General features: G+C 37.8%; 2 protein-coding genes across 6 annotated transcripts in view; both read right to left on the bottom strand.

Annotated features, from left to right (window-relative positions):
* Nucleotides 1-6,895: 6,895 nt before the first annotated feature.
* LOC120523929 (protein Atg16l2-like) lies at nt 6,896-209,187 on the bottom strand. Of its 3 annotated transcripts, XM_039745640.1 has the most exons (19): nt 208,994-209,187; nt 192,215-192,302; nt 182,886-182,976; nt 164,232-164,305; nt 156,386-156,637; nt 155,768-155,833; nt 147,945-148,031; nt 130,812-130,865; nt 129,401-129,524; nt 121,901-122,006; nt 109,373-109,443; nt 109,137-109,208; nt 98,102-98,222; nt 89,579-89,684; nt 73,383-73,532; nt 66,197-66,244; nt 29,455-29,556; nt 21,040-21,085; nt 6,896-7,917 (listed from the first exon to the last, which is right to left on the bottom strand). In XM_039745640.1, exons 1-19 carry the CDS (start codon nt 209,136-209,138, stop codon nt 7,915-7,917), a joined length of 1,806 nt encoding a protein of 601 aa, XP_039601574.1. In that variant the 5' UTR covers nt 209,139-209,187; the 3' UTR covers nt 6,896-7,914. The 3 variants fall into 3 exon arrangements, with proteins under 3 accessions (XP_039601574.1, XP_039601573.1, XP_039601575.1); XM_039745639.1 differs by lacking the exon at nt 6,896-7,917 and having other exon boundaries at nt 20,611-21,085; XM_039745641.1 differs by lacking the exons at nt 6,896-7,917; nt 192,215-192,302; nt 208,994-209,187 and adding an exon at nt 176,653-176,859 and having other exon boundaries at nt 20,611-21,085; nt 182,886-182,931.
* A 35,875-nt stretch (nt 209,188-245,062) lies between these two features.
* LOC120523931 (cGMP-dependent 3',5'-cyclic phosphodiesterase) overlaps nt 245,063-288,358 on the bottom strand; it is a 798,989-nt gene continuing 755,693 nt past the window's right edge. For all 3 annotated transcript variants that reach the window (XM_039745642.1, XM_039745643.1, XM_039745645.1), the window contains 8 exons: nt 282,896-282,983; nt 278,774-278,821; nt 276,559-276,633; nt 276,347-276,446; nt 268,534-268,646; nt 262,917-262,955; nt 261,863-261,969; nt 245,063-248,656 (listed from right to left, as the gene is read on the bottom strand). In XM_039745642.1, coding sequence (XP_039601576.1) covers nt 248,425-248,656; nt 261,863-261,969; nt 262,917-262,955; nt 268,534-268,646; nt 276,347-276,446; nt 276,559-276,633; nt 278,774-278,821; nt 282,896-282,983 — 802 coding nt within the window. In that variant the 3' untranslated portion in view covers nt 245,063-248,424. The remainder of the gene's footprint in view (nt 248,657-261,862; nt 261,970-262,916; nt 262,956-268,533; nt 268,647-276,346; nt 276,447-276,558; nt 276,634-278,773; nt 278,822-282,895; nt 282,984-288,358) is intronic.

Genomic DNA, 288,358 nt, shown 5'->3' on the forward strand with positions numbered 1-288,358 from the left:
TTAACACTTGTCAAGATGAATATCCTTCCTAAGCTTCTGTTTATATACTCAGCAAAAAAAGAAACGTCCTCTGACTTTCAACTGTTTTTACTTTCAGTAAACTTAATGTGTAAATATTTGTATGAATACTAAAAGAGTCAACACCATAAGACATAAACTAAAAATGTTTCACAATGTGTCCCTGAATGAAGGGAGGCTCAAAATCAAAAGTACCAGTCAGTATCTGGTGTGGCCACCAGCTGCTTGAAGTACTGCAGTGCATCTCCTCCTCATGGACTGGACCAGATTTGTCAGTTCTTGCTGTGAGATGTTACCCCACTCTTCCACCAAGGCACCTGCAAGTTCCTGGACATTTCTGGGGGGAATGGCCCTAGCCCTCACCCTGCGATCCAACAGGTCCCAGACGTGCTCAATTCCTTCGACGATAAACACAAATCTCTCCATCACCCCTGGTGAGACAAAACCGTGACTCATCAGTAAAGAGCACTTTTTGCCACTCCTGTCTGGTCCAGCGAAGGTGGGTTTGTGCCCTTAGGCGGCGTTGTTGCTGGTGATGTCTGGTAAGGACCTGCCTTACAACAGGCCTACAAGCCCTCAGTCCAGCCTCTCTCAGCCTGTTGCGGACAGTCTGAGCACTGATGGAGGGATTGTGTGTTCCTGGTGTGACTCGGGCAGTTGTTGTGGCCATCCTGTACCTGTCACGCAGGTGTGATATTCGGATGTACCGATCCTGTGCAGGTGTTGTTACACGTGGTCTTCCACTGCGAGTATGATCAGCTGTCCTTTCTGTCTCCCTGTAGCGCTGTCTTAGTCGTCTCACAGTGCGGACATGGCAATTTATTGCCCTAGCCACATCAGCAGTCCTCATGCCTCCCTGCAGCATGCCTAATGCACGTTCACGCAGATGAGCAGGGACCCTGGGCATCTTTCTTTGGGTGTTTTTCACAGTCGGTAGACAAGTCTCTTTAATGTCCTGCGTTTTTAGAACTGTGACCTTAAATGCCTACTTTCTGTAAGCTGTTAAGGTCTTAACGACCATTCCACAGGTGCATGTTAATTAATTGATTATGGTTAATTGAACATGCATGGAAAACATTGTTTAAACCCTTTACAATGAAGATCTATAAAGTTATTTGGATTTTTGAAACATTATTGTTGAAATACACAGTCCTGAAAAAGGGACGTTTCTTTTTTTGCTGAGTATATTTCAAAACATCCTCATATACATTAACAAATAACTTTTTAAGAAATTAGATTAAATATAGCCTCATTTATTTGGAATTGAAAACACCCACGCAAAGGGTGACCCAAAATGACATAAAGCAGTAGGTGGTATGGCTCTACCTAACTTTGAATTTTATTACTTGGCAGAAAATGTATACGCTATAAAAACCTGGGCATTGATACAATTAGATGAACACACACGTTTGGTCCACAATATAAATAAAATATACCTCTTTATAAATGTACCTCTTTATATCCTTTGCTTTGTATCCCAGTAAATACAAGTTATTTTCAATCAAAATCCAAATCATATTATGTGATATCATCTACTGTTAAATTCTGCTCAATACTTGTAAAATTTTTATTTTTATACTGTATTAGGGATTTGTTCTGTTTTGTATTTTGTATCATATTGACCCCCTTCTTTTTGACACCCACTGCACGACCAACCTACCTGGAAATGGGTCTCACTTTGAACTGCCTTTCCCAAGGTTTCTTCCATTTCCTAAAAGGGTTTTTTGGGAGTTTTTCCTTGTCTTATTAGAGAGTCTAGGCTGGGGGGCTGCCAAGAGGCAGGGCCTGTTAAAGCCCATTGCGGCACTTCTTGTGTGATCTTGGGCTATACAAAAATAAATTGTATTATATTGTATCGTAATATAGTAACAACCCAATTATCCTTCATTCACATATAGAAACTTTTACCTGTGGCAGCTCTACATGATCACCGTTTTCCATCCTCTCATACTTACACAGTTTTTAATGGTCTTGAGGACTCAGTCACTATAAGAACTTTGATAATCTGATAAACAAGAGGAGACCTTTCAGTCCATCAAGCCTTTGTTTAGCTAATAAGTAATTTGTTCCGACATCTCATCCAGATTTTTCTTAAAAGATTGTCAAAGTTTCTGCTTCAATTAAATATCTCAGTATTTTGTTCCAGAAGCTTTGTGTAAAGAAGTGCTTCATGGCTTCAGTCTTAAATGCAGTTTCCCTTAATTTCCACTGAGTTTCTGGAGCACATACTGTAATTCACCTTTAAGCTGAAAGAATGCTGCTGGATCTACTTAATCAGTGCTTTGAAGATTTTTAAATACATGGATTAGGTTCCCATACAGTCTCCTCTGCTCGAGACTAAACAGGTTTCATTCTCTGAGTCTGCCACAGTAGGACATCTCTTTAAATCCTGGGATGCACTTGGTTGCTCTCCTCTGCACAGTTTCAAGTGCTGCTTTGTCTTTCTTATCCTGTGGTGACAAGAAATGCATATAATAGTTCAAAAGCAGTCTTACTAGTGCATTAAATAGTTTGAGTGTTACGTCCTTTGAATTAAATTGAACAGTTTTTTTTTATGATATGTTCTAACATAAATGTCTGTGTGTGTGTGTGTGTGAGGTGATTTAGGTCATGTAACGGCCACAACATCACAGACATTTCATGACTGACATTGTGGGCTTGGGGCATTATGTGACTGACCTCATAGGTATTGTAGGCTGCAATTACACTCTCTTGGTTTATGTGTCTGTCTGGAAGCTGTGTCTCCATCATTCTAACAGATGGTGCCTCACAGACATTTGCATTGCTTTTAGGAATCCCTTCCTAAATTATACATAACAGAGACATACTGTATGCACTGCATGGTGCATTGCAAATGTTAATGTTGAGGTTGAAGTTAATTACTTAGATTTCAACCCATCTAGCACAGCTAGTGAAAATACTAAAGCTTCTAAGTTTAACTTTATTAGGGCAAATTTTAAGATGATAAGTTCAACTCTAAAGGTTATAAACCTAAGATAAGCTTTTAAATATGGAGAGTTGAGGAGCAGCGGGGTGGGTTTAGAGGCATATTACAGGCATTATAAGTTTATAATCGAGTCAGAAGCAGGATTAAGCATTTCATATTTTGGATGGAGTTGTATTTCTGTTTCTGTTTAGAATTTCTGGTTATTTTTTGATCCCTTGCTTTTTCCTTAAGTATTTGGATTCAGGGGTGTTTCCTGGGACTTGATTTGCTATGGATTGCCTTCTTATTGGTACCCTTTTACCTGTTTTTATTCTTTAGTCAACCTCTTACTTGTGGGACTTTTTCATATATTTTTGAAGGCTTCAATATCTTTTGGACCTGGGAAGCCTGGGGCAGGCCAGAGGAGCTGGGATTAAGCCCCACTAAGGTGAGGCATTTTCCAGGAGGGCAAAGGAGGCCTGGTCAGTGAAGCATTTAGTAAAGCCGTTTGGAGGCCTAACCCACCTTATTCGCCATGTGAGTGTCTCCAAATCACAACAGTTTCCTTTCCTTATTTCAATGTTATCTTTTCAGAGATAATACTAATATATTATAATATAATGTAATGTAATGCAATAATATGTTGTTTAGTTATAAACATTATAATAAAAACAGACAACCAACACCATCCCCCCTCAAACAAACATATGAACTTCTAGCTTGGATAATAGAGAGCTTCTAGTGTCAATCACAGGGTTGTCGGTGGGAGTAAGATGTGGTCAGACTTACTCAGAGGGTACCACAGGTTTACATTTAAAGCCTTAGAATAGTACAGGTCCAGTCTGTGGTGTTCACTCATCTACCTGGGCAGTAATGTGAATTCAATCTGTATGTCATTGTCTGGACCACACATTTAGTTTTAAATGCACTGTGCTCCCATTTTCACTATTGTTGTCTAACTGTACAAAAATCTCCAGTCCCCCTTGTGCTTTTTCTACTCATTCTAATGAAACACATCCATCACTAACAAAGTGTCAAAAATAAGTGGTTTAAGTCAGGCAATAAAAAAATGTCACAATATTTGAACTTGCTGTAACTCACCATGAGATGTAACAGTTCATAAAACATATAAAGGCAATTCAACATTTTTCATCCATTTGGAGTCAGGCCAGGTCAGAATCCTTTCCACCTTATTATTATCCTACCTCCAGATCTTCACCTCTTACATCCTCGGATGAGCTTGTAACTTTTATCCTCACTCCAGACCTTCGCCCTTTCGGCCTTTTTATCTCCGGACGAGCTGCTCCTCCAATAAGGTATAACAGTACTCTTTAGGCAGTGGTGATTACAGTGCTATCAGGTGGATAAGGGCATATTTAATATATCCCACTTCATGCAGAGTCTCTTACATTCTCAGAAGTTATATATGTAGGCAGCCATCAGGTCCTTAACACTCAGCTTGTGACATCTTTCAGCTTGTCTCCAACAGACAGTTGAGATAAGTCAGCGCACGGTGTGCACTGACAACAATATCTCTTCAGTTTATTTTAAAAATTAACTCAAAAATTTATAGTAACAATTCAGAAGCTAAATCTTAACATTAATAGTAATTCTTTGTCACATTTAGTATTCTTGACTTTTGCATCATCTTTGCAGCACCTGGACACTATAAATAAGTTCATCAGCCTCTCTAAATGCAGTGTGGCTTTAACACTAGAATTACCAGAGCCTACGAAAAAACTTGCAAATCCGGCCCACCTTAAATCGCTTCTTAAAATCGTTCACAGCTCTCCACCAGCATCTTTTGTCATCTAAATGTGCTGATAAAAATCAGGCTGCAAGCAGCCAGCTATTCCATCCTTCCACTGACTTAGAACGTGCACAAACTTCTCCCAGCTCATACCTTGATTGATTTTCTGGGAGTGAAGTGGAGTTTTAGAGTGGAAATAATAGATCATTGTTTGGAACACACGCATTTCATGTCTGTTCCGTTTCTACAGGAATCTATGTAAACACATTGTTAAAACAGAAACATTTTTTATAGTCTATTAGTAGATGACAAAATGTAGGCATAAACTATATAATGTATGAAGTCTGAAGTCCAAATAGCAAATAAATATTTTCACAGAAGTTGCAAATCTAACACAACAATTGCACTTTTATTCAAAAATATAAGTGTAGAAACAAAAAGCCGCCTTAACATGCGACATTGACAGCCGTTTATTATGACTGCCTCCGTGGCGCAATAGAATCAGTAGCCGACTGTGAATCAGTAAGTCCCGAGTTTGATCCTGCCCCACTCCTTTTTGAGAAGTAAACTGCTCTTAGTCTTACTATTTTAGAGTAAAAACATACATTTGATTTCAGTCTGTAACAGCCTTTGTAATTTATACTTGTAAAGGTTAGCTTTGGTTTTTTTCTTTTTTAGTCAGCTTTATTATCTCAGCCATGTTCACGAGCCCAAACACACCCCACCCCCGCATCTGACACTGCTGTTTTCACATAGACGTGCTGTAACAGAGGTAAACTCAAAACTCCCTTCTACATCAGAGCAAGAATGCACATACCATTGCTTGCATACTAAAGTGTCAGCAGGCACTTTTCGTGGCATTACACATGTATTTTTTGAGCATGCCCTCTGCACACTACTTGTGACTTTAGGCTTTAGGAAGTAAGTACATAATTAAAGGTAAATCGTGTCATAAAATGATTTCTTCAAAACGTTGAATGTTATTAATGCTCTCAAACTGGCTGAAACTTCCACTCTCCATAGCAGAGACCCTGTTGCCTAGGGTGTGGCAGTAGCAAAGGCTGAAGTGATCTTTTCTGAAGGGTAACCTGGTACTGGACTGGAAGAGATGAAGACTTGTCTGTATTGGAGTTAGACAAGGGTGACATTAGTTTAAACTTTGCTAAGGAATAGAAGTGCACAAGCAAGAGGGAGACTATTTCTAAAGGCCAAAAATTTGTCTTGATAAAGACAGGAGTTGACTGATCACCAGCTGCCCAGCAGCCATAAACATCATGCTAGCACTGATGACAATGTTTATGAAAACCTTAAAGAGAAAACTGCAGTACTACTTGCAAACAGAAGGTTTAACCAAGGTGAAGAATGAGAAAATCTGCTGAGGAAAGAAAGAAAAGCACACTGAACATCCTATTGGAGAAAGCTGACCAAGAAAGGAACACAGCATCACCTACACCCAACCATAAATACAAGTATTTGTATTCTGAGAGCTATTAATTGTAACTACTGTAAGTATTTAGAATAAAACCAGTTAATGTATTATGGTATTGGTATAACAATTAACAAAGTAATAACCTTTGTAATGGGTATGTTTTCACCTGTTATATGCTACTCTCCATGAGTGGATGGAGGTAAACCAGTGCAGACTAGCCATGAACAAATCAATTACACTTTCACAGTATAGGCACTAGACATTTTAAAACTAACTAAGAACTTTTCCCTCTTGATCACATGAACTGAAAGATCAGAGTTCATAAGTTATGTGTCTTATTCTATAGAACAAAAAAAGTTCAAGTAAACTAGCATAATTTTATGTTTTGTGTTGTATGTTGTTTTCCTTCATCTCTATATGTATGTGCATATACAGTATATTTATGTATATACTTGTTTGGTTTATTGCAGCAAGCTTCGCTAGGTCATTTGTTGAAATAATCATATACCTCCTTATCCGATCTACAACAAAGTCAAACTTTTTTAATGCAGGCATTTACCGATTTATGAATTATGCTAATAAATTATATTGTTCTGTGAAAGATGAAACAAACCTCCCTAGGTGGACAGAAGTTAAGATCTTCCACATACTTGTGATGATGCAGGTTCTGCTCCATGCTTCCATCTCTCTTTCGGGGAGCCTCTTGAACCCGACGCCGTCTGTAATGTAACCGGATGAGCTGGACAATGAGGACACCAAATTGAAGCAAGGGGAAGGTGAAAAGTGCTTTTATTACAAAATCAAAAACAAAACAAAACAGTCTCCAACTAAGGTGCAGTGCATCAGAGTTCCATAAATAATCCATAAAAAAGGTAAAAAATCACAAATGTTTAAAACAAGGCTAAAATGAGATTTAAACCTGCAGCAGTCATTGGGGCCACTCCAGCCAAGCACATCTTCTTCCCAATCTCTCCAGCTCACCCAAGGCTTGCTCAGTAGAAGAGATTTCAGCCGCCGAGGTCCTCACACTACCAACCCCTGTCTTGGCCGCCTCCGCCGGTGTCTGCCAGACTGCTCGGGTCGGTTGTCCACCCATTTTCCTTCTCGTACACGCAGTCGTCCCTTGGATCCCTAGGATGGACTCCTCCATGATTAAACCCTTTCTTCCACATCAGTGGACGCAATATGTGCCTTGAGCGCTAAACCTTCGCTCCACATGGAACCCTTGACTGCATTGACCTCTCTCATCAGCTTGTTGGCTCTTCCGCTCACTCTCACTGCCCCAATGCCTTCATCTCACTTTCGAAGCCTTTATTTCTTTCATTTATGTCTTTTGTCCTCCTTCTGCACTCGTGCTCCTATTATTTATAATGGAGATGTGGCACAGTTGTGGTGATTAGCAGCTCCCGGCATCAATTATGGACATGAGATCCCACACTGTGCACTTCAGTGAGGAAACGCCCAAGCCTGTATCGTGCCTGGGAAGCACTCTGGCCACACTAACATGCCCCCTCTTTAAGCTGGGAGTACGGAAATTATTTATTTAAAAACTGGCCTTTCCTTCTGAGCCGCGGACCTGCTATATCACAATTAAGTAAGCGTCCCTGGGTGGGTGTGTTGCTTTTTTTAATTACTTACTGGCATTGCCATAGGCAACTCTGATAATTAACTAACTACCATCAATCAGTCAATTCTTCTTCTCATATCTCACATATTTATTACACTTGTATGCTCTGAGGATGAGATGACACTGTTTCGTTTTACGCAGGTATTGCATGACTCCTGATATGATCACTAAGGGGATTAAAAAAAAGACAAAAACAATGACCAAAGCAAAAGTTATTCAACCGATCTAACATGCAATGCTGAGCTGGTGAGTAAAATCACTCAATCTAAGTGCAAATGAGAAAAGACCAAATATGTTTAATTAACTGTGGCAGCAGAATGAACAAACTTGGCCTAATCTCATTAACATTCCACTAGTCAGTACCGTTGCCTCACACATCCAGCATGCTCTGCTCAAATATTATGTCTGATCATTGTCTGTGTGGGGTTTGCATGTTCTTCCTATATCTGCAATGGTTTTCCCACCACACTCACTAAGATGTGTAGTTTAGGTTAACTTATATTCAATACTGCCGCTGTATGTGTATGTAAGTATAGTAATTTATGTATACAATAGGTCCTGTCTTGTGCCAAAGTTGCAAAAATAAGTCAATAGTTCTCCATTGAATTAATCAAGCTTGAGAATGTTATGCTGTATATAAATAATGTTATTAAATGATTTTCAAAGCATTAAACAAGATAATAATTCAATTTTATTTAAGTTTATAAAATACCAAAATTAGTATAACACTACACATACAAATGTGCCTTTAGTGTGAAAAAAAATGTAACATAAAAAATAAAAGTGCTAGTGCATGTAGTAACAAAAGATACAGAAGCAGAAAATAAATACAGCAGCAAGATGAAAACATATAAAAATAAAAAATGAAAAGAAAAGGCATACATAATTTAAAACTGTAAACTTGCATAAGATTATTAAAAATGTCAATTGCACAATGAGGCATATAAAAAGAAATTATGCATTAATGCCGCATAATCACAGCAGCAAGAATTGCAAAACAAAAATCCCTTTTTCTGTTTGTTTTTCACAAAATTACAGATATCTGAAAATATTCAAAAGATGAATTTTTTCATAAAATTAGGCACTTTCCACTTCCAACCTTGAATGATCATTTGTGTGTCAATCATCAGAGCCCTAATCCTACATGAGTCCTAAATTGTACATATGTGTCATCAAATTGGGGGATAGAAGATGATGTGCTAGAATTTAGCATAACTGCAACACAATACTTTCACATACACAACCTGGACGTATGCTGTAACATAATCTGCTTAAGTCACTCTAAAAATAGCAACTTATTCATTTACCAGTTATTTTTCTAACAAAGCTTAAAATAATAATAAAAGGTCCTAGTCAGCACTTGTGTCATGATTAACATTAGTGTAGTGGTTATGGGTTTGGACTTCAAATCATGAGGCCTGTGGGTTCAAATCGTACTACTGATGCGGTGTGACCATGAGCAAGTCATTTCACTTGCCTGTGCTCCAACTGGAAAAACAAAAAGAAACTTAATCACTTGTATCTCAAATATTGTAAGCTGCCTTAGATAATGTCAGCCAAATAAATAAATAATGTACAATATTATATTTATTTATTATGCACTTCGTAACAAGAAAATACTTTGATTAACAAGCAGAGTTTCAATGTGCATTAAAACTGGCATGGGAGATACATTTAATCAGACTAGGTTTGCAGGTATGTTATTTGCATGGCTGCCAAAAAAACAACATGCATCTAGTTTACCATAGCAAAGCAGTCAGATTGTTATGACACTGCTTTGAAGATGTGCTGGAATTGTTTAATTGTATGAACAACTGAGTGACCCATTGGTCTCGAGAGTCCTAGTGGTCAACCCAACAAATCTTGGCACAATTTGGGTGATTCCAGGATGATACCAGTAATAATGGTTACAGGAACAAACATTAGGCACAATCCAAAAGACCCACAGGAAGAACATCACAAGGTGGAAAACTAGATTGATCATTATTAGCTCATATCTGTGGGTCCCTCCATGGATAACTAAGCAACAGGTCAGTAATCTTTAAAAGAAGAACTCTATTCAGATTGTCTGTTATGATATTCGCGATTGAAAGTTCACCACTTTTATCTGCATTGGCTATGTTGTGGGACTGCACTGGTCTTACATTACTAATTATTGGCAATGAGCTCTGCTTATTTTCTTATTAATCATAGCTGAAAAAATTCAACAAAGAGAGAATGCAGGTGATATTCTTGAGTGGCCAAAAACAGTGGAGGTTTTGTTAGTGGTGTGAGGGCCACGTCCTTTGATGGCCAATTTCACTGTTACTTGTTAGGGAAGTTTGATTGTACAGGTGTTCGTAGGGTCTGCCACAGAAGGATTGATTCCCTCAAGAATACCTATGTGACACTGTCACCATTTCCAGGCCAGCCACATTAATAAACCTGTCACTTATATAGTGTGTTTAGCACATTCTGCAACACATGGGGGAGCATCTTAATGATATAGTGCAAAACAGGTCACCATTTGGCACCAAATAAGATTCTATGCTGTAAGGCATAGCTGTTTGCATTGTGAAATAAATGATGATTTTACCTAACACTGACAATACCATTGTTCTGCAACAATACATTTTTTGCATAAACAGTATATTTTACATATCTTATTCTGATAATTAAAAAATGTGTGATTTAAATAAAAAACATTTAACTTATAAACATTACTGAGAAAAATACAGAAACTGTATAGAATAAACTCCAATGAAAAACAATTTAACTACTTTTACAATTATAATTTTCATATGTGACCATCAGGTTCAAAGTAAAATGCATTTGTGTTGTCTACACCAAAGCATACAGCAGGACATTTTAACATAACCATGTCACTGGGCAAAATCCCATCACCACCTCCTCGCGGTGCTGGCTGGTAACAACGACCCTTTGGGAAATTGGCTAACGGTAAGGGTGTTCGACGTCAGGTGGAGCGACACATCGGTCGATTCATTTCTTGGTTGCATCAAATGGCAATACCGTCTCAAAATTTGGTAGATTATGCTAAGGCGTCCCCCGGAGGCAACGCGCGGCGCCCTTGCCCTCGCGTCGTGAGAAGTGGACAAGGGCTACCTGCCCATGGACGAGGCAGGCAAAAGAAGCGAGTCCAACAACAACAACCACTAAGATTGGGTACCCTCAACATCGGCACGATGACAGGACAAAGCCGAGAATTAGCTGACACCCTCAAGACCCGCCGCATCGACATCGCGTGCATCCTAGAAACCAAATGGGCTGGTGCAAAGGCAAGGGATATAGGCGATGGATTCAAGCTATTCTACAACGGCAACAAGCCCCAAATTGGTGTGGGAATAGTGGTCAGCCAGAAAGCACGGGACAATGTGGTCGAAGTGACTCGAATATCGGATCGGCTCATGTCACTCAAGATCGACACGGATGACATCACCATGCGAGTGATCTCCTGCTACGCCCCCAAGACCAACTGCTTGGAATCAGATAAGGAAGATTTCTGTGAAAGTCTCAATGCCCACCTTGGAGCACTTGGACCCAAAGAATATATTGTCATTGGCGGCAATCTCAATGGTCACGTTGGGCGAGATAGGAATGGCTATGAAAGGTTTCATGGCGGGCAAGGTTACGGAAGCCACAACAAGGACGGGGAACGTGCCCTGGATTGTGCGGAAACGCATGATCTTGCAGTGGCCAACACTTTCTTCAAGAAGAAGCTATCACACCTCGTCACATACTCTAGCGGCGGAAGAGAAACGCAAATCGATTACTTTCTCACCCGAAGGCAACACCTGAAACTGGTAACCGATGTCAAAGTAATCCCGTCGATCAATATCTGCTACTCGTCATGGACCTCAAGCTAGACCTCGGCCAACGCCGACAAGTGAGAACCACCAACGAGGAAAAGATCAAATGGTGGAGGATGGCCGAAGGCAGAAGGGACCTCACCAAAGCACTCAGATCGATCGACCTCAACAACGACAGCAACCAGTTAGTCGAGACCAGATGGAATAAGATAGCCAACCAAATCCGAGAAGCAGCAACCAACGTCCTAGGGAAGACCAAGCCAGGAAAGCGCTTTATCGACAAGCAAATATGGTGGTAGAACACAGAAGTCCAAAGCGCTGTGAAAGAAAAGAGGTCAGCGCTAAAGAAGTTGCGCCAGTCTAGAGAAGACGAGGACTACCAATGGTACAAGAGCCTAAAGGCGAAAGCGAAGAAGGCGGTGTCAGTGGCGAAGACTGCGCACTATGACCAGCTCTACCACGACTTGGACGAGCCTGGAGGAGCGAACAAGATATACCACCTGGCCAACAGCCGACACCGTTCAACGCAGGACATCGGCCAAGTGAAACATATCAAAGACGTCAATCAACAGGTCCTGCGCGATCTACCAGCTATCCTCGAACGCTGGAGTGACTTCTCCCAGATCAGTAATGAAGAATTTCCCCACCCGCCAATCCACAGCGCCGCCCCTGTCTATGGCCCAGTCCTGCTGATCACGACTGCTGAGATCAAGGATGCTGTGAAGAAAATGAAGAATGGAAAAGCGCTTGGCCCCAACGACATTCCCGTCGAAGCCTGGAAACTCCTCGGCCAGCAAGGAGCCGCTGCTCTTAGCACCCTATTCAATAACATCATCAGAGAGGGCAGGATATCAGCGGTCTGGACAACCAGCGTCACCGTCCCCATTTGGAAAGCCAAGGGCAATGTCACTGATTGTGCCAACTACCGACCAATCCGCTTCCTATGCCACACTATGAAAATATTCGAAAGGATCCTAGACGCCCGCCTGCGACGGATCGTCACGATCACCCCTAACCAGTGTGGGTTTGTTAAGGGATGTGGAACCACTGACGCCATACACGCCGCAAGACTGCTGGTGGAGAAACACCGAGAGAAAAATCAAATGGTCCACATGGCATTCCTGGACTTGGAGAAGGCATTCGATAGAGTGCCACACAAACTTATCTGGCATGCCCTGCGATCTCACAGAGCCCCGGAAGCTTACGTCGACTGGGTCAAATTGCTCTACATAAACGTCACCAGTGTAGTCAGATGTCCCGTGGGAATCTCACCGCCCTTCGCCATCAACATGGGAGCACACCAAGGCTCGGCCCTCTCGCCCCTTCTGTTCATCCTTTGTATGGACACAGCGACCGCCGATCTCCAAACTCCCCAACCATGGTCTCTTTTATATGCCGATGACGTATTCCTGGCGAACCAATCTAGAAGTGAGCTGCAAAAACACACGCAGCAATGGAAGACACGCCTGACTGACCATGGCATGAGACTCAACATCAAGAAGACTAAATACATGGAAGCTGGCCTCCAAACTGAAGGCACTATCAGCATCGACGGAGAAGACCTAAAAAAGACCCATGAATTCAAGTATTTGGGATCGACGATCAGTAACGACGGAGACATCCTTCCCGATGTGCGAGCTCGAATCAACGCCACGTGGGCGAAGTGGCACCAAGTAACAGGCGTGCTGTGTAGTCCGCCCAGTCGCCCTGTATGGATCGGAGTGTTGGCCAGCCACCGCCAAGCACGAGCAGGCCCTACACACGATGGAAATGCGAATGCTGAGGTGGTGCCTAGGCCTCACGTGCTGGGACCAAGTCATGAATGAAGACGTCAGAAAGCGCCTTGGCATCGCACCAATCAAAGAGAAAATACGCGAGGCACGGCTACGGTGGTATGGATACGTCATGCGCGCAGACGACAACTCGGTAGCAAAAACGGCTATGAGGCTTGATCCTGGTGGTCAGCAGAGAAGAAGAGGTGGATGGACAGAATAAAGGAAAACATGAAGATCATCAATGCCGCCCCAGAAGATGCCCTCAATCGTGCCAAACGGAGACGGATTTGCAGGAAAGCGGACCCTGCCATGCGGGATAAACGCCAGGATGAAGAAGAAGAAGAAGATGTCACTAATACTGACTATGACACTAACAGATTGATATGTTATTATTATTACAATGAACCCTGTATTTGGCTGACACTTTTATCTAAGGCCACTTACAGTATAAGATAAGGACACTAAGTATTTACCCCATTTTTTGACACGCATTGCACTTGAATTCTTCCATTATTTTTTCCTACAAGTTTTTTGGGAGATTTTTCTTATCTTCTTCGAAAGTCAATGTTGGGGAGCTGTCAAAAAACAGGGCCTGTTAAAGCCCATTGTGACATTCCTTGTGTGAATCTGGGCTATATAAGAAATAAATTGGTGTTGGTAATGTTGTTGTGCAATTGTTTACAAACACATATAACACAGTCAGGTTAAGTGACTTGCATAAGGTTAAAACAATGAGCCAGAGGTGTGACATTAACCAGAACCCTTATAATTCAGGCCATTGTCCCACAGCTAGGTATCTGCCCTTTTTGTCTAATGTCTTCACAGCTTTGCTAAACATCTTATAGGCTAACACTCTAGTTGTGGCTGTTAGACTGATTCCCAAGTGATTTCTGAAGTATTGTTAAAGATTCCATAATACTAATACCTAGCTAGGCATAGTTTTAATCATACTGTACTTTACTAAACACCTTCTATATATAAATACTTTATGATTCCTTTAAATATTTAGGAAGGATGTGTACCCTGAAGTGTTAAATGCCTTCCATATACAACTCAAGAAGTGTTTTAGCTCTTTTCTCACTTTTTAAATGTAAACATTTGGTTCAGTGCCAGTTTTAACCCTCTTAGCTGCAACTGTCACTAAGTAACATAATTTCCATTTTGCACAGCATATAACTTTAATTGTTTTCTCAAAGTATTAACTAAGGGTTTCAGATTCCTATTGAACTTTTGTTTTTCAAAATAAAAACATTTTCTAACACAGTAGTTTAACATTTAAGTAAAAAGTTAAAGATACATACGGTATAAGATGTAAATTAAAGCATAAACATTTACAAATGGGCGATAAATATGTACAATATCTATTTAACTCCTGTTCATCTTCAAGTGAAAACTGAAAATTGTCCCAGGTTACATATATCTGAGACACTCTACACCATTCAGAATTAATTTACTACTGTATTTTTGTGGATATTCCAGTAAGTTTCCTGGTAAACTCCCTACCAGTCAAATAAAAACAGAGAATCTGTAGAATCTGTAAAATACAATCCTAAGCATTACCATTTTTTTAAATTTGGATGCAACTCACATCCTTTGTCCTTTCAAGCTTTCTGAGAGAACTGTTCTCCAAAATTCATAATTTAAACAGTTATACTTCCATGGCTATGGTTTCACCCACTCCTTACTTTTTTTGTTCCAAATGCATGCAAAGTTATTATGTACTAATCCAATTTTTATTAATACAGTCTTGGATGTGTTTAGCATTTTCTTGATGACCGCCAAAAAAAGTTCACTAAGCAATCAACATTTTCTTTATATAAATTCTACATACCTTTTCTATTAACTTTTTTGAAGATGAATTACTGTAGAAGTTAACAAGTGTTCAGTGAGCACAATAAAAGTAAAGCAATTTTTCTTTTCCAAGAAACAGTAACAAAAGCAACATGCCAAGGTGGGCTATCTAGGCCTCCCTCTTCCCATCACCTTCCTTCAAACCTTCTTGAGCATCACCTAGTCATTCCCATGCCAGCTAAAATAAATAATCTGCTTAGTGTGTGCTGGGTTTGTCCTGGGTCTTCTGTCAGTGGGCTATGCCTTAAACACATTATGCAGGAGTAGTCAAAGGGGTATCTTGCCTACACACTCAAACCACATCAAATAGCTCCTCTTAATCCAGAGAAACGGTGCTTCTCGTCCAAGGCATACCATATACAAGCTTCCGAGCTTAGTGAGCAACCTATCAAAACGTTTTCCAAAAGTTTGGAAAATCATTGCAGCATACCATCATTTTGAATAGAAGGGACCTGATGATACAGAATGTCATGCATTCTTCATTTATATGATCAGCAGTGGGCATAGCAGGCATAAATAACATGGCTACAGCCATGAAAAGACAGGTTATCTTGATTAAAAAAAACACACACACAAAATGGCAGCATGAGAATAACTAGCAATTTTACATAATACAGGTCCAAAAACAATCTTAGGAAGCCAATAACTCAGCTTTATAACAGACATATGTTGTGATGAGTGGAAAACCTGGGGAATAACAAGGGTCCTTGACCCTTTACTAAACCAAGGATTGGTGTTATTGCCAGAGCTCTCTGGTGGGACAGCCTAAGGACATATGTCAGTTGTTAGTGACTCTTGCTATAACCACTGAAAGCTGTTTTAAGGCCACTGTCCATAAGTGGCTGAAGAGCTTAGTGTCAGAAGGGGAACTGAAATGGCCAACAGGTAGTGTGGTCAGAGACTGAGATTCAAGAGTATGTGTGTAGTGAAGTGGTGAAGTAGGAGGGCAAAGCATTTCAGAAGTCTTGCTCTAATTTAGGTAATCTCTAGAAATCTTTACTTGTACACTGACAAGTCACTGGTGAAGCTATCTGGTTTAAAGGAAATACTTTAATCTGTTAAGGTAAGAAGACTTTTTTCTAGTCTGATGTCTTATCAAGCTGAACAGAAGAACAGTGCATGCTGGGTATGCAGGGACATGAAGCAGGACTTTAAAGTTTTATTTTAAATATTTTACCATTTTCTTTCTTAGCTGGGAATCCCAGAGAACTAACCATGAGCTTTCTGATAACAATGTCTGAAGTATGCTCTGTGCTGCGATAAACTGCAAAAGATAATGTCAACATGCTCTGGTACCAGTCTGTGTTTGCTCCTCTGTTTGTGAAGTCCTCTATTACTGATAAAACTGGACTGAAATAAAGGTTTGGAGATAAATACAGTCTCAGACAGCAAGCAGCCTGCCAAATGAGGCCCTCGGGTTTAGTTAAAACAAAGGGTACAATATAATCAGTAAGAAAGGTAAGAAGAGGATACAGGTAACAGATACAGTATATACGTAGCTGCTCTTGACATTCTTCCTATAACCATTCATTTCTTTGAAAGCTGTGATGATGTGTTAACACTTATCTGACTCCCTGACAGTGGACTTGACTGTTTCTCGTCTTAATGTAAATTGAGCTGTTCAAGATACTTTATTATTATCTGCTAATCATTTGTTCTTTTTTTTGCTGCAACTCAAGCAGACTGTAACAGTTTAATAGGAAGGTAAAGCCAGAGATGCACTTATTTTTGTGTATGAGCTAATTCTTATAAGTAAATATTCCTATACACACGTGTGGTGAATGGGAGTAACCAAAAATAAAGAAGTGCAAACCCTGCATTACAAGTATTCTGGAGATGAGTTTTCTTTTCTAGTCAGGATGTAACTGATAAAAACACAGAATATTTAGGACTATGATAGAAACCTAACCCAGTCATCTATTTTATAAGCATAAAATAGTGCTTTAGTCATAAGAACTAAACAACTGAAAACAAAATATGCACCAACTACATTTTTATAATTTTTAGTATGCAGATAGTCAACTATTTATGCATTTTGCAGCTTCACTTTAAAGAATCCCTGTTTCAGCTCCATAAGAGGAAACCGTCTTACCCTGGCCATTTTAGATTGACAGATATGTTAACAAAGTTTCCAATTTTAGTTTTCAAATTAACATGTTATTAACAAACATTTTTCTGAGTTTTATTCCAGTAACAATTTACCAGATGCTTTAAGGGTGTACTATAGTGCATTTATTAGATACTTATTGCTCTGTAACATAAACAAAGCCTTTTGTTACATAGCAGTAATTGACTATTAGAAGCAGTATGGACAGCCTCTGTTTTAAAGAGTTTGTCATTTCTTCTTTGAAAGTCTTCAAAAAGTTACTTTTAAAAGCATTTTTAAACAGCAGTAAATAACTAATAGATGCACCTAGGAAAACCCTGTTCAAAAGTGTTACCTTACTTCTGACCTTATCTTTCTTTAATATTGATAATAAGTACCTTGTTTAAACACTAGAATTACCAAAGCCTACGAAAAAACTCGTATTCTGGGCCTACCTTAAATCCCTCCACACCTCTCCGTCAGCATCTTTTGTCTTGTAAATGTGTTGATCAAGACAAGCAGCAAGCAGCCTGTTATCCCATCCCCCACCACTGCAGAAAGGGCAAAAAGTTCTCCTAGCTCAAGCCTTGATTACCTGGTAAGTACCTAGAGTTGTATAGGGTAAATAATATATTGTTATTTGGAATACAGTAATCCCTCCTCGATCGCGGGGGTTGCGTTCCAGAACCCCCCGCGATAGGTGAAAATCCGCGAAGTAGAAACCATATGTTTGTATGATTATTTTTATATATTTTAAGCTCTTAGAAACTCTCCCACACTGTTTATAAATATTCTCCGCACAGTTATACAGTAAACCCTTGTTTATCGCGGTTAATCCGCTCCAGACAGATAAATGAATTTCCACGAAGTAGGATTCTTTATTTATAAATCTAATATTTTCGCAGTTAGACCATAGAAAACCTGTTTACGACCTTCTAAATACGTTTTTTAACATTATTAGAGCCCTCTAGACATGAAATAACACCCTTTAGTCAAAAGTTTAAACTGTGCTCCATGACAAGACAGAGATGACAGTTCTTTCTCACAATTAAAAGAATGCAAACATATCTTCCTCTTCAAAGTGCGTAAGGAGCGGAGAATGTCAGAGAGAGAGTAAAGTAAACAATGAAAAATCAATAGGGCTGTTGCGCTTTTAAGTATGCAAGCACCATGATAAAGCAGCGGCAATGAAGGGATCAATGCGAAGGTAGCCTTTCAGCATTTTTTACAGGAGCGTCCCTATCTTCTAAGCAAACAGCCTCTGTGCAAAAGCCCTCTGCTCACATCTCCTCCGTCAAGCGCAGAGAACGTCAGAGAGAGAGAGAGAGAGAGCGAGATTAAAGCAAACAATCAAAAAATCAATAAGTGAGCTTTTGGACGCACCTCGATAAAGCGGCATTTCTTAGAGGAGCGTCCGTATTCACTAGGCAAAAAGCTTCTGTGCAAACAACACCTCAGCACACACCCTCCCCGTCAGGCGCAGAGAATGTCAGAGAGGGTGAGATAGAGGCAGAGACAAGCAAACAATCGAGCACCGCGCAGGAGGCATATCTTATAGCATTGAGGAGTTTTAGTTAATATGTAATACGTGCTCTGATTGGGTAGCTTCTAAGCCATCCGCCAATAGCGTCCCTTGTATGAAATCAACTGGGCAAACAAACTGAGGAAGCATGTACCATAAATTAAAAGACCCATTGTCCGCAGAAATCCGCGAATCAGCGAAAAATCCGCAATATACATTTACATATGCTTACATATAAAATCCGCGATAGAGCAAAACCGCGAAAGTCAAAGCGCGATACAGCAAGGGATCACTGTACATGTATTTCATGTGTGTTCCATGTCTACAACAGTTTATGTAAACATATCATTAAAACAGAAACATTTTTCATGTTTTAGTAATAAATGACAAATTGTAGACATGAAGTGTATAATATGTGAAGGCTGAAGTCCAAATATCAAATAAACACTTTCATAAAAGGTACAAATATAATACAACAGCTTCCATGGTGCAGTGGTAAGAACTGCTGATTTGTAATGAAGATACTGGTTGCCTCACAAATTTATCATTTTGAGTAGTGAGCTGCTCTTATTGTTAATGTTAATAGCCAGTGTAAATTTATAGTACTTGTAAAAGTTAGCGCTTTTTTTTCACTTTTATTCTCTCAATTACGATCATGATATAACCCCCCACCACCCCAGATCTGACGCTGTTAGTTTTTATTTGAAACTGGGAATAACTATGGATGTGAGTGGTGTTTTGAGAAAATGGAACTGGAACTTCTCTGATCTGGAGGGATAAAAGCTGACACACAAACGCTGGTGAATCATGCTTTCTTGGTATCTCATTGACACTTAAATTTTTTTTATTCAGTTTTATTGAGTGTTCATGTTCACGCTGAATTAGTATGCACCTTATGGTCATTGAAGTCAAAGCTGCACTGACAAAAAAACAGAGACATAGGTATATATGATATTTGGAATAATTCATTTTATGACCTGTATGGTACATTTCGGAAAACACTGTGGCACTGATGCAACATTATTCATATTCATTCACATACCTTTTTGCGGATGTAATCAGTGACGGCATTTTGTTTTTCCCGATATTGCCCATTCTCCACATTTTGCTGCATGGTGGTGTTTCTTTTGTTCTCCAGTACATGCAGAGGAAAGAGTAGAACAGAGAGGTCAGTTCCACGCTATATGCAATCATCAAATTCAAATGCTGGAAAAAGAAAAAGAGGACGCAACATCGATAAGCTTCTGTTCCAAGACTGTTGCTTCCCCCAGGAAAGCAAACTCAGAGTCAGGTGCCCCTTCAATGTAATAGGAACCACAGCATAGAGAGAGCTGTGTACATTGCAACAGGTACACATGTTGTAAATGTAGGAAGGATGGTCCTTGGGTGTGTGGGAACTGTTAACATTTGAATTTGATGATTGCATATAGTGCAGATCTGACCTCTCTGTACTATTCTTTCCTGTGCCTGTCCTGGAGTATAAAACAAACACCACCACGCACCAAAATGTTTTAACAGACACAAATCAAATGTATGTTTTCATTGTATAATATTAACAATATGAGCAGCTCACTACTCAAAACAGTAAATTTGAGAGGCAACCAGTATTGAACCAGTGACCTTTTGATTACATGTCAGCAGCTTTTACCGCTGCACCACAGAAGCTGTCGCGTTATACTTGAACCTTTTGTGAAAGTGTTTATTTGATATTTGGACTTCAGCCTTCACACATTACACAGTTCATGTCTACATTTTGTCATTTATTACTAAAACATGAAAAACGTTTCTGCTTTAGCAATGAGTTTACATAGATTGTTATAGACATGGAACACACATGAAATGTATGTATTCCAAATGATGATATACTGTATTATTTACCCTCAACAAGTCCAGGCAATTCACTCCAACATAAACACTGAGCAATTAGAATCTTCTTTGTGAATGTAGTTTCGGTGGTTTTGGGGGTTTTTGGGCTGCTTGTGTTGATCGACACTTTTATAAGATAAAAGACACTAACGGAGAGGTGTGAATGGATTTAAGGTGGGCACTATATTAGGAGTTTTTTTGTAGGCTTTGGTAATTCTAATGTTAATAATTAGAACAACAGATATTTTTGTGGTAGCTGGAGTCACGATGTGGACTATAGTTCTTTCCTCTAGTGAATCTCTAAAGTAATCTGTGAAGATGTAGTATTACAATGCTTCTTATGCGCTCCAAAGAACAGCTCTCTTGCTCCTGTCTACACTTACGACATGCTCACCGGACACAGACCAGGCCACTGCATTCACAGAAGAACTGGAGAGAAACAGAAAGAAATTATTTATATTATACAACTTCACATTAATTTATATAATAATACAGTTCAAATTCAAAAATACTTCTTTAATTTTTTAAATTCTAAACAAATCCATTAAAAAACAATGCATCTTTACACAGATGTTACAGATGAAAACCTGTTGTGACAATCTAAATATGTACCAGTCCTACATATCCCAGCTGTCCCAGCAGTGTTGCTCTATAGGGACAGTTTGGGATGATGCAGGGGCTGCTTGGAAGAAGATCAAACCAGCAAGATGCCAAGCGAATTGCAATCATTCATCTGTCTGATAATGCGCTGTTTCACACATTTGGATTACCATTTATTATTGTGGATTATTGTTCGTGTCTGGATGTATGGTTTGTCTTATTCCTACCTGTTTGTGTGAGTTTGTACAGATTAGACACATTTTCATCTAAGATAGGTGCAGCAACCTTTATCTGAGGGAGTTCTCCCAATCACCTCAACACACACTGCATAATGAAACCAGTAGGAGAAACTTTACATTACTTACAGTGAACCATTCACAAGATTTTCCAATCGCCATCCATCATTACCTTTTGCTGCTACATTTGGACTATGTTATGGATTCTGTTGTTAATGTTTATGATTAGGTGTTTATTGTTGTTGAGTCGTGTTATTGTTTGTTATAACCGTAGGGGGTAGGGAGGGTTAGCTGTTTATTTGTTACTAGCAAAATACCCGCGCTTCGCAGCGGAGAAGTAGTGTGTTATGAAAAAGAAAAGGAAACATTTTAAAAATAACGTAACATGATTGTCAATGTAATTGTTTTGTCACTGTTATGAGTGTTGCTGTCATATATATATATATATATATATACACACACACACACACACACACATATAAACATATATACATACATATATATATACATATACATATCTACATATACACATATCTACACATATCTATATATATACATATATACATCTACATATATATACATATATACACATATCAACATATATATACACATACATATACACACATACATACACACACACATATACATATATACATATACACATACATACATACAGATCTACATATATATGGTCAGGGATGCCAGGGGCAACGACCCGGCCGGGACGCCGTGAGGGACCGGAAGAGGGTCAAAGCCCACCCTGGATCACGTGGGGGCCGCCTTCCTAGTTGCTCTGGGGGCCACGGGTACAGGGCATGGAAGCTCCACCCTGTAGGGGCACGTGGTCACCGCCAGGAGGCGCCCTAATGCCTTGGGGACCTGTTACCCCAGCACTTCCAGGAAGTGCTGGGGGGAAGATTGAGGATGGCACCCGGAGAGCTGCCGGGAGGACAGCCGGCACTTCCGCCACCCTGGGGCGTGGCCAAGGGAGGAATGCCGGGAACACCTGGGGCTCATCCGGGAACTGGATAAAAGGGGACGTCACCATTCATTCAGGGCTGGAGTCGGGTGGAGGCAGGACAAGGCAGGAGAAGAGGGAGTGGAGGCGGCCCGAAGAGAAGGCATTGAGTGGCCAGGACTTGGTGGGGTTGTGTGAGCACTTTTTGAACATTGTAAATAGTATAAACGTGTGGTGGTGTTTAACAACATGTCCACCTGTCTGTGTCCGGGCCGCGTCCACAATATATATACACATACATACATATATATATACACATACATACATACACACATACATACATACACACATATATATATATCTACATATATATATACTGTATATAGCAAAATCCCCGCACTTTGCAGCGACGAAGTACTGCTTTTAAATTTTTATTAAGAAGAAAAGAAAACCTACCAGCTCATATAAGATGCTCCACTAGTTTTTTGTTAAGCAGCCTTTACACAGCTTCTCCGCTGTTTTATAAACGAACGACATATAAGGCCATCCTTTTTTCTTGCTTCGCCAAGGAAGCTGCCTTTTTATTTAAACCACGGGTTCTCCGCTGTTTTATTGTTCGTTTATTACGATTGTTATAGTTCTCTTTATATAGCACGTTGTCAGTTCAGCACTCTGGTTGTAATATGACAAAGCTGCGCAAGCTCACTCTTGAGAATGCAACGTATAGTTGTCCAGGAGAAAAACAATCTTGCCTGAAATCAATGGCAACCTTTTGTAGGGTCTGTCCCTGAGACTTATTACTTGTCATCGCGAAGCAGAGCCTTACTGGAAATTGGAGGCATATGAATTGAAATAGGAGATCAGAGGGTATAATGGGGATGCGAGGAATACATTGAGTGTGGAGAAACTCTAGAGACAGCGTGTGTATTAACTTGTGGATTTTTCTGTGAGTATTTGGTGGCAGCGTAACGAAGTTGCTTCCGCAAGACTGCATTAGCTGTGGAGCTCAGTTCGGAGCATATTCATTTCCCACCTTGTCAATTGTGTAATGCGTTTTTTGAGCAGGTTTGATGCATGGAAGTGATCACTCGTACTGCGTTCAGTCAGTTCAAGTGAGCTGCTCTCTTGTGTGATGTTGAGATGTCCACGGCTTTATTTAATGTTAGCTAAGACCCGGCACTTAAAAGTTTCTCGCTACAGCAATTTTAACTCCGTTACAAAGTAATCCAAAGTCTCGTTTATACCTCGTGTCTTCTCATTAAACTTGTATCTCGCGAATAAAGTATTCGACGAAGGCATGACAAACGGCAGCGGGAGCGTGTCCATAAACTTAATTTAAACTTACGGTTTACACCGTGCTTTGTTTCTGCAGTAGCTGCACTTTTGAATAAGCTTGTATGTGTTTTTCTTCAGCGCTCTTTGGGAGCTCTTCCTTCTTTTCTACGTACTGCGTTCACAGTCAGTTCACGTGCTTACGTGAGAGGCGTAATGATGTGACACGTAACTCCGCCCTCCACGGCCATCGAGCTGAAGTCCATTACAGTATATGGAGAAAAATAGGTTCCAGTTATGACCATTACGCATAGAATTTCGAAATGAAACCTGCCCAACTTTTGTAAGTAAGCTGTAAGGAATGAGCCTGCCAAATTTCAGCCTTATCCCGTGGCGAAGCAAGGAAAGGAATGTAGAGACCGGAGCGACGGACGGCCTTATATAGGCAGGCAGCCAACAACGTGGGAGACGTTGGGATGGGGGACCCAACGCCGGCCTCACACTGTGACCGAGCTGCAGGCTATGGACGTATATATGTACGTAAGTATGATTCAGTTAGTGTTGGGAACCCGCGTACCAAATTTCTTGAAGATGGGCCCATAAGTAACAAAGACCGTTGAAAAGTTCAATAAGGCGGCCGACAGTGGCATCATACCACCGAAATAAGTACGTACATTGGTTTTGGTTAGCGCAGGGAAGCTGCCTACCAAATTTCGTGAAGATGGGGCAATAAATAAGAAAGTTCAACATGGCGAACGTTGTCAACCGTTATGACCATTACGCGTAGAATTTTGAAATGAAACCTGCTTAACTTTTGTAAGTAAGCTGTAAGGAATGAGCATGCCAAATTTCAGCCTTCTACCTACACGGGAAGTTGGAGAATTAGTGACGGTGGAAAGTTCAATATGGCGTCATACCATCGAAATAAGTACGTACATCGGTTTCGGTTAGTGCAGGGAAGCCGCCTACCAAATTTCGTGAAGATGGGGCCGTAAATAAGAAAGTTCAACATGCCGGATGTTTTCGACCGTTATCGACCGTTATGACCATTACGTGTAGAATTTCGAAATGAAACCTGCTTAACTTTTGTAAGTAAGCTGTAAGGAATAAGCCTGCCAAATTTCAGCCTTCTACCTACACGGGAAGTTGGAGAATTAGTGATGAGTGAGTGAGTGAGTGAGTCAGTGAGGGCTTTGCCTTTTATTAGTATAGATTTTTATTTCTATTTAATTTAATCTATTACACTATTATTTATCATGTTTAACTGTGTCTCTGTGAGTAAGTGTGTGCATTCCTGTGGACCCATCGGAAAAATAATAAATCACCGTCCTTTTGACAGTATGAATCTTGGTGTCACTGTGACCGCTACAAATAAACAGATTTAGTTCCTTGCTGAAAAATAAAAAGGGTCTTAGATAAGGAACAATTTGTCTGTAACATCACACCCCCCCCCCATTAGGACTTAGAAGAAACTTTGTATTTCTGACCTACTTTCTATTTTTCAGTGTGGAAATAACCCTTAGATATTTTTCATTTTGCTGATGTATGGTGACGAGGCCTTTCACTAACCCCACTTAACAAAAATTAGTTTTAAAAAAGTATTAAATCATCAAGATAATATATGTGCAAAACATGTGTAAAAATGCTTACGTGTGTTGATCGGCGAAATTTACCAAAGCACTTTTCACAGCAGCAAATATGCTGTAGTTGCTGCTAAATTTGCCCGGCAAAATATTTTCACGTAAATTCTGTAAGATCCTCACTAAGCTGCTTTGGGTATGCGTGATGTCACAACTCAGTCAGTATTCTAGCCTTTCACCATGCATGTGTTTAAAAAAAAAAGAGCATTAGCTAACCATAAGAGTTATATCATGAGTACTGCCACCAGATACAGTATATAACACTGATCCCCGTGCCATGGCCACATGGCTAACTTGCATATATGCTTAGCCATGTGCTACAGTTACTATCCAAAATAAGCTTTAAAGGAATCCTTTCCATACCACAAGAAAGAAAACATATGCAACCCTGTTGAATAATAATTATAATAAGATTAATAATAATAATAATAATAATAAAAGAGGAATTACTGTTTACAAGGTCATTCTACCTTCTTTATGGAAGTAAATAGTGCAAAGCATCTGCACAGAGATTGGAAACAAAACAGACATTCCCCGCTGTGCTCAGAGTCGCAGCTTCACAATGGAATGAATTAGTCTTATGCTGCTACTTTGTGTCATGGCTAATGTCTGCCCCAAGACTGAAACTCTGTGAGTGCAATGATATATACGGTATCTATACACACACACATACAATATAGATATATATATATATATATATATCTTATTATATATATATATATATATCTTTTAACTTATTGCTAGTTTATGGCCATCTATTTTATTTTGTTTGTTATTATCACTCTGTCTGCTGCCTCAGAGCTCTAGCACTATCAAATCTTTGGCCACAATAATCAGTCCAGCATAGTTTGAAGATCATTCTGTAGACACCAGGGACAATTAAAACACAATTGCACCATAATTAGCCACTCAAAACTAGATCCCTTCCTCATTACCTTTAATGCAGTTCCTGTAATTTAGCGAAGTTCCTGAACATTTCTAAGATTTCGCTAAACTCACGACAAGCCAAACTCCACAGGATTAGCTAATCACTAATGCTTACCTTTCTATAGATTTAGTGATGAATGAATCCCGCTAAGTTTGCTTCATTGTGAGTTAGGTGAAATCATTGAAATGTTTTCCAACTTTGCCTAACTTCATAAAATTCATTAAAGCAACGGTGAAGCAGGAACTGAAGTAGTTTTGAGTGAATTATAATGGTGCCATGATCTTTTAAGTGTCCCTGGATGCTTGGAAAATGTCTGTCAACTATGCTGGAGTGATTATTGCGGCTACAAATATGATCTGTGCTGATGGGGAGCAGTGATAATCACTGCGCCACTGTGCCTTAATCAGCAAAAGACCCAGACGGAATGAATACCACAGACAAACTACAACAAATGGCTTTAAAATAGGAATAAGCACATAAAACAAATATCGCTGTGCTCACAGAGTTCAACCTTGAAGCAGTCATTGGCTGCGCCACAAAGTGGCCGCTTAGGACTGGCTTATCCTATTGTTTGAAGCTGCAGCTGCATGTACTGCTGGAATGCCTTTTTGTTTCTCATGTATCTATGAGGATATTTCACACTTTTTTCTTCCATTAAGAACAAGGAAACACCTTGTAAATAGCAACAAATCTTTCGTTATTTTATTTCACATATTGTGTTTTCTGACAAGGACAGGGGAGGGCTCCTTAAGGCTTGTTTTGCGTAGGTGCTGTGGCACATGACTAATTATGCATGCAAATTAGCCATGCAGCTATCCACAGGGTTCAATGTTGTATATCTGGTGCATTCTCATTATTGCCAGCTAATGTACTGTACCTGAAAAATGAAAATACTACACGTTTTTGTTTTTTTTTAATGCATACAAGTTGTAAATCTGGTTGACATTCTCAAGGGGTTGTAACATCATGCTGATAACCAGCAACAATCTTATAGTATGCATGCGTGAAAATTCTGGCCATTTCTGCTACAGCTCTGTGATGTCACACTGGCCTCACAAAGCATTATGGGGCTCGGAAAAAAATGTGTGTTTGCCTTCCACAGGGCAAATTTCCAGGAAACATTTCAGTGATCATGGTCACCAGCAAAAACAGCATATTTGAATTGAATTTAGCTTTATTAAGTTTGACTTCTTTGCATGGAATGTTAGTTGCTTTTTTCTCTCACTGTTTATAAAACAATTCTCCCAATTTGTGGAGGAGTAGCTTCATTCTACATCTTTCAAATATATCTTAAGTTTCACTAACTAGCACAATCTACCTGTGATATAATACATACCATGTTTAAATATGACCAATACAATATTTATTGAAGGCTTTGGAAAATGACTTTGAACAACTTCCAATTTTTGACAGTTAGACACACAAGCCATTTCTTAACTTTAACTTTTAACCTAGTAATATTAATGCTTTGCTTAGTTTGATTTACAAAGACTCATTTCAGTTTTTAGAATGTTGATTTAATGTGATGAAGAAAAAACTTTACTTAAAATATAAATGATTTATGGTAAATTTAAAGTGGTATGTCACTAAAAGAATTTAATTTATAAATTTAAAAAAAATTCTGTTTTGGCAGTAGTAAAGCCTTACGAAACAGCTGAACTACGTATAAACAATTTCTCTGCTAAATGTACACGATCGGTCTGTCTGTTATGTAAGAGTAAGAGCAGGCAGGGAAAGATCAGGACAGATGTTTATCATTCTTTCTGAAATCTGCCTGTTGCAATGAAAAACCCTTCCTGAACGAATGGGTTCATTTCTACAGTACAATCCCAAATTTGAATACTGACCAGTTAATCCAAAGTGTTCACATTAACAAAGCAAAACAAAGATCTAATAACAAATATCTTTATTAACAAAGAACATTTTTAAAACACATGAAGATCACTAATGATAGTATTTAGGCGGAGTGGTGGCTTTGAGGCTAGGGATCTGCACAGGCAATCGGAAGGTTGCCGGTTCGAATCCCGTAAATGCCAATAGGGACTCTGCTCTTTTGGGCCCTTGAGCAAGGCCCTTAACTTGCAATTTCTGAGCGCTTTAAGTAGTGAGAAAAGCGCCATATAAATGCAAAGAATTATTATTATATGATTTGAATCCTTTATCTGAGTGCAGTACTTGAGGAAAACAGTGCGTGCCTTCAATTAAACAGGTAATAGTATTATGGGGTCAATAGTGTCATGTGTACCAAATACAGTGAAATTCTACTTAGTTGTACTAATAGGACCCTAGAATTCCTTGCCCGTCATAAACTGAATTTCAATATTTATATTTGATACTGCCTGAGGTGCCCTTTTTAGGATATGTTTGGAAATCACATGTCAGAAAATGGACTTCAGCCATTATTCCTCAGAAAATTAAAACTAGTCTATGCTGTACATATATATTTCTATATACAGTATTACTTGCAATATTAAAATAGATTTTTTGTTATATTTACTCATAAAATCCCAGTACAGTGATCAATCAAAGACCAAATCCTAGTAGTTGGCTTATATATACGCATAGATATAAATGGGCGGCACTGTGGACAACATGTGCAGCTTCTGTCTTAATTCAGCACCGGTCACTGTTTTTATGGATCTGGCAGATTCTTTCCATGTCCACCTGGATTTTCTCCAAATGCTTCAATTTTTCTTTTACATCTTGATGATTAAGCAAGTTTAATACGTGTGGATGTGTAGGTACTGCAAAAGACTGACATCGTATACATTGTGTTTTCCTACTTTGAACCCAAACCTGCTAGGATAGCCTCCGTCTTCTCATGTCCCTGATTTGTATTTAATGTATCACTATGAATGGACATTAATAAAAGTTAAGGCGATGATCTGCAAGTCTGTTTACTGACTTGTGTGGACAGTGTGCATATTCTGTCAAAGGTTAGAGTTGCTGTTTTCCTTCCATAGTACAAAGTTATTTATGCATATGTATCATAGGCATATGTATACACATGCCTATGATGTCTTACTGGCAGGACAAGATCTTTTTTTACTGAGACTCTTGCTAGGATAGATAAGGTTTCATTGTTAGAAAGCTCAAAATCAGCACGTTTAGAAACAAATAAGGTTTTCCAGTGCTACATTCATGGTTCATGGTTTAGATCATACCTGTGCTGTTGCAATAAACATGTTTCCAATTGTTCTTTGGTCACATTCCATATGTAAAGAGCACCATCTGAAGAGCCTGCAACTGCATAATCACCATCCGGGCTGAAAATACAAGATTGTAAAGAATTAACAGATAGCCCTCTCATTAGTATCATTTTTGTTTTGCTTTTGGCTACTTTCTCTTATTAAATTTTAATAGGTTGACTAGAAATCTAAAATCCTCAAACTAGAGCATGCAATGAGCAAAGGGTATACTCATCTGCCATCAATTACTGATGTTCACATTTGCTTTTGTCAGCCAAATGTGTCCATGTGTGGCTTGTCTGCTCCGGTTATTTTACTATTTCTTCTTCATTCTCTATATGTGCATGTGAAGTTGATTGGTGATTCTAAATTCACACCACATTCAAAAGCCATGTGTTTATGACTAGATGATGTAATGGACTGCTGCAGTAAGTACTTAGAATTATTTTAATAAATGCCTGTAGGCAAAACACTTTTAGAAAAAACATTCAGACTTATTTACCAATGAAAGATAAAAAAAAAACACAAGACTGTATAAGTGTCTTGTTTAAATGAGTTAATTTACCGTTAAATAATATACAAGACTGTCATGATTATAAGATTTTTTTATTTGTAAAGTTTGACTTGGTCAATAACTTTTTATCGTTAATATTTTGTGTGTTCGCTCATGACCATATTATTTACAATCACTATACCCACACATAGTCATATGTTACATCATTACTATTAGCCTATATGAGATGGTAGCAAGGTACTTTTTGTTTTTTGCAATCAAATTTTTATTCAACATATTCAGCTGATACATAGCAGAACGTGATAAACATTTTTTATCAACAGAAAAAACCTCCAAAATTACCAGGTCATGAGAAGTAGTGAACATTAGTTAAAGAAATCAAACAGCAGTTCAACAGTACTGTTGGACAGCAGTACAACAGCGTGCCAGCAAATGGAGCAGAATGGCGACCTACTTTCAGTGGATTCTATGCAAATCAAAAATCCCACGTACAGCTATAGTAATTTTTTTCAGGAGATGCAAATCTTATTGTAGCTCTCTTTTTGACTTGGGCTTGATTAGCACTTTGGGCTTTGTTATCTACAATGTTGTTGTACTTTTTGGCTTCAGAACCTTGCTAGTTAACTAACAACACTCGTCTTACTCTTTCGCTCTACTCTTGTCCCTATTTCTTATTTTCCTGACTGCTATTCCTCTTTGGCAGAGAAATACATTTTACATACTGTACATTTACATTTTGTTATGACTGATGCCTTTAACCACGAAGACTTAAATTTATGATACAATTGGGTTTTTGGTTTTCCAATTGGTGCACAGGCTGGTCAAGTGATTTGTTCAGGGTCACACAATGTCAGTAGTGGGAATTGAGCCCACAATCTCAGGGATTTGAAGTCCAAAGCCAAAACCACTACGTAATAAAATTACCTGTTATTAAAATGCTCTACAACTTCTCCTAACAAGGATTAAGGAAATCCAAAGAAAAATGCAGGTAACAAAAGATAATTAAAATCAAAGTATCAAAATGCTAGAGTATGATTAAATCTGTTAATATTTCTATAACAGTTGTAGCAAGCAAAGGTATTTTTAATGTTAAAATGCTTGTGAGGCAACATTGACCAAAGAGATGTGGTTAGAAGGAGTGTAGTCATCCTGAGGAACTTTGTAATGTGTGTGTGTGTGTGTAACAGGGAGAGAGAGAGAGATGATCAAGCACTGAAAGAGGAGAACCTGTAAGACTAACTCGTCTTATATCTATTGACCTCGGTACATGGTTGTCAGCAAGCTTTGGCAAGGATCATGGCTTAGATCATCTCAAAGTGCTGGGAAAAGTAAGGGCAGTTTGAGCTGCATCTGAATAATGGTGTGATGTGCAGCTGGCAGCATAAATGTGAAGGAAGAGGATGCTACAGGAAAAAAAAGATCATTGGACTTGGAAGGAACAATGGAAGCTGTGGAAATCTGGTAATGTGGCAGCAGTGTTAGAGGGCAGCTGAGAAGGAGACTGCCTTCAGTACACCTCACATAATGGAGCGAGGGAGAGAGATCATGTTCATAATGTGTTAAACTACCAGCACTAATGATGATACAACATCAGCTAAACAATTCTATACAAATCACACAAAATGAACTCTATTATCATATTATCATTCAGTATAAACAGCAAAGGACAATATTAAAAGGTACCTCAAAATCAACATCAAATATTCAACACAAAAAGCAGAAACTATGTAAGTTCAGGATGTTGATGACAAATACTCCAAAACAGTGAGATGCTTAAGTTCATGAATCTTTTAATTTCCCTCACAAAATGTCAACCAAACCTTCAAGGCTTAATGCGGAGCTAAAACGTTCAGGCTTTACATGCACATACATAAGCAACGGTATGCTTCGAAGACTGAAGGGCCCAAGGGCATGCCTGAGCAACCCATGAACATTCTAATGGCACCAGCCACAAAGAAGATTTCATATACCCCCAAAACAAATATTTCTTCACATAAGAATTTGCATTGAGCATATAATAGAAACTTGGAAAATATAATTATAAAGAATATTGTTATATACATTTTAACAATATGTTAAATTATTGAGATGGGTTTACCACTTATTTCATTTTTGCATAACAGCAATATCTGCTGGGAGATGGAGGAAAGTGCCCCACATTTCCTGAATGCACTGATGTCACTGGTAGTGATTCAACACATCCACTTTTTAGTAGTAGTAGTTGCATTGTCATCTGTAGCAATGACATTTTTACTTGCATATTTGACCATGTAACATTCACCACTTTCCAGCACCAAGAAAACATTTTATATACAGTATATAAAACAATACATTCACACACAGGGTGAGCATAAGGTTTTCATACTCTGTCTGCCCTGTACTGTTCCATATCTTTTCCACATATTTTAACTATCTGTCATTACATTTATCACAAAAAACAGCTATATATGTGTCACTACCTTCTAATTCTTCTAAGTGTTCATTCGTTTTATTCAGGTACTGTAGATTTATAGAGTCATGCTAATTTCAAATCAGAGATGATCAAAAAAATATAATAGAGAAAAGATTGTAATAAATGTCATCAGCAGAATTCAGTTTGTGCTTTAGCAGAGGCTGGTGTATTTCATCTTCACGTGCATTGAAAAAGATCCAAAATACAAAGCTTAATACAGGCAGAAAATACAAAGTGTAATTTCAGACAGTAAACAAAGAAAGGAAAGCACAGCAAATAAGTCAAAATTAGTTCTTCACAATCATTGCATATATTAATTCACTACATTAAATGTTATTCTGTTGTGAAGCATTTTATTATAAAATTTTAAAATACTTTGTCTGTTCTTGCAGATTACAATAGAGCTTAAGGTAACCCTCGGCACAGGCATGGAAAAATGAATTATTTTATCACAGATTGTTGGATCTATTTTCATTGAGGTAAGAATACATTTCCTGTTTGCTCATCTGCTCATTTTCACCATCGTAGGTGTAGTTTAGTCACAGATAATGAATTCTGATGCTGCTTAGAGCAATTTTATCCTTCAAGAAAATGGTTTGAAAATGTACATATCCATAATGTGAACATACATTTATAAAACAAAGCATTTACAGTTTTATTGATTTCCTTAGATTTATATCTTGAAGTGCTAAGGTTGGATGTGAAAACTTGAATCAAAGACCTACTGATTGTGGACTGTTGTGTTTGTAGCACTCATTTTTCAATGGAAGACAACTTGTCGCTAATCAGGAAAAAAAGTGTTCCTGATTGTCCGTTACTGAAGCCAACCGCAGTTACAAACTTATTTCACGTAGGTCACTTAACTGCAGCTGGAACTGAAGAATAATAGAAGAATAATAAAAATGGCAAAGGCATTTACTAGCAAATTAAATACTGTAGAGATGAGTAGCTGTTATGTAATAGCAAGGTAGAACAATCGTTACTGATGCTGCTTCACAGATCTAGTGTGATGAGTTTAAATCATGTGCCTTATTGCTGTCCAAATACAAGTAAACTTACTCAAATGAAAGTGCCCATTTGGTCCTTCAGGTTTAGATTGTTTCTTCCAGTTTAATTTTGGAAAGTGGAAAAATGTCTCCAGACAGAACTCTGTGATTGATGATAGTCAAAAAGTTTGTCCTTATCTGTTGCACATATTGCAGACTCAAGTAAAAAAGTAGGCTCAGTCCCCTGATAAGTTATCCAGTGGTTGAAGCAGTCTTTATCTGTGGGTATAACTTCATATTTTACACAGGTACACCACCAATCGCCAATTGTCTGCTACATCATCTTAGCTTGGAGTTGCATAATTTGCTATTTTTGTCTCTCAATGTCTGCTCTCCTCTCTGTTCTTTGCTCTTTGATCTGTTGGATCTCCTCATCAGTATATTCTGGCTTGCTGAAATCTGGTACAGCAATAACGGTAAATGTATCCTTGTCTTCACAGTTGGACATTTTTCCAATTTAAAACGATAGATTACACTGCACAACAAAGTTTTTGCTTCTTGAACACTGTTGGGCGTTTCTTATAGATTTTTGGGTGCTGATCACGAATATAACATCAAAATTTACCCATCACGTACTGTTTCAGTTTTGTCATGATTTTTTCTTATATTTGTATCCAAACATTTTTGCTCCTGTGACATATCAACAACGGTTTGTGCAGCCTGGGCATGTCCAGGCATGAAATCAGGCCAGGTTGGAAGCTGTTCTGTGGAAGTTGACATCCTGGGCAGGACTGAAAGAGCTTGACGCTGTCTCAGCATGCTGTAAAGGTGGCTTGCATACACCAATCCTGCTCATTTTGTTTGTGTGTCAGTGGGTATGTACAGTATCAGTATAGTAAATTGTAGTATCTGTAGCAATATAACAGTAAGTAAGCTTGATGCTATAGATGTTTTGGTGTCGGGCGATATATCTCGTCAATGTCGTAACAGCCGTGATACATTCTGGTATAACTGTGGCGAATATACACTTGTGCCTCAGAGATGTTGGAAGACTGCTCTTGTGAAGAAAGCTTATCATCTGTATTTTGGCTGCAAAATTGGTGATCAAGACAAGGAATGGGCGCTTCACATTTGCTGTGCGACATGTGCTGTCAGTCTGACAGCCTGGCACAGAGGCACTCGAAAGACGATGCCTTCGCTGTTCCGATGATATTGTATGGCGAGAACAGAAATACCATGTGACGGACTGTTGCTTCTATTTGACTATTGTGTCTAGTTTCTCTGCCAAATACAAGAAGTCAATTGAATATCCTAATCTGCCTTTAGCAATGAGACCCGTGCCACATGACGACAGTCTTCCAATTCCGAAATCACCTAGGATTGGACCTTAGACGAACCAGATGAAGAAACTGCAATGCAGGGTATTGAGAGTGCCATTGACCCGGATTTTGAACCGTGCTCATCAGGCGATCCACATCTGATAACACAGTCCGAATTGAACAATTTGGTCAGAGATTTGGGTCTGTCAAAAGCAAAAGCCGAACTGCTGGGTTCGAGACTGCAGGAATGGTGTTTGCTGTCACCAGGTACAAAAATTACTGTGTTTCGAGGCCGACATCATGATATGACCAAATTTTTTGCACAAGTCGACAGTCTCTGTTTCTGTTGTAACATTGAAGAATTGTTCTCAGCTTTGGGTTGTGATCACAAACTGGAAGAGTGGCGTCTCTTAATTGATTCGTCAATGTTAAGCCTAAAAGCTGTTCTGTTACACAATGGCAACGTTTATCCTTCAGTAGATAGATAGATAGATAGATAGATAGATAGATAGATAGATAGATACACATGTTGGCTATGCAGCACACATAAAAGAATCGTATGAGAATATGGAACTGTTCCTGAAGCATATCCAGTACAACAGGTACAACTGGGATATCTGTGGAGATCTTAAGTCGTTGCTTTGTTACTAGGACTGCAGCTCGGCTATGCAAAGTATTGTTGTTTCATCTGTGATTGGGACAGCCGTGCCAAACAGTCGCACTATTCTCGACAGAACTGGCCACTCCGTAAAAAGATAGTTCCAGGACTGAAAAATTTGGCACATGAACCGCTTGTCGACCCGGCAAATTTATTTTTGCCTCCTCTTCACATAAAACTGGGACTCATGAAGAATTTCGTGAAAGCACTGAACAAGGAAGGCAAAGGTTTTCGTTATTTAAGACAGATGTTCCCAAGAATAACTGACGGCAAGATCAAAGAGGGCATTTTTATTGGCCCCCAGATCAGACATGTTATGAGTAACAAGTGGTTTAAAGATCTGTTAGTTGGGCCGGAAAAAATTGCCTGGAAAATCTTCAAAGTCGTTGTTGACAATTTTCTGGGCAATTACAGAGCCCCAAACTACATTCAGCTGGTAGATAAACTTCTCAAAGCATACAAGACAATGAAGTGCAACATGTCACTCAAGATTAATTTCCTTCACTCACACTTGAACTTCTTTCCCACAAATCTCAATGCTGTCAGTGCTGAACACGGTGAAAAGTTTCACCAGGACATTGCTATGATGGAGAAACAATACCAGGGCAACTGGAATCCGTCAGTGCTTGCTGACTACTGTTGGACACTGCAATGTGATGCACCAGACATTGAATACAAAAGAAAATCAGAATCAAAACACTTTTAATTCTGTTGAATTTAATAGCTTATGCAAAACATAAACATGACTAAATACATTATTGTCAGTAAACATGCAAATGTCTATTTCTCAGAGTTGCTACGTGATGCAGTAAAACCAAAACTATATTTATGCATAACCAGTAGGTACTTGTCAGAATCAGCAAAAACTTTTCAGGAAGCAAGATGTTTCAAAAAAATTGTTGTGCAGTGTTATTTGTCTAAATCCAAAAAGAAAACGTAATTAAAAATTGTGGATTGTCAAAGTGAAACTATTTTTTGTGCTATTCACAACATGACCTAGAAGAAACTATGATACTAAGGGATGAAAGGTTATCGGAGAAATAGAGAGAAATTTGCCAAGATCAGGTGAAGGGCGGGTTTACTTTTAAAATGGCTGACTCTCACTAATAGTTTGTTTATTTTTTTAATTGTTTTTTAAAGGGACATAGATACATTTCTTTATAATATTTGTGCAATGTCAAGACACAGAGTAATATCTGATAACATACTTGCAAATTTTTGTATTTGGTCATTTTAAGTCTTTTTTCGTGTATGGATCTGGGTTATCTTAAATCTTATTGTATGCTACAAGTACGAAGGTATTTTTAAAATTAATTAAAAAAAAACACTTTTGAACACGTGACAAATTATTCAAATTTAACCACTTTTCAAATTTTTGCTCGTCAAAATAATACATCTAGGACACACCATGTGGTCCAAAATTGTACCATAGATTGTCAAGAGTTTGGTTTGTTCAAGAACATTTATCTTTATTTTCCAACCTTCATTAGGCCATGTGCCAGAGATAACTGCTCTGCTGAAATGGATCTTTTAAGCTTCAATTATTCAGTAGATTAAAAATTCCTTGCAACATTTTCCAGTACTTTGCTCTACCCATTTAGCTATCAGATCTAATGAGCTGCTTAGTCTCAGCTGATGAGAAAAGTTCCCACAGCATTATCTTACTACCAGTTGTGGTTTTCCTCTCAAGTCTCTTTCTAGTTCAGAGGGTGAATTTTGATAAATTTTCTTTTGTACGCATTGTCAGGGGAGTGTGATACAATTTCAGTTCCACAAAGGGTGAGCAGCACATTTATATCATGTTGTGATTTTGCACTTTTGTCCTAATCTATCAATTTTAGTCATTTTTAGCTGACTTCCCTAGACTTCAGTTTTATACTTTTCATCGAGACTCACTATGTATGCAATAATTATTCACCAACCTCAGTAATATTGCACATACCATATATGCTTTTTATGTGGCAGCACAGTTAGTGAAGCCGTAGTACACCTTGTCTGCAACCCTACCTTCTTTGATTGTACTAAATGGAAAGACAAGAGGGGAGGGGCAAGTCAAGATTTCTTAAAAATGTGGTTTGAAGGGAAAGAAAATTAGAAGGAAGAAAAGGAGGCTGAAAACCAGCTGAAGGAGAAATGTTTAAAGAGGCAGAAGGTGTTATCAATGTTTTTGCCTGCTTTCAATCCAGTTTATATTTAGCCTGCTTTATTTTTACTCCTTTCAACCATTTTCATACTATAATTTATTTCTCACTTGTATTATTATTGATTTCAGATAAGAAAGAAAAAATACAGATATATGTTGCATTGGAAGTTTTATGGTGGCAGACATGCTAATTAATATATAATATTCAACAACTAGCAAAATACCCGCGCTTCGCAGCGGAGAAGTAGTGTGTTAAAGAAGCAATGAAAAAGAAAAGGAAACATTTTGAAAATAACGTAACATGATTGTCAATGTAATTGTTTTGTCACTGTTGTGAGTGATGAGTGTTGTTGTCATATATATATATATATATATTTAAACACACATACATAAACATATATATATATATATACATATCTATACATATACACATATATATATACACATATATATATATACATACATACACACACACATATATAAACATATATATACATATACATACATATCTACATATATACACACACAGCTATTTCGTATCAGTGCAATACGCTGCTTGTTAAAACGGATAACTCCCGCTCTTACGTGCAAGTCTGTGTGGATATTATGAACTATCGTATTTGTTCAAGTTCTATTTAAATTTTAAATAGAAGGAATTTTTATTTAGTCGACAGAAATATCTTTGGTAGGAATGGTAAAAACAGACAGGAATATTATTCGTGAATAAATCAACTCAAACCTTAAACAACTTATAATATTTTGCTCTCCATAAAAATTTATCCTGTCTAAATTATACAAGTTAGAAATAAAGTAAACGTTAAAAGAACAAACATTCACATTTCTTTACTCTTATGTAATTTTATATAAAAATAAACTTAGATTTTAAATATCCCAAAAGATTTTGCTCTCCATAAAAATATATCCTGTCAAAATGATACAAATTCAAATATGAACATGCTGCATAACAAAACCTAGAAATATAAATAAAATGTGTTCTTTCAGCAATAACAAATCAAATCATTCAGTTGTCTTTGCTCATATGTCATTTTAGAGCTGGACGCCTGGCATCTTTTTGGCCACAGGTTCGCTTTATGTTTGGTGTGAGGTTCTGTGTTGTGGAGATTCTCAGGATGGATTGCAGGTGCTCATCAGTGAGGCGACTCCTGTGTGCTGTTTTGTTAGTCTTTATCACTGAGAAGAGCTTCTCACACAGATATGTGCTACCAAACATGCACAAGGTTCGAGCCGCATGTAGACGGACTTTTTGTTCTTCAAAGTCACCAAAGCGCCGTGCAAACTCAGTGCGCCAGTTTATCAGCAAAGTGCGATTTGGGAACACCGTAGTGACGACTTGGTTTAACATTACTTGGCAACAGGGAAAGTGAGGCAAGGTGCACTGGTGCATTTGTGTCTCCCATAAAAGCAGCTTCACTTGAAATCACTTTGTGATTGTGCACGGGTTAAAACGTCCGCTGAAGTGTCAGATTCTTATTTAATTATGCTGCTTTCTGTATCTTCTGCATTGCATTCAGGTTAACCTGATGTTTTGTCTCATAGTGCCGCCTTAGATTAAATTCTGTAATTACAGCCACATTAGCTCCAACAAATGAGACACACGGGTTCAGTCAACATATACTCAGCCTCCCATCGGTTTTTTAACGGCTCTATTTTCAGAATCAACTTTTCTCTTCAGCATCGTGTGAGCTAGCTTCGCAATAACTTGATTAACTCGGTAAGTGTTGGCAAGGCAGCTGAAGCGCTGCATTATGGGATCTGTAGTTTATTGTGTTACCAGCGCTTCATATACCCGGCTTTAATAACAATAATACAGTATATAAAATGATCTCGCGGCGGATATAATTACACGCGGGCGGATGTGGCCCGGCCCTTGAGTTTGACACATATGGACTAAATAGAACTTGAAAAGATATATTTTTTCAAATGTGATCGCAATTCAGATAGAGTTGACGCGCACTACAGCCTGCATGCCTCAATAAGTCATCCTTCCCTCGCTCTTACTTTTTTACCGTCATCTAATGAATACACTGAGTATGGCTTTACCAAAACAATCATTGATGGCTAATAAAGTATCCATTATTCGAGTATGTAGATCGGGTTATATATATATACATATATATATATATATATACCCGCGATCGCAGCGAGAAGTAGTGTGTTAAAAAGCTAGAAAAGAAAAGGGAACATTTTAAAAATAACGTAACATGACTGTCAATATACAGTATTTGTTTTGTGAGTGTTACTGAGTGTTGCTGTCATCAAGGATTTGATTATCATTATTTCTTTCAATCAGGTTCGTATTTGTAGGATGTGTTGTGTTCAAGTTACATTCCGTGTTTGTCAATCGCTGTAAAGATGACAGGTTTCATTCATCGATTCGCTTCTTACTGCATCAATAAACAGCTCGCCTTCTTCTTTATCTGAGACCTGACACACTGCATGCACGGTTTTTTACACTGTCTTCCTTTAGCGGACATTGACTTTTTCCAACGTGTGCTTTGTTTTGGATTTATGAATATGCTTGTATGTATCAGACGCTTCATATTTTTGCTGCCTTTTCAATTGTGTAATTCGGTTTTGTTCAGCCTTTGGAACTGTTGCTTTTATCTGTGCACTGCGCCAGTTCACGTGAGCCGCTCGTGTACATGCATCGAAGTTTCCCAGCTGTGCTGGTGCCATCTCGCTATGTCCATGGCTGTATTTAATGTTACCTTAGTCCTGGCACTTAAAACTTTCTCTCGCAGTTTCGCTGAGTTTGTACCAAACACCACCCTGACCATCTCATCTTCCTCTGCATAAGCACAGTCCTTAACCCGTGAATATTTAGTGGAGTTTGCTATTGATTGCCGCTGACGGACGGCCTTATATGGGCAGGCACTAAATTACAAACGCCAGCGCAGCCTGTCTATGAACTTAATTTAAAGTGTAGGTTTACATCGTGCTTTGTTTCAAGTAGCAGAACTCATGAATATGGTTGTATATGTCACTCGCTCGCTTCTTATTGTTTCGCTGCCTTCTCAATTATATAATGCATGTTTTCTTCAGCGCTTTTTTTAGGTCTTCCTGGTTTTCTATGGACTGCGTGATTACGGGGAGGCGTGATGATGTCACACGAAACTCCGCCCCACGGCGTTGAAGCTCATCTCCATTACAGTAAATGGAGAAAAACTGCTTCCAGTTATGACCATTACGCGTAGAATTTCGATATAAAACCTGCCCAACTTTTGTAAGTAAGCTGTAAGGAATAAGCCTGCCAAATTTCAGCCTTCCACCCACACGGGAAGTTGGAGAATTAGTGATGAGTCAGTGAGTGAGTCAGCGAGTGAGTCAGTGAGTGAGTGAGGGCTTTGCCTTTTATTAGTATAGATGTAATACATGCTCTGATTGGGTAGCTTCTAAACCATCCGCCAATAGCGTCCCTTGTATGAAATCAACAGGGCAAACAAACTGAGGAAGCGTGTAGCATAAATTAAAAGACCCATTGTCCGCAGAAATCAGCGAACCAGCAAAAAATCCGTGATATATATTTAGATGTGTTTACATTTAAAATCCGCGATAGAGTGAAGCCACGAAAGTCGAAGCGCGATATAGCGAGGGATTACTGTATACAATATTTTGTTGGTCTAAACAAGAAGAAATATTAGGAAAAACATTTGTCTTCCAATAAGTGTGAACTCCATCCAAAAGGGAAACAATTACAAAATTTCTTAGACATTCTTCTTTCCCTAGAGGAGTTAATATACAACTACTGATAAGATCTAAGTGTCATTCACAACAAATGTCAAGGGAGGTGGATGCAAAAACATCCATTGACTTTCTTTAACTCTTATTATTGTTTAGATGAATGCAAAGGCCTCCTTGGACCCCTTAGTTTGGTTGTTCTTATGGTAACAGCTGGGCCCTTGCTTCTCTAAGGTCAATTGCATTAAGAGATACACAGCAGTGACTTACTGTTTTTATGTTCAAAGAAATTCTGACTGGCAAGGTCACCCACTAAGCTGAATAAGTAAAATTTAGTACATGAATGAGAAGTAAGTTAGAATACCATAACATTCAAAAAAAATAACCAGAAAACAGAGTTAATTTAAAAACAGAAAGAAAGCACTTCTATTAAAATAAAAAATATTCTGTTAATGATCTCTACTAGAGATAAAGTTACAAGTAATGAAAAACCCATGAAAAGGTAGAAATTACAATATTATCATTCCATATGAATAGAATTTACTTTAGGGATAACAACCATGAGCTATATAAAGTGCAGGATATGGTTTGATGTTGAGCCCTTGTATTAATGTACTTGAGTAGGTCATGTCTACTTTTTTATTTTGTTAGAATCTGTTAGTACAAATTACTGCAAACACGTTTACAGAAAGGATTGGCAATTTATTAAAATTCAAAAACTGAATGTTTCATTTATATAAGCATTCAGACCCTTAATCTGTATTTGTAGAAGTCTATTTGGCAGCAACTGCAGCTTTCAGTTTTCTTTTGGTAAGTCTATACTAGATTTGCACAACTGGGTTTGGGCAGTTTATCACATTCTTTATTGCATCTCCATAGCTTTGTTAGACAGAATGGAAAGTGTCTGCAAAATGCCATCTTCAGGTCTCTCCACAGATGTTCTATGGAGTTAAATCTGGGCTTTGGTGGGTTAATCAGGGACAGTCTAAGACTTCTCCTGTAGCCACTCCTGCATTTTCTTGGTTGTATGTTTCAGGTCATTGTCATGCTGAAAAGTGAAGTGTTGCCCCATTTTAAAGTCACACACACATTCTGGAGCATGTTTTCTTTCCAAGGACCACTCTGTATTTGGCTGTATTCATCCTTCCCTGTCCCTGCCACCATCATGCTTCATCATAAGAATGATATTAGGCAGGTGATGGGAAGGAGCTCTGTACAAACCATATAGTGTATGATTTTTTTCTTCTGTACTAAGTACATACATGTTGTGAAGTCAACCCTGACACAGACAGACACAGGAGGCCCAGGTGCAAACACACTCTTTATTTTTTTCTTTTTTCTCTTGTAGGAAACACCTTCTTCCATTTCTCACAAGCTCAACACAGTTCCAAAGCACAGATAAGCACAACACAATTGTTCTTCTCTCTCTTTCTCTTCCTTCCTCCATTCCTCCAGGCAAGCTTCATCTCCCTCCTCCCAACTCTGGCTCCTGGAGTAGTGTCTGCTGGCTCCTTTTATAAGGCACCCGGAATGCTCCAGGTGATTGATCACCTACTTTCAGGTGGGGTGAAGGAACTGCCCATATGGGCTCAGCAGCGGCTGCAGCACCCACTGGTGGTGCCCCAAGATCCCAACAGGGCTATATCCAACTCCAATGGAGCCCTATGGGAGTCTGAGGCACTGCTGCAACCCAAGGGGGCTGCCACCTAGCACTCCGGGGGAGGTAATGCTAGTAAAGATAACTAATGCAACAAATCTTTTCATGTTTCATTAAAATCTAGCGCAAATTATAAAAGGAACTGCTGAAAATAAAGCATTAATGACCACAGAAAACAAAATAAAATGTTTTGAAAAATAAATTCCATCCACTTAGAAAGCTGACAATTTTAAAATAAAGTGAGCCAATCGGTATATACTGTACTTTATGGCATTGTATAATTTGATGGAATACATATCAAAAAAACACATATGTAATAATACTGAAATAATGACAGCTACAAGATATACAATATGTTTTATTTATTATTATTTTTGTTCTTAAATGCATGATGTATGTAATCTCCTTTGTAGTCATTATGATTTTGGCAGCTAGACAAAAGAATAAAAATTATATTGACCAAGGCTGCATTAAACTGTGTCTTTAAAAAATTAGACGGATTATCCATCCATTATCCAACCCGCTATATCCTAACTACAGGGTCACAGGGGTCTGGTGGAGCCAATCCCAGCCAACACAGGACGTAAGGCAGGAAACAAACCCTGGGCAGGGCACCAGCCCACCACAGTAGAAGGATTATGTTACATTAAAATCATGAAGAAAAGATTTTGGACCTGGGAAAAATTGTATGGCTATGCACCAGTTGAAAAGCTTCAATCTAGTGAAGTTTGTTTTTAAATGAAGCATGGGCAAACACTACATTTACAGCAGACATTGGTACATTAGTGAGATGTGTACTGGTCTGTCATAATGTGATACACAGGTGTGTGCCCAAGGGAGAAAAACACATTGCAACAAGGCAGTACAAACCATTAAAGCAGTAAATCCATCACAGTTTCTACAGACAAACACTAAACCTAATCTTTTAAGCTGTACTGAAAGGAAAATAATATTTGGGACAGAAAGCAGAAAACATTTGGCCACATTCAAGAAACAAATGGATGAGAAAATGAGGTAACTTATATATTAGTTAACTAAATACTGTGACTGTACTGTATACATTTATAGGGTCATTATTGTCATCTTTATAGAGTACAGTACTATCCTTACTTTCATGTGCTAATCAACATTCAACATGTTGTCAAGAAGACAATATTGTTTACTCTCATTTGGGTTTAAATCTGTGAGAGAGATTATATAAATGAAGAGGCCATGATATTGTCTCAAAGACCTTAAAAAAAATTATTTGCAATTGTGTCTATGAAAGTGCATTCTCAAGAAGCTGCATTTTTTACTTAATCAGTTCTAAAAAAATATTTTAATAAAGACTTGAATCTGGGTGTTATGCTCAAAAAGAAAATAGATTTGAACCTTTGAATGTAACAATACACTTGCAAGAAGTTCCTCACTCCTCCAATAACACACCAGTACTAATATTTAATTTTCGGCTTACCAAATATGTCATACCAAATATATTAAATATGTAATCTTTTCTTAATGAAAAATGTTTTTGTGTATTACACACTATTTACAGTTTACGATCCTGTACTAAAAACTAGCTGAATTCAAATAAAAGGTTTCACCTGGGTCTTTGTAGATTTATTTTAAAATTTATAATATGTAGCCCTACATCTCAAACTACATTTGCCATTGCAAGCAAATATTGTAGCAGTTTTCCTTACCACAATACATGTACTGTATTATATTTATTTGCTCTTATTTTGCCATACAGAATCCCAGGTGTTTCCATTTATTTACGTCTCAGGGGCATTTACCAATTCCCTGATTTCATGTAATCAACACACTTAACTAGTTTTCCAGACTTTTCCTATGGGACACCACATTTGACATTTCAGAGCAATAGAATTAATCCCATTATAGATTTTGTCTTTGGTTTAAGCCAATTTAATTACTCAAAGACTGCCTGAAATGATAACAGTGTATGGCTTAATAAATACACAATTTATGAATGTAATAGTAAGGAGAACAGTATTCATGCTTCTCTATCATACAAATGCAAAAATTTATAACATAAAGTCTGTCCTTTCTAATGACAATGTGACTTTCATTTTCCATCCATAATTTGGCATTTATTATTTTAATTGCAAGACAGCAGTAAGTATGTTAATTAGTCTACAACTGTCAATGTCATTTAGATCCATTTACATTTCTTTGTGCACTTGTTATAGATACATGCTTTGTCACCTTATGGGCTAAACTCAGGTATGCAACACCACTCCAGGACAAGAAGGAGTGCTGTCGCAAACAGTATTGTCTCTTCCCTCCACAGCTCTGAGAAGATGCCCAAAGAGAACTGACCCCACCCTCACTGGCCAGGGAAGACCATTCACTTCTGGACAGAACTGTATAAATGTTGGATGGAGGGCGTCAGTTTTGGACCTGAGCATACCGCAGGATGGGACTCTAAAGCCAGAACTGCTCTTCAGACCTACTTCAGTTAAAAAAGAGTAAACTGCCTGAGACGACTTGCTCATGGCTGTTTTGATTGCATGACTGCATTTTTTTTATGCTTGATTTACTTGGTGACTCATTTGGCACTCCAACCATTAATGTGGACTCCTCTAGTCATTTGATGCTAACGGTTTAATAGAAATAAATCAAAAAATAAAATAATTTCAACATTGCATGCCGAAAAGATATTCATTTAAAACACTCTCTCTCTGCACACAAAATACTTTTTTTTTATTTACAGTGGTTGTAAAGGATCTCCAGGCTGCTATAAAAGCAGACAGTAAATTTTTTATGCAAAAAGTATTTTCAGATGTTCTGTGTATCTTACTTATTTTTATCATGTGTTTGACAATCTTGAGAGGTGAAAAACAAGTCAACCTTAAGGAAACAATTTGTCTGATCTGGGATATTACAGTTTTTCTTAGATGTGCACATGTTAAAAGTGATGTCATAAAAATAAAGAGCAAAACCTCAACCCAAAGTAGTAAAAAGAGACATTTCCAAAACTGTAAGCACATTTCCTTTGTTTATATTTATACACAAACTTCCATGTCTATTAACATAATCAACATTTTTAACACAATGTTCTTCCTTAGACAAATTTGTAATGGGGAAATCATTTCAGTTCAGACAAATAGCAGAATCACTGCCATTAAAAAAAAAGGTAAGCAGGTTCTGATAATTGAACACAATGATCAGTGATCACAGGTCAAACACTAATTAGTTCAATGATTGTTACGGATCCATCCATCCATGATCCAACTCGCTATATCCTAACACAGGGTCACAGGGGTCTGCTGGAGCCAATCTATTATTATAAATAAAAGGACCTTCAAGTGAACAATTTTGGCAGAGTATAACAGGTAAAAATGTCAGAGAACATCGCTGCACTATGAAGAGAAAGAAGAGGTAGTAAGCATGAGAAAAGGGCAAAGTAGAAGAAGAAGGTATAATTTATCTGAACAAATTCAGATACTAAAATATCACATAATAAACCACAGTGTGACCCTGAAGGATGCTTAAAAAAGAGTTTATCCAAACCTCAGTTGTTTCACATTTGCATACATCATTAGAACTGGATAAGTGAAACATTTCCTACTGTAAAGAAGTATGGCAGTTTACAAGAGTGCTTACCATCCATTACTAAATACTGACAATGCATTGCAATAATACACTTTAGAAAGACTGTAGATACTGTACTGTACTGTGGAAATGTGATGCACTGTAAAAACTGTAGTAAGCCATGCAAGCTCTAAAATATCGTATATATCAGTGTGTGTTCTTTATTTTTACCAGTATTTACATAATTGTCACATATGCGCATCTGAGGTTTACCTTCTAGGTTCACCCAAGGTAAACAATAAAGGGATGTGAGGGGGCACTGTTGCTACTGCTATCATATCTTTTTATTCCCAAAACTCCAAGAAGATGCCTGATGAGGGCAACTGACTCCACCCCTTCCAGTTAAGAGGACTATAAATTTGATAACACTCCCAGAAGTTGAAGTCTCATTTGAACGTAGGCTCAGACCAGGACAGAGCTCTGCCCTAAGCCTGACCTATTTAGGCATCAAGTTCTATTTCTGTTATAGCAGGCACCTTTATTAAACAGAGCAAAGTTGAAGGAACATCATTGGTCATTGTGTTGAGGTAGGAGTCTTGTTGTCAGTGTTGAGAAAATATAACTCTCTGTAAATCTACTTGACACCCAGAAGTCCTCCATTGCCTTGCTACCAGAAGGGTCTACAAATCCGAACATTATTTCGTGATTCTATACTGATCTGATTCCTCTAGATAATGGAGAAGATGATAGACCAGGCAGTCTTGTATATATTATAATTTGGGGTAATGTAGCTTTCCATTGAGCTGTGCAAATGTAGAACTGGCTTGACCAAAACCACCATTTTATATCTGTACTTCTCACTCCATATCATCCCTTCTTAAACTCAACAAAAGCCTTTTTTGTTTGGGTGAGGATGGAGAGTTTATGATCACAAACTCGATGATTGTAACTTTCTGCTAGTTGGCAAAGGACAACATTTACTGGAAATTTTGATGAAATGTTCTGACCACTGGATGGAAATAATACATTAAGTAACATTACTACTAAGAAATTTAAGAACTCTTGATGAGTTATATAATATCTGTTATATTTATCCTACACACTGGCCTACAAGCAAAAAGAGAGAAAAGTGTCTTTAATGTATTCAACTTGTGTATATGGTTAAAATGAGTTACATCCATTGCTAGACAGTGTGTGCAATTTTGCAACAAAATGTTTTTTGGTAAGGATGTGCATCTATTACTGCTCAACTGAATAAGCTGGTGCTAACTGACTGACAGGTTCTAGGTTCACAGCCACTCTCTCCATGTGTGGATATGAAAGGAAGAGGTGCAGGACCATGACCGATTTCTCATCAGTGCTATTATAGCTTAGGGCTGAATGTACTGTAGTTGTGGTACAGAAAGCTGATGTGGTCTGTAAGAATAATATGAATTTAAACTAAATTGGTATGTTAACAACTAAAGAAGTATACAATTTCTAAAGATTCTAGTGCAGTAAATTTTTAAATCATGGCACATTTTAGTGACACCAGGAGTATAGTCTAAGAGGCCAGTTAAGGTACAGATGGAGCCACGTCAAATAGCCGCGGCCGTGTGAATGGCGTGCGAATGGCGTACGGCTGCGCTATGCACGCCATGATCCCCCCCTCCCTCTACTGACAGAAGGCGTGTCAAGATTTCACAGTAAACATGCCCATTCATGCCCTATTTATTCATTTACCTGGTTCCACCACTAGATGGCGCTTTGTTCTCAAGAACACGTTAACACACGACAGCAATTTAGCTGCGCTGAGTTGCAATCACGTGATTTTAACATTAAATTTTATTATTATAATTATAACATTATATTATATTATTATATAGGAGCTTCCCTGTCTGCCTATCATATAGTGCCTTTCCTTCCTACCTATCTATATATCTATCCCCTTAGCTGTTTTTTATATATCTATTATACAGTGCCTTCCCTGTTTATTTATATATCTAGTGCCTTCTCTGCCTGTCTGTCTGTCTGATTGCATATAGCGCTGAACTTACTGCTCTGTACTATTCTGTCCTCTGCATATCCTGGGGTACAAAAGAAACAGCACTATACAGCAACATGTGCGAACTGGCAAGATCGGGGAAAAAACACGTGGTCACTGATTACAAACCGCAAGATGAATGAAAGAGACAATATATGTAAAAACATCATCACACTAATGCAATATTATATGAAAACGAACAGTGTCAGATCAGGTTTGAATATGCGCCCGATCTGACGCTGTTCGTTTTCAAATAATATTGCATGTACTGTGCGCTGAAACTGCTGCACTGAATAAGCTGACTTTCTGTAACAGCGTCAGCGTGTATTCAAACCCGATCTGACGCTGTTCGTTTTCAAATAATATTGCATGTACTTAACTATTTTAGAATAAAAACATACATTTGATTTCAGTCAGTCTGTAAGAGCCAGTGTAAATGCATGATAATTGTAAAGGTTAGCTTTTCTTTTTTAATTCAGTTCCTCAGTTCCATTCTCTCAGGCGCGTTCACGATCCCCCATCTGACAATGCTGTCTTCACATAAAGACGCACTATAACTCAAATGTGATTTATTTGGAGACGCGCTATAGCTCGAATGTGATTTATTTGGAGACGCACTATACTCGAATGTTATTTAAACAGGGAAGAAAGTACAATGTCAGGTGCTCATTCAGTGTAATAGGAACCATAGCACAGAGAGATGTGTACACTGCAACAAGTACACATGTCCTGAATGTAGGAAGCGTGTGTGGGAATTGTTAATATTTGAATGTGATGATTTTATATAGCACGGATCGGAAATCAGCAGTTCTTAGCATTGCACCACGCAAGCTGTCGTATCAACCGCCTACTGTAACTTGCTTTATTTTTTATTCACTTATAGTCTAGAATAAAAGTGCACTTGTTTTTTATTCTTGTACACCAACATATGTTCCTGTGTTTGAGCGACATGGGCATGCTCAAAAAAATAGACGTGTAATGCCATGAAAAGTGCACGCAGGCACTTCAGTTCGCAAGCATTGGTACGAGAATGCAGTCACAAGTACGCTGCAGAGCTACAGCGCATCTTTATATGAAAACAGCATTCTCAGATGGGGGGTAGGGAAGGATCCTGAACACGACTGAGAGAATGAAAAGTGAATAAAAAAAAAACCTATCCTTTACTAGTATCATAAATTACACTGGCTGTTACACACTGAAATCAAATGCATGTTTTTATTCTAAAATAGTAAGAATAAGAGCAGTTTACTTCTCAAAACTGAATCGTGTGAGATTGAACTCATGACCTTTTGAATACTAGTCAGCGGCTGATACCATTACGCTACCGTGCTAGCTGTAGTAAGTTTGTGTCAATGTGGCATGCTAAGGCGGTTATATTTTTGAATAAAAGCATACTTGTTATATTTGTACCTTTTGTGAAAGTGTTTGATATTTCGACTTCAGGCTTCATACATTATATAGTTTATGCTTACATTTTGTCACTTACTACTACAATATGAAAAAAGTTTCTGTTTTAAAAATGTGTTTACACGGATTACTGTAGAAACGGAACACATGTGAAATGTGTGTATTCCAAATAACGATCTATTATTTCCACTCTAAAACTCCACTTCACTCCCACACTGCAGTTAGCTGAAGCAGTCAATGTTCGATCTGGCGGGATTATACAGCATTGCAACCATCTTTTTAGAAAGCGCATGGGGCGTTTATGGGGCGGGGCATTGTTAACTGCGTCATCGCGGGGATCACATTCCGTGCACGGATCGTGCATGGTCCTGTCATGGACCTGTCATGCTCTAGGCGGCTGTTTGACGTGGCTTCCACTGTACCATCTGAGTGGACGGCTATTAAAAATTTTTCACTTAGATGAAGGACTTTCATTAGAGACTAATCCAGATGGAAACATTGGGAAGTGCGTTGTTTATAAATAAGCAACAGGTCCGGTCACACTATAAACATTCACCTCTTACTCAGGATGTGTGAACATGTATAGTTAACTCCATAGGTGCAATACAAGTTATGTTTCATGAGTTTTGGAAAAATTCACACTCAAGGTTTCACAATGAATCTGTTAATATATTTATTTTTTCATATAGTTCTTTATCTTTGAGCAAAAAAAATCCAATCCATGACAGGCAACAGGTGCCATTACAAGGCATGTTGTTGGCTTAACAGGCTTTTAAATATTGGTGAAAAAGTATGTTAACTTATACAAAAGTAGTCATGATAAAATTCAACTGTAGAATACAATTTAGAAAGTACAAAGGGCAACACCATGTCTCTTATCATTTTTTAAATAAATAAAAAAGCACAAAAACAATAAGGCTTTGAAATCAGAGCAATGTTTTTTAAACTGTATTATGATCTCAACTCCCTCCGTGCCATTGACCTGCAAATATAACATGGTAGTGCAGCAGGAAAAAGTTTAAAAGCTGTGGTTCACTAAAAATGAGAAAAAAGTCTACTTATATACTTAATGAAATGCATTAAGCACGTAATATGTATTGAATCAGTAACCCAATTCATATATACAGTGTTTCCAAAAAAAAGAAAATTTCATAAATGAAGGAATGTGTAAACAAAGCTAGGTCAGGGATTTCAGAGAACTCAATCTAGCAGTTTAATAGGTTAAGATTGGTGCAATTCTTGGTGCATTACATATGCGTAAACAAAGCCTGAAAATTATCAGTTTAAGGACACAAAGTGTTATGGTGTCTTCATTACTCGACACACTGACATTCATGCAAATAAATTAAACATAAAAGACTTGGGCGATGATGAACTACTGTCTTGTTTGAAGGTTTAGCTGAAATTTTATTCTTTTAGGCTAGCTAAAATGTAGTCAGATATGTCTTCAGTATCCTTGTTGCCTTCATTTGATTCTGCTGTTTTTTAGATTTTGCTTAATAGTGTTGTTTATATGTTAAGTATGTCTTTGTGGTTTGAGTTCATTACATAAAATAAGTAAAAGGATTCGAAAACATCCAGCACTCAACCATTGTGGCTTGCCAATGTTTTTTGTTTTAAACAAACAAACAGAAAAAACCAACAACATCACAATCAGTGATCACTTACTCAGGAATTATAGCTGTGTGAAAAGGGTTTGTGTAGTGAAGCTTCAGTGTCTCCAGCACATCTCAAACTAGAGTTACTGCAATGTCCAGAACACAGAGCAGGAGTTAACCTGGTGTCCCTGTGGTCAATATTTGTGGTTAATTCTACAAAAAAATCCATGTTACGGTCAATTCGCTATTGCTTCTTCTACACTGAAAGAATGCATTTTTAATACTGTACTGCCAAAAAGGCAAAAAGGGAGTAGTATGCAAAATTAGAGTGGGTGTGAGGAAACATGAAATCAGGGACAAGCAACAGGTCAGAGTATAAAGTGAAAAAAATAAAAAATAACAACACTAAACAACAAATCTGAATTGAAAAACAAAAGTCTAGGACAAGGAAACAATTCAAACATCCTAATATCAAATCTTTATGGAAACACCTTTAACCTTTCTCTTTGACATGAGTAAGAAACAAAGAGGTAGAGATTTCTAGTGAACTATAATTCAGTCCACTTAACAGATGACAGTAGCTGTAGGCTAAAGTGATACCATAAATCATGTGACCCCTGTTTCTTATGACTGACAATGTGCATAGTGACTGTATAAACAATATGGCTGTGTCCATGAAAGGAGTAAAACATAAAGAACACCAAATTGCCTAATTTCTCTCTTTATATGTATATACAGTATATATACAGGCAGTCCCTGGGTTACGTACGGGACTGTAGGTTTGCACTTAAGTTGAATTTGTATGCAAGTCAGACCAGGTACATTATTATAATAAATGCTATTGTGGACTGTGCTAATCCAATGAATGATGGAGTTTCACCTCTCTCTGACTTTTTTATTATTTCTACTTTATTTTCAATGGTGATGGTTTTTCTCTCCTTTACTGTATTACCAGCACTTGCTTCAGATTTGTGTTTCAGAGACATTCTTGAAGGATGAAGACAAAAGGTTAAAGATGAGCTCTTCTGCACAGCACTGCACATCTATCACAGCAGGTAGGAATCCCTTGTCAGCACGTCTGGTGTACTGACAAGAGACAACTTACTGCTATGTATGTAACAGTACAAACAGGCTTGCTATTGAGATTGAATGGGAGTAGAGAGGGGCGGTTCACCACCCACCCACTACACAGTCACCTCCACTACAGTATGCAGCCTGCAGCGTGTGTCCGCCCACCGAGAACGAGGACGGTGCAGCCAAAGACGCTTAGTGAATCACCCACCACCGCCCCCATTCAACAGGCAGCCACCCGAAGCACACTACAATGCTACCCCCCGCCGCCCCATTCACCCTCAATGGCCTCCATTCAGCAACAACCGGGTCACTGCTTGCAGCATTACCAGCCGCCCACCGAAAACGGGCAGCCGTGTGTAGCGGGCGGGCATTGAAACGCCCCCCACCGCTCCATCCAGCCTGCATCTAGTCAGGAGCAGTAGCTACAGTGGCGTAGTGGGCGGACAGCAAACCGCCCCATTAAGCCTCCATCCTGCACACGAGCGATAGCTGTGGCCCCGGTGACTAAGGACCACGGGTCACCGCTCGCTTGCTGCCGGGAGCCGCCCGAGGGACACTACACTGTGCGAGCAGCGAAATCGCCCCCCTCCAGCCACTGCTTGCAGCGTCCCCAGGCCAAAGATGACGGAGGGGCAGTTAATGCGGCTCATGCGTCACAGCTGTGGCCTCGTTCATAAGTTGTAGATCGGATGTCCGTAAACTGGGGACTACCTGTATATATAGTGGTTGGGCAGTGGAAGGATAAATTGGAAACAGTAGAAATGTTGGGAAACCAACCGGGTGATCCCTTTTAATTGTTGCGAGACGAAACAAGCAAAATAAATAAAATTAATGAAAACAGCGTCAATGCACTATCCCAATCAGTGATCATTCTTATAAGGTATTTTTCGAGAGTCACGTGCACTGTTGTGCGGCTTGTTCTGGTCTCCTGGCAAAAGAAGTCTTTTCTCTTTGCTGGAGCTTCTTTTATATTTTTTATGCCCTTACCAGGCGGCTTCTCTGAGCAGTCTATAGGAGAAAGTCATCGGTAGCCACCCCCTTCGTATCGGCGGGTTGTGTACTTTTCACAGGCCCTTAGAGGAGACCCATGCATGACAATATATACACATACATACATACATACATACATACATAAACATTAATACATACATTTCTGTCTCAGGGGTTCTCAAACTCAGTCCTGGGGGACCCCTGTGGCTGCAGGTTTTTGTTCCAACCAGATTCCTAATCAGTGACAACACCTGACAGCACTGATCTCATCTCATTAGCTGGTATTATTTATCTTTTATTCTACATTCATAAAAGCATAGCAGCATGATTTTTACATTTATAAGAAACTTAGAAATATATGTTTTTGCTATGGTTTTAAATGCTTAACTCTCTTTTTATTATATTTCACCCTTTCTCTGTGCAGTTTGCTCCCTTCATTGAATCTTAATAATGACAATTAAAAAGAAGCACAGCAGAAACCCAAGCAAACAACACTCAATCGTGAAAGGCTGCAACTACTTTAGCGTCAGCCCCACAAAGTAGTAAATAACGGATTAATTAAACAATTAGAACACCTAGAAAAGTAGAATGACAATCAAGATGAAAATACTGTTAAAAAGAAAAAAAATACCTAAAACTGCTTAGTACATTTTAATACTTTTGGTTTTTTTTACCAAACTTAGTTTTCTAATTTGTATATTGTTCCCAAAACAGGGAACCTGGGAAACAACAGTTCACTTAATTAGCCCAGGAGTCCAATTAAAAACAGAGGCTGGTTGGAACAAAAACCTGCAGCCACAGGGGTCCCCCAGGACCGAGTTTGAGAACCCCAGTGTTAGAGCATCATGCAAAGAACATGCACCTATTTCCATAAAAGTTTAAAGTTATTTCTGATATACTCTAACTTAGAATATAGGCTTATAAAATGTAACATTTTATATACATATAAAAAAACAGTTATTGGAAACCTGGCCAAAAGATATAATTTTTGCTGGACCTTTATGCAAATTGATATTGACATGATTTTTATTTTGAAAGAATGAAAAATTAAAATATTACAAAAGAATATTGGAAGTCTTTATTTAACTGCCTGTTTATAATGTATATAAACTACATAATTAAAACTCTAATACTTCATTCAAGCTCTCTTTTCTAATATCATAAAATCACTGTATTACAGTGCCTATAAAATATATTCACCCTTTTGGAAATTTTCATATTTTCTTATTATACAACTTGTGAGTCATAATGGATTGAATTTTTTATTTGACACTGATCAACAAAAAAAGACTAATGTTAAAGGCAAAACAGTCAAAGTGAAAACATATCTCTTCAAAGTGATCTAAATTAATTGCAAATATATAATACAAAGTAATTTAATGAATAAGTATTAACTCTGTTCAATATGACACACCTACAGTATATTATCACTGGCGCAGCCAGTTGCTTTTAGAAGTCACAGATTTGAGCCAATGGACATCAGCTGTCTGCAGCCAACAGATTTCAATTGACTATAGCATAAATGCAGCTCATCAAGAAAGTCCAATATGTGGTGAGTCAGTACTGTGACCAAGCCTACATAATTAAAACAAAAGAACACTCCAAGCAACTCTGTCAAAAACATGTCAGGGGATGAATATATTAAATTGTCCGAGTCACTGAATACCCTTTGAAATCCAGTTAAATCAAATAAATTAAAAAATGGAAAGAGATGGCACAACGGTAAATTTGTCTCAAGCAGCTTGCCCAAAAATGGAGTGATCATGCCAGAACATGACTAGTGAGGTGTGCTATCATGAAACCTGTGATAACTGTAAAAAAGTGGATGTGATAGGATGGACTGTGCATACAACAAACATTTCCTGCCTGATTAGTTAGAGCTTTTATTAGAGAGTGGCAAAAAGAAAGCCAATTATTTAAAAAAAAAAAAGAAACTCACATGACAACTTGGCTAGACACAGAGGAGTTTCTACCGTTAACTGGAGGAAGTTTCCATTGTCTGTTATTGACATAAGTCGGACACTGCACATTATCTAAAACACAGCATCATACTGTGGAAATGCTTCTCTGCAGCAGGCCATGAAAAGAGTTTGAGGGTAGAGAGTGTGCAGAAAGAATGCAGAAAAAATAAGGGGAATTCTTGGAGGAAAATTTAATACAGTCTGCAAAAAATCTGCACCTTGGTATTTTCCAGCAAGACAACAAACAACCTCAAGCATAAAGCCAAAATTTCACAGGAATGGTTTAAAAAGAACAGAGTTAATATCCTGGAGTGGCAGTCAATCCAATTGAGAATTTGTGGCTGGACTTGAAAAAGAATGTTGATTCTTGATCTTCAAGTAACCTGACAGACTCAGAATTGCTGTGTATATTAATAAAATGTGAAAACTTTCTATAAGCATTGTATAAGTTGTTAGAAACAAGACATAAAAAACAATTAAATACATTTTTCAAGCAAGTCAGAGCAGGAATAATTACAGTAGGTATTAAGATTTCTGTAAAGCATTACTGACAGTCGCATCAATAAAATAAATAAATGGTGTGGCCACTTGTTACATCTGTCTTTCCCATGTTATAGACTGCTCAATCAGTGTCAGCATCATATGAGCAGAAAACACTTTTCACATAAGTAGTCAGGTAAAAACAGATTATATGAATGTAAAATTCAGTGGAACTAAAGATATAATATATGTAAGCTTAAATATCAGATAGTAACAAATGTCTAGAGCATATTAAAATGAGAATCTCATTGGTGTATCGAGGAATATGATGCTTCCCATAACACCTACAGACATTGGCTGTTCCATGGTCATCCACTGAACATTGATGAAATGTGTTACACAAATTGTGCAAAGTAACAGATGAATTACAGTTAGTCAACTATACAGATGAATACAAAAGGAAAACTGTATCTCTAGTATATAAGCTATACTATATAAGGAGGTAACTCAGCCAGGCTCCACTCCTATCTACAGAATGGAAAAGATGCAGTTTAAGTGGGATAACACAGGGACTAGAGGACTGAATGTGCATTAGTCTAAGTCTGTGCAGCTTCATAATGATGGGAAAAAAACAATATGGTGAGTCTGTAGATCCTTCCTGCTGGGTGTCAGAAGTGCAGGATGGGTGTGCGTGCTTTGAAGCACACTGGGTACATACCTTGACAAAAGTTCAGAAATTGCCAATTAGGTATACTACACTATGACAGTTGTGTACATATTTGCAAAAGGCATTTCATGCCACAAACTGAGAAAGCGCAGAAAACATTCCTGGAAAAAGACATTAAATGAAGGCTAATGCAGTGCTTTCTCCTGTCCACAAATCTCTATATAATTATTTTCCAGTGAAGAAAATGAAAAGGAATATGTGATCTGAAGTAAAAAATATTGTATTTAACATTGGCAAGCGTCCATGTGCTGCACTTTCTACTATTCCATAAATCTGTGCCTTAAAGAATCCAAAACAAAGAAGTGACCAACTAACTACTAGGCATGTGAACAGTATGTAATAAAGTGGCCATGTGTTGTTTGTTTCAAAGGCAAAAAATAGTTTTGTGGGTTCTGCTAAAGTACACTGTGGTGTAGTAAATGTTTCTACAGTAGCACATAATGAAAGCAGGGAAGGATGGGTAGATATTTTATTGGTGTTATCCCTAATGCATTTTGTACATTATTTATGTGAACTTCACTATATGTCCACAAAATCTGGGTAGGGTTATGAAGATTTCTGTGCACCAGCCACCAAATGTGTATTTTCACTCAGCAGTGGTCTAGGTAAATTATATTTGAATTATTTTTTGCAATTCTGTGAAATCAGTTTTTTTTTAACTAGATTTAGACTTTGAAACCACTGAAATGTAAAAAATATTCTTAAGGCAAATAATCATAGCACAGTACATTGCTGTTGATATGTCTGTGATAAATGATGTCAGATTCAAATAAGGTACCCTCTCTTACATATTTTCTTGTCATTTTTTGCTGTGTCACCTAGTTATTGTTTATACATATACAGAAAGACAGAATAAGCACACACTCTGCCACATAAAATTATTAGAATGAATGATGGAAAAGCAATGCAATTTGTAATTATCACAAGCCTAGGCTCCTGATACACATTGTTACAGGTAAAATGCAACACTGCAATATAGAAGTAATGTGATAAAATATAAAACACAAAATTGAAGATTTGATTTCAGCAACTTCACTGTATGATCCTGAATGATTCCCTCTGCCTTTAATGTATAAATTAAAAAAAATATATGAAAACAATTTTTTCCTAAGCATTTTCAACATGGAATTAAGCTTACCTTTTTGTTTGTGTATACAGTATCTTGCCAATTTAGCCTTTCTCAAACACCTAAGAATACTTATCCTTTGGCATTTGTAGTTATTGCTTTAATTGAGGTAGTGGATGAGTGAAAAAGACTCAGCTTACACTTGTCTATAGAAAACATTTTATCTGGTGAAAATAAATCATTCTGTCAGGCAGAGTAATGTACAATGTGGTAGCTGAGGTGCTGGACTTCAAAAACCATGAGGTTTCCAGTTTCATTCACACCAATGACTTATGGTGTGATCCTAAATATGTCACTTAAACTTCTTGAACTCCAATTCTAAAAATACAGTGGTGTGAAAAACTATTTGCCCCCTTCCTGATTTCTTATTCTTTTGCATGTTTGTCACACAAAATGTTTCTGATCATCAAACACATTTAACCATTAGTCAAATATAACACAAGTAAACACAAAATGCAGTTTTTAAATTATGATTTTTATTATTTAGGGAGAAAAAAAATCCAAACCTACATGACCCTGTGTGAAAAAGTAATTGCCCCCTGAACCTGATAACTGGTTGGGCCACCCTTAGCAGCAATAACTGCAATCAAGCGTTTGTGATAACTTGCAATGAGTCTTTTACAGCGCTCTGGAGGAATTTTGGCCCACTCATCTTTGCAGAATTGTTGTAATTCAGCTTTATTTGAGGGTTTTCTAGCATGAACCGCCTGTTTAAGGTCATGCCATAGCATCTCAATTGGATTCAGGTCAGGACTTTGACTAGGCCACTCCAAAGTCTTCATTTTGTTTTTCTTCAGCCATTCAGAGGTGGATTTGCTGGTGTGTTTTGGGTCATTGTCCTGTTGCAGCACCCAAGATCGCTTCAGCTTGAGTTGACGAACAGATGGCCGGACATTCTCCTTCAGGATTTTTTGGTAGACAGTAGAATTCATGGTTCTATCTATCACAGGAAGCCTTCCAAGTCCTGAAGCAGCAAAACAACCCCAGACCATCACACTACCACCACCATATTTTACTGTTGGTATGATGTTCTTTTTCTGAAATGCTGTGTTCCTTTTACGCCAGATGTAACGGGACATTTGCCTTCCAAAAAGTTCAACTTTTGTCTCATCAGTCCACAGGGTATTTTCCCAAAAGTCTTGGCAATCATTGAGATGTTTCTTAGCAAAATTGAGACAAGCCCTAATGTTCTTTTAGCTTAACAGTGGTTTGCATCTTGGAAATCTGCCATGCAGATTCTCTTTCTTATGGTGGAGTCGTGAACACTGACCTTAATTGAGGCAAGTGAGGCCTGCAGTTCTTTAGACGTTGTCCTGGGGTCTTTTGTGACCTCTCGGATGAGTCGCCTCTGCGCCTTGGGGTAATTTCCGTCGGCCGGCCACTCCTGGGAAGGTTCACCACTGTTCCATGTTTTTGCCATTTGTGAATAATGGCTCACACTGTGGTTCACTGGAGTCCCAAAGCTTTAAAAATGGCTTTATAACCTTTACCAGACTGATAGATCTCAATTACTTCTGTTCTCATTTGTTCCTGAATTTCTTTGGATCTTGGCATGATGTCTAGCTTTTGAGGTGCTTTTGGTCTACTTCTCTGTGTCAGGCAGCTCCTATTTAAGTGATTTCTTGATTGAAACAGGTGTGGCAGTAATCAGGCCTGGGGGTGGCTATGGAAATTGAACTCAGGTGTGATACACCACAGTTAGGTTATTTTTTAACAAGGGGCAATTACTTTTTCACACAGGGCCATGTAGGTTTGGATTTTTTTTCTCCCTAAATAATAAAAACCATCATTTAAAAACTGCATTTTGTGCTTACTTGTGTTATATTTGACTAATGGTTAAATGTGTTTGATGATCAGAAACATTTTGTGTGACAAACATGCAAAAGAATAAGAAATCAGGAAGGGGGCAAATAGTTTTTCACACCACTGTATATGTAAAAAATGTATTGTTTCTTCAAATTGTTGCCTTGGAAAAAGTTGCTGGCCAAATATAAAATAATAATAGTAATAACTGTAAACTATGAAATCTCAGATTTTACTTTGGCAACTTCTGGTTGGTCTTTAGGTATTTCCTCTACTTGAGATATAATTTTTAATGCTAATCATAATTCATTAATAAATGTGCTTGATAAAATTAACACATTTTTAAATAAAAACAAACTTCTTACTTTTCAGGAAAAACTAAACAAAATATATGTATTTACATCCTTCAAAATAAAATTCTTGTAAACAGTAGAGTGTGTTTACTATGAAAGGAATTACAGCAAAAATGGTTGTAATTTTTGTATTTCTAGTTTCTTCTTGAAGATATAGCTATCACATCGTCTTCTCAGTGTCCTGGATGCCACTTATTAGGCAACTGCCCTGACAATTTTGTATGGCTACTGTTAGAATAACTGAAAGAAGAAACAGTGCACACAGGCCCTGCTTACAAGTAGCCTTATGTTTTTAATACTACTTCTTCTTCAATAGTGAGCCTGATATGGCCGTGCAATATGTAACAGAGAGAATGGAAAAGGCAGGTGCCATCTCCGGGCATGGAAACCACTCGGTAAGTGACAGTTCTTTGATCGATGGTGATCACCTCGATTAGACATGTTAATGGGGGTACGGTTGGAATGATAAAGGAAATGGGTACCTGAACAATGTAAAGTAAGTCTAAAGTACTTACACAATAACTACTGTATAATCGTGATAAATGAACAATAAAACAGCGGAGAAACCGTGGATTAAATAAAAAGGCTGTAGTTATCAGCAGGGAGACGTGAATACCGTGGCGAAGCAAGGAAGGGAATGTAGAGACTGGAGCGACAGACGGCCTTATATAGGCAAGCAGCCAACAACGTGGGAGGCGTTGGGATGGGGGACCCAACGCCGCCTCACACGGCGACCGAGCTGCAGGCTATGGATGTATATATGTACGTAAGTAGGATTCAGTTAGCCTTGGGAACCCGCGTACCAAATTTCTTGAAGATGGGCCCATAAGTAACAAAGACCGTTGAAAAGTTCAATATGGCAGCCGACAGTGGCATCATACCACCGAAATAAGTACCAAAATTCAGCCTTCTACCTACACGGGAAGTTGGAGAATTAGTGACGTTGGAAAGTTCAATATGGCGGCCAACAGTGGCGTCATACCATCAAAATAAGTACATACACCGGTTTCGGTTAGCGCAGGGAAGCCGCCTACCAAATTTCGTGAAGATGGGGCCATAAATAAGAAAGTTCAACATAGCAGACGTTGTCGACCGTTATCGACCGTTACGTGTAGAATTTCGAATTGAAACCTGCTTAACTTTTGTAAGTGAGCTCTAAGGAATAAGCCTGCCAAATTTCTGCCTTCTACCTACCCGGGAAGTTGGAGAATTAGTGATGTTTGGAAAATTCAATATGGCGGCCGACAGTGGCGTCATACCACCGAATTAAGTACTTACATCGGTTTTGGTTAGCGCAGGGAAGCCACCTACCAAATTTCGTGAAGATGGGGTCAGCCTTTTCCCTACACGGGAAGTTGGAAAATTAGTGACGTTGGAAAGTTCAATATGGCGGCCGACAGTGGCGTCATACTATCGAAATAAGTACATACATCGGTTTCGGTTAGTGCAGGGAATCCGCCTACCAAATTTTGTGAAGATGGGGCCATAAATAAGAAAGTTCAACATGGCGAACGTTGTCGACCGTTATGACCGTTACATGCAGAATTTCGAAATGAAACCTGCTTAACTTTTGTAAGTGAGCTATAAGGAATAAACCTGCCAAATTTCAGCCTTCTACCTACACGGGAAGTTGGAGAATTAGTAATGAGTCAGTGAGTGAGTCAGTCAGTCAGTCAGTCAGTGAGGGCTTTGCCTTTTATTAGTATAGATTGACAAACTGTAGACATGACGTGTATAGTGTGTGAAGCCTGAATTCCAAATATCAAAGAAACACTTTCACAAAAGGTACAAATATAACAGAACAAATGCGCTTCCATTCAAAAATATAACTGCAGAAAAACAACCCGCGTTAGGGTGCGACATTGACACGCAGTTGCTACGACAGCTTCGGTGGTGCAACGGTATCAACTGTTGACTGGTAATCAAAGCTTCACGTATTCGATCCTGGACAAGTACGTTTTGAGAAGTGAGCTGCTTGTATTCTTACTATTTTAGAATAAAAACATACATTTGATTCCAGTCTGTAACAGCCGGTGTAATAATTTATGATACTTGTAAAGGTTAGCTTTGTTTTTTTTATTCTGTTTTATTCTCTCAGCCGCGTTCACGATCCCAACTCCTCCCCTCATTTGATACTGCTGTTTTCACATAGATGCGCTATAACAGAGGTAAACTCAAATCATGACGACGGGTCTACAACGGATCAAAAATGCTCTTTCTTTTTTTTCTCCGTGCTGGTTTGACATCGTGCACCTAAAAAACGTGAGCCTATTCAGTGCAGCAGGAACACTCAATGAAACTGAATTAAAAAAAATAAAGTGACGGTGAGATACGAAGAAGGCAGATTCACCAGCGTTTGTGTATCAGCTTTTATCCCTCCAGATCAGAGAATGTCCAGTTTGATCTGGATCTTACATACAAAGGACGGTGCATGTGCCCAAAACATTAACATTTATGTTATTTACATAAAAGCCAGATTGAATGTTATTTACCCATTTACCTTTATTTATTTACTTACTTTCTACAGTCACAAGTAGAGTGCAGAGCTTCCCATGTACATATACAAACTACATAGATGGCAAAAGTGCATTTTTGATCCGATGTAGAACCGTCGTCATGATTTGAGTTTACCTCTGTTATAGCGCATCTATGTGAAAACAGCAGTGTCAAATGCGGGGGGGAGTTGGAAATGTAAACGCGGCTGAGAGAATAAAAATGAATAAAAAAAAACAAAGCTAATCTTTACAAGTATCATAAATTACACCGGCTGTTACAGACTGGAATCAAATGTATGTTTTATTCTAAAATAGTAAGAAGACGAGCAGCTCACTTCTCAAAACGTACTTGTCTGGGATCGAACTTGTGAAGCTTTGATTACCAGTCAATAGTTGATACCGTTGCGCCACTGAAGCTGTTGTAGCAACTGCGTGTCAATGTCGCACCCTAACACGGGTTGTTTTTCTGCAGTTATATTTTTTAATGGAAGCGCATTTGTTCTATTTGTACCTTTTGTGAAAGTGTTTCTTTGATATTTGGAATTCAGGCTTCACACACTTATACACTTCATGTCTACATTTTGTCAATTATTACTAAAACATGAAAAATGTTTCTGTTTTAACGATGTGTTTACTGTGCATAGATCGTTATAGACACAGAACACACATGAAATGCAAGTGTTCCAAATAACGATATAGAATTTATAAAGGGTGTCATTTTGCTTGACTTCTCACTCTATACAACTCTAAGCAACTGACACGCAGGTAAACAGACTTGATCTGAGAAAACTGTGCGGGTGGGGGATGTGATAGCAGGCTGCTTGCTGCTTATTAACACATTTAAAGGTCAAAAGACGCTGACGGAGAGGTGCAAAGCGTTTTAAGGTGGGACGGATCTACGAGTTTTTCGTAGCCTCTGGTAATTCTAGTGTTAATTGTATGCATTCCTTTAAGAAAGCTAGACATATTTTCAGTTCAGAAATAATAGCAATAAATAAAGTAATGCTGAAAACTTGCTCATTCAGCTTCCATCACAGAACATAGCAATGTTCTAGTAATGATTCAAGAGTGATTAAAAAGGAACAAGCTCTTGTACTATCTAAGCAAACTCTGCACATACCTCTTGTGGTTTGATAAGCATAGGATTAAATTAACATTAATTCATTATTATAACAAACAACAACATCAATTCCCCCAATACACTCCAGAATTACTAAAAAGAAGGAAAACTTCTGACTTGACTAAAGACAAAAAAACAGTCACAGTGAGCCATTACAAAGGCAGATTGTCATTGGTATAAAGGAGCACCAGTACCATTTCTTGACACTCTCCTGTTAAATAAATTGTTGGCTGAAAGTATTTAATCTTAGTGTTTCAGAGAGATGATGTACATCATTGTTCATTGGCCATCAGTTTTGTCTTCCTTCTCTCATCCACTTCTACCTCTAGTGGGGTGTGAGTGCATCCTATTACTGAGTCTGCCTTTTTAGTTAGTTTGTTGATTCCATGGGCCCTTCTAGAAGTGATGTTACCAGACCAGCACAACAAAGTACACAGAATCACAGTGGACATCACATAGTAGTAGAATATGTAAAGGGTGTCACTACCTATATTAAAGGAGCACTGTCTCCTAAGAAATAAAGGAGCCTGCTATATCCTTGTCTTTTGCTCTTTACACCTGTGTTAGCAGACCCATCTAGCATGTCACTGTTGTGCATCATCTCCACATCCACTCCCTAAATACTGACTGGGTGCAGAGGCTCTTTGGTGTGACATTAAGTGAATAACTAGTTCTTTGGTTTTACTTATATCAAGTTACAAATTTCTGCATCAAGAAACAAATTTCTCCACCTAACTCCTATACTCTGTCTTACACTATTTGTCAATATACCCCATTACTTTAGACTCATCATAGAAATCTTGCACGTGAGCTGACCTGGTGTTATATTCATAGTATGGAGTATACTAGATCAAGAGAAAAGGATACAGGATTGTTCCTTGCGGTGCTCCAGAGATGTTCAAACCGATATCAGGGACTCAATGATTGATGTTTGGATTAAAATGTTCTCATTATTATCTCATTTTATATATATAGAAAAGCTCTTTAAAATAGCATAATGTGTCAGTGGTAGAGATATCACTATAAATTTCAAAAGCCAACAGATAAAAAGAGCTGTACAGTATTTCACTTAAACACAAAATGACTGGTCAAGGTAGATTCTGCAATTAGAGAAAAGTTATGTAGTACTCATTAACAGTGCACTACTACATCTGCTATAAAGACTCAAAAGAAAAAAAAAGCTCTTTATAGAAACTTTAATGACAAAAAACGTGAAGCAGTTCCTCCTGTTTGTTGATTCACTCATTGTCCAGGGATGTTGAGTAGGTGGCTATGAAGGAAAAATTATTAAATTGAACTTGGAAAACATACACTTAAGCATTGCCTGTAATTCTTCTGATTTTACAGTACATCGTAAAGAGGTACTTTACTGAAACGAGAAGGCTTTTGTTAAGAAATCAGTGTGATAGTAAACATATTGATTGGTCACTTGATTTCATACACTTGCTTTCCACTTGCCCTTGGAACAGAACCAATATGTGAAGACATGGGCAAAACAAGTGCTGCACAGGTATGTACTTAATTCATATCTACTCTGAACACTTTGGTAAACATCATCCTAGAAATGCTTAATTGGACCAAAATGATGATGACTAGGGAGAGTACCTCCAAGTTGGAAAACCACTGCAGGACTTTCCTGACCTTTTGACATAGTGAATAAACCTGATGAAAAGAGGAGTACACATCTGTTATGAAGAAATGCACCTTAACAATGTTCATATATCTAGTTACTGTACAAGAGTATTGTTACAGTTTCCTTCCTTTTACACCATTATACTGCTTTCATGTTAACACTTGACAGAAAAATGGACTACTGGCATTTTTATCAATAGATCTTCCCATTACTGTACTGAGAATTCATAGGAACTCTGAATCAACAAACCAAGCATTGTTTTGAAAGTCCTCTGTTGTTCCAAGTTTTCCATCTCATGATATAAATCATCTGAACAGGGTGTATGACAAGTTGTTTGTTTTCATAAGCTTCTTTTGCCACCATTGTGTTACTCAGGTGTTAGCTAGTTAACAGTTACTAGCCTTTAATTTGGCAAAAATAAAAGTGTCCACCAATGGTAGTCCGTTTCATCAGAGATGATTTTTTTTATATAGAGACAATGGGTGACATTGGGTACTTTATGTAAAAAACTCATTACAGTTGCTGTTATTAATACACCCTTGAAAGAATGTGTACCGCTCCTACAATATAACATTTAATTTCATCTAAGTTCTTAGTTTTAGCCATTCTTGTTCTTGTCTCCCTAAATAATTTAATTTGCATGTTCCATGAATATGATGCATATGAACCTAATTTGTAAGTTAGTTATGCTGAATGGAGGTGTACCCATTAAAGACGACACCTAGTGTAACTTATAGCATTAGATGCAGTTTTTTTTTTAATTACACAGGTAAGTAACATTTAATGTGTGTGCTTAGGTGATAAAGTTATTAACCTTTACTAACACAAAGTTGAGGATATTTTTACTAGAGGAGAAAACAACTAGGAAAAAGAGGTTTGACAAATATGGTACTAAAACTTTTTTTACATACAAAAGTACAACCCAGATTTCTGATATTTAAAAATGTTTAATTATACTGTACATACCTAAATATTGCCTTTGTTGAATCAGAGCCACACTTGAATCCATCAGCCCTTTTGATAAAAAAAAGAAATACAAATTTTTCAAATACTTAATAGTGCTTTTATATATTACTTCCTACATCTTGCACAACTGAGTTTACAATGGAATTTAACATATATACAAAAAGCAATGAACATACAGTATTCTAAATAAGGTATAAACAGAATAAATGAGAAACAGTTTATTATATGCAATGGCAGCTATTTTCCCAGCAATATAAATATTAAATTGTCACCTGAAGAGTTTATCGTTAAACATTCTACAAAATAATACAAAAAAGGACACTATCACTAAAGATCTCTTTAAGCTGGTAAAATAAACAATATTCTTTTTAGATCTTATTCACTAAGATAACTCTTAAATACTTGCTCATTCATTGTAAGCTACCTCTGCATATACTTCATTTTGGCATATTTGGTTTACTCTGTTGTCTCTTTACATTCACAGTGTTCCTTTTAAAAAACTAGCTTTCAACACTAAACTCATTTTGATTCTAATTAGCCTTGTTTATTACTTTTATTTCAGCTCCACTCAATAAACACAATAATTAGACTTATTTCAAGACAGCCATAAGTAATAGATGATATTTTCACTTAGGAAGCTTCACAGTATAGACTCAACTAGAAGGACGCAAGCAATTTTGACCTGAAAATGTACAGCTTGAGACAGCAATGATAATATAAATAATATGAAATATAAAAGTACATATGTAAATTAATGTACATTTTAAAAAATGTTGCATATTTATGCTCTGTTTTGTAAATTATTTATAAAATGACCATAAAAACATAAATATATGAGTATCAAGGACAGGCTTTCTAAACAGAATTTGTTTGAGCTTTTTGCTGAAAATGACTAAAATAAACTAGAACGTGCACTTTGTGTGGAGAAGTATCCTAAAAAACAGTAATATGAAAGATGCTGGTTTTCGTATTCTTATAAATTAGATTTTTTATTCAGAATTTTTTTTTTTCTTTTGACTCAAGTAGTCTTTTATTGTATAAATAGTCAGATTTGCTACTTCAATAATTTGAAATGGAAAGTCTAGTAGTAATTATTTATACTTTTATTTGCTTTAGAAAAATGAAGCTTTTCTTTTGCCCAAACTACAAGCTAGGGAGTTTTTGGAGAGCTAGAAGAGATGACCCTGTTTGAACTGAGTGCCTAAAAATTTAACATCGGATACATCTATCCTTTTTAAAGTATAAACTTATAACTCAATTCTTATAAAGCAGTCAGCAATCATTTTTCAACAAATACAAATGGTAAGGTTCTCATCATTATACGCAGTAGCAAATGAAAGATGCAGTTTTTCCCAATATGGAGTTTTGACATTTGAACACTGGTTTAAAGTAACCAAGTCTGTTCAGATGGTATGGGCGTCTGACTTTGATGAACACAATGAAATTATAGAATTGAATAGTACACTTTAATCAATTGAATTTTTATTGATGCTATTTAATCTGTGTGGTTAAATTTCACTTTTTAAAGGAGTTCAGCATTTTTCAAGTCAAATTAAATTTTTCTCTTGATATATAGTAACGTGCCACATGAAGTTATGTTCTGATGTGAACATTTTTTCAAAGATTAAATATATATATTTATCAAGACTGTTCTTGTGGTTTAATATGGTGTCCAAAAAGCATCAGTTCAACCGGGAAAAAAAAAACCTTAAAAACTATTTGTACATTTTTTAGCTAAGAATGTTATCAATTATTAATTTGTGGCTTGAGAATACACACAGTGTAAAATGGCATATGTATGCCGTTTTTGAAAAAAATAAATAAAGAAAAAGATATAGTGTGAGATTCAGCTGTTTTAAAAATACACCAGCTCTATGCTTCACCTAACTACATATCTCTCTCTGTGGCAACATTTCACGCCCAGAGGTACAATGGGGCATCACCCATCCCATGGGGCTTCGCACCCCATAAAAATATAATGTAAAACTTTATATAGCACTCTGTGACTGTGACACCTATAATGCTAAAGCTGGCATGACATTTTATAATAAAAAATTCCATTCATGTGCAAAAATATGACACACCCTTCAACATAGATTAATGTATGTGGCAAGAGAAGGGATGGTGGAAGTGAGCATGTTTGTGAACTGAATTAAAGAAAAAAGGTCACTCATACACTGTATACATGTGGTAAACTTAATAAAGATCAAGGCATTTGCCAAGGATGCCCATTTTTCGCTTATCTCATTTTGGTAATTATGCAAATTTTCCTGTTACAAATGAAATAGTAAAATTATGGGCCTATCTATTGCAGATAGAACTACCTTTATCAATCAGTTAGCAGCTGTTTTCAAAAGACAGGTTCTAAATTTTAAATCTGAGTAATTACATTTTAGTGGCCTCTGGTCTGTGTTTAGCATTACCAAATGCAATCTTTTTCCTATTAAACATGTATGGAATTAACAACTTCAAACAGATGTTAAGAACAAAGGTAATTATACTGGTATCATGATGGATATGACAGATGGATAAATATGATATGGAATTTGAACATTTTTATATTTAAATTCTTTGAGTATCAGATCATACTTTGCTAATCTAAATGCTTAGAGTTTTCTGCAACTAACTTCACCTATAAAATAAAATGGATACAATCATTTTCAAAGAATTCCTCCTCCCAATTATGTCTTTAATTATGTTGGAATTTTTTTGCCCAGATGTAATTATGATACTAAAACTGTCATCTTTTCATAAGCAAATGTTTTTCTGCTGGTCTTTGCTGTACAAACATACTCAATGGAACAATTAAGAATACAAATTTTAAAACTAAATAATAAGTTGGCTTGGCAGAGGTGTGTTATAATTTTGTTGTATAATAATGATGAGCATTTAAAAATCATGAGGTGGTATCTATCATACATAAGACTGAATATAAGTTCTGGTAAATGGAAAATTAGCTTAGCAGTACAATGTTTATGCTGTAATAACAATGGAGAAACATGATGGCACCTATCTTGGGAATGTCACTATATGTCAATTATTTTGATTAATTTAATAAAAGTTGGAGTATATCTTATTTATATTTGAAAATTGAAGCTTGTAGTGCTTGCTTGATATTATGGTTAGAAAATATGTTCATACCAGCAAATTACAAATCAAAATGTGTTCTCTTAGTCTTTAATTTATACATTAGTTACTGCCTTTATTATATGTTGCTTGTATCCTAAAGTACTGTTCATACTATATATTGATTATATTAATTAAGAAATATTTATTTAAAAACACTCTTTGCACATTTGCTGCACAGACCATACAAATAAGGGTATAATAGATACAATCCAATGTCACTTGCTAGAATGGGAATGGATAAATATATGCTGTTATTTGGAGTAGGCAAATGTATGCATTTTAGAAACAGAGAATATTAGGAATACTGGTTTACACCTATGTAGCTACCTAATGGAGCAGTTTGCCTTAACTTACTGATCTTGAACTATTATTACACTTATCTGAAGAACTGATTGAAAACAGCCTGCCCTATCAAGCAAGTGAGTTTTAAACTGACAACCAGAAAAGGCAGTCATAGTATAGCCCAGTACTTGTGAAATGGATCAATGAGCAACCTGTGCAGTTTTAAAAGGGAAATGTAACACTTCTATCATTATCAAACACAAAATAAAGAGAAACAGATGTAGATTAACAACAGATTACAACATGAACAATCTCTATCTCACCCCTTTCTCTGATGCAATCTCCCACAGTTTCCATCTTTTATATCCCTTCCTTTCTGATGCAATCTTCCACAATTTCCCATATATATCAATTTTGATCCGAATCTGCATGGTTACATCTAGCTATGATGCAGACTGACACGCCCAGACAAGTACTTGCCATTCGCACCTTCCACTGGCCAGACAAAACGAAACTTCAGACCGCATTTAGGCTGCAGGCCTAGAGTAAATATATTTTTTCCCATCATGGAGTCTATGATTTGTGAAACGGAGAAATGCTTCTTGAAATGCAGCTGCTAAATAATGATGGGTATACAAGTACTAAATCCATCAAGGAGTCACCTCCTAAAACAGAAAACTGTGTAACCATGCTCTATTGCATGGTTTAGCTCTATTTCTTAATCTACCTTTTCAATTTATTTTTATTGTGAGTCAACATGATAAAAATGCATAATGTTCAGTGACTGGCATTGTAGACTTAGAATAAAAATAATAAGCAAAATTATAGTCAGGATTATAAAGAATGCCACTGGCTTTAACTCTTTCAGGGTGGATGTTAACTTTTGTCAAAAGGAGGGGTTGACAGTGGTAATCAACTGTAAACGGTGACAAAACCTGCTGTTATGTTTTAGTTTCTTTGCTAGAAGATTTTCTGCACTCATGTGAGTAGTGAGGAGCAAGCAATGGAAAAAATAGCATTGACATTTGGCAAGAGATCAAAGCAAAGGTGTAAAGCAAAATACTCTGTGGATGATGTTTTACATATTATCGCTGAAATGGAATTGTTGGATTCTGATTTTGATAAAGTGATCAAAAACAAATGTGAGGCACATACATCAGCTGATATGTCCCCAGCTGACTGTGGTGCTGAACAGATTCGTGCAGCTGGCATTCCTATGGCACCATTCATCTGGGAGGACTAGCCACTTACAATGAGAACAGGTACAAACCAGATTGTAATGTCTGCAACCGTTGCTGTCACTCCTGCCCCCCTGCCACACGAAGACAGACAGGCAGTCAGCCTGCCATGAATTCCTGTTGAACTGGTGACCACAACATGCAGCAGCAGACATTTTATGTAGATTTCTGTGTGAAACCATTGCTTTCTTTGTTTGTATTTTTGTACAAAAAATATTTAGTCCTCAAAGAGTTAACCTGTCAGTAGTTTTTAAGGCTAAACAAACCAGAAATGGAGAAAAAAATACAAACCTGTTCATTAAGAGCTGATGTGGATATTATGGGATTAGTAATGACCTGAAGGTGGTCTAGGAATTTGATATAAAATGCAGTGTAACCAGTTCAGATTTATTGTTATATCTAGAAAGTACAACAAAACTCTTGCTTCTGTGGACTATGTACGACATAACAATACAGAATCTACAGTCGAAAAGTAGCCATTGACACATCCCCAACCCCACCGGTTTCGTGGTTCATGATTTCAGAGAGGCAAAACTATTTATCTAATGGCACTACAATGTTTAACACACAACTTGGAGTATTTCGCACACAGTGTGTACCAAATTCCATGTGGAGAACAGAGAAACGAGCATGGAATGAAGCGAGCAAGCAATGCATGAAGAGCACAAAGCTGGAAGGTGACATGCTTAAGGCAGACCCAACAATATAAATTATAAATTATATTAGTATATAAAAAAATTAAAATAAATAGCTAGTTTTCTTTCCCTAATGCTGATCTGCATCCATGATTATACCATGATGAAGTCGGGAGGAACATACAAAGTGGAATATGAATGTATATGAAAGACAGTTTAAGGGAAAAATAAAAAATAATCTGAGTAAACCTCTGATGTTAAATCACTGCATATGATTGTGTTGGCATTGTATATAAAAATATAGTCACAATGGTTTGACAGCAGATGACAACTTAAATGATTTCACAGCATACTGACGGCTTTTCTGCTATATTAGATACTGGAAACACTTTTGTACCCAGAATCATTTGTTACAAGCCATGACAGAATAAAACTGTGACAAAAACGAACCAAAGGCACAACAGTAGGAAACTATGCAGCCTTAAGCTATGACAAGGCTACAGCCAATTGGTGATTGGTGGTGTACCTGTGGAAAATTTTAAAACTTTACCCATGACAGCTACTGTGAGTAGACAAGAAAAATACTACCAATAATTTGTGATAAAATGTATCACTTGCAGATGCCTTTTTGTCACAAACATGTCTTACCAAAGTGGAAGGCATGTTTTATTAAGTCAAAATCTTTGCTGCTTCAAAGTGAACATTTTATGGCTTTAGTTTTCACATTTGGACTTGTGCCCCTTGGAAACCAATTAAAACTTTGGGAACATGTATGATATTTTTTAAAAATCTATAAAAAAAACACTTTACTTTAGAACACAATTTCATGTGGCAAATGAATATATATTTTGATTGTGAAGAAATAACTTCACAAATATCAAACTTCTACTTTAACTCACTGCCCCGAGAAGGTGAAAACAACGGAATAGTTTCCATATAAAGGATGCAAACAAGTGAATTGAAATAAGAACCAGGATTTGAGCAGATAGTGCCTGTTAGATTAATCTTCAATATGGGAAGCTAATTCATAATGTACAGTACATCTGCACTCAAAAGTGTATTATTTTGTGATGGACATATGCAGCAGTTAAAATATAAAGCTAAAAAAAGCAAACAATTAAGAAGAATAAGCAAAGTGATGGTCATGATTTTAAAGCCTGCCATTGGCTTTAATCAGTCAGTTGCTTTTAAGGCTACATGTTCAATGCTGCAGATGGAATTAATGTTTAAAAAAAACAGAAGTGGAGAAAAATAAAACATATTCATTAACATATGATGAGGGCATTATGGAATAATTCTAAATTTAAAATCAGAAAAGTTGGATTTGATATTTAAATGCTTGTACTGGAAACCCTACAAAAATTGTTATGGTGTTATTGGTATTCAGTTTAGAGACATACATTTTTTCCTCTGGGTGTATCATTTATTTGATATTTTTTTGTCTATAGTCATATAACATTTTAATACTGTACTGCACACATACAATATTATGTGTGGGGGGAAACAGATAATACAAACATATGATAACCAAGTCCTAAACAATAGGTGTTCACAAGAGACATACCCTGATCATATTAAAAGAAAACTAATCATCAGTATTATTTGCTTTAGCATGTTAAAGCAATACTTTGTTTCTCTGCATTAAGTCCTTCACTATTTATATTGTATAACACAATGGCTGATTTAATCAGCAGAAAGCCTTTACACAATGGCAAAAGATATCAATTTCCAGGTGATACAATTAAGTAAGGCTTTTATAAAGCTTTGACTGGAAACATAACTTACCCTTAAGTTATATAATTATCAGCACAAAAAGAGTACATCAACTTCAACAACTAAGCAAAGCAAACAGAATATTATACAGAAAGTATAAATATTAAAAAAAAAATGGAGAACACATACTGAAGGACTTTCCTGATATTGTTCATTCTGAGGTCAATTATCTGAAGGCTGTCATCACGAGAACAGCTGAGAAGATGCATATGATCAAGACTTAGATCTAATGATGTTACTCTTCCTAGAACAGAAATCTCTTTCATACAGCTTGCTGCCCTGAGAATGTACAAAGGAAAAAAAGAATAAAAGAATTTTTATAAAGGCCCAACAATCACCAGAAAAAGTGACCAGAATTGTAAAAATCTCAAAACGCTTTACATTTTGTATCATTTATTTTATTTCTGCACATTTTTTCATCTCTTTGTACAAAATGAAGATACTTCTGTCTATCCGCCCATTGTCTGAAGCAGCTCGACCTTATCCCGAAGGAATTGGGCATAACATGGAAACCAATTTAGTAAAGGATTACTTTATTCACTTGCACTTGTAAAATTGACAATGTTGAACTGCTTTTGAAAGTGATTTATCTCGAAAGCATTTTTCAATTAAAAATGTCTTTATTTTGAGTATTTTAAACACAAAATAATTACATTTTCCTAAAATAGTTTAAAATCCTGAAATATAAAAATAAAATAAAATTAGAATTTAAACAATTATTATGTTTTTAATAAGAAGAAATAAATATCCTAAAAGGAAAACACATAGTATACTATACATTGGAATACCTTTTAATAATTTTATTTTACGGTTTGTCAGAATGGGGATGAGTAGCGGATTCATCAGGCAAGACCACAATGAGACATCAATGTTTACAACAGGATTATAACAGAAAATAATTTACAACAATATGGCTCTATGTGTCAGACAATGCTGCACACATATTTATTAATGATTATAACAAAACTTACATTGTCAAGAAAGACTATCTTCTAAAGATTCTTATTTTTTGTTGACACCCAATGGCAGTACACAATAATAAACTCTTTATGTCAACAATTTTGTTATTTTGTAATGCTTTTTAAAACACTTAATCCTAGCTGGAACTTCATACCACTATGTTAAATATCTTCCCTGCTAATTACCAAACAAGCTATAATCTAACATGTAATTTTCACTCTGTTGCTAGTTAGTTGCCAATAAAAAAGCACACATAATGTATAGATCTGACTGTAATTTGGCTGTGACAAGGATTGTCTGTATGCACATGAAGACTGAAGTAGAGACCTGTGTTCCTGCAAAAACCTACTTAATTTTATTAATGTTGGTATAAAGTTAGTGGAGAAATAAGGAAATATATAAGGAATAAGAAGTGATGCCAAAAGAAGTTGATAATTTAGAAACCATGTCTCAGTTAAATCCAATGTCTTGATTTTACTCTCAAGATTTTACAGATTTTAGTCTCTGTTCTCAATACAGTGTGCTAAGTAACCCAAGAACTTATTAGACTTCTTCATTAATTCTGTACATCATGTGGCACTGATTAATAAAGAATCTACTAAATTTCCTCAGTTTTCTTCATAAAGTAAACTTTCATCTGTTAAGTATTTGCCCAACTTTGAATTTTTTATCTACTTACATGGATTTCTTTTAAATAAATGTTTAAAATTCAATCTTTAAAGGGTTTTTTATATATATATATATAATGGCTGTCAAATGAAATGTCACTGTTTGAATATAGTTCAACTTATTTTAAATGAGTCTTAGCTAAAGCTGACATTTGACAGTAAAAGTACGGTTGTAAATTTATCCACACTAATTTTGGCAACAACTTACTCCATATACACTGTCCAAAGCTGCAGCATTTTGCAGATATTCTTGCATTACATTTTCATGATTAGCCATTTTGTAATTTTGAATGGTTAGCCTGCTATCTTTTGTAAGAGACACCCAGCAGTCCAGCCCAGCCAGGACACCCAAGAAGTGGAAGGATGGAGGATTGCAGCTTTTTTAGGACATTGCTTCCCCCAGAACGCTAGATGGCAGCTTCCCTGGATTCCCACAGGACACTATGGGACTTGGAGTTCTGTATCTCAGCCCCGTTTTGTATCATGGGAGCTGCCAAGGGGGTGCAATAGAAGAACCATGGGACATTAGGTGTCCACCTGACCCAGAAGTGCTGACAGATCACGTGGGTGGAAAAACAGAGGCACTTCTGGACAATATAAAAGGATCAGACCGACTTCACAGGAATGAGCCAGAGTAGGGTGGATGGTGGACAAAGTTTGTTGACAGGAATGGAGGAAAAAGAAAGGGAGAGAGTAAGAAATAATCCATTGTGTGCTTTTTGCCTGTTTACTTGAGGCTGTGGTGGTGGAGAGCATTGTATAGAGTTTCATTAAATAAATAAGCTCTTGGTGCTTTTAACTCGTCCTCAGTGTCTGTGTGTTGGGTTTGAGGAGCGATAGTGCCTTCTATTGATCTATACATAAAAAATCATTTTGTTCACACTAAGGAAATAATTTTGGTGATTTAGAAATTCCTCCCACTCACCGTATTTTACTGTAATCTGCAAACATAACCAGTTTGCTAGTAATGTTCTATCTTGATCATTTATGTAAATTTGAAAGAGCAGTGATCTTAGCACTTGTGCTACTTGTAGTATAACCTCGTTCATAAAATGTGCTTCACACCATAATTTGTTGCCCTTTTCATTTAATGGTTCTTTTAGTTTGATGGCCAGCCTTTAACAGTATAACTTATAAAAACCTTTTTGTAAACTAAAATGTTCAGCTACCAGGTCCTTATAAAAAAATAAGCACAATCACTTTTTTAATATAATTTGGACACCATTCGCTAGATTATCGTGGTTACGAATTTCCCTATAATGCGACGTTATCTCTCTTTCTCTTTTTAATCTCAAAAGTTAATTTAATTCTTCATTGATGTTCCTTGTTGTTATTTGAAGAGATACAACTTTTCCACAGAGAATGACTTTAAAAAATGAAGAAATGAAAGCATTAGATTTTTTTCCATTTCTGCTCAACTTTTGTCTTGATATATAAGATTTAAGCCCAGTTTGTTTCATTAAGATTTTACTATATCTGCTCAAAATTTGTCCTGGCATAATTAAATTTAAAAGTTTCCATTTTTTATAGACCTGCTTAGCCTCAGCATTATGAAACTTATTATACTGTAATTGTTCTTTGTTCGGCTGCTCTCGTTAGGGGTTGCCACAGCGGATCATCTTCTTCCATATCTTTCTGTCCTCTGCATCTTGTTCTGTTATACCTATCACCTGCATGTCCTCTCTCACCACATCCATAAACCTTCGCTAAGGCCTTCCTCTTTTCCTCTTCCCTGGCAGCTCTATTCTTAGCATCCTCTTAGCATCCCAATATACCCAGCATCTCTCCTCTGCACATGTCCAAACTTATGCAATCTCGCCTCTCTGACTTTGTCTCCCAACCGTCCAACTTGAGCTGACTCTCCAATGCACTCATTTCTAATCCTATCCATCCCATCACACCCAATGCAAATCTTAGTATCTTTAACTCTGCCACCTCCAGCCCTGTCTCCGGCTTTCTGGTCAGTGCCACCATCTCCAAACAATATAACATAGCTGGTCTCACTACCGTCCTGTAGACCTTCCCTTTCCCTCTTGCTGATACCCGTCTGAAACAAACTACTCCTGATACTCTTCTCCACCCATTCCACCCTGCCTGCACTCTCTATTTCACCTCTCTTCCACAATCCCCATTACTCTGTACTGTTGATCCCAAATATTTAAAGTCATCCACCTTATCCAACTCTACTCCCTGCATCCTCACTATTCCACTGACCTCCCTCTCATTTACACACATGTATCCTGTCTTGTTCCTACTGACCTTCAATCCTCTCCTCCCTAGAGCATATTTCCACCTCTCCAGGGTCTCCTCAACCTGCTCCCTACTATCACTACAGATCACAATGTCATCAGCAAACATCATAGTCCACGGGGACTCCTGTCTAATCTCGTATGCCAACCTGTCCATCACCACTGCAAATAAGAAAGGGCTCAGTGCCGATCACTGATGTAATCCAACCTCCAACTTGAATGCATCCATCACTCCTACCGCAAACCTCACCACTGTCACACTTCCCTTGTACATATCCTGTACAACTCTTACATACTTCTCTGCCACTCCCGACTTCCTCATACAATACCACAGCTCCTCTCGAGGCACCCGGTCATATGCTTTCTCCAGGTCCACAAAGACACACTGCAATTCCTTCTGGCTCCATCAACATACTCAGAGCAAACATCGCATCTGTGGTGCTCTTTCTTGGCATGAAATCATACTGCTGCTCACTAATCATCACCTTACTTCTTAACCTAGCTTCCACTACTCTTTCCCATAACTTCATGCTGTGGCTCATTAATTTTATTCCCCTGTAGTTACTGCAGTCCTGCATATCCCCCCTTATTCTTAAATATTGGTACCAGTACACTTCTTCTCCATTCCTCAGGCATCCTCTCACTTTCCAAGATTCTATTAAACAATCTGGTTAAAAACTCCACTGCCATTTCTCCTAAACATCTCCATGCTTCCATAGGTATGTCATCTGGGCCAACACCTTTTCCATTTTTCATCCTCTTTAAAGCTGTCCTTACTTCCTCCTTGCTAATCCGTTGCACTTCCTGATTCACTATCTCGACATCATCCAAACTCTTCTCTCTCTTGTTCTCTTCATTCATCAGCCTCTCAAAGTACTCTTTCCATCTGCTCAACACATTCTCCTCACTTGTGAGTATGTTTCCATCTTTATCCTTTATCACCCTAACCTGCTGCACATCTTTCCCAGCTCGGTCCATAGCCAATCGGTACAGGTCCATTTTTTCCTCCTTAGTGTCCAACCTCTCATACAACTCATCATACACCTTTTCTTTAGCCTTCGCCACCTCTCTCTGCACCTTATCACTCTTGTCTACTTTCTGCATCTCTCTGACTATCACACTTCTTCTTTGCTGTGCTCTTCCTCTGTATACTCTCCTGTATTTCCTCATTCCACCGCCAGGTTTCCTTTTCCTCCTTCCCCTTTCCAGATGTCACGCCAAGCACCCTTCTTGCTGTCACCCTTACTACATCTGCTGTAGTTTCCCAGCTGTCTGGTGATTCTTCACTGCCATCCAGTGCCTGTCTCACCTCCTCCCTAAACTCAACCTTGCAGTCTTCCTTTTTCAACTTCTACCATTTGATCCCTGGCTTTGCCCTCACTCTCTTCCTCTTCTTGATCTCCAACATCATCCTACAGACCACCATCCTATGCTGCTTAACTACAATTTCCCCTGCCACAACTATCCTCTGACCTTCTTCATTCCTCTCCTTGACACCATACCTACCCATCACCTCCTTGTCTCCACTGTTCCCTTCACCTACATGCCCACTGAAATCCGCTCCAATCACCACTTTCTGTCCCTTAGGTACACTGTTCATCACTTCATCCAACTCACTCCAAAAGTCTTCTTTCTCACCCATTGCACACCCAATTTGCGGTGCATATGCACTAACAACATTCATCATCACACCGCCAATTTCCAGCTTCATAATCACTACTCTGCCTGACACTTTTTTATACTTATTATACTGTGATTACTAAAACTAAATGGTTCAATTACCCTCACACTCTGTATTCTGTCTTGATTATTAGAAACTATTGTACCCACACACACATGCTTTCCCTATCACTCATTTTTTTAAATTAATTTTTTTAAAATTAAATGGTTAAAGCACATAAAAAATTACATCTATTGACTTATGCTACTAGGGTCTACTATTTTCACATTTAGGGAAAAGTAAGTTTCCCATTATTACAACATCTCAATGTTAGTAGTTTTGATATTATTATAAAGTTATATAAAGTTGTTAGGGAGTCAAAACCACGCATCCAGTATCATGCCCCTACATTGCAGCCTTTTTATTTTAACACAAATGTCCTCACTAAGATTTTGCTTATCTCCCAAATGAAGTAGACTCATGGTCAAATTCTACCTAAACTTAAATATCCACTACAGCTACCTTATAGATAGATCTTGCTTAAAAATGAATATTATTATAAACTTGTTCCCTTTCCTTTACATTGCCCTATATATAAGTCCGGCTCATTTTCTTCATCTTTAATACAAATATCATTATGATTGCTAATTTTACTCTGTTACTAATTCAAATTTTTGCTATCCCTTGCTACTTACTAACTTCGGAGTTCTTTTTTATGTTCCATTTGCTATTATTGTCTGATACATTTGTTTGATCAATTTTGTACTAAATTAAAAAAAAAACTCTAATGCATTAATATAATTTGTAATAACATTACTATTATGAAACAACATTAACAGTACTTTTAAATTGTTAATGTTTTGCAGTAAAAGTATTTTGGCTTTAAACCCTGATGACTCAAATATAAACATGTTACATACTTCAATAAGGTCTGATGCATTATATTATTTACTAGCAAAATACCCGCGCTTCGCAGCGGAGAAGTAGTGTGTTAAAGAAGCAATGAAAAGAAAAGGAAACATTTTGAAAATAACGTAACCTGATTGTCAATGTAATTGTTTTGTCACTGTTGTGAGTGATGAGTGTTGTTGTCATATATATATATATTTACACACACACACATAAACATATATATATATATACATATACACATATATACATACATATATATCTACATATATACACACACATATATACACACATATACATACACACACATATATACACACAAATACATATATATATATATATATATATATATATATATATATATATATATACATATATACACACACACATATATAAACATATATATACATATACATACATATCTACATATATACACACACAGCTATTTCAGATCAGTGCAATACGCTGTTTGTTAAAACGGTTGACTCCGCTCTTACGTGCAATAACAAATCAAATCATTCAGTTGTCTTTGCTCATATGTCATTTTAGAGCTGGACGCCTGGCTTCTTTTTGGCCACAGGTTCGTTTCTGTTTGCTGTGAGGTTCTGTGTTGTGGAGATTCTCAGGATGGATTGCAGGTGCTCATCAGTGAGGCAACTCCTGTGTGCTGTTTTGTTAGTCTTTATCACTGAGAAGAGCTTCTCACACAGATATGTGCTACCAAACATGCACAAGGTTCGAGCCGCATGTAGACGGACTTTTTGTTCATCAAAGTCACCAAAGCGTGCAAACTCAGTGCGCAGTGCGCAGTTTATCAGCAAAGTGCGATTTGGGAACACCGTAGTGACGACTTGGTTTAACAGTACTTGGCAACAGGGAAAGTGGGGCAAGGTGAACTGGTGCATTTGTGTCTCCCATAAAAGCAGCTTCACTTGAAATCACTTTGTGATTGTGCACGGGTTAAAACGTCCGCTGAAGTGTCAGATTCTTATTTAATTATGCTGTTTTCTGTATCTTCTGAATTGCATTCAGGTTACCCTGATGCAAGGCAGCTGAAGCGCTGCATTATGGGATCTGTAGTTTATTGTGTTACCAGCGCTTCATATACCCGGCTTTAATAACAATAATACAGTATATAAAATGATCTCGGGCGGATATAATTACACGCGGGCGGATGTGGCCCACGCCCTTGAGTTTGACACATATGGACTAAATAGAACTTGAAAAGATATGTTTTTCAAATGTGATCGCGCAATTCAGATAGAGTTGACGCAAGACTACAGCCTGCATGCCTCAATGAGTCATCCTCCCTCGCTCTTACTTTTTACCGCTCATCTAATGAATACACTGAGTATGGCTTTACCAAAACAATCATTGATGGCGAATAAAGTATCCATTATTCGAGTATGTAGAGCGGGATATATATATATATACATATATATATATACCCGCGTCGCAGCGGAGAAGTAGTGTGTTAAAAAAGGTAGAAAAAGAAAAGGGAACATTTTAAAAATAACGTAACATGACTGTCAATATACAGTATTTGTTTTGTGAGTGTTACTGAGTGTTGCTGTCATCAAGGATTTGATTATCATTATTTCTTTCAATCAGGTTCATATTTGTAGGATGTGTTGTGTTCAAGTTACATTCCGTGTTTGTCAATCGTTGTAAAGATGACAGGTTTCATTCATCGATTCGTTTCTTACTGCATCAATAAACAGCTCGTCTTCTTCTTTATCTGAGACCTGACACACTGCATGCACGGGTTTTTTTTACACTGTCTTCCTTTAGCGGGACATTGACTTTTTCCACCGTGTGCTTTGTTTCCGCAGTAGCTGGATTTATGAATATGCTTATCAGGCGCTTCATATTTTTGCTGCCTTTTCAATTGTGTAATTCGGTTTTGTTCAGCTCTTTGGAACTGTTGCCTTTTATCTGTGCACTGCGTCAGTTCACGTGAGCCACTCGGTGTACATGCATCGAAGGTTCCCAGCTGTGCTGGTGCCATCTCGTGCTATGTCCGTGGCTGTATTTAATGTTACCTTAGTCCTGGCACTTAAAACTTTCTCTCGCAGTTTCGCTGAGTTTGTGTCAAACACCACCCTGACCATCTCATCTTCCTCTCCATAAGCACAGTCCTTCACCCGTGAATATTTACCCGTGGCAGTTTGCTATTGGATTGCCGCTGACGAACGGCCTTATATGGGCAGGCACTAAATTACAAACGCCAGCGGCAGCCTGTCTATGAACTTAATTTAAAGTGTAGGTTTACATGTGCTTTGTTTCAAGTAGCAGAACTCATGAATATGGTTGTATATGTCACTCGCTCGCTTCTTATTGTTTCGCTGCCTTCTCAATTATATAATGCATGTTTTCTTCAGCGCTTTTTGAGGTCTTCCTGGTTTTCTATGTACTGCGTGATTACGTGGGAGGCGTGATGATGTCACACGAAACTCCGCCCCCACAGCGTTGAAGCTCATCTCCATTACAGTAAATGGAGAAAAACTGCTTCCAGTTATGACCATTACGCGTAGAATTTCGATATAAAACCTGCCCAACTTTTGTAAGGAAGCTGTAAGGAATGAACCTGCCAAATTTCAGCCTTCCACCCACACGGGAAGTTGGAGAATTAGTGATGAGTCAGTGAGTGAGTCAGTGAGTCAGTGAGTGAGTGAGTGAGTGAGTGAGTGAGTGAGTGAGTGAGGGCTTTGCCTTTTATTAGTATAGATAATATCATATAAGTTTTGATTTTGTACTTCATTTGGTAAATGAGCATTTGAAACACAAAAGTATAAGCATCCTTTATCCAATGATAGATAATGAAAAGTATTGTATTTTTTAAAAGCTGTTCTGCATATGAGAATATATAGACAGAGGAGATAATTGATTAATAGGACTGTAAACATGCATTTGGAAAACAAGGAGGAAAAATATTTGGTGACATATCCATTAGCTAAAATCCCCAGTGAAAATATAGTGGTTGGGAATAAAGAACTAAGTAATATCTTCAGAGAAAGAAGATGGAAAAATGCAGGCATTTTCATTGATTTAAAATCATGAAAGTGGCACAGTGGTTAGTGAAATGTCCAGTCATTTGTTTGTGAGATGAAACTGAAGTATGCTTGATGCAGCAAGGCAAAGATCCAAAACGCAAAAGCAAGTTGACAACAGAATGGCTTGAAAATAAGCTTCAAATGCAAAGTGGGCTCAGATTCTTCCACAGCAATGAAGGAAGTGATTACTTTTTCATGTAGTGCCAATCTGTGTTAGACAACTTTGTTTATTAATAATAATAATACATTTTATTTATATAGCGCCTTTCCCATTCTCAAGGCACTTACAGAATATAAGAAAGAACGGCAGGGTATACAGTATATAGCATTGTACAAACCAAATAAATAAATAAAGAAGATTAAGACAGTAAATTCAGAGAAAGCATAACAGACAACATAATTGATGGTCCAGCACACACACATACTGGTTACATGAGCATCTTGACAGAGAGGTAAACTGAGAAAAGGGTAATAAAGTCAGATAGAGCTAAAAGCCTTCCTGAACAGATGAGTTTTGAGTTGTTTTTTAAAAGAATTCAAGGAATCAGCTGATCTAATTAATTTCGGTAGGTCATTCCAGAATCTGGGCGCTATACAACTGAAGGCCCGCTGTCACCCATGGAGTGTAGATTAGTGTGGGGCACAACAAGATTGCCAGACCTTAGCGGGTGGGCAGGCACATAGTGATGGAGGAGGTCACTGATGTAGTTTGGGCGCGAGGTTATTTAAGGCTTTGTAGGTGACTAGGAGGATTTTATATTCGATTCTGTAAGAAACATGGAGCCAGTAAAGACGGAGCAGGATGGGTGTGATGTGCTCGCTGCACCTGGTTCGAGTGAGGATTCTTGCAGCTGAGTTTTGAATAAGCTGGAGCTGTGATATAAGATTAGAAGGGCACCTCCAGCAGTGAGTAACAATAATTGATGCGGGATGTGATAAAAGCATGGACAAGTTTCTAAGCATTAGAAAAGGAAAGGAAGGAGCGATACTTGATATGTTACGGAGGTGAAAGTAAGAAAGTTTCTTAATGTGATTTATGTGTGCGGACTAAGAAAGGGAGGAATCAAAAATGACACCAAGATTCTTTGCAGTAGAGGCAGGTCTGATGAGATCACCGCCAAGATGGACTGGGAAGGAGCTCATTTTATTAAGTTGCATTTTAGTCCCAATTTGCAGGAGTTCAGTTTTGTTGCAATTTAATTTTAAAGAGTTCTGCTCCATCCAGGTTTTAATTTCACTAAGGCAGGTTGTGAGCTGAGAAAGCTCTGATGAAGTTCCACTTTTAACATTGAAGTAGAGTTGAGTATCATCTGCATAAAAATGATAGCCCAGTCCATAGCTATGAATAATATGGCCAAGGGGAAGCATATAAATACAGAAGAGAAGAGGGCCGAGGACAGAGCCCTGAGGAACTCCTTGTGTGACTGGTGCCGAGCTGGATCTGCTGTTGCCAAGACTAACAAACTCTTGCCTATCAGTCAGATAGGACTTGAACCACTGGAGGGCAGTGCCAGAGATACCCAGCATGTTCTCCATTCTGGACAGTAGAATGTCATGTCTGACAGTGTCAAATGCTGCACTGAGGTCTAACAGAATTAATATGCTGGTTTGTCCAGAGTCTGCTGCCATAAGCAAATCATTGGTTACCGTAGCAGAGCAGTTTCACAGCTGTGCTGCCCTGAAACCAGACTGAAAGGGTTCCATCAAGTTATTAGTGGTTAAGTAATTGGTGAGCTGGGGGGCTACAACACGCTCAAGAGCTTTTGACAGGAAAGGTAAGTGGGAAATAGGCGGAAATTGTTAAGATTGTCAGCATCAAGACCAGACTTTTTTAACATTGGGGTTACAGAAGCGATTTTAAAAGTGAGTGGCACAGAGCCAGTGTCAAGGGATGAGTTTATTATTGTTGTAACAGTCGGGATTATGGCATGAAGGCAGGATTTAAGTAGTGTGCTGGGGATGGGGTCCAGTACACAAGTAGTTGGCCTCATCTTACAAAGCAGGTTATAAAAAACGCTGATGTGACTGGTGAGAACTTAGAGAAGGAGCTGGATGGAGTGGGAAAACAGGGAGAGATATAAACAGATGATGTATTTATGTTAGTTGAATTATTTAGATCTTTAATTTTGTTACGGAAAAAGTGGAGGAATTCCTCACAGGCTTCAGTAGAAGAGGTAGTTGGGCCAGATGCGGGTTTGAGTTTATTAACTACAGAAAACAAAACCCTTGGGTTATTGTGACCACTTTCTATTATTCTGCCATAGTGGATGTTCTTAGCAGCAGTTAGTGCTTCTCTGTAAGCTCTTTGGTGGTCAGAGAAAGCCTGAATGTGCACGGTGAGGCCAGACTTACGTGACATTCTCTCAAGGCGTCGGCCAGCTGCTTTCATACATCACAATTTTGAATTATACCAAGGAGCTGAACGCTTAAAGGAAACCTCCTTATGTTTTAAAGGAGCTGTTTTATCTAATGCTGAATGAAGGGCTGAGTTATAGTGGTCAACAAGACTATCTAGTGTTGACGGAATAGGTGCAGACAGTAAAAGATCAGAAATGGATCCAGAAAGGATAGAGGGACAGATATTTTTAAGGTTTCTGTAAGAAATTTTTCATTTACAGGTAAGAGGAGGGAAAGGCAGTGAGACAGTGAAAAATACTGCTTTATGGTCAGAGAGTCCCAAATCAGTGCTGTAAATGTTGGCAACAGATAGTCCAGAAGTGCAGATCAGATCTAGTATATGACCACCAGAGTGGGTGGGAAAATCAACATGTTGTGTCAAGTCAAAACAGTCCAGTAAGGATAGGAATTCATTTCTCAGTTTAGATGTAGTAGTGTCAATATGGATGTTGAAATCACCAAGAAGAAGAGATTAGGTGGGTTAAAAGTTCAATCAAATCAGATAAGAAGGATGCATTGTATTTTGGGGGACGATAAAGAACAATGAGTGAGACAGGACCTGATTCCTTTATTAGTTTAAGAGCCAGGCACTCAAAAGACAGTGGACAGTCAATTGGGATTTGTTTGATATTTAAGTCTGCTCTGATAATTACTGCTAGCCCACCTCCTTGTCTAGAGCTGCGAGGTTCTGTATGGAAAGTGAAACCAGGTGGAGTCGCCTCCGTGAGAGACGTAAATTAATTTGGTTTTTGCCAAGTCTCCGTTAAACACAGTATATTAAGTTTGGTGTCAGTGATGAGTTCTGACAGCACCAATGCTTTGCCATTAAGAGATCTCGAGTTAAACAGTGCAATATTAGTTAATGAGGCTTCTTTTTGCACAGAGCCGTGATCAGGGTTTATTTGTACATAATGTAAATTTGGCACACTGACACTTCTATTTCGAGGGCCATGAGAAGGACGGCTTATTCCTGAGCAAATGCTGCCGGTGGTCTTTTCATTCGTAGCCTGGTGGTGGCAGCAACCTGACCCGCGATGTACATATTTCGGGCACTGCAAAATACTGGCGTCTTTTAGGATATTCCAGTCGGACCATTTGCTCTGGACAAACTGTTTAATAAGAAGGAGTTTGTCATGAGAGTATTTTAGCATGATACTGGGCAATACTTATCTGAAAAACAGTGGAGAGGCAGCATAGCGGAACCAGTAGGACAGGCGGGTGTGGTAGCATAGATGAGCGGTGATAGCAAAGCAGCAGAAAGCATAGCAGGAGGAGGTAGCAGGATTTGGAGGTTCCAATACACAGCCACAAACAGTAACGCTTGGTAGTTTCAGGCGTGATCGCCCCGGAGCCATAAGCCAGGTTAGTATGAACATCAGATCAGTTCAATATTAAGCCAAATCCATGCAATTCAAGTTAGCTGTATCCAGGAACTATACGTATAATAAAAGAAATAAAAAAGTGTAAGAAAGTGTAGAATTAAGGCAAATTTTGCGAAAAGCGTTGTTAACAGGTAGGAACAGCAGCAAAAGGTGTGCGCCAGCGTCCCTTCACCTGCCATGCATTTATGTAAAAAATTACATAAATAAAAAAGGTGTTATTTGGTCATTCAGATGCCTTTTATACTATTAAATCTTGGTTGATGAACTGAAAACATTCAGAGTCATATTTACTGAAAAAGGAATTTAGGAAAGAGGCAAATTTTTTTTTTACGTGGCTACAGATGTCATGTGTGTTATTATGCTTATCATATTTAACATAAGTACCACAAACTTAGCATTTTATGTTTAGCAATGAATCCTAATAATTTAGCAGCCCATCTAACTTTGTGTCTTTTTGTTTATTCACTGATGCCACTGCAAATACAGAACATATTACATCATTAGTGTGGTCAGCATTGCATTTCAAATCAGCACGATGAGCGGAGCCACATGAATGTCCAAAATGAAAGATTTGAAACTCTTGTACATTTTATTTTGTAATGAACATGGTATATAGAGCAGTTCATTTCATCACATATGTAGACTACTCATGGGTACAGAGAACGACAAATGGTTTAATACTTGATTTTTACAGTTAAGGCTGGTACTCCCTGTGTGGACATAAATGTTTTCCTTGGGGTACAGTACTCCTTTTTCCTCGTACATCTCAAAGATTTACAGATTAGGTTAACTGCCAATTTTATCTCAGTCCTATGTGAGTCAGTGTGAGTATGTCTGTCCTGTTATACACTGGTGTCCCATCTAAAGCAGGCTGCTGCCTTGTACCCAGTGCTGTCAGGACAGGAAATGGATACCTCTAATTTTGAAATGGATAAGAGGGTGAGAAAGTGGAATAATGGACAACCATGGCTATGCATGTTACATTCATATGGTGAATGCAAACTCTCTGTATCTATAAGGGAGTAAAACACTTTCATAGTGCTGCGCATACTAAACTATTCAGGTATAAAATAAAGTTATATTGTACATTTCACAATTGTATATTATCTGTTCTTCAAAAACACACGGATAAAACTGCATTGTTTTCTAGATTTGAAGCCAAAAATCAGTATTTAAATAAAAATAAATTGCTTAATTTATAGACTAGCTGTCCTATCCAAGTATGATGGGATGAAACTGAAGTAATCAACATAGACCTCATGCTTTTTATATCATATATAGGTTGCCCATTTGGTCTAATAATACATACCCATTCCCTTTACCTCATGGTGGCCTTTTCCTCTTTGGATAGACCTGTTCATTTTTGCCACTTCATCTCGGTACAGCTTGTCAAACTTACTACTCTCATATTTGAAATGGTTGACTGGAGCAATGTGTTGGCATTCACTACTACATAGGCTTGGTTTAGCAACTCTAGACTAATCGTGTCAAGGCTTTGATTTCCCAAAGCACGTGTTGATTGTTATTTTTAACTCATCAATTGCTCAATTGCAGATAATGTCAGAAAAGAGAATAGGCCAATTACCTATAGGCTGATAAGACCAATTATATTATATTTAGACCCTTATTTGACATTTTTTTCTTTTCTGATTTTTCTGTTTTTAAAATTTTCTTTCTAACCCTAGTGACCAGACTGAGACAGACACACAAACATTCATCCATTTATTAAGGTGGATAATCTTTATATTTATTTATTTTGTTTTCTTACATCAATTTAACAGTATTAACACAATAAGATGGTTATTTTGAGCTGAATTTCATGACTCCTACAAAACTGATAAATAGGGAGGGCAATGACACACTCTACTGGCCAAAAGTCAAAATGCAGAAAGGTATGGAAAATGAAAATACACAGTTTCGACTTGGAAAGAAAATTGAAAGATTACATTATGCAAAATTTTTGCTTTTTTTTTAATTAATTGCAAAGTAAGACCTTTTTCAGTAATATATATATATATATATATATATATATATATATATATTTTTTTTTTCTCTTTATTAATTTTATTGCAATCCATACAAATCAATCAAGTTTTTACAAAAAGAAAAATTGAGTTAAGAACAGATCGATCCACACCCACTGACTTAAAAGAGGAGAGTTTGGGTTCTTCCAGTTTTTCAGAATAAGTCTGCGTGCCAAAAGTGTAGTGAATGCAATCACAATTTGTTTGTTTTTCTCCACTTTAAACCCCTCTGGAAGAACCCCAAACACAGCTGTTAATGGGTTAGGAGGGATTGTGAGACCAAGGATGTCTGAAAGGTAATTAAAAATTTGTCCAGAATAATGTTAATTTGGTGCAGGCCCAGAACATGTGACCTAGTGAGGCTGGGGCTTGGTTGCAACGTTTGCAGGTTGGATCATGCCCTGGAAACATTTTGGAGAGTTTTAGTCGAGACAGATGTGCTCGATATATAATTTTGAGTTGTATAATTGTATGCTTTGCGCATATGGAGCTTGAGTGAATTCTCTGCATTGCTGCTTTCCACTCCTTTTCTGATATATTAATTGAGAGATCTTTTTCCCAGTGTCCTCTTGGATCTTTGAAAGGGAGGGATTGCAAAATGATTTTATATATTTTAGAGATGGTGTCTAAATCCTTGAGATTGACCAATATTTTTTCCAGCATGGATGATGGATATATTTCTAATGTTTTATCTTGCAATGTGAAGGAATGAAGTATCTGTATCTTAATGTGTGTGCATTACAGTAATTATTAACTTATAAACTTATAAAGTCGGTATTTGTATTTTACCTGTGAATGTGTTACATCAATCCAAGCCTGCAAAATAAACTAAACTGAAAAAGTATGATCCTTTAAATCTTTCCTGAATTGACCTACTTTTTTATCAATCATATGCAACTGACATGTTTGGACAATCACTTACAAATATACTTCAATACATTTTACATAAATTTGCTTTATCATTCAGTGTCAAGTTTTTAAAAAGCATGCTTTTAAGCACTTGAAAGTCAAAATCATGCTTACCTACTGTCCCAAAATCTGATTTTCTGGTCGTAATGTCCACTGATGATGAAATACTCTGCACATACTACTTCACTACAGGAAGAATTCACATCAGTGGTATGTATGCCTGATGGGATAAATCATCATAAGAAGGTATTTTACCTTTTTGTTTTTACTTATTAAAAGATTTTGTTTTTTGTATATACATGAGAACATATTTAAAGAAATAAATAAAATTCAATTTAGATCCTGTAATAGTATTTTCATTAACAGGACACCATTTTATAAATATTTTCAAATGTATTCATTACATAAAGAATGTATACATAATAAATGTTTATAAAGAAAACCGAAGTATTAAAAAATAAATTAACATTCTCAAAAGACCACCAAAGACTTTTAAACTGTTGCAATGAAGTTTCTTAAGAGAAACTGATTTAATTATGTGTATGGATGATAAAAGTACATTCTAAAACAGAATGGATCCCATCTACGCTTTGCTTCTGTCTTGAGTCTAATCCTTCTGGGACAGGCTATGGCTCCTTGTGACTCATAGCAGGAATAACTTGGATTGGAACATTTATGAATAGATGGATACATTAAAGGAACATTTTGTAGTTAAAATGTTTATTGTTTAAGGAAAAGAAGACTCTTACATAATAATAAAGAAAACTAGAAACTGAAAGTGTACACAGAATTTCAATAGGCACCACCATTAACAATTAACAATTTTGATAACTTGTTTAAATTCAGTGTCATAGCTGGTTTATTTTTAAAAATGAAAAAAACAAAACTCACTTCAACAGTAAAATTCGTAGGAAAATTTGGAGAAGAAATAAATATAACTTTTTAAAATTATTTTAAATTTGAATTCTATTCCGAACAAGGGTTGGAAACTATTAAAGCCAATGTGGATTATAGACGGCCATGATTTTCCCAGCTACTTCAAGCTAAGCTTCATTTATATTGGCCATGAAGTATGGGAACAAGCCCTCCAGAAAAGAAATTCCCTTTTCCTACGATGGCGATCATGGTAGTACTTCGGGAAAATTGGTTAATTGGTTTATATAAATTCTTATCTTGTACATAGTTTGTGAATTTCCCCTTGGGATTAATAAAGTATCTATCTATCTATCTATCCATCTAGTTTCAGTAAAGAAAATTAAATGAATAAATAGTTTTTAATTACTGATGTGAATTCCTGTTGTTGTGATTATTTATTTGGTTTTTCTTTTTCATACTTGGGTAAATTTAGCTGCCAATTACTATGACTTTTGATATTCTTATAAACTTACTAGCACTATTGTCAGTACTGTTTATAAGATACTCCCAGCATCAAACTCGTAACATCCTTAATATTGTTTATCTTCTGCTAAAGTTAGACCCATATTTAAATGGTTTATTCAGTATATTCCAGTTTTAAATTTTACATGTCTTTTCCAAATAACAAAACTCCAGTTATATTGCTGTTTTTACAGGTCAACCAGTATAAGCAGCTATACATTCCACATTCATTAACATTACTATCTAATTTATTATTTTAACTGTGAAACCTGACCTGTCTAAAACCCCCTGCTACCTACTTTGTAGTTGTACATACTTTAATTAAAATACATAATACCCCAATGCCACACCAGTTCAAATAAGTATTTTCTGGGTTATTAATTTCAGTTTATGTAGCAGGTGCCCCAAAGATCCTTTTAACACCAATATTTTAGTGAAGGCTTTACAAATCTTCAGAAACTTGCCTTAATTAGTGTTTGGTACAGATAGACTTACTAGAAAACCACTTTGTCAGGTTTAACCCTTGAACTTATTAAGTTTCCTACTTTAATCAGTTTTACAAAACCATCAATCTACTTTTAACAATGTAATTTTTTCTAATGTGAATAATGAAAAATGGATACATTTCACCTATGGCTATGAGCTTATCAGCATGGAGATCCCCTACATGTACTCCAGATAAACAATACCTAGTACATAGTGCTAGTTGCTGAGGTTCTTAAGTTCACCCATCAGCTCCATAGCTATCAATGTTTCTGTCCTGGTCTACAACTGGTTGTGCAGTATCTCCAGACTTGATGCATTTTCACAATACGGTATACTGGTACTGCACAGTGACTCAAATATCATTACCTCTCTGGACTGAACTCTTGTCTTGGAGTGCACAATATATTCCTAAGGGACAGGCTTGTGTTACTTCTTGGTGGGTTTACTGTAGTTCTCTTTTTAATGGTCTTGCTAGATAAAATATTATGAACTTGCTATTGGTGACCTGAAAAAATGCTATGATCATATGACCATTAAGAATACTAATTTAACTTCAAAATTCAACTACTGATTTATAAAGCTTATAAATAAGATTCCAAAATTATTATCTATGTGTCTTAAGTCATATAACAGTGTCATCAATTGAGACCTACTGGCACTGGACTGGACAGAACAAAACTAATATAAGACACCATCTGTCTAGACATTCAGATCAAAACTGAAGATCCACCTGTTTTCTCATGCCTTTTAATTGCAGTCCTTTCACTTACAAATTGTAATAGATCCTGAAATTCATTAAGATTATACTGCACCGATATGATACTAAATTGGTCTACAAGCATTGAAAGTTCTACTCATAATTTATCAGTTTATCATCTTCCATTACTTTCTACCTCTATTTGTAATTTAAACTGAATTTGTGTTTAAATTGTATACCTACTTTCAAAACATGCTGTTTAAAATGTGTCTGGTATACTACCAAGTCATCCTGCTGTCCCATTATGGTGCCTGTTAATTGTTTCTTTATTTGTTAACTATTTTTTTTTTCATTTTGTGTATAGATGTTCCCTTATTGCAATGTCATTATATACAACAAAAGCCATGTGACTAATATGGAAGTATAGGCCAGTAATATCCTATTCAAGTTCAGCAACATTAATATAAATGTACTGCATAAACTATACTGGTCTTGTGGCCTGGAACCCTGGCAGATTTTATTTTTTTTCAGCCATCTGGAGTTTTTTTTTTTTTTTGTTTTTTCTGTCCTCCTTGGCCATCGGACTTTTATTCTATGTTAATTAGTGTTCCCTTATTTTAGTTCTTATTTATTTTGTCTTTTTTCTCTTTCTTCATCATGTCAAGCACTTTGAGCTACATTATTTGTATGAAAATGTGCTATATAAATAAATGTTGTTGTTGTATTAGAAATACAACTGAAATGTAGCTAAGAAAAAGCCATATAAAAATAATGGGGTTCATAGCAGTGTTTTAAATGTTCCACAGTATTAGCCTGATGAATTTCTGTAGGTAAAGTATTAAAGATAACAGCAAAAGGCTGCCTCACCACTTCCTTTAAGCTGGGATCTTGGAATTATAAGCAGACCTCCATTCAAAGATCTAAAGTTATGACTTTAGGCATTGTAAAATATAGGACGGAGCAAGATTATTTAAGACTTTATAAACCTTTAGTAGTATTTTAAAATAAATTCAGAATGACACATGTAACCAGTGTAATGATGCTTAAACTGGTGAGATGTGTTCAAATTTTCTTTTTCTAGTTAAGATTCTGGCTGCTGAATTTTGTGCTAATTGCAACTGATTTACAGTATGTCTCTATTAGTAATCTAGTCAACTAAAAACAAAACTGTGAATTAACTATTCAGCATCTTGCAGAGTTATAAGAGGTCTAACTTTGTTATATTCCTTACGTGAGAAAAATGCAGTCTTCATAATCTGGTTAATATGCAATTTAAAATTTAGGTTAGAGTTTTTAAACCTAAGGAATCAAGTTTATTTCTAATGTCACTGCTATATCCATGTTTGCCAATCACTTGTTTATTCCTTATTTAATTTCAGAAAGTTACTACTCATCCATTCTAAAATACTGCTATGGCACTGGATGACCAGAGAGCCAAGACCATTAGCTGCTATTGTTAAATAAAGCTGTGTTATGGACCAATCTTATCCGAAAAAGTTTTGACAGAATCAAATGTGGTTATCTGTTTACTGTACAAGGCAAATTTGTGTTTGGATGAAATTAATACATTTGACAAGGAGTTTTTGTTCATATAATGCAATATACGTTCTAACTATTTGCATAAGAATGCAAAAAAGGCAGGTTTGCCTATTATCATCAGTTCTGTTTTGAACTCAACTCTGTAAAGATGATAGATGATTTTAGCTCTCTCTTTACAGACACATTTTTAAGTATAGGGGTTGGCTACCCCAAACCTTTTTCTGTGTTCTTCTCTTTTATAAAAATTACCAAAAAAAAAAAAAAGCAATATGAAATTACGGTACTGCGACAGTAACATACAGGGTGGTCCAGATCTAATTATGCAGATCCAGATCGTCTGGATGACTTTGATTTATGCGGGGACAATTCCAGTTTGGCATGAAGACGATTTTTCATGTCATCAGTTCGCACACTTCTCGATGGTCTGGGATTTTTTGGGTAATTTTCTATGTAATAAACTTAATAATTTATAGCATAATCAAAATTGCATAATTAGATCTGGACCACCCTATACAGAGCCTTTACATCCACTGCTGCAGCAACAACACAGATTTCCTCTTTTTTTCTTGATATGCCTTACTGTTGACTCATTAAAGGAATGTTCTACCCAAAAATTATACTTTTAAAAAATATTTCTTACCTTATGTAGTTTGTAATGTTGGGAGTGAAAAAAAAAATCTTGTGTTTTTGTGGAGAATATTGAAACCTAACAGCTCCCAGCAGTGGCTAATTATAGACAACAGCAAATGATATGAAAAACATACATGGATGATAGAAAAAAAATCTCACATAACTTGTGTTGCATATCTGTAAGTCTGAAATCTTTTCATATGGTTAAAACGAGCAAAATATATGCATTTTAAAATATTATTAACAGTTACTCCCTAGAAAGGCAGCATTAATAGTAAATCAGAAAGAAGTCATCAAATGCTATGCATTTGACTTAAATATTTTCCTGTCCCCCTATTTTATGTGGGCAGGAGTCTGGTCTTTAATTCAAACACACAGCATTTTGGGAATGACATCTTTCCAGTCTACTACTTGCAAAACTGAAAAAATAATTTATATTTAATTATTGATAAAAAACCCACAAATAGGCAGATCCATAAATTGTAAAATCATGAATTGCAAAGGCAGAGTGTATTTCATAGCTTTCTAAACTGAATCACTTTTTGCTGATAGTCTTTGAAAAATGTAAATATCTAGGGAATACTGTTACAAAAAAAAGGAAACATCCATTTACATGTAATTTCGCAACATGAAGAAAGCATAAAAAATGTTACCTGATTGTAATCTCTTCTTCATCTAACTTTAGCTGGGAGAAATAATATTATTAAAATAAATATGGTTCCTATTGTCTTTTTTTAAAAGCCTCCCTATACATATTAACAAATCCTTTTCAAAACATTACATACAACAGCACCTTTCACATTTCTGGAGTACAAAAAGCCCACATATTCAAAAGGCAGCTCTGGAGATATACAAAGGAGAGGGTGTATATAAATATATCTATATTAATAAAAGGCAAAGCCCTCACTGTCTCACTCATCACTAATTCTCCAACTTCCCGTGTAGGTAGAAGGCTGAAATTTGGCAGGCTCATTCCTTACAGCTTACTTACAAAAGTTAAGCAGGTTTCATTTCGACAACGTCCGCCACGTTAAACTTTCTTATTTATGGCCCCATCTTCACGAAATTTGGTAGGCGGCTTCCCTGCGCCAACCGAAACCGATGTACATACTTATTTCGGTGGTACAATGCCACTGTCGGCCGCCATATTGAATTTTCCAACGAAAATGACGTGCCATGGTTGAGGGAGAGAGCTATCCTGACACCAAGAAATGACATGACTACGACTATAAACCACATTTTACTTCAAGAACTACCTTCACAACCGAAAACATATCAGTCTGTGGATTCAGTTGTATAAGTGGAAGATGCAGTGCACTATCTGGTATCTGGTATCTCCACACTCTGAATCCTCCAGGCACTCCTGAGCATAATCTAATTTTGAAGGTTGGGGCACCAATAATGTGTCAGAGGTGGCTAGGGAGGCAGCCCGGCTGGGACGCCCAGGAGGACCGGAGGAGGGCTTGTGCTTTCCCCAGACCATCTGGGGGTGACCGCTCTGGTTCCTTTGGGGGCCACGGGTACAGAGCTTTGAAGCTCCACCCTGTAGGGGCCCGTGGTCGCCACCAAGGGGCGCCCCCATGCCTTTGGATCCCTGGACCTCAGCACTTCCGCCACACCAGGAAGTGCTGGGAGGAAGAAGAGCAGGGACACCTGGAGTGCTTCCGGGGTTGCGGCCGGCACTTCCGCCACACGGGGGTGTGTCCAAGGAAGATTGCCGGAACCTACCTGGAGCACATCTGGGTGAGGATAAAAGGGGCCGCCTCCCTTAATTCAGGGTGAGAGTCGGGAGTGGAGTGGACTGAGCTGGAGGGGAGAGAAGGAGGCGGTCTGAAGAAGGCATTGTGTGGCCAGGACTTTGGGGACTTTCAGGGTGTTTGTGGTGCACTTTGTGACTTGGTAGTGTAAATAAACGTGTTTGTGGGTGAAATGAATGTGTCCGCCTGTCTGTGTCTGGGCCAGCCTCCACAAATGTTACTGAGAGACTTACAGCCACCGAAACTTTGTAACGGCACGAGACTTCAGGTCACGTGTCTGCAAAAGAACCTAATTGAGGCAACTATTTTTACTGGCAGTGGCTCAGGGGAGAGAGTTTTTATTCCTCGCATCCCCATTATACCCTCTGATCTCCCATTTCAATTCAAACGCCTCCAATTTCCAGTAAGGCTCTGCTTCGCAATGACAATTAATAAGTCTCAGGGACAGACCCTACAAAAGGTTGGCATTGATTTGAGGCAAGATTGCATTTCACATGGCCAACTGTATGTTGCATGCTCAAGAGTAAGCTCAGCGCACAGCTTGGTCATATTACAACCGGAGGGCCGAACTGACAACGTGGTATACAAAGAGATCCTTAACAAATAATTATTGGTATATTTTCCCTCAGTTTAAAAATGTTTACTTTTCTTCTTAATAAAAATTTTAAGGCAGTTCTTTGCCGTTGCGAAGTGCAGGTATTTTGCTAGTGTACAATAAAAGTATGTAAGGAAAGAAGTAAACAGAACCGTACCCACATGATAGTTTAATTTCACAAAGACATTTATCGTGTGGTGATTGGTTATATGGAGAAAGAAAAAGGAAAGATAGGAACTGAGGGTTTAGTATGTCAGATAGAGACAGCATGCATGCAATAAAGAAAGCCTGCTCAGAAGAACATCCATTGAATTCTGCATTCGTGTTTCTGACCACCACATCACAAACTCAACATTTACACAATATTTCAGTTAAACCTGTGCGATACCCATTCCTATATCCAGGTTCTGAAGCCTTGTTACACCTGCTATAAAGTTCTCTACACTGAACGTAGACCTGGGGACCCTTTAATGCAAGGGAACAGCACTACAGCCACACCACCATGCCCCCCGCCACCCATGTTTAATATATGCATTTCATCGTGAAAAAGATATCTAGTATTTATCTTAGTATTTTGAATTTTCATAGAGTAGAATACCATGAAGTTAATGTGTGGCGATCGCTGCTTGTGCATCCTCAGTGCAAGAGGAAGTCAGTTTAAGATGCGCGTACAGATTAACAACTGGGTCAGGGAACACTTAATATAAAGCATTTAATGTGCTAAATTAACTTATGACGGGGTTTGAGAAAATCTAGTAAATTAAACATTTATTTTAAGATGAAGTTTAGTTTGCGACATTCTACTGACAAAATAAACTACTAGAATAAAGTGGAAATGTAGACTTAAATCTCAACATAAATGGCGAGAATAAAGTGGAAATCTCGAGAATAAAGTCAACATGTCGACTTTAATCTCAACATTAATGTCGAGAATAAAATGGAAATGTTGAGAATAAAGTGAACATGTCGACTTTAATCTCGACATTTAGATTTTTTATTTCTTCACTGTGTCCGTATATTTTTTTTTCCACCGTGGCCGTAATACGCTTCCGTACTTATCTAAAAGTAGAAACAAATGGAAATTTCGCTGTGGGGTATAGTCCATTGCTTTATTCAGAATTGGACAAGAATTCATTAATGCTATTCCACAATAAACATGGCCTTTAGCATAATGGGCAAAAAGATTAACCAAATTAAAACTTTAGAAAAATCCACAGAAAATTTCTATTAATTTGACTCTTAATACCTAGAAACATTTCTATGCATTACAGTCAAATTAAAAATAGTGGTAACACTAACAGAGTAAAATTTAAAAAAATCAAAAAATAAAACACAATCATTTCACCAGCATACTAATAAGGATTGCATAAATATGTAAACATCCCGAACACGTCTAATGTTTGGCTATTGTGAAATCCTTAAAAAAGATGCTAAAAATCATGTTAAATGTTAGATATAAGACAGCACTACAAACAACTATTATGACATCATTAAATTGGCCGTATAAATCACATGTAGTGGATAATAAAAAAACACAGGTTAAAAATTAACCTTACAGGCTGTTCTCTGCAAGTCCCAGATTTTCACAGTTCGATCTACACTACCAGTTACCACATGGTGATGACTGGATTTAAACTTCGCAGATGTAACTTTGCGAGAATGGCCGGTCAGGGTACACTGTGGAAAGAGAAGGAGAAAGACATTTAGAACTGTTAATTTCTTGAATTTGTTATTAAATCCTAAACCCATGCACCCTAAAGAAAACTGACCAAAAAAAAAAAATATGACTGTTTTCTCCTGTTTTATAAATAACGTTGAGTACCTTCGTCCAGACCTGAGAGGAACATGCTCTTCAGGTGGCTGAGATCTCTGAGACCTGGAGAAGTCGTCTATAAAAAGTAGCCCTCTGTGCAAAGGAGGTGGGGCACTCAGATACAACACTTAGATAGAATATCAGTTGTTTCTTCTGGCTGGTATAGCTGATCAGATTATTGCCTTATACCTAGTGCTACTACAATGATCACCTGCCCCTTGTGACTCAACACTGGTTGGAGAAAATGTACTCTTCAGCAAATCTGAATGTATATTTGTAAGTTTTGTTCAATAAGTGTTCATTTGATTGTATGTTACACATGTGTGTAACCTCTCCCTACCTGTCACCAAACCGTTGCTCCAAAGGCAGAAGGCAACATCTTTGTGAGAAAAGGCAATACTTCTGTGAAATAATGCAGTAATTATTTGGAGTGGTGGGAATAAAATAAGTACTACATTCTGTTGTTATTTTAGAAAGTAATCTAACTAAATAATGCATGTTACTTTTAACATGCTACCAACACTGCTAAGAACACACTTACCTGAATTTATATATATATAAAGACTAAAAGTCCAAACTCTGTGGATATTTTCTTGAAGACATCATTGATTATAATCTTCAGGAGGCTTACTGTCATGTTGTGATATTTTATAGGTTTTGCTTTTTTGTATTGTTTTCTTTCTTGTTTCTAAAATGTTATGTTTTAGTCTCTTTTTTAGTTGCTTAATTTGGAAATGGGCATATGTAATATTTTTGTGTGTACACACTGTTTATACATAAAGCCCCAGATGATGCAGCTCAGAAAAAAAAAATTAAAAAAGGAGAAAGTGTCAGTGTTCAGAATTGCATTATTTTTATTGTTGCTTTGTGAGATTTCTTTCTTTTTTTGTACTTTTAGATTTGGATATTCTGGCTTCAACCTCTGTTTTGTCTTTCAGGTAATGTTTCTGTTTTTGTGATTATTGGATTTGTTTGCTTTTATTTGTTCATTTTTTTCCCCTTTTTGTTCTCTCTTTTTTAAATCTTAATTTAATATTAAAGTACTAGGTTGTTGTACCATGTTAGCCATTATGAATGTAGAGAAAAGCCAAGCAAAATGACACCTTTTATTGGCCAACTAAAAAGATTACAATATGCAAGCTTTCGAGGCAACTCAGGCCCCTTCTTCTTGCCTGAAGAAGGTGCCTGAGTTGCCTCGAAAGCTTGTGTATTGTAATCTTTTTAATATTAAATTAATTTTGTGTTTGTGTCTGTGTTTTTCCTAGTTTTCCTCTCTTCCTTGTGTGATAATTGTGGATAATTTAGTTGTTTAGCTCGATTTTTTTTTAATCATATTGATTTTATTTGATGAAAACAACATTCCATTCAATCAAGTCAAACATAATAAGCCATAATTCAACCCCCGCCCGAGAGAAAGAGAGGGCAGCCTGCAACAAGAGCAAATATTTAAAAACAAAAAAAGAAAGGAAACTGTCCTTTTCTCTGGTAAATATTTGCTTATTCTAATATTTTATTTATTAGATCCTGCAATATTCTAAAAAAGTTTTGAACAGACCCTCTAAGTGAGAATTACATTTTTCTCCAATTTTGAATAGTACGGAACATCAGTTACACACTGACGTATAATAAGTAGGCTGGGATTGTTCCAGTTGAGCAAGATAAATCTGCATGGTAGTAGTGTGGTATAAGCAATTGCAATAAATTTGTCCTTCTCCAATTTATGCCCATCTGGGAGTACACCAAACATGGTTGTTAATGGGTTGGGAGTGATTGTGACACCAAGGCTGTCCGATTGGCATTCCAAGATTTTTTTGACAATGTTAATTTGGTACACGCCCAAAACATGTACCCTAGCGAGGCTTGTGCTAAATTGCAACATTCACATGTTGAATTTTGCCTTGGATAAAGTTTGGACAATGTTAAAAACAATAAAAGATTTTAAGTTGAATGATTGAATGCTTTGCAGATATGGAGCTGGAGTGTATTCTATGCATGGCTGCCATACACTTATTTTCAGAGAGGTTAAGTGAAAGATCCTTTCCCCAATGTACCCTAGGATCTTTGAATAGAAAAGACTTTAAAATGTTTTTGTAAATTGTTTATATGCTGTCTGAGTCTTCAAGAAGGATTAGTATTGCCTATGGAATAGAAATGGGTGGGAGGTGAGGAAAGTTGGGCAGGTTCCTTTAAATTTAAAGCATAATTATTCATAAGATGAAAACACATTATCTATATACAAATCTCTAAGTGTTTTAATTATGGACGTTTTCCAAACATTGAATACTGTGTAGGCTTGAGAAGGTAGAAAAAGGTGATTATCATGTAAAAGTGCAATAGATAAGAGTTCCTCTGTCTTAAAGCGCATATTCCTTCCATATTCTGAGTGACTAATCTACGTTTGAGGTTCCAGGAGTTGTATAGGATAAATAATACAGTATATTGTTATTTGGAATGCATGTATTTCATGTGTGTTCCGTGTCTACAAAGATCTGGGTAAGTGTAGGATGAAAGGAAATGTGAGACATGAAATGCTGAACACATACCTAAAGCAAAAACTTTTTCCATGTTATACCAATAATGACGTGAAGTGTATAATGTGTGAAGACTTTAGTCCAAATATCAAACAAACATGTCAGCTTTTATTCAAGAACATAACCAAAAGAAAAAAAAAAACACTATGCCACATCTTGCCTGTACTCAGATTTATGGGGTATGATACTGAAAATACAGACAGAGGGGAGTACAGGCAAGATCGAAAAAAAAAATGTCCAAATGACAACTCATGTTCAAATGGCATAGCGTTTTCAAATAATAATTTGAATGTGTGAGAGAGGCAGAGACAGATTCAGTCTCATTCCAATGGTTGCTGGAATATAAAATAAATATTTTCACAAAGGTATAATGAAAAAAAAATTTGAAAAATGTAATTGACAACAACATACTAAGAAGACATGATTTACCAACTTTTGTGTGTCTGGTTATACCCCTTCAGCGATATCTTTTACAGGTTGCAAAACTTTACACTGGCTGTTACAGACTGAAAGGCTTCTTCTTTTTGGGTACACAGTATACACCATCAGCATGGCACTGCCAGATCTAAACACTAGCATGGTGAATTGATTGTGTACTAAAGTGACTTTAGCTGCAGGTGGAAGTCCCATTTTACTTCAGGTGCCAAGCTATGTCATGGTGCAGCAGTCTATTAGCCAGGGAAAGTGCTGTGAAGAAGCTTTATGACCACAGATTTGAAACGTCTTTGCCTTGGGTTTTAACTCAAAACACAGTTCTCATCAAAACGTCAGATATCCGAAACCATCGCAAATCTGTTGTTTTTTACGTTCTGCATGGGTTTCTTTGTTGCAAATGCCGTATGGTAGTCTGATAGTGGTCACAGGACATTATATCTTTGATTCCCAGTAAAACAAATAGTTCTGAACAGACGTCAACCACAGCACCAACTGTGGTCATCGCTGCTCTTGTGAAAAGAATGGAGATAAATGGCATCAACTCAGAGAGGGAGAGGCAAGTTTGTTGTACCATGTGAACGTCACTGACAGAATAAAACTGAATAATAAAAAAACAAGCGCTAAGTTTTACAAGTAGCCAAAATTTACACCGGGGGTTACAAGCTCAAATCAAATGTATGTTTTATTATATTATAGTAATAATAATAGCAGCAGCTCAAAACTCGGTGTGCCGAGACTCAAACCCGGTACCTTTGGGTTATAAAGCAGCAAATCTTACTTCTGCACCATTTAAGAACACGTATCAACTTCTTGTCAACTGGCACTTGAGCTTGGCTTTTTAACTCATTGACCGCAATATGTAAATCAAATGATTTTTTTCTTTGGTCATATTCTTGAATAAAAGCTCATGTCTTTATTTGGACTAAAGTCTTCACACATTATACACTTCACATCATTATTAATATAACATGGCAAAAATTTCTGCTTTAGGTATGTGATCAGCATTTATTGCCTCACATTTCATTTCATCCTACACTTACCCAGATCTTTGTAGACACGGAACACACATTGAATGCATGTATTCCAAATAACAATATAATAAATATTCACCCTATAAAACCCCAGGCACCTCACACTCGGATAAGGAGCCTTGGCATGAGTTAGAACTTTTTGCCCGAGCTGAGCGCCGTCAAGGGGGGGATGGGATAGCAGGCTGCTTGCTGCTTATGCTGATCGACACATTTACAAAACAAAAGACACTGATGGAGAGGTGCAAAGGGATTTAAGTTGGGCCGGGATTACGAGTTTTTTCGTTGGCTTCGGCAGTTCTAGTGTTAAAGAACAAAGTGTTAATGTATAATGGAATGTTCTGAAACAGAAATAGAAGCTAGGGATGAATGTTCATCTTCACAGTAATAATTCTCCCTGCTAATGTGAGATGGAGGGTAGACCACCTGGTCACATCCTGTTTATTTTATTCCAAGCAGATGGCAATATTTTATTAAAACAGATCTTTATATTTATTTGTGATGTTTACCCCTAGGTATTTGAACTTATTTGCTAATATAAATGGGAAGGTGACTAAAGTAAAATTGTGTGCTACAGAGTTCACTGGATAAAGCACACTTTTATTCAAATTAATTTTGAGTCCAGATATGTTTTGAAATTCTGCTGGTATGGGAATTTGTGGGTCTGATGTATACAGTACCATATTACCTGCATATAATGATATTTTCTGTTCAAGTACTTCACTGGTAATCACCTATATCTCTGATACATTTCAAAAAGGAATGGCCAATGACTCAGTAGTAATTGCAAAGAGCAAAGGTTGATAGGGGACATCCTTGTTGAGTACCACATTCTATTTTGTTCTTAATACAAATTGAGGCTTCAAGACTGGAATATAGACGTTTGACCCATGCACATATATTTGGACCAAACCCAAATTTGTGCAATGTGGTGAATAGATAGTCCCACTCAACAATGTCAAATGCTTTTTTCTGTGTCCAGAGATAATAAGATATTAACAATAAGATATTCTATAAACATTGCTAATGGTAGTGAAGCTAACTTATTTGAATATATTTTTATATCCAGATCCATTATGCCTTTGTTACCGACCTCAGGCCTAGGGGAACCTAGGCCAGGTACAATTGCTACAGGGTGTAGCCACAGCGATATGGTGAAAACAATAAAAGAAACAGGCGGCAGTCCCGAGTCTCGGACTATACTTCTGTTTTTTTATTCTCCTTTACCCAGAAATATATATTGTAAATGCTTCAATCTATGCATAGATCAACATGACAATCAGTGAAACAATGGTGCAAGCCTCAGCATAACAGTGTAAACACATTTACTTTGGTTCAACAATAGTATTGTGGCCAGCTGTCAAAAAGTACTTGATTAGAAACCATTCATCCATCCATTATCCAACCCGCTATATCCGAACTACAGGGTCATGGGGGTCTGCTGGAGCCAATCCCAGCCAACACAGGGCACAAGGCAGGAAACAAACCCTGGGCAGGATGCAGGGCATGCACACACACACACCCACCAAGCACACACTAGAGACTATTTAGAATCGCCAGTGCACCTAACCTGCATGTCTTTGGAATAGGAGGAAACCGGAGTAGCCGGAGGAAACCCACACAGACACGGGGAGAACGTGCATACTCCACGCAGGGAGGACCTGGGAAGTGAACCCAGGTCTCCTAACTGCGAGGCAGCAGCGCTACCCACTGCGCCACTGTGCCGCCCAGATTAGAAACCAGAACTTGTTACAGACAGTTCTGTATCCCCACATTGTGTGTAGATGAGATACTAAATCAAAGCAGTCTGATTATTCAAAGCAGGTGACTCTTTAGCAACACATGTAAATATTTATGTCCTGTAGATAGCATTCAATAATAACCTGTAGCAGAATTTTCCTGGAATTTTTGTCTTTTCTTTAAAACACTGAATTCAAGCCCATTACATCTTCTTGGTTTACAATTTATTTTTGTGGGAAAAATATGAAATAACCTGTCTTATTAAAAACACCATTCCCAGAGTATTCTTTCAGAAACCTTTGAGAATGCATTTGTCTCTAAAAACAATAAATTTGGCAGCTATGAGATGAGTGTGTAGGACATAGTGATTTAAGCTATATGATCAGAGGGCCATTATCAGAGATAACAATAGCATTGTACTTCAATAATTTAATAGTGGACAATAAATTATTGTCAATAAAGAAATACTCAGATCTTGAGTAACTGTTACGTACTGGTGAGAAGAAGGAATAATCTGTTGAGTTTGGGTTTAAAAATCTGCTTGAGTCTGACAAGTTATGATATACAGTAGACCCCTGCAAAGTCATGGTTCTGTTCGTGGCCTCAGTCATTCGTGGATTTTTCCTTAGAACCTATCTAATATTTGTTAGAGGTCGAAGCTCATCTCAAGCTAAGGGAAGAACGGCAGAGTATGTAACTCTTTACGTTGTCACCTCTCAGCCTAACACACCTACACTGAAAGAAATGGAAACATCACCTGCTGCACAACAGGACGTCATGCTGAGGAGTCCTTCACGCATTTCGCAAGACCCCTCCTCTAAAGAGTAGCCCATTCACAAACTCTCTATGAACCTGTGCTGGAATTATTGAGATAATTGGATGGAAAGCAGTTGGTTTCCAAATAGTGGCAGTAAATGGAGTAGTAAGTATAGCCCTGCCTCCACTTATTGAATGCAACGTGATTTTGAACAATCGCTCAGAAATACCAACACCAGAGGCAGTACTTCACCATCCTCGCTTGAAGTCTGTGACAGCCCATATCCTAGAATTGGACACTAATGCCCACATTCTACCGTTGCTTGGAACAGACATCCTCAGAGTGCACAAAGTCAGGCAGCAAATTAATGGCCCTCACAATGCACCCTTTGATCAAAGACTTGAGTTAGGTTGGGCTCTTGTACGTGAAGTTTGCCTTAGAAATGCACACAATCCAAATGTTTGTACTTTTACGACATACGTGCTGGAAAATGGGTGACCTTCACTTTTCACACCTTTTTACAGCTACCTTTGCTTGAGAGAGAGGGTGACTTATGGCGGGGAGCCAACACCATTGGCCTCTTTGACCAAGTCTGCACATAATGATGTGCGGAGGACGTAGGACCCCCTTTTATCTCTTGTTTCGGTCATGTACGAAGTGTATTTTTTAAGATATATAACCAGTAGGTCTGGTTAATTGTGGTATGTAGCAATCTGAACCTCTGTCTACACACTTCTGTTTGTCTTGATCCAACTGTGGAAATCGCTCACCTTGTAAGTGTCTTTTAAAGCTTCATTGTATAATGTACACTGTCTGCTATGTATTGCTTTGTAAATCATTCTTTATTGTCTTTGATTGTACACATGTAAATGCCTGTATGTTTCTTTTGTATATATTTCAGTTTACAACGAGGTATGTCCAGTGAAAAGCCTTCAAGAAAGCTCACCTCTTGTCATTTTTATGTGGATGTGCCGAGTTGTTTAAGCTCTCTGCGGCCAAATTGCACGGACAGCACAGAGTGAGGCAGAAAACATCCTGCACCATTTAAAGCTTCTGGCTATGAAAACGCACTTGTATGAATTACAGTATATACAGTATTTTAAATTCTAGCCCTGCGGGAGACATAGCAGTACAGTATACAGGTTTACCTTTACTTCCTTTTTTTAGGTAATGTATTAAGCTGACTTTGAAATTAAATTAAAGTGGTTTGGGGGCATATTTATGGTTTAAACTATAAAAATAGGCATTTTTTTAACACATCCAAAATTCACAGTTTTTCACAATTCTCAGGTGCTCTAGGAATGTAACCCCTGTGAATTTTGGGGGTGTACTGTAAAAACTGTGATTATTTTTGGAGTGTACGATGTTATCGCCACTATAGCTGAAGACCTATTCATGTCTGGATTTAAAACACAATTAAAGACTCTGGCCATTATAATTTTATATGAGTGTTTACATTAGGAAAAGACACCAATACATTTAGGAAGAAATCTGTATCATTCATATTAAGTGCATAGAAATTTATCAAAATTACTTTAGATTGAAATAAATTATCCATCACCATGACATATTGCTCTTCAGGATCAGATACTACGTCTGATACTACAAATGAGATTGTTTTGTGTATTATGAATTATACACCTATAGTTTTCTTTCTATAACTGGAGTGAAAGATTTGACCAGTCCAATCTCTTTGCAACAGAAATTTGTCCTTACTTATTAAATGAGTCTCCTATAAAAATACTATCTTGGTATTCAGGCCTGAGAAAATATCTTTTTCTCTTTAGATTGTGATTATGATGTTTGACATTCCAGCTCACAAAGTTCACTGTTTGGTTAGAGAGACACTACTTCTGAACTTTTGAGGACATTTTGTAAACTTAAGTAAAAGTAGTACATTGTTTCATATAGTAGTTTTCATCTTGAATTCATGTTGTTGCCGAGCAGTGTAGGTATGGAGCCTATTATTATGTTGTCACTTATAGATATCTGGGTAGAAAGGATAGATAAGAAGTCTCTTCCTTCCCCAGCCCTCCCCCCATTATGCCTCCCCAAGTTAGGCTAGACAATTTACAAAGTCCCAGTTCTCTGACATGCAAAACATGCAAGAGACAGAGCACAACCAAACCAAACCAAAACAAACCCTCAGCAGTGGTATAGATTAAAATTGAGATATCTTTTGAAAGTACAGTCCAGATGAAATAAACCTAGGTTATGATGTTAAGTAGTGCCCTTGGAAATTGAGATAACTTAGGATAGTGTAGTCCTGATGCAATAAAACTAGGGTATAATGTTAAACAGTTCCCCTAGGTGGAAAAAAGTCTAATAACATTGTAAATAAATAGTTACTTAGTGGTTACCAAAATATACAGTTAATCAATAAAAAGTTTAACATTGTAAATAAAAGAAACAAAATCAAAAAAGTGTCTGAAAAGGAAATAGAATGTACTTGCCAACCCGCGGCGTGCCATATGCCGCATAATCAGGCTGGTTTTTTAATTATTTTTAAGCACAGGGAGGAAATTAACATTTGAAAAATCGGTAATGTAATAAATCAGCAAGAAAAGCAACATTGTAACAATGCACGGAACAAACCAACACACAATCGTCCGTGACTGAAAACTGGCAAACCGCCTTCACGCCTTCTCCTGCCAGATGGAGGGATGGGGGTGCACGGCACTTAGTCACGGAGTGTGGAACGGGAGGAGAAAAGGACGTCCATTCAGCTCCCTCCGTTATGCTAGTCTGCTGATTTCTTGTTCAGTATGCACTGCCCGCTCATGTGCCCACCTCCAACTCGTCACTTGAGTCGTTGGCTGCTTTTCTATATATAATCCACCAAGACAACCGACCACGGTAGTAGCGAGGTGGGAGGGGGGTGTGTACAAAGGGTAGGGACGAAAACAGTGGGAGCGTATGAGTCACATTTAGTGGGAATTCCACGGTTTGCAGCCCGAATGGGGTTTAACGGTTTACCCACGCCTAGACACACGCTCAATCTCATGCATAATTATTTATTGAATGCTAAACACTTCTGGAAAGACACGGTTGTCTAAAACGGGTTGGTGTGAGAATACAACAGTAAGTGAATGAAAAGATGGAACTCTGGAGAGCATATAATTGTCTGTGAGTGAAGAAGACGCATGTTTGTTGCGGATGCGAATTGCTGTATGTAGCGTGTAAAACAGTTTGCTATGGTGCACAAGGTCATGCGTCGTAACCGAAAAGTTGGTTTTTAAAGACTGCTTACTTCATTGTGTTTTAACCTCAGTTGTAAAGGATTGTTTTAAGGATTCCATGGGATACCCCTCACAAACCGTTTCACACGCTGCATATGGCGACTCACCTCCGCAGAAACATGCCTCTATGAACAGTCAAGGTGGCTCGGAAGTACATGAGGCCTCCACGACAGACGAATATAAATGACGCTGTTCTTTTATGTCGTCGCGTCCGAATTCATGGGTGTGGCTCTGCGAGTTGTCATCATATCCAATGGTCTCGGAGTTGGTGAGCGTGGCTCCTCCTTGCGTGCGCCATAGGTGTCTTACTTGTTGGCAGCTTAGTGAATCCACGCCCCTTCCGGCATGTTTTCCATGGGTTTCTTGCCTTTCCATGGGTGTCTTGCCTTAATTAATTTGAATTATATATATAGATAGTTACAGGAAATGTCGCATTTCAAATACACAAAGTTGCAAGCAGAATCGTCCTTGCATTATCTGGACATGACATGACTCATGATCATGTGTTAAATGATGCCAGGGTCAGTCTTTTTAGCTCTTTTTCTGCTTCTGCTTTTCAAATAGAAGCTTCTCTTTCTGTCTTAGAATTGACATCAAATTTTCTTTAACCTGTAGATTGCTGAAACGGACAATCAGGCTTCCTATAATTATATCATTTCATCTTACATTTTGTTCATCAAATTTTATGGCTCTGAGAAAAAAAGAGTTTTTCTTGCACCATCCACTACTGCTTATCTAAATATATAGCATTTCTCTGAAGTTATAAAATATTAGCTGGAAGACTGAACTTTCTGACATCTATTGTAGCCTTTACATAAAAATAATTGCAGTGTTGAGTTTACTGTGTAATTGTAATTAAGTTAAGTGACTCTGGGTTCAAATCTGTAATGGCATGGTTTAGACGGACAACCTCCTCTTACGCTGCAGCTAGTGCTGCAGAAACACTTTTTTTACAGGGATTCAGAACTTTCTGGTGATTTATGTTTACTGTATTAAAAAAGATCTTTGTATTTTCATTAATCCAAAACTGAATGAATACATTTCTTACTTTTGGTGTGTTATCATCTAAACTCCAGTAGATTGCAGAATGGTCATAAGAGGCAGCCAACAACTTGGTTCCCTTAAAAAAAAAAAAAAAGTTAAAAACAAAAAACAGGGAATATTATTATTTAAATACTCCAAAGCATTACTCTTAAGTAAATAAAACATAGCCTAAAGATGGTTCCTAATAAAAACAGTAGCACAACCATGGTACAAAATAATAGAAAATGTTTGTTTACTTACAGAGTTGTCAAACTCAATACTTGTTATTCCCTCATTGCTTCCCTCTAGTGTTCCCTTGCCTTGTAGCCTTCCTGAAAATAATGCAAAATATATAAACTATAAAACTAAAAATGAAGAAGTATGTGCTAGTAAAACAGACCAATGGCTACATAAATTAAGGGTAATATGACCTATAATTATCATGCTGTTTAAGTGAAGCTACCATACAAAAAATAGATAAATTGTACTTAAGTACTAGAAAATGAGGTTTAAGAAAACTGATGAATGACTGCATGTTTGTCACCATCTGGAGGTGAAACACAGAATCACATTCTCAGGAATAAACATGAACACTTACTTGAGATATGATAGGTCAGACATGGCTTTGGACAGCTGACTTTTTATCCTTCTATAAACACTGAAGTACCTACATGGGTGGGTTGTTGTATTAAGTCAATTAGGACAGATGATTTCAGTGTACAGCAAAGAACAACTGCAGGGTTACATGGAAAAAGCAAGTATTGTACAAATTGGTGGAAAAATAATCCTAAAAATATTAACACGTATTACAACCAGGGTTTTTTTGCTTTGGCTTATATTTATTTTCTATTTTCTTTTTATTTTTATTGAATTTGCTCTATTATTTTTCATGCTTTTACTTATTACTGTGATGTTTATTTTTTGTTTATCATATATTGTGTCTATAAACTGGTGTCCATTCCATGTGTTTGGTGTTCGCTGTGATCAACAGAAGGGGCCACCATAATGTCACTGATGCTGGGTCCTCCATCTAGCTACTTTCATCTATCAGAATAGAACTGTAACAGTGGTTCATTTAATGCTATAGAAGATAGTTGCGAGCATTGTTTTTCTAATTATTTCTGGTTTTCAGGATTTCTTCTTGTTTGTTCCTTGGATCTGCTATTGGATTAGAGTTTGCTGTCAGTTGCCTTTTCATCCTTTTTGCTTATCACTGCAGTTTTGTGAATTTCTATTCTATTTTTAATATAATAAATTTTGTGCAACAAGTGAAACTTGTTCTTATAAGCCGGAGTCTAATAGTATCTCACTCTCTTGTGAAGCGTTTTGCAGATGTATTTGGGACTTTCTTTAGTTTCTTAACTTTAAAACCAGCTCCTGTTTTTGGGGCCTGCTTAGATTGAAGCTTACTGGTGGTATATGGACCTGGCTTGCTTGAGATAGCCTCTTTTGGACAAGACTGTGGGATTTTTGGCTTGCTTTACAAGTCTTCTGAAGGCCTCATATCCCATTCATCATGTATCTGACTCTATGTTACAACTGGATGAACCACTAAAAAAATTGAATGAGGGATGACCCAGTAACAATGAGGTCAGGATGATCCCACCTCTAGGGGGTTCCACCCACAGAAAACATACAATGGATGACAAAAAAAATTAAATGTTAAACAACAAATAAACAAAACTCACAGTAATAACATAAAAACATAAAAAAAACTTGAAAGATGACAAAAACAAACCAAAGAAAAAACCCTGGCTGTAATACAACACTTGGTAGTCGGCTTCTAAGAATGAAATTGAAGAATTGCTTCTGCTTCATTCTCTTTTACTCTTTATTGCAAGTTTATACAGAAACTTGTAATTTTCATGATATAAAGTTACATTAATATAGTTTATTTTTCCTTATACTTAATGTACATAGTTTATTTTTCCTTATATTTATACAACTAGCAAAATACCCGCACTTCGCAGCAGAGAAGTAGTGTGTTAAAGAAGTAATGAAAAAGAAAAAGAAACATTTTAATAATAACGTAACATTAATGACAATGTAATTGTTTTGTCATTGTCATGAGTGTTGCTGGCATATCTATACTAATAAAAGGCAAAGCCCTCACTCACTCACTTACTCACTCATCACTAATTCTCCAACTTCCCATGTAGGTAGAAGGCTGAAATTAGGCAGGCTTATTCCTTACAGCTTACTTACAAAAGTTAAGCAGGTTTCATTTCGAAATTCTACATGCAACGGTCATAATGGTCAACAACGTCCGCCATGTTGAACTTTCTTATTTATGGCCCCATCTTCACGAAATTTGGTAGGCGGCTTCCCTGTGCTAACCAAAACCGATGTACGTACTTATTTCAGTGGTATGATGCCACTGTCGGCCACCATATTGAAGTTTCCAATGTCACTAATTCTCCAACTTCCCGTGTAGGTAAAAGGCTGAAATTTGGCAGGCTCATTCCTTACAGCTTATTTACAAAAGTTAAGCAGGTTTCATTTCAAAATTCTATGCGTAACGGTCATTACGGTCGACAACGTTCGCCATGTTGAACTTTCTTATTTATGGCCCCATCTTCACGAAATTTGTTAGGCGGCTTCCCTGCGCTAACCGAAACCAATGTACGTACTTATTTCAGTGGTATGATGCCACTGTCGGCCGCCATATTGAACTTTTCAACGGTCTTTGTTACTTATGGGCCCATCTTCAAGAAATTTGGTACGCGGGTTCCCAACACTAACTGAATCCTACTTACGTACATATATACATCCATAGCCTGCAGCTCGGTCACCATGTGAGGGGCGTTGGGTCCCCCATCCCAACGCCTCCCACATTGTTGGCTGCCTGCCTATATAAGGCCGTCCGTCGCTCCAGTCTCTACATTCCCTTCCTTTGCTTCGCCACGGGATTCATGTCTCCCTACTGATAACTACCGCCTTTTTATTTAATCCACGGCTTATCCGCTGTTTTATTGTTCATTTATTACGATTATAGTTATTGTGTAGGTATTTTAGACTTAGTTTACATTGTTCAGGTACCCATTTCCTTTATTATTCCAACTGTACCCCCATTAACATGTCTATCGAGGTGATCACCATCGATTAAAGAACTGCCACTTACCGAGTGGTTTCCATGCCCGGAGATGGCACCTTCCTTTTCCATTCTCTGTTACATATTACACGGCCATATCAGGCTGACTCTTGATATCCGGAGGAACATTGTGTTTTATGTATTGAATGACTGGGACAGGTTCAAGGTGTGGACCGATGACGGTACAGGAGATAATTATACTACACAGGAGCACTATAAGAGTGAAATGCTTAAGCCCTTCACCTATGGATCTGCATGTGAGTTGATGGCTGCCGCTGAATTGTTCAGTTGTCCCTTTCAAGTGTACCGAAATGGCCAAATATTTTACACCTTTCAACAACCGCCTATGCCTCTTAAACATCTTAGATTCACAGGTGACGATTTCAGTAGTGGGCATTTTGATGTTTATGAATGTTTAAACTCTCAAAAGCTGGATGTGAAGTTATCAATGAAACCAGTTGTATACTTACAAAACTTGACAGATGCCGAATGTCTCTTCAACACAAATCCTACAAATACTGTCGTAATTGAAACAAACCATGAAACTCAAACCGATTATAACAGCAGCAATCCAAGCTGTGAGATTTGAAACAAGATCACTGTTCACATGGCCAACTGTACGTTGCATGCTCAAGAGTAAGCTCAGCGCACAGCTTATTCATATTACAACCGGAGGGCCAAACTCACAATGTGGTATACAAAGAGATCTTTAACAAAGAATTATTGGTATATTTTCCCTCAGTTTAAAAAGGTTTAATTTTCTTCTTAATAAAAATTGTAAGGCAGTACTTTGCCGCTGCGAAGCGCGGGTATTTTGCTAGTATATATATATATTATATATATATTCACACACACACACGCATATAAACATATATATATATATATATATACATATACACACATATATATACAGGATATATACATAGACATATATTTGCATATATATACATATACATATATATATACGTATACATATATAGCAAAATACCCGCGCTTTGCAGTGGAGAAGTAGTGTGTTAAAGAAGTAATGAAAAAGAAAAGGAAACATTTTGAAAATAACGTAACATGATTGTCAATGTAATTGTTTTGCTGTCATATATATATATCATAAAGTCTGAGTCTGAGACATCATAAAGATTTGGGGCAGCCACCCGTATAATTGAATTGGCTGGAAAAAGTACTTTTAAATAGCATGATGTGTTTATTTCGGAGTCCAGAACGGAACTGCCTGTACTGAGGCAAGATGGCAGTTTTAAAGGGCCGGAAGGGAAATGACGCCATCTATGCCGGATATGGGAGTGGTGTCCTTGTGCCCCGGAAGTGACGTCATGCTTGGGGCCGGCAACAGGTGGGATTTCCCGGAAAAGGTCTGCAAGGGACTGAGGGAGATAGTCAGTACACTCCACCAGCCCCTGGCCTGACGTAGAATTACTAGTGTTTAGGCCCTTCAGCTGGTTCCCATGCGCACGTGTGTGACAAGGCCCCCCCCCTTAGCCCAGACCCATCAGGTCGGGCGGACCTGTCCGAGAGGTCGTGGACTCGAGAGAGGGCATCAGCATTGGCATGGAGAGTACCCTTACGATAAAACGAGTGAAAACTTGTATGGTTGGAGGTCAAGAAACCACCTACTGACCCGCGGATTAGACTCCCTGTGAAGGGCCATCCACTGGAGAGGTGCAGGGTCCGTCACCAGAGTGAATTCACGGCCCAAGAGGTAGTACCTCAACTGTGTAATCGCCCATTTTATCGCAAGAGCCTCCCGTTCCACTGCCGCATACCTGGTTTCCCGATCCAGCAGTTTCCGGCTCAGGTACATGATGGGGTGTTCAACACCATCGACGCTTTGGCTCAGCACGGCCCCCAGGCCTGTGTTCGAATCATCCATCTGGAGTATGAAAGGAAGTGAAAGGTTGGGTGCTTTCAACACGGGTGCTGACGTAAGGGCCTGTTTTAGGTCACAAAATGCAGCAGCAGTCTTGTCAGTCCATACCACGTGATTTGGAGCCCTTTTCTTTGTTAAATCTGTCAAGGGTGCTATTCTCTCAGAGAACCGGGGTACAAACCGGCGGTAGTACCCAGCCAAGCCGAGGAAAGCCTGCACTTGTCGCTTGGTAATCGGACGGGGCCAGTTTAATATGGCATTAACTTTGGAACACTGTGGCTTCACAGCACCCCGACCCACCAGGTAGCCCAAATACTTAGCCTCTTTTAACCCAAAGAAACACTTCTTGGGATTAATTCGAAGCCCGGCTTCACCCAGCGTCCGCGATACCGTTTCCACCTGCCGCACGTGGTCCTTCCATGTGCTGGAATAGATGACAACATCATCCAAATAGGCAGCACTGAACGTGTTATGAGACCGGAGCACTTTATCTACCAGACGCTGGAAGGTTGCTGGCACCTCATGTAACCTGAATGGGAGGATCCGGTACTGCCAGTGCCCACTTGGAGTGCTAAACGCGGTCTTCTCCTTCGCGGAATCCGTTAAAGGAACCTGCCAGTACCCCTTCGTCGTGTCAAGTGTGGTCAAATATTCTGCCTGTCCCAGCCTCTCGAGGATGTCGTCCACGCGAGGCATCGGATAGGCGTCAAACTGGGAGACTTGATTCAACCGACGGAAGTCGTTGCAAAACCTTCAACTCCCGTCGGGCTTACTGACCAAGACAACTGGACTGGACCAGGGACTATAACTTTCCTCAATCACACCTAGATCCAGCATGCGCTTGATCTCAAGCTCCACCTCTGCCTTCTTTGCTTCGGGAAGCCGATATGGGCGTTCTTGCACGGCAACCCAAGGTTCTGTCACTATGTCGTGCACAATCAGAGAGGTCTGTCCAGGCTGCTCACTCACTACCTCTGTTTAGCATTCAAGTCGGGTTCGAAGTTAAGGCGGTCGGTCTGAGCAAAGAAAGAGTGGGGCTGAGCAGATGAGGGATCGGGATCCCTCTCCTTCCATGGCTTCAGCAAGTTGACATGATAAACCCTCATTCGGCCGATGATTGGGTTGTTTCACCAAATAATCGACAAGCCCTTTCCTCTCCTTAACTTCATACGGGCCTTGCCAGTGGGCAAGCAACTTAGAATGCAAGGTAGGAACCAACACCATGACGCAATCCCCCGGTTGGAACTCCCGGAGACTCATGACACGGTCATAATAGTGGGCCTGTGCTGCTTGCGCCTCTTCCATGTGACTTTTTAACAAAGGTCGGATTTTTCCGAATCGATCGCGTAACTGCGCGATATACTCCAATATATTGCTAGAGGGGAGAGCCTCTCCTTCCCATCCCTCTTTTAAGACATCCAATAGCCCTTGGGGTTGTCAGCCATATAACAATTCAAAAGGGGAAAACCCTGTAGAGGCTTGTGGAACTTCCCGATAAGCAAAGAGCACGAGGGGGAGGCTTTATTTTAAGTAACTTGGCCATTTCCTTGAACATCGCCGAGGTAAAGGGTGTCCCTTGATCCGTAAGGACTTCTTTTGGGATCCCTAGACACGCGAAGATTTCCGCTAATTCCCGTGCAATCGCTTTACTAGCAGCAGAGCGCAACGGAACTGCCTCTGGATATCGGGTAGCATAATCCACGAGGACTAATATATATCTGTGTCCTCGGGCTGAGGGCTCCAGAAGTCCTACTATATCGATCCCAATACGCTCAAAGGGAACATCAATCAGGGGGAGGGGAACGAGAGGAGCACGGTCCCTCCTAGGAATTTGCCGTAATTGACATTCTGGACAAGATATGCAAAAACGGCAAACCTCCTTGTTTATCCCCGGCCAATAAAATCGGAGCTTAATTCGCTCTAATGTCTTTTCGGTGTCTAAATGGCCTCCCATGAGGTGGGCGTGTGCCATCTCGCAAACCTGCCACTGGTAGGTTCGTGGGATTAGCAACAACTTCCGCACCCCGCCCTCATGCTCTGCTATTCGATATAACAGATCATTGTCTAATACAAAGTGGGGCCCGCGTGGCATGGGCTGATGAGTGCATTGGCCATTGATAAGCACGACTGCATTTTTTGCAAACTTCAGGGAGTCATCATTCCATTGTTCTCTCCTGAAAGATGCCGGCGTTTGGTTGAATTAAAAGTGCATATTGGAGAGAGGGTCCGGTCTGACCTCAAGGGGCGGGGAGTCCTCCCGCCTCGTCGAGGCCCGGGTTGATGACGTATCTAAGTGCGATGGTCCGGGAGCCTCCCCATCCTCCTTGCAGTCTTCCGTACCCGTCTCCGCCGGCTGTTTACACGGCGTGGAATCAGCTTGAGTCGGGTTATCCCCTTCCATGACTAGGCCTACAGTGTGACACTATATATATACCACACACCATTTATTATGTACACTATTTACAAAGTTTCCTCACGTGCACCCCCAGTGCCTTCTTGCACCGATCTCCCCAAGTCCAGGCCACACAGTCCTTTTGCCTTCCTGGCCGCCTCCCGTCCTCTCTCTCCAGTTCAGTCTACTCCTCCCGACTTCCACCACCGACTGGAGGGAGGCGGCCCCTTAAATAACGCTCCCGGATGAGCCCCAGGTGTTCCCGGCATTCCCTCATTCCCTCCCAGCGTGGCGGAAGTGTCGGCTGTCTTCCTGGCAGCTCTCCGGGCGCCACATAAAGTCTTCCCCCCGGCACTTCCTGGTGTGGCGAAAGTGCCGGGCTCCCGGGATAATTAGGCACTGGGGCGCCGCCTGGCGGTGGCCACGGGTCCCTACAGGGCTGGGCTTCCAAGCCCTGTACCCAAGGCCCCCTGGATAACCAGGACGGACGCCCCCACTCGGTCTGGAGGAGGCACGCGCCCTCCTCTGGTCCTCCAAGGCGTCCCGGCCGGGCTCCAGCCCCAGCCGAGGACCGTACGGATAAACCGGCATCGGGCGCCGCCTGGCGGTGACCACGGGCCCCTACAGGGCTGGGCTTCCAAGCCCTCCACCCGTGGCCCCCAACAGAACCAGGACGGATGCCCCCTCGCGGTCTGGAGGATATATATATATACTATACAGTATATATACAGTAATCCCTCCTGGATCTCGGGGGTTGCGTTCCAGAACCCCCTGCGATAGATGAAAATCCGCAAAGTAGAAACCATATGTTTGTTTGGTTATTTTTATATATTTTAAGCCTTAATAAAATCTCCCACACTGTTAACATTATTAGAGCCCTCTAGACATAGAAATAACACCCTTTAGTCAAAAGTTTAAACTGTGCTCCATGACAAGACAGAGATGACAGTTCTTTTTCACAATTAAAAGAATGCAAACATATCTTCTCTTCAAAGGAGCGCCGTCAGGAGCAGAGAATGTCAGAGAGAGAGAGCGAGATAAAAGCAAACAATCAAAAAATCAATATGTGCTTTTAAGTATGCCGAAGCACCATGATAAAGCGGCATTTTGTAGAGGAGCGGCCGTATCCTCTAGGCAAACAGCCTCTGTGCAAACAGCCCCTCTGCTCACACCCCCTCCATCAGGCGCAGAGAATGTCAGAGCGGGTGAGAGAGAGAGAAAAGCAAACAATCAAGCACCGCGAGGGAAGCATATCTTGTATCATTAAAGAGTTTTAGTTAATATGTAATACATGCTCTGATTGGGTAGCTTCTAAGCCATCCGCCAATAGCGTCCCTTGTATGAAATCAACTGGGCAAACAAACTGAGGGAGCATGTACCATAAATTAAAAGACCCATTGTCCGCAGAAATCCACGAACCAGCGAAAAATCCGTGATATATATTTAGATATGCTTACATTTAAAATCCGTGATAGAGTGAAGCCGAAAGTCGAAGCGCGATATAGCGAGGGATTACTGTATATATCTATCTATATATATATATACTGTATATGTATATATATATATATCTATATTTCTATATATCTATCTATCTATATCTATATATCTATATATCTATATCAATCAATCAACATTTATTTATATAGCACATTTTCATACAAAAAAATGCAGCTCAAAGTGCTTTACAAAGATATATATAGATATCTATCTGTCTATATATTTATATCTCCTTTGGGGTGCGAGCAGCTGTTGCTGGGGGTGCCAGAATCCATCGAGGAAGAAAAATTAAAAATATTATTTGTACAAAATCTTAATTTATCTATCCATTCCTAAATAATTAAATGGGCAGGCTATTTCGTATCAGTGCAATACGCTGCTTGTTAAAACGGATGACTCCTGCTCTTTCGTGCACTTAGTGCTGCGTGGGTATTATGAACTATCGTATCTGTTCAAGTTCTATTTAAATTTTACATATAAGTAATTTTTATTTAGTTGACAGAAATATGTTTAGTAGGAATGCAAGTTAAATTTAGTCATCATTGCATACATTTTTCTTCACCATAGAAATTTAAAGACTAAATTCAACTTCCATTCCTACCAAAGATATTTCTGGCGACTAAATAGAACCTACTTATATACAAATTCGAGCTATTGAGCCGTCACCTGCCTGCCTGAAAAAGTCACCCTCGCTTCGCTCTTACTTTTTTACCGTTCATTTAATTATGGCTAGTCGCGGAAAAATTATAAAATGGAAGGAGGATTACACTGAGTATGGCTTTACCAAAACAATTATTGATGGCGTAGATCGGGATGTGTATATATATAAGATAAATATATAAGATTTTAGTACTCAAGAATAACAAAGTATAAAGACTTTGCTCGCTTTTTACCTAACCAATTGAACATTCTGAACCAATTATTATCTCTGACTACAGCAAATTATTTGAATGACTTCTTGGGTAGGTAAAGTAGATTTTGAATATAGCTTTTTCATAAAGTTAAACTTTAACATTGTTTGCTTCCCTGATTTGTAATATACATAATGCATTGTAATAAAACTTTAAATGCAAAAAAGTGATATAAACTGTGTTATAAAATAATGTATATTAAAATGAAAATGAAATTAGAAAAATCAAAAGATTGCATAAAAAATTTATCTTGTTCCCGTTTTTGTTCATTTTATTAAATTTAACAGATTGTTCAGATGATAATGCTATGGCATTGGTAGATTGAGCCCCAATACATAGCAGCATGAGACAGACAGAGAGACAGACAAACAGAAGATGTCAGAGGAAACCACATTAACATTTACTTCAAATGAACACTACGAGACAAATTTTTTTTTCGAGTGCATCTATTAAGGAAACTTGCACAGTTTTCTCCATCTCATCAGTCCATAGGCATACATGGAATATTTTCTGTTATATTCAACCTAGTTAATAAAGTAAAACATTGTGATAACTTTTACTGAAATCTTAAGCATTGCTTTGTATGCTGATATGCAAATAAAATTCAGTAATAGCCACTGGGTATACACACCACATTCAGATATTCAGCTACTAGTTCTTCACCCCTTCTTCACTCAAAGGCCAGTATTTGTCACACAAAGTGTTTAAAAATTCACAGTTAATTAATAAAAAATGTAACAGAAAACAGAATGCACTTACAATGCTAATTTACTTTTTAATTGAAAGCTGGACTCTTTTAGTCTCCTTTTCTTCGGCGTTAAATTGTTACGTGTCCTTTAACTACAATTTTGTAATCATAAACTATAAAGTAACATATTAATGGAAATAATTCTATACTATAAAACAAACATCTGTACTTTTATAATAAAAGTTAAACAGTGTGGCATATTTGATATTGTTGTTAATTTCCTATTTTTAAAACTCTATATATTTTGTTTTTTACTGTATTCCCTCCATTTCTTTGCATGTTAAATGTAAAAAAAAAACTTAATTAATATTAATTTATTAATACAATTACTTCTTGTTACATATAGCTTTAAAATTGCTTTGTAGAAGTGCACACCTTAAGAAATTTCACCAAAAAATAAAATAAACTCGACAATTTAATGATTATTGCAAAGTTTTTCAGGTGTCCACATGGTGGAGCTCAGAATACAAAAAACAACTACCGTATGTACAGTGTTTCAAGAGCACCTGCACAACAAAAGACATGAGACTTTGAATAGAGGGTTGCTGCCACAGCTTCCTTCTTCTCAATCCTCCTGTATAACTGAGTAACAGTGTGATAATAAGCTTAGTTGTGATAAGAACAAGTCCCAGTAAAGAGGGACTTGAAAGACCCATGTTCAAGTTAGAAGTGGGATAAGCATACAGTTTTCTGATCGTTTAGAAATGGTTCTGAAACATTTTGAAATGATAATGATTTGAAATGTAACAAGATTTAAGCTTTGAACTGAACTTTTCTTAACATTAATTTTTCCCTTTTTGTTATTAGAGAAGAGCCAAGTAAAATGACACCTTTTATTGACTAACTAAAAAGATTACAATATGCAAGCTTTCGAGGCAACTCAGGCCCCTTCTTCAGGCAAGATGTAATGCAGAAACTGAAGTTTCCTGTGTGTTATTTTAATTTTCTTTTTTGTGTGAACTGTTGTACTTTGAAACTTAATTAAACTTTTAAAAACGAAGATATTTTGTCTGTGGAATCATTTCTGCGCATCAGGCTTTTGTTGAATCCCATTTTTTTTGAGTTGAAGCTGCTGAACTTTGGTAACTTTAGGAAAAACGCAGCTACACTGTAAATTCCCACACACTATTACAATTATTATTATTATTATTTGACTGATGCTTTTATCCACTTAAAATAGTTTTTTTGCTTTTTCCATTTGAGCACAGGCAAATAAAGTGACTTGCTCATAGTCACACATTGTCATCGGTATTTGATCCCACAAACTCAGGGTTTAAGGTCCAAATCCTGAACAATTACACTACACCGTTGCCATCTACTGTATTTGCTGTTGTTTATGGCTCTAGATATTTGAATAATGTCTAAATGTGAACTTTTTAAGCATGCTTTTCTGATTGTGTGCTTATTCTGTTTTACTGCAAGAGTCTGGGAACTGAGTTTCTATCTCAGCTAGGTCAATCAGAGTTGAAGGGGGAAGCTATCAACAAGAAGATTACAATAACAGTCATATCTGGGTGAAGTCTAAAGGAGCTACTGAGAAGAGGATATGGGCTGGGCGCAAGTGTATTGTCACTGGGAATTCTACATCCACAAAGAATGATAAGTGTAAGAATAGACAAACAAAATAGTGACAGAGGTGTGACATATAACTTTGTGTCTACAGGAAAAGAATCTGTACATTGTGGTGGCCCCAAAGCCAATCCATGATACAACAGCATCATAACTTTTATTTTAACTTTTTAAATAATGTATTTATTTTACAGTTTTCAATTACATAAAATTTCAGTACATAAAATTGTAAAGTTCACTAAATATGCACATATCCTCATTCACACAGACTGTCATTCAGATTGCTTTTCCATAGTACCACAGTATATACGCAAAAATTTTTCTAAGGAGCCTGCTAAACTGCAAATAATTTTTAAGAAACCTTCAAAAACAATTAGGCTCATAGATTGTGAAGTCACCTAATTTGGTAAACCATCTGAGAGTATTTCAACACATACATCCTCAGTAATACAAAGAATATTTTAAACAAATTGTTTTCTATTTGTAAATACATAAATATTCCTTGTGCCTGGTAAAATAAGCTTCAGGTCACAGCAACCAAGTACTTCAAAAACATGGCATATAACATGTATAGATTAGTGGATAATATAAACAGTTTCATTTAAGAACTGAAAATGTACACAAAGTTGCCTGATCTTTACAGGCCCAACATTTGGTTAACTTCACTTATACTGTTAATTATAGCTAAAAGGCTTTTACCTTCAGTCACATTCCAAAGTTTAATAATCCTGTCTGTGCCACCTGTCGCCAAAAGTTTAGAGTCTGGTCTAAATTTCACTGCATTTATTCCCAATTCATGTGCTTCCTAGAAAAAAGGTTGAAAACCATTACAGTCTCTATTTTTTCTTTCATAACATTCAAGATGGACAGCACAGAAGGTAGGGCTGCTATGTAACAGTACTTGGAACTATTATAGGATGAAGTGCCACTAGAACTTGCTGAGAAAAGAACACATTATTGGAAACTGTAATATTGCTGTAATTATTCTTGAGGATCATATACAATTAATATGAATAACTTTAGTTTATGCTAAATTCTCTTGGGGAATGAACATTGACAGTCTCATTTTGTACACTGGAGCATCCGAGGACTGTATGTTTACTTCAATCCTGTTTTCCATGTTTACAAACAAGTGTGCTGCCAAGTCATTAAATTTGCAGTGGGAACAATCAAACTTGCTACTAACAATAAAAAGAAACCTGAAAAGAGGAAGGTTAAACCTTACATTCAATGGTACAATGTTCTGTCAGCAGAAACTAAAGAGCTAATTGTAGACTTCAAGGAAAATTAGAAGGAGTAATTTGCCTATTGACGTTAATTGGCATGCTGTTGAAAAAGTGAATAGCTTTAAGTTCTTGGGAGTCTGCATCACTGATGTCTATTAATGCAACCACCTACTTTGTTAAGAAGACTACATAATATACGCATACTTACTTTTGAGATAAATTCCTATATCATTTCTTTGTAGAGTGTAGCTTTTCCAGTTACTTGTGTTTTATGCATAGGAGTTCACAAGTTGTGACCTGGAACCATTTTGCTCAACAGAGATAATCAAATAACAAAAATGACAATTTTGTACATGATCCTCCAATTATGGTCTATAGCCTGATTTTGCACTTACACTGAAAATCATAAACGTATTTATAAAATTTTTAAAGTGTATATTTCAAATGTGCAATAAAATGAGATGTAAATTACTGAATGTTAGAAATTTTATTTACAGTATTTGTTTTACTTTTATTGATATTATTGTAATCACACAACATTCCATACAAGTAGATCAATTTAAAAAAAAAAAGGATTGAAAACAAATCAACCCCACCCCTGAGAAAGAGAGCATGGTCAACAGAGTAAAACTTAAAGCTAGTAAAAATAAGCAAATTGATGAATTAATAAGTGAATAGAGATAAATGGAGAACAAAAAGAAATGGGAAGAGAACCTGTCTTGTCATTGCTTTAAGAGTTTAATCTAAAATGTTATTGATTAGATCCTACCAGGTTTTGAAAAAGTTCTTCACAGATCAACTAAGTGTGAATTAGATAATTATGTTAGTAATAGAAATTACTATTTTTTAAATAGTATAAAACAACAGTTACCTACTGATTTAAAAGAGGAGAGTTAAGAGTTGAGCAAGATAAGTCTACGTGCCAATAGTGTAGTAAAGGCAATTACAGTTTGTTTGTCCTTCTCCACTTTAAGTCCATCTGGAAGTATACCAAACACAGCTGTTAATGGGTTAGAAGGGATTGTGACAGCAAGGCTGTCTGAAAGTCATTTAAAAAGTTTGGTCCTGAATGATGTTAATTTGATGCAGGCCCAAAACATGTGGCCCAATAAGGCTGGCTAGAACTTGACTGCAGCGTTTGCAGGTTGGATCTTGCCCTGGAAACATTTTGGACAATTTTAAATGAGACAGATGTGCTCGATATATAATTTTGAGTAAAATAATTGCTTTGCACATATGGAGCTCGAGTGAATTCTCTGCATTGTTACCTTCTACTCCTTTTCTGAGATATTGAGTAAGAGATCCTTTCTCACTGTTCTATTGGATCTTTGAAAGGGACAGACTGAAAAATGGTTTTATATATTGCAGAAATGCTGTCCGAGTCCTCGAAACTGAGGGATATTTTTTCCAGCATAGAGGGAGGTGGGAGGTGAGGAAAATTGGGCAGGTTCTGATTAACAAAATTTCTAATTTGAAGATAGTGAAAGAAATGTGTTGCTGGAAAGTTACATTTGGAATGTAATTGTTTGTAGGATACAAAGACGTTGTCTATGTACTGATCTCTAAGTGATTTAATCCCAAATGTTTTCCAGATATTAAAAACTACATGTGTTTGGGAGGGTTGAAAGAGGTGGTTCTTGTGCAGAGGTGCCACAAATAAAAGCTTCTCTATCTTAAAATGCTTCCTACATTGGTTCCATATTCTGAGTGAGTGAAGCACAATTGGGTTGTTAGTATATTGGCAATAACTTGCATTTATTGGAGCACCAAGCAAAGAATATAAAGAAGTACTGCAGGATTTTATTTCTATTGCAGACCAAGCCTGTATATGTTTATCTATTTATGTCCATGTCCAGGTATTTATACCTTGTATGTTTGCTGCCCAGTAATAAAACTGAAAGTTAGGTAGAGCTATGCCACTTTCTGCCTTAGGTCTTTGTAGGGTCACTCTTTAGATACGTGGATGTTTTGAGTTTCAAATAAATGAGATTATGGTTGAATGTAATTTCTTAAAAAATGATTTATTGATTGTCAGGGATGCCAGGGGCAACGACCCGGCCAGGACGCCGTGAGGGACCGGAAGAGGGTCAAAGCCCACCCTGGATCATGTGGTGGCCGCCTTCCTGGTTGCTTTGGGGGCCACGGGTACAGGGCATGGAAGCTCCACTCTGTAGGGGCCCGTGGTCACCGCCAGGAGGCGCCCCAATGCCTTGGGGACCTGTTACCCCAGCACTTCCGCCACACCAGGAAGTGCTGGGGGGAAGATTTAGGACGGCACCCGGAGAGCTGCTGGGAGGACAGCCGGCACTTCCGCCACGCTGGGGCGTGGCCAACGGAGGAATGCCGGGAACGCCTGGGGCTCATCCGGGGACTGCATAAAAGGGGCCGTCTCCATTCATTCAGCGCTGGAGTCGGGTGGAGGCAGGACAATGCAAGAGAGAGGAGAGTGGAGAGTGGAGGCGGCCCGAAGAAAGGCATATTGTGGCCAGGACTGTGTTTGGGGTTTGTGCACTTGACTTTTGTAAATAGTTATTATTGTAAATAAACGTGTGGTGGTGATTAAGAGCATGTCCGCCTGTCTGTGTCCGGGTCGGCTCCACATGATGTATATTGGAATGTTTTGAAATAAAAAAAGAAGTTTAGGAAGGATATTCATCTGAACAATGTTAATTCTTCCAGCTAAAGCGAGGTGAAGGGTTGACCATCTATGCAAGTATTGCTTAATTTTTTCCATACAGACGGCAACATTTTGTTGATAAAGAGCTTTATGTTTACTTGTGATGTTTGCCTCTAGGTACTTAAACTGATCTGCAATGATAAAAGGGAAGGTGTACAATCTAATATTGTATGCTTGAGAATTTACTGGAAAAAGCACACTTTTATTCAAATTAATTCTGAGACCAGAAATCTTTTGAAATTCTGTTAGTGCTGTTAGGACTGCAGGGACAGCACTTTGTGGATCTAATATATACAGTATCATATCATCTGCATATAGAGAAATTTTCTGTGCAAGTCCTTCTCTGATAATCCCCTTTATTTGATAAGCATTTCGACAGTGAACTGCCAGTGGCTCAATGGTGATTGCAAAAAGTAATGGTGACAAGGGGCATCCTTGTCTGGTACCACATTCTAGTTTAAAGTAGTCTGAATTAATGTTGTTAATACAAACTGACGCTTCTGAATTGGTATACAGTAGTTTGATCCATGCACAAATGTTCGAGCCAAACCCAAATTTCTCCAATGTAGTGAAAAGGTAGTTCCATTCAATCATATTAAATGCTTTTTCTGCATCCAATGATAATAATATCTCTTGGGTGTTTGACTTTGTGGGTGAATATATTATATTAAACAGACGTCGAAGATTGGAAGCTAAGTGTCGGCTATATTTACAGTATTTTTTAAACTTTGTTCTCAAATTAATTTCTTGGTTTTTGCTCATGCCCTGTTCATATAGTACATTCAGGTACATGAATTTAATATTGTAAATTCTTTAGTGTAATAGTTTTTATGGGTACAGTTTCTCAACAGTCATAATAAAATGGCATTGATCAGCGTCATTAATAAAACAATTATTTTTTGTGCAAAGCTTTTATTGTTGCTACTTGGCAAAATGCTGAAGATCACCCAGAACCAACCCTTCCATAACTCAGTGGGAAAAGGATATGTTACAGTCCCTACCTTTATCATAACTTGGAAATAATTATTATTTTTCTTAAATAAAAAAGTAACCTTTTTGATATCTCTACATCTATGAGGAAATAGCTTATATTGAGCCAGTTGATCATATAGCTCTCTAAAACTAGGTAGGAGATGAATATTGTGACCGATATGAAACACATATTTATTGGAAGTGACAGAGAATGTGAAGAGATTTGGCACCAGTTTTCTCTGGGCTCTGTCAAATTAATCATCAAGAGAGTCTGTTTACCTGCTATTATCTCCCCACTAATATCATCCTTGGCAAGAAAATCCAATTCTGATGTGGCCAGCCCTTGTAAGGAGGTTCCACATACTGACTCTGATAATCATGCTAATAGTACATCCCTTTTTGAGTACAAGAAGCAACTGTGGAATATGGCCGGCCAGTTAACCAACATACAGAATAGAACAATGGGAATAACATCTGTATGTTGAGTCTTAGAAAAAATGTGGAAAATTGAAGACCAATGAAATTACTGAAGGAGATGTGACTCATCATGTTCCCACATCTCCTGGACTTAATGTCTCTCCCATTACAGAGAGATACTATGGATTGTACACACTCAGTAATTCCACACTGGTGTGATAGTTCATGTTGGCTCCACAGTCCCTGGCAGCTTGTACCCAGAACTGTCAATAACGAAACTGAGTATGAGCTGGGCAAATTAGGACACACACGGTCAGCAAGGTTTGGTGTAAAAGTGATTAAGTGCTTTCATTAAAACCAACATGGTGCCAAATAGTGCAGTGCTCTCCCATAAATAATAAAATGATCCATAAAATAAGAGTTAAAATCCAGGTAGGTCTTCATCTTTAACCCTGAGATCCACTGCAGCACTCTAAAACAACGACTCCTCTGCTGATCTTGCAGCATGAGGAGACACCCACCGACAGGTAGAATCAACAATACAAATCCGTCTTGTGTCCCTTGCTACCATACCTCGGCCTTACATGGGGAACCCCCCAAGCCCTGTTCCTATGCCCCCTGCCATTCCCCAGCCTCTGCAGAAGCCTGCTCTGAGCACATGGGTTCCTCCAGCTCTGTAAAGTGCTCAGTGGGAACGATCCACGTCAGCCTTGTCGAGCACTGGCCATGCACTCTTCTCTTTGAGGTTCACTTCTGACCACCTGCCTAAATCCCAGACAACATGGCTCCCAATCATGCCTTTCTCTCACTCCCTTTCTTATAAACTCTGCCTTCCTATTTTTGTTCATCGTCTCCTCCCTATTTTGCTGTGCAGGTTCCCTTTTAAATTGCTTCTGGGTGCAGGTATTTCAAATACATGCTCCAAGGTGTGAATGAGCACTTGACCGATCCACCCACATTTGCACATAAATGTGCAATGAGCCAAGTACCCCAATCAACCTTTGTGTGCCTCTTGCACATTTCCACATGCACCTGCCTGGAGCCTTCATTCTACAGGGCTTTCATTTATTTATTTAAAATGTGAATCACCACAAATTGCCCTCATCACTGGCAGACCAACAGATAATCCTGAAGGCTTATCTGAGTTTTTAAGGGCTACAGTATGTATTTCTGTCCTAATTACTCCCCAGCTACAGCAGACACCCAAAATGCAATGAGTGTATCAACTCTCCAATGCTTGAGGTAATGTTGTCTTTGAGGATCCACAGCTGGTGCTTGAAGTTATCATAACATTTTTAGCTTATGGGTATTTCTCCATTTTAGTGGTAATGGCACAATCCCATACTCCACTGCAGCTTCATCCCATAACTTGGCAGTTCCTGTTTCTCAAACTTACAAGTGCTATGAGTTCTTCCTACCTTGACTAGTCCAGCTTTTTCTCCAGGGTATAGTTTTCTGCTTCTATCAATATTTTTGAGTGTTATTCCTAACCTCTTACAACTGTAGTTGTTATTCTTTTGGATTGTTGGAAGCCTTGGATGGATAGGGTGGCGCTTAAGACTGCATTATATTTTATTGTTTTTTGGAGTCTTTGTTTTTATTTTTATGGGGGTATATTCTCAGTTGATGTTAATTCAATGGTGGTCCTTTCTTTATTTTGGGGGCAGGGTTAAGTTGCTGCAGAGTGTTATGGAATTTAATATATATGTGGCTGTTAAGGTTTGTGTGGTAGGATGCATGGGTATGGTGGTGTGTGAGTTAATCTGTCCCTACTAATGCTGGCACCACTGATGACTTTGCCATTTTCTGGCTTGATATTAGGTATAAAAGCTGTGACTTTGAGAAAACTTAAAATACTTGAGTTGGAATCACAAGTAAAACACATTGATTATATACTTTTATGTTTAAGGATTAAAAACAAAATTCAGTTTACTGAATGACCTCCAAACCAATTTGCATGTCCTATGTACTGTATCTCAACAGTCTTCTTTCTGTTTTTAAATTTTATCTAACTCAAGGAGACATACTTATCTCATCAGCTATTTTCTCAATAAATACTTTTTAGAAACACATTGGGGAAACATTGTTGCTCAGAGTCTTCTTAAGTGTAACTGTGCAACTTTTTTCAGGTTTGGGCTGAGGGACTTTTCTCATTTGTGTTGCCATTTTATCTGAAAACATCCAAGCAAGTCTAAAGTCTTTGTTGATCAAAGCATTCTCTCCTTAAGGATTTGCCTGTATTTTGCTGTGTATATTGTTTTCTTTATTTAGGCAAGGACACCATTTTCGGCTGCTGAAAGACATTACTTAAATTTATTTTGCTACTAGTATGCTTCATAAAAGGTATACAATCAAACAGACTAATAAATGTCAGGCATAAAATTCTGCAGTCAAAAAAAAATGAAAATATTCTGCCACATGGTCTCGGTTTGCTTTCTTGCTAAATCTAATAATGAACTATTGTCTAACACTGTAGACATGAGCTCTTTCAGCACCCTGTATATTTTTTATATTCTTTCTCAGCTCTGTTCCTTTAGGCACGTTTAGTATAAACGGTGTATGGACAACAACTTGGAATTTTAATTATAAGATGGACCCTACACTTATTTTGAAATTATTTAAAATACATTTAAGCACCACTTGGGCTTAAGGGGATGATTCAAAAAATATGATGAAGTTGAACTTAATTTGGAGTATAACAGCATAATAGCAAAGAAGAAGGAGATTCACCAAAACACATTTTTATTAATGTTAAATTAGGAAGATTGGCACCACTCTACTTTCCAAAACACAGTTATATATTGAGATACTAAAAATAAAATAAATTCCATGTCATCATATACATATACATACATTTTTAACCCTACTTAATCCAACTCAGAGTTGCAGAACTGTCATTCCACTCACCAGCACATGTAATGGCCTTGCAGGTATCCTGGCAACTATGCACATCCTCATTGGCACAAAGACATCCTCACTTAAGCTGCTGACAGAGCTGCTGACAGAGCTGCCTCTCCTCTTACTTTTGAACCTACAATTAAGAATGCACTATTTATAGCATTCAGTTATGCAATATGGTATGAATTCTTTAGAGTGGTGGATGACTAATTTCATATATTTCTAACATTTTTATTCAATAATAAATTTCAGTAGCTACTGAAAATGGGAAAACAGTACATAGTCTGCCACATTACCAGTATGAACATTTTATTAGAGTTGCATATTATTTAAAACATAGTAAAGTACATATATATGAAATAAAAAAGGAAAAATGAAAAAAATGTACACATGGTTTAAACTAAACCAAAACATTAGTATATACAGTATGTCAACCTTATGCTTAAAAAACATACAGATTTTGATAATCACACAGTACAGGTATAATGATAGCACAGTGATTGATGAGTGTGAGACACATGCAATCTCTACTGAGGGATCACTCAGATTGCCACATCCCTCTCCCAGCAGTTATACTCCCAAAGTCTACACGGCTGCAAAGTATTCTTAGCACACTGAGAATTAGAAGCAGCAGGTTCTGCTGCTTAGCTAAATATCCAGTTGTGATTCTAGCTGTTTATCTGTAAGTTTATTGTGTGGCTGGACTCACATCTGGTTACTGTACATTTGATGACATAAAAAAACACTAAATGACTACAAATGGTGACAAAGTAAGTAGTGTAGCAGCCTACTTCAGCAAAAGTGACAAAATATATGTATTTATCCATGCAGAAACTAGTTTGCTTCCTTTGGAAGTCACTAGATTAAAATAAATTGAAATTGGATTGAAAAAAATGGCTTTGGGTTTTACGTGCTGTTTCATGTCTGGGGAATTCATACAAGTCTTATTGCTGAACCATTCTTTTTTAATGAGAATCGCTTACAAATAAATATACTTGTATATGTATACATGTATACTGCACAAATAACTCTCTTAGAAACTATTCACGTAGATCAGATAGACAGTGAAAAATCAGCAACATGGAAGACTTGATTCAATTCTTTGAATAAGCATCTTAAACCTGGCTTTTGTGTGCCACCCTTATTTAAAAAAAAAAAATACATGAGAGGGACATTTTCTATCCACCATGGAAAAATTAGGAGCTAAATCAAGAGAAGAAAACATTCTCTTAAAAGACTACAGTTATACCTGCAGCCATAAAGAATTTTCAAATAGTGTAGGGTAATGATGAATTAGTAAACCTGCTAGTCTATATAAATTCATAAAACAAACAAGTTTATTGCAAAACTTTTTCATGGCTCATTCATATTCTGCTAGGTTTGTTGTCATTTGTAGATAAAATGAAGGAAGGTAACTTACTCAAAAAGTTCCTTGATAGAGTCTAAAATCCTAGGTGATGTAAGAGATGCTGATCTGAAAATAAAATCATATAAAGTAATTGGTTTACTTGAACGAAACCCATTTAATATGCTTCACTACAGCTGTGACTTGGAGGATATACACAAAAATAAATTAAAAGAAAAGAAAATAAACTCTGTACAGTTAATCAGCTGGTGAAAGAAAATTTTCTTTCGGCGGTGTGTTTCGTTGCAACATCCCTTGCCTTATTTCATTAACATATAGGTTGGAACAACAATACTATGGCTGTACTGAAAACTGCACAGAACGGTTTTCATTTTATAAGGCATCTGACGAAATGCTAAATACAATAGTATTTGTGAAATTCTTTCATCACACCATATAAAGTGTCAGACTGGTGACAGCAATGTTTAGCATGTAACTATATTGTAGCATTATAAGACAGAAAGACATATAATTTTATAATATCTACACAAAACCAATCATGGAACTGAATTGACCTATACAGTACCAAATGCTGCCGAAATAAAGCATATACTAACATCAACGATTCTGACCACCCAAGGCACAAAAGAGACTCATCTATATGTTAGGACAGATTATGTATAACACAGCATTAAATGCCAAACAAGCTGTTTAAAAAACAGTTTTTACTCTCAACAAATGAGGCCAATACTTGAGGAACCCTATTTTTTTTAAATTAATAGTAATGTAATATTAAATCTTACAAAAATATTGGATACTGAAAATATAAAGACAAAAATGGCAAAAACAGCACATTCAGTATTTCACCAAATAAAGTAAAAATGCAGAATTTGCAAGGCTGTTTCTCTCCTGCACTGGTTATGGATGCTTTCAAAACACAGACTGTGGCATTTTATTATATACTACTATAGATTGATGTCCTGTTTGAAAATGATTTCAATAATAAAATGTTTTTGATAAGATGTTTTATAAATCAATAAAAAGCAGAAATCAAAAGTGAAATTGACTTAATTTTTTTTTATAATTTTCTTGATTTTATTGTAATCATTCCATACAAATAGATCAATTTTTACAAAAAATAGCATTAAAAACAAATCAACCCCCACCCCTGAGAAAGAGAGTATGTCCAACTGAGTAAAACTTAAAGCTAGTTAAAAAAAATAAATTGATGAGTTTAATAAGCTGATAAAGATAAATGGAGAAGAAAAAGAAATGGGAATAGAATCTGCATCCTCAGTGCTTTAAGAGCTTAATCTAAAATATTATTGATTAGATTCTGCCAGGTTTAGAAAAAGTTCTGCACAGATCCTCTAAATGAGAATTTGATTTTTTTCCAATTTCAAATAATATAAAACATCAGTTACCCACTGACTTAAAACAGGAGAGTTAGGATTCTTCCAGTTTAGCAAGATAAGTCTACGTGCCAATAGTGTAGTAAAGGCAATCACAGTTTGTTTGTCCTTCTCCACTTTAACATAATCTGAAAGAACACCAAACACAGCTGTTAATGGGATAGGAGGGATTGTGACACCAAGGCTGTCTGAAAGGCACTTGAATGATGTTAATTTGGTGCAGGCCCAAAACATGTGACCCAGTGAGGCTGGAACTTGATTGTAGCGTTCGCAGATTGGATCTTGCCCTGGAAACATTTTGGACAGTTTTAAGCGAGACAGATGTGCTCGATATATAATTTTGAGTTGAATGATTGTATGCTTTACACATATGGCGCTCGAGTGAATTCTCTGCATTACTACCTTCCACTCCTTTTCTGATATGTTGAGTAAGAGATCCTTTTCCCACTGTCCTATTGGATCTTTGAAAGGGAGGGACTGTAAAATAATTTTATATATTACGGAAATGCTGTCCGAGTCCTCAAAACTGAACAATATTTTTTCTGGCACAGTGTACTGCCTTCTGGGAACAATGGTTGGAGACCTCCCTGGAAGGGTGGATAGGCTCTTGGCCAGAGTGGGGATGGATCCAGTTGTCATTTTCCATGTTGGAACAAATGACATACATGAGGGCAGTCTGTGAGTTCTGCGATCCAAATTCAAAGAGTTAGGTGCCAAGCTGAGGAGCAGAACAGACAAGGTAGTCTTCTCCGAAGTTCTGCCTGTGCCACGCACCAGTCCAGGTAAGATTGAGGAGATTAGAAGGCTTAACGCGTGGCTCAAATCTTGGTGCAGGATAGAAGGGTATAGGTTTATGGGGCATTGGGACTCCTTTTGGAACAGATGGGACCTGTTCCGGTGACGGGTTACATCTGAACTGGAGGGGCACCAATGTATTGGGGAGGCGTATGTGTAGGCTAGTCGAGGATTGTTTAAACTAGGGAATGGGGGGGCAGGGAGTTTAGGACAGGCCAGGTTTAGATCTATACATGGAAAAACAAACAATGGTGTAGAAATAAAAATGCATAGTAATGTAAATTTAAGCAAACATAAATGTAGAAGGATTAACACATTAAAAATAGCTTGCCTTAATGCTACAGGTATCAAAAATAAGGCAAGTGAGTTGGAGTTGTATGTAGCAGAGCATAATTATGATATTATAGCAATAACGGAAACCTGGCTAAATAACAAAGATGGGGATGAGTGTAACATAGAGGGATACACATTTTTAGGAAGGATAGACAGAACAGAAAAGGAGGTGGGGTTGCTGTTTATGCCAAACAGGGTTTAAATGTAAGTCATCTTCAGTTGGATGATGAGCCCCATCTTAGTGAGGACATGTGGCTTCGCCTGGAAAATATTAGGGAAACACGTCTTATTTTAGGAGTGTGTTATAGACTACCCAATTCAGACAGTAATTTCAACACAGCGTTTTTAGTAATATCAAAAGGCAAGTTTACAGGGGGATATTATAGTCATGGGGGACTTTAATTATCCAAATATTAACTGGGATAACCTTGCAGATGGAGGAGCACAAGAGCAGGAGTTTTAGAAGTAATCAGTGACTGTTTTTAACACAGCATGTTAAAGCACCAACAAGGGTGAAGCCTGTCTGGATTTAGTATTCTGTAATAATCAGGATAGAATTGAGGGTGTAGAGGTGATTGAACCACTAGGGTCAAGTGACCATAATGTAATACAATTCTCAGTATTTTGTAAGAGTACAGATGCAAAGACTAAAATTGTTAAGTTGAACTTTGTAGGGCTAATTTTGAGCAGATGCACAAAGTCTAAGTAGGATAGACTGGGATAAGCTTTTAAATGTGGAGACAGTGAGGAGCAGTGGAACAGGTTTAAAAATGTTTTACATGTAATGCAGGACAGATACATACCTAAATTTGGAATTAATAGGAAACTAAAAAAACTCCACGATGGATTAATAAAGATTTAAAAAGAAGTTGCAAAGGAAAAAACTGCTGTATAAGGCATATAAGACTAATGACTGCAAAGAGAATCGTAGCGTATGAGAACATGAGGGCAACCATTAAGAAGGATATCAGGAGGCTAAAAGACAGTTGGAGAGGAATATAGCAGATAAGGTGAAAGAAGACCCCAAGAGATTCTTTCAGTATTTTAGTAGTAAAAGAACAGTTAAGGAGGAGGTCAAGTTCATCAGGAATAGTAAAGGGAATTAAAAGATACAGACAATGAAATAGCAGATGCCCTAAACTTACATTTTTCTGAGGTGTTTACAAGTGAGCAAGTGGATAACCTCCCAGAGGTAAACGCACCTACTAAGGAGGTACTGAGGGATTTGGAAATTGTAGAGGGAGAAGTGCTGCTCAGATTAAATAAGATGAAATCAAACAAATCACCAGGCCCAGATAATATTTATCCTCGTGTTCTTAAGGAGGCTAGTGAGTACATATATAAACCCTTGACACATATTTTTAGGAAGTCACTGTGCACTGGAGAGATTCCAAAGGACTGGAAAATGGCAAATATCATCCCATTATATAAAAAGGGTGACAGGGCAGATCCAAGCAACTATAGGCCAGTAAGCTTAACATGCATCACAGGAAAATTAATGGAAGGAATTATTAAGGATAAGATTGAGCAACACATGGCAAGGACAGGAGTTATTCTGAACAGTCAGCATGGGTTCAGAAGAGGGAGGTCGTGTTTTACTAACATGTTGGAATTCTATGAGGAGGCAACAAAAGGATACGATCAAAGTGGAGCTTATGATATTATTTATCTGGACTTTCAGAAAGCATTTGATAAGGTGCCACATGAGAGGTTGGGCATCAAGTTAAAAGAAGTGGGAGTTCAGGGTGATGTTTTTAGATGGGTGCAGAATTGGCTCAGACACAGGAAGCAGAGGGTGATGGTGTGAGGAACCTCATCAGAACTGGCCGATGTTAAGAGTGGTGTTCCACAGGGGTCAGTGCTAGGGCGCTGCTTTTTAATATATATAAATGATTTAGATAGGAATATAAGTAACAAGCTGGTTAAGTTTGCAGATGATACCAAGATAGGTGGATTAGCAGATAATTTGGAATCTGTTATATCATTACAGAAGGACTTGGATAGCATACAGGCTTGGGCAGATTTGTGGCAGATGAAATTTAATGTCAGTAAATGTAAAGTATTACACATAGGAAGTAAAAATGTTAGGTTTGAATACACAATGGGCGGTTGGAAAATCGAGAGTACACCTTATGAGAAGGATTTAGGAGTCATAGTGGACTCTAAGCTATCAACTTCCAACAGTGTTCAGAAGCCATTAAGAAGGCTAACAGAATGTTAGGTTATATAGCACGATGTGTGGAGTACAAGTCCAAGGAGGTTATGCTCAACCTTTATAATGCACTGGTGAGGCCTCATCTTGAGTACTGTGTGCAGTTTTGGTCTCCAGGCTACAAAAGGACATAGCAGCACTAGAAAAGGTCCAGAGAAGAGCGACTAGGCTGATTCCAGGTCTACAGGGGTTGAATTATGAGGAAAGATTAAAAGAGCTGAGCCTTTACAGTTTAAGCAAAAGAAGATTAAGAGGTGACATGATTGAAGTGTTTAAAATTATGAAGGGAATTAGTACAGTGGATCGAGACTTGTATTTTAAAATGAGTTCATCAAGAACACGGGACACAGTTGGAAACTTGTTAAGGGTAAATTTCGCACAAACATTAGGAAGTTTTTCTTTACACAAAGAACGATAGACACTTGGAATAAGCTACCAAGTAGTGTGGTAGACAGTAAGACGTTAGGGACTTTCAAAACTCGACTTGATGTTTTCTTGGAAGAAATAAGTGGATAGGACTGGCAAGCTTTGTTGGGCTGAATGGCCTATTATTGTCTAGAGTGTTCTAATGTTCTAAAAACATATGTGTGTATGCATGTGTAAGTATTATTGTACATATATATATATATATAAATATAAACATATATATATATATATATATATATAAAACATATATATATATATATATATATAAATATATATATATATATATATATATAAACAAAACTCTTCTGTTTCTTTGGGCCTTCCTGCATTGGACTCATTGGTGGCTTACTGAAACGCTAATCATGAAGTACCATACCAATCACTGACTTTCACTTTGCCTCACTTTCTTTCCTTTCCCCCTCTCTCTCTCTCTCTCACTTTCCAACCTTTTCTTTGTTCTTCCTAAAAGTATCCCCTAACCCATATTCTTAATTTAATTTCTAATTCTAGATTCATGTAAGACCCCACTTAGAATGCTGCCTCATCTCCACTGCAGAAGGGGGAGAATATGACCATTCTACACCTTACTACATCATGTTCCAAGCAATTCCTTCAGCTTTATGTCTTTGGAGTTTAGGGTTAGTATTAAGATAACATATTTTATTTGCAGTCACAAACTGCAGCAGTCTTTATTGAATTCAAGTACAAAAAAGTTATATATGTATATAATATACATTTTATTAGATAGATTTTATTTTCTCCTCAGAAAATAGTTACATTAAAATCTCTATTAAACTATTTTGTCGTTTTGTGTCAATTTTAAATTTGAAAATTTATAGTTATGGAGCTGGCAAGGCTTTAATATAGTAAAATGTGTCAATGGTTTGGTTGGAATTTCTCTTCCTCATACCTCAGAAGTCAGTCACTGCAACACCTCTGTTTGTAGTATCATATAATGATCTTCTGTCTCATGTTTCTGTTCCCCTTTGCAATACGTCAAAATTTTTAAACTGGGACATTCCATATATTTTTCCAAACTCCACACAAATCACCAAAAAAATCACAAAGAAATTATTTAGCTGCCCAAACAAAGTTGTTACATGCTGTAGCAGAGAAAGTGTGCATTTGCAGGGAAATCTTAAGAGCTGACTATTTAGACCTGGAGTACAGAGCATTGGATAATTAATTGTTAATTTTACTTGTTTGAAATGTATTGATCTGATAAAACATTATTTCTCCAGCTAAGAATGGTTCATGCATTTCAAAAATTATGAAGGTACATAAAAGGTTGTTTTATTTTAAAATGTTTTAAACATTTTATTAATGTTTAATTTTTTTAATCATGTAAGTAGTTTTTTGTGTAACATTGGGAGGTAAAAGATGACCAAAGACTGTCTGAATAATGTATTAAAACTAATTTTTAGTTAAGAAGAAACATGGCAAATATTTTCTAGTGTAGTGGTTTTCAGCTTGTGGTACAGTATGTGTACATGCGGAGCAGTGTTGTAAAGTAATGATTTAGATTTACTCTTGTTGCTGTACCAGGGTAGATTACATAGGGGATTGTATTTTTTTAAAGTATTTTTAAATGCAAATATTTTTACTCTTAAAAATAATATTATTTAGTAAGAAGTCTACTTTTTTACCTTTATAAGACAGGTTGTTACATAGTACAATTGATATCTATATTCAAAATTGGAAATCACAGTGGTCGATTAAAATAAAACTGCATCCAACCATTTTTGGAGTTGTAGGACACAATCATGAATCACAAAAGTTGAAGTAAGTAACACAATGGCCATTCAGTTTTCTCTGGCTGTGTAAGTGGGTACATTTCAATATCTAGAGGTGAAACAGCCAAAAACTGAGTGTGCATTGTAGAAACTTCTGGTTTAAATTTAGTTTAGAGTGATTTTATGTTTCTACTTCATGTGGAGATATATATGTGCAGTAGAGGAAGCAGATGAAACTTCTTGGTGTAGTGGTAGCAGTGATACTTAAAAAAAAAAAAAAAAGGAGATGGTATTGTATATTCCTGAAATTGCATCGTCTGAGCATCTTGGGACATTTTATTGACAAACACATAACGTAGATGACAGGGTGCTGTAATTGTCTAAGCACATATTTCAATTAAGTAGCAATTTACAAAACTGAAGTCCTTCTTCTTATCTCCTGGTAACTCCTGTATCATTAGCCCACATTTTTTTTCATATCTCAAGACTCATGTATTTGTGTCAAAATTAAAGAATTTTACTGTATTTTGTCCATCTACTGTGTTCTACTTTGCTATTTAAACTCAGATTTCGGTATAAGTTTTCACAATTTGCTTCTATATGATGTACAGATTGTACTTTCCTAATGTCAACTGGATTCAAAAGCCTTTTATTTGTGAGGATGTCAGTAGTGTTTTAAATATTTTCATGTCTTCTACTTCATGTTATTTGTAAAAGTATAAGCTTTACTTTCCTCACCATCAAAATCTTTGCTGTCCAATATTATACTTTGTAACTGTGATTATAGACTACTTTGTTTAATGATACAGTACATAGGAATGCTCCACAGTGGTAGATTTGCTGCTTTCCAGTAAGGAGATTGTAATGTTCACTATTAGTGTAAAAAGTAGAGATGAGTGTTGTCAACAACTTTTTAATAAAACCTAAATAAATAATATAGAAACCTTAATACTGTTGTGAACGCTGGCCACGGCACAGACAGACGGACAACATATTTTGCACCCACACACCGTTTATTTACACTATATACAATTCATAAGTTAATATCACGTGCACTCACAAACCCCAGTGCTTCTTGCACTGAATCCCCCAAAAGTCCAGGGCCCACAGTCTCTGTGCCTTTGCTCTGGCCGCCTCCTGTCCTCTCTCGAGCTCCGTCCTACTGCCTCCCGACTTCCACCAATGACTGGAGGGAGGCGGCCCCTTTTATGGGAACCCAGATGAGCTCCAGCTGCTTCCCGGCACTTAGTCTTGGCCACACCCCTGTGTGGCGGAAGTGCCGGGCTCCCGGGATCAATAGGCACTGGGGCGCCGTCTGGCGGTGGCCACGGGTCCCTACAGGGCTGGGCTTCCAAGCCCTCTACCCGAGGCCTCCTGCATAACCAGGACGGACGCCCCCTCTCGGTCTGGAAGAGGCACACGCCCTCCTCTGGTCCTCCAAGGCGTCCCGGCCGGGCTCCATCCCCGGCCAAAGACCACACGGGATAAACCGGCATCGGGGCGCCGCCTGGCGGTGGCCACGGGTCCCTACAGGGCTGGGCTTCCAAGCCCTTTACCCGAGGCCTCCCACATAACCAGGACGGACGCCCCCTCGCGGTCTGGAGGAGGCACAAGCCCTCCTCTCGTCCTTCACTGGGACCACACTGTTTATAAATTATAATAATTATTGTGCATGAGTAGCAATAAAAATATGTTGGTTGTTATCATTAATTTAAATATAATCCTGGGGAGAGAGGGACACTGTGGTCGATGAAGGGTCTAGTCGTTAAAAGTGCACAATAATTACTATTTGAAACCAATGAGGCTACTGAGCTGCTTATTTAGATTTGATTTGAAAGAGGTTTTCAAATGTGAAAACCCAGTAGAAAAATGCAAACAGAGATAACACTGAAGCCTTCTGTCACATTTGTTTGATTTTCGATGTTTTCACATTTAATCAGTGAAATCTAATAGAAAAATTGACGGTTGCTGTTTTGCATTTAAGTTTTCTATTGAGGTTATGCACTTTAAAAGAACTTTATAAAAACAAAATCTGAATAAACAACATAGCTTTATTAAAATCATTTTTAATTTTTATTCTGTTCTTCTAGTAAAAAAAATACATGGTCTGTTTTCATAACTTTAAATGTCTAGTTGAGTACATTACAATGTGCTTTGCAATTTATCATGGGCCAATTTTGCTAGAGGTATACAGTAACAATTATACTTTGAAATCAGTAAGGCTGTTGTGGGGTCTGTTCAGATTTTCCAAAAAATGTTTTGTATTTCATAGACAAATACATGATAAATTTTTTAATTTGTTTGCCATATACAGCACAGCACATTGTTTCTCTTTCTCAGTTTATGTACGTAAGTATACAGTATATTTATGTCATTATAGGTTGATAGGTAGATAGAACTTTATTTGCCGTTGGAGGAAATTTGGTCTTTTACATAATACATTAATACATACATACACACACTATGGTCTGAACACACGCCAGAATGACTAAAAAAGGAAGAAAATTAAAAAAAAAAAAAAACATTCGACTTGTCACAGACCCAATGAGGCATTATGCAGGCGTATGAAGGAGCCCCAGTAGCATTTCTCAACACACTTCTGGTGAATAACTTGTTGGCTAAAAGTCCACACTGTTAAGTGTGGTTCAGAGAGAAGTTGTGCAGTATTGTTCATAATGGCACTCCGTTTTGTTTTAACTCTCTCTCTTTGCTAATACAACCAGGGGGTCCAGAATGTGTCCTAAAATGAAGGTTGCCTTTTTAATTAGCTTGTTAATCTGGTGGGCCTCTTTTGAAGTGATGTTACCAGCTCAGCATACCACAGCATAGAAAATTGCACTGGTCATCAGAGTTGTAGAAGGTGTGAAAGATGTCACTTCCCACATTAAACGAACACAGACTCCTAAGGGAAAAGAGCCTGCTCTGCCTTTTCTCATATAATTCCTCTGTGTTCCAACACCAGTTCAGCCTAAAACGATGTGGACTCCCAAGTAGATGTAGGAGCACCACCACCTCTACATACACTCCTTGAATAGTGACAGGACATAGGGGCTCATTCGTGCAGTGAAAGTCAATAATGAGTACTTTGGTTTTGCTGTTGTTAAGATGCAGATATTTCTCTTTGCACAAAGAAACAAAGTTCTCCACCTGACGCCTATACTCTGTCTCACCCTCCTTATCAATACACCAATGAGTGCCAAATCATCTGAAAATTTCTGCCAAGTGGTATTACGTGATGTTATATTTATAGTTGGAGGTGTACAGAGTGAGGAGCAAAGGAGACAAGACTATTTCTTGAGATGCTCCAGTGCTGCCCACATCTGTATCAGAAACACAGTCCTTGAGGCTCATAAACTGTTTCCTACCTTACAGATATCCAGGACACCATAGGTTCTTCCACCTGCATAATCTCTAAGGTACTGAAAGCACTAAGGAAATCAAAAAATATAATCCTCATAGTAGTGCCAGCTTTGCCCAGGTAAGAATAAGCCTTGTGAAGCAGAGGCTAACTGCAGTGGATCTACTAAAAGAAGACAGATACAGTCCAGGACTAGTCTATTAAAGGTTTCCATGATATGACATATAAGTGCCATTGGCTTGCAGTCATTAGATGATGAGGTGCCCACCTTCTTTGGAAAAGTAACAATGCCAGATATTTTCCAGATCAGAAACGCTTTCTGGAGCCTTAGGCACAAGCTGAACAGGTGAAAGAGGGCACGACAAGGTTGGTAAGCACAGGAATTAAAAATTTCATGACTGACTCCATCTGGTCCTGCAGCTTTTCCTGTGTGTTGCTTCCTCAGTGGTCTCTTGCTTGGTCTTCAGTTATGGACAATCCATTCTGATGGTCAGTATTGGACTTGTCTTGTCATTCTAATGGTAGGAGTTTCTGCTGTAATAAGGATGGTGTGAGAAAGTTACAGTGGGATTGAAACATCTATTAAATTAAATTGGTTCACGAGGTTAGTTTTTTCTAAATCCCTAGCACCTACTTTATCATCAAAGCATAAGTAGCTGTTATTGGAGTATTTAATAAACCCTATTATTTTTTTGGCAGTGTCTCTTACAATTCCAGGTGTTGAAGACATAAGACAACCATCGGGTCCATTTTGTGACTCCATTTAAGTTCACAACCTCCTTGAAGAGCAGTGTAGGCTTATGTGCATTGCGCTTTGTAGCAAAATTTTAAATCCATTTATCCCATTTCTGGTGGCTACTATCCGTGACAAGCCAGAAGCCACATAAATATTAGTCTTAAATAAGACTACTCTAGTAAATAAGATCAAAAACAAAAGGCAGTAAAAGGCTGCTATTTGCACAGTGTCCAGAAGTAAACAATATATCTTTTGACAAATAAATTATATTGATTTGATGTGTATTTTCTGCTTATGCTTTATAAGTCACAGCATCAATATTTATGTATATTTGCTGTACAGGGTTTGTTTTTTGTTTAAGTAACTGAATTGTACTTTTACTTGGGTAATTTTTTCTGACACTACTTTTTCATTTTTATTTGAGTATTTTTGGTGTCAAATATTTTTTACCTTTAAGTGGAGTTTTGACTAAGTAATGATACCTTTACTTGAATATATTTACGAAAAAAATAAAATTAAGAGTGGTAAGCTTGAGCGGAGGCAGAGACAAGCCTGTTGCAGTAACAGAGACAGTTGTTGCAGTAACATCTTAAGAAACATAAAAATCCTGCTGTGTTTATAAGACAACAAACATTAATTAGTAAGACCTTTATTCATTTATGGAATTAGCTCAAAATCAAAAATATCCAGTTAGTGTTTGCTTTGAAAGAGCAATGATGTGATCAATAAGATGTCACTTGCAGTTGTTTTACTTAGAAATGTTGCACATTTGAATGAAGGAAGCGATGGCCAGTCGCCATTCAACACAGCACCATACATACTGTAACCTTGATAAATGAATAGAGGCTTTACATTAACACTTTAATTGTAATGAACATGGCAAATGTGTGCATCCAACCACCCATGCATTTTATAAATAATTTATCCATTGCAGATTGACATGAAATGAGTAATGAAGTGCACAATTGCTGAGAAACAGATAACTGGACTGCTAAAAAAGAAAATTACTGAAATACAATCAGCACTCTATTTGTGTTATTCACTGTGTTTTTGAAATGGAACTTCATTACTATGACAACTAAAATGCGAAAAACGTACCAAAGGCACAAACGACACATAGCTACTGTAGATTGTACAGGAGTGAATGGGACGCAGCCTATGAATTATCACTGCTATTCAAGTTGCAACAAATCTGAAAAAGGAGGGAACGATTGGGAAAATTAAAGAATCATGAATTCATGACATTTGGAATTTAAGTTTTTTATTGCTGATTTTACGCAGCATTTATTTTTAAGTTAATAGACAGAAACAGCAAGTGGATACATTTAGTATATGCACAATATTAAGACAAATCAGTCCACAATGAGCATTATATTGTCCATAAACACTACCCTGAAACCCCTTCAAGGTTAATAGCATTCCTTCACTTGTTGTTACCCAAGGGAGAAAACTCACTGTCTCCTTCTTTGCAACACATGAAATTCAAGCTCTTTTTTTTTGTAAATTAAAAGTATGGAAATTTTAAGTTTTATAATTTTTATTCCATATCAAACCACGTTATTGAGACAGCATGGTGGCACAGTGCTAGCACTGCTGCCTTGCAGTACCGAGACAAGGGTTCACATACTGGGTTCTCGCAGTGTCTGTGTGGGTTTCCTCCAGGTGCTATGATTTCCTTCCACTGTCCAAAAACTTGCAGATTATGTGAACTGGCAACAATAAATTGGGTCTAGTATGTATTTTGTGTGTGGGTGTGTGTGTTCAACCCCGTGATGGACTGGTGCCCTGTCCACAGTTTGTTCCTGCCTTGCACCCCTGTGCCAACTAGGATAGGCTGCAGCCCCGAAGAGCCTAATCCGGATTAAGCAGGTTAGAAAATAACATGACCTGACCACACTGTTATTAGCTAAGTAAAACATTAGGTAAAATCAAACATTCAGGTTCTACAAAGCTTAGATGAAATATATGTGCCTAGCAGGCAGAAATGGATTATGGTATTGAGCAGGAAATTGAAAAATGGATGGAATGATGTTAAGGGGAACTGGATGAATCACCTTGTGGTTGATTTATGCTAAATGTCCACAATTGAAAAAACATTAAGAATACATTTTTAAAAAGTCAAAACTGACTCAGGTTAAAAAGAAGGATGATGAGAATGTGTCTGATTGGAAACACCGCCTGTCTGAACTGATAGACAATCATGCCGGTATTGAGGAGGCGGCAGAGAAAAAAAGGCAATGGGATCAGGTTTACAATTCAAAAGATGGCTAAGTCCACTTGCCTTGGATGGGAGGACAAAGACATGGCCAACCATACATACACCTGTACATGGAAAACAGCTACTGTAGATAAAAAGAGCTAGAAGGAGAACATTTTGTATAGATGATAACAAATGTAATATAAACCAATGCACTTCCTAGTTTAAGTGCTTGCACCATTGTGAAGTTTCTTTTGTACATTGTTATGTAATAAAGATTGATGTATATGACTTAAACTTTCTCCTGCCTGACTTTGCTTAACGGTCATTTCTTCCATGGTTCTTTAGGCTGATCTTCCAATTAGCTGTGAACCACCCAATCTGACTGAGACTGCACAGGTGGTGAACCAACTGTGGGTATGGAAGGCTGCAGGGATCTGTGGTATCCAGGGTGAACTTCTCCAGGCTGGTGGTAACACTGTCCTCCTGGCATTACAAGCAATCTTTGCTTCAATTTGGGAGATGGGCGTAATCCCAACAGACTGGGACTTGTTGTTCCTATCTGGAATGGGAAGGGTGATCGCCTGGATTGCGGCAACTACAGGGGGATAACACTGCTCTTGGTGCTGGGTAATGTCCTTGCTGGGGTCATACTCAATAGAATCCTTGATCACTTGTTCAACTACCAGCGACCAGAACAGAGCAGAATATCAGCAAAGTTTCATTGCAGCTGTTGTTGATTTTCATAAAGCATTTGACTCGGTTGATATAGCTGCTCGGTGGGACATCCTGAGAATTTGCAGGATCCCCTCAAAGTTGCTGGATATCATGGCTGTTTGGTATACTGGTATTGTGAGTGCTGTGCAGAGTGGAATCAGAACCTCTGCGTTTTTCCCAGTTGAATCTGGGGTTCATCAGTGGTGTGTTCTTGCTCCTACTCTGTTCAGTGCTTGAGTAGAATGGATATTGGGCAGGGTTGTGGAGTGTGGCGGCTGTGGGGCATCTTTTGATGAAGAGAGATTCACTGTTCTTGACTATGTCGACAATGCTGTGATGCTTGCAGAGTCAATGGAGGCTCTGATCGGGGCTCTCAAGAGATTGAAAAAGGAGTCTTAGTGTTTGGGCTTGCAAGTGCCCTGGATAAAAACCATGATCCAGGCCTTTAATGATCTCTTGGGCACATCCATTAACAGTGTGTCTGTCTACGGAGAGTGTTGACTTTCTTGAGAGGATTATTTCAATCAAAAAATTAATGATATTAGAAATAACATAGTATATCTCCCCAACACTAAGGATCCCCATCAACCCCAGCATCCTGTTATTAACAAATTAAACTCTTTCACTAGGATAGATTTACCTGATTTAAAGAAAATAATCTCTCAATTAAAACCCTCCACCTGCGTCCTTGACCCGATACCAACAAGGTTTTTCAAAGAAGTATCAGGCGTGCTAATTGATAATGTTCTGGACATAGTAAATTCGTCACTAGATACTGGGGTCTTCCCAGACTGTCTTAAGACTGCTGTAGTTAAACCCCTACTTAAGAAACATAATCTCGACCCCTCAGCTCTTGAAAATTTTAGACCCATCTCTAACCTGCCTTTCTTAAGTAAAGTTCTGGAGAAGGCAGTCATTATGCAGTTAAATGACCACCTAAATAAACATGCTATTCTTGATAAATTTCAGTCGGGTTTTAGAACAAATCACAGCACAGAAACTGCACTCGTTAAAGTAGTAAATGACTTGCGGGTAAATGCAGACAGAGGCCATTTATCTATTCTCATCCTCTTAGATCTGAGTGCTGCATTTGACACCATTGATCACGACATTCTTAGAAATCGCCTTAGTCAATGGGTGGGCCTCTCTGGCAGTGTCTTAAATTGGTTTGAATCCTACCTGACAGGGAGAAAATATTTTGTTAGTTGTGGGAATTACAACTCGAAGACACATGATATCCAATATGGTGTTCCACAAGGCTCTATCCTGGGTCGCTGTTATTCTCAATCTACATGCTTCCGTTAGGTCAGATTATCTCAGGGCACAACGTAAGCTACCACAGCTATGCTGATGACACACAGCTGTACTTATCAATAGCTCCTGATGACCCTGATTCTATTGATTCACTAACAGAATGTCTGACTAGTATTTCAGAATGGATGAATAGTAATTTTCTCAAGTTAAATAAAGAAAAACTGAAATTTTAGTGATCAGCAATAATGGATACAATGAGGCTATTAGAAATAAACTGGATACATTAGGATTAAAAGTCAAGACGGAGGTAAAAAGCTTAGGGGTGATTGTTGACTGTAATCTGAATTTTAAATCACATATTAATCAGATCATTAGGACAGCATTTTTTCACTTAAGAAACATAAGTAAAGTTAGACCTCTTATATCACTGAAAGATGCTGAGAAATTAGTTCACCCGTTTGTTTTCAGTCGACTAGATTACTGTAATGCACTCCTCTCTGGACTACCCAAAAAAGATATAAATCGTTTGCAACTAGTGCAGAATGCAGCTGCTAGAATCCTAACTAGGAAAAGAAAATCAGAACACATCACACCAGTCTTAGCGTCACTACACTGGTTACCTGTGTTATTCAGAATTGACTTTAAAATTCTGCTTATGGTTTATAAAGCCTTAAATAATCTCGCCCCATTTTATATATCGGAATGTCTGACACCTTATATTCCAAATCGTAACCTCAGATCCTCAAATGAGTGTCTCCTTAGAATTCCAAGAACAAAACTTAAAAGAAGTGGTGAGGCGGCCTTCTGCTGTTATGCACCTAAAATCTGGAATAGCCTGCCAATAGGAATTCGCCAGGCTGATACAGTAGAGCACTTTAAAACACTGCTGAAAACACATTACTTTAACATGGCCTTTTTATAACTTCATTTTAATCTTAATTTAACTTAATCCTGATACTCTGTATGTTCAATTCATCATAATAACTATTCATGGTGGCTCTAAAATCGGTACTGACCCCTACTCTCTTTTCTGTTTCTTTTCCGGTTTCTTTGTGGTGGTGGCCTGCACCACCTCCACCTACTCAAAGCTTCATGATGCTCCAACAATGATGGATGGATTAAAAGGAAGAAGTCTACGTGACCATCATCATCATCAAGCCCTTCCGTGAGAATCCTAAATCCAAAGAGGACTGTTTCATTTATGTTAGGTAGAATGCCCAGAGGGGACTGGGCGGTCTCATGGTCTGGAATCCCTACAGATTTTATTTTTTCTCCAGCCGTCTGGAGTTTTTTTGTTTTTTCTGTCCCCCTGGCCATTGAACCTTACTCTTATTCGATGTTAATGTTGATTTATTTTGTTTTATAATTGTGTCTTTCATTTTTCTATTCTTTAATATGTAAAGCACTTTGAGCTACTGTTTGTATGAAAATGTGCTATATAAATAAATGTTGTTTTTGTTGTTGTATTTACCTCAGCAGCAACACTGATGTCTCTAGTGACTCTTCCTATGAAGTCAGTAGACAGATTGGGAGAGCATGGGGCTCGTGAGGTCACTGGAAAGGGATGTGTGTCTTTTTGCAAAAATATCAGGAGTGCCAAAGGTCCAAGTCTTTAGAGTCCTGGTGTTTCCTGTTTTGCTATATAGTTTGCGAGACATGGATGCAATCCAGTGACCTGAGATGAAGACTGGACTCCTTCGGTACTGTGTCTCTCCACAGCATTCCTGGGTACTGTTGGTTTGGCTTTGTGTCAAATGACCGATTGCTCATGGAGTCATGAATGAGGCACTTTACCTGAATTGTGGGGGAGCATCAGTTATAGCACTATGGGGGTTTGGCAACCAGGAACCCGAGCTGTTCCAACATTGGGGGTGGCAGCAATGCGCTGTACCAATGCATGCTCTCCGACCTGACCTGACCTGATTATTTTACTACTTATACCCTTTGCTTTTGCCAGTGGTACACTGATACCTAAAAATAAAACAAGGATGATGTGTACATGCATACAGCCTAAGCATTAATCTGTCTATTATACCTGAATGGTCTTGCTTTCTTCTTTTCAGTCCAATCTTGCTTCTGAATATCTCCAAATGGAGGCTTAAATCCTGATAAATCCAGTGCTCTAAAGGGAAAAAGTGGGACAAGCTAACAGCAGCAGTATTTGAACCTGACAAATATTTACCAGCCTAAATTAGAAGAATGGATTAATTTAGGAAATCTATCATAATCTTGAGCAAAAGTCATATTACACTAAACACTCTCTTCATGACAAGCACTGGACATTTCTTTAATGAACCCCAAATTTAATTAAGACCACTGTACCTACTGGTCTTCTTTACTATCATTTTCTTCATTAAATTTGGATAGTGTCTACCAAATAAAAGAAAAGGCATGGTTTTTCAGTATACTTTATAACAAAATTATCATTTTATCAAAAATATAACAAAAGTAAAACCCACAAATAGGTCATTTTAGATATACTGTACAATAACATTCTCTGATCACTGTGAACTGGTTACTGTTCATTCACCTGCTTAAGCAAATTAAAGCTATGACAGATAAGTAAATATTAAAGATTGATTAAGGATTGTAAAATGAAGCAATACAATTTCATTATGTGAAATATGGTTACATTTGGCTCAAGCCATGAAGAAAGAAAGAAAGAAAGTCTTCATATAAGGTATTACAACATAGCTGGATCAAGTGGTAACTGAATAAAAAGCCATATATACTCTACAAATTAGGATTACCCTAATACAAAACAGTTAAGGAAATTTTCCCAATAAGAACAACCTTATCTCAGTTGCTGAATAACTCTCTTGAGAGAGATTGCTGCCCTTTCTTAGTTAGTAATAAGCACTTAACAGTGAAACATGAGATATGCACTCTCCCTGTAAGAATAGCCGTATAATACAATGCCTTGTACTCCGCCCATCTGAAAGTTCAGTTCTTTTTAAAGTGATAGAAACTAGCTGATTATTCTTTCAGTTTTTACAGCATTAATTAGTTTGAGGCGGTGGGTAAAATATGCAGTGGTAATCATGAGCAAGGTTGTGTCTGTTAGTGTTCTATCACTAGCTAAACATTGAAAGATTACTCAGGTACTGTGTAATATAAAATTACCTATACAAAATGCTATCACTTATGATACAGATATCTTACAAACACTAATTTCCTCATACATGGATACATAATCTGCAAATGAAAGCCGCACAACATCTTGTAGTTCCAAACAGCATCACACAGAAAAGCCACTTTCATGCAATACATACAATCACATTAAAAACTGGTTCGCTTGCCAAAAAAAGGTTGAAAACTTCTACCCTAATATACAGTTAGTAAAAGTAATAAATTGCTAGGATTAAAGTGTTTCTTATCTTTGTAATAATTCAGTTTTACTTTGTAAATTGCAATTTTCACATTTTTTGAGGAAACATAGTATTTGCTAGATTATTTTATTATATAATATTACTTATACAAAAGTGTTTGAAAAAATGTCTCTGTCAGAAATCTTGGAGAGATCAATATTATGTCTGTCATAATATTTTCTTGCAGCACTGTGTGAAGAGGCATGTGTTTATTGATTAGTCCTAAGTTGTTAGAGCAAATTTTTAATTATTCTACTTAGCTCTTGGTGTCCGCTAGTGAACAGCAGCTTTTAAAGCTAAAGGTTTTTTTTTTTTGCAATCAATTTTTGATTTTCCATCAATAAAGATGAAGTCATAAGTTTCAAATAACAAGTGTGATAGCAATGTAATAAAAAAGGCAAAACAATAATAACCAACCGCTAAATACTTTCTTGATGACATGCTTTGCCAAATTCTTTTTATTTTAAGGTACTGGAAATGAATAGTATACCACTGCACATCTTGTTTATGTTGAGCCTGCTAGCACTTGTACCACCAGATAGCTCTTTTCACACAAAGATAGGTTTTTTTTTTTACTGTTTGTAGCTTAATGTGGTCTATTTATGCAATTCAATTTCATGTTCCATAGCATACTGACAGTTTTATGTATTTTGTTCACTGATTGTGCTTTTGGCAGTTATGAAAAACACTAATATGTTGTATTCTGATGTGTCACAGATTGCCATGGAATTCTCCAGGCTGGTGTCAATAAACCTCAGCAACTCCTTTTACAGCGGCCTTGACTTGCATCTAACAAAACTCCTGGAGGTGTACAGATTAACCCGTTTTGAAGGGATATGACTGCTTTTCATCAAACCTTGACTAGGATGCAAGTTTCAGTTTTGTTTTATATATTTTTATGTTGGAGTGGATGGCTGGAAGCTTTGCCTGGCTTCTTGGTGTAATTGAAAGTTATATTTCAAACTTTTGGATTTCACATGATGGGCCTTGTAAATCACTTAATGTTCATTAGTAGTTTCTTTATAGCCCCTTAACTGTTTAACTAATAATTCTATACAGTATAGTCATTCACCTTTGAAAACTCTGATATATTCACAGTGTGGCACGCAGCTGGTGGTGGTACCCAGCCAGGACGCTCAGGAGGACCAGAGGAGGGCTTGCGCCTCCTCCAGACCACGAGGGGACGACCACCCTGGTTGCTTTGGGGACCATGGGTAAAGAGCTTTGAAGCTCAACCCTGCAGGGGCCCGTGGTCACCGCCATGGGGTGCCCCGATGCCTTTGAAGCCCTGGACCTCAGCACTTCCGCCACACCCAGAAGTGCTGGGGGGAAGAGTATCAGGGACACCCAGAGTGCTTCCGGGTACACAGCCAGTACTTCCGCCACACAGAGGAGTGTAGGTACAAGATTACTGGAGGACACCTGGAGCACACCCGGGTGGATATAAAAGGGGCTGCCTCCCTCCACTCGAGGCAAGGACAAGGCATTTGTAAGAGGCCTGGACTTTGGGGTGATTGGTGCTGAGGCACTGGGTTTGTGCACCTTATTATTGTAAAAATAGTTTAAATAAACGTGTGTTGGGTGACAAAATGATGTCCGCCTCTCTGTGTCTGGGCCAGGTTCCACAGTGGCAGGCAGGATGCTCCGCCTGGTTCAAGGTGAGGACCTTTTTTAAAAAAATTATTCTGTGGACGGCCTGGCTCAGCAGCGGAGCCCACACACGTGCTGCAGGAGCGGCACACGCACAACCCTGCAGGAGCGACTGACCCTACGGACCGCCACCGGTCTGCGGAAGGGCTGTCTTCCCCTGGTGAGAGAAGACAACAGGCGGAGCAAGAGGGCAGCGAGCACCTATGAGTGCGCTGTTGCTGGAGGTGCCTGGGACAGCATGTCGCCTAGGGAGGCCACGCCGAGGATGTCTCCTCAGACAGACGGGACCCGGGAGGTAAGTTCCCTGCTTGCCGGCAACCGGCCCTAGGGGGCTGCGTGTGTTTTGCGTGTTGCAGGCAGGGGATGCCCAGATCCGCGTCGGTGGCAGGAGCATGTCGATCCGCGGTGCTTCTTTGATGAGGCGACAGCAGGGAGAGCTGCTGGAGAGGAGTCGCTGCCACTCAGAAAGCCACGGCAGCTGTAGAGCTGCCCGGAGGCCCGTCACAGCACCAGGAGGAAGAGCAAAATGGCCGCAGACCGAAAGTCCCTCCCCGTGACAGGCACAGGATTGGATGGTGTGTTTTGTGTGCCCGCCGAGGATTGGATGAAGGCGGGACGAAGGAATGTCCATCACGTGCCAGGGAGAGACCCAAATGGACCAGAGGGAAAGGCCCACAGTAAGAAGCCGACGTGTGTTGCTGACAGACAGGTAGGCCCACCATCGGCTGACTTTCTGTCCTTGCCTGTGGCCCTGCACAAACTGGAGGAGTGCCTTCAGTCCGCAGGGCCATTATTGCAGTTGCTGAGTGCTTCCGTGCAGAGTTGCAGAAGCTGGAGGGGAAGGCGGTCGCGTCATTACAGACGCTGCGTGCTGCGGCAGAACGGTGCAATGCTGGATCCTTTGGCCGGAGCAGTACGGCAGGGAAGGTGAGTAGAGCCGACCCCATAAAGCATACGGGAGGTCCCACCGAAAAGGCCCATGAAATACATGATCAGAACCGAGTAGGGGGATCTCCAACAGTGAACGTGGCGGCGGGTGCTGTGCATGTGGCGAGGGGTGAAAGATCGAGAGGGCTGGCAGGACGGGGGCTGATGAGCGCCCTGGGTCCTAGCGCCTTATGCCCTGAGCCCGTGGCAGCCTCGCATTGTTCTACAGGGACGCAGATGGGATGGAGTCTCTTTTTATGTCAGAAGGAGACTCAGACCGTCATAGAGTCCCAGAGTAAAGGGAACAATCGAGGGGAGAATGCTGGTTCCACCGATAGGAAGGGTCGCCCTCTGAGGAGGCAGAGGGAAACCCCACAGCCGGCTGAGGTGATGGGGGCACGTGCGGTCCCGTTCAATGTCCCAGCACGGGGGACACAGAGGTCTCGGAAAGAGGGCCAGGGTGGCAAACGCCGGGGTGCCGGTCATAGGGGAGAGCGTTGCCCATGTGTGAGATGACGGGACGCCGAGTGGCGATGTCAGGGCAATGTCTCCACACCTTCTTCTGGTTTATATTTTGCAGGACCCACTGTGGAAGACCTGTCCCGCGAGCCCCCTAAGGGGGTCTCAGCTTGTAGTGGGGTATTGTGGCACGTTGCTGGGGGTGGTACCCAACCGGGAGGCCCAGGAGAACCGGAGGAGGACTTGCGCTTCCTCCAGACCACGAGGGGACGACCACCCTGTTTGATCTGGGAACCAAGGGTAGAGAGCTTTGAAGCTCAATCCTGTAGGGGCCCGTGGTCACCACCAGGGGGTGCCCTGATGCCTTTGGAGCCCCGGACTTCAGCACTTCTGCCACACCCAGAAGTGCTGGGGGGAAGAGTATCGGGGACACCCGGAGTGCTTCAGCGTACACAACCGGTAATTCCGCCACACAGGAGGACAACTGGAGCACATCTGGGTGGATATAAAAGGGGCCGCCTGCCTCCACTCGAGGCTGGAGTCGGGTGGAAGTGGACAGAGCTCGAGAGGAGAGGCAAGAGGCAGCCTGAAGGAAGGACAAGGCATTTGGAAGATGCCTGGACTTTGGGGTGATTGGTGCTGAGAACTGGGTTTGTGCACCTTATTATTGTAAAAATAGTGTAAATAAACATGTGTTGGGTGACAAAATTATGTCCGCCTGTCTGTGTCCGGACCAGGTTCCACAACAGATATACATGCAGATCTAGAACTTTATTACATTCTGTATATCCATTTACTAAGAGGTTCTTTCATGTCTAGTTAAAATGGTTCTTTAATGTCTGTAAATGTTGTAAAAACCTTTGTTTCCTGAAATTTTCATTAAGAATTCATTTTCACTTGTTTACCCATTTAGATATCAAACCAAAAAAAGAGGGCTGCAGTACTTCAGGTTCTGGCATGGTACATGAGAGAGAATCCTAATTTTGTCAAAATACCTTGCAGAGGAATTAATTTAGTCGTCGCTTCTTACAAGAAAAGGCAATGGAAAAAGAAAAAGAGGATGCAACATTGATAAGCTCCTGTTCCAAGTCTGCCGCTTCCCCCAGGAAAGCAAACTCAGTGTCAGGTGCTCCATCAATGTAATTTGAACCACAGCATTGACAGAAGAGTGTACATTCCAGCGTTTGTGTATCAGCTTTTATCCCTCCGGATCAGAGAACCAGTTCCATTGTCTCAAAACACCACTCACATCCACAGTTATTCCCTGTTTCAAATAAAAACTAACAGCGTCAGATCTGGGGTGGTTTTTGTATCATGATCGTGACTGAAAGAATAAAAGTGGGAAAAAAAAACAATAACTTTTACAAGTACTATAAATTTACACAGGCTGTTACAGACACAAATCAAATTTCACTGCACTGTGGAAGCTATCATATTATATTTGTACCTTTTGTGAAAGTGTTTATTTGATATTTGGACGTCAGGCTTCACACATTATACACTTCATGTCTACATTTTGTCATTTATTACTAAAACATGAAAAATGCTTCTGTTTTAACAATGTGTTTAGATTGTTGTAGACACAGAACACACATGAAATGTATGTATTCCAAACGACGACATATTATTTACCCTCTACAACTCCAGGCACTTCACTCCAAGATAAGCACTGAGAACCTTCTTTGTATATTGAGCTGCGGCGGTGGGTGAGGGGATGGGAAAGCAGGCTACTTGCGGATTGTGCTGATCAACACATTTACAACACAAAATACGCTGACGGAGAGGTGAGAAGGGATTTGAGGTAGGCCGGGATTATGAGTGTTTTCCTAGGCTTTGGTAATTCTAGTGTTAAGCAAGTGGAATGTGTCCGAGTTACAAATTAGTAACAATTCTGCTAGTGATTTATTCAAAAGTAGAATCATAAAGGCATTTGTATCCCTGCTCTGAGGTCAAAATCTTTTAATTGGAGGAGTTGATAAGTAAAGTATATATTGAATGATGTTTGAAATGGCATGGGATTGGAATTCTACTAGTACACAGTAGAATCTTCCTTGGGTACCCAATCTGCCATCTATTCTTTTAATCTATTTTTATGGTGGTAAAATAAAATTAGTACCTCACATTTTTTGTTTTTTACAAATCACAGATTATACAGCAACATGATATATTTGTTAAGGAGTCAACCATTTTTACTTAAAATCTTGGTTTCTTGGACCAACCAAACCCCAGATGGCCATTCAATGTAGTTACATATATCAATACTAAGATAAGACCCACAGGGTATTAGAACATGTACACTACCCTCCTACTATCCTACTAAACTGTGCAATGTAAAATAAAGAAAATATATCCTTTATATGCGTTACAAAGGTGAAGAAAATTAGCTGCAACAGAAATGCACTGAGCTGGAAAAATAAGCATGTCACTAAACCCCTAATGTCCAGTTTCTGATCTTGTGATCAAGCCATCTGCACCCCTTCCCCCCACAAATAGACATTAAAGTCACTGCATGATATTCTATATAAACAATTCCTCAAAAAAAGGGGGAAAAGTCATTCAGTGTACAGAATCATGTAAGTATTTCTTTGATAGTGAATAACACTGAAAATAGTAAATCTGAGTTCTAATAAAGGAATGAAATCAGCAGATACCTCACCTAAGGCAAAAGTGCTTGTGTGCAGAGTTGTAGATGGAAGCAGGTGGCAGTGTGCTTAAGCCAACTCGTTTTTCCTAATAAAACACCTAATGTACTATTTTGAAAAACTAACCTGAATAATAAATACTACTGACTTAAAGCACTACAACTATAGCAGCAAGTCTGAAAAAGCAAGACTAGGATATAGATTATCTGCCAGGATAAATCTTCTGTTGCAGGGATGCTGGTGACAAAGAAAAAGTTCCAGTCACTTGAAAGTTGTCTATAGCCTCCGTAGTCTATTTCCAGTTGTCAAAGGTAATTTTTCCTGAAGCATGGGACAGCTTAACCCATGCAGGGTACAGTAAGAAAGGGGTAACTCTGCAGCACAATCGCTTTCAACACCAAGCTGCATAGTCTTTCTTGCAGTTGCAACAAATCAATCAGCAAAGAAATGGATACAGGGTATGATGGCCTTCATTTGCTAGATGGGGAGTTTCTTACTACGTGGATAACCACGAGGCAGTAATTCTAATTTAAATTTTTTTTACATCAGCAGTTTCTGTTGAAATGGATTTTTGTGCAAGAAATAATTCCTGTGGCATTACTCAAACCTTGTAATACATGGAATATTACCTACCACAGCTTTTTCAAAAGCCATTTCTACTTTCCAAGTTTTCCTTGATCTCAATGCACACATTGCAGGGTTTATTCCTGTCTTTGCGTTCAATCATTTTTGCACTTAAAGATGGCATGCAACCCTCTTATAGAAATGCTTTATAGGCAATAAATTTTCAGTAACTAGTTATGAGCACTTACACTTTAATGTCCACTTTTGTTTCTGCCACCACGACAAGTTCTTGCTGAAGAATTACATTTCTTACTCTGGAATAAAAACAAAAGTGTAAAGTATTTCTGATTCAAAGAGGTATACACCAGAATCATAACCATTGTACATAACAGAATAGTACTAAATAGTTAAGGATGTCTTTTGGTTCTAGCTTAAACAATTAAAAACGCACAGTTTTTCTTTCTTACATAAACCTTGGAAACTATAAGGCCATCTTGTTTATTGTATGAAAATGACCATATGGTTATTTTGTTTTTTTATAGTTGTCATAACAACCAAAATATATGAAGATCACCATTATTGAAAATGTTTTGATCCTTTAAAAGTGTGATGGATTTCTGAAGTGGAAAACATGGTAAATGTCATTAGTTTCTTCAAGAACTTTTTTCTTTAACTAGATGTTTAATCCTGGAAGGAGGAGTGATGAATTATTCTGCATCTTTAAGTCATTATTGTAGCCAGATTGCTTTGTGTTAAATTTCTTTTCTCTTTTATTTCTGGTTTAATAAAAAAAAAATATAGGGTAGCACATAATCCAGCAATATATTTGCCTAAGATAACTTCAGAACAACAAGCAGCACACTCACTTTATTCTCGTGGCATTCTTTTTATTTACGTTTTCTGCAGCAGCCTCCTTCTGTCGCATAAGGTTCTGTAGCAATTCAGAGCCATTCATTTCCTCCTCTTGAAATTTTTTATCCATCTTACGTTTATGTTCCAGTAAAGCATCATATTTTTCTTTCAAATTACTGTTTTTCTCAAGTATATCCATTTTCAAGTTGTGAAATTTCTGTGTTTTCGCTTTAACATCTTCCAAGGCTGTGACCAGTTTGGATATCCTGGGCAATAGAAGAATACATATATATATATATACTAGCAAAATACCCGCGCTTCGCACTGGCGGAGAAGTAGTGTGTTAAAGAAGCAATGAAAAAGAAAAGGAAACATTTTGAAAATAACGTAACATGATTGTCAATGTAATTGTTTTGTCACTGTTGTGAGTGAAGAGTGTTGCTGTCATATATATATATATATATATATTTGCACACACACACAAACATATATATACATATCTATACATATACACATATATATATATACACACACACATATATATATATATATATATATATATACACATACACACATATATAAACATATATATACATATACATACATATCTACATATATACACACACAGCTATTTAGTATCAGCTGCTTGTTAAAGCGGATAACTCCGCTCTTACGTGCAAGTCTGTGTGGATATTATGAACTATCGTATTTGTTCAAGTTCTATTTAAATTTTAAATAGAAGGAATTTTTATTTAGTCGACAGAAATATCTTTGGTAGGAATGGTAAAACAGACAGGAATATTATTCCTGAATAAATCAACTCAAACCTTAAACAACTTATAATATTTTGCTCTCCATAAAAATATATCCTGTCTAAATTATACAAGTTAGAAATAAAGTAAACGTTAAAAGAACAAACATTCAAATTTCTTTACTCTTATGTAATTTTATATAAAAATAAACTTAGATTTTAAATATCCCAAAAGATTTTGCTCTCCATAAAAATATATCCTGTCAAAATTATACAAATTCAAATATGAACATGCTGCATAACAAAACCTGGAAATATAAATAAAATGTGTTCCTTTCAGCAATAACAAATCAAATCATTCAGTTGTCTTTGCTCATATGTCATTTTAGAGCTGGGCGCCTGGCATCTTTTTGGCAACAAGTTCGTTTCAGGTTCTGTGTTGTGGAGATTCTCAGGATGGATTGCAGGTGCTCATCAGTGAGGCGACTCCTGTGTGCTGTTTTGTTAGTCTTTATCACTGAGAAGAGCTTCTCACACAGATATGTGCTACCAAACATGCACAAGGTTCGAGCCGCATGTAGACGACTTTTTTTGTTCTTCAAAGTCACCAAAGCGCCGTGCAAACTCAGTCGCTCAGTTTATCAGCAAAGTGCGTGTTGGGAACACCGTAGTTTGGTTTAACATTACTTGGCAACAGGGAAAGTGGGGCAAGTTGCACTGGTGCATTTGTGTCTCCCATAAAAGCAGCTTCACTTGAAATCACTTTGTGATTGTGCGGTTAAAGCGTCCGCTGAAGTGTCAGATTCTTATTTAATTATCTGCTTTCTGTATCTTCTGCATTGCATTCAGGTTACCCTGATGTTTTGTCTCATAGTGCCGTCTTAGATTAAATTCTGTAATTACAGCCACATTAGCTCCACAAATGAGACACACGGGTTCAGTAAACATATTCTCAGCCTCCCATCGGTTTTAAAGGCTCTATTTTCAGAATCAACTTTTCTCTTCAGCATCGTGTGAGCTAGCCGCAATAACTTGCAGCATCATAAGGTAGACTTGATTAGCGCGGTAAGTGTTAGCAAGGCAGCTGAAGCGCTGCATTATGGGATCTGTAGTTTATTGTGTTACCAGCGCTTCATATACCGGGCTTTAATAACAATAATACAGTATATAAAATGATCTGCGGGCGGATATAATTACGCCGGGCGGATGTGGCCTGCCCTTGAGTTTGACACATATGGACTAAATAGAACTTGAAAAGATATATTTTTCAAATGTGATCGCGCAATTCAGATAGAGTTGGCACTACAGCCTGCATGCCTCAATAAGTCATCCTCCTCGCTCTTACTTTTTACCGTTCATCTAATGAATACACTGAGTATGGCTTTACCAAAACAATCATTGATGGCGAATAAAGTATCCATTATTCGAGTATGTAGATCGGGATATATATATACATATATATATACCAGCGTATCATAGCGAAGTAGTGTGTTAAAAAGCTAGAAAAGAAAAGGGAACATTTTAAAAATAGCGTAACATGACTGTCAATATACAGTATTTGTTTTGTGAGTGTTACTGAGTGTTGCTGTCATCAAGGATTTGATTATCATTATTTCTTTCAATCAGGTTCGTATTTGTAGGATGTGTTGTGTTCAAGTTACATTCCGTGTTTGTCAATCGTTGTAAAGATGACAGGTTTCATTCATCGATTCGTTTCTTACTGCATCAATAAACAGCTCGTCTTCTTCTTTATCTGAGACCTGACACACTGCATGCACGGGTTTTTACACTGTCTTCCTTTAGCGGGACATTGACTTTTCCAACGTGTGCTTTGTTTTGGATTTATGAATATGCTTGTATGTATCAGGCGCTTCATATTTTTGCTGCCTTTTCAATTGTGTAATTCGGTTTTGTTCAGCGCTCTTTGGAACTGTTGCTTTTATCTGTGCACTCGTCAGTTCCGTGAGCCTCGGTGTACATGCATCGAAGGTTCCCAGCTGTGCTGGTGCCATCTCGTGCTATGTCCATGGCTGTATTTAATGTTACCTTAGTCCTGGCACTTAAAACTTTCTCGCAGTTTAGCTGAGTTTGTGTCAAACACCACCCTGACCATCTCATCTTCCTCTCCATAAGCACAGTCCTTCACCCGTGAATATTTACCCGTGGCAGTTTGCTATTGGATTGCCGCTGACGGACGACCTTATATGGGCAGGCACTAAATTACAAGCGCCAGCGTAGCCTGTCTATGAACTTAATTTAAAGTGTAGGTTTACATCGTGCTTTGTTTCGAGTAGCAGAACTCATGAATATGGTTGTATATGTCACTTTCGCTTCGCTTCTTATTGTTTCGCTGCCTTCTCAATTATATAATGCATGTTTTCTTCAGCGCTTTTTTGAGGTCTTCCTGGTTTTCTGTGTACTGCGTGATTACATGGGAGGCGTGATGATGTCACCGAAACTCCGCCCCGGCGTTGAAGCTCATCTCCATTACAGTAAATGGAGAAAAACTGCTTCCAGTTATGACCATTACGCGTAGAATTTCGATATAAAACCTGCCCAACTTTTGTAAGGAAGCTGTAAGGAATGAACATGCCAAATTTCAGCCTTCCACCCACACGGGAAGTTGGAGAATTAGTGATGAGTCAGTGAGTGAGTGAGTGAGTGAGTCAGTGAGTGAGTGAGTGAGTGAGTGAGTGAGTGAGTGAGTGAGTGAGTGAGTGAGTGAGTGAGTGAGTGAGGGCTTTGCCTTTTATTAGTATAGATTTGGCTGATAATTTACCATCACTGATACTGATACCCTAATACAATGTGAAACACAGTGTCTCTTCCACATTCCTTTGTATGGTTTACTGAAGCCCATCTACTGATCAGGGGCCCTCCCAAAGCACTTCAACCTTCCATGGCTCCTTGTCATGCAATGCTGTGATTTTTTTGCACTGCCTCATACTTCTCACTTGGGGTCAGAGGCAACACAATCTGCCTTCAACTTTCCACAAACTATGAGCTAATCCATGCCAGGATGTTTCTTGAGAGTCACCAGCAAACATGTACCCTGTCTAACTGATATAAGCAGAGGACTGTATTACATAAGAGTTGTAAGTATTGCACTTTAAGTGCTTAATTATATATCCCGCACTGGCTCTCTCCCTGCTTTCCGTCACACACTCACAAACTCCATATGACTTCTTTTATCGCTGGAATCTCAGGATGGCTCTGCCCTTTCTGACAGTCTGCAGACACTAAGCTCAGTCAAAATGTTAATGCAGCATAACACTTATTAAATTAAACATAAATCTTTCAGGTTGGCATTTTTACTACGGGTAGTCTCGGGTTATAGCAATTCCACAGATAGAAATCAATGCATAAAACCCCCAAATTTTCTTTTTATTTCAATTTCAATCAATATTCCTGTAGTGAATTCCATTGTTTATTTATAAATGAAGCAAATTAGTTTGACATAGGTGATTACTTAGCAGCTGTCATTAAAGTGAAGAACAGTACTGCACATTATCACCACCTTCAATTACTTTATACATTCATGGGCACATGTCACCAAATGCATCCAACAGGATGCACAGTAAGCTCAGTCACAAGTAAGCAGCTTGACTGGCAACTGGTTATCTCAGTATCTTAAATATGTGTCCCAAAGAGTACATCTGTTGGAAGAGTGATGTGACACAATTAGTGATCCCTCATTAAAAGTAGGACATGCTGCTTAATAATAGGCTCTATCACAGATAAACAGATAGAAAGGTAAATGTTCATTTAGTTGAGAGGGTTTGGAACCTGCTGGTTGTAAGTCTGGTCAGTATCCTAGTATGCCTTGCAGCTATGGTGTCTCAGGAAGTACAGTTGCTGGGAGGAGGAAGTGACTCTCCCAGCTCTCTCATCTTTGTTGAGGCATCATCATTAGTTGGTGATGGCTTTTTGTGCTATCATTACACCTTTCCCAACTTTGTGAAATATGCAATCTTTATCAAAAACTATAAGATGTTTAAGCATAAGGTCAACATAGTGTACATACAAATGGCTTATTTTACTTTATTTTTGTTTTTTGATTCAAAATAAAGTAATATTTCTTCACTATAATTCTATTAATAAGTAACAAATGTTTTTTTATGTGTAAAAATAAGTAATAAAGCATTGTGCACTGTTGTCGATATGTACATTAATAAACATTTTCAATGCAAGTTCTGGGTTACGAATGATGGCAGGAATGCCACCTATACTTTAAATAATGCATCTCATATTTGTTCCATGTATTTCACTAATGAGCTATAGAAAACTGTAAACAAGTTTAAATTGCATTGATTTGAGCTGTTTTGCTATTTACAATGTGTATTTTCCACACTTAATGCAAGATAAGATTTGGTGTGAATGGCAAGTGGAAAGCAATGTAGAATTTCTGGTTGAGAACAACAGAAGAAGTATGCAGTTCGACTAAGGGGTCACAGAGACACAAGGAGATGTGGTGGAAGAATGTTAATTTAGTGGTGGTAATATATGGAAAGATGAGGTTCTAAAAAGAGTAGCAGAAAACAAATCCTGAAAGTGACAAGAAAATATATTAGCATGCAAAGAAAAATGCTAGAAAAAAAGTTTAAAAAGCAAGAAAGAAAGAAAAATGGCCTTTTGCAAGTAATCTGCAGAGGAAGGAAGAAAAAAGAAGATGGCAAATGATGGACAAAATGTAGCAATAGCAGTAGCATTGTTACAAGAAGGTAATTGCTTGAAAAATGCTAAAGAGAACATCATAAATTATACTACAGGCCTTAAAGACACTTAGGAGAAGTATAAAGAGAAGGACAAGATAGTACTAGAGAAAATGGTATGGGAAGAAAGCAAAACACAGATGTTTTCATGTCTGTGAAAAGAACAACAAAATAGATCTTTGTTGTCAGGAAAAAGCAGAAAAAGCACAAAGCAAAGGGACAGAACCTGTTGTATACATCTGTTGATCTGGAGATGGCATTTAACAGGGTGCTACAAAATGAAGTCAGGTAATCATTGAGAAATTTACAGTATGTGTGGACAAGTCAGCAAACTGGGATATAGAAAGTTTTCAAATGAAAGCTGAGCTTCATCAGGGCTTCATTCTAAGTCCATTGCTTTTCAAGATGGTGATTGTGGTGGTGACCAGAGAAGTGAACAAAGGATTGCCATGGAAACTTTTATACTCTGATGATCTCATATTTTAAGGCAAAATGTAAAGTGAAACCAAATGAGAAAATTCTGAAATGGAAAGCTATTTTACATGCAAAATACCTCAAAGTAAATTAAATAAAAAACAAAATGACAGTTTAAGGTGAAGGGACTGGAAATGTAAAGGAGGTGGGTACATGGCTGTGGGGTGTGGATGACTGAGGTATTATTCTAAAAGTGATACTGATAACAATTCAAGTCAGCAAAGTAGTGGTAATTAATTCATCCATCTATCCATCCATTTATGTTTTTGACTCTTTTGTCTTTTGGCAGCTGGAGCCAATTACAATCCTAAATGGCCTAAGTATGAATGAGTTGGCCATGCAATGGACTTGTATCCAGGTCAGACAGAGAGAGAGAGACAGACATTGTAGAATGGGTGCTTTGTTAGATCTGTGTTTGTAGGGCAAAATGATTGACATAAGACAGAGACACACTTTGTGAGATCCCTAGAATAAGAAAAGACAAAGCAGTTTAGTATCTGGCCAGAGCAGATGCTAGAATACCAACAGGGAACAGTAAAGCCTTTATTTAAAGCAGGTGCTCAAATAGTTGTTATTCCAGGGAAGGGGATGAAGACTACTTTAACAGAAGTTCCCTAGATAGCTAAAGGGCAACATGTGAGTAACTTGTATTATAGCTGATCCTCTCCTCTATACTAGGTGGGATTCAATAAATAGCTGGTGCTCAGCTGAGGCTGATGGAAAGAGTTCTACATTGATGGCCCAAAGATGGTTAAACCGCATAACTGATATGGAAGTAGTTCCAGCAATTTCACTGGAAGTAGGCCCATGGATGAGGTATAGGATCACCTCATAACCTGGGGACTAGTTCAGTCTGGTGTCAGTAGGAGAGTGAGAGCATGGGCTTCACTGGAGGATGGACAGTAGATCAGGATTGAGAGAGAGAGAGAGAGAGAGAGAGAGAGACACACACAGAGAGGTAAAAGTGATACTTGGAGTGACCATTTTGGTACTTAATTGGGTATGTGAGTGGCCACTAACAGTTTGAGAGGAATTTACCTGTATGTTTAAACCATTAAAAGCTAGTTATTTACCTTCTGATTACTTGGCATTATGTTTATACCTTGGGTTTATGCCTCTCAAACAATATATGAAAAGGCTTCAACTCATGTAAAATTTATAGGATACAGATGAGGCACTCAACATCTTAAAAGACCACTGTGACCAATGCCAACATTGGACTCTATGAAAGTTTTCACTATTATTGTTCATTTTAACTAAAACCCCTAGCCCCTTCCCCCTATTTCGTAACAGTCACATCCATTCTTGACTGGGATCTCCAAGTACCAAAGCAAAGAAAGAAAGAGCAACAGATCTTTATTACGTTAGGAATAGGGTATCTTTAGTGCACAGTTTATACTGTTAGACTCTGACTGCTTTCTCTTAATCTTCATTAAAAATTACAAATTAATAATATTACCATAATTTCAGAAAGGAAGAAGTCTATGAAAATAATTAGTTTATTAGGGCAGATCTGCCATGAGATGTTATTTGCCTTTAAAACAATGCATACTTTAAGGCTTTATGTATTGGTTTTACAATCACAAGTCAATCAGACTATCATATAGTTAGCACTTTTACACATCACTATTCGTTCTTTAGTATAGCTGAAATATATTTATAAACAATAATATCTTTTAAAAATTAGGCAGGATCAAAGATTTAATTTGCCTTTAAGCGTCTATTTTTATATCTGAGCAACTGCTTTTTTGTTTGTTTCTGTTCTGAGAAAACATTATCTTATATTGTTATTTGAATGTCTCAGTTAAGAAGTTTAAGTATGTGAGATATTATGGAGTGCATGAACAGCACACATTCAATGAAATCACTTAAAATTTATAATGAAGGATTATTTAAGAAATCATAATCTGTATTCCACCTCACCTGGCATACTGCTCATTTAGTTCACCATCTCTTAGCTTCACTTGATCTTTAAGGTCCAAAACTTGACAAGCCAACTGAAACCAAAGCACAGTCATTAAAAATGTAAATTATTTCCATGTGTTTATTCAAATTTAATGTAGTCTTATTTTGTAATTCATTCCACTTAAAAACTACTTCAAAAATAAAGTATGTTGAAATGTTATTACAGTATCTGAACAAATCATCAACAAAAAAAAGGAGAAAGAACAAAATCAGGTTCACATGAGGAAAGGATGAAAAGGAAGACAAAAATAAAACATTTGTAAGGAATCTATGTATTTTACCTTGCTATATATTATAAAGAGCAGAGAAATTGAACAACTTTACGTGTTGTTTTTTTTCCAATATTAGGCCACCCTTCCTGTAAAAATGTCAATTCAATTTAAGAGAAGGATGCTCAATGATTTAGATAATGATTCAAAAAGATTTTGGAAGCTTTGAGCACTGTTTAATGAAGAATTTAATTAATATGGTAACTTTATTGCTTTCAGAATTTCTAAAAGATATTCTAGTATTCCACAAGACCTTCTCATCACATGAAATTTGACTTAATATCCAACAAAGGCAAGTTTCCAGAAACCTCTTCTTTTAATTATACTCTAGTGATTTTAAATGTAAATATTTTATTTAAAATATGTTACTCAGCAATGCCTACAACTTGCCTACTTAGCTTAACTTAACCTGGTAAATGCCTTGTAGCCGCTTGGAAATCACATAAAGCTGCCCAATTTACTTAATGTTCTATGCCAGGACAGGCAGGTCTCAGGTTTTGATGGTCTCTACTTATGGCAGATGTTTACAAATTAAGCTAATTTTGACACTTATGTATAAGCAGCAGCCATCACTAACACGAAGAAATAGTACAGCAGTAAACATCAAATGTCACAATTTCATCTTCTTCTTTTGTGCACATTTATTATCAAATATAAATGGGGGCATAACCAGCTACACAATAAACTCAGGCACAGGTAAGCCACTACTGTAGATTGGCTGCTAGCTGTTTAACCAAGCAGCAGAAGCCACTGCTTGTAATTCCCAGCATCTTAAATACAACCTTGCATCAGTGTTATTTCAACACTTTGAGGTACTACATCATTATCAAAAACTGAATAATGTTTAAGACTAAGATCAACATATTGCATATACCTCTTGTTCGGTTTAAATTATTTATCACAGTAATATTGATTCACTGTCATTTTATTGATACTTTTAAAATATTTTTTCTGTAAATAAATAATAATGCATTATGCATTTTTGTTTTTACATTAAATGAAATTATCAAGCTAATATAAAAATTATATTTTTTTGTATGTTGCTTACCCCATGAGGTTTGTAGTGATGGCTGAGAAAAAGAAAATGCCAGCTACTTAGTTGTATTCTTACAATTTTCTTGCTAAAATATTGAGTTTTTGAAATTAATACAGGACACTTGACCAATGAATAAGTAGGACAGAAGGATCTTAATTTCAAAACATGTTTTAAGCATGTTTGTACACTGCCCTGGTACATACAAAAATAATCTCAAAAAATCAGCATTAGATACAAAAATAGATTTTCAAGGCATGAGAAATGGTCAAATCTGTCAAAAAAGCATAATGGTGAAGTGTCATTTTACTTTGTAAGACCTTATTCGTCTCTAACTTTCCAAGAAATCTTTAATTTATTGCTGTACATATTACAAAATCAATGTCATGAAGTAGTAAACATTATTCTTTTTTCACTAATTGGAGGTTCACTAAACTTGGTTCTGTAAGCAGGATATTAACAGAAGTGAAATCCACCAAACAAACCCAATACTTTGACAACTTGTCATAAATTGTACAGGAGTCACAACTATGCTACTATAACAAAGCCTGGAGGGGTATGAGGCTATCATTTTATTTCAAACATACAAAATACTGTAGAATCTCAATCTCAAATAATGTCACCTTACAGTAAAGAAATAAATACTTGAAAATCTGTTTTCAAAGTTAATGTCGGCACATGACTTGTTTTTTACCTGTGGAATCTACTTTCAGGGGGAATGTTGGTTTTGCAAAATAAATCAATAACTTGACAATATGCCAGTCTTTGCTAAAGAAAGTCCCATAGTATGAAGCAGTTATCCCCTATTCTTGATGGTAGGAATGGAGTTGCACTGACACTGAAAATGTAATAAGTCTTGACTATTTACAGCACATTAATTCATCTGTTCATTTAAGAAAACAATTAGTCTTTTGAAATATGATATAATAATTTTCCACCTGCAGTTTTACGCATAAGTGTCAAGGACATTTGCTGAGGAGCGATAATGAATATGTGGGGAGAAAGAGTGATAGTAATGGAAGTACAGAGCAAGGTAAAGTGGTGGGAAAAAAAAAAAACACATCAACCCCACACAGAAGTGTCAAAAGATTAAGAAGAAGAAAAAAGAAAATGAAGAAGATGAAGACAAATTCTTGTAAATTAGAGCATGTGGGCTTTTTTCAGAATGGAATAATAATTCATATTTTTCATTTAGACTACATAGAAACATAGAAAATTGGTCTTGTCCGTTACGGGAGATGGGCGTCTGAAGCGGAGCTCCGTAGGCAGAGGCTTTATTTTTTTCACTTATTTCTTGTTATTTTGAGGTATTCTGTATTTACCCGACCCGAGGGGTTTCCACTATAATATATAAACATGAGTAACAAGAAAGGGGGTCAGAAAGAACCGGAAAGGAAACTTAAAGCTACATCCAACTCTAGACAGACATCAAGCCCAAGTGGACCTGGAACAGGCAGGTGAATGCACAGACTTCCCAGGACCCCGCTCCACTGCAAATTATCCAGTCGAGATCAAAAATGGGAGTGAAAATGGGAGCGAAGGTGCAAGCAATGCAGGTCACGAGAGCTCGCTGATTCCAGTAGATTACTTGAAGCCAGACATGGCCTTGCCATCCGTGCTTTCATTCATTCCTCGCGAGCCCGAAACATCGGCTGTAACCGGGGTTGCCACTCCACCTGCGGAGCACGAAAGCCAAAACGATTTCTCCAAACTGAGGGAAATGATCACAACATTGGCCACGGCCATAAGTGAGCTTAAGAAAGACATTCAGAAAAATATGAAGAGAGATAATAAAGACCTGGAAATGCGTCTATACAATTGTTTTGACGCGACCTTTAAAGGTATGCTGGGGAAAATTGTGGAACACATCCAAGAAAATACGTCTAAACTGAAGAAGCTTGCCGATCAGCTGGATGATGTTAAGCAGACATTCACAGCCCAAATTGAAACAGTGGAACAATTGGCATCTAACGCCGATGGAAAAGCTACAGCTGCGAATTCTGAATGCAAGAAATTCGGACACAGACTTGCTGCTCTGGGAGATGGATGCAGAAGGAATAATATTAGAATCGAAGGTCTACCTGAGAATCGTGAAAGTCCAAACCCAGTGAAATTCACAGTTGAACTATTCTCTAAAATAATTGGAGAAGAATTTAAATCAGATACCAAGATAGCAGCAGCTTATCGCATACGCGGATCAAATACCTTTTAACCTAGGTCTTTTATTGTCCGCTTCGAGAGATTACTATGTAAGCTAGATGTGATGGCACTTCTCAGACACAAGCAAGCGATTATATTTGAAAATAACCACATTCGTATTTTCCTGGATTTCTCTCCCGTAACAGCTGCTAAATGTGCAGCCTTCTACAACATTAAACAGTGGTTACGGCAAACCGATATCAAATATAGCCTCTTGTATCCTGCCAAACTGAAAGTGGATTTTCAAGGCCAATACCATGTCTTCTCCTGCAAGGAGGAAGCAGAAAAGAAATTAAGGAAGCTGATCCCGACACTTTTTTGAAACACAATAGTGAGTCGCATCCTGTCTTGCACGGCAAGTACTGTAGATATCACCTGCTGTCTGATCCACTTGTAATGATATTATTATGTAATGGTATTATAATTATAATTATACATCCTTTTCATTACTCGGACGCTTTCTGTTTATGTTTTACTTACAGTTATAGATGTGTGTGTGTGTGTGTGGAAGAAATTAATATATATTTTTTTTTACTGCCCTAAAGTAGACTGTTTAACATCATACCCTTGGTTTATTGTTACTGTTATTATTGCATTTGGATCTACTATGCTTATCCTGGACCACTTTTTAACACCATTCACTGGGTTTTATTATCTTAATACTTTAAGATTGCAGAAGATTATATTTTATGCTTATAGTTTGTTAATGATTATATTTAGGCATATAGTATATAGTCTATATTGCATATAGACTTTATTGGCAATAGCTATCTCTACTTTTAATCCTCAAAAGCTGCATGTGGGGGGCTTGTTTTGTTTTGGACGTGCTGTGTCTCTAGGTATGTCAGAGGACCGGGACTCTGTGAAGTGGAGTCCAGCCTCACGTGGGGAGGCAAAATGGGGGAGTGGGGGATAATGGGGGGAGAGAAAAAGACCAGGCTATATCTAATCTATCCTTTTAAACCTTATAATTACAACTATCAATGTAACAATAGGCTGCATGGCAATAGCTTGTGGGGAAATTGGAAATTAATGTTAAAGCTGTCTCACTTCCAGTTAAAACTATAAAATGACATCAAAAATTCAGAATCAATGTCTCCATGATGGAACAGTTAGCTTTGTGAGCTGGAATGTTAAAGGCCTGAATCACAATTTAAAGAGAAAGAAAGTATTCTCTCACCTAAAAGGTTTAAACGCTAAAATAGTATTTTTACAGAAGAACCACTTACTAAGCAAGGATCAGTTCCGGCTGCAAAAAGACTGGACTAGCCAAATGTTCCAATCTAGCTTTACAAAGGAAACTAGAGGAGTGGGAATTTTCATACATAGAACAGTCTCATTTGTAGCATCGGATGTAGTATCTGATCCGGAAGGGAGATATGTGATTGTCATGGGCAACTTCTTAAATTGTAAAGTGATTTTGATAAATGTTTATGCACCTATTATTGATGATAAGGAATTCGTTCAAAATGTATTTGAATCCATTCCCAATGTGAACACTCATAAAATTATAATGGCTGGGGACTTTAGTTGTGTTTTAAACCCACTCTTAGATAGGACTCCTGTCACAGGGGAGATGACATCTAACACAGGTAAGACAATTACACAGTTTGTAACTGACCACAACTTATCAGACTCCTGGAGGTTTCTAAACCCAAACTCAAGAACATATTCATTCTACTCACTAGTACATCATTGCTACTCAAGAATTAATTATTTCTTTACAGATAATAATTTCTTGCCTACGATTAAATCTTGCAAGTACGACGCTATTTCCTACCATGCACCTCTGATCTTGGAGCTAAAGTCATTATGCCCCACACATTCACCTAGCAGATGGTGTCTTAACCCGCTTCTATTAGCAGATGAGAACTGTACAGAATTTATAGCCAAACAAATCAGCTTCTTCCTAGAGACAAATAGATCCTCAGAGGTGTCTGCAGGAATACTCTGGGAAACTCTTAAGGCCTTCTTAAGAGGACAGATTATTTCATATCTTTCCAACAGGAATACATTAGAAACCTACGAAAGTACCAGAGCTAAGAAGCGAAATTACTAAAATAGATGAAGAACATGCCAGGCATCCAAGTGAGGCTCTACATTGGAAAAGGCAGGCTCTGCTTTCAGAACTCAACCTCTTGACAACTAAAGAAACTGAACAACTAATTTATAAATCAAGACATCAATACTATGAACGCGGAGAGAAATCTAATAAGGTTTTAGCTCAACAAATCCTTAACACTAGAATTACCAGAGCCTACGAAAAAACTTGTAAATCCATCCCACCTTAAATCACTTCTTAAAATTGTTCACAGCTCTCCACCAGTGTCTTTTGTCATCTAAATGTGCTGATAAAAATCAGGCTGCAAGCAGCCGGCTATTCCATCCCCCCACCGACTTAGAACGTGTACAAACTTCTCCCAGCTCATGCCTTGATTGATTTTCTGGGTGTAAAGTGGAGTTTTAGAGTGGAAATAATAGATCGTAGTTTGGAACACACGCATTTCATGTCTGTTCCGTTTCTACAGTAATCTGTGTAAACACATTGTTAAAACAGAAACTTTTTTATATTCTACTAGTAGATGACAAAATGTAGGCATAAACTATATAATGTATGAAGCCTGAAGTATCAAAGAAATACTTTCACAAAAGCTACAAATCTAACACAACAATTGCGCTTTTATTCAAAAATATAACTGTGGCGAAGTACTGCCTCAAAATTTTTTTTAATAAGAAAATTAAACCTTTTTAAACTGAGAGAAAATATACCAATAATTATTTGTTAAGGATCTCTTTGTATACGACATTGTGAGTTCGGCTCACTGGTTGCAATATGACCAAGCTGTGAGCTGAGCTTACTCTTGAGCATGCAATGTACAGTTGGCCATGTGAACAGTAATCTTGTTTCAAATCTAACAGCTTGGATTGCTGCTGTCATAATCGGTTTGAGTTTCATGGTTTGTTTCAATTATGACAGTATTTGTAGGACTTGTGTTGAAGAGACAATCGGCATCTGTCAAGCGTTGTAAGTATACAACCGGTTTCATAGATAACTTTACATCCAGCTTTTGAGAGTTTAAACATTCATAAACATCAAAGTGTCCACTACTGAAATTGTCACCTGTCAATCTAAGATGTTTAAGAGGCATTGGCGGTTGTCAAAAGGTTTCAAATATTTGGCCATTTCGGTACACTTGAAAGCGACAACCGAACAATTCACCGGCAGCCATCAACTCACATGCAGATGCATAGGTGAAGGGCTTAAGCATTTCACTCTTCTACTGCTCCTGTGTAGAATAATTATCTTCTGTACTGTCATCAGTCCACACCTTGAATCTGTCCCAGTCATTCAATACATAAGACACAATGTTCCTCCGGATATCAAGAGTGAGCCTGATATGTCTGTGCAATATGTAACAAAGAGAATGGAAAAGGTAGGTGCCATCTCCAGGCATGGAAACCACTCGGTAAGTGACAGTTCTTTGATCGATGGTGATCACCTCGATAGACATGTTAGTGGGGGTATGGTTGGAATGATAAAGGACATGGGTACCTGAACAATGTAAACTAAGTCTAAAATACCTACACCATAACTATAATCGTAATAAATGAACAATAAAACAGCGGAGAAGCTGTGGATTAAATAAAAAGGATGTAGTATCAGCAGGGAGACGTAAATCCCGTGGTGAAGCAAGGAAGGGAATGTAGAGACTGGAGCGACGGACGGCCTTATATAGGCAGGCAGCCAACAACATGGGAGGCGTTGGGATGGAGGATTAAACGCCGCCTCACACGGTGACCGAGCTGAAGGCTATGGACGTACTGTACAGTATATATGTACGTAAGTAGGATTCAGTTAGCGTTGGGAACCCGCGTACCAAATTTCTTGAAGATGGGCCCATAAGTAACAAAGACCATTGAAAGGTTCAATATGGCGGCCGACAGTGGCATCATACCATCGAAATAAGTACATACATTGGTTTCGGTTAGCGCAGGGAAGCCGCCTACCAAATTTCGTGAAGATGGGGCCATAAATAAGAAAGTTCAACTTGGCTGACATTGTTGATCGTTATGACCGTTACGCGTAGAATTTCAAAATGAAACCTGCTTAACTTTTGTAAGTAACCTGTAAGGAATGAGCCTGCCAAATTTCAGCCTTTTACCTACACAGGAAGTTGGAGAATTAGTGACGTTGGAAAGTTCAATATGGCGGCCGAGTGGCGTCATACCATCGAAATAAGTATGTACATCGGTTTCGGTTAGCGCAGGGAAGCCGCCTACCAAATTCCGTTAAGATGGGGCCATAAATAAGAAAGTTCAACATGGCGGATTATGTCGACCGTTACGTGTAGAATTTCGAAATGAAACCTGCTTAACATTTTTAAGTAAGCTGTAAGGAATAAGTCTGCCAAATTTCAGCCTTCTACCTACACAGGAAGTTGGAGAATTAGTGATGAGTGAGTCAGTCAGTGAATGAGTGAGTGAGTGAGTCAGTCAGTGAGGGCTTTGCCTTTTATTAGAATAGATTATCCACTCAGCTAGCTCCCCTCTTATTAGCAACATTTACAGATGCTACAGACAATCAAATTCTACCTCAAACTTTTCGCCAAGCATTAATCACTGTCAAACAAAATCAGGACTTATTACAATGTGCATCATACAGACCAATTTCACTTTTGAATAATGATGTTAAAATACTCTCAAAAATCATAGCTAGAAGGATGGAGAAAGTGCTGCCTTCGATAATATCACAAGATCAAACTGGATTTATCAAGGGTCGACACTTATCTTCCAATCTTCAATGCCTGTTTAATGTAATATACTCACCAGTAAAGTCAAACACCCCAGAAATATTATTATCATTGCATTTGACATGATTGAATGGAAATACCTTTTCAATACATTAGAGAAATTTGGGTTTGGCCTGGACATTTGTGCATGGATCAAACTACTGTATACCAATCCAGAAGCTTCAGTTTGTATTAACAACATTTGTTCAGACTACTTTAAACTAGAACGTGGTACCAGACAAGGATGCCCCTTGTCACCACTGCTATTTGTAATCGCCATTGAACCACTGGCGGTTCACTGTTGAAATGCTTATCAGATAAAGGGGATTATCACAGAGGGACCGGAACAGAAAATTTCTTTATATGCAGATGATATGGTACTGTATATATCAGACCCACACAATTCTGTGCTTGTAGTCTTAACAGCACTCACAGAATTTCAAAAGATCTCTGGTCTCAGAATTAATTTGAATAAAAGTGTACTCAAGCATATAATATTAGATTGAACACCCTACCTTTTATCATTGCAGATCAGTTTAAATACCTAGGGGTAAACATCACAAGTAAACACAAAGCTCTTTATCAACAAAATTTCGCTGTCTGTATGGAAAAAAATAAGCAAGACTTACATAGATGGTCAACCCTTCATCTCACAATAGAAGTAAAATCCTGCAGTACTTCTTTATATTCCCTGCTCTGTGCCCCAACAAATGTAAGTTATCGCCAATATACTAATAACCCAATTGTGCTTCACTCACTCAGAATATGGAACCAATGTAGGAAGCATTTTAAGATGGAGAATCTTTTATCTGTGGCACCTCTGCAAGAGAACCACCTCTTTCAACCTTCACAAACATATGCAGTTTTTAATATCTGGAAAACATTTGGAATTAAATTGCTTAGAGATCTTTATATAGACAACATCTTTACATCCTATGAATAATTACAATCCAAATTTAACTCTCCAGCTACACATTTCTTTCACTATATTCAAATCAGGAACTTTGTTAAACAGAACCTGCCCGATTTTCTTCATTTTGCACCCTCCTCCATGCTGGAAAAAATATTGCTCAATTTTGAGGACTTAGACACTATCTCTGCAATATATAAAATTATTTTACAGTTCCTCCATTTCAAAGATCCAAGAGGACAATGGAGAAAAAGATCTCTTAATCAATATATCAGAAAAGGAGTGGAAGGTAGTAATGCAGAGAATTCACTTGAGCGCCATATGCGCAAAGCATGCTATTATTCAACTCAAAATTATATATCAAGCACATCTGTATCGCTTAAAACTGTCCAAAATGTTCCCAGGTCAAGATCCAATCTGTGAACGCTGCAATCAACTCCCAGCTTCACTGGGACCAAAATTTTTAAGTGCCTTTCAGACAGTCTTGGTGTCACAATCCCTCTTAACCCATTAACAGCTGTGTTTGGGGTTCTTCCGATTGGGCTTAAAGTGGAGAAGGACAAACAAACTGTGATTGCATTCACTACTCCATTGGCACGCACTTATTTTGCTAAACTGGAAGAATCCTAAATATACTCTTTTAAGTCAGTGGGAAACCGATGTTTTATACTATTTGAAACTGGAAAAAATCAAATTCTCAGTTAGAGGATCATTACAGAATTTTTTCAAAACCTGGCAGGATCTAATCAATAATATTTTAGAATAAGGTCTTAAAGCACAGAGGAATCAATTCTTTCCGCATTTCTTTTTCTTCTCCATTCATCTCTATTGCCCTTTTAAACTAATCAATTTAGGTATGTTTACAAGCTTTAAGTTTTACTCTCTTGGCCATGTTCTCTTTCTTAGAGGTGGGGGTTAATTTGTTTTCATCCTATTTTTTTTGTAAAAATTGATCTATTTGTATGGAATGATTACAATAAAATTAATAAAATTTAAAAAAAAAATAGACTACATAGAAACAAATGCATGAAAGTCTAGTGCACTCTGTTCACGTTTGAACCATGCAACTCTTGAAATTTTGACACATTGGCTGCTGTGTTCACAGTCACCTCCATTACAAAGATCTTCCTTACGAAATTGAGGTTCTGTATTTTCACAAATGAATCCTTTTATGTAGTACATTGTTCTGTTGGAATCGGGCAAAATCCAAAAAACTGTTAACAATTTTCACGTGTGTCTCTTCCTGATTATGTTGCTGGTTTTAGACATGTTTTAATCTTCATGTGGATTATTTTGGCGGAATAACAGAAGGAGGAATCAAAAATGACACCAAGATTCCTTGCACTAGATGAAGGTCTGATGAGATCTCCATCAAGAGTGACCGAGAAGGACCCAATTTTCTTAAGATGCGCCTTAGTGCCAATTTGCAGGAGTTCAGTTTTGTTGCAATTTAATTTTAAATAGTTCTGCTACACCCATGTTTTAATTTCACTGAGGTAAGTTGTGAGCTGAGAAAGCCCTGATGAAGTTTCACTTTTAACTTTGAAATACAGTTGAGTATCATCTGCATAAAAATTATAAACCAGTCCACAGCTACGAATGATATGGCCAAGGGGAAGCATATAGACACAGAAGAGCAAAGGGCCGAAGACACAGCCCTGAGGAACCCATTATGTGAACGGTGCTGAGCTCGACCTGCTGTTGCCAAGACTAACAAACTGTCTGTCAGTCAGATAGAACTTGAACCACTGGAGGGCAGTGCCAAAGATACCCAGTATATTCTCCATTCTGGACAAAAGAATGTCATGTCTGACAGTGTCAAAAGTTGCAAAAGATGATAGAGAACAATGAGTAAGACAGGACTGGATTTCATTATTAGTTTAAGAGTCAGACACTCAAAAGATAATGGGCAGTCAAATGGGAATCTTTTGATGTTTATTTTCACTCTAACAATTACTGTGACTCCTCCGCCTTGTGTTGAACTGTGAGGCTAACGTATACAGATGGTGTCGCCTCTGTGAAAGATGTAAAATAGTTTGGTTTTTGCCTGATTTCTTTTAGGCATAGCATGTCAAGGTTGGAGTCTGTAATGAAATCTGATAGCACCAGCATTATGCCATTAAGAGATGTTGAGTTAAACAATGCAATATTAGCTGATGGGGGTTCATTGTGGACAGATACATGACGAGAGTTCATTTTAACAAATTGCAAATTTGGCACATTAACACTCCTATTTCCAAAGCCATGACTAGGACGGCGTATTCCTGAACAAATGCTGCTGTTGAACTTTTTATTCACAGCCTGTCAGTGGCGTTGACCTGACCAGCGCTGTAAATATTTCGGGCACTGTACAATACCAGTGTCTTTTAGGACATTCCAGTCTGACCATTTGCTCTGGACAAGCTGTTTAATATGTATTTTAGCATAGTACAGAGCAATACTTATGTGATAGTAGCTGAGAAGCAGCACAGCACACCGGTAAAGGTGAGAAGGGTAGGGTGGGATGGCGCAGATGAGCAGTGATAGCTAGTAGCAGAATAAGCACAGTAAGAGATATTATAAGATGCACATGAAGAAACCAGATTTTGGAGGTTCCAATATACAGCCACATACATAGAGTGCTGGGAAGTACAGGCATGATTGCCCCAGAGCCAGAGCCATGCCAAGTGGGTGTAAAATCAGATCATTTCTCAGTCATTAAGCACATATAGAAGAAATTGAGAGCAATTAAGTATATCCATTATAATTCAGGAAGATAGACCACAGCACCATGGTTCAAAGAAATGTTCACAAGTCTTGTCCTGTGGACCACAGAAAGATTCAGTTGTCCCCGAGGCTGTGAATCTAGTCAAGGGAAGTCTATAAGGGCTATAAAAATAAATCCAAATCAGTGACGTTAGAGTCAGATGCATCCATGAACTATATATACAATACAAAAGTGAAAGAAATGCAAAAAGTCCAAGTTTAATGCAAATTATAATGAAAATTGTTGTTAACAGGGAGGAGTGGTAGCTACATGTGTGTACCAGCATCCCCTCCCTGGAGAGAAAAAAGTTTCAACCAGCTGAAGTACCCAAAGGTAGACTCTATTGACAGTGTCCAAACAAAGAAACAAGCTGAGTTTAATTTGGACAGTCTAAACAAAGCTTTAATCACGAAATGAGAAAATATACTGTACCTTCATTCATGTTTTAAGAATTACTGAATTTCTGTTATGCTTCAGCATCTTACAGAATTTGAACAGATATATGCCAGACATTTCACAAAAATGTAATGAAACTTGAGTTGGCAGCATAGAAAATACGTGAAAATGTAATGGCTTTTATAGGGCTGAGGGCAGTCCCTTGCAGGAATGGGCGGGTGCCCCTGCCTTTTGGGGAGTCATCTATAAAACACAAGTAACATGACACATGAATTTGGGATAAAGCAAATAATTAATAAAAATAACAGAAATAAATGAGCCAAAAATGAAAAAAATGTACATAGAACAAAAATTTGAACCCAAACTGAAATACAACATAACATTTACAATTCATGCACTGACACTCCTTTCAAAAATGAAATTTTCACTGCATATAAAATGACATGATCAAAGAGAAAATTGAAGCTGGGACAGTACACGTACCTGTAATGCATATATGAAATCCTCACAAAATTGCTCATCATTACTTAAACACGTTAAACACGCATGTTACTTTAGTCCTCTGCACCCTGCCCTCTCCTCCAGCCCTTCATGCTGCTATGTGCCTTTCTGGTCTGATTTATATAAGCTGATACACAGTAAGTCCATTCGTCTTTCATAAAAGGAGTTTCTGTACTAAATGTAATGTATTAAAAGCCGCATTATAATTTTTTTTGTGTTCAAATATTTACTGAAGTGCAAATAAATAAATCAATAAAAAATAATAACACCAACAAGTTTCTCATAAAAATAAACACTGAAAAGAAAAACTATTGCAAAGACAGTAATAACAGAAAAAAATAGTACACCACTTGCACCCACCCAAAAAATCTGCCCTGTTAAAGGGTAAAAAGAAAACTGCCTGAGCAAAACTTAGGAGGGAAACACAGCCCAAACACCACACTCCACTGAGACAGGATTGAAGAAGCAGGAAGAGAACAGCAACAACCACCAGGTATTCAGCTTTGCAGAATTTCTAGCAGAGTGTGCAGTTTTGCAATAATAATAATAATTATTATTCTAGTAAAGTATAATGAAGAAAATGAGGTTTGTAAAGATTAAAAGGATATAAAACCATCAGATTTCTAGTAAGAAGCTAAGGATGTCTTTGGAGTTAATGCGTCTAAACAAAACCACCTCTGCTGGATAGAAGTGTGTGTGTGAGAGAGAGAGAGACAGAGAGAGATGAGATGTCCAGTAACAGTAAAAATTGAGGAAGGGAAAAGATGTTAATGTGAAAGACATTTAGAAATAGACAACCACAAAGATGAGATTGAGGAGCACTCCCAAAAAATAACCAAAAAAGTACCTGGGATACTCTCCAGGCAGAAGAGACAAGTGGATAGACCCATGGCAAAATGCTTTCTGGGAGTAAAATAAGTACAATAAGCAATCCAAAATTGAATGTTTTGAAGATTGGGGTTTAAAAGAATGCAGGAGTGTTGAGGGAAGGTCCCATCGACAAAAAGAGAGAATTGGTAAAAGACGATATAAGGGAATCATTCATGCAAGCATATAAAGACACCACAGGTCTTGAGGTAGAGGATAGATAGTTATAGAAATTATGTAGATCTTGTTCATGGTGTCATCCATTCTGGCCACATAAAAGTATCAACACAGTACTGCCTTGTAGCCAGAAAGAACATATAGGAAACTAAAGGCTTTTAATTGTTGGCAATAGTTTTGTATTGCTATAAAGGAGAGAAAAGAAGGAGGTCTACAGCTAAATGATGCATTGAATAATTTTTAGTATTTCTTCCTCTTTATACTTTTTATTTGGCAAACACATTCATTAGCAGCAACTAAAGATTCTAGCAGTAAGCTAAAAAGTAACATACACCAACATTTTAAAGCAAATTACAAGTGTAGGTTATAGCTTTAAAAAAATAAGATTGTGGAAGCTACAGCAAATGAGCAGAGCAGTTCGATTTCATAAGTTTGCAGAGATTAATGCCGATCGCCAAAGAATATCAGACAGGTTCAAACTAAATGGGATTCTCTTCCTTATTTACAGATTAATCAAAAAACATAACACGTGCTCCTGGTGCTTATTTTCATTTTGCTTTTGTTTTAGAAATTTAATGTCAAGCCAGCAGGCTAGAAAAGACACATGGCTTTTCTGACACTTAAAATGTTGTTTAAAATGGCAATTTTGAAAGACATTATAATGATAAATAAAGGAAACACAGAAATATGAAAGTTATTTCTCATTATGTTCAATGAGAAAGGAAACTAGTTTTTGTTTTCTACAATTAATGTTTATCATTTTTACAGCAGCAAATCAGGGATCTTAGTTTCAAGAGTGAAACAGAACAGAATCAGGTTTCTTGACAATACTTTTAGGACACTGGAGAAGTGTTTAAAGTATGTCATTAGTATACCCATTACCTAAAAAAAGAGCATTGCCGGAGAAAATCTGTTTTGTTAATGATGATACAAACTAACAATTAAAAATTGTAAAATTGCTGATCGTGGAAGTAATTGATTTTTTTTTTTTTTATAGATTTGAATTATATTTAAATAGTGATGCTCACCATGACAGTCTTAATTCACACTTTATTTTGCTTTTAGTATTTCAATAATGTTTAATGATTAAAATTTAATAAATCTGCTTTCTTGCCTACTTATTTTCTCTGTTTTAACCAGCAAGGGCTGAGAACGAAGTTCCTTTCTCAGTTAGGTCAATTAGTGTGAGGGAGAGATAACACTCCCAAAAGAAAACCTACAGTAATAGTCATACCATACTGCATATCCTCAAAGATTGTTAAGAATAGGTAAATTAAAGCAGTGAAAGAGAATTAAACATTATACTGTATGTCTACATGTCCATGTCCATGTCCATGTCCAAAATCTTTGCATTTGTTAAAGCTATTTTATGTTTTAAAAAGTGTTGTCCCTAAAAACCTTTCCATTACAAAGCACTGGGTATTTTTCACAAAGTTCACCAGGCACATCACAAGGAGAGAAGACCTCCGCACAGACCCTGAACACACTGGTGGAATTATATCTAACATCTCCTGAGAAATTCACCAAAAAGAGTCTATGCAGCATGAGGTGTGGTCTGCTATGACAAGCTCAGTATGTTACCACTGCACCCTTCTCCAAACAGAGAGAGTGACATGTGAAACAAAGTCACGATATAACCACATATGTTCTTTATTTTAAAGATTGCAGGGATGTACTCATTGTTCAGGGATGCAGGAGACATAATACAGGTATATTTTGTAATTTCTGTAATCTCAAAATCCATTGTTGATTTTTTTAGTACAGGGGACAACTGCCTATTCAGACTGCACTGGGTGCAAAGTACAAATGAACCATAGGAATAACTGCTTCATGACAGGACACACATAAGCTCAAAACAGTGTTTACATATTCATACTGCCTATTAATAATTACTACTTAGCATTCATACATTTCGGATGGTGGGGAAAATCTGAGTAAAAAATCTGTAAGGATACAACAGAAATGAGCAAAATTTACACAGATGGTGTTGGGTCTAGGGGATGCAAGTGAGCAGAGTTAACTGCCTCACCACTGTTTCATCTCTTTTCAAACTGAATAAAAATGCATAGAAGTTTGTTTAGTATGCAGCATATTTCAATTAACAAGTTTATTAATAATAATAACACATTTTATTCATATAGCACCTTTCCTATGCTCAAGGCACTTGGATAATTACAGATTCCCCAAGAAACAAATAAAAATATATACCATATTGACAATAAAATGTAATATGGCAGTAATGCAAGAATACATCACAATATTACTTATACTGTATTTAAAATAAATACCTGGTAAAACTACAGTCATCTTTGACATAGAAGCAAAATCATGTTTAATGCAATCAAACTGCAATAAATAACCACTTTTAAACTAGATGAAAATTTTAAAAACCACGGCATAACACAAGAAACTAAAATTAAAACCAAATGGTCAGTGCACTAAATGCAGTAAAATCACTGGTCTGCCCAGTGGAGTATTTAATTTAAAAAAAAAAAAAAACTGTCGCTACCTTGCATACATATACATACACACACACATGAAATTCAACACCTTGATGAAACTTTACAAACAAATGCAAGTACTCTCTGGTGTCATTGAGTCCTTGCTAGAAGTAATGAGGCATATTCTCCTAAGTTACTATACAAAAATAGCGAGATGTGATTCAGTTTTTCACTAGTCATTGTTTTTGGATTGTCCTTCCATGGAACAGATTAAAAATAGGTCTCATTCTAAAAATTGTTTGTTCTTTTGAATTTAAACATACTTGTATATTACAGAATAAAACTCACTTTAAAAACCTAGCAAAAGACTTTCAACAATTGTCACCTCTGAATAAAAAGTGCCTTCTCATTGCTTATTTGAAATGTTATATCTCAAAGGCTCAGTCATGTTACCAATGAATTTTTAATTATTTTAATATGAAGTAAGTTGTGAAATTGCAAATGGTAATCTCTGATGGTTATCTTTGAATTTTCTTTAGTCTCAGTACCCACAAAAAGTATGAATGCTTGACATGTTTAAAACTTCTAACACTTTATTTTTATAGAAATATAATTTTTTACCACTTCAATAAAATGTATTACAGAATTGAACATCTATAGCAGTTTTAAGAAAAATATAACAGTACCCTTCAGGAATAAACACTTAATCATGGTTTTTTACAAGGTAACAATAGAAAACAAGGGGTAATATTTAAAATTAAGAATGGAGCACAAGTGAAATGACTTGGTCAGGCTCACACTTGTATGTCAGCGATGGGACTGAAATTTGACTTTTAAAACCTTTACCACTAGACAACAATGATTGAGTATTCACATATAATGCTCAGTTGAACCTTCTACTGCAAAATGAAGAGTTTTGTATGAAAGTGTCCAATAAAAGTTTTCCATTTAAATTTTTGCACAATTCCACAAATATATATTGTTTAATTTGATACACAGATACACCAGTTAATTCATTCCTGACTAGCTATACTCTCTGTCTAAGATGTGTTGAAATTTAAGTAATAAACATAGACCTCAGCATTAATGTTTGCAGTGCAACATCTATTGGGAGTTTATTTTGTAATTAATGTAGTAATAAAATGCACAGCATTTGCCATTCCAACAGGTGGTTCACCACAACAATGTATAGTAATAAAATTTATTATCTTAAATGTTTATAGTACACCACCTGATCAAATGACAAATACAATACATTTTATTACCACAAATGTCCATGATGTGCTATGTGTTGGAATGACAGAGACATAACAACATGACAGACACACAGACACTTATTTTATTAATGTGGATGTGAAGGTGTGTCTCGCTAGCAAAAAGTTAAGATTGAAAAGCAGTAGACCAACTGCTTATACTAGTGGGGGCACCAGTGTGGCTGCTAAGAGAAGACAAGACCTACATGTTAGCAAGGTGCTCCAGATGGGATGCATTCAGAAAAAAAGGTGATGATCTGGAAAGAAACACACTCTGTTCCTCTAAGATGCTAAAAGTCAGGCAACTTGTCTGACTCCAGCAGTTCCTAATCTCTTTACAGAATTAAACCATGAAGGGTAGGCAATAGACTGACTCTCGACTGACATGTGGCACTTGGTGAAACCATGATGACCGCTCCCATGCAACTTAGAAGGCACTAGCAGGAGGACAGTGCTCTTCCTCTCTTCCAATAATGTGTAACAAAATTGTGTTTCCCTATTGAGAAAGGACAGTGGCCTGGCCCTTTAGGGGTGCAGAGGCACCAAGGGAAGTTCTAGACTGTGGTATTTATTGAGCACAAATAGGACTTTTGAAACTGAAACTACTTCAGAGCTTGATTGGAGGTGAACCAAATTTAAAGCTGACTTATGACCATGGCATAATTTAGATTTGAGCCAGGAAGTTAGTTTGTGTAATGACTCAATGAGAGAGAGAGAGAGAGAGAGAGAGAGAGAGAGAGAGAGAGAGAGAGAGAGATTGTGAGTGAGCAAGAGAGTGATATGATATGATTTAACTTTTCCTTTGAATTCTCCCTCTCTAAGTGGTTCATTTTTTTATAACTTTAGGTCTCCTTGTTATCATTCTATGTGAGGTGGAATGCTAAAAGAGTGTCCTTTCCTGTTAACATTGGTCATTTAGTGACACACAATACACATTGCTTTGAAATCTTTCTTAGTTGTGGCAATGGAAACAGAAGAAATGTGAATAAACCGATGATAATGATTATTGTAAATCAATACATAAGATTACCTCTCCAACATTGGTCTGCAATCTTGTCAGTTCATCCTGATGTTTGGCGATCATAATTTCCACACAATCAACAGCAGAGGTAGGCTGATGCCTAAAATACCCAAAAAAAGGACAAATTAATCTTTGACTGACTTCAGCATTTTTCATTCACAAAGTTAAACATTAATTCTCATTTTCAAATAACTGACCTATACAAAGAGTAAAATGTGGTAACATTTTCTCCCTCACGCTAAATGCCTTTGTATAATTTCAGGAAGGAATGGCTTATATACAGATGTTGAATATTTCACCACAGTCACTTGTTTGCTTTTAACATTCCCAGATATGCCACCATGTCAGTTGACCTCACACCAGTGCAAGTGTGTTTTTGTCTGCATTTATGCCTATGGTGCAGTGGTCAGGCATTTCAACTGGTGAAGATCATCACAGTATATACAAAGATCCAAATATGCAGTGTTTTTAAGCCAGCTGCCAAAGTGACATGACTATATGGAAATTAAGGCAGCTACAGTTAAACACAAGCTGCTGGTTGGGCGATTCACAGAGAGAAATTACTACAGTAAATCGAGTTAGCTCTTCTCTGCTAGCCAGAGTAACAGGCAGTAACAAATCAGATGTTTCTATCAATGCCTGGGAATTCAAAGACACATCTGTTTTCCACTATTTTATACAAGGGGGTGTTTGTTTCTCTCATCTCTCAATATTTCTTTCTCCCAACGTAGGGCATGGTGTTAGATATAGCCTAGTAATTCACAGCTGCACCAAAATAAATGGAATCTCATTTCTTTCATAATTATGAGAAAGATTAGGTGCCTTAGAGACTGCTGTGCTACAAATACGTATCAAATTCAAATTAATTTAAAAAACAAATCAAAAACATTCTTCCATTTAGCTATGCTATTCTTTCTTGTCTATACCTGAACTTCCTTTCTAGTCCATTCCAGCCAATATATAAATTGTGCAACGTACTACTGACCCAGCTAAAATGAAGACATGTGCCAACAGTTTTAACACAGGTTTCCTCTTCCTATTTTCTCCACTTTTGGCAGAACACTGTCCCAACCCAGTTTTACCCTGTTCATTCCACTAACCACAGGTCATTTATTACATACTCTATTAGAGAATTACTAGTCAAATTGCCGCAAAATGTTTATATTTGATGACCTCTTTCTTGTATAAAAGATTAATTAGCCAGTACTCTCAACCCTGGCTGCTGGGCAGAACCTGTGACTGGATATGTCTGTTGAAACCAACTTTTAAATTCCCTTCTCACTGTCAATATAATGTGTCACTTAGTTATGTGTCTAGCTCTTGCTGTCACAAACTCACAAAACCAGAATTACACATCAAAAATGGAATGACCTTTATTAAAATGAAAGTGGAGTTAAAAAGACATTTAAGAAAAATGGAAAATTAATCAAATACTTATACAAAGCAAATTCCTAACATCACATAAGTGCCCCAGCAAACATATATGTGCTATGCATCTTAAACTGATGCACCTAATAAAAATGTTCAATTATAATATTTACATCTCTTCCCCAGAACAGAAGTTTAATACATTTAATGATGTTGGCCAAAAGTTAATCAAAATTATTCCTGCTCTAATTCTGCTATATCAAAAATATATCCACAGGTGCAAATTGGATCAAGCGGCACCAAAAGGTATAACGCCATTTGTAGGAGATCTATAAAAGCAATTAAGATCTCAGAATCTTAATTAATGAAATTAAAAGCATGTATGCATTACTAGAGAATTAAAACTCCACGTATTTTTAAGTTCTACAATTTCAGACAAAGATCTGAAGAATGCCAATTAATTAAGTGAAACATTCTTTTAACAGTTGAAATTAAGAATTATTTTGAGAGAAAAAAAAACAGCAATAGCATTAGTGTTGCCACAAGCTATTATGGCACTACTAAATGAAGCTATTTTAATTTGTTTCTTGTTTTCTTTACATTTAATTTTTCTAACTGACAAAGTAATAAATACATTACAATTAAACTGTCTTTGCTATAGTGACCCTCAGATACCACTGTAAAATGTTGCTGACAAGTCAGTTGTCTCTTGTTGTCCCTTGTACTAAGTGCAAAACTAGGGGGATAGAGCTTTTGCAGCTTCTGCACCTCATCTGTGGAATTCATTACCTTATTACATTAAGGAGTCACCTTCACCTGAACTGTTTAAAGCAAGACTGAAGACACATTTCTATTCTCTAGCAGTGATACTAATGGTCCCTTCCTCATAGTCATTTGTTTGTTTCAATTTTCTGCTAGTTTGTATTACTGTATATTTTTATTGTATTCTATTTATTTTATTTATGTTTATTGCATATTTTATTGTAAAGCACTTTGGCTACAGCATTACTGATGTTGTTTTAAATGTGCTCTATAAATAATTGGCCATTGACACTGACAATACATGCTGTGTGATGCTGTGATCTACAATATTCTTAAATTTGTGTTTTAGGTAAATCTGTAAAACCCATGCAGGTTAGGTGGATTGGCGATTCTAAATTGGCCCTAGTGTGTGCTTGGTGTGTGGGTGTGTTTGTGTGTGTCCTGCAGTGGGTTGGCACCCTGCCCAGGATTGGTTCCTGCCTTGTGCCCTGTGTTGGCTGGGATTGGCTCCAGCAGACCCCCGTGACCCTGTATTCGGATTCAGCGGGTTAGAAAATGGATGGATGGATGGATGTAATTTGGAAAAAATATTCCATTTACAATTCTATTGGCACTGGAAATGTTCATCTTCTTATGACAAACATGTTGCAAAAGAAATCCAAATTATGGTGTAATACACTTTGTCCACAAAATATATTGTACTTTGGTGAATTGGTGGCTACATTAGTCATAGAATTATTATTCCAAATTTACCTTGTATACAAATACAGTAACTGATACTGACACTTTTAAGTGTTTATAATTAAAATGTGTAGCTCTTTAAATATCTTTGTCAACTGAATCACTTAGCTTTACTATTCATTATGACACCAGAGAGGTCAGTGCCAAGACACACATTTCTCATCTGACCCAGAGCTTTTGTTTTACATATTTTATCAAGAAATTTGATATTATCAAAATCTTTTACAATTATCTATGCTATTTTGTGTTTACTGATCAATGGAAGTAATAAAAAATATTACCAAAATTAAGACAGAAGTGCAAACTCCCTTATAAGAGAAATCTGGCATTGCTTCTGAATTTGTCATTGGTCTGCAAGAAAAAACTTAAAACGATATAAGTAAAAGCTACAAAAAACTCATAATACAGCATTATTCTCCAAAATATAGTTTGCTGCATACAGAACACAGTCCACATTGAGAGAAAAAGATGAATGAGTAGCAAAAATACTTAATGCCACTTTCAATTTCTGAATATTTTGTTTATTTATGTGCAGGACAATTCCTGATGATCAAGTAGCTAACTGAAAATAACTTTGTAAAAATTATTTTGTTTGTGAAGAAAAACATCTAACTGCTTTCACCAAAAATACCAAGAACCTCCACAATGTGTCACAATATATATTTTTTCAGAGAAACTTCAATTGAGCAATAAAAAGATCATACTGCAGAAATCAGACATCTCATCAGCATCAGAAATAGGATTTATTGACAAGCAATTTCTGGAGTACAACGATGAATAAGCCTAGTTATGGAGTAAAGTGTTATAAGAGAAAATAACAACAAATCTATCAAAGTCACGGCAGGGTGAAAGGGTAGAGAAAGAGACAATCTGTAGGTGATCCACTTCATCTGTAAAGCACATTATGACTTGGGTGTGCACGGTTGCCTCTTGAAGCAGCAAACTAACTAACTAACTAGCTAACTAATCTTTAATGATGATCTATTGTATCTAATACATGTGGCTGTAAAATCCCATCAGAATTGTAAATTTTATCTGTCAGACTACAACAGATGCCTCTAGTATTTTTGGTAACAGCTTCCTCATTCTGAAAAATTATTATTCCAAATGTATTACCAAAGCTACCACTGAATTTATGGTGGGGGCTAAGACAAAGTCAATCTACTTTAATGTCCAACTAGCAAAATACCCGCGCTTCGCAGCGGAGAAGTAGTGTGTTAAAGAAGCAATGAAAAGAAAAGGAAACATTTTGAAAATAACATAACCTGATTGTCAATGTAATTGTTTTGTCACTGTTGTGAGTGATGAGTGTTGTTGTCATATATATATATATATATATATATATATTACACACACATAAACATATATATATATATACATATCTAAACATATACACATATATACATATATACACACACATACATACATACACACACATATATACACACAAATACATATATATATATATATACATACATACACACACACATATATAAACATATATACACATATACATACATATCTACATATATACACACACAGCTATTTCGTATCAGTGCAATACGCTGTTTGTTAAAACGGTTGACTCCGCTCTTACGTGCAATAACAAATCAAATCATTCAGTTGTCTTTGCTCATATGTCATTTTAGAGCTGGACGCCTGGCATCTTTTTGGCCACAAGTTCGCTTTCTGTTTGGTGTGAGGTTCTGTGTTGTGGAGATTCTCAGGATGGATTGCAGGTGCTCATCAGTGAGGCGACTCCTGTGTGCTGTTTTGTTAGTCTTTATCACTGAGAAGAGCTTCTCACACAGATTTGTGCTACCAAACATGCACAAGGTTCGAGCCGCATGTAGACGGACTTTTTTTGTTCTTCAAAGTCACCAAAGCACCGTGCAAACTCAGTGCGCAATAACTCTAGCTTCGCAATAACTTGCAGCATCATAAGGTAGACTTGATTATTGCGGTAAGTGTTCGGCAAGGCAGCTGAAGCGCTGCATTATGGGATCTGTAGTTTATTGTGTTACCAGCGCTTCATATACCCGGCCATTAATAACAATAATGCAGTATATAAAATGATCTCGGGCGGATATAATTACGCCGGGCGAATGTGGCCCGCCCTTGAGTTTGACACATATGGACTAAATAGAACTTGAAAAGATATATTTTTCAAATGTGATCGCGCAATTCAGATAGAGTTGACGCAAGACTACAGCTTGCATGCCTCAATGAGTCATCCTCCCCTCGCTCTTACTTTTTTACCGTTCATCTAATGAATACACTGAGTATGGCTTTACCAAAACAATCATTGATGGCGAATAAAGTATCCATTATTCGAGTATGTAGAGCGGGATATATATATATATATACATATATATATATACCCGCGTATCGCAGCGGAGAAGTAGTGTGTTAAAAAAGCTAGAAACAGAAAAGGGAACATTTTAAAAATAACGTAACATGACTGTCAATATACAGTATTTGTTTTGTGAGTGTTACTGAGTGTTGCTGTCATCAAGGATTTGATTATCATTATTTCTTTCAATCAGGTTCGTATTTGTAGGATGTGTTGTGTTCAAGTTACATTCCGTGTTTGTCAATCGTTGTAAAGATGACAGGTTTCATTCATCGATTCGTTTCTTACTGCATCAATAAACAGCTCGTCTTCTTCTTTATCTGAGACCTGACACACTGCATGCACGGGTTTTTTTAACACTGTCTTCCTTTAGCGGGACATTGACTTTTTCCATCGTGTGCTTTGTTTCCACAGTAGCTGCATTTATGAATATGCTTATCAGACGCTTCATATTTTTTGCTGCCTTTTCAATTGTGTAATTCGGTTTTGTTCAGCTCTTTGGAACTGTTGCTTTTATCTGTGCACTGCGTCAGTTCACGTGAGCCACTCGGTGTACTTGCATCGAAGGTTCCCAGCTGTGCTGGTGCCATCTCGTGCTATGTCCATAGCTTTATTTAATGTTACCTTAGTCCTGGCACTTAAAACTTTCTCTCGCAGTTTCGCTGAGTTTGTGTCAAACACCACCCTGACCATCTCATCTTCCTCTCCATAAGCACAGTCCTTCACCCGTGAATATTTACCCGTGGCAGTTTGCTATTGGATTGCCGCTGACGGACGGCCTTATATGGGCAGGCACTAAATTACAAACGCCAGCGGCAGCCTGTCTATGAACTTAATTTAAAGTGTAGGTTTACATCGTGCTTTGTTTCCGAAGTAGAAGAACTCATGAATATGGTTGTATATGTCACTTGCTCGCTTCTTATTGTTTCGCTGCCTTCTCAATTATATAATGCATGTTTTCTTCAGCGCTTTTTGAGGTCTTCCTGGTTTTCTATGTACTGCGTGATTACGTGGAAGGCGTGATGATGTCACACGAAACTCTGCCCCCACGGCGTTGAAGCTCATCTCCATTACAGTAAATGGAGAAAAACTGCTTCCAGTTATGACCATTACGCGTAGAATTTCGAAATAAAACCTGCCCAACTTTTGTAAGGAAGCTGTAAGGAAAGAACCTGCCAAATTTCAGCCTTCTACCTACACGGGAAGTTGGAGAATTAGTGATGAGTCAGTGAGTGAGTGAGTGAGTGAGTGAGTGAGGGCTTTGCCTTTTATTAGTATAGATCAAGAATGCATTACACTTTATGAAAAGATGAAAAATTCAAAAAATCCTACAAATCAAGCAAAATCATAAACCAGATGCAATTAAAGAATGGAAAAGAACCTTAAAAGCTGGGACCTTTAGGAGATGATCAAGAGCTGTATTTGAACAAAAATGTTGACTAGAAAGCTAAAGTATAAAACAAAGGGAATGTATTAACAAAAGAAGTGAATACCAGGAGCAAAACAAGGAAATAATACTCATAGGGGTAAACAATAAAGCATAAGACCTTTAATAATAAAGTGCACTGATCTAATTATAGTATACCGTGCATCCGGAAAGTATTCACAGCGCATCACTTTTTCCACATTTTGTTATGTTGCAGCCTTATTCCAAAATGGATTAAATTCTTTTTTTCCTCGGAATTCTACACACAACACCCCATAATGACAACGTGAAAAAAGTTTACTTGAGGTTTTTGCAAATTTATTAAAAATAAAAAAACTGAGAAATCACATGTACATAAGTATTCACAGCCTTTGCTCAGTACCTTGTCGATGCACCTTTGGCAGCAATTACAGCCTCAAGTCTTTTTGAATATGATACCACAAGCTTGGTACACCTATCCTTGGCCAGTTTCACCCATTCCTCTTTGCAGCACCTCTTAAGCTCCATCAGGTTGGATAGGAAGCGTCGGTACACAGCCATTTTAAGATCTCTCCAGAGATGTTCAATCGGATTCAAGTCTGGGCTCTGGTTGAGCCACTCAAGGACATTCACAGAGTTGTCCTGAAGTCACTCCTTTGATATCTTGGCTGTGTGCTTAGGATCGTTGTCCTGCTGAAAGATAAACCGTCACCCCAGTCTGAGGTCAATAGTCCTCTGGAGAAGGTTTTTATCCAGGATGTCTCTGTACATTGCTGCAGTCAATTTTCCCTTAATCCTGACTAGTCTCCCTGTTCCTGCCGCTGAAAAACATCCCCACAGCTTGATGCTGCCACCACCATGCTTCACTGTAGGGATTGTATTGGCCTGGTGATGAGCGGTGCCTGGTTTCCTCCAAACGTGACGCCTGGCATTCACACCAAAGAGTTCAATCTTTGTCTTGTCAGACCAGAGAATTTTGTTTTTCATGGTTTGAGAGTCCTTCAAGTGCCTTTTGACAAACTCCAGGTGGGCTGCCACGTGCCTTTTATTAAAAAGGAGTGGCTTCCGTCTGGCCACTCTAACATACAGGCCTGTTTGTTGGATTGCTGCAGAGATGGTTGTCCTTCTGGAAGGTTCTCCTCTCTCCACAGAGGACCTCTGGATCTCTGACCAAGCGACCATCCGGTTCTTGGTCACCTCCCTGACTAAGGCCCTTCTCCCCCAATCGCTCAGTTTAGATGGCCGGCCAGCTGTAGGAAGAGTCCTGGTGGTTTCGAACTTCTTCCACTTACGGATGATGGAGGCCCCTGTGCTCATTGGGACCTTCAAAGCAGCAGATATTTTTCTGTAACCTTCCCCAGATTTGTGCCTCGAGACAATCCTGTCTCGGAGGTCTACAGACAATTCCTTTGACTTCATGCTTGGTTTGTGCTCTGACATGAACTGTCAACTGTGGGACCTTATATAGACAGGTGTGTGCCTTTCCAAATCATGTCCGATCAACTGAATTTACCACAGGTGGACTCCAATTAAGCTGCAGAAACATCTCAAGGATGATCAGGGGAAACAGGATACACCTGAGCTCAATTTTGAGCTTCATGGCAAAGGCTGTGAATACTTATGTACATGTGATTTCTCAGTTTTTTATTTTTAATAAATTTGCAAAAACCGCAAGTAAACTTTTTTCATGTTGTCATTATGGGGTGTTCTGTGTAGAATTCTGAGGAAAAAATGAATTGAATCCATTTTGGAATAAGGCTGTAACATAACAAAATGTGGAAAAAGTGATGTGCTGTTAATACTTTCCGGATGCACTGTATACTGTTTGCTCTGCTCCCACCACAAATCACTATTCTCTCTAATCTTCAGGCCTTTCTTTCTCCCACCAGTTAAGTCCTTGTGAAGATCCACCTTCCAACACTAACCTTCCCTATATACCCTGGACAGAAACACTTGTAGGTAACTCTTCATAACCACTTTCTTTCAGAGGCCTTTGCTGCCCCTGAGCAACTGCCTAGCAGCACTAGGTTCCCATTCATGTTCCCAATACCATAAAGATGTACTGGGGAAGATCCAGAATTGCTGTCTTAACCAGTATTATTGCCAAGTAAATCCACACTGCCCTCTACTGAACTGAGAAGCATTTACTGCATAAATATACCTGCTACCACACATTTCTGGGTTTTCCCTATCCTCACTGTGCCACAAGACTGATGCATTTAATGTATGCAAAATATTTCCAAACAAGCATTAATCTGTATAATACTTTCATTTACTCCAAGTAGATTTGTCCTGAAATGCATGTGTAGCATAGCTACAAGGATTGAACATCAAACCAGCGGAAGAATATATGAGCAGAAATACCCTGAAATAAAGACAAACATTCAGGACTCTTCTCTACTACTCTTTTCATCTCATATCTAAAACCGCTTCTGTATGTAGAGAAACAGAAGCATTGACTTCACTGCCTACTGCCAACTACTCTTGCATGTATTAAACTGGTTGCTTATTGCACTTATTGCTAGTTGCACTGTAAGAGTGAAGCATTTCTGCTAAAGCAGTGTGCTAAATGAACTCAGTTTATCCTCAATATTAGAAACACACATAAAATTCATTACATCAAAGCAAATACTTGATCATAAAAATACCACAAATATTATTGAAAATGAAAAGGAGATATTACTAAAACAAAAAAAAAATGTGACTAACCTGGCAGCAGGGTCAAAATACTCTGATATCTCTTGCTGTCGTGGCTTGAGTTGTGCATTATAGTAAGATTTTTCTAATAATCTGGAATCTGCAAATAAATAAGCAGTCAAATATATTGATAAGACACTTCTTAAAAATATTAGTGATAAAATATTCAGACAAATTCTCTTCAACTGTATCTTGAGAGACTGTTATTATCAGGATTGAAAATCTAGATGTATTTTTACACCTTGTCATAAAAAATATTATTTATATTTTTGTAATGAATTTACTATTCCAAATAAAATTGTACTGGATTCATATATATATATATATATATATATATATATATATATATATATATATATATATATATATATATTATATTATATTATATTATATTATATTATATTATATTATATTATATATATATATATATATATATATACACATACAGGTGAATATCATATATTAGAATATCATGACAAAGTTGATTTATTTCAGTAATTCCATTCAAAAAGTGAAACTTGTATATTAGATTTATTCATTACACACAAACTGATGTATTTCAAATGTTTATTTCTTTTAATTTTAATGATTATAACTGACAACTAATGAAAGTCCCAAATTCAGTATCTCGGTCGCTCCGGTCTCTACATTCCCTTCCTTGCTTCGCCACAGGATTCACGTCTCCCTGCTGATAACTACAGCCTTTTTATTTAATCCACGGCTTCTCCACTGTTTTATTGTTTGTTTATTACGATTATAGTTATTGTTTAGGTATTTTAGACTTACTTTACATTGTTCAGGTACCCATTTCCTTTATCATTCCAACTGTACCCCCATTAACATGTCTATCGAGGTGATCACCATTGATCAAAGAACTGTCACTTACCGAGTGGTTTCCATATCCGGAGATGGCACCTACCTTTTCCATTCTCTGTGTTACATATTGCACAGCCATAACAGGCTCACTCTTGATATCCGGAAGAACATTGTGTCTTATGTATTGAATGACTGGGACAGGTTCAAAGTGTGGACTGATGATGGTACAGGAGATAATTATACTACACAGGAGCACTATAAGAGTGAAATGCTTAAGCCCTTCACCTATGGTTCTGCATGTGAGTTGATGGCTGCCACTGAATTGTTCGGTTGTCGCTTTCAAGTGTACCGAAATGGCCAAATATTTTACACCTTTCGACAACTGCCAGTGCCTCTTAAACATCTTAGACTCACAGATGACGATTTCAGTAGTGGACACTTTGATGTTTATGAATGTTTAAACTCTCAACAGCTGGACGTGAAGTTATCGATGAAACCGGTTGTATGCTTACAACGCTTGACAGATGCCGAATGTCACTTCAATACAAGTCCTGCAAATACTGTCGTAATTGAAACAAACCATGAAACTCAAACCGATTATGACAGCAGCAATCCAAGCTGTGAGATTTGAAACAAGATTACTGTTCACATGCCCAACTGTACATTGCATGCTCAAGAGTAAGCTCAGCGCACAGCTTGGTCATATTACAACCGGAGGACCGAACTCACAATGTGGTATACAAAGAGATCCTTAACAAATAATTATTGGTATATTTTCCCTCAGTTTAAAAAGGTTTAATTTTCTTCTTAATAAAAATTTTAAGGCAGTACTTCGCCGCTGCGAAGCGCGGGTACTTTGCTAGTCTATACTAATAAAAGGCAAAGCCCTCACTGACTGACTGACTGACTCATCACTAATTCTCCAATTTCCCGTGTAGGTTTAAGGCTGAAATTTGGCAGGCTCATTACTTACAGCTTACTTAAAAAAGTTAGGCAGGTTTCATTTCGAAATTCTACATGTAACGGTCATAACTGGAACCTACTTTTGTCCATATATATGGCTATAGCCTGCAGCTCAGTTGCCGTGTGAGGCGGGGTTGTGCCTGCACATATAATGCTTTTTCTTAATAAAAATTTTAAAGCAGCACTTTGCCGCTGCGAAGCGCGGGTATTTTGCTAGTATATATTATATATATATATGCAATGTCATAAAAACTTTTGAATACAAGTCAGAGGATGTTATGCTTAAACGATAAAATGCACTAGTAAGACCACATCTGGAGTAGTGTTTGCAGTACTGGTCACCACAGTTAAAGAAAGACACAGTAGTACTTGAAGCTGTGCAGAGGAGAGCAACCAAATGCATGTCAGGACTTAAGGATGTGTATTCTGACAGACAAAAAATTAAATCTGTGTAGTCTCGAGCAGAGGAGACGCATGTGGACCTTGTCTAGGTATATAAAATCCTCAAAGGCATTGATTAAATAGATCCAACAACATTCAGGGTGAATCACAAACTTAAGCAAATTAGTGGAAATTAAGGGGGAGTCAATTTAAGACTGAAGCCAAAAAGCAATTCTATACACAAAAAGCTTTGGGTCTCTGGAACAAACTACCCAGACATGTAGTTGAAGCAGAAACCTTGACAACCTTTAAGAAATATCTGGATGATATTTTGGGGCAGCTCAGCTATTAAATAAATGGACTTTAGGACTGAATAGTTTCCTTTTGGTTGTCAAATTTCTTATGAAATATATTATATTAACATACCAGATATAACTTGTAAGAGCAATCTAAAAAGTTAATGCTTTAAGTTGAACTCATGTTAGTGTTTGCTTAATTTGAATAAAATATACTTTTCTTTCATAGTCTTAGACAATCCCTTGTAAGTTAATAAGAGAAAGAACTTTCTTGCTATAACTAAGATACAGTGTGTCAATCAAGTTGTTTTTGTTTAGAATATGTCTCAGTGCTAGCAGGGACTGAAAGACCCATTTACAGCATGAAAAAGGACAAATAGTTTTCTGACCATTTAAAAATGATTTTGTAACATTTAGAAATGGTTTAGAAATGTTTAGAAGTGATTTTGTAACGATTAGAAATGGTTCAACTGTGTAAGCAAACTTAAGGAAATGAAACAAAATTTATAAGGTTTAAACAGAACTTCTCTTAAACAAGAACTTTTCCTTTTTTGCTATATCAATTTTCCCTTTTTGTGAGAACTGTTTTACTTTGAATTTTTACTAAAGTTTTTAAAGCAAAGATATTTTGTCTGTGGAATCATTTCAACACATCAAGCCATTGCTGAAACCCATTTGCAAACTACAGCTGCTGAACTTTGGGTAATTTTGGGTAAACAATTTGCAGCTACAATTGTTCATCAGAAAACATGCCATTTGAAGGCGTTGAACTAGAACTGGAAACTACCATTTGAGGACTGAAGACACTTGTGCGCTAGAACTCATCAACAAAAGAAAAAAACTCTGAACCACTGTGAGGTATTGTGCTCTTCTCTTCTATCTCTGCATGATCATAAGTGAAAATGAGGTCGCCATACCTGAACTTAAGAAGATTTAAGAGACTGTGATATAATATAAGACATTGTGGATGAAGGCTTGTGTTTTTGCCCAAGTCATGGAAGCATCGCTTTAAGGAAGCCATCTGTGTTGCCAGAGCACCTGACTGTAACGTAGTCGTTGTTAGGAAATGCGTTGTTAGAGATAACAGCTTCTGTGAATATGTTGATGTGCAAGCAAAGCTCAAGTGAAGTTACCTGGAGTGATCTGAGTACGGACTCAAAGCCAGAGAATGTGATTTGGGATCTTAAGGATCAACTAAAGAAAAGGCAAGATCAACTTTCTAAGCTTAAGGCTAAAATTGAAAGCCTTAAAGACATACTGGAAAAGCACATTAAAGTAACACAGGAGTTTGAAATTTTTTGTGAATCACACAGTCAGGCTGAATGTCTGAATAAAAGGGTAATATCTATACTAATTAAAGAAGGCACAATTAATAAACAGAAAACAACATTCGTAGAAAATTCTAAGAAATGGGAGGAATTTATTGAAGCTACAGTGACATGGCTGAAAGATACAAAGAGCCTTTTAGCACACTCATCTGTTAGCTATTCAATTTGGAGAGATGCAATTGCAAGATTGAGATCGCACAGAAACTAGAATCCCGCAAGCTTCTTAGTTGAAGCACGCTATCGATAATGAATGTTGCTTGTCGTCCCAGCTAAGCACTGCAGCATCATCACCTTCTTTGGCAGTGTTACTTAAACAATCGACACTTTATAGAATCCTACAAAGATTTAATGAATTTGAGTCTGAAAAGCAGGTACAATCTACAACTAGGACAAGGGCTGACATGTAGAGTTCCAGACATGATCTGATGGACAGGTTAATGCGTCAAGCTGAAAATCGGAGGGTGGTCGACGAAAGTCAGAACAGCTGCTGAAAGCCATAGGGCAGCCACAGAGTAGCTGAAATTGCTAAAATGTTGGTCCAACAAAAAGATGTTTCAGCATCTCCAGTGCCAGCACCTCCTGTACATTGTGGAGAAGAACCACACAGACAGGTCCCTTTATTTTCAGGCGACCCATTGGCATATGCAGACTTTATCAGAGCCTTTGATCACGCTGTAGGTGACGTATTAAATTACCCCCAAGATAAATAGATTATATGATCCAGTATACTAGAGGACATCCTCAAGAAATGGCTAAAGGCTGGGCGCAAATGCCATCGAAGGAAGGCTATGAAGAAGTCAGAAAGCAATTTGAAAGTTACTGTGGCAACCAAATATTCATAGCTGATGCTTACCTGGAAAAATGGCGCCGGGATTAAAATGGCCTCAAATAAAGCAGTATGATGGTGTACCCCTAAGAGACTATGTGACCTTTCTTAACACCTATATGAATGCCATGGCCAAAATAGGGAGCCATGGTTACTGTGCTTACTGGAATATAAAATAAACACTTTCACAAAGGTATTAGGAAACAAGTGTGCTTTTATTCAAGAATAAACCTGAATAACAAAAAATTCAAGTGACAACGAGATACTAAGAAGACATGATTCACCAGTGTTTGTGTGTGTGGTTCTACCCGTGCAGTGATATCTTTTACAAGTTGCAAACTTTACACTGGCTATTACAGACTGAAATCAAAAGCTTCTCTTTTTGGGTGCATACACCATCAGCATGGCGCTGTCAAATCTAAACACTAGCGTGTCAAATTGCTTGCATACTGAAGTGACTTTAGCTGCAGGTGGAAGTCCCAATTTACTTATGGTGCCAAGCACAGTTACGTTGTGGTGAAAAGCAGTCTATTAGCCAGCAAAAGCACTGTGAAGAAGCTGTCTGTTGCTACGGTCCTGCCTTTGTCCATTTTCTTGTATTTCTAGCACTTTGGTCCATAAAAGCTGTGTTTAAATGTGCTTTATAAATAAATTTTACTTACACACTTAAAACAAACACGTCACCTGTTAATCTCTGATTACTGAAACATCTCTCTATTATAAAAAAAATCATGGGAGGGAGACGAGACATGATCTTCTCAGAAGACACTTTGACGTCCTGCAAGAGACACTTTAACGATCCACGAGACAAGGCAGTGAGAAAAAAAAAAAAAAGGACAGCTTTTGTACAGGCTTTTAAATGATCGAGTTGCAGTGCGACAAGCAGAACACGCAGCTGGCCAGCAGCAACAGCAGCAAGCCAGCAGATGATCAGACTGCATCTCCTTAGCGTGCATTCAGCGCACCCCCCTTCCTACCACCACACTGCGAACAGCGAGTTTCTCACATGCCACGAGAAAGAGATTTAACCACGCCCCGGGATGGAAATAAAGGAAAAAAGTGGATAACGAAGTAGAACGTCGTAAAGAATTAAAAAATGTTCGCCATCTGCTGCCATCAAAGGTGAAGCTCTTTGTAAACATCACAATTACTGAGCAGCGTGCTACTTCTCTAAACTAAAATCCAAGATTATGCAAATGAGAAATTCATAGGGAATGCCTGCATTCTGCGTCTTGTCTAGCCACCACTACTGTATTGCTCATATAAACCATAAATATCAAGAAGGCATAGAATGACATACAGTATTAAAAGAAAGCATTCATACCTTTGTCTACTCAAATGCAGCACTGAGTGTGTCTTCATCTACTATGGTCTCATCCTTGATAATCATGTTTTTTTACCAGTGTCTAGTATTCATGATGTAAAGTTCCACTGAGTAGGAGTGTTTCTGAGCAGCCGTGAGCACCATGCACACTCAAGAAAATTTAAATTTAAATTAATGATGCAAAAAACATTCTGGATACAGGCAAGCACTTTGCCCAGGGACAACACCAGGTTCAGTCTGTGTGTATGCAGTGCACAAACACTGCATTGGAGATTATTGCTTTAACTTTATCCTGAAGTCCATGGAGAGGGGATGCCATGACAGCAGCCCCAACATAGGTTTGAGCCACAAGTTTTTCCTTGTGATTGTAGCCCTGCATGTTCTCATTTAAAACATCAAAGACAGTCTGAGCATCTTGCTCCCCAACAACATCAAAAGATCCAACAAATCACTCCCGAATTTGACCTGTAGAAGACATATCGCACTATAACAAACGGTTGTGCATGACATGAAATGTCAGTTGCCTCATCTACTTTCCATGCAAAAAATGGAGCAATTTGAACTTGATCTTTGATTTCTTCAACAACAGTGGCTGCAATAGCAGAAATCAAATAATTTTGAATGGAATGGGACATGCCAGAAAACACAGATTATTACGTTTGTGACTAAGACAGAATCATATCTGGATGAAGTTTCAATGAATTCTCTGTAATTCCCCTTGTTAGCAGAATCACTACCCTCATCAAACCCTATGAAAGCCAGCTCTTAACAGCCAAGCAGTGAAGTGAGGTCAATTAGGTTGTTAAGAAAGACCATTTTTTTCCACTGTTTCATTGTTTTTTTGCCACCTGAATTAGAACACCATCATAAATTGCATGTTCTACTCTGACCCTGCCAAGACAACTTAACCATGCACATAAACTCACTTATTCATTGCTTTTCTCATGTCATTTACATGCCCTGTCAAAGTTAGCCAGATCCACTAAATCCAGTTTTAACCAATCAACGCAAGATTGTTTCATTAAGAGGCATGGCCAACGGTACATTCTCTTTGTCACAGCGCTTCCAGTCAGCCAGCCCATTTTGTCATACCAGAAGAGTTGAAAAGACTGGTTATTTTTCCTTGACTTTTGAACCAAATCACTCTAGTGTGTTGATCTGCCTTGTTGTTTAATTCTGAGTCTCTTCTCATAAGGAAGGCTATCAAATATACATCCTTTATTCAACCCGCTATATCCTCACTACAGTATCATGGGGGTCTGCTGGAGCCAATCCCAGCCAACACAGGGAGCAAGGCAGGAAACAAACCCTGGGCAAGGTGCCACCCCACTGCAGACTATCAAATAGCTTCACCAAAATCAGGTCAACAATAGTGCACTGTCTGCCATTATGCACAGCTAGAAATCTGGCTGGCTAGTTACTGATTCTGAATGAACTATCCATGAAGGTAAACACATTCTAGTGTGCACTCTGTAAAAGCAATGTAAATATAAAAGTACATATCTGATGAATGTTTTCTCCTGACATTTTACAGAGCTTCCCTTACAGACTTAAACCAGTCACCTCTGGTGGGTTCACCCTCTGATGGGCTGGCACCCTGTCCAGGGTTTATTCCTCCTTTATGCCCTATGCTGGCTGGGACAGGCTGCAGGACCCCCTCGATCCTGTTCTGGACAAAATGAATAGAAATTAATTTTATGTGTTATAGTGCATGTTCCTGGGGCTTGTTTATAGAGAACAGTGAAGGCAGAAAAAGAAAACATTTTCAACAGTAAACCAACATTATCTTTATTATACGTATGATTAGGAAATTACCTTGTTGAAAAAAATTGAAAGAAATGTGTTTGTTCCTGAGAAATCAATCATTAGATAAGTTTAAATAATAACTTCAATAATCTAAGTCATCTAAACTGAATCAAGTTACTAATTACACTGTGAAATAGCTGACTTCCCACCTATTAATGTACTCATAACACATGATCAACTATTTATGGCATTGTTAATTTTATATTTTCATTCTTTAGCAGTAAAAACAATTATTTATCTTCAAGCATTTCAACAATGTCTTGCTTCTGAAGAGGTAATATTTGCATGTGTGAGTTCAATTACTGCTGTTAATTTGATTAAACTCCTTGTTAAAAATGTTAGTGTTTGTTTTGCCCTTGATGCTTTCATAGCAAAGAACTGTTGGTTCTCTTTTTATTTTTCAATGAACCATGTAATTAAAATTATCCAGGGTTACTCAATTAATTTTGAAATTAGAGAACCCTGCTGTGCTACTCAATTTTCAGTCCCTAATGGATCACTTACAAATGAACTTCTGCTATCCCAGAAGCAGCTGTGTGAATCTCTTCCCTTCCAACCTTTTGTTTAAAGATATTTTCAAGTTAACAACACTGGAAGTTGTGTGGCACACTATGGCAAAGTGTTTTTTTTATGCACATTACATAAATATTCAATTATATTAAATTCATTCAATAATAAGCTGAAGTCCTCAAATCACCTCCAGGGAAATGCCCCAACTGTATAATTTTAGAATCAAAATAGAGCACATCAGCTGAAAATTGAAGTTTTTTTTAATGTACTGAAGAAATTGATCAAATTCTGGCTAAAAAGCAGAGTAAAAATAGTATCAACTATAATAAATGTATTTTTTACAATATTTAAAAATAGCAGCAAAGATCATTTCTACAATGTCACATGCCATTGGTTGCTCAGAAATGACTACCCGAGATTACTTGTCGGTTTACCACAAAAGCTGAAAAGGAAGCAGCAGTGTCTTACTATTTCAGCTTGCTCATATTAAACTATAAATGGAAAGAGACTGTTAAAGAAAGTTAGATAATTGTACCTAGCATATCACTCTTTTTAGTTTGTACTCTTCATTATTTCAAATTGTATACACTCTGAAAGACACAAATATGAATTAACAATATAACAAACAGAATATATATATATGCCACAGTTTCAAATGATTGACAGTTCTAAGAAATACATTAGGTGTTTATACAGGCAAACTCAAGGAAATTCAACTGAGGAATTTATTGCAAAGCACTATAGTCTCCCTTTCTTGAGAATTTCTTTATTTGAAACTGTACGGCATGAATGGGTGATGGCCAAGGTGCAAACAATGATTCCCTAATGCTCACTAAAACCACTTTACTTGAAATGCAATTAATCAGTCAGGTTACTAGCACAAATCACCTGAACATAAATGGTTTTTAAATTACATAAAAATGAGTCATTGAACCTCCTGAACATTTAATTTGAATTTTATAAACAAGCAGTCGCTACACAAACATTTTTAATCACAACTCATATAGTCTCTTGTCATGCTGGGAGGATCCTTTTGACAAGCTGATTTTTTTAATTTATGCATAGCTTCAGAGAGTTACACACAGTGTTTCAACTGTACAAAGAAAGTAATCCTGAAATTTTCCAAATTATATTTTATTGAATATTTAATATATATGTACTATTAATGTCAAATTATTTTAAGCTTGTCTCTATAACACTTCTTTGCATATTTTACCTGTGAGCTGAAAAAAAGATTAATGTTTAGCCAAAGCAGAAATTTTTCATGTATTGTATTTACCAAAATAAAAAATAACACTAGAACATATTTCAGCAACTGAATGTAAACCGTTTCTTATCCAGTCTCTAAGCAACAATTGCAAAAATTTTATTTTAGATCAATACATAATAATCTTAGTGGCGAAAAAAAGATTAAAATATATGGTATTACCCTACCACATTTACAAAATAATAAATACTTTTAATAAATTAAATCTTGCAAAAACCAGAAATGGTAATCTAACAAGATTTCAATGAAAGTGACAACTAATCACTAATGAGCTACGTGAAAATGGAGATACAGACTCGATTCGAAAGGACAGGTGTATTAGTTTAAAAGCCCCAAGTTATGCTATTGTTGCCCTCTCACAACATATATATGCTGCATTTTATATTTTTTTAATTCATATTAAAGTCATTTTTAAACAACTTATTTTTTGGGGTATTGTTGATAAATATAAAACTTTGATTCAATGATAAATTGATAAAAACTTCCACTACTACTAGGCTGGTTTTGTTTCTAGCAAAATGACACACTACAGGCCTGGCTTGGAAAATCAAAATACGTTCAAAAGAAGCATTCCAAACTTTATTTCTAATTTCTTCTTACATATCAGTATTTGTAGGGGAGTAAAATTACACTTATATATACACTTTAACATTTTTTTAAAAGACTTTACACTTAGTAAGGACTGAAGCAACAATTTACATTTAATGCATGAGCAATAAACACAAAACTTTATTTTACATAAAGTGTAATTAGTAATATTTTATAGCCAGAGAATCAGAGAAATAACTTACTTACTATTTTTATCTGAAAAGAGTAAAAATTTACATACAGTAGATATTATGGCTATGACCTATTGATTTAAACAACATAAACCTATGGTTAGCAAATTAACATTTCTGGATGAGTTCTCCAAATTTTTCCAGAACAACTCTTAAGTGCTCCGTCTCGTCTCTAAGAAGTGAAGTCACTTTCCTAATAATGCTAGCTTCCAAAAAAGGATAACATTATAAAATCAAACATAAACAAAATATTCTGAAATGCTTTGCTCATATGATACAGTTTGTTCAGCTATGACTAAGATTAAATCATATTTGGGCTTTTCTCATTTTACTACAGCTATTCTCATATAGTAACTACTCTTTGTTATAGGCAGTTAATAAATCAACCATAAATGTCACCTTCCATGGAAGTTGTAAAGGTAGAACATTACTAGATTGTTGTGAAAACACATTTAGTATTTAATATGCAAATGTAGTTAGGATATAGTGGGTTGGATAATGGATGGATGGATGAAAACACACTAATAAATCTGTTCTTGTATACAGATATAGTGAGATTTAAAAGCTAGGACCAAGGAGATTGATGCAAAATTCAGGCTCAAGTTAAGAAAGCCACACTATTGATCAGCACAATAAAAACAATACAGTCATAAATTTATAAAATAAAAAATACATAGAAATGTACACAAATTGGCACTGTGCACGTTTCTGCAAATAAATCAAATTACCTTATAACAAACTATTATTTCAGAAATATCCTGTTAAAAAATCAATTCTCCATATTAAAAATATTAGTGTATTTTAATACATTTTACATTGCTTGGACAAACAACAGGGAGAAGAACAAAACACCTCCTATTTTAAATATTAAAGATGAAGTGTGCTACTCAATGTGATTAACTGATAGCCATCCTAAGTGCTTACAGACATTTCTGAATCGATATTTTTGCATTATAGATAAAACTAGGAAGATAAGGCAACAGCTTAAGGAAGGAAGTACTCTACCTAATTACAAGGCTGTGTCTGTCAAATGCACATTGTAGTTATGAAATCCAGCAAACAAGACTGTCATTCAGCAGTGCATTTGAACCAAATGACATAAAAACTGGAGTAATGATAGAAACCAGTTTTATTTTTATTTTTTGGATTATTGCAGGTACAAGATCTTATGTGTAAAACAGGTGGCATGTTCTGCTTGAAGTTATTTGACAGCACTTTTTATGTACAATACATTGCCTCATTGAGTCTTTAAAGGTAAGTTAATGTTTAAAACAACCCATCAAAATTCAATAATGAATGTTTTCACAACAATCTGTAAAAGGTTTACAAGCTAACAGGGAATATGGGTGTGTACATATGTGTGTTACATTCATATTTTTTAAGCCTCGTCCACACACTTACTTTCTCTATCTTATTGTAAATCAACTGTATATATTAAGCTTCATTCTGGGACAGATGTTTCTGAATAAATTGAAATTCATATCCCCTGCACTTCTTTGAAACTTTGCTCTGTGCTTTTTTAATACAATAGTCCACCAAATATTTGAATGCAGATTTTAATGATAAACAATTTTTTCCAAAAAACTTCTCACTTTAAGCCAAAGCAATAAAAACAAATGTCCAATGTTTGATTTCACTGATACTTTTAGAAAGAAGATTGGCAGTGACTACTTAATGTTCACAATTTTAGGGAACGAGCTATACAAAATCAAAATCAACAGCATTTCTTTGGATAAAAGTAGCATTGTTTTGTAGGTATATCTAAGTATTACTGTATATGCTAGTAGAAAGCCATTTTTTTTAAATCTCACTTATAGCTTTAAAAGATTACAACTGTAGGGACTAACTCCTGTAAAATGTCATTAAATATATTAATAATAAATGTGTTTATTAAATACAAAAAACAGGTTTGTAACAGCGACAATTTGGATATGTCACAACCAACCAAATTTTGGACCAGACTTTGAATGCCCTTACAATGCAGGAGGTAATATTCAGATTAATACATTTCCTCACCACTCCACGTAAGATGAAGTTAATGCAAGCTGCATTTATGCAAATCGGCTCTCCCATAAAAATAACTGTCTGGATGAGTATGCATGGTTGAATTACAAGTGATATCACAATATCTATATACATGTGGCCCTGGATATGAACTATACTTTAGTAGCCAGCATATTACCCTGAAAATAAGCAGGCATGGATAGACGATTGTCAGTGAAATGTCACATGGGTATGGTGAGTTTTGAATTCCACGATCCCCTAGAACATTCATGTTACATTTAACAAGCCTAGGACATTCAAGAAAGCAGGTGTAGACTCTCATAGCATTGGATAAATAGAGCCTCACAGAATATAAGGGGGAATCACAGAGAGGGGCATGGCACACCACAGTACACTCGACATGTGAACACAACTCATAGTCATGGCTAGTTTAAATATAATTGTTATTTAACAGGGCACTTTCCGTGGCCATAACTGCAGGAATGTGGTTCTTCTGAAAATACAGCTGTGGATCATTCATTCCTAAATAAACATGGCTGTCATTGGGCTTTACTTTCATTTAGTATGTGTTTTGGTCTTTACATCTAAGTGCTGACTGTAGTATTATTCTTGATGTTGTTGCAAAGTGGCAAACAATTATATGCAGCTTAGCACAGTATACTACCTTATTATTTTTTCCGTTGTCTTTTATTATTATTATTATCTTTGTGGTGAAGCCACAGCATTACTATCAAAACTAAAAAATGTTACCATGTTTTCTAAGGAAACTACAAAATTACACTAGGTCTTACACTTGGCTGAGAGTCACTGTAGGACGCTTCAAAAATACTTCTCATGTCCTACTCGGAGACAAGACAAATTCTTATCTTAGACTTTCAGTGCAACTCCTAGCAGTAATTCTGGGATGCTTGATAAATACAAACTCTGGACTTTCACTCAGCCACGCCAGGACATTTACATTGATGTTTTTAAGTCATTCACGTGTTGTCATTTTTCTGGAAAACAAATCGTTCAAGGCATTTTTTTTTTGTTTTCTTTTTGCATAGTGCGTTCAGGTTCTGCTCCAGAATGTCCCTATACTTTGCTGTATTAATTTTACCCTCTACCCTCACAAGACTTCCGTTGCCTGCTGTGGAGAAGCATCTCCACATCTGATACAGCTATCACCATCCTTCACAATGAGGATGGTATGTTTTTGACAATGTGCGCTGTTTAGTCTTCTTCTTCTTCTTTTGACTGCTCGGTCTAAAAAGTCTATTTTGGTCTCATGAGACCACAGAACCTTCTTCCAGCTTTCTTCAAAGTGCCCCATGTGCCTTCCACTGAGATGTCATGAACATTTGTTTCGCAGTATCTTTTTTGTCACTCACCATAAAGCTGTGACGGATAAAGTATCAGGTAACAGTTGTTGTCTGCACAGCCTCTCCAATCTCAGCCACTGTAGGCTGTAACTCATTCAGAGTCATCACAACTCTATTGGTGGCATCCCTCCCTCTCTTGTCTTCTTTTTGTACAATTGCTCAGTTTTGGTGTATAGTCTGCTCTAGGCAGATTTACAGCTGTGCCATACTCTTTCCGTTTCTTCAAGATTGATTTATCTGGACTCCAAAGGATATTCAGTGACTTGGATATTTTCTTGTATTCATCCCCTCACTTGTACTTTTCAGTCCCCTTTTCACAAAGTTGGTTGGAGTGTTTTTTTTTGTCTATGTTGTGTACAGTAATTTAGGCCATGATACTGACTCAACAGAAGTTGAACCTTCTAGATAAGGTGCATTTATTTTACAATCAATTGAAACCCTTCAAATACGGACAGGTGATCTCCATTGAATTAATTATGTGATTTCTAAAACCTCATGGCTGCACCGGGGGAGATTTAGGTGATCACTAATTGTCATAAAAAGTTTAATAATTCAGCAAGTCTTTAGTTTTTCTTTATTATTATTTTGCCAAACATTTAAGTTAAACTACAGTTTAATAGATAGTAGACTTTTTTCACTATTTATCCTTCCAGGTTCAAATACACTTAATCTAATTCAGGTTCACAAAGTAGACACACTTATCTGGCCAGCAACATACCCAAGACAGGACAAAATCTTCAACAGCTGCTATCACCATGTTATTAGTTCAAATATGGAGCCATGCACAAAGCAGCAATAATCATTGCTGGTATAGGAGTTTTGCATACAAACAGGTAATCATCACAATAGTTTCTGTATGATTATAAAGTGACTCCTCCTAAATTTTACTGAAATTTACTTTAAATATGTAAATTAGTTTTATCTGTTTCAGTGTTATGGAGAGCCAAGGCCTGGAACTAGCACTGACTGGGACATCAGCCTACAGTGGGGTTCACTCCAACACTAAGACATTATCACTGACACTGGACAAGTTGTAAAAGCAAACAAACAAACACATCATTGTAACATGGGAGGAAACTGCAGCCGACACAGAAAAACCACAAAAACATGAACAGCATTGGAATCAGTGCAAACTTTTTGGAAATAAAAGGGAATTAAACTGGATTGATCAGTAATATCTGACCTACAATCTCTATGCAAGTTAAAGTAACCATGCAGACTGCTACACAGAATTACATAAGCGAATTTAAGTTAAAACCTGGCATTCTGCATGTGACTTGAGTTTATCATGAACTTCCTCTTTATGTAATTATTTAATAAATTAATAGGAACAGACAGAATAATAAAAGTATCCTGCTATATAATGGGTACTTCATTGCTAAATATTATTTTTTACCTGTGAATAATTTTTTATTTTTTGATGGGTAACCACAAAACATGAAGAAATTCTGAAATTGTAGAATCGGAATTCATTCCTATAATAAATTTCAATATACAGGTTAATTCTGATTTTACTATCCCAAGTACAAAAAAATCAGTTATGTCAATTGCAAATACACACAGCAACACATATGAAATCTAAACTGATTAATTTTCATGAAATTAAAGTCAGTCAGTTTCTAACCAGCTTAGTTCTGAACATGGTCACAGGGGTTGCTGGAGCCTGTCCCAGCCAACACAGGGCACAAGGCAGGAACAAACACTGGAAAGGGTGCCAGTCCATCACAGGGTGAAAACACACATGCACACACACCATAGCCACACAATAGGGCCGATTTATTATTGCCAATCTACCTAGCCTGCACATCTTTAGACTGTGGAAGGAAGCCGGAGCACCCGGAGGAAACGCACACAAGAACATGTAAACTCCACACAGGGAGGACCTGGGACATGAACCCTAGTCTGCCTACTGCAAGGCACCAGGTTTACTAATGCACTTTCATGCCACCCTGTTATTAAACAATTGATTTTATTACATTTAAATCCACTCTACTGGACTTGAAACCACAAGGCCGCCAGTTCTATTGTCACCAAAGCATCACTGTGTGACATGAGTCAAGTGGCTTTATTGTGATACCATTCATACCCTGTGTTGCAGCATACAGTGCAGAATGAAATAATGCTCCCAAGGACAGTGATGCAGCATATGCACAAATAATGCACACATAATATAAAATAGAACAAGTGCAAGATAAGTATACAGTATATATATATATATATATATATATATATATATATATATATATATATATATATATATATATATATATATATATATATATATATATATATATATATATACACACACACACACACTATACTATTGTAAACTATGGTACACTATACTAATAAATAAGGGAATAGATAATAAACGAATAGATACTAATATAATGAAAACTACTTATTAATAAATAATGTAGTGATAACAATAAGTAATAATAGAGACCGCAGTAATGTCTGATATCCTGTATATAAGATAGACTGCTAGAAGCAAATCTAAGTGGACAGGGCATTTCAGAGCTTACAGTCCCAACAGCCAAGGGTCAGAAGTTGTGATAGAACCTGACAGAAGTCGCTTAACTGGTGAGTACTCCAATTTAAAAAAATCTGTAAAAGTTTGTATGTTATTTATCTATCGTAAGTCTTTTTCATACATACTTTCTTCTTAGCTCCTAAGAATTAAGAAAGTTATTAAAATAAATCAAACTATTTTGTGTGCAAAAAACACGTTTAACTAATGGCTCTTCAATAACTAATTTAATTGCACGTGACCATGGATCTAAACTTAAACTTATACATTTAACAACATTACTTAAAATACTGTAACCGTTTTCGCTACATCTCCTTTGCACTCCTAAAAAACAACTTTTTAGTTGACTCTGCCCGGACATCTATCATGTTTTTGCAGACACAATCACGAATCTACTTCCCGATTTGCAGCATCAAGGAATCTTTGGGACCGGAGATCGTGAAACTAAAAGCTGGCACCATCACTTGCCAGGGAATCGCTTGTCTTTGCGCAGTTGGTTTGCTTTTTACGTTGTAACAAAGAAGTTATCTGGATAAGGAAGCTGTCCGCATTTGTTACCCATATTATGATTTTATATTTGAGATTAAAAGTAGAACATACATGACTTTATGAGATCCTGGTACATAAACATCTGAGACTTATCCCGTCGCTTTAACTGCCGAATGATGTGTCGTTTCCATTCCACAGGTCTGGAGGATTGTTTGTCAGTACTTAGAGGTTCTCGAACTCGAACAGCTGCAGCCATAACAATCGTCTATCGCGGAAAAACAAACCACAAGTGCAGGGCACGTTCAGAGAAGGCTTCATGCGGACGTCACCAGTAAACAGGCAAGCTTTGGAAGATTCCAACTTAGCTAAACTTAAGGGTGTAAGGGGTGTATTATGTTCAACATAAAGTGTACAAATACATTTCAGATTACCATCAACCGTCACAATCTAAAGATACTTTATTTTTTAATTTATTTCAAGCACTTTCTTGACAAAAAATGCATCCTGACTAATATGTCAATTAAAAAAATATTTACTTACCCCTATCAAAGATTAAATACCGTCTATCGGACAAGTCGCTTCACGGGCTTAGTGAATCTCTACAGGTGAGTGTTTATAAAGAGAAAGTGTGAAGTTTTCGTCATTTGATTTAAAGTTTGTGTAGAGAAAGTGTTAAGTCTTCGTTATTTGATTTAACGTTTACACACAGAAAGTGTCAAATCTTCGTTATTTGAATTAAATGTAGCCTATGCTTCACCTTTTATTAAAGCCGGGTTTATATAACTTGGAACAATGTTCGGAATTGGGATGTTGTGATTACACTGATTTTGTTTCTCCTTTTTAAAGTATATGGTATTCGGATTCGGGCCAGTGTTTAAGAAAATTAAATGTAATTTTGATGTAGAAGTTTACACTTTAGAAAGAAAAAGTATTTAAATGGAATCACTGACGCAAGGCAACCTTATTATAAAAATCTAGTCTGTCAACATTTCCGTTATGGACGAATCGAAAAGACTAAGTGACCTAGTGTACATTTTCTTTATAACTATTCTGCAAAGGACACCGTAATATTAAAATGTTTTTTTAAGCCTGTGCTCTTCTGTTATTTCAATGGAGTAATACTGAGCAAGTAGTGAAAAGCAGTTTAATTAGCCGCATTTATACCAAAGTAAATCCAAACGATAAATCATTCATTAATACAAAGTTAAGGTAATTTATGTAAAAGGATGAAATAAATAAACCATGAACAACGCCAGTTAATATTAAATAAACACTCAGGATGGGCATGATGCTGTTTCTACACTGGCAGCAGAGTTAAAACACAAAACAGGGTGAATGTATACACAGCACCCCCTAGTGAACACAGAAAGCGTGACGCTAAAACGTCTATTCTAGCCTGAAAAGAAAGAGAAACCTGCAAATGCTTTTCAAACTACTGTATTCTGGGACAGACACAGGGTCTGCAGCTTTTTGATCCAAATAATTTCTAGAGACTAAATCTTGCAGTTAATATATACACTTGTGTCATATCAATTGTGCCAAGGCTTGTATAACCTCGGTGGATTTTAGAAACTGTTGAAACACGAAATATAATCAGATCACACAGATTAATAGGTAAAGTAAAATAATTCATATGCCTATCAACATGCTACATAAATTTGAATGAGAAAGAAGAGGAATAAGTGTAAATTTCGAAGAAAATGCTATTTTTAAAGTAAGGTGGAAAGTTATCAATTTCAAAATAATATCTTAATGGAGTTTTCCAGGGCAAATTATCATACTGTATGTCACAATTGTTAAATAGTAATTGACTTAAAAAATACTGAACTTACCATTTAACCCACCAGTAGTAACAAAATTATTTCAACATGCAGTATATCCATGTACAGTATATGGTAGGGGAACCAATTAAGACAACAGGAATACACAAATGTTAACAGAGACCCAAAATAAATCCACTCAACAGAAAATCAAGATTTCTTCTTATTGATAATTACAGGGCCTCAGAAAGTATAGTAGTAGTCTCCTTCATGTTTTCCACATTTTCTTATGCTGCAGCCTTTTGTTAAAATCATTTAAATTAATCATATTTTTCCTTATCAATTAATACTCACTATCCCAGAATTACAAAGTGAAATTTTTTGAAAATTTTTGCAAATTCTTACAAAAAACTGAAATAGTCCCTTGATATAAATATTCAGAAAATTTAATCGAGTACTTCATTGAAGCCCCAATAGAAGCAATTGCAGTCCGGAGTCTCCATGGGTATTATTTAATAAGCTTTGCACAGCTGGATTTGGACATTCTCTGCCCCTCTTCTCTGCAGATCCTTTCAAGTTCTGTCAGGTTAGATGGAGACCATCTGTGGACAGTTGTTTCCAGGTCTCTTCTGAGATTTTATTTTGGATTCAAGTCCAGGCTCTGGCTGTACCTTCAGAGAGATGTCCCTTAGCCACTCCTCGGATGGCTAGGCTTTGTCCTTAGGGTCATTGTCCCATTGAAAGGTGAACCTTTAGTCCAGTCTGAAGTCTGGAGTGCTACACAGCAGGTTTTCATTAACAATATTTGAACATTAAAAAAAATGTGACACAAACAGGCCATCTACTTAATTCTTCCAAAAGAATATCAAGTATAGATCTGAAGGTCCCTAAAGTCCTGCTGTCTACCATAGTATGTGTAAACTTATTCCATATGTCTGTTGTTCTCTGTCAGAATAAAAAACTTCCTAATGTTTATGTGAAATTTGCCCTTAATAAGTTTTAACTGTGTCCTGATGTTCTTGTTGAAGTCATTTTAAAGTAACAATCTTGATCCACTATACAAATTCTTTCATAATTTTAAACACTTCAATCATGTCACCTCTTAATCTCCTTTCTGCTTAACTGAAAAGGCTCAGCTATTTAATCTTAATACTTCGTCATCTACAGTCCTGGAATCAACCTAGTCATTATTCTCTGGACTTTTTCTAGCACTGCTATTTCATTTGTATAGCTTGGAGACCAAAGCTGCACACCGTGTTCCAGATGAGGCCTCACTAGTGCATTATGAAGCTTGAGCATAATCTCCTTTGACTTGTGTTCTACACATTGTACGATATAACCTAACATTCTGTTAGCCTTCTGAATGGCTTCTGAACACAATCTGGAAGTTGATAGTGACAAGTGTACAATGACTCCTTGGTCCTTCTCATAGGACAGAGTTCTCCCCAGAAATCTTTTCCAGCCATTGTGGCATGAAAAAGTAACTGGGTGGGGCGGGATGGGGAAATTTGGTGTTGGGGAAAATTAAATGTGCACTATTTTTATTAGTTAATTATTATTATTTTTCAATGCTCAATATGACTTTCTTTTTTAAGTTTTGACACTTGTGCCAGAATATTTTTATTAAATTTAATAAGTATCCAATTCAGGATCCTGCAACCCTAACAAAAATTTAAATAACAATTGTTATGACATTAACCAAGAGGCACAAGTATTGTTGCTGTCGGAAAGAAAAGTGAAAACAATGAAAAAAAGTAGGGGAAACCTAATGAAGAAAAATTAAAACATATTCTTCAAAGCCAACTTGCATATGCAGAAGGGGTCTTCAGTTAAATATTTATTCTTCTTTTCTTCCTAGAGCCCAGTTGTCTGCAGCTTTCCCATAATCAAAGTCCCGAGGATATGGGCCCTCCAAGGAGATCAGCATGAGATTATTTAGCATGCTTTGATTCATGCGATTTCTCAAACATGTCTTGATCCTTTTAAGGGCAGAAAACCCCCTTTCACATTCAGCTATGCTCACTGGGATCACTAGCCCAATATGAGCTAGTCTGGCTAAATTTGGAAACGACTCTTTGAGCTCTGATGTTGTTGCCATTTTAGTAAAATCTGTTTTGGACTGAAGTCTTTGTATATTGACTCCTGATTATTTTTGACACAACTGTCCATTCTTGCCTGCTACTTTCATTTTTTAAAATTGGAGGGCTACCATTTTTGGAGTAATGATCAAAAAGAATATCAGCAGACTCACTTGAATTGTGAGTTTCTGCATTGAATACTTTTGAAAAGCTGTAAATAATTGGCATGTCAGGGAATCTTGCATCTAGGTGCTTGACAACTGTCTCTAGGTATTTATCATATACTGTATTGAAGTTTTGAATGACATTACATGACTCTGTGTATAAACAATATGGAGATCTGACCATTCTTCTGCCAAACAATGATGAAGGCTTTGAAAATATCTCCCAGGAGTGTCTTTCAGCTCCATGGACAATTTTGTGGTGAGCAAAATTGGCTCAATTTCGGTATGATTGACATCTTGCCTTTGCCAAGCCTTAGATAAGTTGGACAATAAAGATAATATGTCTGAAATCATCATCAGAGAGGAAACAAAATTATATGTTTTAATACATCTGCTTAATCCTTCCGCTGTGATGCCATTTCATTCAGTGGCCTCTCTTTCCAGCACAGCTATGACACTCATCATACGCTGTCATAGTGACTGTACTGCAAAGTCATGAGACAGCCATCTAGTGTCACTGGCCATTTTCAGCTTAATCTGGGGAATGTTCAGAATATTTTGGATTTCCATTAAACCAGCCATCCTAAATGAAGAATATTGGAAGAAATAGAACAGCTGCCTGCCTGACATTCAGTTTTGTTAAATAAGGTATATAAGCTGCTACTTGGGCACTTGCAAGGGCCAATCAGTGGTTACACAGTGGCAAGAGTCCAGATGTTTTATCTTTAAGCGGTTTTGCCACACCTTTCTGTTTCCCAGTCATAACATTTTCAGTATATTTTTCAGTATGTTAGCTTTTATTTTTGATGCTAAGACATCCAGCAGCTCTTGCATTATTCTTTCAGAGGTGTAATATGCATTTTTGCCAACATTGAGATGTTGTAAAAGGGAACAACCCATTTCTTTACAGTGTTCCAACAACTTTTCAAACAACATTGTATGTGGCAACTCATTTTTTGCCAACCAATGCATGGATGTTAAAGCTCCCACAAAGGTAATCTCTCTGTAAGTTATTTAACACAGATACAGATCTTTCAATTTGACCGATATCAGTTTACTCTAGTACACACTTTCCTAAAAGGTCAGCAGAAGACTCAATGTGCATTTTATTTTTTTCATGGTCAAGCAAGCTTTCTTTTCAAATTCTTGTTAATGGCACATTTACCCAAGGTAACTCCCTCCTTGGGGGGTGTTTGTTTCAATATTTCATGCACAATGAGCACCACATGCCATTTTCTTTGCCCATTAGCCAATTAAAATCTTTAAACCATTGTTTGTTTATGCCGGAATAAGCGGTGCTTATATTTATCAATTGGCAGAGTGTGTGCTGAAGAAATTTCCCCTGATGGACCAGCCTCTGCAATGTCTTTGTCTCAAATTGCCACATCAGGATTTGACGCAATAATAACTGAGCAGTGTTGTTTTCTGAACACTTTTGTTGCTCATGTTGTTAAAACGTTTGGAAAAAATTAAAAGTACCTATGAATAAGACTTTTAAATGGGAAAGTGAGAGCCTGTTGGATATTCAAAGTACACTTGCACTACGACAGGTACGCATTCTCAACATTTCCACTTTAATCTCGACATTTCCACTTTAATCTTGATGCTTATGTCGAGAATAAAGTCGACATTTCCACTTTATTTTCGACATTTCTACTTTATTCTCTCCGTTTATCTCGAGATTAAAGTTGACATGTTGACTTTATTCTCGTAATTTCTAATTAAAGTCGAACATTGTAAACTATACATCATCTTAAAATGAATATTTAATTTACTAGATTTTCTCAAATCCTGTCATAAGTTATGTAGCACACTAAATGCTTTGTGTTAATTGTTCCCCCACCCATGTTAATCACTATGTGCTTCTTAAACTGACTTTCTCTTGCACTAATAGGAGGTGCAGGCAGTGATCACCACACAGAATACATTAATTTCATGATATTCCTGCTCCCTGAACATTTACAATGCTAAGATAAATACTTGATATCATTTTCATGATGAAATGCATTAAAGCTTGTACTAATCATGTGGGGGCACGGTGGCGTGGAGGTTGCACTGCTGCATCGCAGCAAAGGGGGTCCCCGGGTGTTCCTAGCCATGAGTTTGCAAGTTTTTCTGGTGGGTTTACTTGGTGTGCTTCAATTTCCTTTCAAAGTCATGTAGGATGTGGGGTTTTGTGATGCTAAATTGACTCTGCTAGTGTATATGTGTGTGCTCGTATTAACCCAGCAATGAGCTGGTGCCCCATTCAGGATTTGTTCCTGCTTTGCACACAATGCTTGCTGGGATGGGCGCAACCCTGAATGAATGGCATAATTAAAAATGTATAACGAGGATTTTTTAAAGTTCTGAACACTCCTTGGTCTAAGTTTATAACTAGTTTTAATTTCACAAAGACGTTTATCGTGTGGTGATTGGTTATGTGGAGAAAGAAAAAGGAAGAATTGGAACTGGGGTTTTGGTACGTCAGGCAGAGACAGCACGCATGCGATAAAGAAAGCCCGCTCAGAAGAACACCCACTGAATTCTGTGCTTGTGTCTCCAACTACCAGATCACGAACCCAACATTTACACAATATTTAAGTTAAACCTGTGCAATACCCTTTCATACATCCTTGTTTTTGGAGTCTCGTCACACCTGCCATAAAGGTCTCTACACTGAATGTACACATGGGGACCCCTTACTGCAAGGGAGCAGCACTACAGCCACACCACTGTGCATGTTTAATACATGCTTTAATGCATTTCATCATGAAAATGGTATCAAGTATTTATCTTAGCATTGTAAATGTTCAGAGAGCAGGAATATCATGAAGTGAATGTATTCTGTGCGGCGATTGCTCAAGTCAGTTTAAGAAGCGCGTAGTGATTAACAACTCGGTCGGGGAACACTTAACACAAAGCATTCAATGTACTACATTAACTTATGATGATGTTTGAGAAAATCTAGTAAATTAAACATTGATTTTAAGATGAAGTTTAGTTTACGACATTCCACTTTAATGACAAAGTAAACTATAAGAATAAAGTGGACATGGCCCTAATATGCTTCCATACAAAAACCTCAGCATTTCAGTGACAAAACTTTTGCTCAGGACACAGTGTGTGCTGCAAGGGTTTCTGCGCACTTTTTTTATTTTATCAGTCCTCCTCTCGCCTGCCCACTTCCACATCCTTTTTGCTTGTGAACTGCCGCTCCGCTCCCGCTATTAGCATGAATAGGCCCCCTTTCGGACACCCACCAACCTCTTCATACTCCTTGCTACTGTATTAAGATGCTCTGCCCACGCTATTACCATGTACATCCCCCTCTTGAAAGCCTACCTCTTAATACTCTTTGCTTGTGAACTCCGCTTAGCCTCGTCACCGCTATTAGCTTTAGCATCGAGTGATCGGCAACATCCTGTCCCGCGCCTTTCCCCTTCGCAACTTGCGATCCTGCTTCTAAAATATTTGCCCACCCACCCGCTCGTCTCTTGCCATCTCTACAGCTCATTAGATCTGCCTGTGCCTGTAGATCTGCGGCTGTCATCTCACAGTATCATGCAAAATGAAAGCAGGGTACTCACCTAAATTAGATAGGCGGAGATAAAAGACACAAGGGAGAACACTGTAGGATTTTTATTCAATTTTCAGACTTACCATTGTTTATTGAAATCCACATTTTTACTTCCTACATGTAATACTTTATATTTACTTACATTAAATTTCATCTGCCACAAATCTGCTCAGGTTAACTCTGGAGAGGTTATAAGGTTAAACATGTAGCTCAGATTTTGGTGTAGGATAGAAAGGTAAAGGTTCATGGGGCAAGGGGACTGCTTTTGGGGAAAAATGGGACCTGTTCTGATGTGACAGGTTATATTTGACCTGGAGGGACATCAGTGTGTTGGGGAGGCATATGAATAGGTTTGATGAGGATTGTTTAAACTACGGAATGGGGCAGGAAGTTTTAGACAGGATATGGATTAGAGGGGACCACCTTGTCAGATCTGCTCCTTGGCCTGGCCCCTAACTCTTTAAATTTGGATTGCAAAACAAGAGAGCCTGCCCTTATGTATGTCATTTATTCCAACACAACAACTGAATCTACCACCTCTCTGGCCAAGAGCCAAAGCACCCTTCCAGTGAGGTTTCCCACCTGTGCAGTTGTAAGGAAACACACTGTATGAGACTGTGCCTCTGGAGCAAACCTGCACTTTAATCCCCCTAAATGATTGAGTCCCCAACTATCACTACCTCTCTCTTTCTGTGGACTGGTTTTGAGGTGATCTGCTGTGGTTGCTCTTGCCTTCCTAACACCTCAGATTCTTCAGAGTAACTGTAAGCTCTACAAAGACCAGAAATTGTTTGATACTTCCAATGCTCGAGTTGATGCCCCAAGAGAGTCTGTATTCTTTGCCTTATGCATATGTCTAACAGTGACCCAGCTATCTCTGCCTGTCTGATCTGGAGTCTCCTTCTGTGCCACCTTAGGGGTGCATACCATCTCCATAAATGACATCTAGGCCAGGTTCACCAATTCTCTACTATAATGCAGGCCAGAAAATTCCTTCTTCAGTTCAGAGATCCTGAGCTCGAGGTCCTGGATCAGGTAGTATCTCCTCCAAATCTAGCCTTTAAGGATGCATGGTTCCATCAAGCTATCCTCCAAAGAGTGTAACATCCAATAGAACTTGCATTGTATTGGTCTGATTATTAAAATATGGATTTTAATTGCTAAACTGCTCGATTGCTTTTTATTAAATTTAAATGATTTAAATTAAATTATTAATATTAATTTAAGATTTAAGAAATATTGCAGTTATTTAACACATTCTGGCCCCTTAAGCTCCTATCATACTTTCTTCGTCGACTGTCTGTTCTATGTCTTCATGTAAAGTTATTAAACTTATGTCTGTTTTCCTAATTTTGCACCCCTCTTACTACTTCCTTACTGTCAATCCCTCTGCATACACCATTTGTGCTCCTTGCAATTAATTAACATTTATACTGTTGCCCTCTTAATAGCGGTAACTTTCCTAAGTGCTAAGAACTGTTCTATCAAGTAAAATCTTTCATACACTACTTCCTTCTTAATAAGAAAAGTCTCATACTAAATATCCACCGCTAGTTATTTACTTATTCACTTGTCTGTTTCTACCTCCACTTGCCCCTGATTTGTGATTCCCCGCTAGATTCCTATCCAAATGCTTCACAGCCCCTGTCTTTACTGGTTTCAAGTCATCCACCTACCTGCACTTAAAATAAATGCTTTCTTCTTTCTTCACATATGCCCTTGCACTGTACTAGTGTTAATGCTTTACAGTACAACTGCTATGTAGTGCCCTATCCAGATATTCTTTATAAACTTTAACTTCTTCCTACTAAGGAATCACTGTTACGTTTAACTGTTCATTGCTACAATGGCACCTTTTTATTTATTGAATGGTCAATTCCCTCCTAAAGGGAGAAAAGCTTTAAAAATTCCCACATGACACTTTGGAGGCATCCAAATAACAATGTTTTTAAGAGCAAAATTTGTTTTTTAATAAACTCTCACATAGCACTAACACAAAACAATCAGCACTTCTTCCACATCCCCTCACAAGGATGATGTCAGCATGTCACTATATCAGTCTTAGTCGCCAATAACTGAGTCTCCTGCCACCAATCACCTCACTGAGTCTCCTGACACTAATCATCATATTTCTATTTTGCTCTTTTCAACTTTACCTCAACTTTGACTAGTCTTCCAGTTCCTGCTCCTAAAAAACAACCCCTCAACATGATGCTGCTGCCACCACCATGCTTTGCTGGTGGAATTGTGTTGCGGTGCCTGGTTTCTTCTAGACATAATGTTTAGAACTGAGGCCAAACAGCTCAATCTTCATTCCATCAGGCAAGAGAATCTTGTTTCTCATAGTCTGACAGTCCTTTAGGTGTGTTTTTGAAAGCTCTAAGTGCTTTTTTGCAAACTCTGGCATCTCTGCCATAAAGCTCAGAATAATATAGTGTTGCAGTGTTGGTTGTCCTTCTGGAAGTTTCTCTCATTGCCATACAGGTTCTCAGGGGCTCAGCTAGAGTGGCCATTGGGTTCTTGGTCACCTCACTTACCAAGGCTCTTCTCCCACAGTTACTCAGTTTGGTCGGGCAGCCATGTCTAGAAAGTGAGGTTGTTCCAAAAATATTTCTATTTAATATTTATGGAGGCCACTGTACTGTTGGGAGCATTCAATGCTCCAGGATTTTTTTTTTACCCTTCCCCAGATCTGTGCCTCAACACAGTTCTGTCTCTAAACTCTGCTGGCAGTTTCTTCAATCTCAAGACTAGGGTTTTTCTCTTATAAACATTGTTAGCTATGGGGCCTTCTATGGACAGGTGTGTGTCTTTTCCTTATCTTGTCCAGTCAATTGAATTGACCACAGGTGGACTGCAAACAAGTTGTAGAAAGATCTCAGTGATGATCAATAGATTGGGATGCACCTGAGCCGGTCTTCAAGTGTCATAGCAAAGGGTATGAATACTTGTGACAATGTGATATTTTAGTTTCTTATTTTTAATACATTTGCAAGAAACTCTAAAATCTTTGTTTTTCAGTTTGCCATTCTAGGGTATTGAGTGTTGCTTAATGAGGAAAAATATGAATTTAACCAAGTTTTGCATGAGACTTCAAAATAGCAAAAGTTTAAAAAAGTGAAGGGGTCTGAATATTTTGTGAAGAACCTGTGCATAATATAACATTCTCGAACCTGCTTGATCCTTTTCTTGGTTACACATCCGTGAACAGCTAGGGATAGGGTGTCAGGCCATCAGAAGCCCTACCCACACTCACATAGGGTCTATTTAAAATTACCAGTCAACCAACCTGAATGTATTTTGGTTTGTGGAGAGGTGGTCACCATTGTATCTGGAGGAAAACCCGTAAGTAATTCAAGTGCCACACATAAACCATAATCTGGCTCAGTATCACTTCATTTTTCTTATTACTTGCATAATAAGCCACCATAAAAACTGTTAAGATGAGGGGTCTGGGTGAAAAAGTAGCACGGCGCATCTTTGTTTGGGTCCAACAGTCCACAAGTAAAACTAGTCCTTTTATCTATGAAACAAGTTGATGACATGTCAAACACCAATAATAAGATGCCAAAACTAATATCACTAGACCTCTGTGATGCTTTAAGATAGAGGCCAGGCTTCATAACTTGGATTTTCAGAGGGCAGTCAAAATAAAATATTTATGGATGGTGACAAGCATTCTGAAAATATAGGATGGAGTGAGATTATTTAAGGCTTTGTAAATCATGAGCAGCATTTTAAAGTCAATTCTAAATGGCATGGGTAACTAATGTAATGACATCAAAACTGGAGAGATGTGCTTGGACTTTCTTTTCTTGGATTTTGGCAGCTGCATTCTGCACTAGTTGCAACCGATTGGTGTATTTTGTGGGTAGTCCTGTTAGGAGTGCATTACAGTAATCTAGTCGACTAAAAACAAAAGCGTGAACTAATTTTCAGCATCTTGCAAAGTTCTGCTTGCTATATTTCATAAGTGAAAAAATACTGTCCTGATAATCTAATTAATATGTGATTTAAAATTTAGGTCAGAGTCAATAATTACCCTAAATTCTTTACCTCTTTCTTGACTTTTAAGCCTAATGGATCAAGTTTATTTCTAATACCCTCCATATATCCATTTTTGTCAATAACTAAGATTTCTGTTTTCCTCTTATTTAATTTGAGAAAATGACTAGTCGTCCACTTAGAAACACAAGCAAAATATTGGGTCAGTGAACCAAGAGATTTGGGGTCATCAGGTGCTATTGATAAATACAATTGTGTGTCATCGGCATGGCTGTGATAGCTCACATTATACTTTGAGATATTCTGACCTAATGGAAGCATGTAGAAGCATGAAGTATAATTACCACAATTAACAAAGAATTTTCTACCTTTTAAATAAAACTCAGACCAATTTAAAACGCTGTCAGAGAGGCACACCCACTGACTAAGAATATTATGATCAATGGTATTTAATTTGGCACTCAGATCTAAGAGGATGAGAACAGATAAATGGCCTCTGTACGCATTATGTGTCAAGTCATTTACTACTTTAACCAGTGCAGTTTCTGTACTGTAATTTGTTCTAAAACCTGACTGAAATTTATCAAGAACTAGCAAAATACCCGAGCTTCGCAGCGGAGAAGTAGTGTGTTAAAGAAGTAATGAAAAAGAAAAGGAAACATTTTAATAATAACGTAACATGATTGACAATGTAATTGTTTTGTCATTGTGATGAGTGTTGCTGGCATATATAAAAAAAAAATATATATACAGTGGTGTGAAAAACTATTTGCCCCCTTCCTGATTTCTTATTCTTCTGCATGTTTGTCACACAAAATGTTTCTGATCATCAAACACATTTAACCATTAGTCAAATATAACACAAGTAAACACAAAATGCAGTTTTTAAATGATGGTTTTTATTATTTAGGGAGAAAAAATCCAAACCTACATGGCCCTGTGTGAAAAAGTAATTGCCCCCTGAACCTAAAAACTGGTTGGGCCACCCTTAGCAGCAATAACTGCAATCAAGCGTTTGCGATAACTTGCAATGAGTCTTTTACAGCGCTCTGGAGGAATTTTGGCCCACTCATCTTTGCAGAATTGTTGTAATTCAGCTTTATTTGAGGGTTTTCTAGCATGAACCGCCTTTTTAAGGTCATGCCATAGCATCTCAATTGGATTCAGGTCAGGACTTTGACTAGGCCACTCCAAAGTCGTCTTTTTGTTTTTCTTCAGCCATTCAGAGGTGGATTTGCTGGTGTGTTTTGGGTCATTGTCCTGTTGCAGCACCCAAGATCGCTTCAGCTTGAGTTGACAAACAGATGGCCAGACATTCTCCTTCAGGATTTTTTGGTAGACAGTAGAATTCATGGTTCCATCTATCACAGCAAGCCTTCCAGGTCCTGAAACAGCAAAACAACCCCAGACCATCACACTACCACCACCATATTTTACTGTTGGTATGATGTTCTTTTTCTGAAATGCTGTGTTCCTTTTACACCAGATGTAACGGGACATTTGCCTTCCAAAAAGTTCAACTTTTGTCTCATCAGTCCACAAGGTATTTACCCAAAAGTCTTGGCAATCATTGAGATGTTTCTTAGCAAAATTGAGACGAGCCTTAATGTTCTGTTTGCTTAACAGTGGTTTGCGTCTTGGAAATCTGCCATGCAGGCCGTTTTTGCCCAGTCTCTTTCTTATGGTGGAGTCGTGAACACTGACCTTAATTGAGGCAAGTGAGGCCTGCAGTTCTTTAGACGTTGTCCTGGGGTCTTTGTGACCTCTCGGATGAGTCGTCTCTGCACTCTTGGGGTAATTTTGGTCGGCCAGCCACTCCTGGGAAGGTTCACCACTGTTCCATGTTTTTGCCATTTGTGGATAATGGCTCTCACTGTGGTTCGCTGGAGTCCCAAAGCTTTAGAAATGGCTTTATAACCTTTACCAGACTGATAGATCTCAATTACTTCTGTTCTCATTTGTTCCTGAATTTCTTTGGATCTTGGCATGATGTCTAGCTTTTGAGGTGCTTTTGGTCTACTTCTCTGTGTCAGGCAGCTCCTATTTAAGTGATTTCTTGATTGAAACAGGTGTGGCAGTAATCAGGCCTGGGGTGGCTACGGAAATTGAACTCAGGTGTGATACACCACAGTTAGGTTATTTTTAACAAGGGGCAATTACTTTTTCACACAGGGCCATGTAGGTTTGGATTTTTTTTGTCCCTAAATAATAAAAAACATCATTTAAAAACTGCATTTTGTGTTTACTTTTGTTATATTTGACTAATGATTAAATATGTTTGATGATCAGAAACATTTTGTGTGACAAACATGCAAAAGAATAAGAAATCAGGAGGGGGGGCAAACAGTTTTTCTCACCACTGTATATACACACACACGCAAATATATATACATATACACACACACATATATATATATATATATATATATATATATATATATATATATATATATACACACACACACATATACATATATACATAGATTTATACTGTAAATATACATATACAAAGCACCTCAAAAGCTAGACATCATGCCAAGATCCAAAGAAATTCAGGAACAAATGAGAACAGAAGTAATTGAGTCTGGTAAAGGTTATAAAGCCATTTCTAAAGCTTTGGGACTCCAGTGAACCACAGTGAGAGCCATTATCCACAAATGGCAAAAACATGGAACAGTGGTGAACCTTCCCAGGAGTGGCCGGCCACCAAAATTACCCCAAGAGCGCAGAGCGGACTCATCCGAGAGGTCACAAAAGACCCCAGGACAACGTCTAAAGAACTGCAGGCCTCACTTGCCTCAATTAAGGTCAGTGTTCACGACTCCACCATAAGAAAGAGACTGGGCAAAACGGCCTGCATGGCAGATTTCCAAGACGCAAACCACTGTTAAGCAAAAAGAACATTAGGGCTCGTCTCAATTTTGCTAAGAAACATCTCAATGATTGCCAAGACTTTTGGGAAAATACCTTGTGGACTGATGAGACAAAAGTTGAACTTTTTGGAAGGCAAATGTCCGCTACATCTGGCGTAAAAGGAACACAGCATTTCAGAAAAGAACATCATACCAACAGTAAAATATGGTGGTGGTAGTGTGATGGTCTGGGGTTGTTTTGCTGCTTCAGGACCTGGAAGGCTTGCTGTGATAGATGGAACCATGAATTCTACTGTCTACCAAAAATCCTGAAGGAGAATGTCCGCCATCTGTTCGTCAACTCAAGCTGAAGCGATCTTGGTGCTGCAACAGGACAATGACCCAAAACACACCAGCAAATCCACCTCTGAATGGCTGAAGAAAACAAAATGAAGACTTTGGAGTGGCCTAGTCAAAGTCCTGACCTGAATCCAATTGAGATGCTATGGCATGACCTTAAAAGGCGGTTCATGCTAGAAAACCCTCAAATAAAGCTGAATTACAACAATTCTGCAAAGATGAGTGGGCCAAAATTCCTCCAGAGCGCTGTAAAAGACTCATTGCAAGTTATCGCAAACGCTTGATTGCAGTTATTGCTGCTAAGGGTGGCCCAACCAGTTATTAGGTTCAGGGGCAATTACTTTTTCACACAGGGTGTATACAAACATATATATATATATATATATATATATATATATACATACAGTATATACATATATACAAATAAACATCCACATATATACATATGCATACATATGTATATATATGTGTGTGTGTGTGTGTATATATATATATATATATACACACACACATATATATATATATATATATATATTGACGGACAGCGGGTCCCATGCCCGGCAGGGGCGCCTGCTGCTTCTGTCGGGGGATTAGCCATGGGCAGTCCAATACCTCCCAGGGCGCGGTGGCAGCCTCCTGGCCGGACGATGATTCCCCAACCGCCCGCGGGGCTCCATGGAGATGGAGTCCTCCACAGCTTGGTTGGGGCCCAGCATGGCCGCTAGGGCTGCCTGCTTCCACAACCTGGCTGGGCGAGTTTTCAGCCCCACCCGGAAGTTCAATTAGGACCAGGTGGTTAATCACCTGGAATGCTTCCGGTGGGCTATAAAACCCCAGCCACCACCACTCAGAGAGCCAGGGTTGGGAGGAGGAGGACTACGCTTGCAGGAGTGGTGGAAGAGAAGGTGGAGAAGTGAGTTTTGTGTGCTTTGTGCTTGTGAGACTGTGTTTGGGCTGTGTAGCACGGGAAGGCGTGTCACACAGCTGAAAAATAAAAAGCCTGTGTGTTTTGTACGCGTTGCCTCTCGTGGTCTGTGCGGGTCGAGGCTATATAGCGCTTTTACAATATATATATATATATACATATCTACATATATACATTGTATATATACATATCTACATATATATATTAGGGGTGGGACTCTAAACAATAATCTAATTAATTAGAGGGTTTGTAATTAATTAATATTGATTAATCGCATGTAATCACACAAGAAAATTTGTCCCAAAGCACAAATGTTTTTTTTAATTTAAAAGGGTTTTAGTTGGCGACAGAATCAAACTCAAGGTCTTTTAATTTCTGAAAAAAAAATGCATTTAAACTGCATTTCAGTTCAAAACAGAAACAAAAATATCATCCCTGGCTAAAATTGGGCAGACTTAAAAATAAAGTGGTATTCTAAGTACTTTAAGTACATGTTCAGAATGGCATTGTCTTTAAATAATAATAACCAAAATTTAACATAAAGTGCAGTTTTTCGTCTTAAAAAAATAAGGCAGAAACATAAAAGGTTTGACCAGCTTCACCTTTAAACTCCGAGTAACCTTAGCCAAAATTATTTAGTACATTAGGCTAAAACAGTGTGATCATTGAACATTCTGTAATTAGATGTAACTAAAATTACTAACGGTCACGGAAGTCCAATGAGCCCCAGTAAGAGGCACAAAGTCCACTTTCTGTAATGCATCAAATTTTGTTTGCTTTTCAGTGTCATAAAGCTATTGAATTTTACTCGAAATAGTCTTTCGGCACGGCAGTTGGAAAGTTGGATAACCTGACACTAACTGTAGCACATTTTCCAACACCCTATCTTCCACCACTATTAGTGGTCTACAGTCCAAAGCAATCCATTTTGCGAGAGAATTTGTAAGGTTGACTTACGAATTTTGGTCCTGAAGCCAGTCATTTCATCAGGTTTGGGCTGCCGACACCTTTTGTTGGTACTCAAACTCGTACTGCTAGTGCTAACAGCATACACAGTTTCAGTGCTCGCTGTAACATGTTTTGCATTTAGATGGTACCGTAAGGTTGAAGTGCGTTGGTGATATGGAAACTCCTTTTTGCACAGTTTGCACAAAAGCACGCTTTTATCAAGGCTTCTGTCGGGTAGTCTTTCGAAATGAAATTTGCCTCCGATCAGTCCTAGCAACGCGCTTTCTTCAGACTCTTCCATTTTTGTAGCTCTAATGTGTGCATCAATGTAATCGATGTACCAGGAAATCATGCATTGACAAAAGTTCCCCTTTGCTTGGAATGCAAAGTGTGATTAAATGCGTTATTTTTTTTAACGCGTTATGGAGCACATGCATCGAAGCTTCTGAGCTGTGCTTGTGCTAAGAAAAGGAAACATTTTAAAAATAACGTAATATGATTGTCAATGTAACCTTTTGTAGGGTGTGTCCCTGAGACTTATCAATTGTCATCACGAAGCAGAGCCTTACTGGAAATTGGAGGCATTTGAATTGAAATGGGAGATCAGAGGGTGTAATGGGGATGCGAGGAATACAAACTCTCTCCCCTGAGCAACCGCCAGTAAAAATAGTTGCCTCAATTAGGTTCTTTTGCAGACACGTGACCTGAAGTCTCGTGCTGTTACAAAGTCTCAGTGGCTGTAAGGTTTTCAGTAATATTATTGGTGTCCCAACCCTCAAAATTAGATTATGCTCAGTAGTGCCTGGAGGATTCAGAGTATGGAGAAGCCCTAGAGACAGTGTGTGTATTAACTTATGGATTTTTCTGTGAGTATTTGGTGGCAGCGTCACAAAGTTGCTTCTGCAAGACCGCGTTAGCTGCGGAGCTCAGCTCAGAGCGAAATGAAGTGAATGGGAGGGGAGATGCTGACGTAACTTCCCTCCCGCCTTAACTGTCAATCCCCCCCACAAACACAGTCTCTTGAAATTTGCATAAGCACAGTCCTTCACCAGCAATTTTAACTTAGTTAGAAAGTGATCAAAACTCTCGTTTATACCCTGCGTCCTCTCATTAAACTTGTATCCCGCGAATATCGTGCTAGTTGTGCCCTGACAAACACCAGCGACAGCCTGTCTATGAACTTAATTCAAGGAGCGTGTCTACAAACTTAATTTAAACTTACGGTTTACACCAAGCTTTGTTTCCGCAGTAGCTGCACTTATGAATATGCTTGTATGCGTCACTAGCTTGATATTCTTTTTCTGCCTTCTCAATTGTGTAAAGCGTCTTTTCTTCAGCGCTCTTTGGAGCTCTGCCTTTTTCTCTATGTACTGTGGTCACAGTCAGTTCACGTGATTACGTGGGAGGCGTGATGATGCGAGACACAACTCCATCTCCCACGGCCATCAAGAAGCAGTCTATTACAGTATATGGGCGACAAAATAGGTTCCAGTTATGACCATTATGCGTAGAATTTCGAAATGAAACCTGCCCAACTTTTGTAAGTAAGCTGTAAGGAATGAGCCTGCCAAATTTCAGCCTTCTACCTACACAGGAAGTTGGAGAATTAGTGATGAGTCAGTGAGTCAGTCAGTGAGAGAGTGAGTGAGTCAGTGAGTGAGTCAGTGAGTGAGTGACTCAATGAGGGCTTTGCCTTTTATTAGTATAGATAGTATGATTATTGAAGTGATCATTCGGTTGTGTAATGACTGCCTTTTCAAGAATTTTACATTTGTTTTGGTCTTTACTTTAGAATATTTTTGACAATGCTTAATGATCCCTTTGTGTTTATCTCTCTATTTCAAATTAAAAAACAATTGATTTTCTCACTATCTTTTCCACTTTGATCATATCAATAATATGATTGAGATCTAGCAATCAGGAACTGCAGAATTTAAAAACTGTAGTATGCTTCATAAGATAATGAAAAGTGTTAGTGGCTTTTCTCAATCCAAAAGGTAATATGTTAAATTCAAAAATGAGTCTGATGAGAGACAAAAGCAGTATTATCTCTGTCATTGGATTATAAAAGATATTTTTCCTCAAGGGAAAATTAAATTTTACAAAAGTGCATGTTTTCTCAACTTATCAGATCTACTGTCAAAACAATATCTGGTGCAGTGCAGTGCATTCATGTTATCATTATGGTGTGAAAAGACTTGTCATTGATTTTTACAATAAATAAACTTTTCCCTGGCGCCCTGCCCGGGGTTTGTTTCCTGCCTTGCGCCCTGTGTTGGCTAGGATTGCCTCCAGCAGACCCCTATGACCCTGTAGTTAGGATATAGCGGGTTGGATAATGGATGGATGGGTGGATAAACTTCTCCATGTGTAAAAAATTCTCTGGGTGGTGACTGTATTTCCCATGCAAAACAAGTGAGCACCTGATGTATGGTATCCAGTCCAGTGATATTTCAGCTCTGATATTAATTGTAGTTTTAGTTTTTATTTTATTTTATAAAATTAATTTTTATTTTATTTCATTCTAGTTTTCAGTGGAGTCAACAATTTTTATTTTTATTTAGTTCTGTGTTTAAAATTTTAGTTTTTATTTTATTTAATTCTGGCTTTTACATAATATTAGTACAATTTTCATTTTTTTTTCTGTTGCAAAAACACAAATGCTGGCCTTCAAATATTTCAATGCAAGTTATGTTTCAGTCAACAAAATACACTGACAGGTCATAATGTCATTAAACACAGCTTGACTATCAATGATCAAACAGATTAAGTGACCTAATGAATACAGTCAGCAAGATCAAATGTTTCAACCCAAGAAACTGTATAAGCATGTTGCCGTTAAGCTTTAAACAAGCATGCATTTCGAGTGATTTGTTCATGTTGCAATGACGTCCACTGCACAGATAGTCACGCAGTGAAAATATTCGCTTGACGAGCACCTGTAATGCAGGTACACAGACAAGGTCCTCGGCCACTGGCACCAGCAGATTGCATGTGGACGATTACTGCTGCCAATACTGAAGCAATGATGATGTGCGGTGAGGTACTGTACATGGCTGATGAGGCGCTGACTCCTTCACAGTCAGAGTTACGAATATATGAACTCAAAAGAGTAGCTTATTCACTATTCAGTTGGCAGCATGCACATTGACTACTGGTTATGTTTCATATCTCATCAGCATTCTTTACACACAGATAGGTAAGGCGCATATATGGCTAAGAAAGAGAGTTACATTTATAGCTGCGAGAGAGCGCATTTGCTCTGCACCCTCCATGTGTTTTAAATTTGCCGTTGCAATTTCACAATTTATACTTATTCAATACAAATGAAAGTATAGAGTGGTGTACAAAAAAAAGGATTTCAATTTTGACCTCAATTGAAATGTTTAGTTTTTAAAAGCTTTTAATTCTGATGCTTTAATCAATTTTAATACAGACTGTATTACAAAAGGATAACAAGGAAAACAAAAGAATATATTATTTAAGGTCAAAATTTTGTTTTTAAATATTGGCTTTTTTTTCTTAGTTTAATCCCATTTTTTTATAAAACTGAAAACGGTTTATGGTCTACCGTTATTTGTAAATGAATTCCATGTGCCTAATTTTCTCCCCGAAAATCTGTCACTTTCTTGTAAAAGTTTAAAAGTCTTAATCTTCAATTTTGGCAGTCAGTCGGAACAAAAAATAAAATAAACGGACTACTGCAGTGCACTTGACTTTCTGATATCGCTAACTTTATTAGCACCTAGAGCCTCTGTGTAGAAGAACAGCAGCAATGAGCACCTGTTGGGCTCACATCCGTCCCTTTCAGTGCTTGCACAGTACTGTCTGCTTCACCTTGTACCTTTTCATTGTTGTTTAGCCAGACTGTGGAAAGTCAGGGTGTATAATAAAAGTGTCAACAAACATTATATAAGCTAGACATCAACATCATGATAGACATCAACAGGCATGCGCCAATTGCATGCATCAGCCCTGTGTGTGAGGGATAGCGCAGTCCGAGTCCAGAAGTGCTGGACTTCCACTAAGTACTGATCCAGCTGGTCCTGTACTGAAACTCTGAGACTCTTTTCTTCTTCTCACACACTACATTTGCTTTTATTATCAACTGTGCTGTAATTAAAGTATTTCCACATGTTACTTTCTCGCTTTCTACCTACAAACATCTGTGCGAAACTCACTATCGTCAACCACAAGTGCTTACTGCTTTAACCCGACGAACCAAATGTGTGCAACAAACAAACAATGGTCTTTTAAGGTTCAGGGGACCTACAAAAAACACAACTGAACCAGATTGAATGAAAATGTGATTACTGTTTTTTTTTGTTTTTACTCAGTTTTCGTTCTCGTTAGTTCATTCACATATCACTAATTTTTATTTTTATTTAGTTTTAGTTTATGTGTTTTCTTTAATTTCAGGTCTCATTCTTGTACAATGAAAAACAATATTTTTAGTTGTAGTTTTCGTTATGTATATATCACTGGTATCCACATAAATACTGCTATGCTACAACCCCAATTTTTCTCCTTAGCTGTCTTCTGGTTTAAGTACTGGACATCTGTAAATGATCTTTTGTTCCCAATGCAACACTGCAAATCTCACCTTCTTCCATTTATATGCTGCTCCTGCTTAACTCACCAGGAAACTAGTTTTTTTTTAAAATGTGAAATATTTAAAGGTGGTGTTACTCCAATAAACTGCAACCCTTTACCTTGTTATGTGTGTCATTTGCATGGCATCTTATTGTCTGGAATCTTGCACGTTTCACAATTAGATCATTAACAAAAATTTGTTATTGGGTAAAAAAAGTTCAATCAAGATTAATCAAAATGACTCAAGAGTTTTGCAACCTATTTCTTTTCTATACTAGAGAAATTTATGCTATGCCTTCAGGGATGTAACAACTGTTTTGGGTAGGCAGAAATTCCCACTGTAAACCCAAGTTTATGGCCCCCTCCTAAACCCAAAAGTCCAGAACTTCCCACATTTTCATACTTAGCAATCCATGTGACAAGAGTGTGTAATCATAAATAAGTTAGTAGACAAAGAAGAAATCCATCATGATAAGAAAAAGTAAATAATTAAGTGCTGCTCAAAGCAAGCAGCTGGTACAACAGGACATTTCCAAACTGCTAAAGATAATATCTGTGTTTAAAGCATCAGTGGAAGACAGAATTGGCAAAATACTGCCACTGAGTGTGATAAACATAGCAGATTACTGACGGATCAAGCATTTTGTCAATTGTGACAGGACTTCTGCCTTTTCTCCTTGCATACCTCTTCCCATTGCAGATGACCATAAGCATATTTATAACAATGTGCTGAGAAACTTGACAGCCCCTGCCCTACATAGAAATAAGAATATACAGTATTTCAATAGAAATAAGTAAAAATTTGGGTTTCAAATTATTTCATTATTATATGTTAATGTCACAGCAGGTTTCCTGTGAACTGCAATAAATTGTCCAGCCATGGAGCAAGTTTAATTTAAACACTAAACATTTGTTCAGAAAGTTTCTGACTTCAGCAGAGAGACAAATGAGTTTGAAATAAAGGATATAAAAGTTATAAATTATACCATCTGAAACACAGGAAATAATAAATTGATCTGATATGATACAATTCAATTTATGCTCTCTGTAATTATTATAACCATGCATATTAATGAAACTAGCATATAAAACAATCAAGCGTCCTTTTCTCCTGAGGTGCCCACTCAATAACAAAATCCATGCTGCAGTAGTTTTGAAATACTTTGCATTAAATGTCCTTTCAATTAAATAAATCAATAAATAACCTACAGATATTTTACTCAGTATTTTAATTTTAACTGGCCTATTCTTCTTTTTGAAATGACTTATTTTCAGTGCTGTCCTATTACACAAAAATTAAATATCTGACATACAAAAACTTATTTCAAAGAAACTGTACAGTCATGGTCAAAGGTTTTGAGAATGACACTATTGGTTTTCACAAAGTTTGCTGCTTCAGTGTTTTTAGATCTTTTTGTCAGATGTTTCTATGATAAACTGAAGTCTGAAATCCTTTTTAGTTTTTACAATAGGTTTTGCCTTTGTGTGTTAGAGGGTACCTTTCTCTTTAATCCTTTAGTTACTTTGTTTGCTTCTTTATTTCCTGGTTTCTAATGTAATCATTTAGAGTTAATTTTCTTTAATTGTGTTGGTTAATGTGCATGTTTGCATTACTTAACCATTCCTTATTTTGGTTATTAGTAAAGATTTCCTTTGGGGAATTCCAATCTTGTGGGCTTTGTTAGTATTTTTCACGTGAATCATTAGAAGTCAAATCCTAACAGGAACCATGTACTGTACTCTGTAGAAGCAACATGAAGTGTTGTACCTCTTTCCTTTCCGCCCTAGTCAAATGATACATTCACATTCTGTTGGACAGATGGGAAATATTGTTTTTCCAGTGGAATGTTTTATGCGAATGCCCTTAGAAATGGTAGCTCTCAATATGTTAATTCATTAAAAGCAATGCTACTAGACACATCATTAATATTTCATCTAGTTCAATAATATCAAATAAAATAATTAAGTCAGCCAAAAATGTAATTTTTGTGATAAAATTTTTAGTTTGCTTTATTGAAAAATGTGAAATTATCTTTACTTGCTTTTTGTGTAGACCAAGTAGCAAATCAAAGGTGACCTTCTGTTGTCTCCAAAACACAAATTCAAAATTCACATAACAACAACAAAATTCTTACTGCATTTGCATGTGCCTTTACCTTACATTTTTATATATATATAAATAACTACAGTAATCCCTCGCTATATCGCGCTTCGACTTTCGCGGCTTCACTCTATCGCGGATATTAAATGTAAGCACATCTAAATATATATCACGGATTTTTCGCTGGTTCGCGGATTTCTGCGGACAATGGGTCTTTTAATTTATGCTACACGCTTCCTCAGTTTGTTTGCGTTGTTGATTTCATACAAGGGACGCTATTGGCGGATGGCTTAGAAGCTACCCAATCAGAGCATGTATTACATATTAACTAAAACTCCTCAATGCTATAAGATATGCATCCCGCGCGGAGCTTGATTGTTTGCTTGTCTCTGCCTCTATCTCACCCTCTCCACTCTGACATTCTCTGCGCCCGATGGAGGGGCTGTGAGCAGAGGTGCTGTTTGCACAGAAGTTGTTTGCCTAGCGGATACGAACGCACCTCTAAGAAATGCCGCTTTATCGCGGTGCTTCCAAAAGCACACTTATTGATTTTTTGATGGTTTGTTTTAATCTCGCTCTCGCTCTCTCTGGCGTTCTCTGCGCCTGACGGAGGAAATGTGAGCAGAGGGGCTGTTTGCACAGAGGCTGTTTGCTTAGAAGATACTGACGCTCCTCTAAAAAAATGCCGCGGAAAACTTAAAAGCACACGTATTGATTTTTTGATTGTTTGCTTTTCTTTGCGAGCGCTCTCTGTCTCTCTCTGAAATTCTCCTGAAGAGAAGAAGATCTATTTGCATTCTTTTAATTGTGAGAAAGAATGTCATGGAGCACAGTTTAAACTTTTGACTAAAGGGTGTTATTTCATGTCTAGAGGGCTCTAATAATGTTAACAGTGTGAGAGAGTTTATAAGGGCTTAAAATATATAAAAATAACTACACAAACACATGGTTTCTACTTTGCAGATTTTCATCTATCGCGGGGGGTTCTGGAAAGCAACCCCCGCGATCGAGGAGGGATTACTGTATTTGGTTTGAGGGGACATTACCTTGCCTCTTGTCCCATGTTTTTAACGGTAAAAGTAGGATCAGATAAAGAAAGCATAATTGTCAAGACTGGCTTTCATATTTAATTTTGTTGGTCTTTGTTATTTCTTTTTTCCCATTAGCTGTTTTGAGCACAAAATTCATTTCTGCACTTGAATCTCACATGGAATTAATATTCTTTAATGTTGATTTTGGTTTGTTGCTTTTCCAACGCCATTTTTGATTTTCTAGGGAGCCACCACTTTCTAGAGTGTTTCTGTGCTGTTGCTAGGGTGGTCACCACCATTGGATGACTGGAGGTTACAGCAGATGATGTCAACAAGTGAATGATGTAATGGCCCATGCTAACCATTTCCTGTTATCTAGAGTTTGGATAAAAACAAAAGATTTCTCATTGGTGTGTGCTTTCATGTTTGATTATCTGGTAGTAAGAAGCCTTGCTTTATTTTCTGACTTTGCATTTTTGACTAAAATTCTTGGCTTTGTTGAAGTACAGGATGCAATTTTGGTTATTGAATTTAGGTTTGGCTGATGTTTGTCATTTTCATCTTCTGCTCACTTTTTTTCTTCTGTGTCTGTTTCATCAAAGGCATAACAATGGCTAGTCCAAGGACACTTAATATTTAACAGGCATTGATTGTAATTTTGAACAGATGCAGGAAAGAAAATCGGTGAAGGATATAAATATAGAGAGAGATTTTATAGATCTGCTAGTAGCTATTGGAAGAAAAAGAACACGGAAGACCTACACTTTTGATATTTGTAAACTGATAACGTTTCAAGAATAAACATTGGACAGACATAAAATTCTGATGGCTGATACTTGCATTCTTCATTCTCTGTCGTTTTGCCTGCCAGTCATCAGATATTCTTTAGAAACAGTCCAAATGGAGGCAGTTGGGACAGCATGTCCTGCCTTCACCACTGTGAATTAGAGACTCATGTTAAGATGATGTGCTGCTTTCTGTGCTTTATACTACTGTGTATACTTGAGAAATTAAACCAGCATTAAAATGTCAAGCTTAGCTTAATTTGCTCTCTCTAGTGCCTGAAAGTTCTTCATTTCTATGTAGTTGGTGTGCAGAAGTGTATGTAGAAATGCATGCAAAAGCCAAACTTCATCTCACCATTTTCTTTCTACATTCAGAGTAGAAAGAAATATGTCCAGTTAAGCAAACAGGGGCTATACTTGTTGAAATTTGCCTATAATTAACATATTGGTGTTTATTCTGCAGGCTTAAGAAAAAAGAATTTAGTGCAAAGCTGAATCTGACTTAACTGACCTATAACTGAGCTTGCCCTTTTAATTAGCCTCTTGAACCATTGGGCTTCTCTTGAAGTAATGTTAGGAACCCAGTATACCACAGTGTAGAAAATGGCACTGGCCACCACAGAGTTGTAGAAAATGTAAAGGATGTCATTGCCCACATTAAAGGAATGCAGTCTCCTACAAAAGAGCCATTTCTTATGTAGTTCCTCTGTGTTATTATTCCAGTTGAGCCTATCATTGATGTGTACCCCAAAGTACTTATAGGAGTGTAACACCTCTACATTCACTTCATAAACAGTGATTGGACATTGAGGTTTTTTGGTGCGGTGAAAGTCAATTCTCTCTGCACCAAGACACAAAGTTCTCCACCTGACTCCTGTGCTCTGTCTCATCCACTTTATCAATACACCCCATAAGTCCAGAATCATCTGAGAATTTCTGCAAGTGACATGAAGAGGTGTTATATTTGTAGTTGAAGGTGTACAAAGTGAAGAGAAAAGGAGACTGGGCTATTCCTTGTGATGCTGTAGTGTTGCTCACATTTGCATCAAAGACACAGTCCTTATGTCTTACAAACTGTGGTTACCCTGTGGTCAGTCTGTTATCCAAGACAGCATAGACTCATTCACCTGCATATCTCTGAGTTTACTCCTTAAAAGGGAAGGCTGGATGTTATTATATGCATTGCAGAAATCAAAAAACCTTAATCCTCAAAGTACTGCCAGCCTTGTTCATGTGAGAATAAGCCTTGTGGAGCTGATGGGTAATTGTATCCTCCACTTCAGTCTTTGTCCAATAGGCAGTGGGCCCAAATGGTCTACCAAAAGTGGACTCGTATAGTCCAGGACAAGCCTCTCAAAGTACTTCATGATGTGAATCGTAAATGCCACTGGTCTGTAGTCATTAGATGAATAGGTACCTACCTTCTTTGTTGCAGAAACAATGCAGGATGTTTTCCACAGCAGTAGCCTTCTGGAGCTTTAGCAATGGACAGACTGAATAGGTGACAGAATATTCCACAAAAGTTGGTCAGGACAGGCCTTAAGAACTTGAGTACTGACTCCGTTAGGTCCTGCAGCTTTTTCTGTGTGTAGCTTCCTTATTTGTCTCCTCACTTGGCTTTCAGTTATGGACAGTCCACTCTGATGGTCATAGGTGGATTACTAGCCATTCCAACTAAAGAGGTAGTAGGGATGGTGTAGAGGGACTGTGTATTGGATGAAGGAGGCAGTGGGATTATAATTATAAATGATCTATTATAGGTAATTATAAAAGATTATAAATCTATAATTATAATGCATCATCCGGTCCTAGGTGATGTGCTATTACCTGACATCCAAGCATTGAAATGAAGACACTACCTCTTTTCTTCAACTCTTTTTTGCATTTTGGAGTCAAGTGAGGAATATTACACCAAAGAGTGAACATTTTGAATTTTGGATAATGGTTTGTTCTTTTGGCACTTGGTATTCTAATTGTTTTGATATTTAAGACTTAATTACATTCTTGATTTTTAATCAAAGTTTATCTCCATGCCCATTTAATCTAAGGCTGTTCTTTTTCTACAGCCATAACATTGGCTGACTAGGGATTAATATTTGTTGAATATAAAGCTGCTTTAGTCTTGTTCCATCTTGTGTTTAATAAACTTCACCATCTTAAAGCAGAAGAGACAGTGCAAGTAACAGTTGTGTTATGTACAGCTTTGTTATGATTTACTGATTTTCCTGTCTTTATTTTGCTTGTTTTACATTCTTTTGTTTTGGGGGTTTTGATATAGATAGAAATAATTTCTCCTCCTTTTATATTTGTTTGAACAATAGTTAAGTATGTTGATTTTATTTTACCTTTTTCTCTAGACATCTCCATCCTGAAACTCAATTGCATGGATGTAACGATGGATTGCTAGGGAGATTATTAAGACATCATCAACATGACACTTCAAGTACCAGCATTAGGACTGTGGGATACACTGCGGCTTATTTATTATGTGGGGTGTGATAAATGACTATATCATGCACATCGAGTACAAATTTTTGTATAATTTTTCTCAACCGTTTGAACCCAGCTGGCCATTTTTTGGGCTAGATGTATAGCGATATACACGAAAGGCCGGTATAACAATGCTGGCCTGAATAACGGTCTGCTCATATCTGTTACACTACACTACTTTCACAATACTCTACTCTCTAAATCTTGCAGTCCACTTCCATAAAGGTATGTTCTCAAAAGGTCCCTACACCTCTCTGCTGTCATAACGCAGAATACCGGCCTTCGCTATAATTGAATACACACATAATATACCACTGTATTTTGTTTTTTTACCTGCAGGTCAGCTTTGTTTTTTTCTTGTAGATTTCAATAACAAATCAGAAAGGATTTAAGTTGTGCTTTAGTATGGGATCAACTCAAAACAATGGTTAGAGTCTTAGTGTATACAGAAAAGTACAAGCAGGCAAAGACAGCTTTTGCCCTTCTGTTCCACAGGAGGTTTTTTTTCTCCCTGAGCTCACCTTAGGACATCTGCATTACAGTGTGACAGGTGTACCACCCCCAGTGAAACAAGTACCGTAAGGGAAAGTTGAAAAAAAACTTTGAAGAGAGAGTTCAAGAGGGTGTGAACCCGCCGAGAGATAAACGGGTGGGGTCCGCGCCGTCCGCCCGGAGGATTCTACCCAGCAGGCCACACGGGTCGGCCGTCCCGGTGTCGGCGGATCCCTCCGCCCCCTCTGTGCCCCATCCCTCCCGGGTCGGGTGCGCAGGGTGAGGTGCGGGACCACCGCCCAGTCGGGCTCGGCCCCCGGCGGACGCAGTTCTTCCACGGTGGTGCGTCGTGACCGGCTTCAGGTCGGCAGGGAAGGCCCAGGGGGAGAAGGTGCTGCCGGTGTTAGAGCAGCCCCCATCCGCAAGCTCGCCGCTTCCCGGGACAGAGGGATTGACCTGCCCGCCGCGCCCTGCCCGGTCTACCCTCCTCCGACGTGGCTGTTCAAAACCCTGTGGCACAATGAAAGTGAACGGTGTGGCGCCGATCGCCTGGATGGCGTCGCTGAGGCGGGATCCCGGGCCCAACGCCGGCACCTTCTCGCCATCAGCGCCAGGGAGGTGGAGCCAGAGTGTACTCTGGTGGAGGTCCACAGCGGTCCTGACGTGCAAATTGGTCATCCGACCTGGGTATGGGGGCGAAAGACTAATTGAACCATCTAGTAGGTGGTTCCCTCCAAAGTTTCTCTCAGGATAGCTGGCACTCGTTGGCACACAGTTTTATCTGGTAAAGCGAATGATAAAAGGCCTTGGGGCCGAAACGACCTCAATCTATTCTCAAACTTTAAATGGGTAAGAAGCCCAGCTCACTGGCGTGAAGGCGCGGCATGGAATGCCGAGTGCCTAGTGGGCCACTTTTGGTGAGCAGAACTTGCACTGTGGGATGAACTCAACGCCGGGTTAAGGTGCCCGATGCCGACGCTCATCAGATCCCAGAAAAGGTGTTGGCTGATACAGACAGCAGAACAGTGGCCATGGAAGTCGGAACCCGCTAAGGAGTGTGTAACAACTCACCTGCTGAATCAACCAGCCCTGAAAATGGATGGTGCTGGAGCGTCGGGCCCATACCCGGCCATCACTGGCACTGGTGGCTGCGAAAGTTAAGCCGCAACGAGTAGGAGGGCCGCTGTGGTGCACGCCTAAGCCTAGGGCAAGGGCCCGGGTGGAGCCGCCGCAGGTGCAGATCTTGGTGGTAGTAGCAAATATTCAAACGAGCGCTTTGAAGGCCGAAGTGGAGCAGGGTTCCATGTGAACAGCAGTTGAACATTGGTCAGTTGGTCCTAAGGGATGGACGAGCACCTTTCCGAATCGTGGGGTGATGGCCTCCGTCACCCCCGGGCCCATTGAAAGGGAATCGGGTTCAGATCCCTGAATCCGGAGTGGCGGAGATGGGCGCTACCCCCCTCTCCAGTGCGAAGCCAGCGGGAGCCACGGGGAGAGTTCTCTTTTCTCGTTGAAAGCCAGGGCCACCCTGGAATTGGTTCATCCCGAGAGAGGGGCCCGCGCCTTGGAAAGTGTTGCATTTCCGGTGGTGTCTGGAGAGCTCTTGCCGGCCCTTGAAAATCCGGGGGAGATGGTGTAAATCTCGCGCTGGGCCATGCCCATATCCGCAGCAGGTCTCCAAGGTTAACAGCCTCAGGCATGTTAGAACAATGTAGTTAAGGGAAGTCAGCAAGCCAGATCTGTAACTTCGGAATAAGGATTTGCTCTAAGGGCTGGGTCGGTCGGGCTGAGGTGCGAAGCGGGGCTGGGCACGTGCCAAGACTGGACGATGCCCCGGTGGCAACTCTGGACCCAGCCTGCCTCCGACGCCCTACCTCCTCTCCCCATCGCGGGGGGTGGGGGGTGCGGTGGCCTGGGGGCCAGCTTGTGGCCTCGGCCGGCGCCTAGCAGCTGGCTTAGAACTGGTGCGGACCAGGGGATTCTGACTTTTTAATTAAAACAAAGCATCGCAAGGGCCGGAGAGTGGTGTTGACACAATGTGATTTCTGCCCAGTGCTCTAAATGTCAAAGTGAAGAAATTCAATGAAGCGCGGGTAAACGGCAAGAGTAACTATGACTCTCTTAAGGTAGCCAAATGCCTCGTCATCTAATTAGTGATGCGCATGAATGGATGAACGAGATTCCCACTGTCCCTACCTACCATCTAGCGAAACCACAGCAGGCCACCTGTCACTGTGCTTGGGGTGACTTGCACCACACCCAAGGCATTTTGGGCGCTTGATGCCAGAAGTGAGAGCCCTGAAGGGAATGGGAGACATGGGGCAACTGATCAGAAGGTGGTGAAAATCATGCAAAGTGTTACTGCGCATTGCTTCTGTCACTAGAAACTGTTTTGAAGCACAACACTCAAAAGTTCGGTTTTGGCATTAGGTCCTTATAACGGATGGTAGAAAATGATGAATCCAGAAAGTGATTACATCTTGTTTTAAAGCATCAATCGTTCATTATAACACTTTGGATTAACAACATATTACCATTTATGTGATATGTTTGTTATTGTTCTGATGAATGGTTTGTCACAGTGAAATGACCTGTCATCACAAACATTATGCACAAAAAGTGCACTTTAATTGATGTTGTTTTGAAATGTTTCTTATTATGTGCAATTATCATCCATCCATCCATCCATTATCCAACCTGCTATATCCTAACTACAGGGTCACGGGGGTCCGCTGGAGTCAATCCCAGCCAATACAGGGCGCAAGGCAGGAAACAAACCCTGGGCAGGGTGCTAGCCCACCGCAGGCAATTATCAGGTTTGAATAACTACTTTTTTTAATTTATCTTTGTTGTGATTTTCCCCTCTTTTGCATACTAGTTTAAAATTATTCTAATAGAAGCCACAAATGAATATAAACAAGAATGTTTAATGTAGGCACATGTTGCATCCTGTAGGTGGTATTAGAAAGGGAGCATATGAATGAAAGGATTAAATTAAGCATTTATAATGTGCTTTAGAGGAAATTTCAACACACTGAGATGTATATTGTGTATTGTGAAATAGCCTAAAAATTTCACAGAATTATTTATAGGCCATATCACTCAGCCCTAACTGGCACTATGGATACATCTCTATTCGAGTTTGTGGATAAACTAAGCAAAAAAAAACCTTTCTGTATGTAGTGGTGTTTTTTTAGATTTCCTGAATTTTAACTTTGGTTTCTTACTTCAATTCTTGACTTACTGTACGATTAGATGAAACAAAGGCTTGACTCTTTATTTTCACTCTCTCTCCTGTTTAACGTTTCCTCTCCTGGAGCCTCATGTATAAACGTTGCGTACGCACCGAAATGTTGTGTAAGAACGTTTCCACGTTCAAATCGCGATGTATAAAACCTACACTTGGCGTAAAGCCACGCACTTTTCCACGGTACCTCATACCCTGTCATACGCAAGTTCTCTGCTCAGTTTTGCAGACTGGCGACACCCAGCGTCAAAGCAGTGCTACTGTTCCTGTGTGGTTACTCTTTATTTCTTAGAACCACATTCCTAACGTGGCTTTATAAATACACTGAAACTAACCGCATATTGTTTATTAGTGTAATGCATCGAATTGTAATTAACCTGTAACAATATAATGGCCCAGGAAATAGCCATAGTATTCCTAATACCATAACTGCTTTAGCATTTTGTGGTCTATGGCCAGCTTGTCATCCCGGCCAATACCCCAAGGCTGCCAGATGGAGCTCTCCCTGCAGCATGGAGGTGCCCCGGATACCAGCAGGGAATCATGGACAATGGTGTTTTCCTCTACAGCCCTGCTGGATACCATAGGGGCCAACAGAGGACGCTGCAGAGGGGACTGGGCAGTCTAATGGTCTGGAATCCCTACAGATTTTATTTTTATCTCCAGCTGTCTGGAGTTTTTTTTGTTTTTTCTGTCCACCCTGGCCATTGGACCTTACTCTTATTCTATGTTAATTAATGTTGACTTATTTTCTTTTCTTACTGTGTCTTTTATTTTTCTATTCTTCATTATTTAAAGCACTTTGAGCTACTTTTTGTATGAAAATGTGCTATATAAATAAATGTTGTTGTTGTTATTGTTGTTGCAGGGAGGCCCAGAGAGTCAGATGTGCCCTATAACCCGGAAGTACGTCATAGGCAAAGCGACAACGGACGTGACGTACTTCCGGGATAAAGAAGAGGACTTTTTATCTGACCCAGAAGTGATAAGGAGTCACATGGACGAAAAGATGGGAAACACTTCCAAGTCAGGAACTATAAAGGACTGTGGGAAATCCCCAGACGAGGAGCTGAGTTGGGTGGAAGGGTTGCAATACGTCTGGGAAAGTTGGAGGATTGTATTATTGTGATTATTTGATTGTTTATGAGCATTGTGGAGAGGAGGGTGCTTTGTGCACTGTTTATTAATAAAAAGTCAAACTTTTGAACTTTTACCTGGTGTCTGACGTATTGACATCTGTCACATTTGTTACTCTCACTGCACCTTCTTCTTCTTCTTCTTTTTCTTCTTTCAGCGGCTCCCTTTAAGGGTTGCCACAGTGGATCAATTTTTTCCATATTACTCTCACTGCACCACTCGGAGTATTTATATCACTGTATCTGAGTGGGGAATCACAGCAGCAGCTGATCGGAAAGAGAATTATCGGTATACAGCTTCAAGGACACGCTGTCTCAGCCACAGCAAAACGTTTCAAAGCCTTTCCTGTACGGACCTCGCAGTTCAGAAACAGTTTCATCCCAAGAGCTATAAACGCACTCAATCAAGTGCTCCTTGTAGAACTGTTTGTGCTTATAATTACAATTACCCCACTGTAAACTTGCACTACAGTTATAATATTTCATAACCTGTGCCACTTTATAAAGCGCGTATTTACATATGATGACGATATAATTTTTAAGATGAAATGCAACAAAATATTATATTATACAGATAAAACTTTAACTTCATTTAAATAATCTGTATTGTTAATAATTAAACATGTGAGGACACAGTTCCGCAGCGCTAGCAAGTTCACGTATTGTTCCTGCCTTGCACTGTACTATGCGCCTCTTCAATTCCACCCGGGGGGGCAAATGTTAACATTATTTAAAGTTATTGTTTGTTTTTTGCATTTTTATTACTGTTTAATTTAATAGTGTTTTTTCTATCAGTATGCTGGTGCTGGATTATGTGAATTTCCCCTTGGGATGAATAAAGTATCTATCTATCTATCTATATTTACTGAGGCTGGTGCGACACTGGAAGGATAGACGGATAGAATAATTAAACACGTACTATGAAGATATTTTAATGTCCTTTAAAAGTTTTGAAGAATCGTCGTTGTAAGCTTACAGATGGCTTAACGCCTATTACAGAGCTGATTGTGTGGCGATTGGGTATTTGGGGAAAGAAAAGTAAGGACAGGAATTGGAGGTTAGTACATTTGAAAGAGACAGTACTGCTACAATAAATTTTTTCATTGAAGGTTGTGAATGGCGCAGCAGCATCTTGTGTGAGACATGAACAATCACTGCGCCATCGTGTTCCCATGTTTAATAACATGCTTTCATTCCAATCATCATGAAAATGATACCACGTATACAGCTCAGTATTTTGATTATTCAAAGAGCTGTAATATCACAAATGTAATGGATTCTGTGTCCTATCGTTGGAGAAAGAGAAAGAATGGAAGCACGTAGTGATTCACACACATAGAGCACATTGAAGATCAAATACAAAACAAAGCATTTAACATGCTACTGTAGTTACAATGGGATTTGAGAAACTAGTAAATTAAATGATTTTAAGATAAAGTTTATGATGTTCTACTTTAATGACAAAATAAACTACGTGATTAAAGTGGAAATTTCGAGATTAAAGTTGACATTTTGTGCTTTTTCCCCACTATTTTTTTTTGTCTGTACCCTAATAAGCTCAGAAGGTGGGCTACAACTCGCCTTTTCATGGCAACTTTGATATGTGACTTCTTTTTTATTCTGGCACTGTGCAACTTTATGAACTTGAGCTTTCGAGTTTCTCCGACACGCTATGTCACTCGATCAACTTCCTTTTGTTGATTATACAACTGTTTAAATCAACAAATAGTATGCTTTTCCTTTGCCTGCACTTGGTATTCGCTGAAATTCTTCTACTTTCCCCCGTGCTTTTCCCATTGTCTTTTCACAGAACGTTGAGCTTAAGGGCAATTTATATTGATTTGCATATTCAAAGAGACTTAATTCTGGGAGGAACTGGGGTGGGACAGCAGGCACGTGCACATGTGTTACTTTTCACGCTGATCAGGATTTATGGTGTGGAAGAACGTGGAAGTTGGAGTACGCAGATTCCTGCATCTGGATTTTTCTGTGCGTAAGCACATTTTGGCTTTTTTGCTTACGTCATGTCATAGTGCAAATTCTACGCACGGTGTTATACATGAGGCCCCGGTCAGTTCCATTCATTTTGTTTGCCTTTCCTAGTGTTGGGCACAACACTGACTTACGTTTCATCCTCTAGTTTCTGCACTATAATTAGTCTGTTGAATGTGACAAGATAACAGAAATCATATGGGATCAAAAAAAGAGACGGAGTGCGATTTCTCTCCTCATTAGTGTCAAACATGTGGGCTCCATGAGCGCCTTATGGAGATTGAGTTAACAGGACACTGGAGAGAGTGTGAAACTGTATTTAACTGACCTTAATTCCTGCTCTCAGGATAAAAGGAGTCCCATCTGCAGACTGATGTTAACTCGGTCTCACCGCCTCTTCTGCCCCACACTGAAGAAAGATGCCTCCACCGGAAGACCAATGTCAATTTGATATGAGCAGTGCTAGGAGATAAGCTCCAATAGCGTAGCAACCTTTCTCTAAACCTTTTCATTGAGTACCAAATCAAAATCTTTGCCATTAAATAGGTTATCCCTGCTGGGATCCCAACTCTCTATATTTTTCTTTGTGTTCTTATTACACTAGCACAACACTTAATTTTTTCCTTGATCGTAACATCAATTATTTTAAAATGTTTTTGTAGAGGAATAAAACAAGACATGAAGATTGTTTTGATGTAGGAAATTTATTTAGATAAAAAGTTAACTGTACTTCACAGTTCACAGTTATCTGAGAAAACAATGCCTTTTTAAGTTTAAACACTTCATTGCAAACATATTCCCTTGGAGACATTAAATAAACTCTTCGGCACAGACTCCCTTTACAGTATCTACAGATATCTATACAAACAAACAAAAGCACAACCCAACTGAAAAGGAAAGCAAAAGACTTCGGGTTCATTCGGCAGGTCAACTTCGCTTCTTTCTGTCTAGCTACTAATAACAAGTTGGAGGACACCAAAATACATTTTTAAAAGCAGACCTGCTATGTTTAAAGTAACATTTTTAAGGTACATAATAAATCTCCAGAAAATAATGTAGAACTAATGATCTCAGTATAACATTTACTACAGCCTCATGAGGCCATCAGCTCCAGCCCTTTTCCTCCAAGCTGTCTGCTCTTTGCACATTTACACAACCTCCTGAGTCAGCAGGACAACTTTTTAAGGTTTCTATATATAAACAAAATTGTTTAAAAACAAATGTATTTATAGACCCAAATATAGCTGAAGAAAAATTAATTTGCTTTCATTCACTGGTTAAAAAAATAATAACAACATATAGTAATTGTCACATCAAAGGCTCTCAGCAATTATTTATATACAAAGCATATCGGAATAATACATTTACAGTTCCATATTTATGGTTGGCACACTGCCATTCTGGCATAATTTATTACAGAACTGTGTACATTAATAAAACACAATGCATTCAAAAGTAATATACTTTAGTGAGCAAACTGCACTGTATATTTTTCCGTTTTTCTTGTTTTCAAAGCTTGCTTTGACATTCAGTCCTTTATGATCTTAGAAGATATGTTGTTATTACATGAGGCTAACAGATTGATTTCAATGTATTTATTAAAGTACAGCAATAAATGGAAATTTACACAATTTAAAAATGTATTTAGTGAATTTTGTAAAGAGCAGGAAGGATTTTATATATTATTAAAAGTAAAACTAACAGAGAAACATTAAAACATAACAAATGCAAAAAATAATGCGTTATTTAGAATATTCATACCTTTTAACATATCTGAATATAAAAATGTAAGACCAAAATACTTGATGACCTCCAAAGCAAACACACACATATAGAAATCACTTAATATCAGGATCGTCATTTTAAATTAGACACTTTTTTCCAAAGGCAACTGAGATAAGTAAGGCAAATGAATAATGCAGAGTACACATTGTGTCTGTGATTTCAGGTTGCAATCACCTCCATGGAAAGAGCCCCAGCCCTTAAGTGTGTCTCAATATATCACAAGCCATTTAATAATTGGACACACACATACATGAGAAAAATCCTAATTTAGTTCAGATAGTTAGTGCTACATAATTTGCCTCAACCAGGTAATATATTTCCTGTGGATTCCATATAAATGTATAAAATAAACAACAGTATTTCATGTTTCTTGAAATTATAAATCACTATAAGTTTAGTAGGGATCATGCCTAAATACTTTGAATAAATATTTATTTTTTTGTATTGTTCCAATTTTTCAAACCTGTGTATTCCATTATAGGGTCACAGCATGCCAGTCCTTCATACACACTTGAGTTTAGAGCTACCAATCAACATAATCTGTATGTCATTTGGATACTGGTGTAAAAAAAAAAAAAAATCATTTATCTCTTTGTCCAGATATAAAACTTGAAAATGAGCAGCATCATACAATTATAGAAAACATATTAGCAGTGGGTATGTGCAGAGAAAATGTGCATACTTCACATATTGGCAAGTAAACCACTATATATATATATATATATATATATATATATATATTGTATATATATATATATATATATAGCCACACATGTGTGCATCGAGCTTGCCTGGACAGCTGTGGTAAGTTGATAAAAACCACCCTGAGATAATCGAGGGTACTGTTGCTAATAGTATCTTCTGTTTTCCTTGAAGCACCAAGCAGTCGAAACCTATTTAGAATGAATACATTGTGTTGCTGCCAATTCAAGCACTAATTTGGAGTTTTTTTATGGTCATTTTCTTTTCTAGTTGTAGGAGTGGCCAGTGTTTGAAATGTGGTCTGCGTCTGGGAACCACCTTCCTGAAACAACTTAGGTAAGCAGTAGCACTCTGGGATGAGGGGGGACGCTAATGCTAATGATTTTTTCTCTTTCACCCACAGCTCAAACAAGATGCCCAGTGTGGGCACCTCACCCCATATCATAATGTGTGTGTATGCTTACTTATATACATAAGATGAGCTTAGTAAAGATGAACTAAAAAAGACATAGAATACAAACAGTATTGATAAGCATTTATACCTCACAAGAAAAAAAATGGGAGGTTTTAGGCTAATCAGATTTCATTTTTATCAATGTTGTGGAACGTCTTGTGTCTTACACTTGGTGTGACATACGCAGAATATAAGAAATAAGAAGTTCAATAGACAAGAGAAGACTGTTCAGTCCTTTAAGCATGTTTAGTTAATTTGTTTCAATACCTTCAAGCACTGATAAGCGCAAAAACACATTGGAAGGGGTCCCGGAATACTCCTTGATGTAGAAATACTCCCAGTCTGTTATGAACTTAAGTCTGGGATCTGAGGCAACCCTCTCCAATTCTGTCTCTATTAGGATTTGTTTATTTGTGCGTATATTACACTATATACTGTATACCCACATACCATACATGTAGTGCATACCACTTCTAAATGTTGTTTTATAGTGGCATTAACATTTAACATATTAGTTCTGAAAGTATGAAAAAGTAAAATGCACATATTTACAACTGGTAAGTAGAAAACAAAGAATCATAATCAGCAGGATTCTGTATATTTTGGTGTGCTTACCTATTTTGAAGTGTCAACAGCAAAGTCTGTGGTATTATTAAATTCTTTGGTGTAACAGGTTATGTATGAACAATGATGAAACTATATATTAACAAGAGTCATAAATACATTTCTCAATTAAAAATATAACATTCTCAATCTCGTTCAACCAGAGTTGCGGTGGGCTGGAGTATTAAGTTCTTAAACTACCTTAACTCATTAACAGCGTTATACGGGAAATGAAGTTATTGTCTAATCTAAAAAGTATCTATCTATCTATCTATAAAACACATGTGAATGATAAAAAAAAGATTGTTGATTTAAATGTAATTTTACACATTAAAAATTTGCAGGGATCTAATGAAATAATCATATAAGTTTATATTTGAAGTATTTTTTATCTCAGTATTTATTATGGCAGTCAAAGATTTGCTGTAAGATGATTCACAATTCTGTGCATTTGTTTACGGGTATGAAACAATGTAAAATACTTTTATGTTCTAATTCAATATTCATATGGATTGAAAAGCTATTGTAAATATAAAATAGCCATCAACTGTAACAATATTTAGTGTAGAAAACTGAGCAAGAAACAACAATCAGCATTGGCACATGGCAACTCTCAAGTGAGTTCACAGGTTTAATCAATCAAGTCATAATCCACTCGGTTTAGAGCATTCAAAAACACAACCACATTTGATGTCAGTCTCTGATTAAAATGTACAAAATGAAATGCACTTTCTGTAAGCAATCAAAATTACACCATAATTCAAAAAGCCTGGCAACAAAACCTAAGGATGTTAAATTGACAGGGCATGTTTTTTCTTGATATAAAAGCTGGCGCACAGCACAAGTTTCTCCACAGATTATTTAGTACTTCCATTACAGATGGACTGATAGAAAAAGTAAGAAAATGGAACTACAAAACTCTGTGAAACAAAATGGCAAAATCAACATAAATAAAAAGTTTTCCTTCATTTTCTTCTCCTGTACTTACATTAAGTATAAAACAGAAATAAAACAGACCGAGAGAAGCTTTACATTTGTCTAGTTGCAATGGATTCCAGAGAACTGTTTAATTTCTGAACGTTTCCATGATAACAGAATGTGTGACTGTCCCACGAGAAGCTGACTGTAATTTTGGTAGATGCACAGCTTTTCCTACCACACACACCCACATCCAGGACTAAGGTCATTGACCTCCTCGTTGACTCGTCGTTGTGGATCTGTATTCACAAGTCACTCTGTGTGATTCTAGATTTTTGTTTTGTATGCATTTCATTCTAGAATAATGATGTCTGTCCAGTTGCCAAAACCTGAGCGCACAACGAGTTCACCTTTTACCAGTCACTCTCTTGTTCACACAGCTGTATAAACCGTTTTACAGCCTGTAAGATCCTTCTGAAACAGAGCAGAAAAGTTCTCAGATGCATTTTTTTATGAAACCATTTTCTTTTTTATGTTTTCAAAGGTAATATTTATTTTTAACTCATTCCTCTAAGCTCTCAATCATTCCTTGGCTATCCAAACAGCCATTCATCTTTAGAGATTCTGCCGTCTGCTGCTGGAGCTGCTCATATTCTTCATCCAGAAAGTCAAGAGAGTTGTTGCTAGGCAACCCTCGAATGGTGAATTTGTGTGACACCTTGGTCCACTGCTCCCGATTAGCTGCAACCCTCTGATAAAGCTCTGCTGACTTGGGGAAAAGTTCTTGAAGAAGCCTTGAGAAAATAAATAAAACATTTCATAAGTTTAAGCTCTCTTTGGATTTGTTCTCCACACAAGAGGCACTGACATGTTGCGCAGAGTGCCTCATTAATTCTGTGCTGACAGGTTATTTCCTGTTGCTCTGTCTGGTAATGAATAGTCATATAAAGACCCTTTATTAATGCCTGCACTGTAAAATTCAGTAAAGGATGAATTTGAAATGCATGCTCAGCCTTATTCACCAAATGATTACATAAACCTAAGATGATTAAGTGTGGCATAAGACATCCTTTAAAATGTGTTAGATGCCTTTACCGTCACTTGGTCATAGGATCCATCCATACATTTATCCACTATGAATCTGCATCTACTTTCACATCTACTGTAGTCCAGGGTTACAAGAGATTAGCCCACCATGACAGCATCAGGCACAACACAACAACCACCTCTTATTCATTACAGGGCACATTTCTTATTCCACTCTGATTTCAACCTTTACAATTAGGTGGTGACACTTCTCAGCTGCCCTCCTCTCTTGGAATATTACTACACTTTAAAAACCATGAGCAATAACTATCTGCTGTACTGGAGTGAAAATATGGCTTTTTACATTGTGCGGAAATAAGACTAAAGGAATATAGGATTACTCAGATGAGACATAACTTTGGAATGGATAGAATGTGTAAACAAGGTTATAAAGATAATAATATAATGGCTAATATTGTATTAATTGTGAGGGAGTTTGACATGACTGGGCTGGGCATGTGTTTTTAAGTCAGCAGGCAAATTGTCTATTAAGGGACAATTTCAGGACTAGGGTGTTGTACTGTGTTAGCCATTATGGATGAATGGCCCCTTCTTCAGGCAAGATTTAAGATTACTTCTTGCATGAGAAGGGGTGAGAGTTGCCTCGAAAGCTTGCATATTGTAATCTTTTTAGTTAGCCAATAAAAGGTGTCATTTTGCTTGATTTCTCACTAAGACTGATGGAAGTAATGCAAAGGCAAATGCTTATTCAGTGCCATTGATTTTGCAAGCTTTATGCTCTGTTGAAATAACCAGTGTGTGTTTGTCAGAAGATACAAAAAAATGTCATTGAGTCCTTTACCTTTAATGTGAATGTAAATCTTTGCTGGAGTACAGGGTAGCAATAAGAGTAGCCCCACTGATGAGTAACAAGACCATTACAACTGCGTCCCAATGAACACAAGCATTTCAACAGGCTTAAGAAGAAAAGACTGCAAACATGGCTGTGTTACAACAGGGTCCCAACAATCACAAGTATCTTAGTTGGCTTAAAAAGAAATGACAAATGTGAGGACAACCATGTACAGGAAAATAACTGTGGTGGGAAAAAAAAACTGCATCTTTTTTTTACTTATTTGTACAGGAACACACTGTCTAGCACACTGTCTAGCGAGGCAACAAAATCCACTAAACCCTTAAAAATGCCAGGGTTGTCTGACGAGTCAGTCTCATCGCCCACGCAAGGCCAACTCAAAAGCCCCACAAAATTTAACACAATCAATTATCTTGGATAAAATATACCGATTTTTATCTACCTCCTCGTTGTGTTTTCTTATCGCAATCCTGTGACCGTCGTCTAACTGAGTAGCGATGTTTACTCTTCCCAAAATGGCTAGTTTGACGGAATTATCCATGTGTGTCCTGGTGTTCTCATGTTTTCTTACTTTCTCGGACAGGTGCTTCATATCTCTCACTCCCGTAACTGTCCAAGCAGGATCTGTCCCAGTTGCTTTAAACAACAAGCACGGGAAACAAAATAAGGCATTAGCAGAAACGCATCCACATAGCCAGGCCTTTTGGTGTACCAACTGGAAGAGTAGCCAGCGTGTACTTCTTCCCTTTTTCGCTTATCTGCTGTCTGATTAAGAGGTTAGGCTGATCTGGACCCAGCTCCTTTACCTTCAGTTTTTCTGCCAAAGTTCTCTTCTCAAACGGATATTGGGTAGAGATTGAACAGAGTTGGGTTCGTGTCCGAATTAACAACACCTGAGTCCACCATTGTCACGTAATGTTAATTGAAAATTGCGCCACTACAGACCATCCTTGATTTTAGCTGCTTGGGGCTACAGAAAAATCGCCCATTTCAGTTAAGATTTGAGGACGCTGATTGGCTAAATTTTATGTCACATCTTGAATATATTTATATCTTGAATCAGCATTTGACTAAATTCTACAAAGACCCGCCTCCTTTGGGCGATATCTCGATCGCCCTCAGCTGAAATTGAGACGTGCTGACAGGCAGAGAAGTTATATGGTGATGGTGAAAACATTTATTTTTACAGGAAATGACTGTGAACGCCGTAACTCTATTTATCTATGTATAGCTTAGTATAGTGGGCGGCACAGTGGCGGAGTGGGCAGCGGTGCTACCTCGCAATTAGGTGACTCGGGTTTGCTTCCCTTGTTCTCCCCGTGTCTGCGTGGGTTTCCTTTGGCTACTCCGGTTTCCTTCCACAGTCCAAAGACATGCAGGTTAGGTGCATTGGTGATCCTAAATTGTCCCTAGTGTGTGCTTGTTGTGTGGGTTTGTGTGAGAGTGTGCGCCCTGTGGTGGGCTGGCACCCTGCCTGGGGTTTGTTTCCTGCCTTGGCTGCATTGGCTCCAGCAGACCCCCGTGATCCTGTAGTTAGGATATAGCAGGTTGAATAATGGATGGATAGTATAGTATAACATATTAGAGTTTAGTTCATTACTCATCTTGCACTTGTCCTTTGTTTATGTAAATGTTGAGCCATGACCTTGAGATATGTATTACATACCACTGTATGCTGCAATACTGTGCGTGGTTGGTATGACAATGAGGCTACTTGACTTGACTTGACTTAACTGCTCAAGGCCAACCGCCTGATACAAAGCTTACTCTGTGGAAATTGAATTAAATTGTTCAGGCTGTATGTTTTCATTTATTTAACTCCTAGTGTTTGATATGTCTGGTATCGCTGCAAAATATAAAGATATATAGGTTAAGGTAAAATAAAGTTTGTTATTCCCTCACTGAAACAACCCCATGTTTACTGATGCTAGCAATCACCAAGGGGTTAGGAGTTGCTTTTCTTCCTAATCGAGGTCCTGCAGGGACACAAGAGGATGCCTTTGTGCAGCCCTCATAGTGATGGAAAACTAGGTGAAACGGCAAGAAAGGTGAATGACTGTAAGCCATTTCCTCAGAAGCATGCAGCCTACAACTGTTGAGGTTATTAGGAGGGAATATTGTGGGGTGTTCAGGTAATACAAATTCATTAGGCTAAGGTATTGTTTAGGAGCATTTACAAAAAAAATGTAAAGGTTTATATAGTAACAGTAAGGTCATTAGGCCTTTAAATGTACAGTGTATTACCATTTAATAAACACTCCCGTTGCTTAGCACAGTTTCAATATGTTAAACTATCTCTATATAGTTCATCTTCAAAGCTAACTATCACAGCTCTTACTGCCTCAATGTTTTGCCAGTTTAAATGTGAAAAATACTGCTAAAAGATCGTTGGTAACCTACTGCCAATACCAAGCAACAGAAATTGACACCGAAGGATTAACCAATAGGACCATTGGCTTTGATTGACGGAACCTTCATGAAAAGAAAAAAAATGAGCACTGGCATCAAAAGAGCCACTCAGAAAAGTATTGTATTTTAAACAACTAGATAAGTTTTCATAATAATTAGATGACTTTTTTAATTTTGGATTTTGTATACAATATTAACTCACTTATATACTTTGATGTATTTTGCATGTGATTATCTATTTCATAATTATCATTTTGTTTATATCACTTTTACACAAATTATATTCCCACAGTGTTACTATTTTACAGTGAAAAAATCTGAATTGAACGACATTAGCTAAAAGCCTGCTTTATGGGCTTATTGTGGTCCTTCTAGAAATGACTTTTGAAGGTCACTAGAAAAGAGTAACAGATATGCAAACCTAACTTCTCAAGACATTCCCACTTTTGTCAAGTGTCAAAGAGAAGCCCAGTAATACTCATTGAGATACATTACTAGTCAAGTGTTACCTTCTGCATACAGCACCACAGGATTTAGAAAGATGTAATGTCTCCCTAATTAGAAAATGTATAATCATCCTAATAAACAACTATGATGTATTGCATGTATTCATGGGGAGACTCAGCAGGGAGTAACATCAAGCTCTGCTGCTTAATGTGGCATGCAGAAGCCTAAAATGAAAGCAAAAAAGTACACAGGAAATGTTTGTACACAACGTAGAAATCATTAAAAAAGTCTCCCTGGGACGGCTTTAAGCCCATCAGGAAAACAAGCTGGGTTGAGTGTGGGGATAGGAACCAAAAACTGTAAAACTCCTGCCAAAAACATGAACAACAGTTTAAAAGACAGTGGAAAATCTCTGCAGGACATATTTGCCAAGTGCTGTCTGGAAAAAGCTGAACAAGTCATGAAGTACCCCAGTCATCCTTTAAGGACATTTTTCTCCCTCCTTCCATCAGGCAGGCGCTAGGAACTATAAACACCAGAACTGTGAGATTTAAGAACAGTTTCTTCCTGCAGGTAATTAGGCTGCTCAGATTTCATATGTGATAAACTGTCTGTAATCAACTGAGCAAAAGAAGTGACAAATCTTCTGTGGTTCTTCTGTATGTAAAGTTGTGTTTAGTGTTATTTACTGTGAGCATTGTTATTATTATTATTAAAGTTGAGCTTTTTCTCTTCCTGATGTTTTATGATGGTTATTTTGTCTGCAAGGAGCATTATACAAGTAAGAACTTCACTGTACACTGTGTGTATATGTGACAATAAAAACGACCCTGACCTTGAAAGGAGGGCCTTCACACACAAGGAGTATGATGTGTGGCAGTGAAAACCAAAATGAAGATGCAGTGCTGATGCCCCTTTTTAAACTAGACAATGTGAGAAAGAGAAGGCATGCCACTGTCAGGGGTCAGCCAGAGTTTAAAGCCTGGATCATTTTTCTTCTGCTTCATTTATTAATTTAGTTGTCTTTTGAGTTACATTTTGTAACTTAATTTTTCAGTTTTACTCATGATTGAATTGTGTTTTTTATAATTTTAATTATTGTATTAATTGTTCTCTATGTTATGCACCCTGTTCTCTTTATGTTGCACCTAAGAGAGTGGGACTACTGACTGTCTAGCTATGGGACTGCCTTCTGGCCTATCAAGTCTGGGCAAGCAGTAAACAAAACAAGCAATTGACTTGTTGTTCAAATCATCTCTGGATTCTTATTCTTGTAAGAGCTTCCTTTTTTGGTTCTTAGGTAATTATTTGATGTTTTTGTTTTTTTTGACTTGGGTTTAATATATAGTTGGGGATTATTGAGTTATGAACTGGTTTTGGCTGTGTAGGTTTGTCTTGCACATATGCACACAAGGGCCAATTTATCATCAGCAGTCCACCTAATGTGTATGCCTTTGGACTGTGGGAGGAAACCGGAGTACCTGGGGAACATCCACACAGACATGCAGTACCACTACGCTGCCCCTAATTTTCGTAATAAAAATGTTTAAATATAAATGATCATTGTTTTTGGTATTTCCTCTGGTTTTACAGTTTTCCTTTTCCAGTTTGAGTTTTTGGAGTTTTAAAAGCCTTCCATTCATGTTGCTTCTGCTATAGTTGCACTCTGTGGAGCTTTGAGGTCTACTCCCTGAAGCAAATCCTGCATTTTTAGTCAGGAAACTCATAATAGCCACATAGCAACATTAATTCTGAAATATAAATGTGCTTTGCTTGGACTTGTGAGATGCGGTCAGGTCAGAAAAGGCTAATGACAGCTAAACTGACTCAGTTCTCAGAATATGAGCAATTAAATGCTCCCCTAACCAAAGGTGTAGCTCTCATTTTAGGAAAAGTACCATAACAGGCAGTCATGGAATGGAAGGCAAGAAGGCCATGTTTCTTTACAGCATCCTTTACAACAAAGAAGAACAGACTAAAGATGAATGTGGATCTGTGCAACACTGTAATCAATGGAGGTGCGGAAAGAACAAAGGAACAATTCTATTATGAGTCTTAGAGCATTTCAGGCAAACTGAGCAACAGAGGCATCAATGTTCTGTTAGAAAAATTAAACAAAATAGATGGAGCCACTGCTGCAGTATAAGAGGAAGTGAAGGGCAAACATGCAATGGGAAGCAAGAATAAAAATTGAGAAAAATTTGCTGATATGTGTGCCTTGAACAAGTTTGTGATGGGTGGAAGTGTAATCTAGTTATGTTTCAGTGAGGGCCTCTTCCCTGGCTTAAATGTGTTTTCTTTCATTTTAAACATTTTATTGTTTTTTGAACATTATTTTATGTATTTTGTTATTAATCCTGTTTTGGTTTTGTTATGTCCATGTTATGTTTATGTAATATTGTATTATTTATTATTTTTCAGTTTTTGCATTATGTTAGGATTATTGTTTTGCTTTTTTTGGTTCTTTGTCTTGTCTCCTATATATGGTACCTAAGGAGGTGGGGCCACCTAATTATTAAATTAGGGAACTTGCTTCAGCAGTACTTAAGCTGGCTGTGCAGATCAACTAGCGGCTTCAGTATGGCTTTGTTCAGATTCCTTTGTTTCAATTGATGATTTGACCCCTGCTTTTGTCAGCAGCCATACCACTTGCACTTCAGAACACTTAATCCACCTGAAACTAAACATGTTTGGGCTTAGACAGTGATTGGACGGGAGACCAACAAGAAAAGATTGGGTTGCCATTGGAAGATGTGTTGGTGACTTTGTGGTCTTTGTGTGGATTCCAATACCCCAGTGCAGTGATGGGGACACTGTGCTGTATAAATTGGTGCCATCTTTCAAATGAGACGAAAAACCAAGATCCCAACTCTCTGTGGTCATAAAATATCTCTTGGCATCTTTCAAACAGTAAGGTGTTTCTTAATGTCCTGGTTAAATTGTCCACCACAGCCAGGTAATTTAGGTCCCCGGTCACCCCATGTCTATTACAAACTGCTGCACATGGTGGGTGATTGAAGTGGCTTCCTATTGTTCATGTAAAGTGCTTTGAGTTGCTAGAAAAACACTATATATAAATGAAATTAATTTATGAATTAATATAAGGTGCTCTATCTGGTTTGTTGATTTTGTATTTGTTTGCTTTTAGGTAAAACCTATTTTTACCCTTTCTTCATACCTTCCCTTTTCTGTGCTCTTTTTGAGATCTTTAAAGAAATTGTGTTCAAGTTATGCATGCTTTGAGATCACTTCGGGTTTTTTTTGTTTGGGGCTTGATCAGGTACAAGAACATCTTGTGTATTAGTGTTTCATGTGCAATAAGGTGTAATGTTGAATGTTTGTGTTCTACCTCATTTCTTATCTTATCCTTTCCTATCCTTTTGTAATTATATATATATATATATATACATATATATATATATATATATATATATATATATATATGTGGTCCCCGGCCGGGCTGGAGCCGGCCGGGACGCAGGAGGACGTGAGGAGGGCTTGTGCCTCCTCCAGACCGCGAGGGGGCGTCCGTCCTGGTTCTGTTGGGAGCCACGGGTCGAGGGCATGGAAGCCCTACCCTGTAGGGGCCCGTGGCCACCGCCAGGCGGCGCCCCGATGCCGGTTCATCCCGTGTGGCCCTCGGCCGGGGATGGAGCCCGGCCGGGCTTAGAGGACAGGAGGAGGGCGTGTGCCTCCTCCAGACCGAGTGGGGCGTCCGTCCTGGTTAGACAGGGGCTCGGTACAGGGCTTGGAAGCCCAGCCCTGTAGGGACCCGTGGCCACCGCCAGGCGGCGCCCCAGTGCCTGTTTATTCCGGGAGCCTGGCACTTCCGCCACACCAGGAAGTGTCGGGGGGAAGACGACCGGGGAGACACGGATGGCTTCCGGGTGCACAGCCGGCACTTCCGCCACACAGGGGTGTGGCCACCGTTAAGTGCCGGGAAGCAGCTGGAGCCCATCCGGCTCCCCATAGGGCCTCCCTCCAGTCAGCGGTGTAAGTCGGGAGGCAGAAGGACTGAGCTTGTCGAAGGACTGGAGGCGGCCAGGAAGGCACAAGGACTGTGGGCCCTGGACTTGGGGGAATCAGTGCCAGCAGCACTGGGGTTTTGTGAGTGCACGATAACTGTACATAGTGTAAATAAAAGTGTGATGGGTGAGAAAATGTTGTCCGTCTGTCTGTGCCGGGGCCAGCGTTCACAATATATATATATACAAGGGGACCCAAAAAAAACCGGAATTTTGTTGTTGTTAGGTTGGTACTTGTAGTATGTGGTTGGGCAATGTAACTAGCGCGATCTAGTTACACTCCTCACAAGTCTGTCTGCCAAGTGCCATCAGTCTGGAAGGTTGTGCTTGTGTTCAGTAAATTTTGTAAAAGTAGTTTTGTGCAAGTGTCGTTTTTTTTACGATGGCCGATTATCTTGAGCAACGCGCGCCAGTGAAATTTAGTTTTCTTCTTGAAAAAAGTGTTGCAGAAACTATTGTTATTGAAACGGTATGACAACCCTGAACCACCCACCCTACTCACCGGATTTAGCTCCGTGTGATTTCTTTTTGTTCCCTCGGATGAAAAAATACTTGAAAGGAAGGCGTTTTGCTGACGTCGAAGAGGTAAAACAAGAAACGACCTGAGCATTAATGGGCATTACTTCAGACGAATTTAAAAAATGTTTCGAACAATGGAACAAACAGTTAGATAAGTGTATTTCCGCCAATGGAGAGTACTTTGAAAAAGACTAATTGTAGTTTGTACAGAAAATTAACTTAAAAACGTTTTAAAGATATTTCCGGTTATTTTTGGGTCCCCCTCAGTATATTATATATATATATATATATATATATACACACAGTGCATCCGGAAAGTATTCACAGCGCATCACTTTTTCCACATTTTGTTACAGCCTTATTCCAAAATGGATTAAATTCATTTTTTCCTACTAAAAATCTAAAGTAAACTTTTTTCATGTTGTCATTATGGGGTGTTGTGTGTAGAATTCTGAGGAAAAAAATGAATTTAACCAATTTTGGAATAAGGCTGTAACATAACAAAATGTGGAAAAGTGGTGCGCTGAATACTCTCCGATGCACTGTATATATATATATATATATATATATATGTGTGTATATATATATATTTATATATATATATATATATGTATAAAATTATTTTTGCGTTTGAAACGGAAAAATACAAACACCCCGATCTATCCCATAGAACAGCGCCTCATGTCTCCCTCTCCCAGCCCTCCTCTCTGGACTCCAGCGCTGACCCATTCGCCACCAGGCACGTTCTGACAGAGAAGTTTTATTTATTTGTCCATGTGACTGTCGCGGAAACTGCCAAGTTATAACTTTTTTTTAAGTGGCAGTACTTGATAGTAGAAGAGATGAGGAAAACAGCTTTGTGTCTTTCTACTTTTTAACTGCGCCGAGCTTTAAACAATGTGAAGATGACACCGCCTTTAGCAGAAAGGGGTCATGAGAACAAAGCGGACGCTCGGAGGCGCAGAATGTCGGGCAGCTCCGCCGGCTCGAGAGCTTCGCAGTTTCGGGCAGCATCCTCTCTTCTCTTACTGTTTGTGACACTTCGAGTGTCCAACGTTGGGTCCTGGGAGAGTGGAGATCTTTGTGAATGAGTGTAATCGGCGCCATCGAAGCAGGACTCTCTTTGTAAATTGTGCTTTAACGACTTCTTACTGTCCCTTAAAGTGAGTTCAGTTCACTAAAACCCACAACATTCAAGGTTGCTTTTGTGATAAATTCTTTTAAGAAGATGGAGGGTTTACATCTAAGAAGATGTACCGCCCTCTTCATGTTAAGTTTGGGACTTGGTAATTATTTGGACCTTCTGCCCGTTAAGCACGGAAGGGCAGTGTCCACATTTCTCAGAATAATTTTTCTCTTAAATTACAGGCACATAGTGCAAGGTTGTCAGGGTTTTTGCAGGATCACATAGAAAATGTAATTTCTATACCACAGCAGTTGTGTAACGCCTTTCACAAGGGATCTGCTACCGAGAGATGATCCAAATACATTTAAGCTGCTGTTAGTGCAACTTACCTGTTGTGTTATAGCGCCATTAAAATGTACTTTGCCCGAAAGCACTCCAGTACTGCTCAATGTATCTTTACTTCTTACATGTTAATGTTTTACTGTTTAATATTTTATATACTACATTTTGTGTTTTTCTCTTGCACTCAGTGAGCGAAGCCACTGGGTAATCAGCTAGTGTATACTGTATATATATATATATTTATGTGAGATGTTTAGCTTTTTGGGGTTCATCCCTATTGTGGCTCTCTAGACCCAAAAACCCCTCATGTTTACGCCATTTTCGGATCATATTTCATGCAGGAAATGACATTCTTATGAAAAACATTAAACCAAAAGATGCTTTCAGCAAAAATTATCAGAAGGACATCAACTGAGCCAAAGGTCAAAGTTACTCCTTTTTTCAAAACTGTTTTACTCTTTTTTTAAAAAAAAAAATGGGGATCGATAATATAGGTATATGCAGCATCATTTTATAATATTTTGGGGTTGCTGATCACAAATATAATATTTTTGATATATGAATATTTACCAGTGGTCCTAGCCTTCTAAGTGCCTCTCGCAGAGAACATTTAGATATTAAATATTAAAATTGAAGTACACAGTTTAATATTTCAAATATTTAACATATTTTGGATTTTTGTTTATTTTGTCCTTCTACCTTATGAAGCAAATCATTAGATTTCTTATGAACCACCCAAATTAGGGTGGCTTACAAGTAATTCAGACTTTTTTAAAGAACTTTACTTTTTTATATGGCAGCAAAGGGTCTGAGGTTCCTTATTGTGGGCATTTTAAGTAGTTCATAAAATCTCTCTTGGATGTCGAATGAAGAGATGGGTTGATGAGAAAGATTATTACCCAGTGGCAGCTAAACTGAAGTTAAAGTTGAAGATAAACTGGATGAACCAAGAGAGAATAAATAAAACCAGTTTTCGAAAAGATTAAAATATTAAAAAATAATATAAGACACTGGTAATATTGAACAGAACTTGAAAATTGATACTGAAGGAAAGAATATCAAAAAGACATTTAATAAAGTTTACGAAGAAATACTTTGAAGAAAGACACCACAAGAGAAAAAGTGCATTAGAGTGGGAATGTACAGAAAAATCCAATAAAGAAAAAAAAACAGAAAGTGGCAGTTAAAAACAGCCGAGTAAGAGTATTCAGCAATGCATGTCAAATTGAAAAAAGTGCCCAAAAAAGAAGAGAATTTTCGCAGAAAAGCACAGGAAGCAGTATCTAGCAGGATTGTGAAACAACTGTATTGTACAACCAGAAACCTCAGAGGGAAGTATAAGGAAGCAGAATAGTCAATCAAGGGCATGGATTGCAACACACTGATGGGGTTAGAGCAGTCACTTAGCAAATGTGCAAAACATTCTGAAGATTTGCTAAAGAGACCAGCCCCAATAAATCAACCAGAGGCAAGGACAGATGATAGCACAGATCGAAAACCAATAGCACAAATTAGGATTGGAAAAGCACCAGGCCAAGGCAGGGTAGAAGCACACTAGACAGATGCAGACACAACTGTAGAGATCTTATACAAGCTGTTTGAAAGATATGGGAGGAAGAAGATATCACAGAGGATTTGTAAAAGGAACATTTCATCAAAATCTCAAAGAAAGGAGACCCAAGCTAATGTTCCAACTATAGAGGCATCACTTCCAGAAAGGTATTCAATAGGACCACACTGGAGAAACTGAAGGGCTCATTGGGCCAGAGTCTACAAAATCAAAAGGAAGATGCTGTATTGGTGTCAGCTTGATACAAAACTTATATGAAGGAAATATGTGAAGAGCACTGCATGAGGGATGGCTGATCAGAAGCTTCGTGGTGAAGAATGGAGTCAGGCAATGGTGGTTACCCCTCACGGTTTCTATTTGTGCTGGTTATAAACTGAATTATGACAAGTTACCAAAGTGAAAAAAGAAATGGCGTTCAGAGGACAGTGTGGTCTCACAGCCATTGTAAAATGTAACAGACGCTGTTAGGCCTGCTTGCAGTCTCTGCCCAGCCTGGACTTAACTTCCACAAGAGAAAATAAAGGCTCTGAAGATGAACACAGACTGTAAAGAGCCAGTCAGACTGGATAAAATGCTCTTGAAGGAGGTTGAAAACTTTGCATACCTGTTCAGTATAGCAGACAAAACAAAGAAGATCAGACATGGATGTTAATGCAGCATTTATTCTGCTTAGAGACATTTGGAGTTCCAAATTTCAATTGTTTTAGCTAAAATGGCAAATCCATACTGCTGTGGAGAACCTTAAAGGCCATCACAAGGAGGACTGAGATGTTTGTAAACTAATGCTGACAAAGGATTCTCCACATTCACTGGTAAGAAAATGTTACTGACTGTTACTGATAGCAAATAAAACAGCAACGTAAAATAGAAAAGGAAATCCTGTGGAAAACATGTGACTGGCTTGTCCGCAATTTAAGGAAACCAACATCCAGTGTCACACAAAAGTCATTGAAATAGAACCCCCAAGGCAAGAGTACAACAGGAAGACAGAGCTAGGACAATGGTAGCTAGTTATGGTTTCACAGAACAGAAGTGTAAGCAATGGCCTATGCTCCAGATGATGCAAAGGATGTAATAATAATAATAATGATAAACAGTAAGAAGAGCAATCTAAAGACTCAAACTAATATAAATGCATCTAACTTGTTTGCCTAAATGTTTTGGTAGACAGATATCCAATGCCACAATAAAATGCTGAATGTGCCATATTTGGCCACAATCACTGCAATAACAGAGATGAGGATTATGATTCTATAAATACTCTTCCTGATCAAACCTTTTCATTTCTAGCTGCTGTTTTATATCATCTCAAGCATTTCATCCCTAAAAATGTAAATAAAGATCAATGCAAAGAGTTGTTCTTGAAGTTAGGGTTGTAAGGCAGGAAAAAAAGCATTAACAGGGTGACAATCCAATGAGATAAACCTGAAGAACCTGTGCAGGAAAGCCTATGCAGAGACAAAAGTGTTAACCCCTGTGCCACCATGCGGACCTCTGTCTTCCTAATGAATTCTGCAAATTCAAGTACTCCTGGTAAACTTCTGTGTTTTGTGGAGGTATTCATTTTATTTCTCACAAAAGCATGGATTACCCTATATTTTCCAATAGTTGCATAATCAGCATAGAATGCCACTCTGACCTCCTCTAAATTCCAGTACTCACTTGTAAATGGGCATAGCAATATGCTCCATGAAGCTTATCTGCAACTCGGGAATGTAGGCTTTTTCTCTGTCCATCATTTCACTCGGCCGGTTACCCATGGCTTTCTCCTGCAGAAACACAGCACAGTTTTTTAGAAAATGGAAAATCATTTACTGTTACTGACAGAAAAAGAAATATCCTTTTTAAACTAAAAGGAGATGTCTAGTTTCTGAATTAAATTGTACTTTTAATGCCAGTTTACTGTCCAAAAAAAAAAAAACACTGGATATTATATTTGTATCACACCCAAATTCTAATCATATACATATCACATGGGTTAGGATGAAAACCAGAATACCCAGTGGAAAAAGAAACACAGACCCTGAGAGAACAAGCAAACTAAACCCAGACAGTGACTGGGAGGGATTTCAACTGAGGAATCTGGATATGAGGATTATCCATCCATTTTTCAGAAAAAAAGAAACCAACGCACACATGCATACACAATGTACTGTAAGTTAAAAGTACTTTTGCTATACTATTAAACGTTACATACTGTATATCATGATCTCCAGCTTGTTAACATTATTTTTGAGTTAGTTTCCTTATCTGGATATTTAGAAATGAATGTTTATTTATAATTTACATCTTGTTACGTTCTGGATGATCTTATACAAGCTTGTGTCACGCTGGTTTCTAAGGGCATCTCTCTCATTATCAGGCCATTGAATCACATGCATCCATTTTTGACATTGTAGATTCCATGTTACTTCAGAGCAAGAAGCTGCTGATAATCCCTGTGTTAGGTTTATCATAAAAGGAAATACCTTGTCTCACAAAAGAATTAAAAGTTTCGTTTTGTTAAGAATTTCTGGAGACAACTCCATTACCAAGTTCACTGGTTCAACTGACCTACCACTCATCTTTAGGTTTTGAATTTTGTGTTTACACTTCAACCTGTTCCACCCAGAAGATAAATAAATAAAATAAAACTAACACTAGGCTTTTAAAATTTTCTTATAGACATTCTCCTTGAGCAAAAAGGAGAAATAATAATACATAAGTTAGAACTTACCAGATCTCCTTGGGAAAAGAATTCTTTATAGATAAGTTCCTGCAAAGCACAAAATATGAACATATGAGTGTCTTTTGTAAACAATGAACATATGTCCACTTAAAAGTTTCATTTTTTGAAACATCTTTTTACAGGCACGTCAAATATAAATACTGATGACAAATAATTTGCAGTTTGGGAATGGGATGCTATAGTGAGTATGTTTTCTTTGGTGATACATCTCCATGGGAGTAAACTGATTTTTATTTTAAGTCTGTTATACAGAATGCCTATTAGGGTTGCCATTTTTATAAAGCCTTTTAGTGTATAAGCCTCGGAGAGTTACAGTCTGGGAGACTGATGGAACGGTCCTCACGGATGACACTGCAGTTGTGACCCGCTGGGCTGGCTATTTTGAGCAGTTGTTCAAAGCTGATCCTCCAGCTAGGACTTTGGATATCTCTGGATCCACGATTCTTGAGGCTGATCCTCCAATTAGCTGTGAACCACCCAGTCTCACTGAGATTGCACAGGTGGTGAGCCAGCTGAGGGGAGGAAAGGGATCTGTGCTATCCAGGGTAAACTTCTCCAGGCCAATGGTAAGGCTGTCCCCCGGCATTGCAAGCAATCTTTGCTTCCATTTGGGAGACTGGCATCATCCCAACTGACTGGAAAACGGGACTTGTCGTCCCTATCTGGAAAGGGAAGGGTGATCGTCTGGATTGTAGCAACTACAGGGGGATAACACTGCTCTTGGTGTCAGGTAAGTCCTTGCTAGGGTCGTCCTCAATAGGATCCATGATCACTTGCTCACCTACCAGTGACCGGAACAGTCTAGTTTTACCCCTAAGAATTCTACCATTGACTGCATCTTGACACTCAGGGTTCTCATGGAGCGCAAATGTGAATATCAGCAGAGTTTCTTTGCAGCCTTTGTTAATTTTCGTAAAGCATTCGACTCAGTTAATCGAGCTGCCCTGTGGGACATCCTGAAGGTTCGTGGGATCCCCTCAAGGTTGGTGGATATCATGAGCGGCCTGTACACTGGTACTGTGAGTGCTGTGCAGAGTGGAGGCAGGACCTCTTGTGTTTTTCCCAGTTGATTCTGGGGTTCATCAGGGGTGTTTTCTTGCTCCTACTCTGTTCAATGCTTGTATGGACTGGGTGTTGGGCAAGGTCGTGGGGTCCAGCGGCTCTGGGGCATCAATTGGTGAAGAAAGATTCACGCATCTTGACTTTGCTGATAATGCTGTGATCTACGTGGAGTCATGAGGTCGCTGGAAAGGGGTGTGTGGTGCTCCCGATATCTATGCAAAAGGACAAAGGTTCAAGTCTTTAGAGTCCTGGTGCTTCCTGTCTTGCTATATGGTTGCGAGACATGGACGCTATCTAGTAACCTGAGAAGAAGGCTGGACTCCTTTGTTACTGTGTCTCTCCGGAAAATCCTTGGGTGCCATTGGTTTGACTTTGTGTCGAAGGAGCGGTTGCTCATGGAGTCCAAATGAGGCACATTATCTGAATTGTGAGGGAGCGTCAGTTACGGCACTACGGCCATGTGGTGCGTTTCCCCGAAAGTAATCCAGCTCATAGGAGCCTCATTGTTGGGGACCCGAGTGGCTGGACCAGGCCAAGGGGTTGCCCATGTAACGCCTGGCTGCGGCAGATAGAGGGTCATTTCCGGAGGGTGGGACTGGACTGCGTGTCTGCCTTGGGGGTTGCCAAACCGGGATTTTGAGCTGTTTCGTCGTGTGGTGGGTGCGAAAACACACTGTACCAGTGCATGCTCCCCAGCCTGACTTGACTTGGAATATAACATAAACTATTGTAACACAGTCACATGGTTAAGAGAAATGAGGAGTTGGTTGAGTCTGGAGAAGAATTGAGGGGGAGACAGAGGCTCAGGTGGACAGACAGTGAAGGGTCTTTGAGGATATGAGGGAGGGTATAGAGGTTGGCAAAGACAGAGGAGACTCATCAAGGTAGCCAAACACTATCAGTGGAAGAGCAGAAGAAAATAATAAGTTTTAGGATGCAAATAAATTTTGTAAAATAAAATTTTTTAAACTACATATAAGATTAATAAAATGATCTCATAGATAGCAAGGCTGCAGCAAGGGAAAATATAAAATGCATTCACTGTAATCATAATAATACAGATTTTTTTAGCATTCCTGTAGGAACTGAAAAACATCTACATTAAGTACAACAAAACGAAATAATTTCAAATTAAAACAAAAAAAAAAAAAACAAATAAGCCAGATACAGCAGCACATCCTATTTTAAACTGTGGCATTTTTTACTATATGCCTGGTGAACAGCATTTGCCTGGTGTTCTACATAACTTTTCTGATGCCAGGGACAAGCGATGACAGTTTCTCAGAATACCATTCTATGGTTTTGCTGTTAAATGGGTCTATTTTTTTATCAGTTTTCTCTTCTTCTGCTTCTTGATATTGTCACAGACTTTGGCTTACTTGGTGCCTCTTGCAATTCTATATACATTACAGGCAGTTGCAGTGCGCCCACTGAGGGGACAAGCTGTAGCAAACTGTCCATAATGCCTATGCCATGCGCCGTCCCTTCACAGCTGGGTTGGCATACTTTTTTATGTTGTTGTCAATCCAAATTTTTTGAAGGCAAATAAAAAAACATTTTTCATTGTACGTTTTGCTCTACTCACATGCTACTAGACACAACACTGGGACTATCAAGAAGCACAGGAAGTAGAGGAAGGATTCACAAAAACATCATCACTCTAGCTCTTGGGCCTGGTCTACAAGATGATGAGAAGAATACAGTCTATGGATCTTAAGCTGTGCTATGTCATTTGCAAAGGGGGGAGAGGTGAAAGGTGTGCTGCGGCAGGCTGATAGCAGGAGTTTTAAAAGAATACTTTCACCGCATGCCGGGGTGGTGTAGTTATGGCCATCAGTTCCAATAAATATTCTGAACCCACTGAAACTTTCTTCAGGGTTTTGAATTTAATATTACAGAAGATGTTGTTCCAATTATTGTATTCAATACAATAAATGAGGACTGTATTATCAGCAGAAGGTGGTCTCTATTGGAAAGATTTTGTCAGTTCATATATATAAGGTTCATTTTTTGTATAGACAGTCCAATCTAGATCTTTGTAAAAGCAGAAATGCTGTATCAGTGAAAGTCCAGAGTTAAGCTTTATGTAACTTTTCTAAAAGAAAATGTGGGTCATTCCAATTTAAAATGAAAATGTGTCCTGGAGAGAAACAGTTATTGCTGAGGTGGTGATTTGCATATAATCTTGGTAGTTAGAACAGCTGTAGCTGAGGACAGAAAGATTTATTTTCAGTCCAGACTGTCATCTAGACTGCAGGATAGTAACAAGAAGAGTGACTTGCGGGACACTGTGTTTAAGTGCCATTTTGTCTGATTTACAGCTGTTATCTTTCTGCAATGTAAGACATAAACCAGGCTGTTCGTATTTCAACTATGTTCATTAGTGATTACCTCAAAAGTAAAAGCTTAGGGATTATTCTGAAATCTTAATGACTCTCCCCTGTTTTGATTTACTTCTCATTATCTTGCTATTACAATTGGTGCCACTACTACATTGCCATGAAACTACTCCTACCCATGGAATTTGATAACCAAGTTATTAGAGGACTAGGGTTCAATCTGCTTCTCATTATGCTTAAGATTATAAAGTTGTGTGTTTCATACTGTATAATTCCAAAAGTGGAGTTGGCCTATTTCATCAGCACTGTGACTTTGTGTGTTGTAATTTAGTTGAGGATTTGTTTCCACCAGGAATTTTGTTACCTAGAATCAAATAATCTTACTAATTATATATTTTATATAACAGCGTCATCATGCTGAAGTATCTAACAGTGGATTGACTTGCTCAGGATCAAACAGTAAAGCCCGTGTGGAGACAGAACCTTAAAATCAAACTGCTTAACAGATAAACCAAATAGCCTTTAGTGGAGTTCAGTGTAGGGGTTTCACTGGGATGGACATAACAAGCTCTGGATGTTTAAAATGAATAGGTTTGTGAATTAGCTGGATCCTGAGTGCTGGTGGATGTTTTCATATTTTTTTAAGTGTAGTAATGTAAAAGCAGTTGAATCCTAAAACATCTGAAAATTAAGGACTAAGCTAATATGGAATGTTTTTAAAAGTAGGTTCAGGGTCTTATGAGCTGCTCAAAGAAACTCCTCAGTCCCTTTTTAAGGACCTAATATAGGCTGAGCATTTACTGTAGAGAAGAGAAAGCCCCCTCATTGTCATATTCTTACTCCTCTCCTACAGTATTTCTCCTAATTTTAAGATGAACTGTGTCATTACTTCATCTTTGTACTTCTGGCATGATATTTCATGTTAGTTTTTTCATGATGTTCAACATTGCATATTGCCTCCTTCACTTTCGACAGTGGTAAGAACAGAAGAAATTTGACAAATGAGAAGAAACCATTAATCTTATCAAATGGTCTTATTTAGTTAATAGCTAAGTTGTCCCAATATATCACCCAGATACTTCATAAATGTTGGCAAGGTAGAGGCAATAGGTGAGGACGAGTACTGCAGGCAACAGACAGCAGAGAAGTCAAAGGGGATACTGTCAGGAGTGCTAAAGCACATTTGTTTAATACAAACTCAGGAAGGAATAACTACAGTTTAACAAGGTATTAAAAGGCAATGGAGATCATTTAATAATTGAATCAATGTCCCCCATTATATTATACATGGCCCAGGCTATATATTATGATGAGCAGGCTACACAGAGATCATGTGAGTCTTTAAAAGCTAGTGCTCAGCTCTTGCAGGGGCACTTTGGCCACAAGTTCCCAGGGGATAGCCCTAGGAGTTCCAGAGGCCATTTCTTACCATTGAAGATGTTTACTGGAATGTTCTTAGTCTGTGATTAAAATGGTCCTTCTGGCTTGCACATTACTAAATTCAGAATATGGGATATACAGTATATAGGTCAAGAGGGACTGAACGTGAAAAGAGAAAGAAAAGAGGAACATGTGATAGTGGGACCTTTAGGTTGGAAAGTGTATCAGAAGCTCTACCAGAAAGTCAATGGTTCAAAACACAGTGAAGTGGCTCATAGAGGAAGCAGGGTTTTGCTTTTTGTAAATTTGTAAATTTTGTAGTTTGTTGCTCCTTTCATTAATCATCTTCCTTGTGTTCTTCATTATGTTCATATCAACTTTAAGCACCCAATGTTGCTCAGTGTTAAAATAACAGTTCATAGAAACTTCTAGCATATTATTAATATGTTTTTAACATAATTCACAAACGTTAAAATTTACATAGCATTGCTGCATTTAATATTGCAACATGGTTATTATTTCAATTGTTTTTGCAATCAAGTGTAAAAAATAAGGTTCCTAGGCAACTTGTATTACTTATAGGGTTACAGGAAGTCACTTTGTAAAGTCAAGTCCTCAAGACTCAAAGGGTATTTGAAAGCATGGAGAACAGACAAACTTTCAATCGTAGATCGCATCTTTCATCCTTTTTAAAAAGTAAATAGTCATTTTTCAACTTTAGCACTTGTTGAGCCACCTAAACAGTAGATGAGAGAATCAGCTCCGCAGTGTTCCTCAGACTGATATCACCGTGTGTTAAGGTTGATGTGACATTAGCTACCTACCGCTATCTTCCTTGTGGTCTTCCACCCTTTAGTTTGGTCTGATAAGTCACATGAGGTCATCAACAGGCAGAGAAGCAGACTGTGGTGCCCCTTCTTCAACGGGTTGTATCCCACTAAAAAGAAGAAATCAAAAAAATCAAATGGCTAAGCACAATCATACTGGAACTCATAGGAGTGACATCTCGGCTCTCAGCACTTAATAGTATCATTAACACTGAGCTGTAAGTACTGAAACATAATCATCCATCTATCTATTTCACATGCTTAATCCAATTTCAGGGTCGTGGACAGAAGTAGCCTAACTTGGTCACATTTGTATAAGCCAGGGATCAAGCTTGGACAGGGTATTATCCAATTACGGGCAGAATTATAACTTTTATTAAAATCATAAATGGTTTAGCATTCAACTTTTAATTGTTTCACTAGTCAACAGTTAAGAAGAGCACAGGTTACACTTCATAAAAGATGTCAACTGCCGGCCAATTGTCTTCTAGCAGTATTATTCTTTTTTCAGGTGTTGCCATTCCTGTGACCTTGGAGCAGAACTGGAGGATTAATGACTGAATCATTGTTTTCCTTCATTCTGTACTGGGAACTGTACAGTAACAATTCACCAAATCTGGCGCAAAAGTGAAGTCTAGCAGGACAAAAAGATATGCATAGGCTGCTGCCCTTACTTAAAAACTTTGGCTAATATACCATATTGGTCATGCAGAGGTCACTAGAAAGGGAATTAATCCAGTGGATCGCGACTGTAATTTTAAAACGAGTTAATCAAGAACACGGGGACACAGTTGAAAACTTGTTAAGGGTAAATTTCACACAAACATTAGGACGTTTTTACACAGAGAACCATATATACTTGGAATAAGCTACCAAGTAGTGTGGTAGGCAGTAAGACTTTAGGGACTTTTCAAAACTCGACTTGGATTGGACTGGCAAGCTTTTTTGGGCTGAATGGCCTGTTCATGTCTAGATTTTTCTAATGTTCTAATATTTGTTCAGGATTTATTTTCTTTCCCAAAGACATATATATATTCGGATGATTGGACCCCAATGTTTTCTGTGCATGAGTATGGCCTGAGGTGGACTAATGCCCTGACCAGTGAAGATTCCTTGCTTATAGCTGATGTTGTAGGGAAAAGGGGTGGTGGTTGGGGTTGATCTGGTTTAAAATAGTTTGAGAATTTTATGTTATTATTGACATATTGTCCTATGCCCCACACCCATAGAAAAGTTTTGATTTATGTTCGCACCCCCTACAAAAGTAATATCACATGTGAAGATGAAGAAGTGAAATTTCTAATTTTTGAACCACTTGCAGTACTACAGGTGAACAAATTGAACTGAAAACAATAAGCTTTTAACTCAGTGCATAAATTATAAATCTCAATAATTATGTTAATGTTTTCCCTGTGAAGCTTAGACAAAGGATGATCAAGAGGCACAATCAACAATTGAGGGGTTTGGGAGATTGAAGACTCCAGTAAAGCAATGTCTGCTGGCATGCCGCTAAGCAGTGACACACAATCAATGAGCTTTGTCCCCCAAGATACAGGAGTGCTTGAAAGTTTGTGAACCGTTTAGAATTTTCTATATTTCTGCATAAATATGACCTAAAATATCATCAGATTTTCACTCAAGTCCTAAAAGTAGATAAAGAGAAACCAGTTAAACAAATGAGACAAAAATATTATGGGATGTTGGTGGGTTTCCTCACATTAACTTCTCGCTTCAGGTCCTTCCACAACATTTCGATTGGATTAAGGTCAGGACTTTGACTTGGCCATTCCAAAACATTAACTTTATTCTTTTTTTACCATTCTTTGGTAGAACGACTTGTGTTCAGTTCATGGACAGATGTCCTGACATTTTCCTTTAGAATTCTCTGCTATAATTCAGAATTCATTGTTCCATCAATGAAGGCAAGCCGTCCTGGCCCAGATGCAGCAAAACAGGTCCAAACCATGATACTACCACCACCATGTTTGACAGATGGGATAAGGTTCTTATGCTGGAATGCAGTGTTTTCCTTTCTCCAAACTTAACGCGTTTCATTTAAACCAAAAAGTTCTAATTTGGTCTCATCCATCCACAAAACATTCTTCCAATAGCCTTCTGGTTTGTCCATGTCCAGTGGCTTTCTCCTTGCCACCCTGCCATGCACACCATTGTTGTTCAGTGTTCTCATGATGGTGGACTCATGAACATGAACATTAGCCAATGTAAGGGAGGCCTTCTGTTGCTTAAAAGTTAACCTGGGGTCCTTTGTGACCTCGCCGACTATTACACGCCTTGCTCTTGGAGTGATCTTTGGTGGTCGACCTCTCCTGGGGAGGGTAACAATGGTCTTGAATTTCCTCCATTTTTACACAATCTGTCTGACTGTGGATTGGTGGAGTCCAAACTCTTTAGAGATGGTTTTGTAACCTTTTCCAGCCTGATGAGCATCAATCTCCTTTGTTCGTGCCATGATACACTTCCACAAACATGTGTTGTGAAGAGCAGACTTTGATAGATCCCTGTTCTTTAAATAACACAGGGTGCCCACTCACACCTGATTGTCATCCCATTGATTGAAAACACCTGACTCAAATTTCACCGTCAAACTAACTGCTGATCCTAGAGGTTCACATACTTTTGCCACTCACAAATATGTAATATTCGATCATTTTCCTCAATACAGTAAATAAATGACCAAGTATAATATTTTTTTCTCAATTGTTTAACAGGTTTCTCTTTATCTACTTTTAGGACTTGAGTGAAAATCTGATGATGTTTTAGGTCATATTTATGCAGAAAAACAGAAAATTCTAAAGTGTTCACAAACTTTCAAGCATAACTGTATGCTGCACAGTAAAACTGCTGCACTACTGCCAGGACTGCCAACATGACAGATGGGCTGAGTGTAAGCAGCAAGTGTTGCATCCAATTCAGTCCCTATTGTCCCTTAAAACAAAAATGTCAGTCAGACCTCAAAATCAGTGATGTTTCACAATCAGGGCTTGAACAGAAATCAGTACTAGACCTTACCCTTCTCTATGGATCATTGCAAGGTCCAAATTCCATTCTCTTAAAAAATGTATTTGCCTTTATGAACTTCACCCACAGCAAGAACTCTGTGGGAGCTGATGCTTGATTCTCTTCATATCATAGAACAGAAGCACTAAGTAATAAGTGACCTACAAATTATGGCACGCTGTAAGACACCAATTGCACAACGATAAAGTCAGACACCGCACCTCACTCAGTTTTGGAGGTTTGCAATGAAGCCCCCCTCTTTGTTGCACCACCTGAAATGCCATCTTGCACCCCCTGGGGATGTGAACACCCCAGATTGGGATCCCCTCAATTAAGGCAATTTGTTTCTTAACTGATCTCTTCTAATTTTGTCATTTGTGGCAAAAACAACCTATCCTAACAGCATAAAGCTAGGCTCCTTTGACTGCTAATTAAAATCAGCTTCTTCATAAGAAAGGTATACTCACCTAGTGTAACCGGATACATTTAGAGAGAAGTATATTATTTTACAATTTTAGATCAATGGAAAATTTAGTATTTTGTTAGACATGTTACTGTATCACTCGCATTCTAACATTCTGCTTTTCCAATTATTCTTTTGGAGATAGTATGAAGTCATGAAATCTACTTTATAAAGTCAGAAAACAAATCATCTACATTTCTGTCAAATAAATAAAGACATATTTTGCTTTTGCAAAATAAATCCGCCTAACTGCCTTGGGAAGCCATTAAATTATGAAACTAGTCCCTGCTTAAGAAATTGACTGGAAATACAGTCACACACACCTATGGATAGGATATGTCTAACTTAAAAAAAGAAAAATGAACTAATACTGTGACTCTGAAACATGTTACACTAAGTCTTAGAGTTCCTTTCCAGCCAATTCACATATTCACATTCACAAAACAGAGTAGGCAGCAGCTAAAAGACAAGGAACATCATTTCCGAAAAGTGTTTCTCATACATATTCAATGGAGAGAATGATAGATAATACAGCAAGAAACAAAGCAATAATATACTGTATATATATAATATACAGTGTGTATATATATATATATATATATATATATATATATATATATATATATAAAGCAATTACTGTCCCATTGGGCTCACCACTACAGGCTTTCCTTCAGGTGGTGCTTGTCAAAACAGCTCTTTTTGAATCACTCGGTTGTGTTAGGCCTTGAGGTCTCCACATTTTCCTATTAAAACCATTACAGACTACAACCTACCTGGATTGAATTGTAAATTAATTTGCATTCACCTCTGTTAGGGATTCTTCCATATCTACATGGTATTTTATTTTTTTATTTTACTATTTCTGAGACCCTTTCAGGTGCACATTTGTAAAATGTGCTGTACAGTTTGGTTAGAGTATATTCAATAGCCAGAGACTACTGATTCCATCTCTCAGTAGCCAATGAATGCCCTGCCTCACCACGTGATTAGCAATCACTTCACCTGGTTATTCCTGATGTTTTCACAGAATAAACATTTTGGGGGACCAACATACTGTAGAGCTTTAAAAGTCCCAGACCACAGCACTCTCTGATGATACTCAGTGACTGAAGCTAAGCTGAAGTCATATTTGGTTTTTGATGCACCCTATAGGGCTCAAACACACCTCTCAATTACAGAACTGTCAGGGTCTGAACTGCAGACTGTGTAGCTTTTGCCCTGCAATGGCTTCCCATTAGGTGAATGGGTACTGACTTTGAGTTCTTCTTCCCCATCCATATCTACCCTGAATGTCTGAGGGGTTTCATTTTTCTTTCACTATAGTGATACCGTATATAAATATGGACCACATCAGTTGTCCTTGTTTTCTGCTGATGTGACCTCGCTGGAAGCGTCATCAATCATTCAAGTGGCATTGAGTCCACTTCAAAGCCCTATATGCACAACATTTGTGCCCTTGCACAATCATGAATGCCACTTCTGCTTATGTTTCTTAGGTACCTGATAACTTGCCAAAACACATTTAGGCCTGCTTTACAAAATGATCATAAATGTAACTATGCTTTGAGTCAAAATATATAATTTAAGAAACTATGGTATATTAAGGAATGTCTGATCAGAGACACTGCCCATGAACTATGGGTGGAGTGCCAAGCAAAGATATTCCTTCAAACTGCCCACAACAATAAATAGTTTATTAGAATACGGCAGGCAAGCAAAAATAACAAAGCATAACATTTGGCAAATTGCTAAATCCTATTGAGAGGCACAGGGGGCAGATTCTATCCCTAATTTTGTGCTCAGAAGGAAGAACCCTGTTCAGAGTCCACTCTCACAAGGCCAGTTTAGGATCGCCAATTACAGCAACCCAGCCTGCACATCTAAAAGGGATCTCACCCAGGTTTATTTTGAAACAATTAAACTTTATATCAGTAACCTTCTTAATTTATTCTATATACACACTGAGATTATTTAAAAGTTTATCAGACAAAACATAAAATATTTCATTCATATATCTCTATTTTGACCACTCCCCTCCACACTACTCGCCCAATCATTACTCCTATTGCGCACATCCTCACTATGTACCACCCTGTGACACGCTCAGTGCTAACTCGCCCTTCAACGCAGTTGGTTATAATGGCGAGGCAGAAAAGCAAGTTATCTACTCAAGAACGGTGAATTTTAGATTGAGATAGAAAATTATCAGCAAGAGCTGACAATGAACTTTGAAAAAATAGAAAATGAACAAAAAAGAGTTGCATATAATAAAGATCAAGAACAAAGAGAATAATCCAATTAAAGAGAAAGAGAAACATATTCAAACAATGTACAAACAGAAAGGCAAAAATGCAATTTTTATAGAATTTAAGTTAAAAGGGTAAAGTAATTCATAATATTGATTTGACAAGGCTTTAATTTAATTACATTTTTTATTTACTTTCTATTACTATTTATTACATTTTACTACATTTTCTTATTCATTGGTATTTAAAATAGACATTTGTAGTGAAACACTCAAGTAACTGATTTTCTATCTATAATAAGTAAAGATCAAACTGTCTTCCTCCCGCACCCCGCATACTCTTCTATATTCCATCTTTTTAAATACAATCACTTTCTCTAACTGACAAGTGCACTGATGCCCTTCAAGCAGATCAGCTGTGAGATGGTGGGCAGCAGAAGCGAGCACGGGTTTATTTCAAGAAAAAATGTACTTTAGAACATAGGTGGTAAAAGGAGTTTGTGCATAGAAATGGCTACAAAGAAACTGCTCCAATGCTTTACATTTCATAATTTCTTTTATTATTTTACATGTATCTCACACTAGAAATAGTAACACTCTAATTCCCCGAATGTGTATGATCTCCTTTAATGTAAGGGCACTTACATTATCATCTAGTTTTCATATTACAGCATAACACTTTAATGTCTGGTTTGAGAATTTTAAAAAAAGTGTCAATACAAGTTCCACTTTATACGATACTCCTAATATCATGAGGTGGCGAGGTGGCTTTTTGCAGTTATGTAACAAAAAATTGGAATACTTAACTAAAAGAGATATGCCAAGCTAATATGAAGGATCATTAAAAAAAAATCCAAAAAGCCCACTTTTTAATTTGGCATTTTCATAGCTACATTTTAGTTGTGTTCCTAAAAGAATATACTGTACATGCTAGGAATTATCATATTCTTCATGTATTTGCACTCATTTCTAATCTCTGCTTTGCTTTCTTTTGCACTTTTTTGTGGTGGCATTCAGTGCCACCACTGCCTGATAGAGGCACTGTGCAGCTGCCTGTGATGCTCGATTGAAGTTGGTACCCCGTCTGTTTACGAGACCCACTACAAAGAATCCTTTAGGAAGAAGCCTGAAAGAATAATTTAAGTACATTCATGTTAGCTAGAATGATTAGTCTGGGCTTCCTGGTTTATTGGCTTTGGAACCCTTGCAGATTTAGTTTTTTCTCCAGCATATCTTGAATTTCTTTTATTTTTTTTTCTGTCCTCCTGTCCATCTAAAGTCATCTTTAGAGACTTTGAATACGATACTATATATGAGGACTTCACCTTTAAAGTAATTCTTTATCTCTTTCATGGAAGCCATGTATTGATATTCATTATTATTCTTACCAAAGTTAAATTGCTTTTCTTTTCCTGCTTCCATTTCTTTGACACCTTGTAAAGCACCTTCTCAGAGTCACAGCACAACTTTCAAATCCTACCAGAGGCAGGACTATAGCTTACTTATTGATTAATAAACAAAACATAACTTAATTGTTTTAAATTATTAAACAGCAAAAGCTAGAATGTTGTTTTTCTCAAAAGCTTGTTTTATAGACGTTTGATGAATAATACAAGTCAAAAAGTATCTGCAATTATGTTTAAATTTTTTAATAAGATTAGTTGCAGTGGTAGTTGCATGTGTGTGTGTGAGGTTAGTTTGTCTAAGTTGCTGTCACAAAAGTCCAAACATTGTTAGCATGGTTGCTCCCCTTTCTACGCACCAAAAGAACAGCAGTATGCTGTTATCGATTTTTAATGCGCAGAAGGTATACAGATCACTAGTAGACTTCTAGTATTGTATGAAAACAACAAAGGACTGTATATAAATGGATTTCAAGTTCAATAATAACTGCATGACTGTCACAAATGAAGATCTATGAGGACTGCTGAAAGTAGTCTGCTCGTGACATGTTTCTAGCAAATAGACCAGTGTCTCCTGGATCATATTTGACTGACCCTCATAAATGTGTACAAAGAAAAAGAAATTCCATTTGCATTAATTTAATTGTTCATTGTAAGCTATAAAAGCAGAATAACACTTACCATCAGCCATTTTCTGCAAGTCTTTAAATATGCGAAGATGGTGGGCCAAGTCTGTTGCTAGAATGATATCTCTCATGAGATCCAGCATTCTTTGGTAATCCTATACAATGCAACGCGTACACATAATGTTCATTTTTATTTGTCAACTGATACAGATTTTGTTTCTATTAAATCATTTTAAATTTATTCATATTACTTTTCTTTGTACTGACCTTCCTGGAGAACTGCTCGAAGATATTGCAACCATGAGTGTTTAGAATTGCTATAGCCTGCGCAAAATGGTGTCTCTGGAAAGAAAACATAATTAAAATGTTAATAGATATGTGGCGGACGGTTCAGCTTATGAATTCCAAAATAAACTATGTGTCATATCACTCTTTCTTTCTTTCTTTCTTTCTTTCTTTCTTTTTTCTCCTTAACTATCCATCCAATTTCTTCCATTATAAAAGTAAATCCTTTTCCAGTTCTTATATGTCTGTTATAGTAAGTTCTCTCTTTTTAATTCAACTGTAATAAAATGTAATATATTACCAACAAGTTTTCTCCTTTTGTATGAAAAACTGCACATTTCACTGGCCAGCATTTGTTCTTAAATCTGAAGCCCTGAGCTGGCTTATGCCAATATTTTGCTGTACTTAAGTAAAAAAAAAATGTGCGTTCATATGCTGAAAGAAGGAAAAATAGTTATTTTTTTTTACACTGCCATGGGATTAGTTGTCCATAGTATGAGCTGGCATTCCATCAGGCAAATAATCAGCTTCAGTACCAGATATACAATAGAAGAGTGAATACAAACAGCAGACCTGTCAAAGTCGCATAAGCTAGTGCAGCAAAGGCGACTAAGCACCCTAGAGCGATGTAAAGTAATCCATCAGCACTAGGGGTCGGGGCACAGCACAGCAGCCTGGCGCTACAATATGAAATAAGCCAATTGTAATGACTGTGTCTTTGAGAGGACTCTTTAGAGCAACATGCTGTATTACTACCCCATCCCAATACACATTGAGGGAACAGTAGTGGAGAGAATCAGTTGTTTCAGATTCCTGGGGATCAATATCACTAAGGATCTAAGCTGGTCACACCATATAGGTGTGATCACGAAAGCAGGAATACAGCAGCTCTTCTTTCTGCAGCGGCTGAGGAGATTTGACATGGACTCCACCAATTTTTACTGATGTACTGTTGAGAGTATTCTGTGTGGTTGCATCATGACCTGGTATGGCAGCTGTAATGTTCTGGACCACAAAGCTCTACAGAGGATGGTCAGATCGGTGCAATGAATCACTGTGACTGAGCTGCCAGTCATCCATGATCTCTACAGACAGAACTACAGGAGGATGGCACAGCGGATCCTCTCTGATCCCAGCCACAGATCCTTCACGCTCCTGATACCTGGCAGGTGGCACAGGTACACCCAGACCCGCACCAGCAGGTTCAGGGGCAGTTTCTACCCACAAACTATCAGGCTACTGAAGTGCTGAATCCTTACCACTTTAACAGTAACAGTTATTTTAAATACTAATCATTTTTAGACTTACCTTCTGTACATAGGCTGGAACATATGTACAGTATATATGCACTATATTCTCTTGGTCTACAGACATTTAATATTTTATTATGCACATTGATATTTCATTCCTACTTTTACTCTTACTTTTTTATTAATGTTAAGTGTTTTTACTGTGTAATTTGAGGTGCCTCTGAGTCCAAGTTTTTCACTGCTAGTAATGATGTCCCATTGTTATCTGTACATGACAATAAACATGATACTTGAAGAAATGAAGGTCACTGGTAGAGTAAATGTTAACTGAAGCCAAAATCAAAACCAGACATCTCTCCCATAATATCTCATAGCTAAAACATTAATCAAAAATTGTAGTAATGAGAACAGAAACAAATAATCAGGAACACTAAAGCTCTTAAAGTATACACATACAAAAAATATTCTTTTTAAGGATATCTATCAATATTACTTGCATCGCTTCCTCATTTATGGTACCCCACTAAAACAAAATGGTGACAGCAACAGCACAATTTAAATTATTAATCATTTAAAACAATATTAATAATAAAAAATTACTTCAAAATACGTTGCAGCGTCTCAAAGAACCCAAAATGGGAACAGCCATGGAGAAAAACGAAGCTGAAACAAGTGGCCAGTAAATTGTAAAACAGCCAGATTCATAATCCTTTGTTTATTTTTGTATTTTTATTGCTCCTTCCCTGGTGTGCTTTACTTATAATAATGATCCCATTTTGCATTTCTTTGGCCTTCTTGATATTCATTTTGGGTTTGGGGAAATCTCAAGAGTGCTTCCTATCTTCCACAGTGTGTACTTTAAAGCTGAACTCATCATGTATTATATCCCTCAGATGAGACAAGAGATGTACACATGATAGTTGTAATAAAAGACCTTCAAGGCTTACCTCCATTACCGATCCCTCTGAACTGTACAAAGCAGCCAGTACAGATTTCTGGTGGTAAAAACAAAGTGAAATACAGAAGATGACTCTAATGATGCAAAAATAATCAATTGATCAAACAATTTGGAGGATAAACACTGCACAGAAGAACGTAATGAACATGATGCCTGTAAAATATCTTTTTTTTTTTTAAATATAATGCCTAGACTGCTTTTCACTTAACAGTTTCCTGTAAAATCACAGGTAGTAGAATACAGCCCAGTGTGACATGGATATATTGTATCCCATATTTATTACAGCAGCACTAAGAAAACCACTAATCTAAAACCCAGAAGGCACCCTCACATATGCGGTTATTTAATTCCTCACTGGATATTTTAAACACACATTTACAGTACAGTAGGTTCAGCTTGTTTTAAAAAGTGTGTAGGGACTGCGGCAATCATAGCTTAGGTGCTTTCATACAGATGTAACCGAGGGCACTGAGCACCACTCATCTAACTGACTTGCCAGTTTACGGCAACAGCTCCTTTCCCCAGAGGGCACTGTGATCCACAAGACTCAGGCTGGGAGAGAAATGATAGTCAGTATTAAAACTCATAATAGACATAAGGTTTCTTTTTGTTTATTTTCTTTTGAGGTATTCCTTCTTTATATCTTTAACGGAACTAAACTGAAAATGTAGCTTAAGAATATTTAGGTAATTTTTTCATGCATAATATGTTATAAAATGACTGAATAAATCTGAATCGAATGCTCACTTCTTTCTCTATCATATTTGTTTATTGCTTGTGGGAGGAATGGAGGAAACATGTCAGCTCAAGGAGAAAAAGCCCAAAAGATGACAATGTTGAACGAACTGCGTCTCAATGACTGTGAAGCTACAATAAAACCAAACTGTGTCAACATTATATTTTTACTTTTTGTTGTTGTTTATATTATTTTATTATTTTCATATCTAATTCCCCTGAATAATGTCATCTGCTTACAGTGGTTCTTATAATCTAATTTGTTTTAGAGAGTCTATGAAAATGATTCATACCCTTGGGAGATTTTACATTTTATTTTTATACAACATTAAATCCCAGTGGATTTAAAAGAGCTTTTTTTACACTGATCAATAATAAAAAACTCATTAATGTCAATGTGAAAACAGGTCTCCACAAATTGGTCTAAATCTACTCTTTATATATAAAATCCTAAGCTTAAAAGTGCAACGATTTTGTGCAACAATTTTATGTGACGTTTTTATGTCACGCTTTAAATCTGGCTTATTTTAAAAACTACATATATATGTTTGGTGTCTTTGTTTTCAGAATTTATCATTTATGTGATGTTATTAGATTTTCAGATTCTTATTCAATTTTTAAATTAAAAACTAAAAAATATCAAGAACTCACATCCCGCAAGACGAGACTTTGTGCCAAGAGATTTAACCACGCCCAGGGCCGGAAATAAAAGGCAAACAGTAGGACAGCTGCTGTACAGGCTTTTAAATGTTTGAAGCGCCATGTGAGATGCAGATCACGCAGCATGGCAGCAGCAGCAATTCAACAGCTGATCGAGCAAAGAGGAGGTAAAAAAAGCTGTATTTGTTTCCCATTGTATCACCATTTAAGAGGGGGTTTTCAGAGGAGCGACTGCGTCTCCTTGACAGAGACACGAAGTGGCTGGCATGTAGCGCAGGCTGGGTGGGGGGGTTGGCAAGCGAAGCGAGCAGTGAGTGAACCCAGTTCATTATAAATATAAAACACCATATAATTAATAATATTTTAAGTCTGCGTGTACATGTCTCTTCTAGCTTTGCACATCAGGGCACTACACTATCCCTCACCACCCCTTCATTGCAAAACTGCTCAACTTCTGTCAGGTTGCATGGGCATCGTGAGTGAACAGCCTTTTTGAACTCCTGCTACAAACTTTCAAATTTCGTTGAGATCTGGACTCTTACTCGGCCACTCCAGGACATTATCACTGTTGTTTATAAGCCATTTATTCTTTATACTTGGGGTCATTGTCCTCTTGAAAAACAAATCTTCTCCCAAGGTGCAGGTTTCTTGCAGACCGCATCCACTTTTCATCTAGGTAGGATTTCCTCATATTTTGCTGCATTCATTTTACCCTCTCTCCTCACAAGCCTTCTAGTGCCTGCTGCAAGGAAGTACTGCACAGCATGATGTGACCACCTTCATGCTTGATCATGGGGATGTTGCGTTTTTGATAATGTGCAGCGTTTAGCTTACGCAAAACATGCCGTTTAGTTCAATGGCAAAAAAAGCTCAATTTTGGCCTAATCAGACCGTGGAAGCTTCTTCGAGCTGACCTCAGAGTGTCCAATGTGCCTTCTTGCAAACCCTAGCTGAGATGTCCTGTGCATTTTGTAACAGTGGTTTTCTCTTGGCCACACTCCTAAAAACCTACAACTGGTGAAGCCCCTGGGTAACAGGTGTGGTATGCACAGTCTTTTCAGTCTCCGCTACTGCAGCTTGTAAGTCCAATCAGAGTCCTCATCGGTCTGCTGGGGGCCTCTCTCACTGGTTTCTTCTTACATAATCACCCAGTTTGCTCTGTTCAGATTTACAGCATGTTCTCTTTCCATTTCTTAATGTCTGCTTTAACAGGACTCCGACGGATAGTCAGTGACTTAGCTATTTTCTTGTGTCCATCACCTAACTTGTGCTTTTCAATCACTTTTTCAAGGAGTTGCCTGGAGTGTCTTCATTGTGTAGGTTTGGCTACCATACTGACCCACCAGAAGTGGAAACCCTGAGACTACAGACAGGTGATCTTCAATGACTTAACTGCGTGACTTTTAAAACCAACTGGCTGCACCAGTGATGATTTAGGTGTGTCACATAAAAGAGGGTGTAATCGAGCATTTGTTTTCACTTTGGGCATTCAAGAGTCTCTTGATCAGTGTCAAAAGAGCAAATTAAATTTACTATGAGTGAGTGCTGTATCACAATTTAAAAACTTCCAAGGGCTGACTACTTTTTTACAGGCACTCTATATAAAATTATATATAGTATATTGCATTGATTTTCATCTCACTTGCTTATTTGCATCACTCTGCCTAGCTGTCAATCCTAGTTTTCTAGGCACAGTACATACTGAATGTACAAACCACACATATGCTTCACTCACAAGTCTCCTCTGCCATGTTCTTTCCATTCAGTTAAAATTGCTGCTGAGATCATGATCAAGTCGCGATCCAGCCCTCCATTGTCTTGTCCCCTCATATGTGCCTCTAACAGTCCTTTATTGATCTACCTGTTCTCTGCCTTTCCTGCAGTAGATGTACTGAAAACTTGCATGATTCCCCATTTCTTGTGATCAGGCTTTTTCATGATGTTCCATTTTATCAAAATGTCTGTTAAGGTTGTCCAACTGTTTTGACCCTACCAGCCAATGACTAACTTTATTGTACAGACAGCTCACTTCCAGCCTTGAAATGAACTGTAGTACTAAGCTCCATGTATTCTACTTTAAAGTTTCCTTCTCTGCTACTTGTTAACTTTGTAGTTCTTGTTAGGCACTGAAATATATTGATTTTCTTTATTGCCTTGGGTAAAGGCACCTGCTAAATAAAGAATAAACAGATATAAAGATAAAAATCTGTTTTGATTGATTGAGAGATGAGAAAATATTTATTCAAAGAAAAGTAAATCTAAGGAAAAGTACAGCACAGTAAACAGCCTGTAGCTTTCTGGATGTTTGTGCCCTGTAGTATTGAGGCTCATTGGTTATGCACAGGGCTTACTTCACAGAAACATTTTTTTTAGCCTATTTCACAAGACTATAGAAGAAAAACATCGACATATTCTGAAACTTTTAAAAGACTGTGGTGTTAAAATTTCATACTTTTCTGTTGTTTTTGTTAACTGTTGTATACAGTAGCCTTCAATCTTATACAGTATTCACAGCAATTATTAATTATTATGAGAACATGAACTGAAATGAACACTGTGGCTGCAGCTATTTAGAAATAAAATACAGTAAATAAAGTGTCTTCAACCAGGCCTCCAATTAAACATTACTGACAAAATAAATGAACAATCAGAGATTTAAGGAGACCTCAATAGATGCCTGCTGCAACTTGCATAGAAGGATACTCAATTTACTTACTGATGCCACTTGGAATGAATTGTTAGTCCCCCTGTGATCCAAGTCATGACACATGCATGACACGAAAAGAGCAAGGATCTCTATATCCCTATAGAAAGATAAAAATTGAAAAAGTATTAATTACTACATGAATGAAAAACAAATTAGCTGCATGCATTACTTTCTCAATGCTAACTTTTGAAGTCAGTTTTATCCTCCTTTCCATCAGGGGATCCTTAGAGAACTGAACAATGGACTCCTGATGCCTCAGTACATGTTCTGCTCTTTCTCCATGGTAGGCCATACCCAGAAGGTACACCAAAAGCTAATGTCTCAAGGGCTACCCAGTAAGGGAATAACAAAAGGTGAACAGTCCAGCCTCTTATGATCACTGGACCCTAAAACAGAAGATAAAAGGGAGGGCAGCCATAGAGATGAAAGAAACTCCACCTTGTTACTTGTGTATAATCTGCAATGGTTTTAAAGGCACCTGGAGGTTTATTGGAGGAAATGATGGACAGAAGGGATGATATTATTATTATTATTATTATTTACTATTATTATTAATATGTCTTATAATATCTTGCAATTGTTTATAAACCCTTTTTTTATTTTATGGAGCATCTGAAGGTTGAGTTGCCACTAATTCAGAACACCACAGTAATATTTCATATACCCTCTTCACCGAGTACAAACTCACTGATTTCTAGCTATAATGCAGTAACAGTAAAGTATGAGGTCATCCAAAATTCTCAAAAATGAAAATGTGTAAAACGATAATAGAAAATTCAGAACTGTTGGTTAATACGTAGATAATGACAAGGTAGCATAATCTCCAGACAACAAAAGATATAGAAAAATTACAGCAAAAAAGAGGAAAAGAAAAAGTCCAGTTAACAGCACTCATAGAAGATATACACCACTGTGGAGTTCACGATCTTCTGTGACAAGCAAAGCGACATGTCTGCTGGCTAAGCTAGGCCAACTGGTCACACTCTGCCTTCCACATACCCTACAGTTCTACAACCTTACTGTAAGTTCATAATCAATTAGTAAATCATTTAAAGCTGGAACAGTACACTTTAACATGAATACACTTGACTTTTACTTTGGACTGCAAGTGTCTGGAATAGAATCTTGTATTACGAAATGGGCGATTTAAATATTCTCATGCATTTCTGAATTGCCAGACCTTTTCATGCGGTTTAGGAGTAAATGATAAACTCCAAGACAATAGCCTGAAATCGACGCCAGTCTGACACACGGTACCTCACATGCCAGGCAGAGAAGTACAACTGAGTGAGGTCCTAACAAGCTCTCTTAGAGGAGTGGGAGGAGGACAATGCAGACACCAAGTTCTCACATAATTTATTCAGAGTTGAGATACAAGAGTTGTAACGCATAGACAATAGCCAATAGATCCTCATGACTGGCAGAAACAAGAAAAACTTTAGAATAACTAATACCAGTCCTAGAGTCTTACAGCGTATCACCTGAAGATTTTGTTTCTGCCAAAATCAGTTTTGTTTCACATGAGAAATTATTGTTATTAACTGGTTATCTACCTATTACTGGTCAACAGAGTATTCATTATAGCCACTGAGTCCTGTACTACTTCTAATGAGTACAATAAATCTTGGAAGTGTGTTCTCTTCCTGCCTCATTTCCTTTGACTTGTTCCCCATGTTCTTCTCAATTCCTGGCACAGGTACCATGGTTAGGCAGTGGATAACCCTTAGTTGCTCAATGTTCGATTCACTAACTCAGAATGGGGTACATTGAAAAGAGTTGTGGGTGCTGTGGGAGTAGAGCGTAAATACATCTGCATGGCATTGTTCTGTCCTTATTTCATCATATTAAGGGGCATTCAACATCTTAGTACTGGTAGACTTCAGTGCTGCTGTTGACACAGTGTGTCATGCTCTTTTAACTGACCACATGGACAAATGGCTTAGGCTATCTGGTACAGTGCCTGACTAGTTTAGGTCCTATTTATCAGACTGTTCTCATTATGTCCTCAAGGGTAATATTATATCTCACTGTGCCCCAATATGACATGGTGTCCCTAGAGTTACTTTCTGTTCAGCATCTATACAGTATGTTAGCCTTAGAGCAAATCATAAGGTAATATGGATTGGTTTATTATTGTTATGTAGATGACACTCAAATCTATATTGGTATAAAACAGGGGTCTCCAACATGTCGCTCGCAACCCCTTTCAAAGTAGCTCACCAAAGGGTTAATGAATCCTACATAAATTTGAAAACTTGATTAGTCAAATTAAGGGTGGGCGATCTTTCCAAAAATCATATCATGATCCTTTTAACAAAAAATCACAATCTACAATCTGAATTGCAATCTATCTTTTCAATGTGGCATACACTTGAGAGAATATCCAGATTCAGACTCATCAAGACCTACTGTAAGTAACAGTTTATTTTAGATATCAAAGAAAGTTGAATTCAATTGTTCTCTTGTCTGCTAGCTAAGCGGAGGTAAGGAACATATATATATATATATATATATATTAGTAAACCTTCAAAATAATGTGCAGTTAAAGTCTCAACAGCATTCTCAGCATTTCTGGAGTTTGGCAGAGCCAGATAACTATAAGAATCTTCACTAAGCAGCTCTGAACATGTCTGCTTCATTTGGGCCTCCATACCTCTGTGAGTCGGCCTTTTCTGATGTGAAAGTCATGAAATCAAAGTTCAGAACAAGACTGACAGATGAACATTTAAATGACTCCATAAGAGTGAACCTAAGTGGCGACACTCCACCATACACCTCTCTTGTTGAGTCATCTCATTAACTAAAAAACACACCACACATGCAACTGGACATGTGAATACTCTTGTGAAGTGAAACAGTAAAATGTAGCAAAATGACAAATGAATAAGTAATATCTGTGTATTTGTAATTGCATTGTTTTGTTTTGACAGCATTCATGTTTTAATTCAACAGTGCAAGATACACTAGAAAATGTATACAGACATAAAAAAATGCACTTGCAGGTGAACTACATATTTTTTGTGATGATGTAATGCAAAATGTGAGCTGTGGACACCAACATTTTGTAAATATTCAGTCAAAACAAAGCTTATTCAGTTTGTTTGGGTTAAAATAAGCTATGAGAATAAACGTTAGAAAACAGGAGTAGCTCTCGGCCAATTTTGTAAAAGTAACTCTCAGGGGAAAAAAGGTTGGAGACCCCGATATAAAACCTACAAGTATTTCCACCTCTATCCTTACCAATTGCATCCGACAAACAAAGTAATGGATGCTAAAACATTTCTTTCAACTAAACTGTTTAAGGACTGAGGTTAATTTAGGTTTAGGTTTAAGTTTAGGTTTAGGTAGATGTTGTTATCCCAGAGAGAAATTTATCTTCAGCAGGAAAGTACTAAAACATAGTTACAGAGATCCAATAGATAAACAAAGACACAACATTTGACAACCAATGTTATTGCACAAACACACACGCAAGATCAATACATAGAAGAATAATTATTTTCAACAGTACACACAATGATAATACAGAATTTAACACTTAGCAGCATCCCTACAAGTAAAAGAATTTAAAATGCTTATAGCTCTAGGAATAAAAGACTTCTTAAATATTTTGATCTTTACCTTTGGAAACCTAAATCTGCAGCCTGATGACAACAGCTGGAATTTAGAGGAAAAAGGATGGCGATTGCCTGACAGAATTGAGTTGGCTTTCCTTCTAACCTGTTTGCAATACATTTCAGTGATAGACGTCTGCTGTGAACCAATAATTTTATTGCAAATATTTATAATGTTGTTAAGATGATTTATATTCTTATTGCTGAGGGTGCCAAACCAACAGATAAAAGCAAACATAACAGTGGATTCAATAAAGGACTTATAAAAAAGTGTCATTATGGTTTTCTCCACTTTAAAATAGTTGAGTTTACTAAGAAAGAAAAGTCGTAACTGCCCTTTTTTACAGATTTGCGCTGTGTAAAGATCAAAGTTTAGTTTGTTATCAAAGATTGTTCCCAGATATTTGTATCACTCTCTCAGCCATCTCCACTGTCTCCCCTTTAATTAAGGTTGAAACAGTGGATGGTGGAGAGTACCTGAATTCTACAAACATATCTTTTGTTTTAAAAATATTAAAATTAGAGTGATCATACCATTGTACAAACTCATTGACAATAGGTCCATGTCGGTTTTCCTTATCTTGTAGAAGACTCACAATGACAGAGCTGTCTGCAAATTTCAGGATATGTCTTTACTTGTGTAAACGCCTGCAGTCATTTGTATACAGGATAAACAAAAGAGGAGATAAACAGTAACCTCGCAGAGTGCCCACAGATGTAGTTAGGCTAAATAGCCATTGACACTCACTCTTTGTGTTCTGTTTGTTAAAAAATCCAGAATCCACCCCACCAAGTTAGGGTCCAAACAAAATTGATCAATCAATTTCTCAACTAAAATGTGGGGCTGGATCGTGTTAAAAGCTGACAAAAAGTCTATAAACAGCGACCTTGCATGGTTTTTTGATCCTTCCAGGGATACAATAAATTCAGAAGTGTTGCTGTGGCGTCCTCCACACCCATCTTTGCTCTGTGTACAAATTAGTGAGAATCCAGAAAAGCTTCAGTTTTGTTAAGTAGTTGTTTCGTAATTAACTTCTCAAAGGATTTCATGATATAAGAAGTTAATGCCACTTGTCTAAAGTCACTTAATGCTTTGAGGTGTACAGTTTACAACAGTTGCCTGTGTCCATAGGCTGGGCACTTCCTGTAAATCCAAGGACATTTCAAATATGGAGTGGAATATTGGAGGGAGCTCCTCTGCACAGTAATGATGCAGACAGCCACTTATTCCATCTGGATGTAAGCTTTTTTATTTTTGTTTAAGTAGTACTTCTTCATATATTCAAAAAATGAATGGGCAGCACAGTGGTGCAGTGGTAGCACTGCTGCCTCACAGTAAGGAGACCTGGGTTTGCTTCCCGGGTCCTCCCTGCATGGAGTTTGCATGTTCTCCCCGTGTTTGCGTAGGTTTCCTCCGGGTGCTCCGGTTTCCTCCCACAGTCCAAAGATATGCAGGTTAGGTGCATTGGTGACCCTAAATTGTCCCTGGTGTGTGTTTGGTGTGTTTGTGTGTGTGCCCTGCGGTGGGCTGGTGCCCTGCCTGGGAATTTGTTTCTGCCTTGTGTCCTGTGTTGGCTGGGATTGGCTCCAGCAGACCCCCATGACCTGTGTTAGGATATAGCGGGTTGGATAATGACAGACTGACTGACTAATTATGCTGATAGTATTACTCATGTATTACCTTCCACTGATGCTCGTAACTTTGGAGGTATTTTTGACAGTCAGCTCACATTTAAAGCACACATTAAAAATGTTACCAAAATGTTCTTTTTTCGTCTTTGTAATATTGCAAGACTCCAACCATAAATGTCATAAACTGCTCTTGAAAGGTTTATTCTTACCTCTATTACCTCTCATT

Source organism: Polypterus senegalus, chromosome 2 (genome assembly GCF_016835505.1).
Source record: "Polypterus senegalus isolate Bchr_013 chromosome 2, ASM1683550v1, whole genome shotgun sequence".
Classification (NCBI taxonomy): Eukaryota; Metazoa; Chordata; class Cladistia; order Polypteriformes; family Polypteridae; genus Polypterus; species Polypterus senegalus.

Bases quoted from the DNA above. Each gene is read 5' to 3' on its own strand.
- LOC120523929 (XM_039745639.1), bottom strand. From the start codon at position 209,138: ATGGCTGCAGCTGTTCGAGTTCGAGAACCTCTAAGTACTGACAAACAA. The intron at 129,525-130,811 runs GTAAGTTACCTT...TCTTAATTGTAG, and splicing joins TCTATCAAGGAACTTTTTGA to GTTCAAAAGTAAGAGGAGAG. The intron at 73,533-89,578 runs GTAAGCATGATT...GTACATTCTCAG, and splicing joins ATCAGATTTTGGGACAGTAG to GGCAGCAAGCTGTATGAAAG.